This window comes from Cupressus sempervirens, chromosome 11 (assembly GCF_028749045.1).
Source record: "Cupressus sempervirens isolate cs-2001-9-10 chromosome 11, ASM2874904v1, whole genome shotgun sequence".
Taxonomy (NCBI): Eukaryota; Viridiplantae; Streptophyta; class Pinopsida; order Cupressales; family Cupressaceae; genus Cupressus; species Cupressus sempervirens.
Window position 1 is genome coordinate 368,196,448 of NC_143128.1, and position 288,358 is coordinate 368,484,805.

General features: G+C 35.2%; 5 protein-coding genes across 10 annotated transcripts; 3 read left to right on the top strand and 2 right to left on the bottom strand.

Moving 5' to 3' along the window:
• Positions 1 to 15,384: 15,384 nt before the first annotated feature.
• LOC149529600 (uncharacterized) lies at positions 15,385 to 183,536 on the bottom strand. 6 transcript variants are annotated; one of them, XM_089810429.1, is made up of 6 exons: positions 183,195 to 183,536; positions 182,516 to 182,679; positions 151,385 to 151,440; positions 151,201 to 151,258; positions 150,938 to 151,057; positions 15,385 to 15,701 (listed from the first exon to the last, which is right to left on the bottom strand). In XM_089810429.1, the coding sequence occupies exons 1-5, from the start codon at positions 183,325 to 183,327 to the stop codon at positions 150,938 to 150,940; spliced, it is 531 nt and encodes a 176-aa protein (XP_089666555.1). In that variant the 5' UTR covers positions 183,328 to 183,536; the 3' UTR covers positions 15,385 to 15,701. The 6 variants fall into 6 exon arrangements, with proteins under 6 accessions (XP_089666555.1, XP_089666554.1, XP_089666558.1 ...); XM_089810428.1 differs by lacking the exon at positions 15,385 to 15,701 and adding an exon at positions 98,490 to 99,059; XM_089810432.1 differs by lacking the exon at positions 15,385 to 15,701 and adding an exon at positions 98,490 to 99,059 and having other exon boundaries at positions 182,555 to 182,679; positions 183,195 to 183,535.
• On the bottom strand, positions 109,645 to 110,868 carry LOC149529601 (uncharacterized). The gene is made up of 2 exons (XM_089808164.1): positions 110,488 to 110,868; positions 109,645 to 109,803 (listed from the first exon to the last, which is right to left on the bottom strand). The coding sequence occupies exons 1-2, from the start codon at positions 110,866 to 110,868 to the stop codon at positions 109,645 to 109,647; spliced, it is 540 nt and encodes a 179-aa protein (XP_089664290.1).
• Positions 127,879 to 131,316, top strand: LOC149529602 (uncharacterized). Its single transcript, XM_089810592.1, has 5 exons — positions 127,879 to 128,856; positions 129,022 to 129,320; positions 129,436 to 129,833; positions 129,952 to 130,488; positions 130,595 to 131,316. Exons 1-4 carry the CDS (start codon positions 128,117 to 128,119, stop codon positions 130,222 to 130,224), a joined length of 1,710 nt encoding a protein of 569 aa, XP_089666718.1. The 5' UTR covers positions 127,879 to 128,116; the 3' UTR covers positions 130,225 to 130,488; positions 130,595 to 131,316.
• Positions 144,480 to 145,789, top strand: LOC149529603 (uncharacterized). Its single transcript, XM_089809542.1, has 4 exons — positions 144,480 to 144,704; positions 144,839 to 144,991; positions 145,130 to 145,530; positions 145,685 to 145,789. The coding sequence occupies exons 1-3, from the start codon at positions 144,491 to 144,493 to the stop codon at positions 145,399 to 145,401; spliced, it is 639 nt and encodes a 212-aa protein (XP_089665668.1). The 5' UTR covers positions 144,480 to 144,490; the 3' UTR covers positions 145,402 to 145,530; positions 145,685 to 145,789.
• Positions 145,910 to 146,933, top strand: LOC149529604 (uncharacterized). The gene is made up of 2 exons (XM_089809544.1): positions 145,910 to 146,084; positions 146,203 to 146,933. The coding sequence occupies exons 1-2, from the start codon at positions 145,973 to 145,975 to the stop codon at positions 146,844 to 146,846; spliced, it is 756 nt and encodes a 251-aa protein (XP_089665670.1). The 5' UTR covers positions 145,910 to 145,972; the 3' UTR covers positions 146,847 to 146,933.
• Positions 183,537 to 288,358: the final 104,822 nt, after the last annotated feature.

Sequence of the window (288,358 nt, forward strand, 5' to 3'; positions counted from 1 at the left end):
TGATGTTATTGCCACTTCTATAGTTTACCAATGCTATTAATAGATTAGCATATTAGATGTTTCTTGTTTCATGTGAGGATATATGATGGATTATTTCTAGGATAGAACTCATAGTATAACACCAATGATCTTGTTGGTAAAATAAGACTTCTTGCTTGGGGTATGGTTAGGGTCCTTGAGGTCTCATATTTCCATTATGGTTGAGAGGAAAAGAGAAAGGTTGATTTAATTTGGTTGTATATTATACTTGTATTTTCCCTTCATTTTGAGGTTGCTTAGGTGCATATTTTTAATGAAGATGTTTTAGATTGTTGAATATTTTATGTGATCCATTAATTGGTATGTTAGGGCTATTAGATTTCTTCTATGCTCTTGAGTGTTCACTCTTTGATTTATGTGGATTCGGTACTCCCCAATGTGGAGGTTCTTATCCTTCTATGTTCTAAGTTAGTATTTTGATGCTTTTTTTGGAACAAGCTAATAGTAGGTTAGCATATCATATGATATTAGATAAGTATTGTCTCCAATTTGGAGAAGTGTCATATGATACTAGTGAAGCATCATCCCTAATTGAGTGAAGTACCATTTTGTTCAAGGAGAAATGTTCTACAATATTACTATGGAAACCTTAATCCTCAAACAATGAATACTTCCAAACTTTCTCTAAGGTTGTGAGTTGGCTTTTTGGATACCCTTTTTGGAGATGTTTTTGATTAAGAAAAATAGATTTTATAGGGATCCTAAAACCTGAGAGTTTTTACATAATATCTGAAATAAAAATTTTAAATAGAGTCTAGACCCTATGAATCTACCTACAAAAATCCATAACAAAAGATAGGCCCACGACCAGGAAACAAAAGCCAAATACTCTAAACTTAAGAAAGGATGAAGCAAAAAATAAAACCTCTAGCAATTATTTCTCACTATCTGGATCATGCAAATTTTTTGCTTCCTCGTTGGCACTCTGGATCTCCACACCCACACATTCTTGGTTCAAGTCATTAGTTCATTTCACCTAGCCCCTGGTCTCTTTCATTTCTCCCTCAATCTACCTGAGGTCTGTGTTGGCCTTTTATTTCTTTTTCCCACCAATTCCTGCATTTTCAGTGATTCACCCAAACTATTGATGTTCTCATTTAAAGAGTTCAGAGTAGCAATCACTTGATTAGCTAGGTTTTGGTTCGATATCTCCATCCTTTGCACCCTTTTCTCAACCTTTGAGAGATTATCCTCTTGGTCGGCAAGGTGACCCTAGTCGTTGCTCATCCTATGGCCTTCCTCCTAGCTCCTTTTCTCCTTGAGTGCCTCAATCTCATGGAACAACCACTTGATAGAACAAAAATTATCTATCATGCTATTTTTGGCATTATTGATTAGATTGAGCCATGTTTCTCTTACATTATCTAAAATTGCAACTAGAGTTGGGTTTATGAGTTCATCAAAATGGGCTTTTCCTTCAAGGTCTTCCATGACTTGTGGGTTCATTCTCTCCCTAACAATTCCCATCTTCACTATTTTCATGTTGAAGTTTCTCCACGACCTCCTTCTATCTTTCATAATTATCTCCCCACTATCTTCCACCATGGTTTCCTTAATCTCCTAAGATGGAGAGATAGAAGGAAAGGGGCCCAAAGCCTCAGGGGTCTGAATCTTAACAATTTGTCTATTGGACATTTGGGATGTAAATGTGGTGATGTATGTTCAATGTTGCATTTTAATCTGGAAAATGAAATTTTATGGATTAATCATGTAGGAAACTTGTATTTTGGCTTTAAAATGAACCTCAATTATAATGTTAGATTCTATCTTGAGATGAACCTTGTATGATTAATTCATGTAGATGGAAATGAACATAAAAGTGATGAACACTTGGGGATATTTGGTGGTTTGGTCTTCCATTGTGATCTTTGTGATCTTATGATTGTGTTATGCTTGTCTTTAAGCTTTAATTTAACAAAAAATAATTTTAGTCTATTTTTATCCTTGTTTCCAAGGATCTCTAGGTGGGGTATTACATTCAACATTTCTTAATTTGGGTTATATATAGGAAGTAATCTACTTGATGCAGGTTCTTGAAAATGAGCTATGCCAAGTACATCCTTCTTCAATGCCTTATTATTTTTTTCTATTTTTTTGTTTGTTTTGTTCAAACTTTCTTAAAAAATTATTGAATTCAAAATATGGGTCTATTGATACAATATAATATTGGAAAGGAGAAAGAGCACTTCCAACACTGTATTTTTCTCCGCTAATGCCTTAGGTTCTAATAATTGCATTATGAGAACTAGCAATGACCTCACCCCTTCCTAAACCTACTCTACTACCACTAGCAAGTATATTTTTTGGACTATCATGAGAGTTTTGTCCCAAGGAAAGCATTAATGGCATTGTATGAGTATCCATAACCTTTTGGTTCTTTGTAATACCTTGTTGGCTAAGATCCCCTATACTCTTCATGTTAATGTGTAGTCACATTGTCCTTTTTGGACCACTAGAACTATCCATACCATCCCGACCAGTGGTAGTGGCACTTGGTTCATAGTTGAACTTGAGTGTTTTGAAAAGGTGGAGTTGGAACTAATGATGGGACAAATGAAATTGGAATGGATTTACCTTTTTTTGATGAACCAATGACTAGTTTATGACTAGGTTTTAGTGGATCTAGTGTGGGAGGTGGATACCAAGATCCTTAACCTATTGGGCCTAATTCATTCATCTCCAATGACTAGTTTATGACTAGGTTTTAGTGGATCTAGTGTGGGAGGTGGATACCAAGATCCTTAACCTATTGGACCTAATTCACCATTACCTAGATAACCTAATTTTCTATTATCTTGGCTCGTTTTCCATAATTTTCCCTTTTTCATTGATCAAGTGCAATATCTAGTGAAGGAAATGTACTTGTAGTAGTTTGGGGAGTGGAACAAGTGCTAGTGGATGATCATTATCACATAATTTTCTAAATGTTTCATCCTCATACAAGTCATCAAAATATTTATAGGTCTTAGTTTTTTTGATATTCTTCCTCATTTCCCAAAAATCAATAGTTTTCTTTGAGGCCAATGTGCAACTTCACAATCTTTATTTATGGCATCTAGAATATATATTTTATTTGGACAATTCACTTTCTAGTAGAAATTATAGGATGTCCTACGATTCACTTTTTCTTTCTATTTGTGCAATTCTTTTAGTACTAAAAATTTGCAAATTAGAATATTGTTTTGAATGACACATTTCTCCATCTCTTTTCTGACCACTTCCCAAGAGTATGTTTTTAATTTTTCTATCAATAGAAAACTCTCATGTTGACATTTACTTGTGGAGTTCCCATTCTATATAAGCTTTCTACCAATGGATCATACTTTCAATGCCTGGAAACATCAAATTTAAAAACTATACCAAAATCATGTTCACTTTGAATGATTTTCTCTAAAATGTGAACCTCGTGCATGAGAAAGGTAGGGAAGGAAATATGGTTTTATTTTGCTGACCATGAAAGAGTACATCTATAATCTTTATTTGTCATACTTATTACAATGGAACAACCTTCTCTATTGCATGTATTAGAAACTTGTAGGGTTCTTCCACTAACATATTAGCCTTAACACAATGCACTTTTTCATGAAGTACCAGTCAACCAATTGTATTTCACTTCCCAGTTGAATGCAATCTTTAGAAGGCAGAAATAATCTACACATTGAAGTGCCTCTAATTTTATGATACATGGGTGTCAAAAAGAAGTCTATAAAATGGTTGTAGTCTCTTTTGATATCACTCATCCTTATAAGAGGTGTCATTCTTTTTTTTTTTGTGGGCATTAACCTAAAGCTTGCTTGTTTCAAATATTTGATGATTGTTTGACAATAGAAGTGTAAAGAAACTTGCAAGAAATAATATAACCATTTCTACATAACCCATAATAGATCTAAAATAAATATGCAATTGAAATCCACATGCAAGATAATAAACAACATACCCACAAAAATGTGACACAAGATATACTCTGGGAAACCCTAATTGAGGGAAAAAAATTCAGCCTCCAAAAGCATCCATCTTCATGTATTATTTAGCTAAAAATAACATTACAATACAACTATGGAAGCCTTCAAAGCCATAGCCACTACAAAGAAATCCATGTGAACAAGCATGAATCCCCACATCCCATGTCATGCTTCCAACCTTCACAAATGCTCCCTTAGCTAACCTATCAAGCCTTGTCCCGCTTGACTCTTTCATTTTTGCCTTCTTCCTTGTCTCTATGACTACCCTTGGGGTTGCTTATATAGTAGCAAGTCCCACAAACTCACCAAGTGGTATTACACAGACCATGTGCTTTCTAACCCATTGACCTCGCATTTAATATTGAAAATTTAATTCTTTTCTCCAATATTAAATAATTACATGAAATATTACCACAATGTTACAATAAAACTCATCAAGTATATCCCATGGGAATCTTTACATATTGCACATCTATCTAGGTGCAACATTACATAATAAAATACAATAATAAAATATAAGAATATTATGCAATGTGTGCAATACCCATTATCTCAACAATCTCCCACTTGTTGTATATAGTGCATAGGGTCAATCTGTAGCCACATAAATGAACAAGGGAACAATCCCTCCCAACACATCCACTATCATGGATCAAAATACACTATGTGACCCATCCTAGTACTTGCAACAAAATCAAAGTATCCAACATCTCAAACATGAATGATCTCACCTCGTATTATGCCACTGCCATGAAACATACATAGAAGCTATCCAAAGAGACAGCCACCCAACTTGTCACATTAGAAGATCATAAAATCTTGTACCAACTAAAATGCCAAACACAAAAACCTAATCCAAAGGTAATCATATGTATCCGTAGTTTTCAAAATATCCATAGCTGAAATAGCACCCAAAAAAATGCCAAACCCATCCAACTATCCATACCTCCAAAAGGTATACCAAGTGAATCTAATAATCATCAACATATCCAATCTGTAACCTACAATCATAAGCCTCAAGAGCAATACCTACCACATATATACCAAGAAGCTCCCATTGCAAAAGATAAAGCCAAATTTGTAACCAATCCACACACATCTCAAAGAAGTGAGTCCATGTAGTCTCAAGGACATCCACAACACATAAAACAATAACCTGCAAGAACAACTCTCATAAAAAATCTCCAATGCTCTCCTAGGTTCTTAACAACCATAGAGGAAAGAGATAAAGAAATAACCATGTCATCTCTTACATGACATACATAAGCACAAACCAGTGATCACAATCTCCGACCAATCTCAAATTCAATGTAAGTGAAATCAGACATCTAGGAAGATAACCAAGACTAGAGAGAAACCATACAAATCATAACCTATATCATGTACTTCTACACACACCTCTAGATGTAAATTGTGCAAGTATGATTTCCTCCATAAAACCCCAACCAAGAAGCCTCAACAACACCCAAACCATTATATATAACTAATCATGGATGTAAGCCTCTCACAAGAAGATCAAACTCATAAACCATTCCTAATCCAAAGAATATGCCCAATATAAAACCATTTTCCAAACTCAACCAATATAACAACATATGAAAATAGAGATGACCAATACTAAACCATCTTTCAAATTAACCCTCCAGAACCAACTCATGTATCATAGCTCAAGATACATATCCATGAAAGACAAACATAAACATAATGCACCTGAGAGAAACAATGGGCTATACCTCTCAAGTAGAAATCCACTAAGTTGACCAAGAGTGGGGAATGAGAATGCTCATCAAGATATCCAAGTCTCCAACCAAGACTCATCTAAGAACAATCTCCTCTCAAGTCCATATCAAGTGAATGCCCCTCAGACTTCCTGCTAAAACCATCAACTGTACCAACAAATATTTCTATAATCCAAGAGAAATCAACATCACCACCATCTCTAAGTATCCATGACAACCTATAAGAAATCAATACATGCCAAATCCAAATGAAATATAGCAATATCATGAAGTATCTAGCTTATAATCAATGTACTCAATACTAAGAAACTAAACTAAGATATTTGTCAAAGTTTCAACCAGGACCTGAGGAACAAAAACATGCCAACATGATCTAACCATCTCATCCAAAGAGATAACATGCTCCATATGAAGGTACTATGACATGTCAAAATTTTAAATGCATAAAAAGAGTATACCATGACATTATAAAATGAAACCATCCTAACACTAAGGATAACATGTCAAATGAAAGCATAAACCACAACTTTACCAAGAACTTAATCAGCCCTCAAGATGCAACCATCTCCACACACCATGAAGAAAAACCATCTTCACACACCATGAAGATAACCAAGAACCTCATGAGTACTCAAAATCTAACCATTTTCACACATCATGAAGATAATAAGTGCACTAAGAAAATGTCAAAGACGTTTCAGAAGTAATAGGATCTAAGACAAACCTCCAACATTTGCAAACACTCAATCATTATATCAATCCCAACAACTCCCATTCAACCATTGTACAAGTTACCTCTAGAAAATGCATCTCCTATATGAAGATCCTCTAGGTCTATACACACAACCAAAGTGTCAAGACCAAGTGAAACCAAGATCTCCAAACCAAGAAGATACAAACCAAACCAGGAACTAATCCTGCATTGTCAGCTCATCACTGTCACAAGCTCCCACTAAACCATGTACCAAACTATCTATGACATCATGATGAAAAAATATCCTCTAACCATGAGAATCAACCAAAGCATCAAACCATCAAAGAACTCAAAGTGCACATCATGACCTCCACAACAGAAACTAAATAACCATGATCCTCAACCAAGAAGATATACCACCATAACCAAATCAAGAATACAAACCAATGAACATCAAGGATGTACTTGTATATCTAATCATGTCATGTCAAAATTCATGGCACTATGATCACATCCATGAACCGAGCAACTAGCTCTCAAATTTTCCAACCTATTAGCATAACATAGTCAACCACAATCCTCCACTATGATCATACCTAGTAACAACATCTCATCCCTTCTACATGAAGAAAAAATAAAAAAATCATGTGACTTAGGGCATAGATAATCCAAATCCATGCCACCAATCTGAATATGCATCAATAATGAAAGATCAATGGGCAAAAACAACCCATAACCAAGCCATAAATGTAACCTGTATGTATAGACCACTTACAATACTGCACAACTTGTAGACCCAACAAGTCTTCATACATATGCAAACAAAAACCTGATAATCATATCATCATGAGACCAATTTGAAATATGAACTGAGTATACAATGACATCAAATCCAAATCTCCAAAATATACAATGTCATAAACTTACAATGTTACCATAGTAAATATATATCATAAATTGTTCAGATCAAAATATTACCAAATAAATCATGCCAAACCTACACCAAATTTAAACCAATGTGTAGAGCTCTCCAAGAGCTTTTTTTTGGCTATTTAAAGTCTAAAATCTGACTCTGTATGCTCAAGTTATGCCCAAATCTGTGCTCAAAATAAATAGTATCTAACTTTCAGACTCCTAAAACCTAACAAAATGTCAAAATCATAGAATCAAGCTTACATCAAGTTGTAGTTCTTTGAATTAACTTTCCAACGCCTATAAGAAGTTTGAAATCTGATATCCTGAGAGAAAATTATGATCATTTTAATAAGACAGTCTTTTACCATTTTCACTGCAATTTTTTTTGTGATGAAAATTCTAATGAAATTAAATTTGACAACCATCAAAAGGGATAAAACTAAAAATTCTTTCATTTCCTCTGAATATGGCCAAAATAGGGCATATTATATATCAAAATTTATGAAAGCATCAATTCGGATCCTGGGAGTATCAAGCTTACATCAAGTTGTAGTTCTTTGAATTAACTTATATGGAAAAATCAAGCTTACATCAAGTTGTAGTTCTTTGAATTAACTTTTCAACGCCTATAAGAAGTTTGAAATCTGATATCCTGAGAGAAAGTTATGGTCATTTTAATAAGACAGTCTTTTACCATTTTCACTGCAATTTTTTTTGTGATGAAAATTCTAATGAAATTAAATTTGACAACCATCACAAGGGATGAAACTAAAAATTCTTTTATTTCCTCTAAATATGGCCAAAATAGGGCATATTATATATCAAAATTTATGGAAACATCAATTCGAATCCAATGGTGAGGTTTGTTTTTACCTAGGAGGTCATTTTTGCAAGGTCTCCCCTAAAATCCTCATTTAAATGAAACATCCAAAAAATTCTTTTGACCAACAATTTCATATGCCCAGAATATGCCAATATTTCATCATAACAAAAAACTCAAAACCCTCAAATTTGCAATAAATAACACATATATCTTGCCCTTTCTTTTATCCTCTCATGCATTTCCATGGATTCAATCTAAGGTTACAACAATAAAACCATAGCTCTAATACCACTTGTAAGGAACTTGCAACTAAGAATATAAAATTTTCCACATAACCCATAATATATTTGAAATAAATATGCAATTAAAATCCACATGCAAGAGAATAGAGAACATACCCACAAAAATGTGACTGAAGATATACCCTGAGAAACCCTCATTGAGGGAAAAATGCTAGCTTCCAAAAGCAACCATCTTTATGTATTATTCAACTAAAAATACCATTGCAATACAATCATGGGAGCCCTTCAAAGCCATAGCCACTATTAAGCGATCCATGTGAATAAGCATGAATCCATACATCTCATGTCATGTTTCAAACCTTCACAAATGGTCCATTGGCTAAGCCATCAAGCCTTGTCCTGCTTGACTCTTATCTTTTTGCATTTTGTCTTATCTCTAGAACCACCCTTGTGGCTGCTTATATAGTAGCAAGTCCCACAAAACCACCAAGTGATATTACATAAACTATGTGCTCAAACCATGTGCTACCTAACCCATTGACCCCACATTTAATATTGAAAATTTAATTCTTTTCTCCAATATTAAATAATTACATGAAATATTATCATAATGTTACAATACAACTCACCAAGTATATCCCATGAGAATCTTTATATATTACACGTCCATCTAGGTGCAACAATACATAATAAAATAAAATAATACAATATAACACTATTATGCAATGTGTGCAACACCCATTATATCAACAAGAAGATAACACAAGTACATCATGAATCTAAATGTCTTCTATGAACCTATTTTAATCATTAACAATTGTTCTTGCATGTGATGAACAATGTGCTCAATTAAATATCTTACTAGTTATATTTGACAATGAATATTGAAAATCATTTATAGAATGCTAGCACCCACCTTTTCGTTGCTTTTCAATTCCAAAGACATTGATAGCAAGGATATACTATCCTAAACATATTGTGAAAAATATCAAAATCATAAGGATTTTATGATCATGATCCATACTATATTTGTCTACTATTCCTCTGATATACAAACATTTTCTATTTGTTTGCAAGTTCTCATATAACTTTGTCAGGTTTCCTATGTCAATGTGGGTTCAATTGTGTGCTTCATATCCTAGGTCCAATAGACTAGAAAATTCACTCTTTGTTATCGACAAAATTACCTCCTAGATATTTTTATTAAAATCTTTTTTCTTATTTTTATCATAGTTTTCGACATAGACCATGACAATTTCTTGATAAGGGAATATTGGAGGCAACCCCATGCAGACCATCCCAACAATCCACATTACAAATTTATTCATCGTGGACCCTATTATGGTGTCGTATTTAACATATTTTGACTCCTTTTGTGGATCATCCACTTTTTTTCAACTACAAATCTAATTTGCTTGGCACTCCTTCCATAGATAACATGATCATAACTATTGTAGAATTCAATAGTAAAATCTGATGTTTCAACCAATTTGTGGAAGTCTATTATTGGTTTCTCGGTCCCTTGTATATTATTTTGGGTTGTACTTCCTTTGCCACTGCCACTCTCGTATGTTTTTGTCATTGTTGAAAAATTTAAATAACTATACATAATCACAAATTACAATTTACAAGTGCAAGTCAAAAGTGCCCCCTAAATTATATAGTTCATACTACACTCACAATAAAAATGTATGGTGAGAAAAATGTGTTCAAGATTTTTCTTGGAAGTTGAAACTCAAATTAAGAACTGTAAGCAATCTTAGAAGGCTATGAGTATGTTGCAACTTGCAAATTGTAACCTCTTTTTTACCGAATCTTTGTAGAACTCAAACACAGATTTAAGATTAAACAATGAAAACAAATATTTACAGTCTACACCAATGGAATTTTCTATAAATTGTAGAATTGTGTGACTGTGTTTGATATTTTTATTATTATTTTTAAAATTATACATTGTACAACTTGTATTCTTATGAAACATACGATGTATTCAAATGTTAACTTTTATAATTATTGCTACTTTCTAAAGAGTCAAAGAGTTATTTTTGTAGGAATTTGGAAAAAGAGTCAAGTGTTGCTCAAATCATTCCCAAAATATATCTCAAGTTGTTGTTCTTTGTCAATCATGATGGTCAGCATGTGCCCTCTATTATAGATAGTAAATGATGTAGATATCACATCACAACATGATGAAGGGTGCTCCCCTTAATACCACAAATACACACATAAATAAAGATTTTTTTTATTTTTTTTAATAAGAATAAAAAATGGGCTTCTTATTAGATCCACAAATGTGGACTTACAATTTTTTAGAATTGAAAAGTCACATGGGTGATTTATTCACAATACTCTTCAACAAGGAGCTGCAAACTACCACTAGAACTACCTAAACATCACTAGGGGCCTTCCTTATATAGGCAATTTTTTACCATTTGGGACGGTTCTAGACATTAACCCTAACCCTTTAGGATGAAAAAATAACAATTAAAAATTATTTTCTAATTTATTACATAGGGTCAAGCCTAAGTATGTTTTTATAAGGTACCCCAACTTATGGAGGCCATAACTTCCAAACCATGCATCTGATATTCAATTATAAGTACTTTTAAGAATCCTCGACTCCTAAAATACAATTCCTAACAAGTGCAAGCACCATTTATCCTAGGCATGACCTCATTCTGGAGCCTCTAAGGCCTTCAAATTTGAGTTGAAAGATTTTATACACAAAAAACATCAATAACTTTTGCTATACACATGTTATGACAATGTAGCTCCACTGGCAAGATGATATGACTAAGATCAAGCTCCCCAATTGAAATTAGAACATTTTGAGATTGTATGACCCACTTACTAAAAATAGTAAGTTTACATAAATAACAACTCTGTACCAAAATATTCCTTATTGAAAATAAAAAAATAGAAATCTTTTTGGGCGATGCAAGATTGCCCTTACACCTAAGATGTTCCTGTATCACCACACATATTATAATGAATAGTGATTAGTCACACTTGATACATGTATGCCACATGTCTTCTCTTTGGGGGCATTTGGGGAAAATGCTCAAGTATTGTCCAAATTGATCAAAAATGCATCTCGAGCCATTGACCTTTGATAATCCAATGGTGGTCAACATGTCCCCTTTTTGATACAATGTAAATGATGTAGATGCTATATCACCATGGATCCCAATGATTTTTACCATGTCAAACTCAATATGGATAGTGATTAGTCACTCATACTAATGACTGGATATGTGTGACATTTCTAGAAGGGTTTTGCAAAATTCCTATTTATTTTCCTTGGCTTCCTAGAATACACTATATGTCTTTGTTTTATTGTGACATTATGGTTGTCAAGTTAAAGTTAAATTTAATATAATAATAAGTTGTGAATAAGTATAAAATTAAAAATATTTCATAAGATGGATCAAACTTATTATGAATATTAACAAGTGCATTGTGTCATGATCCATGTAATGGCTTTGTACTTGCCTCAATAATAATGATTACTAGCATTTGCACCAAAAGAATGTACAATGATTAAGCCGATAGTAAGATATACACAAATTAAAGAAAAGATGTCACACTCGTTGATCATTTTACTTCACCATGCCACATTTCCCTGTATCTAATATAGTAAATACAATAAAAATGATATATCAAGGATACATTCCAAGAATGAAGTAGTTTAATGTCTTTACACTCTTGTGCTCATACCATTTATAAATTGTATTTATAATTCATCTCAAAATCCTTAATGTAAACATTTCACATTAGAATTAACACCACTTACAATTTAAATTTATTTGATCTACAAAATGCTTTTGTAATTTGAAAATATTTTAAAATCTTGCCATTATTTTTTTCTTTTTTAATAAATTATAAATAAAGATAATTTAATATAAAATAATTGAAGCTTATAGAATACAATGGAAAGATCAAATATTTTATTACAAAATTATTAATATTATACATTGAAAATTAAATTACCTTAATAAAAGAGAGAGAGACAAAACTAAAAATTATTCTTATTATAATAGGTAATAAGAAAATGTTTGTTCGTCATTTTTTATTATAAATGTCTATAAATCACACTCTTGAATTTTATTTGACAATTTTACTTCATTTTCCTTAATTTTAAACAATTGATTTGACAAAGATGCCTCTACACTTATATAATATTTTAGTCAATATTTAATTTCAATTTTTTAAACTCATCTATACATCTAATATTTTGGAAATTTTTAGTAATTATTTTATCGATTTATTGAATTTATATTGAATCAATAATCTTAATTTAATAATTTTATCCAGTTCTCTTATAGTAAATTAATTAACATTTATATTTTGTAGTTAATATTCTATATTTTTAACTATAAGTCACAATTTTCAATTATTTTAAATTTAAGTGGATATTAAGATTCCTTTCAATAGTAAAGCTAATCTCTTTGAATTCTAAATCTAATCTGTTCAAATTGACATTAAGTGCTAATAAAGAAGATTGAAAAATAATAGATGTTACAAATTATTTTGAGATCAATTTATTTATTGTGCAATTCTGGATAATGTATTTCATTGTCTTATAAGTTAATAGATGCAAAATTATGAAAAGAAAAATTCACACAAAAGCAACTATGAAAATATACAAATATAAAATCAAATATATCCATTCGTTTTAAAATAGGAAAATTTATAATAAAATATCAAAATAAATCATTAAAATTTAAGAAAACAATAGAATTGAATAAATATACAAAATCAAGTACAAAGTTATTAGAGTTTGAAGAATAATTGATATTCTAAGTTTAGACAAATAGATATTGAACTTGATGATCTAGATTCTTTATTCATGTACTATTTAACTATTTATATGCTATGGCATTACTTTGAGAATTCTACTATATAGTCTATATCTATGATATTACTTTGAAAGTTCTACTACATAGTTTACAGGCTTTCTATGCTATTTAGCTATTTATATCTTGTAATATTACTTTGAGAATTCTACTATATAATTTACATGTCAATTTTATAATCTAATGAAAATCACATCACAAATTTGAAATTAGTTAAACCATATCATTACTTTTTTAGATAAGCTTAAATTTCAAACCCAAAGATTAACTCCATATAAGTGATGTTAGGAAAGAAAGTACCCTTATATGTATGTATGCAACAAAATAGAAACACATATATGCATTGATAACTAATCATGCCACTCTACAACTCTGCAACTTTGCCACCCATTTTCAAATTTTGAATTCGTTCATGGTAGGCCCTAGGCCTCCGGACCCTCCACCCTGCCCTGATCTGTAGATTGTGTTAACTTTGTGCAGGGATTTGGAGGGCTTGATAGACTAGAGTGGGGCCATGGGGGTGGAGGGGATGATTTTTTCCAACTCTAGTCTCTTAGGAAATGGAGGACCGGTTGGTAGTTCGGTGAAAGGTGGACAGAAGACGATAGATGGGACCCTTGGAGGTTGGAAGAATGCACTAGTGGGTTCATAGGTGGCTAGTTTTCCAATGGAGGAACCCAAGATTGCCCATAGTGCTAATGGGCCAGTAATCTCCCTCTCAGATACTTTGGTGGACAACGTTACCTCTGGCCTCAGACTATGTGTGGTGGGCAGATTTGTTGCCTTTAGATCCATGATCGAGATGGTGCGTAAGTGGGTGAGCCAAAAATGGAATATAAAGGGTAGTGTTGGTATTTCTACAATGCCAAGCAACCTTTTCTATTTTAAATTCACTACATAAGAGGATATCAACTTTATACTCTTGGGAACTTGGTATTATGGAAAGTATTGTCTTGCTCTAATGAGGTGGCATCTGGGCTTTGATGCTAGTGTAGAGCTTAATAAGCTAGCTCAAGTTTGGGTAATATTACCTGGACTTCCCCTTGAATTCTTGGATGAGAAGATCCTAAGGTGGGTAGGGAATTCCTTTGGTCACTTTGTTCTATTTAACTATTTATATGCTCTCGCATTACTTTGAGAATTCTACTATATTGTAATGCCCTACCCAGAGATCCTTGGAAACAAGGATGAAAACAAGCTAGAATATATATATATATATATATATATATATATATATATATATATATATATATATATATATATATATATATATTTTTTTTTTTTTTTTTTTTTTTTTTTTTTTTTAAAACCTAGTGTAAGCGCACATGATAGCAACCTACACAAAACACAAAGATAGCAATGGAAGACTGACACCCATCCAACACCAACGGATCTCCAAATGCCACTACTACCAAAACCACGAACAAGAAATCATAAGAGATTGACCAAGCTAAGAGACGAAAGCAACTCTTGAAAATTGACTAAGTCTAAATTCTGAAGCCCTAAAATTTCCTAGAATCTTTACCTTAGCTCGCAGAGGTCTGAAACCCATCTCAAATGATTCGTTGCATATATTATAATATATCTTAAGTATAATTCCTTATACTTAAAACAATATATTTTAAATCCTGAAGAACAACAATGGAAGACGCAAAACTGGAAAAGAACATAAATAACCTGGATCCAAAATGTGACACCATATGGTTGAAGAACATCGAAGAGGGTATCCAAACAACTCTCAAAAAGTTTGGATCAACTCGAAAAGTGCCCCCTGCCGGCTCCCACAGGTTTTTGCAAAATTTGTGCGATACTTTAATACAACACTAAAAAGTGTCACATGACATTTCTTACAAAGGAGTGTGACACTTTCAGAGTTTGAGCGATACTTTTCTCAAAAGTGTGCGATACTTTCAGGGCATTGTACGACATTTTTCCAACGGGGGTGCCATACTTTCCAGTATCACACAACATTTCTCCAAGAGGCATGTGATACTTTCCAATGTCGCAAGACTCAGTTTCTATGGGCGTGCGATACATTTTATGTCGCACCATGCTGATAAAGTGTCACGCAAAGAAACACAAGAACACCAAAAGAGAACACAAAAAGGGGAAAATAGAGTATAAAACCTCCACATTAGAGAGTACCAGATCCACATCTCGAGGCAAGAACACTTGAACTATTAATGAATAATTAAAAGACGAAAAGCTGAAATCTAACCATCTAAAAAATAATGAAGGGAAAGTATGGAAAGGGGAAAACATCACAAAGGATTGAAAGCAACATCGCAATTAAACTTAATTAACATCACAATGAGCAAAATAACCACTAAGTACGTAGTTCCTCCCAACTGTCAATGGCATCATAAGACCATCGTGGGCCCTAGCCATCCCCCGCGCATAACATCCCAAGCCACCGATCAGATCATCGATGCTGTCATGATAGGGACATCACTATTAAACATGCTACAATATAAGCAAAGGAAATCTAACATGCTAGTAGTAAAGCATAAGATAATCTTATAAGTAGATAACATCACCTACCACATGCTAATCATCATAGTAAGGAATGCATTAAAAAACTAACATCATCTAAACATGATAAACAACATCCCAAGGAAAGCATAAATCATGAGAAAGCATACTTCATGAACCGAAATACCAAGTGACCACATCCAGCAACGATCACACTAGGATAAAAGATGGTCTTTGTACACCAGTCTCTAGTAGTGGTGAAGGTAGCTACACCTCCCAACTACGTGGTACCCATAGGTCCACACCTGCCATGCTGATGGAGATAATGATCCAACCACAAACACACAAAACAACATCCATGGCTAACACACATGCCAAGTAGTATGATGACTGAATCCAAGACATAGACAATACATAACTATAGGTCCTGGTCAGACATCTCAATGGGCTACTATGAAGGGGCTGACATCATGGAGAGTTCCTCGAAATCGAAAAGCCCAAGCTCAGATTGTGTGTCCTCGAACTAATACGGGTGCTCACACATTGTGTCCTTGAACTTAATCGGGTGCTCACACATTTTATTATCTTAAGTTTTATTACCACCCAATATTTCATTTAGTTATCACTTATTTAAAGCTTCTTGTGCCAACCCATGACACCATGATCGTCGAGCTGCAAGATAGAAGCCCCCTTCATATGCTACCCTACCCTACCATGCTCATCCAACGATGAGTGCCCGTAGGCATGCAAATTCCCAACCCAACCCCAGTGATCATAACTTCCAAAAGTACTACAGAAGGTTGGGACTTGCAAGTCATCCGACAATGTATGTGCACGTACTCGTGTGTGGCACACCACCATCATGAAGATCATAACAAAAGGACAGGAAGAGAACACGAAGCAACAAGTCCCTCAACTGAAAATAGAATTGAGAGGACGGATACATCACGCATCCCAATGCAATAAAATATGCAAAAGTGGTCTGACTGATATTCAAACAAATCATCTAGATCCATGAACCACATAGTGCCAAGAAAACTTGAGAAAATAGGGTAGCATGCAAAACGAGGTAAAAATCTCAAATTTTGGAAAAATTCCAAAATTAAAACCCATTTGGCCTTTGGGTTCAAAAACCCTAAAAATCCAAAAATAAATGAAATCGGACACCGTATGCAAAAATGGCCACCATAACGGCTCAAAATCTCAAACCCCCATCCCAAAAATAGGGAAAACGTTTATACTCGACCAACCGAGTAGAACTAGCAAATAGAAATGGAGGGAAACACTAGTTCTCAACCTCCTAACATATTGCTACAAGAAACGAAAACATAAATGGAGCAAAAACATTAAAACGGGAAGGCCCTACCTGATAGCAAAAGGGACTGAAACTGAAACCCGTAGAATAAAATAAATAATTTGTTGAAACTGCTGAAACTGATGGCAAAGCAAGAACTTCTTGAGCTAAATCCAGCGAGACCAACCTCGCAAAGATCCCACACTTATAGCTCCCACATCGAACAAAACAATAATCCTTTAGAAGAGGATTTCCAAATTTGCTCTCCAAATACCATTTTCCAAAATGTGAGAAGTGAATAATGAATTCACTTTTCCAATATTTATTCATTTTGAGTGAATAGTCGATTATGGAAAATAACTAGCTAGAGTAGTTAAACTCTGAATTGACCCAAACAAAAATAGGTTATCATCCATAATGGAAATTTACCTAAGGCAAAGCTACCAGAAATTAAATCCGAAAAGATTTAAAACCCAAAAACATAGAAAATCACTTAACACTTTCACGACAAATGCGAACTTCTAAATGTACAGACACGCTCACTGGTCTAATCACATAATGCAGATGATTTTGGATTTACTAATCGCTGAAAGGTTTTAATTTAAACAATTAAAATAAGGATATGTCAACCATACAAGGATGACATTGGCAAAATATGAATAGCTGAATCACTAACTCCATAGGCCACTGCTAGGGCTATAATTCTTGCACACTAAAATACATGATCAAGTGCAATTGCATATAATATCATAGCCGAAGCAACATGTATTAAAATACCTATTTAATCCATTTACATCACTCACATTCACAAAAAGCATAAAGATAGAAGAATGAAGTAAATAACCATAGCATAAAATTCATCTCATGAGATAATCAACAAATATTTCCAATAAGCCACATAACCAGATATCATCATAGGTCTACTATCACCTCAAAATAGCATAAACATGCAAAATGATAAACTGAACAACATAGCAGTAAAGCATCTATGGTACTGAATCCAAGATAACATCTGACCCTCGGGTCAACATAAGGTACAAAATAATAGTATCAGGTATCTCTCGAATCAAAATAGACAAGGTACAAACTGCAAACACGAGAGGCACTACATATATAGTCTATATCTATGATATTACTTTGAAAGTTCTACTACATAGTCTAAAAGCTTTCTGTGCTATTTAGCTATTTGTATCCTATAATATTACTTTGAGAATTCTATTGTATAATTTACATGTCAATTTTATACTCTAATGAAAATCACATCACAGATATGAAATTAGTTAAACCATATCATTACTTTTTTAGATGAGCTTAAATTTCAAACCCAAAGATTAATTCCATATAAGTGATTTTAGGAAAGAAAGTACCCTTATATGTATGTATGCAATGAAATAGAAACATAGATATGCATAAAAGAAATTTTCATAAAAAAATGATTACAACTAAATGCAACTGCAATTACAATGCTTTGTGTTCAGACTTGAATTTGGAGGTCAAATCAAGATGCTATGCGTAGTTTGCATAGGTATTTCGCTATTGGGAAAATCTTGGCTTAGTTTCTAATTAATTATTCTTTGATACTTTTATGTTAATTAGAAAAATACAATGAAACTTTGTTCTAAAGATTAAATTTTAAAAATATGTAAATCGTTGAAAATTGTCAACATTACAATGTATATGAGAAAATTCATGTGATTGAGTATGCAAATATGAGAAGACTCTCTGACTATGCATTATTTCGGTAGAGGCTTGATGCTAGTATTAATGATTTGTTTCAGATATATAGTACTTACTGACAAAATAGACATGGTACTAAAGTTTTGAGGGAAATTACATGATCTCTTGGTACTAAGATACCATATCTTGATTTTTGAAAATTTTAATTTTTTAACCAACTATAATATGCATCATTAATTCACATTTTAAGTGGAGGCTAATAAATCTGGGTTACATGGGCTATGGCCTTCATTGTGCTCCCTCCTTCTCTAATAGAGAGCTCTACCTTGCACTTCAACTCTTTCATTTTCTTCCCTCCCTTCCTTGTACCAATGCCCTCACTACTCTCTCCACTTATCTCCTCACATATCCCTTCTTGTTCATCTCAAAAGCTATGGCTACCTTAAGTTGCTTCTCCAATATGACCTTGCTTATCCAAAAGAGGCCAAGCATTCATGAAAACCCTCTAGTAGATGGCTGAGAAAGGATCCATATTTGAGGAGCCCAATTAAGAAGCACGAGACCATAGTTGCAAGTTTGACTCTCAAAACCCTCTAGTGAAACATGAAAAATGTCAATTCCTAGAGAATAAGAGTCCAAAATTATGCCATGGGCTCAATCTGAATGCAAATCTACGAATTTTTTTTTTTTGAAAAAAAGTCATGAAAAATAGATGTTTGGATGAAGACCAGGAAAACAAGTGTCTTGGTATGAAAAAACAATGTATAAAGAGTTTTTTTTTTTGTCCAATAGTGAAAACTTGGCAAACTGGTGCTTTGGGAAGTATCATGGTGAAAACATGAAAAATAAGGGCCACACATAGCAAGTCATTGCTCCTTCTATCGAGATTCTATTTAGTTTTCGCCCTTAATTATCTGATCACATCCTTTATATTGTGAGACATTCTTAGTCCTTGATCATGGTCTATGAACTAGTTGATATCTCATGTTATTTCATTATGCATCACTAGTCTCTACATACCTTGTCTTTGGCCTTTGTATATAGTTTGCATCTTGTTTGGGGGCATTTACCTGCAAATTCCATGACCTCGAGTTTGAGTTTGAGGAAAATCCTTGAACATAGTTATTCCACTCACCTCATCATTCTTATCATATTGGAGCTGACATCATGTACATACCTTAAGACCCTAAACAAAAAAAAAATTAAAAAAGAAATATGATCTTGAAAAAAATCCAAAAAAAATCACATATGACCCTAAAAAAATTCTCAAAAAATCACATATGATCGTGAAAAAATCCAAAAAAAATCACTAATGATCCTGAAAAAAATACAAAAAAAATACATATGATTCTGAATGAAGTAAAAAAAACAAAAAAAACAAACACAATCTTGAAAACACCTAAAAACTCATATACGAACCTAAAAAAATCCCTAAAAATCAATACAAAATAGAGAACTAAAAAAATCCATAAAAATCATAAAGTGTCCTAAAATAACACTAAAAATCAATAAGAAGTCTTGAAAAACTACAACACTAAAAAATCAAATATTTTCAAAAACCTAAAACATTACAAAATCTCTTGAAAACTTGCAATAAACCTTGTACATAATCACTTATTTTGTTAAACACTCAGACATACAGACACAGACTTAAATATTGTGCTTCAATGAAATCATACTTTGACGACGTCCACACATTACTACTTGAACCAACAATCACCCTAATTACAACACATTCAACAATCACCTTGTCAAAATATCAGTCAAACACACTTTGAAATCCCAAACAACACTAAATAAAACAAATAATAACAAATTAGAATGGTTTTTGGTTCATACTATTTAGCAAGTATTTTTATTTTTTCCTTGTTTTCTTTTGATTGTATTCCTATGCTACTCGACGATATAAACTTATTTATGAGAGTGGTTAGGATGGTTCATGATCATTTTTGTCTAGTTTTTTTGTTTAATGTCTCTTTGATAGTTTGGGGCACGACTCCATGTCTCAAGATATATAAGGTCATTCTCTTTCTACATTATGTTTGTTTATACAAAAGGATTGCATTATTACTCTGGCTCTCTATACCACGATGCACTGCATTCTATTTGCCATATCAAAATAAAGCTCTCATGACATAAAGTGTACTTATGAAAGAAATATTCTTTATTTACTAACTCTTCTTAGTCTCAATTTCTCTTCCTACTAATATTTCTTTTGTCAATTATTCTCATATTTTTTTCTCTTTTTGAAAAATTGTCCTTGAGTCAATTTCTTGCCCAATTTTTGAGGGGGCACCCTAACTCCCTTCTATCAATTCACTGGGCCATTGATCTTTTATCTTTTCTTATCCCTTGACAAAACATTCATAATCCATTCAAAAGCGGGAAAGATTTGCCAAGATTAGAAATTTAAATATTTTATGGAGTGACCTTATGGCTATTAGATTACTTTCCCCAAGGAAGTACATTCATGTGAATGTAATGTGGCTTTTGCACGTATCATCAAAAAAGTGAACTTCATTTGAAGTGACAGAAACCTGGTTTCATTTTAACCTATTTGCTCTCTGCATTTGGTTGTTTCTGGTTTTAAACTCTTTCTGTTCTTTGCAAATGGTGGGTGAACCGCAGAAGCAAGAACCTAAAAATTGTGATGATTGGAAGACTCAGAAGGATGTTTGGAAGATTTTATAGAAAGGTAAGGTGATCAGTTACCTGGAGCATCTACATGGTTGTAAACCTCATGTCATGACTGCCTTTTTAAAAAAATTGGTCTGATGACAAGGTCACTCTTCATGGAGTCAAGGACTTCATAGCTGAGATCACAGGGCTCCCCATGGTTGGTATTAAGTTCACCAAACAAACTAGTACCTCTAATGCTACCTACAAAAAAAACTTGAAGACGGATGTTGAGGAGAAACAACTGGAAAAGAATGGAGATTTCTTTGATGTGGAACAAATAAAAGAAATTTGGCAACATGTGATATGATGTATTCGTGAGTATTTCATCCTTGATGGTAGAAATAAAAGAGTCCATAAATTTTATTATTTTTCTCAACCATTTCAGGCATAAGGATAGACTTTCTTTCCCTTTCTATCTATGGTTTTCTTTGCTTCAAAGTTTGCATGCTCATAGGAACAAGGAGTCTCATCTTATTTTGCACAAAGGTCTGATACTTCTCATAGAGGGTTACTATAAAAATAAATCCATAGCCTCCACTCCTTCTATTGACGAACATAAGGGTTCTCACTCTAAAAAGAGTAAGAAGGAGGACAATGTTAAAGAAAAAGAGAAGGTTCTTAAACTTAAACTCTTTGATTCTCAAAAACAAATTGTGGAAGAGGATTTTGAGTCTGAGAATACTGAAAGCCCTAAGAATGATATCCCTGAGGAAGAGGAAGGTACAAATGTTGGGGATTTAAGTTCCAATTTGGAAGGGTATCTGGAGACCAAAGGAAAAAATGAGAAAAGGAATGAGAAAGACATAAGTGAAGGAAACTCAGAATAGAGTAACTCTGATAATGAGGGTATTTAGACTGTTTCTAGTGGAGGTGATAAAGAAAAAGAAAAATTAGTTGAGAATCCTATTGATATGAGAAAAGAGGATCATATGGTTAAGCCTGCTTCACCTGCTATGGAGATAGAGGGACAAGATAAGGAGGACCTTGTTCACAATCAGGACCCTGTTGAGACTAGGGAGGAGGAACAGATGGAAAGGGAGGAACATATCGACAAGCTTAGTTCCCCTCCTCATGAGATTATAGAAGACACCAGTGACTCTTCGTAGAGGGAAACCAAGCTTTCCTTCCTACATTCTACCAAGCTCAAATTTGACTCCATTCTACAAGTTGATTCATGGATTTATAATGAATTGATGGGGCTGAAGAAGAAAGTGGAAACTCTACAACACAACTAGGATACTAATCGTGCCAAAATCAGCCAATTGGAGGTGCAAATGGGAGATATCCCAATTAAACTTAAAGACTATGAGAAAAATCTCATAATTCTTATCAAGGAAAGTGGAACAAAGATGGAACGAGTTACATCTAGTATCTGTGCTGCCACTGCAAGCCTTGGCAAAAGAGCTAATGAACAAATTATATCTTCCAAGGGTCTAAGCAAGAGAACAAGGAAAAGCTCAAGGAAGATAGCCCTAAAAGCTACTATTGCTTCGACTACTAACTCCATCCAAGATATTGCTTTGATTGTTAAGGAGGCTATCAAGATGATTATGGAGATGCAATAGCAACTTTGGGTATTGTTCTTTGGTTTTGTTCATGTTCTGGTCCTATTTGTTGGTCGTAGTAAATGGTTCTTGTTTTTGGTCTTGTTTACTAGTTTTCACTCTAAACTATATTTGAGGTTCTAGGTCCTTGTAAAACCTGGGTACTTTAATTGGACTATGTTTGTGGTTTCAGGTCCCTGTAAAACTTGATTTTGATGTTGTTTTTCAGTAGGTTTCAGGACTATTTTTCCTAGTGGGTACTATTGCTATATCTTTTCTCTTGTTGTTAAATGGTTTTGGGGCCCCTTCAAAACCTTCTTTTACCGTAATCTAAAACATTCATAATCACATTATATTAAAGAGGAGCAAAATGTAGAACTCAAATATAATTCATGCTTATTCTTTCATAACCTTCTCATCCTAACTTGTCTTAATTTCTCAATTGACTAACTCCAATCTTTTGGCCAACTTGATCATCATTTTGAATTATTTATCAACTTTCTTCAAATATATTTTGACATTTTTTTATCATTTATAACCCCTTTGAATCAAATGCATATCATCTTAGAATTAATTCAAAATTGTTTCAATGTCATTATCTTATCATGATCAATCCTTTTAGGCATTGTTACATCTTCTCATGCCTTATCAGTGTTCATTAATTCATTTTTTGCATTTGATATTTGACATTGTCATTTCCCTTAGTGCCTTGTCATCATTTGTTATCAATTTGATCCTTGAGATTCGTTGAGTCCTTCAGTGTCTAATCATATCCTTTTCTTGTCAGTTTAATAGCATTGACCGAGGTCATTGATGTTATTATGATAAATTCTATCAATCAATTTCAATCAACCTATGGCATTTGCAGAGAATGTTAAATGTCACGTGTCATCAATTCTTGTCATGTTTCCTTGACAAGTCATCAATTTCTTTCATTCATCTAGCATCATTTATTTCATCAATTCAATCATGTCCTTGATCCTTTCCAATGCCATCCCATTTGATCTACATTTTTATCACAATCCTTCAAAAGGGTCAATTCATGTATTTATTTCATCATCTTGGCCAATCAATCTATAAATTTCTCATATAAGGATTAGATAACCCATAGTAAATTACTATGTCTTAATCATTTAATTTCACCCCCTATTAATTTTTCCTCTTTACTAACCTTTCTCAATTAATTAATCTTTGTGAATTAATTGACTCAATTTTCATGAATTATGGAAATTCTTAATTTCCTAATTCTAATTCTGAATTTCCATTTTCATAATTATCTATTTCCTAATTTCTAGTTCCATTTTAGAGGGAATTATGAGTTTTTAAAATTAAAAATTCCCACTCTTACACATTCCTACTTTTTAGCTTCCATTCTCTTCACTTACTATGCACCATCCTTACACCTTCTTCTTCCATTTCTCCTTACACATTTATTTGGCATTTCTTACAATTTGTCATATTTTGTCATAATTTTCTATTTTGTGCCACAATTTCCCAAGTTTTACACATGACTATGAAATCTTTCCAATTGGCATTCTTTCTTTCCATGTCTTGCATTTGGCTTCAAAATCTTATAAATTGAGCCATTGTGCACTTATTTTGGCTAACCACCATCCAAGTATTCTCAATATCATATCATCTTGCTATCATCCTTTTGCTTTCGATTGTAACTGTATCTTGTCAATTAGAGCTAAATCAACATTAAATTTATGGATAACAAATGAGAACATTGGAGCATCATGTGAAGGGGGTGTTTTCCATGTTTATTTATGCACCTTTGTTTCAATGGCTTCAATGGTAGACTAGGATTGTTTGCATATATTCTAGAGTTTGTGGTTTCTCTTATTATGCTTTCCTTCCTATTTTCTAGTCCTACAACTTCCTAGGAGGAGGTTTGGGCATCTCTATAGAAGACAAAATATTCTGAGAATCGTCACCCTTAAGATCCTCCATGGATTTTTCATCCCTTATCTCTCCTTCCTCTATTACCTCAATTTGTCTCCATCTTACCAAAGAAGTCTGCCTGAATACATTTTCCTCTTCTCCCACCTACTTCTCTAGCATAAAATCAAAGTCTATCAAGTTAAACACAATAGACATCAAATCCTCATAAGCTTATCCCTCCTATTGGTCCATAGACTCCTCAATTTGAATTGGTTTAGCTTGAGTAGTTGGAGGAGTTTGGGTTTGACTTTTTCTTCTCTAATGTGATTTTGTAGCCTTACCAACTTGAGCCCTTCTAATAAGAGGAACATTATCATCAAGATGAACCTCCTCATCTTCTTTAGGAATTGACTCTACTATTGAAGGTGAAGTGGCAGTACTCTTTTTCTTATTATACACCTTCTCCTTGATAGGTTTGAGATCTAGCATCACATATACCATCCTCTTCTTCTTAGGTACAAGCCTTTTAGGAGAAATCTCTTCTTGCATGGATGACTCTTTTACTATATGATATTTCATCTTCTTTCCTTTACCTTTCTCTATTTTCTACCCATAGGAAACATCCCTTTCATGTCTATAAACATCTCTTGGTTAAACATATGACATTCCTATTAGTCCCAACAAATAATGCTATTAATGTATGTGAAAGAATCATATTGGTTGTTATGTTTTCATTGGTGTCAAGCCTTAATTGGTGATACATTATGCTAATTTAGTAGATCACCATTCCTCTATCCCCTTTTCCATAAAACAACATCCTCCTTTAATATATGTTTCCCTTAAAAAGAATAAATCTAGGGCATGTGATGTTGCTTTGTCATGTCTTACATCACCTTATAAGGAACCATTCGATAAATATTATGATTTTAACCTATCTCTTAGTTCTCTTTCTCTTTGTGAGGGAAATTTAGCGATTGATGTTAACATTCCTCCTAATATAGACCTTATCTATGAGAAAACTTTTAGTAGGGATGATTTTCTACCTTCTTTCAATCCCTCTCCTTTTTCTTCCATTGTATGCTTCCTTGATAGAGTTATTCTTCCCTATGATTATTCTCCTATTTTGGGATGAACCATTTGATGATGACATCGACTAATCTCTTCCTCGTGAAAGGACATTACTTACAAATAATGATATCATGGATGACACCTCTTCTATCTCATTTCCACATGACATTATCGATATTTCTCCTTCTAAAACGTAGCTTCATTTTAGGGATATTTTGGTGCAAGAGGACAACATTATAAACACTTTCATCAATGCAACCTTCCCTTTATTTGATGCTCCTACTAGATATGATTCATTAAGACACATACATAATCCCTATTCTGAGGATTTTGTCATATCCCCTTAATTGGCCCAAATTGTAATTATAAATTGTTTAAATCATTTAATATTAATCCAAAATATATTGATCATTTAACTCTTATAATTGTATTACAAAATACTTTAACAATTATATACATAAATCCAATAAATATATATAGACCTAAAACCAACCAATATATATAATCAATATATAATTAAATGCAACAAACTATATATTAATAAGATCAATAAAACACAACCTATTAAATTGATGTCATTACATAATCTATAACCTACCATTGATAACTTCAAAGGACACATCCACTCACACTCAAGTCAATGATATTTATGGAGAATTGGAAAGGACTAAGGGGATGTAGGAAGAGCACCATAAAACATTCCAATTGTAGTTAAGACACGGATTAAGGATGTGACAGCATCGGTACTGAGGTGGTACAAAGACATTCATCGAAATCTGCATCAATTTTGAAGACATTGTAGTAATGCTCGATGATGTGGATGTTAGTTGTATAAGGCATTATAAAGGTTAGCAATATGTTATATGTAATAGAGTAGTACCATCATCAAGAATGAATATCAAATTTAAATATAAAGGGATAAATGGAATTTAATACAACGAAGGTAATTAATATTAATTTCTTAAATAAGGGAATATCATAGGATAATTGTTGAATAAAACTTTAAATTAATAAGATCATAATTATCCAAGATAAGATAAGGCCTATGGTGGAATGGGCTAGGTGACACCACTCGAAGGTACTAGATAAGGCCTGAGGTGAGATGGGCATTGGGCTCCATCATCCAAGGATACTAGGTAAGGCCTACAGTGGAGGGAATATCCCATGGTACGTTATACAAAGGCACTATTTTGGAAATGATCATTGGAGAGAGATAAAAAAAATGAGGGAGAACAATGAGGCCCATGATTGGGTAACATAGCACCCTATTATGGTTTCTCCTCCTACACTTGAATGATAAATTAAGTATTTGACATTACAATGAATTATATTTTTAAAAAGATTTCTTATTGTGTTGGTCTGACAAAATCAATTTAAGATCAAATCTCTGTGTTCTCTAAAATTAAAAGTATAAATACCTTGCTAGGGGTTTAATATAAGGAGATCTAAAAAGGGGACATTACAAGTGGTATCAAAGCATCTTTCTTGTGAGCCTATGGAAATTAGTTAATGTGAAAACACCAAAGAGATCCGAGAGCATTAGAAAGGGAAGGAAGGAAACATTCCACCAACATGAACAATCAAATAAGTAATGAATTGAAAGCCTTCATGGAACAAATGAACGAAACTACTCAAGCACTCATGGAATAAACTGAAAGAAATGCTCAAGCTATAACCAAGCAAAGTGAAACAAACCAACTCCTCTTAGAAGCCATTTGTGATATAAACAAAAATTGGAGAGATAAAAATTCTCACCAATCCAACAATGATAATAATCAATTGCATATGCTAGAATCAGAATGTAGACCCACGAGAGCCCCCTTTCTACCTAGAGAAGAACAAGAAGATGAGGATGGGTTAAATGAAGTAAATAATACAAATGACATTATAAATGAGTACTCTAAAATTGATTGTGAACTTCAAAGGGAAATACCCTTTAAAGACTATTGTGATGCTCAGATGAAGTAATTCAATTAAAAAAAGACCTGCACATCAAGAAAAGGGTCTTAAAGAGGAGTTAAATAAGGTGAATCTCCCAAAATTTGATGGATTAGAAAGAAATATAGCACACTCATGGGTACAAATGTTGGATACTTATCTCTCCTCGAATCCTCTGATGCAAAAAGGTGCTATTAAATTTGTTGTCCTTCATCTAAGAGGAATAGCACAAGATTGGTGGAAACATGGACTTAACAACCAAGAGCATAAATAAATTAAGAGTTATGGTGAGTTCACCCAAAAAATCATAAAACAATATGATCAAATAGACTCAGAATGGTACTTTAAAAAGTTGACCCAAATTAGACAAGAAGGATCAGTGTTGGAATTCACTAGAGAATTTGAAAGATTGGTAGCTATGGTACCCAAAATATCACATTATTTATTTATAGATGGGCTAAAAGAGTCAATCAAAGTGAAATAGGTGCTCATGAACCAACCAAATTAGAAGAAGCAATACAAAAGGCCCTAAAATTTCACACCCCAACCAATAATACATCAAAGGTTTATCCTAGACATTCCTTTAGAGATGATAAAAGTGGGAAGAAAAGAACCTTTATTCCTGAATGGGACAGAGAAGAGTTAAGGAGAAAAAATATATACTTCAAATGTAAGGAAAAATGGGAACATGGACATATTTGCAATAAGGGAAAGGATTAGGATCAAACTAAATGTTATAGATGCAAGGACCCTTGGACAACCAGGCATAAATGTAATCAAAAGGATCGTATAAGGAAGAAACTATGTTTTTATTATAAGGAAGCATGGGAACCAAGGCATAGATGTGGGAAAATGAGCCAAGTCAAGTTCATGGAAGAAATGTCCTATGAATTAAAAGATGAGGAAAACCCTAGTAAAAAGATAAAAATTGATGAAGATGAGGAGGATGGTGGGACTTTAGCCTATATCTCAAAGACATCAAAACATCAACCCTTCAGAATCAAGGGAGTAATAAAAGGGAAGAAAGTAACAACATTGGTGGATAGTGGAGCTTCCCATAATTTCATTGACCAAAGTTTAGCTTCCAGACTGAACCTAGAGATAGAAGATTTCAAAGGGTTCAAGGTAACACTTGTTGATGGATCTATGACCCCTAGTAAGAAGAAAATATCTCAGCTCAATATCACCCTAGGAAAATATCCAGTTAAAGACAAATTCTATATTGTAGAGATGACAGATACTGACATCATCTTGGGTAAACCCTAGATACATTCCTTGGGATGCTTTATCTTTGATCTCCCAAGATTGGAGATATTCTTCCTAGATAAAGGAAATAAAATCACCTTGCATGGAATATCAGATGGATCCCCTAGGGTAATATCATCAAAAAAAATGGAAAGAACACTCAGACAGAATGGGTTGCCCAATGTTTAATCTTGTATAATCAACCCTGAAACAAAAATCAATTCATATAGATACACAACCCATATTCAAAAGGCATAAAAAGGTCTTTAGTGAAATCCCTCCTGGTCTTCCTTCCAAAAGAGGATTTGAGCATTCCATCAAGTTAGATGAAGGGACAAAACCTGTTGTTACTACTCCTTATTGCCATCCACACAAGTATAAGGAAGAAATTGAGAAAATCATAAGAGAATTATTGGAGATGGGACATATTCAACCAAGCTCTAGCCCATTTGCTTCATTAGTTGTTCTCTCAAAGAAGAAAGATGGCACAATGAGGATGTGCATTGACTATCAGGCTCTAAATAAGAAAACAATTAAGAATAGATATCCAATTCCAAGGATCGATGAGCTTATTGATGAACTCCATGGAGCTCGCTACTTTTCAAAAATTGACTTAAGATCAGGATATCACCAAATTTGACTAAGAGAGGAAGATATTCCAAAAAAAACATTCAGATACCATTATGGACACTTTAAATTCTTTGTTCTACCTTTCAAACTAACTAATGCTCCTGCTACTTTCCAATCATGTATGAACCATATCTTCAGAGGACAACTAAGGAAGTGTTTGTTGGTTTTTTTCATGATATATTGATTTATAGTACAACATGGGAAGATCATCTACAACATATTGATGAAGTATTAAATATCTTAGAGAAAATTTCATTATATGCTAAACTCTCAAAATGTGACATTGGCATGGAAGAAATTCTATATTTGGGACACAAGATTAGTGCTCAAGGAGTTAAAGTAGAGGAAGAGAAAATTAGAGCAATTCAGAGTTGGTCAAAACCAAAAACATTAACACAGCTCATAGGATTTTTGGGATTATGTAGCTACTATAGAAGATTTGTTACGGGATTCTCCAAACTAACTACTCCCCTCGCTGATCTCACCAAGAAATGAGCTTTTTCATGGAATGAAGAAGCACAGAAAACCTTTGAAAAACTTAAGGAAGTTATGAGCTCTTTCCCAGTTCTTGCTATACCCAATTTTTCTTCACCATTTGAACTATATTGTGATGCCTCAAGGGAAGGAATTGGCATAGTATTAACACAACATAAGCACCCCATAGCATTTGAAAGCTGGAAGTTGAAAGACATAGAATGACCATATTTAGTATATGATACAGAAATACTAGCCATTATGCATGCCCTTGAAAATTTTAGACAATATTTAATTTTTAGAAGATTCATTGTAAAAATGGATCACAATAGCCTCAAACTCTTTTTGAGCTAGAAATATTTAAATGATAGAGAACAAAAGTGGGTAAGTAAACTACAAGCATATGATTTTGACATCAAATACATGAAAGGAAATAATAATGTTGTAGTTGATGCTTTATCATGACGACCACATCTGGGTACCATAACAACACTAACTACAGAATGGAAGACACTATTGATTTTTGAATATGCAAAGGATCAATTTTCCAGCCATATATTAGAAGGAATAATACAAGATGAGAGGTACTAGATTCAAGATGATATCATAAAAATAGAATGTACATTTCTTTAGGATCCAAATTTAAAAAAGAGATTTTGAAGACCCACTATGGTAACCCAATTTCTATACACCAATGATACTTCAAAACATATAAGAAAATAAGAGAAAGATTCACATGGAAAGGTCTCAAAATGGAAGTTCTTAAATATACTAATGAATGCCTATTTTGTCAAAAAAATAAAGAAGAACACATACATCTAGTAGGACTTCTCCAACCATTGTTGATACCTAATCAAAAATAAGAAAGTATTTCTATCGATTTTATTACAAGCTTACTGAAGATACAAGGGAAAGACAATATTTATGTGGTGGTGGATCGCCTAATTAAGTATGCATACTTCATGGCCATATCAATAGACTTTAAAGCCCCTCAACTAGCAGAAATATTCTTTAAAGAAATCTTCAGACTACATGGACTTCCTCGAAACATTGTCAACGATCGAGATCCAAAATTCCTCAGATTATTTTGGAAAGAAATATTCAAACTATCTAGGATAGAGCTTACACCTAGAACTAGTTACCATCCACAAACTGATGGTCAAACATAAATTGTTAACAAATGGCTAGAAGGATACCTAAGAAACTATGTTATAGGACAACAAAGTGGATGGATTAAATGGTTGCACTTAGGAGAATATTGTTATAATACAAACTATCATATCAATAGGGATGACCCCCTTTCGAGCACTATACAAATATGAAGCAACATCTTTTGGAGATTTCATCCAAATAGAAAGTCAAGTACAAGGTGCTAGAGACTTCATACAGGAAAATATAGACATCATGAATTCACTCAAGGACAACCTATATCAAGCACAAAATCAATAGAAGATTTATGCTGATAAGAAGAGGATAGAAAAAACATTTGAAATAGGGGATATGGTCTTCTCAAGACTACAACCATATAAACAAACTTCCATCAAACCCAGTGGAGTTGAGAAACTCAAACCTTGATTCTATAGGCCCTATAAAGTGATAAAGAAGATAGGTGAAGTAGCTTATGAATTAGAGCTTCCCTCAGATAGTCAAATCCATAACATATTCCATGTTTCACGATTGAAGAAGGTTTTGGGGCAACTTATTACTCCATGCTTGGAACTACTACCAATGGATGATGAAGGAAGATTAATCCTAGAACCAAAGACTATCCTCAAAATACGAGAGAAAAGACTAAGGAATAGAACCATTGAAGAATATCTAATTAAATGGAAAGGATTAAAACCAAAAGATGCAACATGGGAAGGGTCTCAAATATTGGATCACACAAACCTTAGAGGAATTGCTTGAGGACAAGCAATCTTGAGAGGGTATGGCTGTCATATCCCCTTAATTAGCCCAAAATGTAATTATAAATTGTTTAAATCATTTAATAATGATCCAAAATATATTGATCATTTAACTCTTATAATTGTATTACAAATATTTTTTAAATTATATACACAAATTCAATAAATATATATAAAACTAAAACCAACCAATATATATATAACTAAATGTAATAAACTATATATTAATAAGATCAATAAAACACAACTTATTAAATTCATGTCATTACATAATCTATAACCTACCATTGATCACTTCAAAGGACATGTCCACTCACACTCAAGTCAAAGATATTTATGGGGAATTGGAAAGGACTAAGGGGAGGTAGGAAGAGAAGCATAAAACATTCCAATTGCAATTAAGATGTGGATGAAGGGTGTGATAGGACCAATATCAAGGTGGTACAAAGACATTCATCAAAATCTACATTAGTCTTGAAGACATTGCAGTAGTGCTCAGTGACATGGACACCAGTCATATAAGGCATTATAAAGATTAGCAATATGTTTTATGTAATAGAGTACTACCATCATCAAGAATGAACATTAAATTTAAATATAAAGGGATAAATGGAATTTAATACAATAAAGATAATTAATATTAGTTTCTTAAATAAGGGAATCTCTTAGGATAATTGTTGAATAAAACTTTAAATTAATAACATCATAATTCTCTAAGATAAGATAACACCTGCAGTGGAATGGGCTGGCTGACACCACTCAAAGGTACTAGGTAAGGCCTGCGGTAAGATGGGCATTGGGCTTCATCATCCAAGGGTATTAGGTAAGGCCTATGGTGGAGTGAATATCCTAGGGTACATCATACAAAGGTACTATTTTAAAAATGATGATTGGAGAGAGATAACAATAATAAGGGAGAACAGTGAGGCTCATGACTAGGTAACATGGTACCCTATTATGGTTTCTCCTCCTACACTTGAATGATAAATTAAGTATCTAACATTAAAATGAATTTAATTTTTAAAAATATTTCTTATTGTGTTGGTTTGACAATCACTTTAAGATCCAATCTCTTTGTGTTCTCTGAAATTAAAAGTATAAATGCCTTGCCAGGGGTATAATATAAGGAGATCCAAAAAGGGGACATTACAATATCTATGGAGAAGCAAGCATTACTTAATCAAATTAATGTTGTTGAACCTATTTTCAGTCTCAAGGGTTACCTTTCATAAAATAAGCCTCTCATCACCCTTAAGGGTTGTCCTTCCATAACTCTTAAAGTGGAACATAGTGATTCTATGGATTATCATATTGTGTCTCACACCTATCGTACAAGGAATAATACTTAGCCTACTACTTCTCTTCCACCTTCTCAACCTATTCTTCCCCATTTTCCCCATCTTTCTCAAAATCTTGGGTTTCGTTATGATTTGTTATCATAGTTACCTAATACCTTGACCAAGATTTCTCTTTGGGAACTTCTTCAAACATCTCCTACATGTCACAAAGCCTTGAAAAAAGATTTATCCACTCTTCTAACTGCATCTCCTAATCAAGATAACATCAATTTATTTTACAATGCATGAATATTACATTAGTCCCACCTCAAATTGTGTTTACTCATGATGATTTACCTCCTAAAGAGATTCAAAATCACTATGACACTCTTATAGTAGCTATCCTAGTCAATGGTAATCTTATTCATCGAACTCTAGTTGATAATAGATATGGGCTTAATGTTTGTAGTATGGATATGCTCAAAAAAATTAATGTTGATATTTCACATATCAAACCTGATAATAATTTTATTCGTGGCTTTGATAATATATCTAAGAAATCTTTAGGCACCATCACTTTACCTATCAAAGTAGGTCCACTTGTTTTGAATACTCATATTCATGTTATTCTTGGACCTCTCAATTACAATTTTCTTTCGGGTAGACCTTGGTTACACGTTAAGCTTGTTGTTCCTTCAACTCTTCATCAAAAAAGTCAAGTTTATCTAAAATTGTTTCATGTACACTCTTTATGTGGATACTAAATAAAATGGTTGTCTAACTATTGAGGAACAACAAAATCAAGAGTCTAATGATGATCCTCCTTCTTCAAGTACCCATCTATGTGATGATTGGGGATCATTAGATTTCACACCAACCTTTATTCAAGAATATAGAGTTAAGTTATTTTCAATCATGAGAAATCACATAGTTCCTCTCTTCACCAACTTTGTTTCTACTTCCACTCATGATGAATCTATTAAATCTAGTGATAAAAATCATATGCCCTTAGCCAATAGGGGGCATGAATACTTTGTCCACACCATTGCCATTTATATTCAAAATGTGCACAACAAAAGTATTGAATGTCATTCTTTGTCCACATCCTCTCCTCATGTGCCTTCTCCTACTAATCAAGAACTTATCTTACCTAAGCTTCTTCATTCTAAAGTAATTACTAGGCCGAAGTGCAGAAAGAAATATAGTCAAAAGCTTATGAATCTTCTATTTTGCATGTATCACCATTATCATGATCACTCTACTAATAATTGGAAAAATTTACATTACAAGATCAAACAACTCATTAATAATGAGGTTATTCACATATCTCCTTCTAATGAGCTCCATTTTACTTTCAATTTTTTAAATAACATTTAAGTACCTATTATGTTTCTCCATTCCATATAACATTGTTGGATTTCTTTCTAGGGGCTCATTGTCATACATGGTTTGATTTGTGAGTAGCATAATAGTTTTTTTTTAATCTTCTCGTATTCCTATACTTGGAGCACAAGGGAATCACTTCCTTCCTTTTCACTTTCTCATGGATCTACTATTTCCTTTGGTTGATCATGTTGGAAAGAGGAAATACTGAGGGGGGAGGTGTGAATTAGTATTTCACAATTTCTTCCCCAAAACTGGATTTTAATTAACTTATAGCTTGCATATGAAAGTAAACTAATTATGATGAATAGTAAATACAAACATAAAATAATGAAATTCATAACACCATATTCTATTAACTAGGGAAGCCTTGGCCAAGGTAAAACCCTAGTGGGGATGGTACCCACAAAATGATCAACTAATCAAAAGTATCTTGTGAAAGATATTGATCATGTTAGAAGTCTATTACATTTGTATAGTGTCTCAGTCCTTGTTAGAGGACTTAGGCCTTGTTAGAAGCCTCAACCCTCTTAGGAGTTGTTACAATTTTCAAATGTTTGCAAGATGAGCCCACTACCCAAACATGCACTATACAATGAAATTATTCAATACAAAAGATAAATACAAAAAACTTCTTTACTAATGATCATATATTCAAAATGTTTTCCTTTATACCATATTTTGTTAACTTTTGGATTTTAGGCCTTCATACCTTCACATACTTGCCAAAATAAGAAATTTAACCTTGCTAACATAGGACTAACATCTAGGATGTTGTCCCTAATTAATTAAGTAATTATTGTGATGAATAAAATAATTCCTTAACACACAATACTGGATTAGATATATTTTCCTTGTTTTGTCTACTTGACATTGTCATTGTAAAACCAAAATATCTATATTTGTATAGTCTGTACAAAGTTACACTCTTGCACACATCATCCTTACATGTTTTCATTCCTCCAGGTAAGTACACATGTGCTAGAAATGCATCTATGAACTACGTTGACCGAAAAGGTTCATGTGTTGATAGATGTACTCTATGACACTTAGACAATTTTCAAAGTTTACATTCTAAAACATTATCTCCAAGATTTTTTGATTTGATCTGACCTATATGTTATCATAAATGAAAACATCATATCTATTTTACCTAGAAAAACTTCCAACAATCTCCCCCTTTGGTATTTATGACAACATATGCAAAAATTGGTTAAGTCCCAAAATAAAATCTTCAAAACTTGTAACATCTATTACATGACCATTACAAAATTTCAAAAAAAAAACTATGTATCATTATTAATTATACCATCTTTCCTCATATCTCCTAATTATAGTATAACTCCTCCTTAGATTATAATCCTTTCCTCTATCACAGTCTTTTATACTACTCATCTTTAAATGTATATACAATTTTCCTTATATACTCCCCCTTTGACATCAATGAAAAAGGTGTCAAAAAATATATACATGTCAAAATTTTGTAACCTTTTTCTTTCGTGCTAATATTCTAGAAATGCAATCAACAAAGCTCACTTTTAGATTTTCAAATTATTTCTCCCTTGTGTCCTTGACTACCTCAGATACACTTATTAAAGCACATAGTCCATAAGACACTACCTCTACTGCATCTAGATCTGAATATACAAACTTCTCAAATGATGTCTTAGCCTTAAGAAATTCTTCTAACTACTTCTACACATTTCTATCCTTCAGTGTCAAATGTTCTCTCAATAATGAGAACCTCTTGATGATTCTTTCTCTCTTTAGCTCAATTAGACTTATATCATCATAAATCTTTGCAATAGTTGTCTCTAAGTCTTCAATCTTCTTTTGAGGCTATTGAAGCTCATTTGCAAGGTTCTACAGTTCCTCCTGCTTCTCACTTAGCTCCTCATTTATATCTTTGATGAACTTATAGGAAAAGGCATTGTGTCCTTCCTTCTACTGTACATCTTCTCAACTCTTTTATGCAAGAGTCAAGTGTTGCTAAGTCATTTTTGATATTCCTACACACTCTATCAAACAGTTGTGCATCATGCTTAACTTGGGCTTGTGATGCTACTACTTCTAATAACTAAATAACTTCATTATCAAAAGCCTTGATCAGCTCCTTAACTCTAGCTTTATTGTTTTGTTGGTCATAACACTTTGAAGTTTCTCATAGACCTCTTCTAAAGTCTCTTGAAGGCTCTTTACCTTTTTATTCTTTTCAAACTATTTACTTAGAGATGATATCAGTCCAATCTAATCATCATCATCACCAGATAAGTTTTCCAATGTTGATTCTAATGAGGACTTAGATTTCATAAGGGTTTGCAATAGTATATCTGCCTCATGCTGAAATATGACTCTGTCAATACAGTCTCTGTGTATTTCAATTGTGGCAAGAATGTTGATTCCTGCATGATTATCCTCCAATTATTTCTAATCTTCTCTTATTGCTTCCGTTCCTCTTTTTTCTCTTCCTCTTCTTCATCCTTCTTCTCATCTTCTTCTTTTCCTCTTCATCTTTCTTATTTTATTTTACCCTTTTCTCCCTCTCGTCTATTCTTTGTTTCTTTTCTACCCCTTTCATCTTCTTTTCCTCTTATGTCTTCCTCTTTTCCTCTTCCTCATCCTTAGAACTAGTATATCCTACCAAATTTTCAACAATGGAGGGTCCATAGTACTTAAATGGATCCTTTTTTGTGTCCAAAGTAATTATTGTACTATCTATTTGCATAGTGTCAGTACTAATTGTTACTTGTAGAGTGGTGGATGCCTTTGACATCATTGTATCTCTTCCAACTACTACTAGTGTCTCCTATTTCTTTGCTATAGGTATTTCTCCCCCTATCTCCTTGTTTTCCTTCTCTTTCTTAAGGTCATAACTTTCACAATAGATTCCTTAATCTCCTCATCATCCTTCTCATAATTGTCTCCCATTATGAGTATTTCTCTTCTCTTATTCCTCAGTAAAGGATCAATGCTATTCATAATTATTGCAAGAAGCTCATCACTTTTAATTTCATACAATTTCCTTATCTTCTTGTCCTCTTCAACTACCCTTTTATTTCTATTTATTAATATTTCATAAAGGTCTTTTGGGATCTATTTCTACAAATTTTCAAATCTTTTGTTGGAAAAATTCATATGCCTAACTACTGCATTTTCCAACTGAATTATATCAATTCTTGTATACAAATGATAATATGTTTTCAACTAAATATAAATTCTATCATTGATGATTCTACAATTAATCGTTTCTATCTTAGGTTTCCAAGGTCTCTTTCCAGTAGGAGCTTTTGGCTTTATTGTTTCTACTATTTCTTTTACCTTTACCTCTCCTTCTTCAAATTCCTCTGATTCTTATTCAATAATCTATGTTTTTCTCCTCTCAGTGCCTATGTAAGTAAGAAGTTTCTTCCTCTTCTTTTTTGGACCAATAACCATCTTCTTCACTCTCTTATGCTTAGGATGTTCAATTTTCTCATGTTTTTACTTTAGTTAACTTCACAAACCTTCTAGTGCAAGGAGGGGTCTATGTCTACACTTTAACAATGCTAACATCTTCTTCTTGCTACTTTTGAACTAGTGGAATAAACTTAGGTTGTACCTATGATACTGCTACATAAGGTGCACTTAGTAGTTGTGATGATGAACCTTCTATTATTACTCCTTCTGCTTTACCTCCAATTGCTAAAGGCTTAGCAATTGGTATCTTAGATATTCCACTAGCATTCATTTCCACTGATATACCCATGGCTTCCTTGACTTCTACTCTACTCATGCTTGATTCCTTCATAATAGTGTCTATCTTCTTATCAACTCTTTTCTTGATTTCCATATTGTAGAGCTAAGTATCTACCTCTCTAACATTTTCTTCATATGTGCCCCATCTAGGACACTCCTCATCTCTCTTTGATTCAAGAATTATCTTCACACATCCTTATATTAATTCTTCAGACATTTCATAACCCATAGTGTCAATGAACTTAACCCTTAGTTCTACTACTTCCATATGGGTTACATCAATTTCAACCATGAAACATATGTCATCTTTGTACTTCTCTACTAAGGATGGAGGGATTTTGTATCTTTGTTTCATCTCTGCTTGAGAACTTTTCATCATTCTAGTTATATCTTCAGTCATTATGTCTTCTAAATGCTTCATGTAGTAATGAGTAATTAGATTCATAGTGCATCTATTAGTATTCCATTCATAATCTGGCATTCCTAGGAATTTTCGTATAACTTGGAAGAACAGGTGTGTGGTCAATGACTCAAATCTAAACATTGCATTCTTAGTCTTCTTGATTATGTATTATCTAGTAGTTGTTGCTTAAGTATCTCACACGTGTTACCTTCTCCTTCTTGATTATCATAAGGTATGATACATGGATGAATCTAGAAGGTACAAATTTTAACCGTGATCTATAATTCATTTTGTATCCAATAACCTTGCTTATCAATCTCACATCAATCTCCTTGATCATATCCAGTTTCATGTTCCTACCATATGATAAAATCTTCAAGTTTGTCTCAACTAACTTCTTAACATTCTTAACATTGATGGGGTTGCTACCTTCATTACTTAATCCAATAAGTCTATGAATCATGTCATTTCCTTTCATGATAGGTATGTCACCAACCTAGAACATATCCTCATGAATTTGGCTTAGGATAATCCTTGTCCACTCATGGTTGCCAAACTTAGTGTAAAACATGTGCCTAGTGATTTTTAGATCTTTCAAATGCTCAAATCCTTGCTTGAATAATAGGTCATTATTGTAAACTAAGTCCAGGTCATTATGAATATCATTATCACATATACTCTCAAATTTACAGTGTATGTACACACATATATCCGCTATATGTAATACATTGTTGGGTACTTGAGAGAATGCTTGTAATTGGTCATCTCCTAGTGAAATATAGGGATGTTTCTTAATTTTATGCCTAAGTCTTTCACTGACATCACATATAGTTGGGGTTTCCATTTGTTTCAAATTCAAACTCCAAATTATGATCATTGTGCAAGCAATATATACCTCAAATTTGTGAAACTAGGGCTTGTTGAATTCACTACTTAAATCACTTCAATTTCACCTTTAATTCACTCCAAATATCTCCTTGAATTCTTGCACGATCAAATTGTTGGAATACTTTAGAATAACTAAGAGGGGGGGTGAATCAGTTATCCAAGGTCTAGATGTATAAATAAAAAATTTCACAGCTTAGTGAACCCATAAAACATCCATATCTATGCATGCATCCATAAGATTGTGCAATCACTAAAACTTGTAGGTTACTACCAAATCAACTCGTAAAAATGTAAAGCATGAAACATAATAGATTCATCAACACACTTGACACAATGATTTACGTGGAAACCCAATTTGGGAAAATCCACCAATAACATGCTACTCATTTTTCACTATTCTAAAGTGATGCCCTGTGAAAGGCCAACCTTGTCAAAGGTTACAATATACATTGTTAAATGTGACCCAGTTAAGGGATTTCAATCACCCTATTAGAAGTGATCCTTGTTAGAGAACTTTAGGTCATTCACTTGGAATGCCACCCAGTTAAAGGATTTACAAATGATTTACCCTAGACTGATACAATTGTGAGATAGTAACAGTAGAGCTTTGATCTGATAAAACTTAAAAATTCTCTTGTAGATTACAAATCTCTATTTAGTCCTCAATTCTACTTTGGCTTCATACTTTGCTGCTCTAATAGCTTGTTCATCCTTCAAGCATTCATCTCCTTAAGCCTTCTTGCTTAACATGTCATTGCAGACTCTTCTCTTAGGTCACTTGATGAAGCAAAACCCTTAACTCCTTCTCTACCTTAGGTTCTCACACATGACAACTTTGCTTCATTACTAGACATTTCTATAAATAGGAAATTAGGATATTTTCCTGCTCATTTTCCATCATCCAAATTAGAGTTTGGATGGATTAGGTATGATACAATGTGTCTACCCCACATCTCATATCTCTTCTAGAAACTTCTCCTAGAATCCATTTGAATTCACTTTAAAATAGTTTATCTCAAATTCTATGCCACCAACTCATCAACCTTATCTTCCTCCAAGTTCACAAAATTCAAGAAAATAAAGTTTTCGACTCAGATTCAACGAATCTTTGATCTTTATAATAATGCAACAGGTTGGCATTATCAACCTTATCTTCCTCTAGGTTCACAAAATTCAAGAAAACAAACTTGTTAGCTCAAATTTAGTGAATCTTTGATCTTTAAAATAATGCAGTAGCTTGGCATTATCAACCTTTTGATAATCAACACATACTACATTGTTTGGGATCTATTTTGAAATCACTCAGTATCAACTAAAGTTTACTGATGCTCGGCATCAACAAAGCTTTACTCAACATCAACTGTCTTGCTTTACATCCACTAGAATTTTTCTTTTACTCAGCTCCAACTAATTTTCTACTTGGCTTGTACTAACTTTGCTCAGCACCTACTATCCACTCGATCAAGCTTGGCAAACAAACTTTATGTAACTTGTTCTTCTAAACTTTCTTAGTGTAGCCAACATTTGTACTCTTAAGTAGATTATCAATACATCATGTCATCACTATCTTAACTGATCCTTGTACTTCATTACATAATCATAACTCAACCTATCCTCTGGGTGTTTTTGTTACATCTTACTGATCAAATCCTCTTCATCAATCAAGTAAGTGTTAGTAATTGAATCTTATAAGTAGTTGTCTTACCAGCAAATAGAAGGTTTGACATTAGTGACAAAACAATGATTGAAAAACATAGTCTTCTTCAACAATTTCCCTCTTTCAATGATCTCTTTCAATCAAATATCAACACAAATGGTACTCAAAAATTCAATTTTAACCCTTAAATCACATCCAATTAACTTTTACATTAATTGTACAAGTACACAATCAATAAAAAATTGTTTCGATTTACCAATGAACTTCTTTAGCTTCATGCACTCACATATAAACTCCAAATCTTATGTGCACTTAATCATAGCTTCATTGCATTATTCTCTACCACATACTAATTATGCAAGTCTCAAAACTTCTCCTAAGGATTTAACAAGGTTTCTAATCCTAAATTCCTAATGTTTTTCTTATATAGAGGTTTTTTAATCAAATAATGATTGGTTACCAACTGTTACTAACTTCAATATGTTATCAAATGCCTCACTTGACTGACTTTCCAACACAACATATGAACTTGATGGTTCCTTAGCTTTAGCAAATCATTCATCAAGGTTTCCTACAAGATCTTTTACATTTTCTCATTAACTATTATTATTATTCTCATTCATTCTATTGTTTTTCATTTTCTTTCTAGGATTAGGGTTTCTCATGTTGTTCTGCATGTTAATCCTACAAAATCTTGATGTGTGTGTCCCTAATTAATTAAATAATTATTTTCATTAAAATAATAATTCCTTAACACAAAATACTTGATTACATATCTTTTCTCAATTCGGTCTACACAACATTGTCATTGTAAAACTATAATATCTTTTTGCACACAATCTGTACAGAGCTTTGATCTTGAATATGTCATCCTTACATATTGTCCTTCCTCCAGGTAAGTGCACACAAGCCATAAATGCATCTATGAATTGCACTGACCAAAAAGATTCATGTGGTGATAGATGTATTTTGTTACACTTACACAATTTTCTACGTTTACATCCCAAAAAATTATCTCCAAGATCTACTGACTTGATCTGAGCTATATGTTTCCATAAATAACAACAGCATATCATGTTTCCTAGCCAAATTGCCAATAGAGTTTTATTTTTATATCATGTGACATTCAATCTTATATCATTTACAATTAAATTTTCATGGTATCTAGATCACTTACCTTGGAGTCTCATAATAGTGGTTCCTTCTTTTTTAAGGATTTCCCTTTTCACTTCTTGCATGGTGTCTCTACATTTTACCCTTCTATGACCTCATAGGAGTTGTGACCTCTTTGGTTTTGACTACGTGTTGCTTTAGGATACTATCTTGATGCTGAAATTATTTCATCCTTCTTCATCATTTCCTTAATATGCCAAAATCAAAAAAAAAAAATCCATCTTAAGGGGAGGCATACATGGTCCCCTTATTCTTTTCATATATTTTTATTTTCCAAATTGTGAGGCCTCACCCCGACCCATCCTAGCATTGATGATACTCTGTTATTTTGATACTTTTGACTCGTTATGTCAAGAACATTATTGATGCACTGAACACTATCATGTTATCTATGACGTATGATGCTTTACTTTAGATATTTGATTTATGTCATTTAATGCCTTATAATATATATGCTGATGAAGTAAAGGAATGCAACTAATACTTTGAATTTTCCAATTTTAATGAATAGGATAAGACAAATAATTGAATTGTGGAAAATGGATGTCTTTAATTTCATGAAAATTTTAATGCATGTTTTGGACCTATATGTTTCTTGGACTACTGACATGTGCAACGAGTGTGCAGGAAAGCTAGTCGAAAAATCCAATGGAGTGACAAGCTGAACCCCTTGTTTGATTTGTGTCGTCTTTGTATTGTCCACCCTTAAAGGTTGTTATTTGATTTTAGTATTTCCTAACTTTTATGTGTTCCTACCAAGTCTCTAAGGCTTAAAAATGTTAAATTTAAGCACCCATGGGTAAGGGTAAGGGTTGGGGGTACTTTCCACCCACTTTAGCCACCCTAGTTGACTTTTAGGGTCACTTAAAATCTCATTTATGGTTGATTGCGAAAATGGCTCGTCACCCACTTGAGTGGAACCCAAACTCCATCCTAGGGTCTCATTAAACCTAGTTGAGTGAAGGGAACCTATTTAGTGGATTTTTGGAGGAGTTTTGGGGGGTCACCCAATCTCTATTTTTAGAGAAAGCTTGGGAGATAGTTGGGGATGGAAGGAGAAAAAGGAAGCTCTTCTCAAACCTCCATTGTTACCATCACTCCTTGGTGAAGGTAGGATTCTCGGCTTTGTATTTTGTTTTCTCCATGTTTTGATCATGCTTGTTCTTGCACATTGTGTTGTGTTGTTAATTGTTGTTTGCTTGTATGTTGGGTTGATTTGGAGGGTTTCTTTTGTGTTGTTCTTGATGTGTTCTTGTTCATCTTGATGTATTGTATTGAGGGGTTTTCATGGGGTTGTATTTGGCATTACTCACCCTTGGATAGGGAAGAAGTGGCCATGTGGGGGTAGGGCTTTAGTTGGACCTCAATGGTGCAGAGTCTCCTTTCATAGTGAGAGGAGGGAAAAAAGGGTAGGGTGTATGGGCCCCTACCGGTCATCGCATACCTTGTTGATATTGTGAAATCTTGAGTATAGAAAGGAAAGAAAATGCTTGATGAATTGGCCCTGAAAGGGCATTTGAGGAACAAAGAAAGTTCCTGAGTTTTAACCCCGAAAGGGTTATGTTAAGATATGGTGATTGACATCTCCCATTGGGAAAATCCACCTCCCCCCTAAATAGGGTCTTATGGATGGATCTATTGTGTTAAACCGGGTTGGGTGTATGTTGAATTGTTTATTTGTGTTATGTTGAATCACCTTGGGTCAGCTCTTGTCCTCCTTGTGTTTCCTTGAAGTTTTGAAGGTATTGGAAGAGAGTACTTGTGAAGGTTTTAGAAGAGATTTCATTTTGAATTGAAATAATTATGTAAAATGTAATTGGAATCATGTGGAATTTATTTGAGTTATGGAGGTATTGGCAAAGACATCAGGTTTTCTTATTGGTTCTTTCCCGGTGGAGCCTTGAACCAAGATGAATAATAGAGAAAATAAAAGAGATTATGAAATCTTCCTTGTGTTGCTCTCATGTGAATTCAAATTTTGCATATGTATGTGAGAAATTAGAATGATAGTTAATGTCTTGAATTGGAAAATTCTGAGTTTCAATTATGATAATAAAAGGAAAATGGATGTGTTGAAGTTTAAATTCAATGTTTTGAACATTAACATGTTATAATATCAATTCTATATAGTGACCACCAAGCTAGCACATTCATTGTTAAGTTACAATAGTGATACAATTAAATTTGATAAGGATTAATTCCTCACCTTCTCCTTGAATTCTGACTATGAGATCATAATTTCTTGTTAAGCTTCATAAAGAATAAAATAAATTTGATTAAGAGGATTATATTCCTTTGCATGCTTGTGTGTCAATTGATTTAGAAGATTATAACTCCACATTGCCTCTAGAACTGTTTAACTCATCTTGTTTATCTAAGAATTTTAGCAAAGAAGCATGCCAGCACTTAGCCAAGTTGGCCTCTTGAAAAAAAATGTGCACCTCCATGTCAAAAAGCCCTCTGGAAAATGTATGGGAAGAAAATTTTAATTCCCCAAGTCACAGAGAATATTCTCTGTATTATCCCTTTGGTTTCCAATTGAAATCTAATATTAAAATCTTACAAAAGAAATATAAATCTATTACTTTTGAAATTAAACTATTTAATAGAAAATTTGGTTGACATAGCCCACCTATTAAACTTTTGCATTTAACTCTTAAGGACTAAATGAGCAGGGTACCTTGCTAGACCATCATTTCCATTTGTAAGATTGTTTTAAAAAAAAAAAAACATAACTTACCTTCTATATTTATTTTCCCCAGCAAGTACATGGGTCAAATCGCATGTGGGGAGGGCAAAGAAAATGTTATTATAGTAATTTATGATTAACTTAAGCACCCCCTCCCCCGCCATATTCTTTTATCCCAACTTCATGCGTTGACCCTGTCTTGGGATGGGAGGGCGATTAAGTTTTGTTTTAAATAAAATGAGTATTGTGCACTCCACTCTCCTGCACTTCTCAACCACCCCACCCCATGCCTTTCTCTGCCTCAACGCGCGACCCAATGCGTGGGCAGATGGAAGAGACAGGCCTGCGTGCGCAGGCCCTCGGGCAGCATGCAGACTCTAGGGAAGTGGGGTCTAAGCTGCCCACTTGGCATAGGGGGTGTATGGGGGAAAAGTAGGTCTAGGACTAGGAAGGAGGGGGGATGTAGGTTGTTAGTAGGGTCATTTGTATTATGTTGGTAAGTAAGTTTAATGTTTGGTTAGAAATTGAATGTTTGTTAGTAAATTATGTGTGTAGTTAGAATATGTTAGATTTAAGTTAGTTTTAGATTTAATTTTGAATGTTGTTTATTTATTTTTGTTTAGTTATATTATTTAAAGTCTTTTGTTAATTCATGATCAGTTTTAGTATAGTGTGGTTAAATGGTGTTGTAATATTAATGTTAGAAATGTGTTTAGTTAAGTTACAGATTGTTTATATTTTAAATTAAGTATGGCAAATAAATCTATAAACTAGATTAGTAATCTTGATGGCATTAGGAGGTAATGTATTAATTGTTAAGTAACAATGTTAATACTAAATAGTGATTTGGATGTTAAAGTATGAAATTCGTTTTAATTTTAAAAGTTTTAAATGTGAAATTTGAATATTTCAATAAGAACAGTTTTAACGTTTTATTAATTAGTTCTATACTGTTGTGAGCTTTATAGAGAAATCTTAATATGGACTTAAATTTATGATAGTTCAAATAAAGTTTAGATTAAAATATAGATTTATTGAATTTGTGCTATGGTCACCAACTTTAATAGCAAACATTAAATTAAATGATTAGATTGTATAGGTATGTTGGAGTTAATTGTCTATTGAAATGTTAATATTGGTAAGTTATGAAAGCCTGTGCAATATTATTATCTAATCGTAGTTACATTAAGCATATTGCATTACCTTTAGAGATGTTTTATTTCTAATAAAGTTAGGTTTAAAATTAAGTGGTTAGTAAAGGTTCGATTCGCGTAACACTAAGTGCTCATTGGTAAGGAAGGTTAATGGGTACGTTTTAAATATTAATTTTCATAGTATGTTTTAGTTTAGATTTCTTTCATTCAATTTTAGTTAGGAACTAATGTTAGTATCATTCTAGAAAGATTCCTAAACTTTAAATGATTTAGTTTTAGGATATAGTTTAATTTAAGTTCCATGAGTATGATGTTAAACTAATATCAATTTTATAAGATCTATCGTCAATTAAATTAGTATAACTTTAGCTCTCTACTATAATGAATTTAAACTAGTCTAAATATATTATTGATTTATGTTTAGTTAGTAAGATTTTGATGGTTCATCAATATGTTAAAATAGTTGTAAAGTTAAAGTAATAAATTTGATATATGTTCAATTTTAATTCCAGTTAAGTTGTTTGTCCTTAAAGTGACTTTCTAATATCGATTAATTTGTAAATTGATAATTGTCTAAGAGTTCTATAGTTGATTCTGGTTATGTACTTTCAATGAATCTAAACTCGAATACATTATATTGTCTTTAAATAATTGCTTCTTATTGTGGAAAGTTCATGTAGGAACACGAGTTTATCGACATCAATCTTAACGAGGTAATCGTCCTCATCTTTATATTTTGGGCACGACACAAATGCACCATATAGACTAGACTAGCATGACACAACTTTCTAGGGCCAACTACTCTCTTTTTATATGGTTTGGATTGGTTGACTAGCATGCCATATCCCTTGTAGGTACATAGAATAGGAACCAAACTTATTTTCTTATTAACAAAACTAGTTAACCAATTTGGTATCATTGAAGAAGGTTCTGCCCTTGCTAGATCTTTTATGGGTGTACTCAATGAATCCAAAACTTGTGAAACACTATTTAGTGGTATGAACTTGCTATTCATTATCCATTGAACCTTCACTTTTCTCTTGATCTACATCAAGATCTATTCTAGTTTTTTCATGTTCTACCATATGACTTTGTTTCTTGAACCTTGACTTGGACCTAGTCCTTTGTACCAAATGATGGTTTTGAACCATTTCAGAAACAATTACCTTCGAACCCTTTTTGTTACCTATAGAATCAGTAGAAAGATTGTATTAGCACTGGAGGAAGAAGGAGATTCTTGGGTTGTCTCTTGAGTTTGAGACTGATATGTTCCTTCTTTCCTCTTATGTTGAATCCATATTTTGGTGTATTCAATAAAACCATTAGTTCTTTACATCATATCATCCATTTTGGTTTTCGACCAATCAATATGAGGTATGGGGTGATCTTATTTCTTAAGGTATTCAGGTTCAACAACTTCAAAACCATCTTCTTGTACTCCCTTTAGCTTCAATTTTAACTTGAAGGCCAAAACTTGTGACAACACCATCTTGAAATAACTCCCTTGAACTTCTCTTTCATTTAGGAAATATTACTAGTAATTCTTTAAGTGGGGTATAGGTGAGAAATTATCTCCCACTTCTAGGACTCTCCCAACAAATCCTTTATTGTTGAATCCTTGTCTAACTTGATAGAATTTGAAATCAAAAGCAACTAAATTATTTTCAATATTTATAGCATCCTCTATATTTTTTCATGAACAATTACCAATTCTCATTGGAAACAAACTATCCTTCTTATCTTCATGTAAAAACTTTATTGTTACTACTGCTAGTTGATGACATTCTTTAGCTAAAATGAAACAATCTAAAGAAAATCTAGGAAACCTTAACGACTATTCATCAAATCCTCCCACCCTAAGGCATGTGAACCTAGGGGACTAGGTGAACAGACTGCCATATACTTGTATGAATCACAATGCCTCTAAAGATACCCTTTCTTCCCCCTTACCTGCCAGTTCAAAATGCAGTTTACTTAGGAAAACATCATGAACCTTTCTGTAATTAGTCAACACTTGGCTCTTCTATAGGTAAGGGGAATAGTTATATATCAAGACTTCATCATTCCAAGGTTCACCTGGAAAATGGGTTAGATCTTGACTACAAACCAAACAATAGATGACGTATGAAGACATGAAGAAATCATTCTTTATGGTTTTTGTTATCTTTAGTTGATCCCTAATAGAACCTGCTATAATTTCAGCCCAATCCAGATATTGTTTTCCATCTAGAATAATATCAATAAAGTGATGCATTCAATCTTCAAAAATATATACTTCATGTGAACCTTTGATTCTATGCAACATGACCACTAAATCATGAATGTAAGGCTTTATATGATCTTTACTTAAACTCTTTGAAATATGTGAACCTCCCTTATAGAAATTTTCAGCCCAATGATGAGTTATGACATAATGACTCTTTTCAGAATTCTCATTGAAATTGGCATAGGATTGGGTAGGGGTAAAATCAACAAAGTTTCATATGGTACCTTGAACACAAAGATGATGGTGTCTTAGTCTATCAAAAAAAATACTTCCATCATTTCTCCTAATGTATCATGGCCTAATGTCATTGTGGTTAATGCATTCCTAAACTAGTCCAGGGCTGATAAAAGCTTGTGGGAAAGTCATGACTTCTAATATCCCATTATTCATGATCTCACCTAAGAATTTAACTTCTACATTTAACTGAGATTTATCATAAACCTCATCTATGTTGACCCCCCTTTAACCTATATCATTTAGCAAGAGACTTTTGCAATCCATACTAGCATGGTTACCAAAGAAATGTAGGTTAGATCTCATTTTTCCCAATTCTTGAAAGAAATCACAATATTCAACTAAACCCAAAGAGAAATTTGCTAAGAATCAAAACTTGCTGAAAGAATTATGTTTAACCTTATGAATCCTCTATTTTGCATATCTCTATAGCTAATATTCAAAATGAAAATGAACTCACCTTTAAGGAGGAGTCTTTTTTAAAGGATGTGAATAATTAAATAAAACATAGGATGAGATTTTGGTAAGATTTACTTGTCTAGGAATTCAATACAACAAAACCCTTCTTAGTAATTACCATAAATGAACATCCTTTCATCCGTACAATTTTTTACCTCACCATGATTACCTTGCCACGTGTTAACCTCCTCATTTTCTTGAGCCTTGTTTTGTGGGAGCTTTCCATTTAATGATTTCAAATAAACTAAACTTCGTCATAATCACCCTTTTTATCATTAAAACATGCGTCGTCTTCCTTTTCTTACATCATCTAAAGGTACATGGGGTCCACTTTCACATTCACGATGTCCAATCTCCCTCAAATTTAACAATTTTTTGTACTGGGTCCCACTTACTCATTTTCCCAGAGAATATTCTTGAAGTGTTGAACTAGTTTGAACTAAGTTCAAAGTGGTTTGAAAGTTTAAAAAGGTTTGATAGTTTAAAAAGTTCAAAAGTTCAAAACTTTGGTTAAATGAGCGGATTCCAACTAACATCAAACAAAAAAAAAGATTTAGATTTAGGATAACTTACACACTATGTACTAATACAAATTTTGGGCTAAAGGAAAAATCATACCAAAGGAAATGAAAACCAAAATAAAGGTGACTCTCCAAAAAATACATGAACTAACATTGGCTCTAATTGGGCACTTAGTTTCAATGAAACACAAAGAAATCAAGACTCTAGTTAACACTAAAGGAGAATAGGGGAAAGAAACGAAAACCAAAAGACAAAAGAAATGAAGCAAAACAACAAACAGGAAACATGAAAATAGAAAGGGGAAAATATATACAACTAGAACTACACTTTAAATTAGAACTTGTAAAATATTTGATCTTGTCCATTATAATTAAATGGTAAGATTTATCCATTTAGGTGTGCTAGCCTAAAACCATTTGAAACAATTTCATCTTGTATCAAAAAGGGCCCTTTCTAGAGTCACTCAAATTTACCATGATCTCCTTTAGGTTCTCTACGTTTATCCCATAGTATGACTTCATTTCCTTCATGAATGTCCTTGGTTTTTCTCTCCTATCAAATATCCTTTTAACCTTCAGTTGATGTTCTATGATATGATTAACTATTTTTTCCCTTTCTTCCTCTAACTTGGTGATGTACAAAATTCTCTTTTCTAGAGAACTTTGAAATTGCTCATCTTCCATAACTGACCGCAATTTTGCGAACACCAGTTCTTAAGGCAATGAAACTTGAGTTATCATGCCATAGACTAAATCAAATGGGGTCATTCCAATCACCCTTGTTAGAGTGATTTAGTCTGCTCAAAGTGATTCATAGAGTTTCTTATGTTAGTTCTTAGCATTGTCCCTTACCATCTTCTATATAATAGGCACTAAGTTTTTATTGCTAGACTTTGCCTATCCATTCACTTAAGGAAAATAATCTGAAAAGTGGAATAAAAAGATGCCATGATCATGATAGAATGTTGTTAGTTCTTGAGATAAAAATTACATGGCATTATTAGTTAGTATCTTTTGAGGTAACTCGAAGTGAACCAATATATTACTTTAGAAAATCACATATTACTTGTGAACTACTTCTTTTGTTGGGAATTCCCTCAACCCATTTGGTAAAATAGTTGATTGTTGAAAATATATATGAATGGCCAACACTCAAGATTGGATTTATCGGGCCTACAAAATCCAAATCCCATTGTTTAAAAGATTCATCAACTAGTACTGGTTTCAAGGGTAGTGTGTCCAACTGAGGTTTGCCCATGAAAAGTTCACATTTCTCATAGTTCTTCACATGTATAACTATCTCAAAACATTCCAACCCAATAAAAATAATTTCTCTAAATGTCATGACAGTAGATGAGAAATATCCTCAACATGACTCATCATGAAAAGTTTTGAGAAGTTCTTTCTATTGAAATTTTTTAACACATCTTAGGAAGGTTTCATCCATGCCTTTTTTATACAAGATGCCTTGAGTAATAACATATTTACTTTCTTTAAGCCTCGAGTTCCTTTTTTCATGAGGTGTCCAATTTTCAGGGCATTCTCCATAAGTAAAATAGTGTGCAACATTAGAGAACCAGGGGTCAATAATGCTCACCAAAAGAGTTATAGGTCCAATATTTGCACTACTTTCAAGAATTTTTTCATTTTTTTCATTAAATTATAAAGTCCTCAACCTCCTCCTAACTTAGTTGGCATCAAGGTGAGATCATACTCCTAATTTTTTGCTACCCAAGCCCGTCATTTATTTACCTCAACTTCTTTATGAGTGATGATACTTTTGTATGTTGCATCAAGAATATACATTATTGAATGAGAATGTAGGATATAGTATCTAAAATGTTTGACAGACTTTAGCACAACATATGCTTGCTTTTCTATAAGTGAGTACTTAAGTTCATGCTTCTTTAATGGGGTATTCATTAACACTATAGGTGCTTCTTCTCCATGATCACTCTTTTCAGTCAAGATGCCCCAAAGTATGGTTTGATGCATAGCAATATACAATAAAATATTTCTTATAGTCACAACTAACTAGTGTAGGTACTTTAGCTATAGTGAATTTGATCTCATCAAATGCTTTCTTGCATTCTTCATTCCATTTAAAATGATTCTTTCACTCATCATATCAATTCTATGATTAGTAATCTCTAAAAAAATAGCAATAAAATCCCTTAAAAGGTTTACTTGACCAAACAAAGATATTACTCCACTTCTATTTGTAGGTATTTTTAATTGCTTGAGATATCTCACTCTTTCTAGGTCTATTCTTATGCTTTCTTTTGAAACAATGTTTCCCAAGAGTTTTCCTTCTTCAACAAAGAAGATTGATTTTTTAGGATAAGCTAAAAGATAAGATTAAGATAAGCTAAAAGAAGTGATGTTGAAACAACCAGATAATCAACACATGTATTAATACTTCTAGGAATACCATTAATTGAAAATGCCTCACAAATTCTAACTCATCCCACACCCAATTTTTGTAATGCTTTAACCTTACATTCTTTACTACATACAAGTTCCTCACTTGATTCACTATGAGCTCGGTGTCTCCTCTTCCTACCAAACACTTGATTGCTCTGAGTTTTGCTTCTTGTAAACCAAGCAATAAAACTTTGTACTCTACAATGTTATTACTATTTTTGAAATCAAGCTTAAAAGAGAAAGGGAAGAACTCACCCAATGGGGATATTAAAACTAGACTGACACCTAAATAAGTACTTGAAGACCTCCCATTAAATTCCATTGTCCATAACTCTATAATGTGTTTGGGCTCATTAAGGGTTCAACTTCTTCTCTTGGAAAAATGAGAATAGTTTCCAAATTGACATTCATGATACAAAGTTTGAGCTTTAGGATCTTCAGAAGGGAAGACAATATATTTTATTTTAGGTTTAGGTTGTAGCTTTAGCTTATTCTTTCACATAGGTATAATAGCCTCTAACCAATTCATTTTTATTTCACCTCCCATATCTTTACAAAAGATTCTACTGAGCAACATGTCTTAGCTTGCCAAAATATCAATAACCAAAATAGTTAGCTTCAACCTCTTATCTAGGCAAGCAACTAGAATTGCTTGTGCATCTTTTAGTTGTCTGATTAAAGGCACTTATTTTCTATCCATCGAATAACACCTACAAAAAAAATTTGTGTGTAAGACCTAAAGCTTTTGTGATTGGTGTTGGTAAAATTTTATCTAAGGCCCTAGAATCTTTGATGCAATTACTCCATTTTTTCCACCATTGATCAAAAGGGATACATAAAAGGGATTTGGCTTACTATCCCTCACATCAACGTGTAGAACTTACGATGTTTTGATAATTTCATATGACTCAGGAGGTTCTTCGTACACAAAAATGGGAGTTTGAATAGGAGATGAAGTTTCTTCATAATGGTTAGTCTGGGATGTTGATTTATTATCCCCTTTTACATATTTGAAATTTTTTTCTAATTCTTCTAGGTTTGACTTTAGGTATTCATCAGTAGAAATGGTTAATATAGAGGTCTTGTAGAATTCAATAATGTCAAAAGAGGGAGAATGAGAAGGGCTTTCTAGATATTTCTATTGAATCTTAATGTCAAACCCCAATTTCATATTAGGGGATGAGGTGTTCTTAGTCTATTATTTTCATTTAAATGTTGCACTTGATGAAGTATTCCCTCATGAAAATATAGGAGTTCTTTGATTTCTAGTCAGCACTACACAAGTAGGATCATTCAATGTTGTTAGAATATCTCTTCTTTCATCACCATCAGACTCATATTCCAAATAAAAATAACCATGACTTACTGACCAAACCCTTCCAGATTCACCTCTTCTACATGGACTTCCCCAAGTTCATCTTTTATCATGTGCATTTGCAAGAAATATATCCAATCTAGACAAGTAGCTCCATCGTGATGAGTAGTTAAGTGGAAGGAACAAATAGTTTCTTTGCCTAGGACAACTTCAATTTGGAGGCAGGGTTGTTGATATGACATGTTTTTCCCTTGAGATGGATTGTAGTAATTTCACCCTACGTCTTGGTATGGATTTTGATATTTGGGAGTAATTTTCCTTTGCTTTTTAAGGTGATCATGTCATTCACTAATCTTTGAACAACAAGGTTAGTAAAAATGGATGATGAATCCCTGAAAGTTTGAACATCTCTTTTCCATTTGCCATCTGTAATGAGTACATCCTCTAGCTCATTAGCTAATCTTTGTGCTACTACTAAATCTTGAACTCCATCCTTGTATAAATGAAAAGTGATTTCAGGATGTATAGCATTAAGAAAGAATCCTTTCTGGTTTACGACACTTGGCCTAGATGTGGCAAACATTTTTTGCACAATCTTGTTGAACCTTGCCACAAAATCCCTCATAGGTTCTTGTTTTTCTTTCTTCAATTGGGCTAACTAAAGAAGAAAAGTACACTCATCTTCTGCAGTTTTTAATTATGTTTCAAATGTTTTTACCATTTCATCCCAAGTGGTTATAGAAGCATGAGGAAGGTGATGAAACCATTAAGTTGCTATATTAGCAAAAGTTCTAACAAAAATCTAGACAATTAAATCCTTAGTAGGAACATCCAAAATTTCTCACACAGTGTTAGGCCTCACCTAGACCCGTCATAGCATAGATATTTTATTTACATTTTGATATTCGAGACTTTGATATTTTGAGAGCTATTCGAGATTTAGATGGATAATAGATTGTTTTATCTATTGATTTTGATACTTCAGTAGTGTTTTACATTATGATATGCACTAAGAACCTGATATTGTGTATGAAATGATCGAACACATATGGATGCAGTTTTATGACATGATACTATTGGATTTTGATGCAATGTGAAATGTTAATTTGATTATGATGATTTATGATATGCAGATAAATGTTAATTTGATTATGATGATTTATGATATGCAGATAAATGTTAATTTGATTATGATGATTTATGATATGCAGATAAATGTTAATTTGATTATGATGATTAATGATATGCAGATGAATGATTATGATATGCTAAAAAATGTTAGTTTGATTATGATGACTTATGATATGCAGATTTTGATATTTTAACATTTCGAACGAACTACTTGAAATGACTAGGGAAGGAAATTGAATTTGAATTATGAAATTATATGCATTTATGATATATATTTTATACGACCTCCTTGGACTATTGATGCTCGATTTTAATGTCCAGGAAGTGGAACCATGGAAATTCTTGGGGGAAACAAGTTCCAAACCTTTGTGAACATAGTTTAACTAAGGCCAATCTTTGGAAGATTCAAAAGCCTCGTTGTGAAAGTATTTTTCTTCCTAAACGTGAGTTTTCTTGCATGTGGAAATGTTTAATCATAAAGATGCATGAGGGGCATATCATGATAATGTGGAATGTGTTTTTATGTGTCACTTGACACTTGTGGACTTTGTGTGTAATTGACATGTCATTTAGGGTTTTGATCATGGTGGCAGTTTACCCTAAAAGTAATTACCTTGTTAATGAGTAAGTAAACCCACTTTACAAGGGGTAGGATGAGTCACAATCAAAGGAAATTCGAATTTAGACTTGGCTAAGGTTTTGAGGGGTCATTAAGTGGCCCCAAAGTGTCTTTTAGGTGAAAATAAGTTACCCATATGATAGTATATCAAGTTAGGGACCTAATTGTAACCATGTGAGTGCCTAGATAGCCTAGGGGGGCCCTTTACCCATGCATTCTTCCATCGCTTTGAATTTGGAGTTGTCACATGTGTTTTCTCCCATGTTCCCACTAAGTCAAATATAGAAAATTTAGAGGAGACAAGTTTGTAAGAGGAAGTGGCTAGATGTTTTTGCTAAAATAGTTAGTGGGAAGGCCATATTAGAGAGTCTTGGTCAAATTGGTGGGTTTTTCACCCACTCTCTAAGTTTAGAGACAGTAAGATTTTGGATGAAGATTAAGGGAGCTCTACTACAACTATCATTGCCTTTAGCTTGGACCAAGGTTGGTGTCTCAAATCATGTTTCATTTTCTTTCTTTTAGTATGTTAAAATAAATCTGTAAGTATGGAAGATTTTTCAATGGAGCATGCATTGTATTGTGAATCTTGCATTGTGGACTTTGGTATTGTGTTGTGGTAATGTGAATGTGTATTGTGTTCTTGAAGATTTCTTGGTTTTTCTTTCTTGATTTTCTTGTTGGATTTGAATGTTGAATGTGATGATGGGTGTGAAGGCTTCACTCGCCCTTGGGCGGGAAGAGAAATCTTGGGTGAATGGATCAGTTGGGCTCAACATAGTAGTTGAGAAGATTTACCTCATGATGAGGAGTTGTTTTCTTTCATGCAATATGGGCTCCATTGAAGCCATATACCTTTGTTGTTTTGGGAGATACAAGGGGTTTTGGGTGGATGAAGGAGGAAAATTTTATGATGGCCTTGGGAGGAAAATGCAATTGCAACATGATGTTTAGGTTGGTTATGAAATCTCCTCTTTGAAGAGCCCACCTTCACCCAATATGAAATGATTCCAATGGTGACTCAACGTGCAAGCCATGGGAGGGATTTGTTTTGTGTTATGTGTTGTGTTCATGCAATGAAAACTAATGTATGTGTGTAACCCATTTCGATCTTGTTTTTCCCTACTTAGTGGGTGGCTTCATAGAAGCATAGGTTGGGAGGTGAGCCTCTATGGTTCCTAATTTTTGTGTATGTGCAAGTTTTGTGAAGATGGATTCTTTGAAGATGTTAGGGTTTCACCTTGCCAATGTTGAAAGTTAAAGTGTGTAGAGACCAACCTTCCCATGTTATCAAAAATGTGTTGTAAATATTAATCTCCATTTTGTTTTTCAATCTAATGTAAAGTGAATTTTTCCCCTATTCATTTGTGTTGTTGAAATATGTAAGGGTGGATTAAGAAAATTTATATAGTTACTTGCAAGGAAATGTACATTGTAAGCTTTCCACATTATGTGATAATTGGATGTAATAGGGAGGAAATTATGAAATGAGTCCCTCTTTCTTTGATGATCTATACTGGTTTAATAGGTACATTATATAATTTTTGTGGATAATATTTCTTCTGATATATTTGACTTAATATGGATAATTGCAATGTAAAATCAATGGTAGTGCTTTTAATAAAATGGAAGACAACTATTTAGCTCATAGTACATGCAAGAATATTGGCTCCCTTAGATTTCAAGTCTACTTAAACCATTAGACTAGATAACATCATCATATCATCAACATCATCACTAAAATTCCATGGTAGAATAAAATAAAATTTGTTTGAGAAGAGAAATTGCATAATCCAAATCTATGAGGAGTCTTGCTGTAGGCACACATTTTCTCTCTGGAAAATCTATGGAGAAAGAAAATAAAGCTCTCCCCATAATACAGGGCAATAAAATAATCAGAAAAATATTTCGTAGGATCTACTACCCAAATATTGATAGAATAACCTTTATCCCTAAGGGAAAATTTTAAAAATAACAAATACTTATCCCATTAGTTGTAAATGGGGCTCATGTAGGGCACATAACCTTGAGGTCACTATCACACCAAATCAAAGGAAAAATAAATAAAGAAAAGAAAATATAAAGTAAGAGAAGTTATAAATAATCCTAAACTTGAATTAAGCTACAAAAAAAAAAGAGAAAAAGTAAAACATGCATATTTATCAACTTAGTCTTGGATGCATACCCATTACCTAGGCATCACCCACTTCAAAATCAAACAATATAAAAATTCCATACAAAAAGTCAGATGTGGACCCCACTAGGAAAGTTGTCCTTGTCTCCCCTTAAGCCTTTGGAATAGGTTGGTGATGGAGACCTTTCAACAAGTTTTAACACATGCTTTCCCTTCCTAGGCACCTAGCACATTTGGAAGTGTACAAAAAGGTAACCTTAACTCCTCCCACCATTCCATGCCTAGGAAAAAGAGAGATTTAGGCGTTCAAAACAAAATGGGGGAAGAAATAAAGTGTAAGGAGTATGATCATGTCAGTTTGAGGACACTTTGGGATCTATGTGGTTGGTCCTTGCAGGTAGATACTTTGTGGGGAAGGTAAAACACATCATTGCTTGGTGAGAGAAATAAGGGCACGTGACTTTAGGGAATTGAATGTTAGAAGTTTCCTAGGAAAGTGAAAATGCAATTTAAGATGATTATAGGTGTTAGGGGTGGATGGGTAGTAAAGTATTAAAATAAGTTACTTTATTTTAGGAGGTTGATTATTTGATGATTAGGGGATTGCTAACTAATAATGAATGTGATTTTAAAAAGGAATAAATGGGAATGTATGCTATAAATTGAGATTATTAGGATTTATTAAATAAATTATAAACTAGCTATGTAATAGGTGTTAGAGTAAATAATTAATTTATTAATTATTTATTCTATTTACTTAAGCTTACTTAGGTAAATGCATTTATTTATTAATTGTAGTCTAGGAGTTTGTTATAAGTTGTTGACAATACGGGAGTTTGTTCTCTCCTAAATCATACTTATCCTCTCACATTGTTTGAGGACTTTCCACCTTATGTGGATGTATGCTTAATTGTCACACTTATCTCCTAGCGTCTTCTAGCTTGTTCTGGAAGATTCCTGGAGCTCTTTATATTCGGGCTCCCTCATTGTATATCAATATCAAGACATATTGTAAATACATATTTTCTTGTGTTGCAATATCTTGTGGTCTCTCATGTCCATTTAGGGTTTTTCCCTTGCTCCACGCTCTTCTCTCCTTGGCTTCTCTTTGACAGGTTTTTGCATGCAGGTGATCTTGGGCATCTTCGGAGTTGGATTTTATCAACTACAACATGGTATCAGAGCCTCCCTATTGCTACTTGGTTGAAGGATTTTTGAAGCCATGATTTGAAGTCACAAACCCTAGTTTGTTTGTGCATTTTTTCTTCAAATCAGGGGAACAGCAAATTTTCGGAGCACTTTCAGCCCAAATGGATGCTACCATTGGATCCAGAAGGCCATTTGCAGTCAAGATTCATATAAAAATTTTCATTTTTGGAGACAGAGCTCCGAAAGGAAAAATTTTTTTGCTTGTAGGGCTTGTCGTACAGCTATACGGATGATTTGGTGTTCAAAAAAATTTTAAAAATCATTTTGGGCCATGCCACTGTTCCACCGCCCAGTGGCCACCGCAGGGCCACCTACGCTCAGCTAGAGCGCCCCTTGCGCTCAGCCTTCTCTCCGCCGTAGGACCACTCTACCAATGCAGTGCTCAGGGAGCCACCGCTGCTTGGCCACTACTCCTCTTCCTCCCAGCGGCGACACCTATTTTCATCGCTCCTGTGGTGTTCTACCACCCGTTGCAGAGCTTTGCCAACAGGGACTCCACCTCAGCATGTTTTAGCCCAGTCAGCACAGTTGAGTGCCTGACACGTGGCAGGTATGCCACGTGGCACATTGCCACGTGGCCCCTACCATGTGGCCTCTCTCTTTTTGCGCTGACAACTGACGAGCTGTCAATTTTAAACACATGAATTGCTGATGTTAGCATTATGTCAGTGCTTGCATCATCAGACCTTGTATGCACCTCTCCTGGTTCTATTTTGGAGCTACTTGTGGTTTCTTGCCGATAACTTTGGTATACAGATGTATTTTTTCGATCCAAAAGAAGTGTCAAAAAGTTGGTTTCGAGATGGAGACATTGGTGTAGGTATTTTTAGGTTTTGATGCATTTTTATTGCCTATTTTTTTAGTCAAAGTTCGAAGTCCTATTTTTGACTCTGGCAAGCATATCTTTTGCGTCCCATGCCTGTTTTTTGAAAACTTTATATTTATGGAAAGCTGGTTCTATGTACTTTTCAGAAATGTGGTCCTTTTTCTTAGTTTTTTTCCCATGCTCTTTCTATCATAGTTTTGGCATTTTTTCTATATGGTGGATATCTTGAGTGTTTTAGGCTCGAGGATCATTTTCATGGCATGGTTTCCTTTGTTTTAGGTTTTACTATGTTTTGTAGCAGCTTGTTTTCAGTTTTGATCATTGTAGCTATCATTTTGAAGCACTTTTATATATCACACTGAGATAAAGTGCCACTTTTGCATTCTGGGGGTCATGAATGTTGTTTTGAGTCAGTTGTACTTGCACTATTTTCATAAAGCACCATGGGGGGGATAGTTGTTTGCTTTTTTAGGCATTCTCCCTTTGTCAAGTGAGTGTCCCTTCCATGACATTAGCCCATGTAGAGTCATTTTGATCGTGTCTTTATAGGTGTCTGTACCTCTTTCCCTCTCTCGTCATTCTTGGTTCATCTGTAGGAGACTTTGGCCCACCTTCTCAGTTTCCTATCATCACACCCCATCTGCATTAAAGGGGGGTTATGTTGTTCTAATACATCTGTGGTTCGATGGTTCAATAATGTGAGCTATGTATTCAGTGGTTGATCCTATGTACAAGGTGATTGCAGTGGTTGGCTACCTGTGCATTTTGGTGAGATGGATCATCTACCATATAGACATGCTCGGTTCGTGCCTTCTTCTTCCACGGAGGTTCTTCAGATCAGTAGTTTTGCAGATTTTACGGCTTCTTCATGCTTCAATGATGCTCTTATGATCACTCCTTGTTCCTATTTTAGGGGACATTTCCCTAGTTGGAGGCTTCTTCAGTTCTTCACTAGGTTACCTCTTTTTGGGGGAGGGTTTTTCCCACGTGGTTTTCTCTCTTTCCCCATTTTCAGAGGTTGCATTTCTTTGCATTGTACTTGGGTACCTAAAATGGCCTCATTTTTGGGACCCATTTTACATTTTTCCTTTGTTTTGTGAGCTTAAGGCATTCCCCCAAGTTGCACTAAAAGGGGGGGTGTTAGAGTAAATAATTAATTTAATAATTTTTTATTCTATTTACTTAAGCTTACTTAGGTAAATGCATTTATTTATTAATTGTAGTCTAGGAGTTTGTTATAAGTTGTTCACAATACAGGAGTTTGTTCTCTCCTAAGTCATACTTATCCTCTCACATTGTTCGAGGACTTTCCACCTTATGTGGACGTATGCTTAGTTGTCACACTTATCTCCTAGCGTCTTCTAGCTTATTCTAGAAGATTCCTGGAGCTCTTTATATTTGGGCTTCCTCACTGTATATCAATATCAAGGCATATTGTAAATACATATTTTCTTGTGTTGCAATATCTTGTGGTCTCTCATGTCTATTTAGGGTTTTTCCCTTGCTCTACGCTCTTCTCTCCTTGGCTTCTCTTTGACAAGTTTTCACATGCAGGTGGCCTTGGGCGTCTTAGGAGTTAGATTTCATCAACTACAACAATAGGTAATAATTAATAGGAAAATAAAAATAAATAAAAATTAATTAATTAAGGTAACAATTCCTTCTTAGAAGCTTTAAATATTGATGTTATTAGGAAAATGTAATTACATCTGTCCTAAGATGAGTTGTAACAAACATTTTAAATCTTTGGTATAGGATAATGTAACTCCGTTTTGTATAGTGGAGGTTGGTTGGGAATTTTTTTTAGAGAAGCTATACTTCTTTGTATTTTGTGATGTAGATAAATAATTTTCTAAGGGAACATCTAGAAATAAAAACTCAGGTAAATAAGTATGCATATATGTTCACGTTAGTAATGATAGGCTATAGGTCTTATGCCTTTCGTGTCGTGTTACATTAAATTTGATTAGATTAACAATATATATGTTGTTAAAAAGAATTATTAGGATGATTGGGAATGTATTTCATTAATTGGTACTATTTGGGTATCTATCGAAATTCTTATTACAGGAATAGTGGAATTGTGTTGGGGGTGTGTAATATTCTATGTATCTAACATGAAGAATCAAGTCGATATTTGGGTGCAGTTAATCATAACCTAGATTATTAGACTGTAGTAAAGGGACATGGAATTGTAGGGTGAAATTTGTAGCTAAGAAGAATAATCTTAATAATGATAAATAACTAATTAATTAATTATAATCAAATCAAATAAATTCATGAAAACTATAAAATAAAATAAAATGATAAAAAAAAATAATAGAATAAGTAGAGGAAAAGGGGTAGCAGTCAATTATGGATATAATGAGTGCTAGGAAGTATCACTATTAAGGAAAGGTGGAGGATGAGAAATTAAGGATCAATCTAAAATACATAGGAGGTAGACAACTGATTAAATCAAAAATTAATAAGGGATAAGATGTATGTATTCCATTTAAAATAGCATTAGCTATACTCGAACATAGAATGTAGTGAGTAGGGTTACCTGATGTATGATCAAAAACACCTAGGACAAAAGAAAAAAATGGTTGAGTTTTGCCGCATAAATTTAGGGCATGACACACAAAATGAAATGTGATAATATGAACTTCAGTAGAGTCTTTACCATCACCTCTAAACATACGTAGTATGATCTTCAATAGAATCTCGAGCCCCTTTAGGTAGAGCTCCAAGATTTGGCCTTAGGTTCAAAGGGCTTCTTGTTTGTCCTAAAGGATTGACAACCATATTTGGTAACACAAAGTTTAGGGGTTGAATATTTATGTGAAGCAATGTTGTAGTACCTCAGGTGGTGAGTGATTGCACCATTAAATAAGGCTGAGATACAAGAGGATGTGAGGAGGTTCTACTAACAGATTTTACTTTCCTCCTCCTTTGAGCATAAAAATCAAATTTCTTACTACCTCAAGTCTTGATCTAGGACTCCTTCATACCTCTTAACCCTAGCATATTTTAGTTTGACTAGTTTATCACACCACTAAGGAGAAAACTTAGTTCCTTCTAGGGCCTTGAGAAACTCTATCTAATGCTACTTGTTCTTGAACAATTGGGACACCTCTCAATCTTTCAATGGCTTCTTCCTCTCTTTGCAGGAATCCTTGTAATTGTTGATATTGTCTATTGCTTGTTCTCCAATTCCAAGCTACTAGATTCAAATCAGAAATAATGTCTTCTTGTATGTCATGAAACACTAAATTAGGTTGTAGTACAAGGAATGTGTCATAATGTGGTAAACCCATAATTGATCATCATCAAAATTTCTATGCAAACCAAGTCATCACTCATTCAGATCCCCAGTAGAGTCACCACAAATTTGTTGGTGAACAGATTTGTCTATGTGCTAATGATTATTTATTGACCCTTTCTCCCTCTCTATATTGAGGGCAACAATGTTCACAACAGTTTGATAGGTTTGGTAGCCACCTCCCCTCTAAATTCTTATGAGGTACAACTCCCCTGTTGGATAATTAATAAATCCTCAACCTCAACACATAATCTTGTTTTTAACCAAAAAATAATTAAAGGCAACACAACTCATTCTTAGATGAGAACTCATTAACAAATTGTTATAAGAAATGATAATTAATCAAGAAAATATGATTTTTTTCTGTGTTCAAACATTCATAGATTTCATAGAAGATAATAGTAATACTCGAATCACATAATTATTGATTAACAAAGATCAAAATCAATGAAATTATTCAAAGAAAATCCTTCAAAGAAACTTTCTTCAATTAAATCTTGAACACAATTTTAGATTAATCTTATGATTCATTCATTTTGCAATGATTCTCAATTCAATAGCAAGAGATCTGTCACATCTAAATCATTTCTATTATCACCGTAAAAAGGATAACATTTGGCTATATACTAACAAAGAGCTTTAAAAATTGTCATGTTTTCTTTTCTTTATCTTCTAACCCCTAATTGGTTTTTTGGATCTACTTTAAATAGTATCAGGTCTTTTCTTTCTCTATCTTCTAACAATATATTTCTTTGCCATATCCCTTGAAGGTACAAATAATGGAACCAAACTTCTTTTCTTGTTAACATAATTAGTCAACCAATTTGGTATCATTGAAGAAGGTTTGGCCCTTGCTGGATATTTTATGGGTGTACAAAATGAATGCAGCTATGAAATGCTATCCAAGGTGGTCTAAACTTGTTCATTATCCATTGAACCTCCATTTTTCTCTTGATCTACATCAAGATCTATTTCAATCTATTCACATGTCACTATATGACTTTGTGAACCTTGATGTGGACCTAGTCTCTTGTACCACATACTACTTTTGAATTGTTTTAGCAACAATTAGCTTCGAACCCTTTTTGTTACCTGTAGAATTAATGGAAAAGATTGTAGTAGCACTAGAGGAAGAAGATGATTCTTTGGTTATATCTTAAGTTTGAGACTTAGATGTTCCTTCTTTGCTCTTATGTTGAATCCATGTTTTGGTTTATTTAATTACACCATTAGTTCTTTGCATTATATCATCCATTTTGGGTTTAGATCAATCAGTAGGAGGTATGAGGTAATCTTTCTACTTCAGGTATTCATGTTCAACAACTTCTGAACCATTCTCTTGTACTCCCCTTAGATTTAGTTTTAACTTGAAGGGTAAAACCTGTGACACCACCATCCTAGAATGACTCCTTCGAAATTTTATTTCATTCAATAAATCTTCCCAGTAATCCTCTAAGTGGGGTATAGGTGAGGAATGATCTCCCACTTCTAGGACTCTACAAGAAAATCCTGTATTGTCAAATCCTTGTTTAACATGATAGAATTTGAAATCAAAAGAGCCCAAAGTTCCAATATTTGTAGCATGCTCTATATTTTTTCATGAAAGATTGTTAATTCTCACTAGAAACAAATTATCCTTATCTTTAAGTAAAAACTTTATTGTTTCCACTACCAAATGATGTCAAACTTCAGCTAGAATGAAACAATCTAGAGAAAATCTAGACAACCTTAAACACACCCTAAAATATGTAAACTTGGGGAACTGCGTGAATAGACTACCATACACTTGTATGATTTGTAAAGCCTCTAAAGAGACCCTTTCTTTCCCCTTACCTACTAGTTCAAAAAATAATTTATCTAGGAAAAAATTATTAACCTTTTTGTAATCAGCTAGCACTTGGCTCTTTTGTAGACAAGGGCAATATTTATATATGAAGACTTCATCATTCCAAGGTTCATGTGGAAAAGGGGTGAGAGCTTTAGTATATGCCAAACAATAGATGAGGTACAAAGACACGAATAAATCTTTCTTTATGGTCTATGTTAGCTTCAATTGATCCCTCATAGAACTTGCTATAATTTCATCTCAATCCAAATATTATTTTTCATCCAGAATAATATCAATAAAGTGATAAATCCAATCTTCAAAAAGGTATACTTTAGGTGAACCTTTGAAAAAGTGAAAATGGACCTCTAAATCATGAATGTGAGGCTTCATATGATCTTTACTTAAACCATTTGGAAGCAGTGAACCTCTCTTATAGAATTTTTCAATCCATGACAAGCTATGATAGAATGATTCCTTTCAGAATTTTTATTGAACTTGGCATAGGATTGGGTATGGGTAAAATTAGCAAAATTTTCATGTGGTATCTTGAACATAGAGGTGATGGTGTCTCGTTCTACCAAAAGAAAAATGCTTCCATTATTTCCCCTAATGCATGAAGAGATAATGTCATAGTGGCTAACACATTCTTGAACTAGTTCAAGGGGGATGATGGCCTGAGGGAAAGTCATGGCTTGTAATATCCCATTATGATTTCCCCCTTGAATTCAACTTTCACATTTGACTAAATTTTATCACAAACCTCATCTATGTTGACCCCCTTAAATTTATATCAGTTAGCAAGGGACTCTTTCAATCCATACTAGCATGGTTATCAAAGAAATGTAGGGAAGATCTCATTTTTCCCAATTCTTGAAGGAAATCACAATATTCAACTAAACCCAAAGAGAAAATTGCAAAGAACTGGAAACTTAAAGTGTAGAAACATCATAAAATTACCTTTAAATATGCAAAAACAATTCTTATGAACCTTGTGAATCCTCTATCCTATGTATCTCCAAAACCAATATTCGAAATAAAAAATGAACTGACCTTTAAGGACGAGTTTGTTTCAAAGGATGTGAATAATTAATTAACATACAGGATGACATTTTTATAAGAGTTACTTGTTTGGCAATTCAATATGTCAAGAGCCTCCCCAATAATTGTCAAAAATGAACATCTTTTCATCCTTATTACTTTTTACCTCATCATGATTACCTTTCCACGTATTATCCTCCTCATTTTCTTAAGCCTTGTTTTGCGGGAGCTTTCCATTTAATGATTTCAAATAAATTGAACTTCATCATGATCATGTTGGCATTAAGTCAAGTTTGTTATTAGTGACAACACTTATTCAAATTCTATATGGTTACCAAGCTCTTTAATCAATCTCCAATGTTTTCCATGTAATTCAGTGGTTACCAAGCTTCGCAGTTCTTACTGAGTAGTTCAGTGGTTCCCAAGCTTCGTAGTGTCTACCGAGTCATCAATTCTTGTGAAGTGAAGTTAGTGTTAACCAAGTGATGAGATGAGTAGTGTTTATCGAGTGCAGGCATGGTAAACATGGAATTTAGTTTCTACCAAGTAACACTGTATCTACTAAGTCACCAATGTATACCGAGTTTGAAACTATGTTGAAGTGATTACTATGGACCGAGCTTCTACTTCTACCGAGTGTATCACAATGCTAACTAATGACAGTGGACGTCGTGTATCAAAAATTCACCAAGTCAATTTTTAGAACCCGAGTTTCTACATTTGGGCCCACTCTATAATATTGGTGTTAACTTGTGTATTGGTCGACCTTGTAATTATGTGAATTGGTTTGGTATGTATGTAATGTATTGTATCATACCCAAGTGGAATGTTTTTGATCAGAGAGAATGTGAATGTAATGAAAAGCATGTGAATGTGAATCACTAGCAGAGCAAAGTATATTGGAAGGCCATATCAGGAGCAGCCAAGTTACATCTATCACAAAGAGGTGATAAGTGACTCAAAGATCTCAATCAGCAATTCAGGAGTAAGTAAGAGATCTATTGTTTCATCCTAACTGGTGAATTAGCTTCAAATCTTTTAACAAGGTAGATTTAATAGTCTTTTCTTTAAATCTCTTTACCGAGTGCATACTTCATTGTATGTTTGTAAAACCTCTAACAAGGTGGACCTAGCAATCCTAATTGCTCCTAACAGGGCAGATAATTAGAAGTGGTCATTATAAGGTTTAACAGGCCAACTTTATACTGTAGTATTGAAGTTTTGTGGGTATCATTCCCACCCCAGTTTTACTTACTATTTGGAAGGTTTCTGGGTCACCAAATATTGTGTTCAAAATATTATATGCTTTTAGTTTCTCATGCATGCAATATATTAGATCTATTAATGGTAATTGGATTATGTTATTAAGTTCTGAAATTGTTAAAAGTTTTGAGGTTACTAATTCACCCCTCCCCTCTTAGTAACCTAGCTAGTCTTGATTATTTCCAACAATTGGTATCAAAGCTTTGTGGTTCTCAAGATAATGTTTGATAGCTTGAGCAAAGATCAAGGACAATGGAGATATTCAGACTTGACAAAGCTATTAACAATGGAAAGCTAGATCTAGAGATGGCCATAGCTCAACCCAAGAAAGCAAAAGAGCATCTTTCCTAATCCCTAAAAAGAAGAAAGGAACTTGCAAATCAGATGAATGACCACCAATATGTTGATAGAAGATTGAAGACTTTTTCCCCTCAAGTAGCTCAGATGAAGCAAATGATGCAATCAAAGAACTTCTAGAAAAGAATGGCTCCTTGCAAGAAGAAGAAAGAAAATTGAAAAGAGAACAAGAAATTCAGTCAATAAGATTGTGTGAAATCTTAGAACAGAGAAATAAGGCAAAAGAAGACTTGGAGATAAGGAACAATAAAATTCAAAATAAATCCCTTCAAAAAGAAAGTCTTATCAATTAGCTCTCCAATGCAAATGAAGAAATCATGAGTCTGAGATCTGAAAATGAAAGGTTAAGGAATGACTTTAACACTGAAAAGCAAATCAATGAAAGGATGAAAGTTGATCTAAATTCTAAAAAGTAACTCAGTGAAAGAATAATGAAATCCCAAGCAGATATGGATCAATTGAATCAGAAAAATGAATTGAATCTTTATAGGCAAAAAGGTAAGGCAGGACTTGGATAATAAGAAGAAGGTGAATCCTCCAAACAAGGTGCTCAAAGGAATCAAAGACCTACTTAAAATTATTGTGGTAAGATAGGTCATACATCAAACAAATGTTGGAGTAATGGAAAGGCAAAATTCAATGGAAAATGCTACAATTGCAGTCAGCATGGTCATAAAGCTAATGAATGCAAAGAGAAAGCTAAGTTTGAGGTTGAGTGTCACAAATGCAAGAAACAAGGTCACAAGGAATCTGAATGCAGATCTGAACCATTCAATCTAGCTGAACAATTTGTAAAGGCAATATTTGGTTGGGACTACAACACTTGGTGTAGATGTCATTACTATGGAGAATATGGACACATTGGCATAAATTGTGTTAGACATCACATGACAAGAAAGGATACTACCATAAGATATTACACATGTACCGAACTTGGTCATATAGCTAAGAATTGCATGAATATAGGTAGAATTGAAGATGAAAAGAAAGCAAAAATTGATAACATCAGGAAGTAGATGAGACAGCAGTGGATTCCTAAATCTACCGAACAAGCCAGTTTAAGTGATGATAGTCATGTCACTCAAGAAGTGGGTGACTCCATCATTTCCAATTAAGTTCTTAAATAAGAACTGGAACTATGTTTTCAAAGTCACATCTTAAACAGTTCCAATTGAAAGGAAGCAAAGATTCATATTGGTATTCGAGATATAGAAGAATCATCAATAAGGTTGGGTCATGGACTCTACCGAGCGAAGTCAGGAGTAGCATGGTCATGTTTGGTTGTCGAGTCACAAGCTTTCACTGAGCAATTTGTATAGATAGTTGATGATAGCCTGTCACGCACTATGTCATTATGGCTCTCATTGTACCGAGCATTAATGGGTATTTTTTATCAAAAGGCAAAAAATCAACTTTATTTTCACCATGAATTCAATATATTGAGAACAAATCGATTTGAAGAGCATCCCAGTGATCTTGAGCAAAATTTGCAGCAAAAGTTTTTCGAAGAATTTTCTCAGTTTACTTAGTTATCATGGCATCCAAACGCAGTAGCTTTGATTGTGACAACCATTGATACATCAAATTTCCAATCACTCCCTGCTACCTCTCAGCTCAGCACATCACGGATAGAAGTGTCTACCACTTCATTCACCGAGCTACAGAATCCTTTAATCGTCGAGCCAGTCTCAGCAATGGATATAGAGTGTTCCACAATTTTGAGTTCTTTAGCAGTAAGTACAATTTTGGATTCTTCAGTTTTGGCTACTTCAGTTGTACATGCTTTAGTAAGTACTTCAGTTGCAAATACTTCTGTCAGTACTTAACCTGTAAATACTTTAATTTTGGGAAGTTTCGCAAATACATCAGTTTTGGATTCTTTGAGTATTCTAGTAAGTATTCCACTAATAGGCACTATACAAGTTTTTACTGTTAGCCCTACTGTTTCCACTATTTTTTCTATTCCAAAATCTAAAGCATTAATCGCAGAAGTTGAACCAGAGACTCAACCAAGACTTTTGATTAGTGGAAAGGAAATAGAGGAAGATATAGATTTCGATGAGGATATTGAAATTCTCAAATTAGATTTTGACAATGCCACTGTAGATCAGATGATATTAATCAGTCAGCTTCTTCAAAAGAAAGCCAAGCAAAAGAAATTAAGAGAAGAGAGAGACAGAGAATTCAGGATTATTGAGAGTGCTAAAAATATTTTGACAGAAGCTATAGGTGTTGATGTTGATTCTTCTCAACACATTTTGTTGCAATTAGAAGAGGCGGTCAAATAATTCAATGAAGATTCCAGTGGCCAAGATAAGCTGATGGAGATAGCAGAGAAGAAGTTTGATAATAAAGTGCTTGAGCACATTGCTCAGCAAATAGCCATCTAGTAGGTAGAGAAATCTTGAATCCTCTTACACAAATGTAACATCTCTTTTTGCAAAGTTATGTGATGTTACCGAGCATACAAAAGAAATAAAGAGAAAATTGAATAAGATTGATGAAGATCTGAAGGCTAGTACATAGAAGTTTCAGCTTGATCCCAATTCAAGCTCTACACACCATATGAAGATCAGATTCTTATCAGATATGCAAGCAGAATTATTGAGAAAGGAAGCAAGGATTCGATCTACACTCATAAACATTCAGAATATGATCCTTCCTATCATGGATACAATGCAAAAGCACATTGCTTATTCTAAAACATTGATCCATGACAATAATTTTTCAATTGTAGATCATATGATTGAGCTCTCTGCAGAAGTACAAGTTGCTCTTCGAACCTACAAAATTTTGCAAGAAAACTGGGATAAGACCTTAACTCCTATTCTTAAGGTACATTCTGAATTTCTCTCACATTTTGGTGTCTCTATATAAGTAGATTGTGTATAAATCTTTGGCATTATTGTCAAAAAGGGGGAGAGACATGTATATAATCAAGGATGAGAAATATTTGTATATATCATGACAAAAAGATTCCATACCAGGAGATACACTTAGTATGACACAATATGTATATTGTATGGGGAAGATATATGCAAAATGTATATATAATAGAGTTACAAAGACAAATTTTGAAAAATCTCAAAAAAAATCAGCATGCCATACCAGTCCAGTATCACACTATGTTGTACATAAGTTTTGGTTGATAAGTGTTTTTGTCACTAATGTCAAAAGGGGAGATTGTTGGCATTAAGTCAAGTTTGTTATTAGTGATAACACTTATTCAGATTCTATATGGTTACCAAGCTCTTTGATCAGTGTCCAGTGTTTGCCATGTAATTCAGTGGTTACCAAGCTTCGCAGTTCTTACTAAGCAGTTCACTGGTTACCAAGCTTCATAGTGTCTACCGAGTCATCAGTTCTTGTGAAGAAAAGTTAGTGTTAACCGAGTGATGAGATGAGTAGTGTTTACTGAGTGTAGGCACGGTAAACATGGAATTCAATTTCTACCAAGTGACATTGTATCTACCAAGTTACTAGTGTATACCAAGTTCAAAACTACGTTGAAGTGATTAATATGGACCGAGACTCTACTTCTACCCAGTGCATGACAATGCCAAGTAATGGTAGTGGACGTCGTGTATTAGAAATTCACCAAGTCAATTTTTAGAACCCGAGTTTCTACGTTTGGGCTGACTCTGTAATATTGGTGTTAATTTGTGTATTGGTCAACCTTGTAATTATGTCAATTGGGTTGGTATATATGTAATGTATTGTATCATACCCAAGTGGAATGTTTTTGATAAGAGAGAATGTGAATGTAATGAAAAGCATGCGAATGTGAATCAATAGCAGAGCAAAGTATATTGGAAGACCATATCAGGAACAGCCAAGTTAGAGCTATCACAAAGAGGTGATCAGTAACTCAAGGATCTCAATCAGCAATTCAGTTGTACATAAGAGATCTACTATTTCATCCTAACAGGTGAATCAGCTTCAAATCCTTTAACAGGGTAGACTTAACAGTCTTTTCTTTGAATCTCTTTACCGAGAGCATACTTCATTGTATGTTTGTAAAACCTCTAACAAGGTGGACCTAGCAGTCCTAATTGCTCCTAACAGGGCAGATCATCAAAAGTGATCATTGTAAGCCTTAACAGGCCAACTTTATATTGTAGTATTGAAGTTTTGTGGGTATCATCCCCACCCTAGTTTTATTTCTATTTGGAAGGTTTCTAGGTCACCAAATATTGTGTTCAAAGTGTTATATGCTTTCAGTTTCCCATGCATGTAGTAGATTAGATCTATTAATGGTAATTGGATTATGTTATTAAGTGCTGAAATTATTAAAAAATTTGAGGTTACTAATTCACCCCTCCCCTCTTAGTAACCTAGCTAGTCTTGATGATTTCCAACAAATCACCCTTTTTACAATTAAACCATGTGTCGTCTTTCCTTTCCTTACATCATCTAGAGATACCTTGGGTCCACTTTTGCATTCATGATGTTCAATCTCCCTCAACTTTGACGCTTTTTTGTACTGGGTCTCACTTACTCATCTTTCCAAAGAATGTTCTTGAAGTGTCGTACTGGTTTAAACTAGATTCAAAGTGCTTTGTCAGGTTCAAAGTGGTTTGAAAGTTCAACAAGGTTCAATGGTTAAGATAGTTCAAAAGTTAAGAGCTTTGGTTAAACAAATGGGTTCCAACTAACATCAAATGAAAAGAAATATTTATCTTTAGGACAACATGCACACTATGTACTTAGGCAAATTTTGGGCTAAAGGAAAAATCAGACCAAAGGTTCCAAAGGAAATGAAAACCAAAATAAAGGTGATTCTCTAAAAAATACATAAGCTAAAAAATAGAATGTTGTTTTGAGTTTATATACAAACATCATCAAGAATATTTTTGAAAAGTCAAAAACTCCAAAATGTGTCAATCTACAAAGGAGAATGCACAAAAACATGAATGAGTAAAATATTGATCACATCAAGTTTTCAAATGAAAACAAGAAACTCATCAAAGAGAATGTAGTGGTACAAAATACAAGAATTTCCAATCCTGTGATCATCACAAAGTAAACGGCTTTTGCTAATAATCTACATGATTGATTCATTTAGAATTAACAATTTCAACATTTTCTTCAAGTGTTTTCCATCTTTGTAGATGCAGAAGATGGATTGCATGTAATCCAAACACATGCGACTCTAACACATGTAATGCAATTGCATGTAATCAGATTGCATTTCCTTCAAATATGTAATCCAATAATTCTTCTTTCATAGTTAGACTGGGTCAAAGTGGTTGAGTTGCTCCCACTTTTTCCTCACTTTTTCTCTCACTTCTTTTCCTATATAAGAAGTGCCCCCTCATTGTAAAAATCATCTTTGGTTGTATGTGAGAAAGCTCTACCAAACTTGTGCAAGAACAACTTTTATTGTGTAGTACTAATTTGGGAGAAAAATGAATTAAAGAAGAAATTAGATTCAAAGATTTGATTGGGAGCACTTGTGATAGAGAAAATTAGAAGCTTTGACTATAATTTGTGCCTATCGTCTTTGATTCATGTTACTATTGTGTGTTCAGTAATGGCGTACAGTGAGTTAAGAAGCAATCGAAGCCAAAGCTTTGATTGAGAGTGATTGTGGTGATACATAGACTATCTAAGCTTTGATTGTAGATTGTAATATCATCGCAAATTCATAAAAAAATTAGTTAGAATTCCCCTACTTCTTGAAGTCTTTGTGCTCCAATGGTAGAGGTTTTTCTTTTAGAATATATTAAAACTAAAAATAATTTATAGAGTACAAATCATCCACTTTTGGAAATCTTTGTGTCCCAATGGTAGTGATTGTTCTTATAAAATAGACAAACAAGACTTAGAGCCAAACTGGTATTCTTTCAATTAGCCTTTGAGCTAGAATTGGTTTATTGATATCATTGTTTCCAACTATTAGATAAAAGTGTAGTTTAGAGATTTAATCTTTCTCATTACTCCACAGGTGAGTGGATTCTTTCCTGAAAGCTAAGAAGATAGAATATTGGTAACACCCCTTACAAAAATCTCTCAACTTCTTTCTTACCTTGAGTTGATCAAAGGAATGGTGAGAAGGGTGAGCCTTCTCTTTAAGGTAAGAAAGACTTTGTCTCATACGTTGTGGTTGGTCTACCTATTTTGTGATTGAATTTTAACAAACTGTCAGTTGTAAAATATCCATCCAACAATTTTTGGTGACTTTATTGGGGACACAATGCACATTTGAGAGCCTCATGCTTTTATTTGAAGCGGACTCGTGTCCTTTTTCATTGTAAATATTCATTGTAATTTTATTTCTTGAATTTGTTTCAAGCTTTTACCAAGGACATGTAAATGACCCAAGGTCCTTGAGGAAATACTTTTTGATTGTTGAATCTAACTCCACCTCTACATGATCTTGATGGCTCACGAAAGAACTTTCCCAAGTTTTCAATGATGAACATTTGGTTCTTTCTACATTGCATGTGGTGTTCATGTTATTGAATATGAGGACGTGTTTGTAAGGTTGTTCATGGAAACTCTACAAGGTGTAGCTTCTAATTGGTTCTATCACAAATTGGGCCACTCTCATAGCCAAGTTTGAGGAAGGTTTAAGCCTCATGAAGATGATCATGCATTGTTGGACCAACTTACTTCGCTGAAGTAAGTCATCTCACATGCCTATGCATGAATTTGTTTCTCATTTCATAAGAGTTCTATTTGCTCCTCAACCTACAACTACAAATTTGAAGTGTTTCCTTGTTAGTGCTCAAATTCCTAAGGTATATTTTCTATTAAGGAGAGAAGCCCTAGCTACTCTTGCGGTTGTGCAAAGATTGGCAATTGAAATTGAAGATGATCTTATTCTTGCTGGGAAGATAAGAATTGAAGCAAATGGGTTTGAATAAATTCACTATTCTTCTTATTCATTTTCTTCCAAGATAAGGATGGATCATGTGGTTTAGAGGTTAGAAAATGAGTTACTTGCCCTCAAAAAGTGAATAGCTCAAGGCATGTTCTATGAAGATGTACAAAGGCGGCCTTTTCCAACTATTCCTCATAGGCCTATTGTTGGCAATCAACAAAAGTTAAGTTCACCATCAAAGAAGCTTGCAATTGAGGAGCCATCAATAAAGACAACAATGAAGCATCCTATATTTAAAGCCAATGATCTTTCTATTCTCTTCTAGGAAAATGAAGAAGACATAGCTAGCAACTCTTATATCTAGTGCATGCAATCTTAGAAGCCCAAAGACGAGGAAGAAAAATTGTCTTCCAATGTTCAAAATAATCATGTCATAAAAGTGGACATACAAGCAAGTTCTAATCAAGATGAAAATGATGTATTTATACCTCACGGTCATGAACTTGGGCACACTTTGCATAAATGTTTAACCTTGGAGCTTTAAGAGGAATTTATCATAAACAATAAAGACTTTCCGAAATTAGAAGCTTGTGAGCAGTATGTTGAGGTAAGCAGTGTAGTCACTTTGCCACTAAAATCACATGAGCAAGGTCTTCTTGATCATCCTAAGGTGTTAGTGATTGATGAACCAATCTAGCAATATATAGTTAACAAGAAGAATGTAAATTTTGTTCAATAAAGGGGATGCCCAATCTAACATCTTTCTTGGTTGGAGACCAAAGGTAAGCTGGACATTGTACATGAACTTGAGCAATGCAGTTCGAGAAAAAATTCAAAGAATCATGTTTAGCCCTAGAGTGGCATTTTCAATTCATAAACCTATCTTTGAGAAGCAATGCACATGATTCATATCAAAAGGGTGAATTCTTCCATCTCTTCCAAGAAGAGTTACATCGAGCATTGAAAACATTGCTATAGTTGTTTGTGCTCCATCAATATTAAGTTGCCCATGAATATACAAGGTACTACAAGCTGCTAAAAATGGTTTGTTGAACCCATAAATTGTTTCATCTAAAAAGTTGCATTATCAACTATTCTTAATTAGGTAGCTTTTTCTTTGTTTTTGATAAATGTGCTTGCACATTTTGTTTTATTAGATTTTCTTTTCTTTAGTCGTGTTAGATTAGTTTTTATTTTGGTCGTTGGACTCTATAACCCAATGGAGTGGATGAAGGCACTTAGAGAATTGGAATCTTTGTCACTCTTTGTTTCCAAGAACAAATGAGTGACATTCTCTAAAAAAAGCTAATTGTTGCCCTACATTTTGTCAACACAAAATGCAGGTAACAGTATGAAACTTTTTCAACTTAGTTTCGCATTTCTCTGAGATCCAACATTGATCAACCAATCGACCCCAATTTGCATAACAAATCCTTTTACTAAAGGCTTTCATCAAGTTCTTTTAGTTTTTCATTTTATTAAGCCTATGCTTGATTTTTGAAGCCTTCAACGTGGGTTCTTAGATTTTTGTGTGTTTAGTTGATTTTAGTCTTTTTGTTTTACTCAATCTCCTATTTTTAGTTTTTCCTTCGATTCAGTATATCTTAGGGCTTAAGTGGAGTTGACAGTCAAAACATATGATCATTTAAGTGCCCAAAAGGTGAACTCTCCAGATACAATTGCATAGTCAAAATATCATGTTATATTTTAATGTTGACATTTACTTTTTGAAAAATATAACATAAATTGACTTTATGTTATGTTTTTAAGTTACTCTATTACTTAAGTGATTATAGAACACTTTATGTTATATTTTCATGTTGAGTTGCTTTTAAATTTTTTATTTAAGTGACTTCATTAACTGTATAGTTTAATTATATTTTTAGAGTTATTTTAAAACATTTAAGCTAAATATTACTTTTTGAATAAATTTTTTTTTTAATCCTAATTATTGACTCAAAAATTAATTAAACATGTACTTAATTGGTTTTTTAAGTTGTGCAAACTTAACTTACATATATATTACATGTTTACATGTAAATGCATTCGTAGAGCATGACTTGCACTAGAAATGCATGTAATGGACTTCCTAGAGTCCACTTTGCATGAAAAATCCCCTTTACATGTAAATACTTTCATGTAATTTCCTTTGAGACTGTGATTTTCATTGGAGAGGCATTTTATAGACTTATGCAAATAAAATCTAAATTTTAAATGCATGTAATGACCTTCCAAGGGTACAATTTGCATAGAAATGGTGGTTTACATGTTATATGCAAATATGCAATGCACATGGGAGAGTGTGATTTGGCATACTAGAACATATAATTGCATCCCAAGTCCACGATTTTTCCTTCCAAGGCCAAAAATGCACAAAGCATATCACATATTGCATATTTTAAAACATGCAATAGAGCCAAGAGAGTGTGATTTGCTTCTTCAACTCTATTTATATGCAATTTAAAATATGTGTTTGCCCATGGAGAGTTCAATTTGCTTATCTTTGTCGATTTCTTCAAAGTCGTGCTATATATCTTATAAATTTTCTTTAAATAAGATGAAATCTTCTCTTTTCATGTGCTTAAAACTTCTCGAAACTCCAAAAATGAAATTACATGTATGGAAGCATCTTGATATTTGTCATGTCTAAGTCAATAGCAAGAAGTTTGTTTTTGTTTTCTTGTTTTTTTTCCTTTTTTGGAAAAAGAAGTGAAATTCTACACAAGAATGCAAGTGCATCCACCTCCTTTCAGCTTTCATCTTTCTATTTTCCTACACATGAAATTACATCCCCCAAACCCAATTACATGTATACCTCAATTAATTACTACATGTAATTACCTCAAGGGAATTTGATTTTGGTAAAAGGTCACACTTTTAAATACCAAAGTCATCATTTGCACAAATCCCTATGCACCTAACTTGCATTCTTGGCCATACAAATGAAAACCCATCCTTCTAAGTACAATTGTGGCTCTTCCCATCCAAATACATATACTTTCTAGTTCATTTATATCCATCACATGGGTTCCTTGAGTATCTAATAAATACTTTGAACACCTTGCTCTTTCATAGACCTATCATCCACACTCGAGATCTCAAAGCTTTCATGGATTCAATCACATTGAGACTTTCATGTTGCAGCAAGTCAAGATATGTCAAAGTTTCTACAAAGAATGAAGACATCCAATAAAGAAGGTGTGATTTGAATCAAAAGAAGCAGTAATTCATTTGGTCTTCATTTTCCCAGTAGTTGCTCGAGAACCTAAGTTTGTGTGGGAATGCGCCAAGCACTTTGCTTCGAAAAAAAGGAGTTAAAGGCATTGATGGAAATTTGTTTCAAGTTTACATCCAGACATCATTGAGAAGGTTTTCAAAGTGTCATGAATGTGCCAATATACAAAGGAGAATGCACGACAACTCAAACAAGTAAAAGTTTGATCACATCAAGTTTTCAAATGACAACTAGAAATTCATCAAAGAGAATGCAATGGTGTAGAATATAGGAATCTGTGATCCCACAATCATCACAGATTACAATGCCTTCGATAATAATATGCAAGATTGATTCATTCAGAAGTAACAGTTTCAACATTTTCTTCAAGTGTTTTCCATATTTGTAGATGTAGAAAATGGATCACATATAACTCAAACACATGTAATGCAATCGCATGTAATCCTATATAAGAAGTGCCCCCACTCATTCTAAAAATTATCTTTGGTCGTATGCAAGAAAGCTCTGCCAAACTTGTGCAAGAATAAGTTTGATTGTGTAGTGCCAATTCGAGAGAAAAGTGAATAAAAGAAGCAACTGGATTTGAAGATTTGACTGGAAGCAATTGTGATAGAGAAAATTAGAAACTTTGGTTGTAGTTTGTGCATTTTGTCTTTGATTCATGTTATTATTGTGTTCAATAATAAAGCATACTGAGTTAAGAAGTAAATGGAGTTGAAGCGTTGACTAGGAGCATTTGTGGTGGTACATAGACTAGAAGCTTTGACTGTAGATTGTATTACCATCTCAAATTCACAGAAAAATAGTTAGAATTCTCCTACTTCTGGAAGTCTTTGCACCCCAATGGTAGTGATTTTTCTTTTTAACTTAGACAAACATGACTTAGAGCCAAACTAGTATGCTTTCAATAAGTCTTTGAGTTGGTGTTGGTTTATCGATATCATCATTTCAGCTATTAAATCGAAGTGTAGTTTAGAGATTTAATCTTGCCCAATACTCAATCTACGAGTAAGTGGATTCTTTCTTGGAAGCTAAGAGGAAGGAATATTAGTAACACCCCTTGCAAACATCTCTTAACTTCTTGCTTACCTTGAGTTGATCCAAGGAACAGTGAGAAGGAGGATCCTTCCCTCTAAGGTAGTAGAGACTTTGTCTCATACGTTGTGGCTAGTCTACCTATTTTATGATTGAATTTTAACCAAGTTGTCGGTTTCAAAATATCCACCCAACAACTTCAACTACCACTGGTTTTTTTCTACTCGTTATAGGGACTGAAGCTTTTGTTTGAACGGGAGGCTCTTCAGGCTACAACTCTTCTTCTTTTGTACTCTTCTTTTTTCCCTTAGCCTTTCCTTCCGTGTGAATGTATACTACATATCTTAATGGTTGTGCACTATCTCAAGTTTGACCAAGGACTTCTCCTTGTAGGTGGGGACAGTGACTTTAGTAGCTTTTCCCTTTTGTGATCTAGTTGATGCCTTTAGAGTTGGGATATTAGGCACAAAACCTAAATGGAAAGGCCTCTTAACCTAGTCCCTTGTCAAATCCACAACACGTCTAGCCCAATGTTTGATATCATCATTCTCCTCTCTGTTCACTTCTACATTCATGATGGGACCTTAGAAGATCTTATCCCTGAAGTAGACAAGATCTAGAATGTTGGGGTTGTCTTTGTTCCATACCTTGAGAGGTATGTGCAAGCTCAAGAATTTCCCTGGTAGTGATAGACTCATCCTACAATAGTCCCTTATCTAGACTTCATAGTCATCTAAACAATTCAGTCAATAATCCTCCATGGCAACATCTGGAATGAACTCCTTTCCTTTAACATGTTTGATCATTCCAATGTTATCAAAATATGGGTGGGCCACTATGTAGTCCTGTAGAGGATACTTCTCCCATTCTACTTCATAGGTAGATGTCTTGCTTCTATTTACGACATACTCGTGTTTTCCTGTGCATTTTGTGAATTCTTTCATATGCAAAATCTAGCCACCTAGCAATCTCTAAGAGCATAAGCCTATTCGACAGATAGCATGGTAGCTTCTTTGGACAGAGGAGTGTTCCTGCTACTCAGATGTAAGTGAAGGTCTTGTACTCAATGAAGTAGCCTCCCACTTGTGTCACTCTAGTTACTACCTCAACTGAAAGCCTTTTCACATAATCCCCTTCCACGAGCTCGATTATGGCGAAGATGAAGGCATCATTTACTATTCTATACTCCAAGCTCTCCTCTAGAAGCTTCTTTTGCACCAATTGCAGGTACACAATGTGTGGCCACTCATTGAGATCTTGCAGGCTTCCTCTCCTTACCAGGGTCGGATAGTTTGTGGCTCTGGTTGCCAAGAAGTACACTACATAAGATTTCATTTAGAACTATGGGTTGTTCTTAAATGAGACCAATTGCTCATCCAACGAGTTTCTTATAATGGTTCCCTAGTCAATCTTGCAGCATCAGGCTTTGATGGTTTCAAAGAAATGCATCATCCACGTCTCCAAATGACTCGCGATAGGAGGCCCCATCACTCTACTCAAGAGGACAATGCAATAGTCAATGGCAGTAATCATGTAACCTTGTGTCATGTCCACCTTGTTAGGCATCTTGTTATGCAAGGTCTTGGTGTTCAGATACCTATCCTTAGCCGCTTGTGGGTTTTCCCTATACCAGTGGTCTGCACTCTCATAGGTGATCTCCTCATATTCATCAATTTGAGAGAGGTGGAACACCTTTTTTATATCGTCTAGTCGAATGTCCAAGACAATTTCTCTTATTATGCACTTCCACAGCTCATTTGGCATGTAGTGCTTTGCTAAAGTCATGATTAGTTATGATGATTGTATTGAAACTGGGTGTGATGTTGCGCTCACTAGACCACTCTAAATGAGTGTTAAGACCATCTTTGATCTCTCATGGAGCTTGATACAAATCACCAAGAATGTATTCTAGTCAATGTGTCCTAGCTCTATGGCTTTGACCTCCAAATGCGAGTCTATGAATCTTGACTTCTTAGGAGCTCCCTAGAATTCAAAGGTAACTAGTTTAGGTGATATTTTATTTTCTACAAAAGATGTCGAAGCCATGATAACCTGCAAAAAAGACAATCATTACTTTAATGTTTCTTGGAGGCCAAAAGGACACTTAACGACTAGAAAAAATTGGAGAATTGATTTACTAGGCCAAAAAACTAGTAAAAACAACAAAGTGTACACCAAGTTAACTTGTGCAGGTGCACAAGGCGCACGGACTAACTTAATGGGGTTGTTTGCTTTAGGGGATGGCACATATTGCATAGTTGCACTCCTGGGCATGTGTGTAGGGTGTACAATTGTGCACCATTGGTTTGTGCAAAAGTAGCATGTTATGGTCTTCATGTCCATGTTTTGGGAGGTGGTACACATATAACACACGTGTCCACCTGCATGGGTGCAAGAGGTGTGCACGTGTTGACTCTTTGCCTTGTAGTTTATGTTGTTGAGGCTTAGAGGTATAAAGGGTGCGATGGTGTGATGATTGGAAGGTCTCTAATCACAATGAATGCATTGGGGGAGGGGGGCTGAATTTATAGGCGCGAATGTGCAGTACACACACAATGCGTGGGGGGCTAAATTTATAGGCGCGGATGTGCAGTACACACACAATGCGCACCTTGGCATTTGATGACCAAGGGGAACATTTTTAAGGTTGTGCACCTTGTGCAAGTTTGCAATGTGTACATTTTGACCTTAGTGCATTGTGATTGTCTTTTTAGTTACTAGATTGCAAATGACACTCACTTTTCTAACTCCTATACCTAACTTACAGTAGTCTACTCCCCGAGGTGCCTCGAAAGATACCTTATTCTAAGGAGCAGACTTTTGTGAGTCAAAAGAAAAAAAGGGGGGTTGGGTCCCCATTTTTTAAGTCGAAAAATGGGGCGTGTGTTGTGAGGCCACAACAAATAGCCCCAACAAAGGAAGAAATGACAAAGAAATTTCTTTATGAGAAAAGGAAGTCCCCATTTTCAAAGTTAGAAATGGGGCATGTGTTGTGAGACCACAATAATATGCACCAAATCCAACTTTCTTTTAGTAGAAAATATCTTACTCTGAAAATTGTGTACTGTTTGTTAAACTATTACCCATTCTTTGCACATCATGTTAGTACATTTGATAATCTTAGGAAAATATCTAACTGCATTAGAGTTATTGATTCTCTCCACATTATCAAAATTTAAATGACAAAATCTTATATGACATAACTAATTGTCATCAATATTAGCAATAAAGCAACTCATCTTAGTGAATCCAAAAACTCCAATGCGCTTATCAACAATTTTTGCTCTTCCCATTTTGAACGTTGTCAATGGACGGCATACTGGTGTTGGTTCTTTGTCTATCCCTCCTCTATTGGATGTTGTTTCTGTGGGGAACACTATTAGGTGTGGGGGATAGTCTTTCCATCTGGCCCCACCTTCACAGTCTTTTATGTCATGTAGAACCTCTCCTTCTAGTTCTAAAAGCATGTATGTGTCTGTTGCAGTTAGTAACAGGTGTGCTAACCCCTCTTCTATTAGATGATCTTATGTTATTGTTGTTGATGCTTTGTTCCCACTATTTCTTGCGTTGGTCTTGCTAGGGCTCCCACAATTGGTCTTTGCGTTATTGCATCCTCGCTATCTTCTAGTGGGGATATAGTGGGGATTTGTGGTTGATGGGGGTTGTCCTTTTGTTGACATAAATGCTCCAGTGGCTACCTCGATGAAGTGTTGGGGGTGCTAAGGCTTTTTTTGGGTCTGGTAATGTGGACAAGGGATGTCCTTCTTGCCCCATTGGAAGTTATTCGGAGAAGGTCATGATTGGTGGTGGTAGGGTGGATGTGGTTTTATTTCCAATTTGTCGACCCATTTCTATCACATTGGAAGATGATATCATGGCAAAGATTAATTAGGTGGTCTTTGACCTGTTGTCTCAAGCAATCATTTGCAAATTTAGGGGTTTTTGGCCCTCTCTCCTAGGTCTTCATCAATGGATTACCAAACACTAGGAGGCACTCATTAGAGATACATAACACATTTTCTTTTAGCTAGGTTTTTTTTGTTACCAAGTTTCAAGATGCTTTGGATAGATAGACTATTCTTTACAAGCATTTTTTTACCTAGGAAAATAGTTTCCCTTTGATGATGAAGCCTTGACATGAGGATTTCAACCCCTCTTCGAAATCATTTTGCAAGATGCCTATTTAGGTTAGGCTTCCCTATCCCCCTTCACCTTTGCGTAGATTCTCTCCTTGAAGAAGTGGGCAGTGCTCTTAAAGGTTTTCTAGTGGTAGATGAGGAGTCCTCTAATATCATGCACTTTACCTTTCTCAAAGTTTAGTTAATATTGATGCTTCTAAGGGTCTGCTAGCAAAAATTAAGCTCAAGTATTCAAAGGGTTCTTGGATCCAAACTTTGGATTCTAGGGGGATTCCTTTTAGATGTAGAAAATGTTTCATAAGAGGACATGTTGCGGCTAAATACAAATTTGAAAGAGTAAATAGAAAAATTCTTCCTGATGGTGGAAGGGCAGCTGTACTCATCATTATATAGTTTATAAGTGATCTCCTCATTCGTATGGACAAGTTTATCCCAATAGGTTGCTTCTAGTCATGGATGGTGTGTCTCCCCTAAACCTGTTGTGGTTTCTTTCTCTTTGAAGGTTGTTGTCTGTTCTACTTCTACAGATGTTGTAGTAGAGAGGGTTATCCCTACTATGTGCAACCTAGCTAATATTGTTGTTGGACCTAAAAAGCTTGTTGTTTCTTCCGCTTTCAATGGGGTGGTTGTTCAAGCTAGTGTTGGTCATGTAGATGACTCACATGTTGTTTTTACTTATGCTATATGTTGTCCCTAGTAGTGGGGAAGGTTTCATTTCCTCTAGTGCTTTATCTTTTGTTGTCTTTGCCTTTGCAAAGCCTATTATACCTGTCATGGTCAGTTCTATTAGTTTTGTTGTCCCCGCTTTAGTAGAGCCCACTCGCCCTATCATGGTTGGTTTTGTTAGTGGTTTTGTTAGTTCAATGGACCCAAGTCTTGCCAAGTTGAGGCAGCCAAAATTAAAGTAGGATGAATTACGGTTAAAGGGAAACACCCAAAGTAATCCTCTCTTTTTGACATGGCCCTTAGATCCCATAAGAAAGGATCAAAGAGGAAATCTTAAATTTTGTTGGTTCCTTATTGTTGGGTAGACCATAGAATATTCGTTACATTTTTTTTTTGTCAGTCATGTCTATTTTGGGGGAGAGAGTATGTTTTTTGGTTCCCTCTTTCTCGACTTTGACATGTTTTTGTTTATCCTTGTTTCCTTTCTAGGAACTTATTGCTTATCTTTCAATGTTGGGGTTTAAGTCCTCTGTTAAAAACCTGCTTTGTCTTGGGTTTCATCTTGTTTTCCCTTACTAATAAATTAATTAATTCACCTTAGAAGTATTTAGTTGAAAAACATTACCTCTAGCTTAGTGTTGAATGCGATCATATTTCATGATTGATCTCTAATAGAACATCTTCCATCTCTAAATTGCAAATGATAGCCCTTATCCACAAGTTGTCCAACACTCAATAAGTTATGCTTCAAACCATCAACAAATAGATCATTATCAATATTAGTTTTGCCATCAAAAGTTATTGAGCCCTTCCCTTAATCAAGCAAGGAGTATCATAACCAAATCTGACAATACCACCATCGTACCTCTAAAGCTAAACAAAATTTTCTTTGTCACATGTCATGTGATGTGAACATTCATTGTCTATAATCTATTCTAATTTCTTCTCAACATGTGAAACTAAAGCTTTCTCTTCATTAACTTGATTTTCATCTATATTAGAAACTAATCCGACTTCATCTACATCATCTCTTTCCTCAAAGTTACTATTAGGTTCATCTTCACTAGCCTAGAAACATTCCTAAGAAATTTTTGATTTGTAAGGCTTTGGTTTGAACAAAGGTACACTGGTAGGACATCTAGATGCAAAGTGACCAATCTTATGACATGAATAACAAACTATTGCTAATTTCCCTTCAAATATTCCTTACCTCTGTGTTCTTTTTTTGTGATCAATGCCTCAAGCTCATCTAGCTTATTTTCTTCTTCTATCTTTGCCTAGTCCTTAGCATATTTTCAATGGCATCCATTAGTTTTACCAGTGCTCACACTCTTAGCATTATTTTATCTCTATGAATAGTAGATTTTAAAGTAGATTCAACTTTAGATAAGGCATCTCTTGATCTAGAAGTATCAAAGGCTTGTAGCTTACCAATCAATGTCTTCCTGTTGAATCCTATAATGAGAGGAATCACTTCCTCAATAGCATTACTCTTTTTCTCATAGGCTAGTGTCAAGGATCTAAGAATCTTCCGCACAATTTCACTTTTTGTTATTGCTCCACTAGTATTCCTTATTCCTGTAACAATCTCTATAATTCTTTGTACATAGTCTCTAACTAACTCATATGCCTACATTCTTGCAATTTCCAAGCTTGCTTTGTGCACTAGTCTCCTTCATACAATGTCTCCAGTTTTATCCATATTTTTATATTTTGCTTCTGATAGGGCACTAATCAATGCTTCTCTCACTATCATAGCATTGAAATGCTTTATTTCCTTCATATGTACATAAAGATGGATTATTCTTTGTTTTATAGATGTCATTGTCTTTGTAATCAATCAGAAATCAATTCTCATGCAAATCAGATGAGTTCTCATCTTGTTCTTCTAGCTATCATAGTTGTTTCCATCAAACTTTGGACTTTCCTTCTTGAATGTCTTCCTTGATCTCCTCAAGCTCTAATATTATTTGTTAATAAGAGAAGTCGACACCTCATAATAGGGCGGGGGGGTGAATAAGTCATGAATATTAATCAAGAAATTCAAAATTACAAAATTGGTCACAAACTAATAAGATAACAATGCACAATAACATGAAAGCCAACACTGGAACATATTGATTTTTGTTCTCGAGGGAAACCCTTGGTTACAGAGTAAAACCTCGGTGGGGGTAATACCCACTAGATCTTCTACTAATTTATAAGTTTCTTGTAAAAGGATTTGACCATGTCACGGTCAATACAATGCATTTTTAAAAAAATTGTCCATGTTGAAGGACCTAAACCCCTATTAAAAGGTTCTCAACCCTGTTAGGAGTTGGCGAGAACAAAAGGGCTCACTACTCGAGTACATTGCCCAAAGGATGAAGGTTAAATCACCTTCTACAAGAATCATTATCGCATAAAGTAAAGGAAGAATCATTATAGCATAGAGTAAAAGTTAAACCATGTTTTTTGAACTAATTGATCGACAACTCAAATGCACTTTCAGTTCCTTTGAGGTTCACTAGGAACGATTATAAATTCCACTCATACCTCTTCTCAAAGCATCTGACATTTATTCAGCTCTACTTTGACTTTCTAGTATCAAGGTCCACATACATAACAATCATTTCACACTTCCACATACATTCCACACTTCCACAGTAAGGCATACACGCCTTCTTAAACAATTATACAACTATTTTATAAATGAATCCACATGCTACAATCCATAATGTATGCTTGCTAATAAAGATCAACATGCTACATCTTCCTATTGGCTGCCAAGATAATATACCACATGCTACACACTAGTGACCATTCCAACATGAATCCCAATGATCCACAAATCCAAACATATGTGCACAATAAACTCTTCTAACATCTTCTATGCTTGAAAACATTAAGTCTAGCTCACAACCAAGTTATACCCAAAATTTTGTTGTTGCCTCTAGCATGCTTCCCTATCCACAGAGATCCAACCGATCTTCACTAAATCAACTAAAACTCATCCAATCCAACACATGAAGTGTTGCAACCATAGACATAAGCTCCACACTCATCTTACAATATCAATGTGTGGTTGTGTACATAGTACTATTGATCATTGGCTATATTGAATTGATCAAGAGCCTACAACATACATAATTGCATCAACATAACAAATGTTGACATCAATGACAAAACATGTCATCAATACAACATGTCTGTCATCTCAACAATCTCTTCAACTACCAATAATTCTTGTGTCTCTAGTTTTGCAGGCTTTTGTGGTGGACGCCTATAATCTCAAGCTCCACAAGTGGTGATTGGACCCCTTTCGTATGTTCCTTTGCAACCTAAGAGGATTTCTAAGGTGTTGTGGGACTGGCTATTATGATAAGAGGATGGAAGACTCAATCTCTGCGATCATTTTTTCACTTGGGAGAGTCACTTCCCATTGATGATCAAACCCTAGCACTTAGATTTGAATCCTTTTGTAAGATGCCCATGTGGGTGAGACTCCCCTATCTGCCACCTCATTTCTGAGTGACTCTTTGCTCGAGGAAGTGGGTGAGGCTTTGGTATTTTTTTTATTGTAGATGTTGAGTCTTCTAATATTCTTCACTCAACATATGCATGTATTTTGGTGGATATTGATGCTTCTAAGGGATTGCTAGTGATGATTAAACTCTCTTCTCCTAGAGGTTTTTGCATTCAATCTTTGGATTATGAAGGGATCCCCTTCAAATGTAGGTGTTAACATTAAATTGTATGCATGTGTTAACTTCTACATGCATGTGAGAGTTCTGTGTATAGGGTGCATGTAGTTACTTCTCTTTGTTTGTGCTTGCATGTGTGCTTCACCCAATTGAACTTCCAATATGTCACAAAGTTACTGATCAGTAATTTTCTAAGTTCTATGTACGTTGCAGGTTATTAATTTAGTAAATCATGTCATGAGTTAAGTTATTAATTTAGTAAATCATGTCATGAGTTAAGTGTTGGAACTTAATAAATGTCTACAAATAATCTTTCATGCATATTCAGTGATGTACTATGGTGTTTAGTGACATCGAGATTTTATTTTGTAAGGTGAAGTGGCAGACCAAAGATTTCAAATTTACATTACAATATTTTATCTTAAAGAAGCACAAATTGGGAGTATTTTTACCAGAATCACTATTAAGGGTAAAATGGAAAAGTTTCTGATTTTTTAACCTTCAAAAAAGTTATTTTGTATTAAAAATGTTGACCGCCATGTTTGACCCCTTTTTCCAATTTATTATAGCTTTTTCATTTTCAGTTATATTTTTTTTTCATTTACTTTAGTCATGGTTTATACCAGTTTCATGCCACAGAATATTGGGGATTTCAACTATTGTTTATTTTAACCTAGTTTCGAAGCTTTTCCCATGTTTAGAACCCTGCTACATTTCCGGCAGGTTTGTACAAAATGTAGAGTTTTACAATCTAACCAAATATTTTTACAAGTAACTTGATTTTTATTAACACATAAGTCAATTTTATCAATGTTTTAATTTATGCTTTGGGTAAAATATCATATTTGATTTAAATGTGTCCATTGAAAGTGAATTAATGGGCAATTTTCGAAAGGGTTTTGCCAAAAAAAAATTTAATTATATATTGAAATGAATATGATGATAAAATTACCTATCAAAAAAAAGAATATGATGATAAAGTTTATATATAATTGTTAGTTCGGGATTTTTCAGTCGCCATTTTTAATTTTCTGGTTCACTCCTACTTTTAATTGTTTATTTTGAACCGTTGGTTCTGCCTATTGTCAGTTGCAATTTGAGGTACAATAAACCCTTCTCAGTAATTCATCCGCGAACCTCGTCCTATCAGTCCTTTCTTCCATTATGCTTATCGTTGACCAAGTCTGATCCCTGGATTTCCTTTGTAAATGTATTGATTGAGGCCATGTCCAAAGATTCAAAATTTCCTTAAGTAACTCATGAACCCTTTGTACCACTTGCAAATGAAATGAAGTAGTCTTCAACCTCTTGTACCATTTGAACCAAGTTCAAAAGTTCAATGACTTCTTTTCTTTAACTCACTTTCGGTTCTCATGCAATATCTTGGGTGGGCCCTAGCTTGACGTGTCACAGAATCTAAAGAGGAATGCCTCGTCAAGTCTGACACACTCGTGTATGACTTCATCATTTGTGGAAAGGTAGTAAATAACTGATGTTTGAAGTAAGGCAATCATTAATAATCACGCCAGGATTTAGATTAAGGGGCAAAAGTGAAGATTTGGCACATGTGAAGCCAAAATATCATTTAAGTTGCTTTGTATTTAATGACAGACGCCATTTTGTCCCATCACCCTTTTCTCACAGCATGTGTAATTCATTGAGTCTGTCTCATAATTAATGCCCTGCTCTGTTTTGAAGTGTATATGAGGAAAATTTTCCTATTTCAAAAGGCATAAGTTTATTCAATGGGTTTAGGAGTTAACAGCAAGAGTTTGAGGAAGATGATTAGGCTTTCGTAATTGTCATAGTTGCTGCTCTTCAAGTAACTCTTGCGTTCCTTGACTCTTTTTCTTTCACCTGTTAGTAGAAAAGATTGTGACTACTTTAATTTTCAAGCAACGGGGAGAATTCTAAGTCATGAGGTCCACATTGCATGCATTTGGAAATACCCGCAGCCTGTATAGTAAGTCGCCTATTGTGTCAAATACAAAGCTCTTAGGAGTTGATCTAGGGGGAGTAACAGAAAGCTTATGTGAGAAACTTTCAAAGCCCTTTTCTACTAAAGTCTTGGATACCAATTTCCTTATGGCCTCCACCTTCCCGTCAGCATATCCATGTCCGAAATTGATTCAGGAATGTATCCAAATGTATGATGTGCCTAGTGGAAATATTTTGAGAAGGGATAGAAATATATTGCTGAGCATCACTAGAGAAACTATGTCCAAACTGTTTCACCTTGAAGAACAAGAGTTCGCCGATTTGACTCCTGCATTATCATTGGCCAGATTTTTAGAAAAGTATAACACCTATAGAAATACTATTGCAGAGAGTTGGACTATAGCCTCTTACAAAGGCGGCTCTAGGTTAGGTTACCCAAAACCCTCAAGAAAGACCAAATGACCTCACAGGTTCATGATGTAATGGTCTTGTTGCACCAGATTTGTGGCTCTCCAGATGTGTCTCTTTTTGAAGAATGGATGTACTTTTACATCCAAATTGTATTAAAAGGGTCGCAATTCTTGGACTAGGCTTAGTTGGTTGCTAGTTCTCTGAGAAATTAGCTCAAGGGAGCTCTAAACCTGAAGAAAGATTTCTATATGTCCTCGTATCTAACGTATATGTTGGCCAGTACTCAAGACTTGCAGTATCTGCCCCATGAACCCTAGACAAAAGATATCACTATATATAATTACTATCCTATGTTGCATAAAGACAAGCTTTGGGAAACTTCGGGAAAGTCCATGATATTTTCTTAGGGAAATTGTGTTTTGAAATGAAGGGTTCTCCCCATCGTAGATTCTCTCATGAGTCTCGGAAGTTTGTTCAATCCTTTGGTAGCATATATATTCAATTTCCCAAATTCACTTATGTGAGGATGGTGGTTTTGATGAGGAACCCTTACGACTCCCCAGTTTTGCTCTTGATTGTTTTATCTTGGCAGAGGTGTCTCGGCAATTGATTTCAATCATAAACAAGTTTGCTACTGATGAAGCTTCCAATGTCATCTTCCCAATCAAATTAGGCAAATTAACCTATAGAAGTATGGAACATGCTACTTGTATAAGTTCAATCTTGATCAATTTTCACTTTGGTTCCTATCATGCTAGACAAAATTTTGATAGCGAAGGGGTAGCCCATACCTTGTTTGAATCCCGTGTAAAGTTTTTACATGTCCCTAATATTGAAGACTTTTGGGAAGATTGTGCAGATGAATTGGAAGTTTGGAGGAGAGAATCTACCAAGCTCACTATTTCCCAAATTAAGCTTTTTCAACTAAATTTGGATATAGATGTTGTGGATATCGAAGAGGATAAAGCAGATCTAGTAGACATCCAAATAGCCAAGTCTTTGATTTCTAACAAAGCCATTATAAGCTGGGATTTTGAAGAAGAGGACAATATACTTGAAAGAACAAAGGTTGTGCTTGAAAGAACAAACTCTTGGATAAAAATGAATCAAACATGCTTAAAAACCAACTAATTCCAGTTATAATGCTAATCTCAAATTTGTAGGTAGTAGGAGATCCTCAAGGATTAGCAGGGCGCAAGGCAATAATCCTCCCCTAGTGCAAAAGGCTTGTGCCAAGAACAAAACCAAGATGTGGACACCTGTTGGACCTAATGAAGTTATTCAGGTTGACAGCGAACCTAACAAAGATCTAGGTGTACTCATTGACAATCTTCAGCAAGTTCAAATGACAGTGGGAACCTCTCCTTAGAGGATAGAGAATGTCAGTACTCCAGTCAAAGGCAATGAACCTCAAAAAAATTCCTTATTCCACACCAAATTGGCTGGTTGTCTCAATTAACAAAAGAAGAAGCCTAGTTCCTGTTTGTTTTCTTGTGGATGGCATTGTAAGTATACTACCAGAGTCTCAAAGCCTAAAAGAACCAAGAGCTCAGCTAGAATAGTGTTTGACAAGAAAACGAGCAACAACATTGCTAAAGTAGCCAATCACAAAGAAGATACAAGTGCATTGGATTTGAGTAATTTTGAGATTACTCACACAAATCTAGGGGTGATCAACCGGGAGAAAAAAGAACACTGGGTGGAATCATCCACTAAATAGATTATTCTGCAATTGAAAACTAGAAATTGAAAGCGGAAATATATGCAATGGCAGAATACATAAGATCATTGAAGGGACAAAGTTCAATGACCGATGGTTCATCCTAGCCTACATTTGATCCTAGTGCACTCAGGAATCAACAATTGATGAATGATCTAAAAAAGAGAAAGGCCATAATTTCTGACATCCATAGCTGGATAGACTGTGTAATAAATCTGCTCACTAAATTTATACAGGATTTGCATAAGATATTTACTTTTGCTGAAGTGGTGATGAGTGAATCCTGTATACAAGTGGCAATGTGGAAAGGAGAATTTGAAAGGCTATCAACCATGGTTACTCAGCTAGTAGATGTGGAAGAATATGGCTAAGATAAATTCCAAGAGAAGAATCCTTTGCAACTAGTTGACGCAGGGCTTATTCATGTCTTGTGAAAGAACATAGCTTGGCGGGTTTCTAACTATGGTTCAGTTATTTCTCGCATATAGTCTTTTGAAAAGGAGTTCAAAACAATTTAGGATGGTGTGAACAAAGACTTGCAGATTATTAGTTCAACTCCTTTTGCACCTTTCAAAGAAGGGGGTTCCAATGTGGAAGCGTTAGTTAAAAAATATGAACCCCTAAATGCGATCAAAGATGGAGCTGATATGACCACAACGGACCTTACCAAAATTGCCAAGGTAGAAACCATGATAGACATGTGCAACCAGCAGCTCCCAGAGTATCTAGATAGCATCACTAAAATAAATCAGGACAAAGAAACGTGGAAAAATCGTCTTCAAAGCATAAAGAGTCTGAATAAGAATGCCACATCCGAATACATAGCCGCATACAAAGTTTGGAAACTCGCGTAAGGACCTTCTAACCCGGATGAGGATGAAGGAGAGCCATTAAGAAGCGAGATGATGTCTCCCTTTGACAAGTGATTGCTTTCTGTTTCTTTTTCAAGTTCAACTTTTAATCAATTATTTCTGGGATCTAGGTACCCCTTAACTTGGTTATTTTAACTACTTTGAAACTGTCCGAGAATTGGGTTTTGATGGAGATTCTTAGACATTACTCTATTTAAGCTCGAAACTCAGCAGTATAGAGGGTTGGCAGTTTTTGATTGACATCGGACTATGAACTTTAATCTAGTTTTTAGTTGTTATGCAAATATTTTGGATTTCCAATGATACACAAGAACATAATTGCTTTTGGCTAATGAAAGGTTCTATAAATATATTCTAAGGTTTTATGCTTTGAATTGTTCTTTGTTGGTTTATGATTGAATCGATATTGAATTGTGGAATTTATTTCTGCTGCTGGGTGCATATATTGGGCATAACTTAGATAATCTATCTATTTTATATTTCTCTTGAGTAGTGATTGATGGGGAAATTGTGGATTTCCTTTACTCTATGTAATATTTGATTTACTTCATTGTTGTTTATTTGATTATCCCTCTAACCAAGAATAGATGGGATGCCTTATTACTTTCTGGTTAAAAGTTACTCATGTTTGAAAATCCATTCATTGAAAATCTGATAAGGGAGTTGAACCTTAGTAAAATTCAGAGGATGCTTGCATAACCTCATTGCAACGCGATCCAACTATTGGTTATACTTTGTCTTCGAGTTTGGGCATTTTTGGGTTATCTTGCAAGCATTTTGTGTGAAGACAAATCTGTTTACCAACAATAACATATATTAAATTACTAATAAGCTTTTTTTTTTCCTAGCTCTAAATTATGTAGTGGGTGTAAAAATATTTCAAAAATTCCTTTGCTTATGTATACCATTACAATGTTTCACAAGGATGTTTGCCATGAAGGTTTTAATGGCTTTGAAAGTTGTAGTTTGTACTTGGTGGTAGGGGCATTGTTCCTTAACCTTGCCCTACACCACAACAATGAGCACACTTAGAATGCTATATTTGAATCCCAATGGACACTACCCTTCAACCCTCCTATGGGCACTACCCTTAGACCTCCAAAGGAACATTGCCTCTCAACCCCAATGGGAGTTCCAAATTCTAATAAGGGGTGTTGTCCATTGACCCTATTGGAAGTTTAACCACCAAACTTCAACCCTTCATTGTTAATATTCAAAACAATCATTGCAACGCGTTTGTGTTTGGTGGTTAACTTTCCATATTGAACTTTCATTTAAAAGTCTTGTACTTATATTGTAATTCCTCTTTCTACGCAAAATGTTCTGTGAGCTTTGGCCGGTTTTTGTGTTTTCCCATAAGCTTCCAGTGGATTGGACAGAAGTCCAAATTTCTTATGGTGCATCAGTTCAATGCTTCTGTAATATCCCTAATAGAATATTTTCTCAACACCCTTAATAGAACCTCGGAAATTTTTAAACAAATAAATCAATGCAATGTATTTCAGATTTCACCAGCAAAATTCCATTAAACAACCAGATGAAAAGAAGTCTTGAAATGTTATTGTCGTAAATATCCAACAAAAATGCATTTTCATAAATAATATTTCATTGAACTTTTTCAAAAAATGAAAAACAAATCCAATCATAAATACAGTAACAAGAAGAAGATTGGATAACAAAAAAGATGAACCTAGAATACAATGTGAAATACCCACACAATCTCTCCAACTGACAATGGGTTTCCGTCCACTACCCAAAATCATGGGTTTTCGTCCTCTCACTTGCTAAAAGCTTAAGCATACAAAAATAACCCTCCAAGATAGAAAGTGAATTCTAAATCACAGACCAAGTATCTTGAAATGAGCTCCTCTTCCTTCTTTTAAACCCCAATAGGTGACTCTTCATATTCCCCTCTCTGTTTCTTTATTACTTTTTAAAAATAATCCTTTTTCCCTCTAAGGAAATAAAGTGCACATAATAATAAAGTGACATTTAATAATATAAACTTAATCTATAAAGTCCATTAATTAATCAATTAAATTCAGGCATTTATATCTCTGATCTAATGGACTTGGATATGCATGTGTGATAGTTCGTCAGAAAGGCCTCGACAAGATGCTTCTAGTCCAACCCAGAAATGTCAAGAATACTAAGCCTACTGACTTACCAAAAATAGTAAGTGTTTGGAAACCCCACTGAAAAAACCGTGACTGGCCAACAACTGAAATTGCCTAGGCCAACTGAAATTGCCTAGGCCAAAAACTAAACTAATCCCAAAGAATACTCAGTTAGCTCTCAAGACCGAGGCAAAATGGGCTAACGACATTGTTCAATGGTAAATCGGAAGCACTTTAATAGGATGTAGGCCTCCACTTTACAAGGCACCGAGCCATTAACACTAAATATGGGTTGTAAAGAGGAATAAAATACTAAGAAATACACTCTTAGGCCCTTGATAGGATAATGTGAATGTGAAATTGAACTAATTGCTTTGGAAATGTAAATCTAAATGCTATGTGAATACAATTAGCCCAATTAAGATGTAAATCTAGGGTAAAGATATGAAATGTAAAAGACTCACCTTGAAATGCATAGAGAAAGATGTGTTTATGCTCTATAACTTTAGGATTTGAATCTTTTTTGAACTTTCTATCCGTGAATCTTGGGATGAAATGACGAAAGGAACAAAACCTAAAAATCTCCATTGAATCCAAGACTGAAGGACTAGCACAACTTGGAAGGACGTCCTACAACTAGGTTAACGTAGTCCGCAGCTACGAAATTGACAACTCTAGAAAGCTTGCGAACTATAAGTTCCAAATTTGCAATTCTTTTCACTCCCAACCTGCAAATCAACACAGAAAAGAAAAGTTTGGGGGTTGGTGTTTGATGAGGTCTTGCCTTGGTCAAGCCCTAGGTTAAGGAATTAACCGTAAATGAGAAATATAAATGTAAAGGATTGTAAACGACAAGATAAATGATAGGATTCACCTTGCCTATGTGTATGTAATGTAGATCTTGAATTAGGGATGTAGGATATCTCCACACTTTGCAATGGATCTATCGTAACTCCATCATGGTGCCATGGATATGGATATGCATCAATGAAGAGGATGAACGCTTCAATGCAGATCCCCTCCCTTGATGACCAACAATATGCTAGATCTTGACGAGGAAATGCTTGCAAATGATTCTCCCATCCTAGATAGAAATCTCCTTGCTTCAATGCTTGAAAAATGTTTGAATGCTTGAACTCCTTAAATGCAAACGACTAAAATCTTCATTAAAGAGGAAGAGCTTGAGTGCACAAAAGAATGAATGAGTGTGATATCATTTGATTGATAAAATGAAGCCTCCAAGTCTTCTTATATATGAGTTTTCAAGCGGAAAAACAATACAAGCCGATTGGATAATGGTCACAAACTAATTAAACCCCTGAGGACTTTCAGGCCCCGAGATCTGGAACTACCAGGGATTAGATTGACCTGGGTCGACCTGGTCCACAAGGATAGGTCCTAGGTGCGACAGAGAGCTAGGAAAGATACCAGAGAGATAAGATGGAAAGATGGAAGACAAAACAGGAAAAAAAGAGCAAGCGTGAGCATATCCATGGTCCGAAGAGGGAATCATGAGCTAAAAGATCTTAAAAGGAAAGTGTGTCCATTTTAAGACAGTACAAGTGCAAGAATAATAACTATACTAGAAAAGAGGACGTGACAAGTTCTTGGTTTATGTTGATGGCACCAAGAGCTAGCATTATATTGTAGTGATGTTTTCAAAGTCCTGGGTGTGCTGCAAACTTCTTAAAGAGTGTGTCTATTTTGCTTAGTCTCCAAATTGCCTCCAGTCTTCATCACACTACCTCATTGCATCTTGGCATGTTCACATTAGGTTTCCAATGTCTCGACAATGTTGTTTTTAGCACAGACAAGATTTTTTACAGATACACTTAAGCTCCCATGTTAATTTCAATATATTAGTGTTATATTTTTATAAAGTCACCTTATGTCCCCTCAAGTGGATGCCTAGCCAAAGGGGACTTGCACATAATGTCATTTTAATTATTTGATGTGTTTTTTGTGGGAAATGAATTATTCATAATTTTAAATTGGCTTCTTTTTTCCTACAAAGCTTTAAAAGAAGATTTGGACTCCAATTTTGGATATCTTGAAGAGTTCTTATGCTATGTTATTGGATTGGACCTATTGCAAAAATGATAGAACACAATAAATATTATGCTTAATTAACATTATGACTATTACAAAGATGTTCACGTCATAGAGATTGGAGGATACAACAATGCAAACGAACAAACATGACAATTCACCAAATGCCAAGAATAACAAACCAAAGAAATAGAAAGAAAACACATGCAACTATGGTGACTTTGTTACAATTGTATGCATTGTCTTCCAATGATTTAATATTATTCTTATACCCCCACTAAGGCTTATTCCACTGAATGAAAAACATAACAAACTAAAAAGCACCTAAAATTATAAATATGTTATTCTTTTGAAGCTTGTCTTTGATAACAAGTCATACACCAAGTAAAAATCCACCAAGCTACTTTGACCTTTGAAAAGGAGAAGCTTAAATTCTTGAGTTCTCAGATTACCAACAACTCAAAGTCCTAAATCATAAAGTTTCCAGAACCATTAGACAACAATCCATGTTGAACTTCTTCACTTAGTCCTATTATGTTGTCCAATAACCCATGTAAGGGCATAATTCCCTCGACTTGCTTCCTAGGGCTCACAACTAGCTTGGAGTTTCTATGGAAGCTAGTACAAATCATAGAAACACGGGGACACGTCCCCGTTGTTTTTGGCTGCCGCACCTGAGACAGGGATGCACCAAGGACAGGGGGACGACATTCCCATGTCCCCAACGGCGCCACCAACTCGTCGTCAGGAGGGGGACGTCCTCGCGTCCCCGTTTGGGGATGGGGATGAGGACACGTCCCCCAACCTACTTAGCCGTCCCCTTTTTGGCACATAAAAAATGCAAAAAAATAAATAATTTAAAAGGTTGTTTAATTGTTTTTATTGTTTGCTAACCCTAGGGTATGTGGGGCCCATTTAGAGGTTGAAATCCCATTAAATCTCTATGCTTTCTCATTTCTATTCATTTTATAGTTTTCCAATTTTTGCAACAGCGGCAAGAAAAAGAGTTTTCATAGTTTTTTGAGTTTGTAGTTTGTATTTGAGACTTGGATATTTGAAGTTTGAAACATTGAACATTGAACATTGTGAATCATGGTTGTTGCTAGTTGTTGTAATTTAGTGTATGATGCCATTGAATGATTGATGAGATAATGATACTCATACTTTTGCTAAATTAATAATATGATATATCATAATAGATATCTATGACTTCTAAGTTTTGAATTTGAATCTTCAATCTTTGATTATTTAAGTTATTTGATAGAAGTTAGAACTTAGAACTTAGATCTCTTTCATAGTTCATTGTTTAATGTTCAACGCAATGTAAAACAAAACTAGCAATAGCGGATTTGACGAACTTATACTCCACATTTATGTCTCATATTGTTATACATCTTTTCATAATTAGCATTTTAAGTATCATGTGTATAGTATATACTATATACCCCCCGTCCCCCCTCTCTTCCCTCGCCATTGTCCCCCTACCATCCCCAAATTGAGGCCCCTTTGTCCCCCTGTCCTGGAAACTTGTCCCCCTGTCCCCCAGGCCAGTGTAACTATGGTAAAAATCTATCACTCCAACTTCAAAATAAACTCATAATAGGATTAGTAGCTCATATGAAAGGGTCCCGCATCCGCAAAAGACTGGCCAAGCTTTAGCATTGTCGCTAAAATAGGCATAAATAATTGCTTCATACGCTGATGCCTTAAACATAATCAGGAATTTTCAGTACTTCGAAAGAACTCTTGGTTTTTCTTTATTCACTCACATTATCCCGATCGAATTCTTCAAATTAAGATGCACCAACTTACTTAGCATGATCTTGGGATATATTGAATATTTAAAATTTTAATCTAGCATTGAAATTGTTAAATCTTATCACTGGCTTTGCTTTGTGAGTTTTGAGCCGCTATGGTTCGCCAAACCTTCAAACCTTTGGTTAAGACACTTGTTGACTTTTATGACCATGAAAGCAGCTGCAAAAACCTTGTCCCTAAAACCTTTCAGCATTTAATCATACATTCTTCTCCTTATAGGACAACAATTCTATGGCAAGGCAAATTCTCCGATGCATATAAATGTTTGGATTTTAAGTAATTTTTGTAAGAACCCCTGTTGGTTCTGACTTTGACAAATACCAACATTCTTCTTAGTTACCGATTCGTGAAACGAATTCAATTCGAGCACGTGAATCAGACCCGTAGATTTGTGGTATTTTTTCCCCCAATTATGATTTGTATATATATACTAAAAATTGAGAGAAATATACATAATTTTAAAACTAAATCATTTCAAAGTATGAATCTATGATTCTAAATCATTTCATAGTATGACTCTATAATTCTGGTATGAATCTATAATTCTGGTGTGAATCTATCGATCAAATCCATAATGATTATAAGAAAATAATCGGGGAAAAAAAAAAAAAAGATTGAAAAAATCCAAATGAACCCAGCCACGGATCCGGATCCAGCCTCTAGGGCACGAATCCAGTAACTAAGACTTTCTTTACTATTCAAATGTTTGACATTTCGTCAAACACTTTACATGCAAGCTTTATCTCACTGTACTTTATTTTTAGATTGTGTTTGGGTTGAAATGTGAAGCTTTTGCAATGTAAAAGTTATACAAATGAAGCAAATTGTAAGTACAGTGAAATATATCTAGTTAATGACAATTATGTCACTGCTGTTACAAATTTAATGGACTGTAATTTGTTTATTCATTTTCCTAGCAGTTCAAAATATACATCCCAATAACAAGTACAATAATACTTTGCAAAGATGGGCATGAATGGTGAATGTTGTAGCTAAAAATGCAGCCTTTAGAAGGAATTCGGTACAAGAGAAACCTCGTGTCACCTCTCAAATTCAGGCCACCTAGTGCATTCAATTGCAGATAAAAAATGCCAACAGAAAATTAAATTGGGTGCTCAACAAGCTCCAAATTCTCCAGCACAAACACCTTCCCAGCCACAGTAATTACAGACGGAAAAGACACCCTAGATCAGATTCAATATATAATTAGATTCAATATAAATTCAGCATTGAATTGAATACAACTCGCAGACTCTGAAGAATTAGTGCGAATTGTTTTACAAGGGCAACAAATTGAATCACAAATCAAGAGGAATCAAACGTCAACAGAAATTCTCAGCTTCAAACCCTCACAAGTAATTATCAAAGGCAATAGACAAAAGATGAATAAAGCAAAGCTAGAGAATTGATTTTATAATAATTGAAGCCAATATCTTCTTCGACACACCAACGACCAATAACTTCTATACACTTTTCACTTAAATGCAAACTTTGCTTTTGGTTGCATATTTGAATTTGTAATAATATAAGATGATAATCATTAACTCCAAAACTTTAATTAATTCCTTGGCTTAGGCTTCCATGAATTAATTAAATAAGTGGCCCTTCCAATTATCACTCAACCCTCAATTTAAGTGAAATTATAAAGTTGAATTATAACTTTAGAATAAGTCATTTAATGATTTAATAATAATTTGGCAACTAAAATAATAATAACTCCCAAAATACTTATCCTTTAAGTATGCCATCTGAAATAGGAGTTACACCTATTATTTTCCCATGTGACCAGATGCACTTCCACAAAATAGAAAAGGTCCCTCCCAATCATTACCAGACTTGCCATAAATAGCAAGTTCATGAAACTAAGCCCAAACGAAGTCCAACCTGAGTCAAATGAAGCCCAATCTAGAACAGACTGAATTATGAAGAAGACAAGACCCTCCCATAGCCAAGCCTTTGCATCATAAGACCCTCTACCCACAATAATTAGCCTACGAGGATCACAATAATAAGTTAATCCCTCAAACTCCGATGCTGGCAAAATGGGGACATTATAGTTCGCCCTCCCTAAGATTGCTTGTCCTCAAGCAATCTCAGAAACAAATAACACATCAGTCCACTCGCATTCCAAGGGTAGAATCGTGTATTGTCTCTATGATCACCAGTTACCTCTTGTAGCATCATAACCAATGTAACTAACAAAACCTACCAAAATGAAAAGAATTCGACTACAGATGTCGTAGGAGTGCATATCTCATTGAGAAGCAACTCAAAAAGATGACAAAGCTTGCTTCCCCAAGTTGTGCCAAGTGAACTACTATACACACTATCTGACACAAGTGCAGCTGAATTGTCCACCTAAAAGATCATGCACAAGAGAATCAAAAGTAAAACCATATGTACTTGGTACATGTACACATCCTATAACTCCTCTGCAATCCTTGTTTGAAATCCCGATGCACTAGAAGGATCCAAAACACTGAATTCAACTTTACCAAAAACCCCTACAAAAGATGTGGCTACAAGAGAACATGGTGCAACATGGGGTTCTCTAATGTCGTCAACAAGTGCACTCATCCCAACAATGCCTATGACTGCAATGGATGTAGCCACATCCTCATCATAATCTATGGATGCAGGAACGTCACCAATTGCTCCTATAGGAAACTAACTTGTGTCTACAGATGGCATAAATTGTGCCCAGTTCCACTCAAGTGAGTAATCAACATCAACCTCAAAAAGTGGATTGTCATAAGACAATGTTGCATCCATGTCAAACATAGGATTGTCCACAAGCTGAACCTCAACACCATGTTGATCTGTAGTACGACATAACACTATCTCTACATCACTCTCCTCATAATCAACATGTGTGCCATCAACAGTGCACACATCAACAACCCCATGCATACTATTAAACACCTCAACAACTGGCTCAACTGGCACGAAAGTAGTTGTTGATATGTGTTGGTTGACAGTTTGTCCCTCCTGTGCTTATACCTTGACTCTTTAGTGCTCAATGTGGTGGGGGAACAAGCTATAATCAATAGAGGGGTCAGTGTATGGGTGATATCACTGCCCTCTGAATTGAAAGGTATTGCTCCCTTGTATTCAGAGATTTGCAATGAGTATTGTTTTTAACAGATCTTAATCTAAACAGGGGTATGCTCTTAACCAGAGAGCATGAGAGAAAAAACAAGGCTAGCCGTGGTCACAAGCAACCCAAGCAGAATGAATGGACTAGACAACTTATAACACCCACAACTATGAATACTATAGGCCACTTTCACCTCTCCTACACTATACTCTAAACAACTACTCCTACGATTACAGCTATTGAATGCAAAGATTGTGCACTCAAGAATGAACATTATGGGCCCAAGCGACTCTCTAACTAGACAAGATCACTCAACAGCAATCTCCCATCTCAATTATATTCTAATCACAAAACACACCAATGCAAGCCTACACCAAAAGATGCAACCAGTAACAAGCAACATAGGAACATTCAACGAAAGTAACACTCATATTATTCCACCAAACCACAACGACACTCAGATGACTATAACTTGATTTGTTTACCATTAAACATACTCCACTTTATGTTACTGAAATGACCATGGACGCCAAACTATTAATTGCAATGCAACCGGGAAATGAAATAGAATTGAACATGAAAAGAAAAACTCATATTGTTTACACTGCTAACATACAACACTAAAACTCAGATCAATGCGACATTAACAACTTCAAATTCAATTGTCTTTCACTTCCATGGAAACTAAAGTAATGAACGACAAACATTCATAATAAACTTAGAGTCTCACTACACAATCTCAGCTACAAAGGTGAATTCACAATAGAGGTTGCCGATCTTGTATTCATTTTTCAAAATTACATTTGTAGACCCTCTTTAGAGTTCAGCCGTTACATTCGTTATTACATTGCAGAGTAAGAGAGGAAGCATAGCCAAAATTAGGATCAGAATGACACAGAGTCATCCGTTACAAAATATACCCGATGAGATTGCCAAAAATGGCTGGAAGAGAGAGAGAGAGAGTCAAAACTTAGTTGAAGAAGCATGATAAGGAGAATGTAATGCTTTTGGATGTGTCAGTTCTTCTTCTTAGGCATTACTTATTTGGCCTAATGTGCCTTCATAGCATCAACAACTATCCTTAGCTCCTTGACACCTGGGATGAATAAATTGTCAGCTCTGACTACCTAATAGTCATGGTCTTCTGTCAATTCTTCTACTGTGGCTACCCTGGATTGGAGCTCGTCTGATGCTTTCTTCAGGGTACTGTCAATAGCAGTGAGCTTTGGAATCTTTGAATCTTGGTAGTTAGTGGGATTGGTCATTTCTTCAATGATCTGAAGAAACTTTATTTTCATCCACTCAATGTCTACTAGTTGTTTGTTAGGAGCCACATTTAATTCTGTATGCAAGTCTTTGAGGTACACATAGATCTTCTCAATCACCTTCTTCACTGATTCATATACCCTCCTTAATTCTTGCTCTGACTTCACCAAGCACTCTTTCTTAAACTACATGGATTATTTCTAGTGAAGCAACGATTCTTTTCCTGTCCTTTAAATGCCATGACTGATGGCGAAATCAATCTTCATGTCTATCACATCTTACAATAGAGGCAACTCCTTTGTTAGCTTCTCTGCTTCTAATTGCATTGAGACTTGGTGATCAGCCACAGTCTCTCTCAACTTATCCGCATCCAGCAATAGATTGTCAAGGCTCTCTATTAGGGGAGGACCTTGGACTTTCAAGTCTTCAATCCATGCACGGCCTATCTGTCTGAAATGCCTCACTATAGCTTTTACCAACAAGTTCTTCTTCTCCTCAACTATGGGATCAAATGTGCTTAGGCTAGCAATACCTGTTGGAACAATGGCAAGGAGCTCAAGCATTGTTTTGATGTAATCTATCAACTCCTTGTTTGAGGCCTTCAATGTGGCTCTAGCCAATTTCACCTCCTCTGTCCTATCTTCAATCCTAACATTGTTGTATTTCCACACATTGACCATGGTGTCATGCATTGGAGTGCCCAAGTCATGTGTTTTCAATTGGAAATCGCATGTGGCTATATCTTTAATTCGCCCTTCCTTCTACAGCTCAACAATCTCCATGACCATGTGTCCCATGTTGACATCTATAGCAAGAGCTACTAATGTCTTTGGCATCTTCCATTTCAGGCCCAGGGTTGGCTGCAGCATTGCCTAAGCAATTAGGTTCTTGAGAGGTGCACTTTCCTCTATCCTTCTCCTCTTCCTTTCAATAGTATCCTCCATCAAGATTCACTTGTGAGGACATTTAGTGCAAATTGTAGTGTTGAAGGATCGAATAATTTCCTTCCAACCAAAGGGGTCTTTTTCTTGCCGCTAGAAAACGGAAAAGTGACAGTCTTAGTTACAGAATGTGCAAGACGATTACCTTGATCAGACCCTCCTTGTTACTATTGTTGAGGAGTCACTTGTGCTTGTTGATCGACATTTGGGCTGCCATCATGAGGATTGTCTTCTGGTTGATTGCTATCTCCATCAAGGTTTATCACTACCACACCAGAGGAGTCTTTCCCAACTGATTGCTCCTCTTTCTCTTTGTCCTTCTCCTTCCTTCTCTGCCTCTATGTCACCAACATTTCTAATGTCCGACAGAGAGCCTCCTCCACATGTAGGAGTGACTTGTACATTTTTATCTTTTGGAGGCCGATCACTTCCTCCTCCACCCACAGATTGTGATGGACTCATTTATGTAGACTTGGTCACTGCAGTAGTGGAAGTGGTCATGGATGTTGTCTAGGCTCCTAAAGATATGCCTGCAACAGAACCACCAACTCTAGTTATTTTCCTTCTAGCTCGCGTCCACTCTACCCACTTGTCAGTCCTTTTTATAATGCTATCCATCAGAATCTCCATTCTATCAACTATGGGGCCCTAGAGTGGAGTAGACAGAATAGGTGTATCTTTAATCTCTTTTTCATATGTGGAGGATCTCATGTAAGAGCCATCATCTTCAATGTCATCCACATTGATATTCAACTTATACAATTTTACTTGCTCAATTGTAAGCGTCGACCAGAATTTCTCCCTTGTTTGAATCTTCGTGTAACAATCCGCCCAATAGTCCTCTATATCTAGCACATGGTTGTAACTAAAGCCAAGTTGAAGATTGTCTTTTACATAATCAACATGATCAAACTGAGGCCTTATTACTTCATAATCCTTCAATATATATTTGCCTTCAAAGGCCTTGATCAGTTTCTTTGCATCTAACCTAGATGCACATGAGTATGATCCAACAACAACCGAGAATGGCTTTCCTTCTTTTCTTAATAGCTATGCACAATGTATTGACTTCCAATATTTGCCTACATAATGCAATAAGCACAACCTTATCCTCTGGATACCTAGGTAGTCTCCAAAGGAAACCATCAAATCCACCGATTCTGATGTAGGAGAAGGCTGGGAATTAGATAAAGCAACATCCAAATTGGGTCACCACTGAAATAGCCTCTGGCGAAAATTTCCTTTGAGAGCATCCTTGTAGCTCTCTACATAACCTCATAGTAAGGGCATCATTCACCTTTACAAACTCTTCATAACTCCTCTCTAGTTGAAGGCAAGGATAGAGATCATACACCTTAGTAGACTCATCAAAATCTTCTAACACTGCTAGCCTAGCCATAGGTGATGTGTTGCCAAAGCATAGATAAAATAGGATGATATATAAAATTGCTCGAATGCCTTAGCAGAGTTCATCCAACTAGTCAATTCATCACATATAATTTGTGTCGAATCAATATATTGGCCATCACAACACACAGCTTGCACTAGAAAGAAGTGGTGCTCAATGAAATTCAAGGCCTCTTCTTGTTCTTTCAACCTTAGCAACAAGGCTAGAATGTCCATGATCTCCCTCTTTAGGCTGGTTCCAAACAGAGTTTTAGGAACTTTACTCTTCTTGCTTCTAGGCGGCTAGAACCAACTGGTCATGATGTCTCCCCACCTCAAGGTCTTCTTCTCATTATACATAGAGGTAGATGCCTGAAGTCTATGTCACAATATTCTTTTCTATCCGGGATTCCAAAGGCATTCTGCATTAGACCTCTGTCAAATGTTAGGAGGACCGAATCATCTAGCATTTTGATTTGCTTTGTTTTCACATCATATCTTGCAATGCATTCTTGTGCGAGATCTGGTGCCTAGACGACCATTGGGAATCTAGCAGCTTCAACTAGCCCACTTTCCTTAAGCTTCTAGGTAATAGAATGAATGGGCTGAAAATTCAGTCTCCTATGCAAATCGTGGAGATTGTAGAAACGGAATGAGGTATCCGCAAAATCCTTCAATTTACTCTCCAATCCAAGCAGACGATTTTGTATACCAATTCTTACAACCATGAATCCATATATCAACTCACAAAGCAATTCAGACTTGAGCTGAAATAGTGTCATTTCAAAATGAAGAACTGACATCACAACAAATTTGATCTTTATGATTTTCGAATTTGAACGTTGCTTCTAGGATTTCTCGCATCACACGAGTGAAGAGTGGAGAGTTAAGCCAAAGACGACCTTTAGGGGCATAACAATCATATTTGCAATTAATGCGGTGAGTTAATGGCTCCATTAGACACCATTTGTATAAAATCTGGCTTTAATAGGAGGTCGTACCATATACTTTTATAAGCTTTGCCCTTTAAATTTTGGACTAGTGAAAAACTTACTTTTCCAAAATCCTTCATATTTAGGCCTTTTCTCTCTCTCGGGAGACTTCGGAAACATAAGAGTGGCATCTCCAAAAGAATATTCTCTTTTATAACATAGCCGCTACCCAAAAAGTGCACTCTAAATTAACATTTCGGAGAGGTGGGTCTAAGGGTGCACTTCCGGTGGACGACTGGTTGGAAAAGTAAAGCTCTGATAAGTCTGATACTTGCATGAATTTCTCTGATCTGAAAGCAATTTTGGCTCAGAATTCCTCCAAGTAACTTTGAAAGATGAAATCTTTACATATGTCCTTCATAAACTTGATCTAATCTCCCCTTTCAGAAAATGGAGGTCACTAGTACTGCAAGAACCGCGGCGCACTAAAATTGATCAATTTCCGAGACAGCCAATTCTATCTTTGAGACACTCCAAAGATGATGCCTTCTCATTTTGCATGCCTCAAAACTTCCCTGAATGTAAAATCTCTCATACATAGTTCATAAAATAGGCCAAATTTGCACTTATGGAAAAGTACCTACCGAGGTGCTCCATTGGTTGGAGTTGCACTTGCAGAGATGATTTTCCGACAAAGTAACACTTTGTCACTTTTGGCTTTGGAGGACTCCAGAGTTGGTTCTATTTGGTCCAAGATCCATCAAGCACCTCCAAAATGAGTGTTTCCACATACATACTTCATAGAAGGAGCCAAATCTATGTTTTCAGAAAATTGAAAGACTGGTTTCTCTGAAGGCAGAGCGCACATGAATTAGCTTCTTTTTGATGTTGTAACCACTTTTCTTTCTCTTCACCTTAGGGCACTTGATCCTCTTCAAGCAACTTGATATGGACGCCCTGTACACAATTTTATTGTTTCCATCACCCAAAAATGGCTTCTATTTCCCCTATTAGGAAATTGCTCACGGGCTACTCCTCTTGTGGGGGAGTAGCCAAAGAGGTGCATTTCCGACTCAATGTAAAACCAAGTCATTTCTTCAGTTCTAGGCACTGTTAGGGACTCCTTTACTTCAAAGTTATGCTCTTTTGACATTTTCGTTCCTCCTTCCTTCAAAACTTAGCTTCTAGAGACAATCTTGTTTCTGTGTCGGAAACTCCATGAATAAGATTCACTTCCGACAGAGTTACCGAATAGGTGAAAGGGCATACTTAGGCAATTTTTGATAATTCAGCTTGATTTTTAGCTTTCCTCTCATCTGGGAAGACGCTCTACAACCGTCCCAACCAACCTATGTCACCTAAAGACCACTACGCACTTGATTCGCATGAAGGGTCAGGGGAGAAGGCAGAGCAAGGAAATCCTGAAATCCCGCATAGCGAGGGCAACTGAGATAGTCGATGAGAAAAAAGCCTCCTAAGGGGCAACCTAGATTTGGACACTTAGAATCAATGCAATGCCTACATTCCAAGGTAGAAGAATAAAAGGGGGAAGATTGAAAGTCTGGCAACTGCTAGCTCTAACTGGGGACTTAGGTACGCAAGTGCCTAAGCAAGGGACCTAGCATCTCTACTTTCGCACAAGGAAGGTGTTGGTTCCCAAAACCGCAGGTTGGAATCCTACGAGCCTGGCCTGCTCGATGCTGGGATATCCAACCGGTTAAGGCCAACTTGATAGAACTGGATAATATGATCCAAGTTCCTTGCACTTCTGGCTCTGCAAAACTGAGGCAGGTATACCTGATCCTAGACAAAACACTTATATCCAAGACGCTTAAAGCAGATTTATTAGAATGTGAATGTTATGAAGGCTTTTAAAACGGCAAGAATTTTAGAAAGCTATTAAGATTGCAAATCTCAAATTAAGGATAAAAGTAAATATTTGTATGAATGTTTTTTAAATAAAAGTGATTATTACAAATGATTGCAATGAATGAATATATTAATTCTTCAATGGAAAGAAATGAAACATTTGCCAGCATATGGATTATGAATTAAGAATAAAAGACCAGTGCCTAATTAAATGGGCAATAAGAGTCAACATTATAAGCTGAACGTACAACTTTATAAAGTTCAATATATTAAACTATAAACAATTTTAATAATTCAAATGTGATGGATCAATTATACAAACGCAATTTTAAATGACTCTAAAATGCACTTTAACTCCTGTGGAGACAAATTAGATATAAATACGGAAACAATAAAATATTTCACAATATTTACGTTTGTCAAATTTAAAATGCAATAATGATCCAATCCACTTATCCGAATATTAAAATATTTATAGAAAATAATAAAAAACACTTATAAAGGACACAACTTAATAATAATTTAAAACTCTAATGCAAATAAATTAAATAAATACTTCTTACTGATCCGAAAATAAAATCGTACTGGAGACATTCCCTACAGGTGATCCATCCAATATAATTCAACTCCAGAATCGCAGAAGAATTTATTCCATAATTCACCATCCAGAGGCTTAGTTCAAAAGGTCATTTTCTTTTGAACTGAAAAATATAATATAACATAAAATATAGCATAGGTAAAAAATTGAAAATATGAATATTGAATTCCTTTATCTCTCCTTTTACATCTATATTTATAAGCATAGAAGGGGTGTCGATTGTCCTTTGAAACATCGCACCCTTTCATAAATAAAAACTAATTAAATACATAAAGACTCAATAGGTTTTAACTTTAGCCGGCAGTTTAATCTCTCCATAGCTTATAATATCTTGATGCGGTTTCCCTCATTCCCGTTGGTGTCGCTTCAGATTGATCCTTTCGCTCACATTCTTCCTGAAGATTATTTGCGTTGAAGACATCATCCTTCCTACGGAAAAACTCAACGCACCTTCTCCATTCTTTGAATGACCTCCCTTTTTAATATCCAAATCGCACAATACTCAGATTGGACATAAATTCCTGATCTTAAAGCTGGCGTGGTCATGACTTGGAGCAGATAGTTTTAACTGGCATCAAAAAAATCATTGTGTCGTCATCTCCAGTATATGTTTTCGAAATTGGGTGTTTTTCCATCGTGTTTAATCAAACTTCTCATACATGTCCCGAACTTGCAATCAAACAAAAGAAATCATTAGATATCAATTACAAATAGTTAATTCTTCCTCCCAAGCAATCTGGTGAAGGCTGGGCACCAAAAATTCCACTATGCATCATGACTTGTCTCTTAAATTCGTAAGTACACTAGGTTGACAATATCAGAAATATTTCATCGTGGAAATCAATACTATCTCATTCTGGGTATGCGAATCATCTCTGGCTGCTACTCGGATCTTCCTATTGTTCGAACATCTGCATTGGCGTGTACATAAGTGAAGAGTATATCTCCCTAAGAGCACAAGGTACCTTCAGGAATGCATTTGTGAAATCCGAAACTGGCTGAAATTTGTTTGTTGACAGTAATAGCGGGCTTTGTTCTGCCAATATAATCTGCCATTACTGCAAAAGACTCTTGATGACTATGAAGTTAATATGTTTCCCGAGTGCCTCATTCATTGCTCCGTGTACGCTGGCATCTATTACTTCTAAACATTCCGTCATGGTGATTGGTGTGATGTGAGCACTTGGGCGCATTAACAAGGAGCAACAAATAATTGGAGCCAAACCTGTATCTCTGCTTAGATAACTCTTGCATTTTATCCCATCCATTCATTATCAAAATCTGAAGACCCATTAAATTATCAATCCATTCGGGCAATCATTGGAGACCTCTCAGCTTCTTCAACAAACAAGCATCAACAATTTTTAACACTAAAAGAAATACACCACAAATCTGAAGGGCCTTATTAAAGGTATCTGTAACTCCATTGGTGCTATGTCATGCATTATAACTTCATACCTGACCACTTCCTCTTAAATAAACCTGAAGGTTTGACTGGCTCAGAAATATATATATGAATTGTGTTGATTATACACTTAAAAAATTTGCTGTCAGCAGGTAACGTAATGACCATTATACAGTTTGATCTAGTCTTATCAACATCTTTGCCTCTGTACACATGCCTAAACTATTTGCTGCATATTATTAACAAGCCTGAACAATAACAAACTGAAATCAAATCTATGCCTTCTTCTTATCTGCTATATCTTGATAGAAAACTTGGGCACCAAAATCTGCCTGCTCCAGATAAAGGCAACCTTCAAACATTCCTGAGGCTGGTATAACAATTCTAAAGGTAAGAGCTTGCTCAGGCTTCTGATCTTCCCTGTCTAAGATAGCCTTTACCAAAGATAACACTTAATACTCCCTGTATATGCCACATGCAAAATTTTACATTTGTAGGGTGTTCATGTAAGAATCTGTAAACAAGCTTTTGTTTGAAGTGAGCAATCCTTATTATGATCTGAAAATAGAATATTGATCTCCAACATGCTTCACGACTGGAAACTCTAACTCCTGTGAAAATCTAGGCTCCAGACTTCATATTGCTCACTCTTTAAGATCAAAAATGGAGGCAAAATTTTCGGGCTACATCAGAAGGGATGACAAACACATTGAAAGAAAACCTAAGCTAAGCACAAGTGATAGAAAGCAAACAAAGCAGGGCAAGCAAACCTAAGTTAACGCACATAGCCGGAAAGGAAACAAACGCCTAACTACTTATGTACAATGCAAGGGTTACCTACCTTCTTTTCAAATCTGGTACAGTTTCAGGTCCTGACCATTGTAGGACAATCGCAACATGTCTCCAATGGGATAGGCCAACTTGAAAGCATTGTGTTGATTAGCTTGAACAATCTTAAACAACCCTTTCCAAATAGACTCAAGTTCAGAGTGCATACCTTTGGGTTCACGTCTCTTATCCCATAGTAAGATCATATCTCCTTCTATGAATCTCCATAGCCTTGCTCTCTTATCAAATATGTGCTTCACTCGCATATGGTGTGGAGCAATTCAATCTACAAGCTCTTCCCTTTCCTCTTGCAGGTGAATCAGGTACATAATCCGCTTCTCCAATATGTTACTGAAGGAGTTGTCTTTAATTACAACTCGCAATTTGCAAGTGGAGAGCTCCAGTGGGAGAGGCACAAGTTCGAAAGATGAAATCCCAACTGCTTGCTTTGGTGTGGTTCTATCTACCCACAATGCATCGTGCATTTTCTTATGCCAACTTCTCTGGTTCTCTGAGACTAGCTTCTTCATGATACTAACCAAGTTTTTGTTGCTAGACTCGGCCTGGTTGTTTCCTTGGGGATAGTAATCTAATGAATGATCCAATTGAACGCCATTGTCGTAGTCAAATTCCACAATCTCCAAAGATGAGAAGTAGGAGGCATTATCCATGATTAACTTGATTGGTACACCAAACCTTACAAAGATATGCTCCATTAAAAACTCACATACTACTTCAGATGTTGTTCTCTTTGTTGGCTTCGCTTCAACCCACTTGCTGAAGTAATCCGTATGTACGTGTGACCTTGACTGGACGGTGGGTTGACGGGCCCTATAAAATCCAATCCCCATTGCTGGAAAGGGGCTTCTATAACTACTGGCCTCAAAAGCACAACAGCTAACTGTGGCTTGCCAGTAAACATCTTACATTTCTCACAATTTGTCACCCATCTATATGCATCACAAAACATCCCCAGCCAATGGTAGCATTGCCTCAAAATTTTGATGACGGTGACAAAGGAAGATAAATGTCCTCAACATGCCTCGTCGTGAAATGTCTTCAACAGCTTCTCGTGCCGTTCTTTATCTATGCCCCTCAAAAAGGTGTCATCTATAGCCTTCTTATACAGCACATCATCATAGATGACATACTTGGCAGCTTTTGTCTTGAAATCTCTTTTTTTTTAGCAGTCAAACCTTCTGGCCACTCTTACCATGTGTTAAGAATTAAGCTCTATTAGTAAACTAGGAGTCTTGGAGGCTTACCATCAATACTTTCAGGATATCCTCAGTCTCACTACTTTCCTGATTTTCCGCCATTGCTTTGCAAAGGCCATTTCCTCAAACAAGCTTGGTAGGCCTGATCTCTTTATCATATTCTTGCACTTTGGCCACCCAAGCTCCTCGTGCATTACATCCAACGTCTCTGAGTGAGAATACTCTTTACTATCAAGTCAAGCACATGCACAATTGAATGGGAATGCAATACGTAAAATCTGAAGTTCTTTAATGCCCTTACCACTACATAAACATGCTTCTCCATCTGAGAGTACTTCAGCTCATGATCTTTAAGTGGCACGCTCATGAAAGCAATAGGTACTTGGATTACTTCCATGTTCTCTTGCATCAAGATAGCTGACAGCATGTGTGCTGATGCGTAACAGTAGATGACGAATTCCTTGGTATAATCCGGATGAACAAGAATAGGGGCTTTTGCAATTGTGCCCTTTATATCTTCAAATGCTTTCCTTCCAGAATCACTCCATCTAAGGCTTTGGCTAACCTTCATCATATCAACTATGCACTTTGTTATCTCTAAAAATCAGGGACAACACGCCTTAAGAAGTTCACTTGACCAAAGCAAGATTTAACTCCCGTCTTGTTGGATGGTAGGTTCAGCTGCTGAATTGCTCGAACTCTTCCTAGGTCAATTCTAATGCCTTCTTGTAACACTATGTATCCAAGCAACTTGCCTTCAATTATGCAGAAGACTGATTTCTTCGTGTTGAGCGAGATACCATGCTCTCTAGACCTTTGCAACACCTTCTCCAGATCCCTTAGATGATCCTTCCTCTTCTTGGAGAAGACGGTAAGGTCGTCCAAGTATACAACTATGATTTTATCCCCCAAGTCACCAAACAACAGGTTCATGGCACACTAGATAGTGGCTCCTACGTTGATCAACCCAAAAGGCATTCTTTTGTAGGTAAACATCCCCCATGGAGTAGTGAACGCTATTTTATGCTAGTTAGCTTCATTCACTTCTATTTGATTGAATCCTGAGCAGTCGTCAAGCATTGACATCATTTCTGAGCTGGCTATGGTCTGCAATAGGTGGTCCATGTTAGGAAGTGCGTAGTTATACTTTAAGGAAAGCCTGGTTAAGATAGCTGAAGTCTACACATATCCTTATCTCTTTGTTTTCTTCCTAACAAGCACTATGTTCGCAATCCATGTTGAGTAGTGGATTCGATAGATAATCCTAGCCTTCAGCATCTGATCTATCTCTCTAAAGATTGCATCTTCAATCATAAGATTATTGTTTCTTTATTTTTGTCGAAAGGGCACTGCATCAGGTTTGTGGGGTATCTTATGCTTGAACTTTCCATCCATAAAAATTTTTAAATCTTCATATCCCCAAGCAAATACCTCTTGGTAGCTTATGAGCAATTTCTTCATTTCTGCCCTTTCTTCCTTTGTACAACATCTTCCAATATTAATTATCTTTGGGCTAAATTCAGTTCCTACATTAAGCCCATCATACTCTCTAGTTGTTCCTCCTTTCCTTTCCAACATATACATCGTGCCTATTGAAAAGCTTTTCCAATGAAACTAGATGAGGAGGAATCTTATTACCTTTTAATTGCACCATACCATGCTCCAACACCTTGTTGTCTGGCATCAAGTCATGACATGGATAGACACTTCCTTCAAAATATTGGCCTTCAAATGCATCAGTTACCTCCATGAAGTGCTAGATGTGCTTTTCATCTTCAAAAACTTGCCATGACTCCACATTGTCAGGCACATTGGGTCGGAATAGGACTTCAACCTTATAGAGCTGATCTCCAAAATTTGGATGTGGTAGAAGTAGGGATGCCAAGACTACCAATAAATCAGGTCTGGTGTTTTGCTCTCTTGGGACTACCTCAATAGAGAAGGAATCAAAGCTTTCTAACTCATCCCATACTTTGTTCCTGTAGTTGCGCAATCTATGATTCTTCACTGTGTACTAATTGTGAACTTGCTTCACAAGGAGCTTCACATCACTTTGGGCTCTTAGGATTTTCACTCCTATTTGTTTTGCCACAGCTATACCCAAGAGAAGGGCTTCATACTTTGTTGTGTTGTTGGTATTCTTGAATTCCAGCTTATAAGCAAGATGAATCACTTTCCCTCCAAGTGACACCAGCACCATGCCAGCTCCAGAACCGGCAAATGCACAACTCCCATCGAATTTCGGCGTCCACATTTTCTCACCATCATACAGCTCTCTCTCTTCGTGTATACGAGGTGCATCCGTGAATAACATGTAATTGCCAAATTCCATTTCCTAATAAAGGATCTAGGCTTTAGGCTCATTAGATTTCATCACAGTGAACTTGGCTTTCTCCTTTTGCTCAAGTTTAACTTTCTTACTGCCCACTAGAATGATAGCATGAAACCAATTGAGCTTAATCTCACCTCCCATGTCTCTATAGAAACTACGGCTTAGGAGCATGCCATAACTTGTTAGTATGTCTACCACTAGGATAGTTAGCTTCAGTCTTTTTGTAGGGTGTGTTGCTAAAATTACCTGTGCATCTTTGATTTGTCCAACTAAGGGAACTTGCTTAGCATCCGTGGAATAGTAACGTCCAAATGTATTAGTTAATGGTAGACCTAAAGCTCTAGCAATGGTGGCAGGCATGACATTATCTGAGGATCCCAAGTCTATGATACAAGGTTACTAGGGGACTGGGGTACTCGGAGACTTTAGAGACTGGTACTAGTCTTGGTACGGCTAATTTTCACAAATAAAAGTTGGGGGTACTTGGAGACATTAATTGTTGTTTAATATAATTTAATAATTTCTAGAAAACATCATGACATAGAACTTTGAAAACAAGAATAGAGGTATTATAACATTAAGTTTAAATACACAAAACTCAAAAGTCATAGTGTTAAAGGGTGAAGGAATTCAAAACTCAATAAATATTTCATATTAGATACCAAAGGATATGGGATGTGTGACTATGAGAAATTTTGTATTGTTCTTCTGAAAGTGGAGAAGGTTCACATGGATTTGTCCCTATAAGACACTTGAGAAGGTTGGAGATACCCGGTGGCTTCCATTATTTCCAACAATTGAGTTGATCTCAGACAAATACCTCTTATTACCATTTATGTGATCTCTTTAAATGAACAGTTGTTAGTAGATCATAACACTACAAGAAAGGGAATAATTATACAAATTGACAAGTCTTTCTAGAGGCAATTAAGCAAATTTATTGGAAGACTATAGTGGCTATCATTATCATTACTAACATATAAGTAATAACGATTTTTAAGGAGTGATGACAGAGGATAAGATTTAAGAGTTTTTATGATGCCTTGTGCTGAATATTTTTGGTGGGAGAAATCAATTGTTGGCTAGGGGACTATGGAGATGGCAACCACAATCTCGTGCATCCAAATGATTTTGGGGACATCTCTAGTACCTAGAGACGTGTCTCCGGTACTGGGATCTCTGAGACACGTCTTAGGATGTAGGAGACGGGTCTCCTGGTAACTATGCTATGATACAATTACTCAACTTGTAGTCATTGATGAATAGAGCAACGTAGAAAGGATCAAGCTTCTGACCAAGGGAGGTAGCTAGGACAAAGTACTCCTCTTCTTGGAGTAACTTAGGTGACAAAGGCTCTTCTTCAAGAGGAGTTCTCACACTGGCATTTACATTGGCATTAACATCATTCCTACTATCTCCTTTACAATAACCTACTAGCTTTTGCAACTAAGAGGGATTGGACTTGAGATAATCTAGAGGAGATATTTGAATACGAGCATCCTTACAATACTAAACAATATCAAATGAATCTGGAGACTTACCACTTTGCTCCTTTTGTGACATTGAGGCACAAGGTTGCTAGCCTTAGCTGCAGTAGGTACAAAAGCATTATTCCGAACAGGCACATAAGTGGTTGCATTCTTGTTCCTCTGGCCTCTCCTTATTATGGTTATGTGCGTTCCATCAAGGGTGGCAAAGCAATCACCTACTCTTTCTAAGTCTGACTTGTACTCCAAATAAAAGTTTCCAAAGTCACCATTGGGAGTAGGGTCATCTTCACTTTCAGGAAACTCCACTAATAACTCCTTTGTGGTGCTCATCTACATGAATTTTGTCATCTCAAGACAAGAATCTCCATCATGATTTAAGGTCAAGTGGAATACGCACATATTCCCCTTCTTAGGAATAGCTTCTATGGCTAGCCTTACTAAGCAAGTGGTGATTGTAATACTTTCCCTTCATGTGGCTTTCTAAGGATATCCTAGTAAGGTTGCTGAAATGAGGGACCAGGCTTAATAATTTGCCTCTTCAAGGCAATCATCTCATTTGATAACTTTTGTAGCATAGCTTCCACATTGTTGGTACAGCCCATAACACTGGTAGATGCTCCAGTTTGCACTTAGAATTCCACTTACCAGCAGCTATGAGATCGTCTTCAAGCTTGATGGCCATGTTCTAGGCTGCTTGTAAATCAACTACATGCACTCTCTTGATGTTGAAGCTTATATTAGGTGGCATGGGATAGATGAAAAATGTCTTCTAATTATCTACAGTTGGTTTGCTAGCAGTTGGGACGTGGTTGATCAGCTTGCTGAATCTGGCAATGAATTCACGCATTGGGACACTTGGCTCCTTCTTGATTTGGGTTAGTTGAGATAGCACAGTGTGTTCATCCTCCAAGCTCTTGAAACATGCTTCAAATCTCATCCAAATATCATCCCAGGTCGTGATGCATCTAACTGGCAAATACTGGAACCCTAGTTGTGCCTTCAACTAGCGTCTCCACGAACATGCGCACAACATCCTCTTGTTGTGGGGCCACAACACTACAGACCGCAAAGAATGAGACAATGTGTTCTTCGGTTGACACCTTCCCATCTCTATTGAACTTTGAGAATTTCTTCCTGAACGCTCTCAGCAGATCACTATTTGCTACCAGGCGAAGTGAGCCAATAGCATTACCCCAAGGTACTGCAGTGGCTCTTGGTAAAACAAATGGCACAAGGTGGAAAGTTACCCTTGATGGTGTGACGACTTCGTGAAGAGTTAGTGTGTCGCACACTGACGAAGCTTGAGTTCGGAAAAATCGAAGGAGAAAAGGACTTGCTTTGCCTCCGACAAGTAAGATTAACTAGCGAGAAGAGAGCCTTTATGATATCTTTGAACAATGGTCTCTGGAATGGCTTCTTCCACTTCTTGGGGGTCTTTTAGGATAGGAAAGTTAGCTTTCCTCAGCTCTTCATACACCGAATCGACTTGACCTCGTCCTTTTGCACTCCTAGTATACTTCGGATCTAGGATGAATCAGCTTCTTATGAATAAGTGCTTAGGCCTGCCTCAACCTGTACTACTGAAGCAACCTCTCCCAATTCTCAACTTTGGCTTCTTCACGTTCTAGCACAAGGTTCACTCTTCTGTACTCGTCTAATAATTTTATGTTTCTCCAAGCGAGTGTATTCAACTAATTCACAATGTTCTCTTGTTAATCTTGAAAGCCAAGATTGTGTTGTCTAAATGGAATTAAGCCTTCATGGGGAAGCACCATCTTTCCTCATGGCTTGAAATTACATGCAACTCAAACTAAGTGCCAACAATTGTTGTGTTCCAAAGCCGCCTAAAATTGTTGTAAGGTCAACAAACTGAGCGACTTCAATGGTGTATACTTTTTCTTTGATAACAACAGGGACTCTTTTACATTCATTCCCCAACAAAGTCGCCAAAAACTGTTGGTTGACAGTTTGTCCCTCCTATGGTTTGGCTTATACCTTGACTCTTTAGTGCTCAATGTGGTGGGGGAACAAGCTGTAATCAACAGAGGCGTCAATGTATGGGTGATATCACTGCCCTCTGAATTGAAAGGTATTGCTCCCTTGTATGCAAAGATTTGCAATGAATACTGTTTTTAATATATATCTTAATCTAAACAGGGGTATGCTCTTAACTAGAAAGCACGAGAGAAAAAACAAGGCTACCCATGGTCACAAGCAACCCAGGTAGAATGAATGGATTAGATAGCATATAACACCCACAACTATGAATACTATAAGCCACTTTCAGCTCTTCTACACTAACTCTACTCTAAACAACTATTCCCTAAGGTTACAGTTAGTGAATGCAAAGATGGTGCACTCAAGAATGAACATTCGTTGGCCCAAGTGGCTCTCTAACCAAACAAGATCACTCAACAACAATCTCCCAGCTCACTTATATTCAAATCCCAAAATACACCAATGCAAGCCTACACTAAAAGATGCGACCAATAACAAGAAACGGAGGAACATTCAAGGAAAGTAACACCCAAATTCCTCCACCAAGCCACAATGACACTCAATTCACTATAACTTGATCAGTTTACCATTAAACATACCCCATTTTCTTTTACGTAAATGACCAAGCACGCCAAACTATTAATTGCAATGCAATCAGGAAATCAAACAGAACTGAACATGAAAAGCAACACTTAGATTGTTTACACTACTAACATACAACACTAACACTCAAATCAATGCGACATTAACGACTTCAAATTCAATTGTCTTCCATTTCCATACGAGTTGCAAACATTCATAGTAAACTCAGAGTCTCACTCAGTAGTCTCAACTACAGGAGTGAATTAACAATAGAGTTTGGCAATCTAGTATTCATATTTAAAAATTAAATTTATAGGCCATCTTTAGAGTTCAGTCGATACATTCATTATTACATTGCAAAGCAAGAGAGGAGGCATAGCCAAAATTAGGATCGGAATGACAGAGAGTCATTTGTTACAAAATATATCTAAGGAGACTACAAAAAATGGCTACAACAAACAAATAGAGAGAGAGATTAGGAGAGTCAAAATTTAGCTGAAGAAGCATGATAAGGAGAATGTAACGCTTCTGGATCTATCAATTCTTCTTCTTAGGCATTACTGATTTGGCCTAAGGCGCCTTCATAGCATCAACAACTATCCTTAGCTCCTTGACACTTGAGATGAACACATTGTCAGCTCTGACTACCAAATCGTCATAGTCTTCTGTCAATTCTTCTACTATGGCAACCTTGGATTGGAGCTTGACTGATGCTTTCTTTAGGGTATTGTCAATAGCAGTGAGCTATGGAATCTTTGAATCTTGGTAGTTGGCAGGATTGGTTGTTTGTTCAATGAACTGAAGGTTTTGTTAGGAGTCACATTTCATTCTGTATGCAAGTATTTGAGGTGCAGGTAGATCTTCTCAATCACCTTCTTCACTGAATCATATACCCTCCTCAATTCTTGCTCTAACTTCACCAAGCACACTTTCTTGAACTCCATGGATTGCTTCCAGTGAAGCAATGATTCTTTTCCTATCCTTTAAATGCCATGATTGATGGCGAAATCAGCCTTCATGTCTATCACATCTTACAACAGAGGCAACTCCTTTTTCAGCTTCTTCGCTTCTGATTGCATCGAGACTTGGTGATCAACCACACTCTCTCTCAAATTATCCACATCTAGCAATAGATTGTTAAGGCTCTCTATTAGGGGAGGACCTCGGAGTTTCAAGTCTTCAATCCATGCACGGCCTATCTGTCTGATATGCCTCACTTGCTATAGCTTTACCAACAAATCCTTATTCTCCTCACCTATGGGATCAGATGTGCTCAAGGTAGCACTACTTGTTGGAACAATGGAAAGGGGCCCGAGCATTGCTCTAATGTAATCTGTCAATTCCTTGTTTGAGGCTTTCAATGTGGCTCTAGCCAATTTCAGCTCCTCCAATCTATCTTCAATCTTAACATTGTTGTATTTCCACACATTGACCATAGTGTCATACATTATCCACATTGATGTTCACTTTATATAGTTTCACTTGCTCAACTGTGAGCCTCGATCAGAATCTCCTAGGCTTGAATCTCCATATAACAATCCGCCCAGTAGTCCTCTATATCAAGCGCATGCTTGTTTCTGGAGCCAAGTTGACGATTGTCTTTTACCTAATCAATAGGATCAAACTAAAGCCTTATTACTTCATAATCCTTGAATTTATATTTTCCTTCAAAGGCCTTGATCAGGTTCTTTGCATCTGACCTAGATGCACATGAGTATGACTCAACAACAGCAGGGAATGAGATTCCCGCATTTCTTAATAGTTGTGCACAAGGTGTTGACTTCCAATATTTGCCTACATAATGCAATAAGCACAATCTTATCCTCTAGATACCTAGGTATTCTCCATGGGAAACCATCAAATTCACCGATTATGATGTAGAAGGCTAGGAATTGGATGAAGCAACGTCCAAATTGGGTCACCACTAAAATAGCCTTTCGCGAGAATCTCCTCTGAGGACATCCTTGTAGCTCTCTGCATAACCTCATAGTAAAGGCATCATTCACCTTTACAAACTATTCATAAATCCTCTCTAGTTGCAGGCAAGGATAGAGATCATACACTGTGGTAGACTCATCAAAATCTTCTATACATGGCAAGCCTGGCCATAGGTGATGTATTGCTAAAGCATAGATACAATAGGATGACATATAAAATTGCTTTAATGCCTTAGCAGAGTTCATCCAACTTGTCAATTCATCACATATAATTTGTGTCGAATCAATGTACTGGCCATCAGCACACACGGCTTGCACTAGAAAGAAGTGGTGCTCAATAAAATTCATGGCCTCTTCTCATTCTTTCAACCTTAGCAGCAGGGCTAGAATGTCCACGATCTCCCTCTTTAGGTTGGTTCCAAAGAGAGTTTTAGGAACTTTACTCTTCTTATTTCTAGGCAGCTGGAACCAAATCACCATGATGTCTCCCCGCCTCAAGGTCTTCTTCTCATTATACATAGAGGTAGATTCCAAAGATTCCAAATTCTATGTCACAATATTCTTCTCTATCTAAGATACCAAAGGCACTCTTTATTAGACCTCTGTCGAATGTTAGGACCAAATCATCTGGCATTTTGATCTGCTTCATTTTTTTATCATATCTTGCAATGCATTCTTGTACGAGCTCTGGTGCGTGGACGACCATTGGGAATCTAGTAGCTTCAACAAGCCCACTTTCCTTAAGCTTTTGGGTAATAGGATGAATGGGCTAGGAATTCAATCTGTTCTGCAGATCGTCGAGATCGTAGAAATGGAATGAGGTTTCCATAAAATCCTTTAATTTACTCTCCATTCTAAGCAGACGATTTTGCATACCAGTTCTTACAGCCATGAATTTATATATCAACTCATAAAGCAATTCAGACTTAAGGTGAAATAGAGTCGTTTCAGAATGAAGGACTAACATCACCACAAGTCCGATCTTGATGATTTTCGAATTTGAACGTTGCTTCTCTGATTTCCTGCATCACACGAGTTAAGATCGGAGAGTTAAGCTAGACACGACCTTTAGGGGCATAACGATCATATTTTCAAGTAATGCGGTGAGTTAACAACTACATTAGACGCCACTTGTATCAAATCTGGCTTTAATAGGAGGTCGTACCATATACTTTATAAGCTTTTCCCTCTAAGTTCGGGAGTAGTGAAAAACTTACTTTTTCGAAATCCTTCATATTTAGGCCTTTTCTCTCTCTGGAGACTTGGGAAGCAGAAAAGTGGCATCTTTGAAAGAATGTTCGCTTTTGTAACATAGTCATTACCCAAAAAGTACACTGTAACTTAACCCTACGGAGATGTGGAACTCGAGTGCGCTTCCAATGGAGTAGTTTGGAAAGTGAAGCTCCGATAAGACTGATACCTGCGTGAATTTCTCTAATCTGAAAGCAATTTTGGCTCAGAATTCCTCCAAGTATCTTCGAAAGATGAAATCTTTACATATATCCTTCATAAACTTGGTCTAATCTTCCCTTTCAGAAAACGGAGGTCGCAGGTACTGCAAGAGCCATGGGGCACTGAAAATGATCAATTTCCGAGACAGCCATCTCTATCTTCGAGACACTCCAAACATGATTCCTTCTCACTTTGCATGCCTCAAAACATCCCTGAATGTAAAAGCTCTCATACACAGTGATGGAGCCTATAATTTCCAGTCTTCATTTTTTATCTTGAAGAGTAAGCAAATATGATAAGCTGGTGTTGTTGATGACTAGAGGGAACGGAGTAGTTCTAAAATTACAAAATCTCAAAGTTATCATCTTTTATATTCAAGTGGAGGTAGTTTTGGTGTCGTTTACCATGCAGAACTTCGGAGAGAGAGGGCAGCCATAAGTAGAATGGATATGCTGGTCACAAAGGAGTTCTTAACTGAATTGAAGGTTCTTACACATGTTCATTACATGAGCCTGAGGTCGGAGGTGCATCATCAATCTGGCCTTCACATCTACTTGGAACATTTGGAGAGGTCTCTCCTAGGGTGGATGTATATGCATTGGGTGTTGTTCTTTATAAAGTGGTTTCAACCAATGGCACGCTGTTATGAATATGATTGAGAAATTAAATATGGAGGATTTCTTAGCATGAAACATTGATAAGCGACAAACCACTAAAGTGCAGCCCCAAAGCAATGAAGGTTACTGTCAAAGCCATGTTACAGAGATGCAGAGATGAGTGCATTGACAAACCAATGCGTACTTTACAATCATAACTGTCAACTTGTTAGACGCCAAAATGCAGAATAAGGGAGGTATTTGATGATCTAAGACTTACTACAGCATACATATAGTTGAAGAATGAATAAGAGAGAAATTGCAATCATACAATTGAAGCAGTAATCAATGTATTTGCATATTGAAATACTGAAAAGACTCAAGTGTCTTCAACAAAGATTTGGAAGATCCGTTCATTAAGGCTCTGCAATAAGAGAAATTAGTATGATGTTTCCAGATGGACAGAGAAAATACATCAGGTCTTAAAGGAAATATAGGATGAGAGACTCTCATCCAAGTCATCATATGTAAAACAAATTAGAGGAAGCCATGAGAGCTATGAATCAGCCATACCAAGCTCCAGTTTTAAAAGAAAACAATGGGCTCACATAGCCTGAAGACAATTTTACCCAGCACTCTAAATATCTTTTGCAGAAATCAATTGTTGGTTGTTATTCATGGCCGAGCCTGCAAGGACCCATCACAAAGTTTAATATATGCAAAGAACATATGACAAGTCAATAGTCGTATTAAAATAATATGCATCCCATATAGAGCCATGTCTTCAACAATTGTCCAGTGGAGTATGAGAAGAAAGATTATCAAGAGTCTCAAAAGTCAAATTTTCACCCAAAGGAAACTGAAAGGGCTCCTGAATTATTGACCATCCACCATCGATTTCAATATCTGATATGTTTTTCTTAATGTTTGTTGCAGGTTTGATAATTTCCAAAGGAAATGGCTGGAAGAGGAAGCAGTATCAGTGAAAGATAATAATAAACCTACAAAATGCACAGGATATCTTCAACGCCAAATAAAGAATTTGAAATCAATTCACACACAGGATAAAGAATCACCATGGAAGCACAGAGTTCGAACCAAGCTGTCACAACGATGAAGAAAGTCTGGAGCGATGGAAAACATTGCCATGCGGATCTTCGAGGCGACAACTCTAAAATCTAACATCTATCAAAGTACCCAATTTATATTTGGGAAAAATTTTATTGGCATCGATATATCCCTATATTTGTCATATATCATCTAAGTTCATCCAAAGTTTGATTTTTAAGAAACTTCCAAAATATTCGAAGGGGATTAACAATAGTTTTCAGTTATGAAGAGTTGCGTTATTTTGATTAGGTGCCGAATGGGTGTGTCTATTCACCCACACACCTTTTCATTATTTTTAAATATAAGATGTAAAATCTTAATAGATATATAGACAATTCATATTCATATTTTAAAATTTTAAAATATTGAAGCACTTGTGATGTATTATATTCTCCGATTGGCCAAGAAATGAATTCTTGATCAAAGCCTATGGATTAAATTACAAAGAAAATTTATATGCAATTCTAGAATTCAAATGCAGTAGATAGATCATCTGTAAGGAGTGTCTTTATTGCGATTTTATTTGCAACATTATTATTTATTTTAAATTTTTGAGTTTTAAATTATTATTAAGTTGTGCCCTTTATAAAAAAAAATTATTAATTTCTATAAATATTTTAATATTCACATAAGTGGACTGAGTCATTATTGCATTTTAAATTTGATAAACATAGTTATTGTGAAATATTTTATTGTTTCCGTATTTATGTCTAGTTTGTCTCCGCAAGAGTTAAAGTGCATCTTAGACTAGTTTAAAATTGCATTCATATAATTGATTCGTCGTGTCTGAATTGTTAAAATTGTTTATAGTTTAAATATATTGAATTTTATAAAATTGTACATTTCAACTAATAATATTGACTCTGATTGCCCATTTAATTAAGCACTGGTCTTTTACTCTTGATTCATAATCCATACACTGGCAATTGTTTCATTTCTTTCCTTTGAGGAATTAATATATTCATATGTTGCATTAATCTATAATTATTCTTTATTTAAAACATTATCACATTTATACAATCATTTACTTTTTTTCTATTCTCATAAATCGCAAGGTTGAAGTTTCCTATAACATTTTTCGTTTTGGGAAACTTTCATTATATTCACATTCTAACCAATCTGCTTTGAGCATCTTGGATTTAAAGTTGTTATCCAAGATAAGGTACACCCGCCTTGGTTTTGTAGAGCCAGAAGTGCAGGGAACTCGGACCGCATTGTTCAGTTCCATCAAGTTGGTCTTAACTGGTTGATATCCCAGCATTGAGCAAGCAAGGCTCGTAGAATTTCAATCTGCAATTTTGGGAACCAACAGATTGGCGACCCTACTGTGGAGAGTTACAAAACAAACCCTAAGAGTTTTTTTTATTGTAGATTAGTAAGAGTTAGATTCTATTTATTAAAACATTTTGATATATTTAAAATTCTAAATTGATAAGTTTGTTATAGTGCATTTAATTTCCTTGAAGATTTTGATATCATGTAATTATTTTATAAATTTTAAAATGCTTTATGAAGATTTGTTCTTGTAGAAGCATTGTATGTTTTTCTTTAAGCATTTTTCTGCAGATTCAATCTTTGGTGACATATACTCAACTTGAAGGAGAACTCAAATTCTTAAAGATTATTCATTTCCTCCATTTGGAGGTGGCGACTCTATTGCATTTTGATTGGCACTTTAACGAAAGGAGTGCCCGGATCATCAGTGACTCTACTGGGAAGAAGACTCAAAAGGAAGAGTTATATAGTTTTCAAATGCATCAATCATTTCAGAGAAAGCCTATTATTCTAGATGGCATTAGGCCATTGGATTTCAAGAATTTTGATTATGAACCTAGCAAGTTATCTCCAAAGCTTTCGCAACTGGTACCAAAATTCCATGAAGAATGGGATGAATCGGCAATTCAACATTTAGATACATTCTACACATTTATAGAAGATTATGAGATTTGTTCGAAAGATCAAGTGATGAAGTTGTTTGCCTGAACATTAAAGAATGATGTGAGACAAGCATACAAATCATTACCTACACAGTGTATCTTGTCTTGGAAAGAGTTTGAACAATGGTTCCTATATGAATTTCATGATACAAGCGAGGAAGATGACATGTATTATGAACAATATGAAGACCAAGCTGCAACATGGAAGAGGATCCTGACATGTCTCCACATGATGCCTTTTTCAATATAGAAAGATATGAAGGCAAGACTTCAGCACATTTGTTTTTGAGGATGCTAAACACTTACCATAAAATTCCATCAAACTTCAAGCCTCCTTACAAGGAATTTTTGAACAAAATTGTCAAGTTAAAAATCTCACCAAAGGACCCTGATGTAAAGCTACTTCTTTAGATATGGGATGAAGCTATTAAAGATAAAGAAAAGGATGACAAAGTAAAGCACGAACATAATGATGTTTCGGATTTAAATGTAGAAGAAATCAAAGAAGAATCCGATCATGACGAGACCATTAAGGAATTAGATTGTGAAGAAAATGGAAATAATGAAGAGGATTCTCTCAGTGTGGATGAGATTTCGACTGTGTTAGATATGGAATATCAGAAGTATGTCAAAAAGGGTGGTCAAATTTTTCTTCCATACAAAAGGAGAAACAAATAGATGTGTTGTATGAAACATTCCACGAACAAGAAAATTCAGTCATCTTGTCAAAAGCATATCACTTTCATGAGGATAAAACCAATAAATCCTAAGGGGCATACAGCTCTCGGGAGGATAATATATTTTTTGAAGATGCACCTTGTGGTCTAAGTATAGAAAGTGATCTATTCGGATACAATTTCAAAGAATTTTCAGATCCTATATACGATGAACTAGTAGAAGAAAAGGAAGAATATAGTTCTTATATATTTCTTGAGGACAATATGAACATACATGAAGAAGAAAATCAATCTAGTAAGGATTACAAAATCACTTCAGATCTTTTATACGGTGAAATAATAGAGAATCATGACAGAGTATTTTGTGAAGATGAAGTAGAAGAACATGTGGCATATCAGCATGAGAAAATGTCGGAATAAGGATCTCATGAAAATATTCCTGAGTACTCTATGTTCTCGAGTCCATTGTTTGAAGAAGATTTTTTATATCAGCACTATGATAGCATTTCTAAGGATAATTCTGAAAATAATGGAAATCGTGGCATATGTGGAGAAAAATATTCAAAGGAAGAGCCATTTTATGATCAATCTTTGCATTTAAAACGTGAAGATGAGATGCAATCAAATAAGGAGGATGTGTTGCAAATTAGTCCTGAAAGATTTTCAAATATCTCAATTGATCAAATTCTTGACAAAACAGAAGTAATAATGCTTGAATGTGGATTATATTCAAAATCCTCTTGTGAAGAGAATTGTTCGGAATGTGGGGCATATTGTGTGCAAAAGGAAAATCAAACAAAGGTGACTCATTCTGATGCAAGTATGACTAATTACATACCTACGAACCTTCCATTCAGCAAAGATCACAATACACTTAATGACTTCTCAATAGCAAAACAAAAGTCAAATGCCAAGGATTACATTCATAAAGAAGAGATAGTAAGGATTGCCCTTGAGGATGCTAATTTAATACAGGTATGAAGCATGAGTAGTATACCAAGGTAAGTACTCTTGAAGACTCTGCGATAATGTTTGTTAAAAATATGCTTAGGGAAATTCTTTCAAGTTTTCATCACAATTCTTTTGAGGACTTCTCTTTTATGTATACTAATGAAATTAATGAAGTCAGATATTGGATGTTTGATGATGAAATATATTTCTTCTCAAATGACCCTATTAGTAAGACAAATGTAAATTCTGATTTTGAACAAGAAAAGCACGTCATGTAATGATTGTTTTTTAGTTATTAATGAATCAGATTTTATTGATGAAGGATATCATATCATATCCAGGACTTCCAAGGAGTTACAAGATCAAAATCGGGTGTTTGATAGAGGGAAGAGTGAGAGTTCATTATTGGGGGGCCTGGGGCCACCCAATTTCACCTTGTATCATGCTAAGCATGGATGCTCGGTCTGCTCCTCCAGAGATAGCTGGAATCTCATTATGCCCGCAAGGGGCATATGTCCCCAACAAGAGCCACTAATGGAGCCTAAAATTTCCAATCTCCATTTTTTATCTTGAAGAGTAAGCAAATATGATAAGTTGGTGTTGTTGATGACTAGAGGGAAAGGAGTAGTTCTAAGATTGCAAAATCTCAATAGAAGTTACCATATTTTATATTCAAGTGGAGGTAGTTTTGGTGTTGTTTACTATGCAGAACTTCGGGGAGAGATGGCAGCCATAAGTAGAATGGATATGCTGGTCACAAAGGAGTTCTTACCTGAATTGAAGGTTCTTACACATGTTCATCACGTGAGCCTGAGGTCGGAGGTGCATCATCAATCTGGCCTTCACATCTACTTGGAACATTTGGAAAGGTCTCTCCTAGGGTGGATGTATATGCATTGGGTGTTGTTCTTTATAAAGTGGTTTCAACCATAGATGTGAGTATCGCCGATTAATCGGCGATACGAGATAAAATCGCGATTTTTTGGGACCGGCGATTTAGTCGCCCCAAAAATCGCGATTTTTTTTTGCAGATTTTCTCCAAAAAATCGCAGATTAATCGCCTAAAAAATCGCCTAAAAATCGCGATTTTTTTGCAAAAAATCGCTCGCGCCCGGCAGTCACATAAAGTGACGAAAAAACACGTTTTTTTCATTATGTTTTTACATTGCTTAGGGTGTTTTGGAGAGGAGAGGATAGAGAAGGAGTTCTTGGCAAGAAATAGGCAGAATCAAGTGCATTTGGAGGCCTTTTGATTCGATTTCTTCGTTACTAGGTAAGTGATTTGAATCTTTGTTTTTTGTTTTTGCAAGAGATTGTATTTTTTTTCTTGCATGTAAATGGATAAAAATACATTCCTAATTAGTTAGGAATGCATTTGATGAATGTAAGCAAGATTAAATGCATTCATTTGCATTTTTTTCCATTCTAGATCGAATTTATGCTAAAAATTTGCCCTTTCTAAAAAAATTTGAAACCCTAGCAGCTAGTTTGTTTGAATGTTATTTGGATTTCAATTTATTGGTGCTGTTATTGGAATGTTGCTTGAATTCTTTGTTTAACTGTTAATTTTGATCTTGTTATAATTTATTTATAGTTTTTTTTAAAAATTTGTATGTGTAGGCAGCCCGCAGCAGTTTTAAATGGCAGACAAATGGCCATTGACTCCATGCCCCTCAGGCTACATTGGCACCAGGCCAAAGAATGCGAGAGATCAAGCATGGAAATATGCCTATGAAGCACCTGATGAACCAACCAAAGTGATTTGCATTCGATGTGAAAAAGTAATATCCGGGGGCATTTACCGGTTCAAATATCACATCGCAGGGATCTCAAAACATGATACAAATCCTTGTGAGAATACAACAGAAGAAATAAAAAGGTTTGCAAATGCCTTGCTCGCAGCTGGAGAGCAAAAAAAATTGCAAAGAGAGCGGAATAAATTGCATGTCAGGGCAGCCATAGCAGAGACCCAGGGCAGTTTCGTTGATGTTCAGGAGGAGGAGGCAGCCATTGAGAGCATGGCTGGCTCTTATCGTGGGCCGCGTGTCCGCAAACAGGGTGTTTTTTCTTTCACGAGTTCCACTCCCACTCCCACTCCTAGACCTCCTAGCACTTCCGCACCATCAGGATCAGCAGGTGCTTCTGGGATAGGGAGCTATTTTGTGACGAGGCACACACCTGGTGCACAACCTTCATTAGAGGCCACTAGATGGAATAAGGAGGTCCATGACCAGTTGGACAATGCACTAGCAGATTTCTGGGTTTTCAACAACCTTCCTATTAGTGTTGTTGACAGTCCCTATTGGGAGGCTTTGGCCACAGGGTTGACAGTTGCAGGAAAGGGGTACAAGTCCCCTTCTCGTTTTGTGTTGGGTGGCAGGTAAGCGAATAATTTTATTACACTCGATTTCCTTTTAATTTTTAACTTTTTACTTAGTTCTAAATTTTAATTAATTTATCTAGAAATTAGAATGTTGATTACTAAAGTCTAAATCAATTTTAAATTACTAAGAATCTAAGACATAACTAAATTTTGTTTTTGTAGGCTTATTGGAAATGCTGTTGAGAGGGCCAAAGCATTTGTTGAGGAACAGAAACAAGAATGGACAAAATTTGGTTGCACCATTCTTTCTGACGGGTGGACGGATGGGAAGAGCAGGACCATAATTAATTTTTTGGCCTGCTGTAATGATAATGTGGTGTTCCTGAAATCAATCGATGCCTCCAACAAGGTAAAAAATGCTCAGACATTAGCATTGATGTTGGAGAATATGGTCTTAGAGATTGGCATTGAAAATGTGGTGCAAATCATCACAGACAATGCTGCTGCATATGTATCAGCAGGTAAACCGTAATTTTATGTTGCATGTGCATTGTGAATTTCACAACAAGAATTTTTAATAGTTTGATATATTTGAAAAGTTGGAAACTAATTAGTATTTGCTTTTACAATTGGCAGGAAAACTCCTACAGCAGAGGCACCCCACTCTCTCTTGGACCCCGTGTGCAGCACATGTCCTTGACCTTCTTTTGGAGGACATGGGCAAACTTGAGTGGGTCACTCCAATTGTGGAGGATGCAAGGCAGGTGACAAAATACATATACAATCACCCATGGGTCCTTAGCCTGATGAGAGAGCACACTGATGGCAAAGAAATTGTCAAGCCTGCCGTCACAAGGTTTGCAACGATTTTTTTGACATTGCAAAGCATTCTCGATAATTTGGCTTCTTTGAAGCAAATGTTTGTTTCCAAAAAATGGCTTGCTTCCACATTTTCAAAGAAGAGTGAAGGAGAGAATGTTGTGCGGATTGTGTTTGATAAATATTTTGAAGATAAGGCTGATGAAATAGTAAAGGTAACTACAAAACTTTAAGTTTTAGTTTGCACTTTACAACTTTATAACATACTAAGTTTGTAACTCAAGTAAATAATAATTTTGTAACTTGTCAACTAATTTCAAATTTATATTGCAGGTGTCTAAGCCTTTAGTCGGAGTTTTGCGTTTGGTTGATGGAGACCAAACGCCAATGGGTGAACTATATGAGGCCATGGACAAGGCCAAAGAATCTGTCAAAAATTACTACAAGGGGGAAAGCATCAAATATGAACCCATTTGGCAGATCATTGATAGAAGGTGGAATAATCAGCTTCACCAACCCATTCATGCAGCAGGATATTTCCTCAACCCACATTTTAGGTATACTGTAAGCTCATTCTTACTCAAATTTAAGTTAACAAAGACTTGAGTTCATTTTGCTTTCGTAGGGTGTTGGGTGTGTACTAAAATTGGAAGACTTATTTGTTTTTGGTTTTTGGTTTTAGGGCTGATGGTACATATGCAAATCCTGATGGAGAGGTCATCAGAGGCCTAAGTGAGTGCGTCGAAAAGATGGTAACCAGCGAGAAAACAAGAGATAAAATCATCGCTGAGCAGGAGATCTTCACTTCAGCAGGAGGCAAGGTGTTCTCCACTTCTCTCTGCAAGAGAGCAAGGCTTACACAAACCCCAGGTAATACATTTGCAAACTTCTGAATCTCAAATGCTAAATTAATATTTATGTTTCATTTTTTGTTGTCTATTAGTATTTTCTAACTTGTACAATTTTTGTGATGCAGTGGCTTGGTGGACCACTTGGGGTGCAAGCACTCCAAATCTTGCAAAATTTGCTCTCAGAATCCTATCACAGCCTTGTAGCGCATCACATTGTGAGCGCAACTGGAGTTTGTTTGAGGCCATCCACACAAAAAAGAGAAACAGGTTGTCCCAAAAGAGGATGAATGACATGGTCTATGTGCAATATAATCTTAAATTGCGCATGAAAAAGGCGCAACAAGATCCGCCTAGGCCAATCGATTTGGATGAGATAGATCCTTATTATGATTGGACGGCACAAGAGCAGGCTCCCTTATTTACATAGGAGGACATCTCCAATTTGGAGAGGGAGGCCGCGGAGGAGGCTGCGAAGGAGGAAGGGGGTGGAACTGGATATGACATCGATTTGGATGACATCGAGGAGGGCGATGATGAGGATGATGACATTGAGCTTACTGCAGAGGACCTTGACATCTTGCGCGCAGCGAATGTGGAGATACCGACATCTAGTTCTATAGCTACACCATCTCCTGCATTGGCACAGACACAGACACGGGCACAAACCCTGCGGGGTTCTAGTTCTAGAGCTTTACCCTCTCCCGCACTCGCTAGTAAAGTGACTGGGAAGAGGAAGATGTAGTCCTGTATTTGACATTTGTACTTATTTGTAGTCATGTTGATGTGCTTATTTGAACTCTTTACATTTGACACTTTATTTATGAGAATACTTCTCATGTGTTGTGAACTTGTTAGTTGTTAGTAATTTACAACTTGTCACTACTTACTTGTTAGTAATTTACCAATTAATAACTCTTTTTGCATTGATATATATCTAAACATGATTGTTTCTTATGTATTGTTAGTAATTAAGTCATTAGATGCAAAAAAACATTGAATTCTGTAAAAAAATCGCATTTTTTTATTAAAATTTAGTGGTTTTTTAGTTCCCGATTTTTTCCCCGATTTTTTTCCGATTTTTCCCGATTAAACTTTTTCAGGCCTAGGCGATTAATCTCCTCAGGCGATTTTTACATCTATGGTTTCAACCAATGGCACACTATTATGAATATGATTGAGAAATTAAATATGGAGGATTTCTTAGCATGAAACATTGATGAGTGACAAACCATTAAAGTGCAGCCTTAGAGCAATGAAGGTTACTGTCAAAGCCATGTTACAAAGATGCAGAGATGAGTGTATTGACAAAACAATGCGTACTTTACAATCATAACTGTCAAATTGTTAGATGCCGAAATGCAAAAATAAGGGAGGTATTTGATGATCTAAGACTTATTGCAGCATACATATAGTTGAAGAATGAATAAGAGAGAAATTGCAATCATACAATTGAAGCAGTAATCAATGTATTTGCATATTGAAATACTGAAAAGACTCAAGTGTCTTCAACAAAGATTTGGAAGATCCATTCATTAAGGTTCTGCAATAAGAGAAATTAGTATGATGTTTCCAGATGGACAGAGGAAATACATCAGGTCTTAAAGGAGATATAGGATGAGAGACTCTCATCCAAGTCATCATATGTAAAACAAATTAGAGGAAGCCATGAGAGCTATGAATCAGCCATACCAAGCTCCAGTTTTAAAAGAAAACAATGGGCTCACATAGCCTGAAGACGATGCTACCCAGCACTCTAAATATCTTTTGCAGAAATCAATTGTCGGTTCTTACTCATGGCCAAACCTACAAGGACCCATCGCAAAGTTTAATACATGCAAAGAGCATATGACAAGTCAATAGTCGTAATAAAATAATATGCATCCCATATAGAGCCACGTCTTCAACAATTGTCTAGTGGAGTATGGGAAGAAAGATTATCAAGAGTCTCAAAAGTCAAATTTTCACCCAAAGGAAACTGAAAGGGCTCCTGAATTATTGACCATCCACCACCGATTTCAATATCTGATACGTTTTTCTTAATGTTTGTTGCAGGTTTGATAATCTCCAAAGGAAATGGCTGGAAGAGGATGCAGTATCAGTGAAAGATAATAATAAACCTACAAAACGCACAAGATATCTTCAACGCCAAATAAAGAATTTGAAATCAATTCACACACAAGATAAAGAATCACCATGGAAGCACAGAGTTCAAACCAAGCTGTCACAACGATGAAGAAAGTCTAGAGTGATGGAAACATTGCCATGCGGATCTTTGAAGCGGTAACTTTAAAATCCAACATTTATCAAAGTACCCAATTTATATTTGGGAAAAAATTTATTGGCATCGATATATCCCTATATTTGTCATATATCATCTAAGTTCATCCAAAGTTTGATTCTTAATAAACTTCCAAAGTATTCGAAGGGTACTAACAATAGTTTTCAGTTATGAAGAGTTGAGTTATTTTGATTAGGTGCCAAATGGATGTGTCTATTCACCCACACACCTTTTCATTATTTATAAATATAAGATGTAAAATCTTTCAATAGATATATAGACAATTCATATTCATATTTTAAAATTTTATATATTGAAGCACTTGTGACGTATTATATTCTCCGATTGGCCAAGAAATGAATTCTTGATCAAAGCTTGTGGATTGAATTACAGAGAATATTTATATGCGATTCTGGAATTTAAATGCAGTAGATAAATCATCTATAAGGAGTGTCTTTAATGCAATTTTATTTCTGGCATTATTATTTATTTTAAATTTTTGAGTTTTAAATTATTATTAACTTGTGTCCTTTATAAATGTTTTTATAATTAATTTCTATAAATATTTTAATATCGGATAAGTGGACTGAGTCATTATTGCATTTTAAATTTGATAAACATAGTTATTGTGAAATATTTTATTGTTTCCATATTTATGTCTAGTTTGTCTTTGCAGGAGTTAAAGTGCATATCAGACTAGTTTAAAATTGCGCTCATATAATTGATCCGTCGCGTCTGAATTGTTAAAATTGTTTATAGTTTAAATATATTGAATTTTATAAATTTGTACATTTCAACTAATAATATTGACTCTGATTGCCCATTTAATTAAGCACTGGTCTTTTACTCTTGATTCATAATCCATATGCTGCCAATTGTTTCATTTCTTTCCTTTGAGGAATTAATATATTCATCTGTTGCATTAATCTATAATTATTCTTTATTTAAAACATTATCACATTTATACAATCATTTACTTTTGTTCTATTCTCATAAATTGCAAGGTTGAAGTTTTCTATAACACTTGCCGTTTTGGGAAACTTTCACTATATTCGCGTTCTAACCAATCTGCTTTGAGCATCTTGCATTTAAGGTTGTTGTCCAAGATTAGGTACACTTGCCTTGGTTTTGTAGAGCTAGAAGTGCAGGGAACTTGGACCGCATTGTTCAGTTCCGTCAAGTTGGCCTTAATTGGTTGATATCCCAACATCAAGCAGGCAAAGCTCGTAGTATTTCAATCGGCGATTTTGTGAACCAACACACAGTTCATAAAATAGGCCAAATTTGCACTTTCTGAAAAGTGCTTGTCGAGGTGCTCGATTGGTCGGAGTTGCTCTTGCAGAGGCAATTTTCCGACAAAATAACACTTTGTCACTTTTGGTTTTGGAGGACTGCAAGCAACCACTCTAATACCACTATAAGAACCCTTGCTGGTTTTAACTTTGACAAACACGAGTTTCCTTTACTATTTAGATGTTTAACATTTTGTCAAACACTTTGCATGCAAGCTTTTCTTGCTATAATTTATTTTCAAATTGTGTTTGGGTTGCATGTGAAGCTTTTGCAATGTGAACGTTATATAGATGAAGCAAATTGCAAGTACAATGAAATATAACTGATTAATGACAATTATGTCCTTGTTACAAATTCAATGGACTGTAATTTATTTATTTACTTTCCCAGCAGTTCAAAATATACATCCCAATGACAAGTACAATAATACTTTGCAAAGATTCATATCTGGAATGAAGAATACACCATTTATTTGTAAATCTGGGATAAATGGTGACTGTTGTGGCTAAAAATGCAGGCCTTTAGAAGGAATTTGCTACAAGAGAAACCCCACGTCGCCTCTAAAATTTAGGCCACCCAGTATGCATTCAATTGCAAAAAAAATTGACCAACAACAAATTAAATGGGCACTAAACAAGATCCAAATTTTCCAGCACAAACACTATCATGTCCCCTCTTTCGCGCTAGTTCTTTTGGCGCCTATTTAATCTATCTACAAATCCAAATAGATTAACGGCATTTCCAAAAAGGATGCCTGCCAGTGACAACGAAAGTTTGTCTTAAGTTTGTCATTTTATGTATTAAAAGAACTTTAATAAAGTTACTTTATATTTATTAAGACATTCACTTTATCAAGTGACTTAAGTGACTAGAAGACGAAACTGGTGTTTTATCCCACATCTCTTATTCCAACACTTTTTCCTCACTTCAAGGTTATAAAAAGGAGGCTCAGTCTTGGGAAAAACACAAAGAATATATATTATAAAACAAATCTAAAAAGGTTGCTTTGATGTGACTTGGTAGATTCTTGAGGACGAAAACTGTTGAGAAAAAGTGGAGCTGGACGCAAACCTGGCTGTCACATGGTGTTTCAGTACTAAGGTCTGGTTTAACACTTTGAAATTTTAAGAGATCTCAGTTCCATTACTGATTAGTGATTGAAGTCGACAGAATCTGGTAGCTCTCAGAATTTTGTTGGCACTGGAAGTTGGACAGTAAAGGAGTGAACTCCACCACTCACGGCAATAGCAGGAGTCTCCAACGTAAAAACTTTACATTATCAGCTGGTCAAATAATATTGTTTTAGGCGGCAGTTTCAGTAGGGAGAAAACATGGCAGGTATCATTGTATGGTCATTACCAATGCTTCATCCTCAGTAGGATCCGCAAGTGAATGCAATCAGACAGCAATAGAGGACAAAGACCAGAGCAGATATAAGGCACGGGATTAGGAAGTCTGCAATCACAGTCACCTTGGTAGATCAATACCATTCCCAAGAATAAACTTCAGAGTTCGGGGTGCCTGCAGAGATGGGATTTAACACTGGTTCTGGACATAGCAGCAGTACGATATCACAGGGCTGTCCTCTTGCCTATCCTGCAGAGTCTCGCGCACATACACAGTGAAGCAGTGAAGTTGAAAGCCGGATGGGTCATAGTCACAGCCGGACTTCACCCACGCAAGAGGAATGTTTTATGATGACTGGAGTCTGAACGTGAATACTGGAGGACCTTGCTGTCACAGTCGGGCCTAAAGGAGCCTTTCACATTGACCGCAGGACTGTATGGTAAATCCCACGTCGGCACTTCAATCAAGGTATGCTTTCTCTAGTTGAAGTTGGAGGAAACTGTCATCAGATCCATATGCACAGATATTGGGTTGCAACAAATCTGTATTCCATTATTAAAGGCTGTGTTATTGAAATGTTTTTGGATTGTCACGATTTCCTTGTAGTTTAATAAAATTATTGCACAACCTTTGTATTGGTCAGTCCAGTAGCATGTCTGTAATGAAATTTGCTTAAAGATTTGACTACATAACAACTGTTTGACAAAATTCCGGTTAGTCCAAGCTTTTCATTTCTGATCAATATCAGCATAGCATATTACAAACACCTTCCAGCCATCGTAATTACAGAAGGAATAGACACCATATATATAATTCACTTCAATATAAGTTCAGCATTGAATTGAATAAAACTCGTAGACTTGAATGAATTAGTCCAATTTGTTTTACAACAGTGACAAATTGAATAACAAATCAAGAGGAATCACTCCTCAAGAGAAATTCTCAGCTTCGAAGCCTCACATATAATTATCAAAGGCAATAGACAAGAGATGGATAAAGCAAAGCTAGAGACTTGCTTTTATAACAATTGAAGCCAAAATCTTCTTTAATACACCAAGGACTAACAGCTTCTTCTATACACTTTTCACTTAAGTTTTCTTTTGGTTGCATATTTGATTTTGTAATAATATTAAATGATAGTCATTTACTCCAAAACTTTAATTAATTGTTTGGCATAGGCTTCCATACATGAATTACATAAATACCCTTCCAATGATGACTCAACCCTCATGTGATATTATAAAGTTAAATTATACCTTTATGACAAGCCATTTAATGATTTAATCATAATTTGACCACTAAAATAATAATAACTCCCAAAATACTTATCTTTTAATTATGTCATCTGAAAGAGAAGTTATACCTATTATTTCCCCATGAGACCGAATGCACTTTCCTAAAATAGAAAGGGTTCCTCTCAATGTTACATCCCAATTTTTGACCTAGTTTAAAATATAGCCGTCGAGGTTCACATGAAGCCAGTTGGCAGGTTAATTTGTTATAATCTAGCAAAAAAGTAAGATAGTCGTTATGATTTCAAGTGAAGATGACATGTTAGTTGATCGTTAATCACGAATTCATGGAATTGAGACGGAGCTTAACTGTTATGATTATTTATGATTAAATAATTTATAATTTAATTATGGAGAAATTCCTTGTAGGAAGCATGTCGAAGGGGTGGAAGCATTGTCAAAAAAGAATTAGGCAGAAGCATCACCATCATTGGGCAGATGGGTAGAAGATCTAGCGACTTGAAACAGGATACATCTCTGGAACCGCATGAGTTATTAATAATTAATTTAATTAAAATAATTGAGTTAAAATATAAACATATCTCAAAGGATTTTAATATATCTTTCATCATATTATTTTAATTAATATTTATAAATGTTCATATTTATAAATAATTTGGCACCATTATAATTTAATAATTAATAAAGTAATGTTGCTTGTACGTATAAGATTTTAATAACGTTCGAATTATAATAACATTTCAATTATTATTTTCGAATTACAACCTTCCAACTTTATTCTTTTCAATTTAATATTCTTTGCTCTTAGATGATAACACTTGGCATAGCTAATCGATTAATATTTTGGCAATTTGAATTGTTTTACAATCTTTCTCCAACCTTTTTATTTTACCTTTTAATTTGAAATTTTTTATCTATTCGAATGGTCATCTTGGGAATTCGAACAGCTTTCTTTATAAGTGAAGGTAGCCAATTAGACATAGACGGCCATTATTTAGAATACCATTGATTGTATTGGAGACAACTCTCTTCTTCATATTGCAATTTACCTCTACCTTACATTTGCCGGAAGCTTTGCAAGCCAAGTTAATCTCAGAATAATTTCAGCATTCATATCTGGCCCTTTTCGAACTGAATCTTTTTCCCTTCTTCACTGTCAACAAGAACTTAGCAATGGAGACCATGGAAGTTCTTCTATTCAGGCCACAGGAGGAAGAAACACCCTGCTACAGGTCACACTTTTTGCACCCAAATCCCTGCGGTATAGCAAATACTATTACCTTGCTGTAGCTGTCCAATAGAAGTCGGATTCAAGCCTCAGATTTGCAGGAGGGCAGGAACAAATGAAACCCAGGTCATGAGTTCTAATAATAATATATTCTTGTTTTATTTTCCTAGGATGAGCCGACTAAAAAAAAAGATCTTATTTTCAAAAAAAGAATACCATAGAAGCAATATAAATCATGAATCGAGTTTATTGAGTTTAATGGCTATCTTCAGCTGATACATAATGATAGGGTTGAAAATGAATTAAATAAGTTCTTTTTTTTTTTAAATTCCTTTCTCTATGTTTAAGTATCCATCCTTAGCCAGCTAGGCATGTTAAATAGAGATCAAATTATAATACCAGCTGTTTGTATTTTGAAAAGTTTATGAGATCATTCACCCAGTATCTCTGAGCATACATATATATATATATATATCATTTGTGAAATTCTTTTGGTAGTTGTATTAAACTTGATTGAATACGTAAATCCACATCAATGCACATGTTTTTATAAAACTTCCAAACATATTCAAAGTATTTGTAACACCGAGGAATTCACTGGCAGAGAAGCCATGAAAAAGGTGAAGAGGTGGAGTTATTCTGCAAGAACGCAGTAGAGAAATCAATTATAATTAAATTAATTAAACATTTAATTTTGAAATCTTTAAAGAATGTAATTATGTAAATGCAAAATGTGAAATGATGGATGTATATAGTCTTCTTGGATAGTTGATAGAGCTATTTGCTCTAAGAATTCCGACTACGTGGAACTCACCCGGCTGTGTAGCCAAGAAATGGGTGATGAGGTGTGAGAAAGGAATCATCAATAAAATGAATCAGTATCAATTATGACATTTCAATAATTATCATTTAATATGAATTAATTAATAGCTCATGCATATTCCTGTTATTGTGATCTCTTGCTACCAAGTTGTATGGTGAGTTAATTACCAAGAAGCCCAGTAGATGGCAAGATGACCCCTGCCTATTCCGGCTAGGGAGGGCCTATCTCGTTAGAGATTATGTGGGGATAGAATTGTGGTCCGAGGTTGGGTGGTTAAGCCCCTAACAATGTTTCACCTCTTCCCAAGAATGTCAGTCGTACGTCAGATAGAGATAAGCTATGGAAACAATTGTTATTGGAAACAGGTAATATCACTTTTATTTATGAGGAGGTAAGGTTAAATTGAGTTATATCATTGTTACTGTTATTTACATCTAGATCTAAGAAATAGATTCGTGGAATGCTTTCATTGATATGATTATCAAATATGAGTATAATTCTAATCTTGAGATTTTGTCACAGTTAACTAATCGGAAGGAAAGGAATCTAAAGCCCTAATTGATTGAGAAATGACTGGAACCCTAAATGATACAGTGGTATTGGAAGCCCTAATTGAATCTGTGGTATTGGAAGCCCTAATTGAATCCGTGGTTGTGGAAGCCCTAAGTGAGATAGCGGTATCATAAGCCCTAAATGTACCGAAAGCAAACAATGCCCTAATTGATATAGTGATATGCGATGCCCTAATTTTACATTATGGTATTTAATAATAATCATCAATTGATTTTGGTTTAACAATATTGGATAGAAGTCATTTTTGCGGTATTGTTATAGAGGTATTTGTGGACTAACCTGGGTGGTTGCACAAGTATCCCTAGTTGATTTCAATCTCAGTTTTCCGAGGTATGTAGTTTTCAATTTCTATAATAAATACATTTGATGGTACTTCAATTTTTTTAAGTTAAGAAATTTTGTCTAATTGTTTTTAATGGCAAATCTTATTCACATGAACATGAATGATATAATTGTCTTCTTATGAAATGAAGTAAAAACTATATTTCTTTGAGTATGGTATTTGTTAATTCAAACCTGGGAAATCGGAATGTTACACTCGATCATTACCAAACTTGCCATAAATAGCAGGTGCATGAAACTAAGCCCAAACGAAGTCCAACCTAAGTCAAACAAAGACCAAACTGGAACATACTGAATTATCAAGAAGACAAGATCCTCCTATGGCCAAGCCTCTACCTCGAAAGACCCTCTATCCACAAGAATTAGCCTACGAGGATCACAATAAATAATAGGCTAATCCCTCAAACTCTGATAATGGCAAAATGGGGACATGACAATTTCTAGATAATTTGAAGTGCATAGTGCATAATGTCTTTCACGTGTCTCAAATCAAAAGGCATCGAGAAATAATGTGAAACATTGTGTGGAGTTTCTCCCTATTAGAATAAGGGAAACTGAATTTGGTACCTAAGACTTATGTCACAAGATTCGAGTTCATGTTTGTGTTCAACAACAATCAAATTCAAATAAAGTTCGCCAAGGCAAAATAATCATAAAAACATTCATCTTTAAATTTGCCTAATAGATATTAGATTTTTTCAATTATAGATGATATCCACACAATTATTAAATAATTAAGCATCACTAGACATATTTAAACTTTTATAAATATATACATATTTATAGTCTAAAATAGGAAATTAATTTAAAATATTAAATACATCATATATTATATATATAATATATAATAAACAAAAAAACTATAGAATTTCAATTCATTTTTTTATATATTATAATGAATTATCTTTAAAGTTTGAACACATTCTATTACTAAATTAAAATATTGAATGAATGAATGAAGGAATTTTAATCGTGTCCACGAGACCAATGGTCTAAGCGACCAAGAATCTAATCCTAAATCATATTCATGTTCTTCATAATGTCAGCTCTTTGGTTGTGGATCTTTATCGGGAGAGTGGCAATAGTGTGAATCTTTGCTTCTTGGAATATTTGATTTAGACAACCTTCCGTCAAGATGTTCTCATATTGACCACGGATATCTTGGTAAGCAGCAATTCAAAGATAAAAGTGTCATTCAATCTCCTCTACCCCTCTGCTGCAAAAAGTACACACTTTCTTCACAAACTTCTTTGGGAGCATCCATCTACTTATCTTCCATCTTAGATGATGAAACCTAATTCTTAGTTGTGCCACTAGCTATCTACCTTAACGTTTAATTGCCACCCACAAGTAGTCTTTTTTTTTATGGTCCAAAGTGGTATTGAACTCTTGCACATAATGGATATTTTCGACCCATTTGTTCTATCCACGTGGACACCCTTAATTTTTCTGGCACAAATCATTTTATCTCTTCAGTGTTGTTGGGACATATTTGCATGTTAATATCCCATTTGCTCAGCCACTTTTTGTTTATTTCATCCACATTTTCATTCTACAGACTAGCTCCTCAGCAACCAGTTTGGGCCAGCAGTGATCACCCATTTTTTCAACTTTATTTAGATAACTAAAACAAATGGACAATCATTAAAGATTATATCGGAAACATACCCACTTCCACCAAGAGAATCTTAAATGGAACTGTTGATTTGACTTTGAGGTTACTAGTGATAAGATACTTTTGAATTCCTTCTATTTGTTTCCTTTTGTGATATGAAAGGTTATGCAATGACCCTTTTTGGGGCATTAGTATATTTTCCCATTTTCATCTGTACCACTTTGATAATCTTCCGATCTCCCCTTCTTCTCCAAAGTTGATTCAATATATATATAATTTTATTATAAGAGTCACGTCTTTTCATTATAATAATAATAATATAGTTATATTATATTTATATATTTATATTAATAAGTTTTTGATTAATCAATATAACTATATTAATTTATATTTTTTATAAGATACAAGTATTAATTATGTTATATAACATTTTATGTTTATACTAACATATTCAAATATATGTTGTTATAAATATAATATCATATTGTATTATTGTTTATATTAATTCTTGTATTATTAATATATATTATATTGATTAGTCTATTAATCAATTTATTATTTTTATCATTAGTTATTAATAATATTATATATATTCAAATGTGAATACATTATAATGTTCTTTGGTTTCATAATGTAATTATAATATTTATTATTATCTATTTATTATTATTCTTAATTATTATCATTATATAATATGTTATTCAAATATGCATATATCCTTAAATGTGGGGTCATGACAAGTCCGCCCCTCTCGAATTTGCTTGTCCTCAAGCAATAATCATTTTCACATTTGTTTCACCTTATATAGCAAAATTGACTACTAGATCCCATTCAAATTTTTACTTATAGATTACTTCATTCTATTCTATAAAGAGTTACATATGTAGTATGCATTTGAATGCAAAGTATACATATGAATGTATGAAGACACGAAGAAAACACGAAGCATACACATTGATGCATGAAGACATGAAGTAGACACGATGTAGACACATCATACATAAGTTTGATTAGATCCTAAAATTAATAATGCACAATGATTATACTTCTTCGTTAGGCTTATAACCCTACAACCACAAATTAAGCATCAATATATGCATTTATATAAACTTCAAAGAAATTTGAATGATATAAGTTAATCCAAGCCAAATCCATGCTAAGCCCAAGAGCGGAACTTTGGCCCCCTTGGCCCTGGTGGCAGGTGTTAGGCATCCACACGAGGTGGTCTACTCAGTGGATTGCTTGTTTGGCTAGAAAGGTTCTTGTGAAAAGGAGTCATTACTATCTTTCCCTTAACTAGCACTACAATAGGGTGTCCTAACCACTCTCCCTTGATTGCAGACTCCATAGGAAAGTTGATAGGGTGCCCTTACTATCTTCCCCTTAACTAGTACTACAATAGGGTGTTCTCCCCTGATTGCAGACTCCATAGGAAAGTGGTAGGATTTCCTTACTATCTTCCCCTTAACTAGTACTGCAATAGGGTATCATAGCAGCTCTTCCCTGATTGTAGACTCCATAGGAAGGATAGATGCCCTTATAGTATTTCCCTTAACTAGTACTACAATAAGGTGTCTTAACAAACCTTCCTTAATTGCAGACTCCATAGGAAAGTTAAATATGGCCTTTCCCTTAACTGATACTACAATAAGGTGTCTTAACAGACCCCCTTTAATTGCAGACCCCATAGGAAAGTTAAATATGGCCTTTCCCTTAACTAATACTACAATAAGGTGTCTTGACAGACCTCCCTTAATTGCAGACCCCATAGGAAAGTTAAATATGGTCTTTCCCTTAACTGATACTACAATAAGGTGTCTTAACCAGGGTAACGTGACTCGTCACGAGTCACGTGAGTCAGGCGAGTCAGCGAGCCGCACTGACCTCGCCGAGTCACAATGCTGGCGAGTCACGAGGAGTGACTCGCGTGACTCGTGAGTCACCGAGTGACTCGCGTGACCCGGCCTTCTTGACTCGGCCGCAACGGGCAAGAAACCGGGCCATAAAAATATTTTTTTTGCATTTTTTTTTATGGTTTTTTTTTACATATCTCACTCATATAACCCTAAAAGGGCTCCCATAACAATCTATAGTGAAAAGAAGAAAGAGAGAGAGAGATAGAAGAGAAATAGAGGTTTCTTGTTTTGCAACCAGCTGAAAGGAGGAGGAGAAAAGCTTGCATTTGTGACATTGGAGCTTGCATTTAGATCATCAAGGAGTTTATAGGAGCTCTTCTCAACACTTCCCAAAGCATTTGAAAGAGGTAAGACTTGATTGTTTAGATTTTGATGATTTTTTTGTCTATGCTTATGGGTTTTTTGCATAAATTTTTTTTGTTTGTTTATGAGTTTTTTTTTTACTTTAGATCTTCATAAAATGCAATGCTGAAATGGTAATATTTGGTCTAAAATGTCTTATTGCAGCAACCTTTACATTGTTCCTTAATTAAGTCATAATGGCTTCTGGAGGTAAAAAACCCAAGCTCTCTAAAGGCAACAAAAAAGATGAGTATTGGAAGTTCACCATAGAATTTCCGGGTAGAAAGAGAACTCAAACAAGATGCCTATTTTGGAAAACCATTAATAGTGGGGGGATAAATAGATTAAAAAAACCATATTGCTGGCTTACGTGGTCATGATATTGAGCCTTGTGGAGTTGCATCTGTTGAGGCTCAACGTTTTTGTTATGTAGCCTTGGAAAAATATGAACAAGAAAAAGAATTTTAAAAAAAAAAATTAGAAGAGTTAGCTTTGATTGGTTCTAGTTCCTTTCCACGCTCAACTGCAAATGTTTCTGAGTCGATAGGCTGTGTTGGAGAAGGTTCTTCCCGTCCCCCCTATCGTCCTAGTGCTTCTGTTGCTCGTGCTTCTTCTACATCTATTCCTTGCACTTCTAGTGATGCTACTGCTGCTGCCCCTTCTAGTAGTGCTGCTCTTCTTCGTTCTAGAGTCAGAAAATCTAGTAAGTTGGACAACTTTTTTGTACCGCGTACCACTCCTGGTGCGCAACCCTCACTTGAGAGCATGGGCTGGAATAGGGAGATACATGAAGCTGGAGTAAGAGCAATTTGCAAGTTTTGGTTTTTCTGCGATATTCCATTTATAGCAGCCAGGTACTTCAAGTTTTCAACTTCATTTATATTTGATTGTTTTATGTTTTAAGTTTTAAAATTTATATTCAATTTTATACTTTTAACTTGATGTTGAAAATTTGAAATATGCTAGTTAAAATGTTTTTATAAATGTAATAGGACTCCTTATTGGCAGGGGATGATTGATGTAATTTCCATCTGTGGTGCGGGGTTCAAAGCCCCCACTGAAGATGAGTTGAGTGGCCCCCTCTTGCTAGATATGGTTGAGGAGATGAAACTTGAGTTGGAGGACCACAAAAAGATTTGGAGCCAAAAGGGGTGTACCATCATGACAGATGGATGGACAGATAGGAGGTCTAGAACCCTCCTAAATTTTCTTGTTTCTAGCGGAGGTAATTCATCATGCTCTACTTCTTTAAGTCTAAAATTTAATGTATACTATTATTGAATAACGAAAATTTTGTTTTATTGAGTATTGATTCTTGATTCTTGAATGATAATTATTTTGTTTAATTTTCACTTTCAGGATCCACCATGTTTTTGAGGTCCATAGATGCTTCCTCATGTGTGAAAAATGCAAAATTCTTATGTGAGACTATTGAGGAGGTCATAAGGGAGGTGGGGGAAGACAATGTTGTCCAAGTGGTGACAGATAATGCAACTAATTATGTTGCTGCAGGTAACATTTGAACTTCTAACTTTCTAAGTTCTATTTCTAAAAAATTTGTTTTAGTTTTTCATTAAATTTTGAAAATTCAAAGTTTTTTAATACATCAAAAATTTTCATTGTTTACTAACTAATTTAAAATTGCTGCAGGAAAACTATTGATGGAGAGACACCCAAAAATCTTTTGGACTCCATGTGCGGCCCATTGCATCGACCTCATGTTAGAGGATATTGGCAAGCTTGTATGGGTGAAATCATGTGTTACCAAGGCCAAAAATCTTTGTAAGTTGATCTATAATCATGCCTTGGTCCTCAGCACTATGAGGAAATACACGAAGGGAAAGGAGTTGGCTCGTCCTGGTATCACAAGATTTGCCTCTAACTTTATCACACTAAAATCCTTGCTGAGTTCAAGGTTATAGTTGAGGTGCATGTTTGTTGGTCCATAATGGAGTTCCTCCTCCTTTGCGAGCAGCCCTGCAGGGATAGATGCAACAAAATGCATTTATGATGATGATGATTTTTGGGAGCCATGTTCGAAGATTGTGGAGGTAATTTAAATTTTAAATTTTAAATTTTAAAAGCTTAAGTCTTAAAATTTTATAAATTAATTTGTCTCATACATATTTTTGATTTATATTCATTGTGCAACTTTGCAAAGTTTCATCATTCACTAAATTGTTTTTTTGTTTAATTGTTTTGTAGATCACCGAGCCCCTTGTAGCCCTCCTACGAGTTGCTGATGGCGAGAAGCCCTCTATGGGCTACATTTATGAGGGCGTGGATAGGGTCAAGGAGACTATTAAGGCCAAATATGTAGGACTTGAGGAAAACTATGGCCCTCTTTGGAACATAATTGATAGGAGATGGCAAAATCAGCTTCATAAGCCCATCCACGCAGCAGCCTATTACCTCAATCTGGCATACCGTTTCCTTGATGATTTCAAGGCAGATGAGGAGGTTCTTAGTGGCCTATACACAGTGGTATCGAAAATGTCTCCTTATCCCACAGATATATTGCTTGAGATGGATGCCTATAATAATGCATCAGGGCCCATTTTTTCAAGTCAAATTTGCAAAGAAGGTCGTACAAAATTGCAGCCAGGTAAAGATTGCAGCTTAAGCCTTATACAATCTAGTTTATAAATTTCTAGCTTTAAACTTAAAGCTCAAATTTTGAAATGAGACTAATATTTTTTTGTTTTTCTTTTTTCAAAATTCAGATAGATGGTGGCAAATGTTTGGGCCTTCAACCAAAAACCTTCAACAAATCGCCATCCGCATTTTGAGCCAGCCAAGTAGCGCTTCTGGATGTGAGCGCAACTGGAGCATGTTCGAGCACATCCACTCGAAGAGGTGTACCAGGCTGTCTGTGCAGAAAATGAATAGTCTAGTCTTTGTGCACGGCAACCTGCGCATTAGGATCAGGGAGATTTTGGATAGTGACACCTCTCCGATTACTCTAGAGGAGGTTGATCCAGAGTCTGATTGGATCACTGAGGCTACTAATCCTGTCTTTGATGATGAGGACCTACAGTGGCTTGACCAGGCAGATAGAGAGGGCCAGGCTGAGGCTGTGGCTATGGCAGCAGAGGACCAGAGAGCTCCAGTTGTTCCTAGTGGCAGCTCACAGAGATTGGCAGAGCCAGAGGCAGAGAGTACAGTTGATCCTAGAGGCACCTCACGAGCTGCTGCTATGGCTACTGAGACATCCAGGACCTACCTTAGACGCCTTACTAAGAGGCATTTTGTAGATTATACTGAGCCTGAGCCTGAGGTTGAGGCTGAGGTTGGGGATGAGGATGAGGATGACGATGATGATGAGGATGACGATGAGGATGAGGATGATGATGAGGACTCCGACTAGGAGCCATAGCTGTAGACTTATAGTCTTGTTTTAACTTTTTGTTTAACAGTTTAACAGTAACTTAATATATGATCAGCATTTGGAACATTTGAATTTGATGATGACTATTGAATCTTGATGTGTTGGATTTCATAATGCATAAATGATAATACATATGCATTTTGATGGTTTGCATGGATTTATCTTAGTTTGACTTTAATTACTAGTAATATAGTATTTACTTTTAGCAATTTACCTTTGTAAGTTTGTAACTTTGTAGTTTGTAGTATTGTACATATGTAATCGATGTTTGACTTTTAAGTTCTAAGTTTTTAACTTTAAGTATGCGGCATGTGCATTATAATTTATGATCAAATTATCTTCTATTTAATGATGTTATTGTGTCTTTATGCTTTATTCAATAATGGGTGCATGGAATGTTCTTTAAATCCTAAAAAATCTCAAAATTTCGAGGTTTTTTCACTTTGCCGAGTCACCGCCGAGCCGGGTCACGAGTCAGAGCCGGGTCACGAGTCAAGTTACCCTTGCCGAGTCCGAGCCGAGTCCGAGTCTCGTTACACTGGTCTTAACAGACCCCCCTTAATTGCAGACCCCATAGGAAAGTTAAATATGGCCTTTCCCTTAACTGATACTACGATAAGGTGTCTTGACAGACCTCCCTTAATTGCAGACCCCATAGGAAAGTTAAATATGGCCTTTCCCTTAACTGATACTACAATAAGGTGTCTTGACAGACCTCCCTTAATTGCAGACCCCATAGGAAAGTTAAATATGGCTTTCCCTTAACTGATACTACAATAAGGTGTCTTAACAGACCTCCCTTAATTGCAGATCCCATAGGAAAGTTAAATACAGTAGGGTTTCTATATAGTCTTTCCCTTAACTAGTACTACAATAAGGCGTCTTATAGACCTTCCTTGATTGTAGACTCCATAGGAAAGCTACTTGAAATCCCTAAATCATTTTTTAAAATAATCAACTTTACATCTTTATGATTACATTAATTAAGAAACTTACAATTTCATATTTTTCATTTATATTTCATTTTTCATATATTCTGATTTCATTTCTTTGTAATTAGAATCATTGATAGACCATTCAATATTTTTCACAATAACAAAATGTATCAATAAGAAAGACACTAACAATTTATTTCATAAAGCATAAAATATATAACTTACCTCAGCATGAGATACCTTCCATGTCATACTCCCTATAATTTCAGGTTTCAAAGTTGTATATTTAGTGATATTTCCTCTTCATAATTAATGGTCCTCTTAATCACATTTCACATTTCTTAAAGTTTTCTCCTTAATCTATGTAAATAGGTTATTGCTGAAACTTGTTTTTCTCTCCTTGGAATGTTTTGATGCCTCCTTCTTTAATATGACTTTTTTAAAATAATGCCTTATCCAACCTAGCATGATCTAGTCATAGAAAGCTTGATCAATGGAATTCTTGTTATATGTTTTCCTTCAATATATCTTCTCAATATTAGTGCCATGTTGTATGGTCTTATATTATTTGACCTTTTTTTTTTTTAACAATTATGAATTTTATTTTATTTTTATCTTTCTGTCCGAGTTGTATGCTCACATCATCTGTTGAATGGCCTTTTGGGGTCATTTTCTCTTATTGTCCCTTTATCCGTTATTCGTTTGTTCCTTCAGTTTGTGTTATTTTATATTTGCAAAAAGCCTCCACCTCAGCCCATTACTTGTCATTAGCATAATATATCCTTTCCTAAGCATACGATTGTCTATTAGATCTCACATATGATTTCCTTCCACAGTATTCGTCACTGATTTTACAAGATGTATTTCTTAATAAAAGATTGCTTAAATCTGACTTCTCACATTGACAAGCTATCTTCATTAATGACCATTTGTAGATTCAGGATTGATAATTAATAGCTTATATCGTAATTGGATGTCACTTATAATACTTGTCAATATAAAAAATCTGTCCCCTTCCTTCTTTCACGTCACCTGGAGACCAAGGTAATTGTTCCATTCATCATTTATTAATGATTGGCGTCTCTGCAATGCTATGCAGGTGTTGGGAATCTGATTATTTTCTGCCTATATTCTTATTGGTGGATTCATTTCATTTTCTATTTTTTCAATAATATGAGACTCCTTTGATCCACAAAAAAATTGTCATTTGCCATGAATGTCTATTTCTTTTAATGTTCAAATGTGATTCCTACAACTCATACGTTGATTTGTATGAATATTTAAGACTCTAGCAACCATTCTTCCCTAACTTCTGTCTATATAGGTAATACATTTATTGCAACGGCTAGATGTTCATGCAACTTTGCATGCAGAGCCATAGCAATTTTTTTATCATTTTTAAAGTTCCTTGATCCATACTTGAATCACACAAGCTGGTCAGTTCGAATGTTGACCCATCTAGATTTAATTCTATTCTATTCAATCATCTTTTATTTTGTTTCATATAAAAATCTGGAAACAGTTTCCTTCTTCAACCTACAGGATGGCAAGATCAAGCTCTGATACCAATTGTAATGACCCTTTTTTGGGGCATTAGTATATTTTCCCATTTTCATCTGTACCACTTTGATAATCTTCCGATCTCCCCTTCTTCTCCAAAGTTGATTCAATATATATATAATTTTATTATAAGAGTCACGTCTTTTCATTATAATAATAATAATATAGTTATATTATATTTATATATTTATATTAATAAGTTTTTGATTAATCAATATAACTATATTAATTTATATTTTTTATAAGATACAAGTATTAATTATGTTATATAACATTGTATGTTTATACTAACATATTCAAATATATGTTGTTATAAATATAATATCATATTGTATTATTGTTTATATTAATTCTTGTATTATTAATATATATTATATTGATTAGTCTATTAATCAATTTATTATTTTTATCATTAGTTATTAATAATATTATATATATTCAAATGTAAATACATTATAATGTTCTTTGGTTTCATAATGTAATTATAATATTTATTATTATTCTTAATATTATCATTATATAATATGTTATTCAAATATGCATATATCCTTAAATGTGGGGTCATGACGGGTTACTCCCTCAAACCCCACAACCATAAAGAACAACTGGTGTTACGAACAGGCCAAAAAGAGTTTTCTTAGTTTTCCAATCCCATAAATCTGCTATCTGTTTAGTCCTACATGTCTCCTAGCTGAACCTGTTGTGGGAATCAACTCCTAAGTATTTGTAATCCTCCACAATATCTAACAAACTTCCATCAAAGATCAAATTAGCTTGTTGTTTCTTCCTCTTCAAAGAGAAAATTGTGATCTTGGTCTTGCTAGTGTTCACGAATAGGAGTCGTGTTCTAAGTGTTTGACCTCTTCTATAATCATATGGAGTTCCATTATTGATATGATTGTTGGGGTCCCATATGTCTATCTTTCAACTGAGTCATCAGTGATCATAGTCCCACACCTCCTCTTATTAATCTCAGTAGGTATTAATGTTAAAACTATGTCACAAATTTAAGTCATATGTTTATAACTTTATATAAAAGAAGTATGTTGGCACACATGCACAATACTTATGCATAACATTATTTTATTAAACATAGCAATTAAGCCGGATGCATTTAACTAACCTGTAATTTAAGTATACAAATGGTTGGTCATTTTTCTCGCCTAATGTGTTCAATTAAGAAGAGCACAATAACTCTTTTATCTCTCTATTTTCAGGGTTTGGTTGTTTTTCGCTCAGCTGGTATACATGTATCTATGAGCTTGTTTCATATATGTTTTTCAATAGCTTTTCAAACAAAACAAGTTTGCATATTGTGGTCTTTAAAACTTTAAAACAATATATCAAGCATCACTGTTCAGAAGTATAAAACTGGCTTAGTACCCAACTAATTCTATTAAAAGCAAAGGACTGAACATCCAGATAAAAGCAAGAAACAAATTTCCTCTCTAGAACTGTCTACAACTGAATCATTCCACTCGTGATAGAGAAATAAAATAAATGGGCATGCATTAATCTCGGTAGAATCTTGTTTCAACTGCAGATTAACCTCCATGAATTTCTTCCCGTACTTACTTAAGAACTGCAGATTAACTTCCATGAGTTTCTTCCCATACTTAAATTAGAATTTGAAGCACCTTTCTCTGGATCTGGAGTGTCCAATAACTGGGACGAATGTACAGGCAAGTGAATTGTCTACAACCCAGAAGAAGAATTTTGATATGAATTTCAAATCGATAGTGTGTTAAATTATGGAAAATTAAAAATAGCTGCCAAAAGAGAACTTCACTAAATTTCAGATTAAGCAAGCAAGACGCCAACTAAGTCCGCTAAGCCACCTTTGTGCGTCCACTCCAAGCACACATAGCTTTGAAACATTTCCACAATGCAAAAGTTCTGCAAAGAATTTATATGCGGTATATTGGAATCAAAAACACTTCTAAGCAGCTCACAACTATAGTGATCACCATACAAGCACACAAAAAATAGCACAACTATTTTTAAAGCATGGTGAGAGCTCACCCTTTTTCATCAATAAAAACTGAGAGACTTTTCACCTTTGTGGTTCCTCCTCCACACTGTAATAACATTTTAGAAAAATGAATCATTAAACTGTTAAGAAATTAAAAACAGATCAGATATACTCAATGATTCTGCATACGTTATTGTATGAATGTCTTAACTTCTACATGCATCTGTGAGTTTTTGTATAGGCACGTGCATGTGTTTATTTTGCTCTGTTTGTGCTTGCATGTGTGCTTCATCCAATTAAGCTTCCAATATGTTACGAAGTTATTGATCAGTGATTTTCAACACTTTTATGTTCTATGTATAATGTAGGTTATTAATTTAGTATTTTGTGTTAGGAATTAGGTGTTAGAACTCAACAAAAGTCTGGAAATTATCTATCATGCAAATTCAGTGTTATTTGGTATAGCATATTGTGACTGGCTCTAGGAATGTGTAATTGTGGAGATTTTATTTTGTAAGTTGAAGTTGCATATCAGAGATTTCAATTTACAGAACAATCTTTATCTCAAAGAAACATAGATTGGAAAAAAATACCAAATCACTATTAAATGCAAAATGGCATATTTAATTATTTAGCTATGGTATTTTTTCATTTAGTCATAATTTCTTCTAGTTTCATGCATCAGAATGTAGCAGTTTTCCACTATTATTTATTTTAAACTGGTTTCCAAGCTTTTCCCATGTCTAAAAACTCTGCTAAGTTTTCCTTTAGAAAGTTTGGTTTTCGGTCAATGTTAGGTCAAGTTTATGCAACAAGTTGTATGAATGGAGAGCTTCATAATCTAAATCAGCATTTTTACTAGCATTTTTTTCCATTAGCATATAGTTAATATTATTCATGTTTTAATTTAAGCTTTGTGTAGGATATCATATTGGACTCAAATGTTCATTGAAAGTAAAATTTATGGCAATTTTCAAAAGGGTTTTGCTAAAATATTGTAAGCTATTATATAGTTAAATAGATAGGATAGCCATAATTTGTGCTTGTTGGTAGGGGCTTGGTCCCTTAACCTTGACCTATATTACTCCAAGGAATGCATTTGGGATGCTACATCCAGACCCCAAGGAGGCACCGCCCCTCAACCCTATTGTGGGCACTACCCCTAGACCCCCACAAGGAGCATTGCCCCTCAACCCCATTGGACCTTCACTCCCAAATCCCCACAAGGGGCATTGTCCCTTGACCCTATTGGAGGTTCAATCCCTAAACTTCCACCCTTCAATGTTGATATTCGATGCAATCATTGCAATGCATTATGTGCTTAGTGGTTTGCGTGGCATGTTGATGTTTCATTTATAAGTCTTGTATTTAAATTGTAATGCCACTTCTTATGCAAAATTATTATGTGAGATTTTGGCTACTTTTTGAATTTTCCCATAAGCTCACAAGTTAGTTTAGTAAAAGTCTAAAAAAGTTATAGTGCGCTAGTTCAGTGTTTCTTGGTTTATATTGATGGCATTGACGTAGCATTATATTGCAGTGATGTTTTTCGATTCTTTGGGTGTGCTCAAAACTTCTTAGAGGGTGTGTCTATTTTAGCAAGTCTCAAGATCGCCATTCTTCATCCCACTACCTGAATTGCATCTTGGCATGTTCAAGTTTGGTGTTTGATGCCTCGACAATGCTTTTTGTAACTTAGATGGAGTATTTATATATACACTTAAGTTCTAATATTAATGTAATATTATTTAAATATTATGAAGTCACTTTATGACCCCTCAAGTGGATGCCTAGGAAAAGGGGACTTCCGCATAAAGTCATTTTAACTATTTGAGATGTGTTTCACAAGTAACTAGCTCTTCAGCTAGTGAGATGAATTGGAGTACATATGGTTTTATCCATTCATTGAAGAGGAATTGATTGGGGTCAAAGAAAGTAGAGAACCTAGCGTACATTCATAGCTCACTTTGCCTTCTCTCCCTTGTTGATACTGGATATATGGAGAGGGTGCTTCAACAAAATGGAACCAAATTGCACTTGATGGAGATGTTACAACCATGGTGGAAGAAGCAGTTGAACCAGGTAATGAATTACCACTTGTTGTACTACCATCAAAGCAACTTGAGTTCGAGAGTGATAATCATCTGGATAGAATCATTGATGAACACCTTGAGATGGATGATCAAAACATTGTAGAGTAGATAGACTTCTGATTTTTGTTAATAGTTCGGAGTTTATGTTTGTGTATCAGCAATTCAACATCAAACTATATATTTTGAAATTTTAAATTTCAATATGCAATGATAATATGATATGGCCATATGTAATACTCAAAAATCAGATATGCAGTGTGATTTTTGAACTATTTGACTCTATATGACAATATTGAATGAATAAATGACATTACTTTTAGAATTTATACTATTAGTACGAGTGTTACTATTTGTGATTTGAATTTCAATTTTGATATTATGATTCAATGGTTTCAATTCTTGTACTCAAAACTTTCCATTCTTCTTGTTTTCAAAGCTCTATGTTATAATATTTCTCGGAAATTGTAGATTATATTAAAAAAATTGTCATTTCCAAGTACCTCCCATCTCCTATTTACAAAATATAGTCGTACCAGTATTGCTACTAGTCTATGAGACCTCCAAGTCTCCACATCTAAAGGTGATGCTGGCGATAGTTTTAGAAAGCATTGTACACTTGAGTAAACAATAAACAAAGGTTAAGAAGAGGATAGTTGAATAGAGGACCCTGCCATACTCATTTGATGGTCAAATTCACTGATGTGTGCAATATTGATGACAGGGAAAGTGTGATGAGCTCAATCAGCTCATTCCACTACAATACTAAAAGAAATTGTTTCTGTTATATTTATCTTGTGAATTTTTGGAGTTTACAGATTACAGGAGTTTTAATTGGATAAATATAAATATAACTGATTTGCAATGACAGATTAAAGATAGTACGCCAACTCTTTATCTATATCCCTTGCATATGCAATGCCAAAATATAGGAAAATCACAAGAGATAAGCAATTATCAATCTTATTAATTATTCTTCCTTGCTCATACCACACATGCTGAAATAACTTAATAAATAAAAAGCTGATGAACCTGGTAATGATACTCAGTGAGCAAGGCGTCCAGCTACAAACAAATAGCAGACCCAGAACAATTTGTTAAAGTCTTACATCCACATATGCAAACTGATTGTATTCGCTGCCTCTGATCAGAAAAAAGCCCCCAGAATGTGTAGCATGGCCCTTAATACTTCAACGTGGACTTTTAAAACTAAACGCAGGCCCCAAATATTAGAACACAGGTCTGCAAACTTGATCGCAGCCCCAGCAAAACATGAAATGCTTCCTTGGATATCAGTAAATAATAGCTCCAGTTCTGCAAAATTGATTCATTATGGTGATCGCCCAAACACAGAATAACTGTGAGTCCAATACAAGGGAAATTGCCGCCCAGTTGCAAATGTTGTAATGACTCCAATAGCAGACACAACATCTGGAATTCTGGATTACAGGTCACCCAAATATGCAGAGAAAAACAATGCCCCAAAGGCATCAGACTTGGGCATCCGAATGCAGATTAGGAACTCCTCAATTGCAGATCAAATTGCAATTCACTGTCAGCCAAATAAGCCTTCCTAGCAACATAAAATGCAGAGGGAAGATACTACAGTTCAGATTTGTCAAAGCTCAGTTTAATCCACTTTACCTCAGCAGTAGATTAATTGCACAACTCAGATTCCCAATCACCAAATTCCTTAAGAATCAATTGCTTCTCAGCCACAGAAAATGCAGTAATAGAAAGCACCAAAATCTCAGTCCAAATCCATTATACTTCAGCAATGGACTGAATTCACAAACTCAACACAAACCCTCACAATGAGATCATAAAAAGAAATAGACAATTGGATGATCTATTTGCTTTATGAAGCCTTTCTTTTATATAGCAACTTGGCTCCACCAATACACCTTTCATTAAAGTTGCTTCAACAAGACACAATTCAATTAGAACCTTCTAACTAATTCTTTTAAATAAATAAATCTTAAGCACATAGCTTCGTTTAGACACTTTTCATTTAAGAGGCTTCAACTTCACAACACCAAATTATAACATGAAATAACATAAAGTGCTTTAATAATAATGAAGCCTCGTTAACAACTTAATAAATATGACCTCCATCAATAATATGCTCAATCCTATGCAGATGGCGACCAACTGCCAATGCCACCACTGCACTGCCAAATATAGTAATCATCCAAAATTAGACTTACTATAAATAGCAAGTTTGCCTTAGAGACCCTCAAAACTCACTGTCAGCTCACGAGGGTCACCATGATGAACTGACCTAACCAACAGCAAGAGCCTACTAAAAATTAGGACATTACAATCCTCCCTCCCCCAAATTGTTTGTACTCAAGCAATCCTAGTAACACAACGAACTCCAACCTCCACTAGGATCCCATAGGAAAATGTGTCTAACATCCCTGCCATCACCGAACAATCTCCATAAATGCAACAGCATCAGAGTAAATGACATAATTTGTGAAACTGCACTTAATACCCGACTTGATGATGTAGAAATCGGAAGGTCATAATGAAGGAACTCAATAGGAAGTTGCATTTTGCCCCCTTCCTTTGCAACAACTAAACAATCCAGTACATGGGGATCAAATATGAAGTTGTATGCACTCCCCACAATATATACCTCGTTGGAATCCTGATCATCACCAACAACCCCTGCAGAAGGCATAGCTATAGGAGAACTTGGTGCAAAATGCGGTTCTCTGCAGCTCTCAACAAATGCACTCATCTCAACTTGTTCAACAACACTTGTAATTGCAATTGATGTAGTCACATCATTATCATGATCTATGGATACAGGAACATCACCAACTACTGCTATAGGAAACTGAATTGTGTCTGCAAATGTTGTAAACTTTGCCCAGCTCCGTTCAAGTGAAGGATAAACATCAACCTCAAAAAGTGGATTGTCATAAGACAATGTTGCATCCATGTCTAACATAGGATTGTCCACAAAGTGAACCTCAACACTGTGTTGATCTGCAGTATGACATGATGCTATCTCTACATCACTCTCCTAATAATCAACATGTGTGCTATCATCAGTACACACATCAATAACCGCATGCGTACTGCTAAAGAGCTCAACAGATGGCTCAACTAGCACAGAAGTAGCTACTGATTTGACAATATCACAGCATGCTCTCACTTTCACTATCACTGCATTGCCATTAAGTGCATGATCCTGGGAATTCATGCCAACAATTCCATCATCTGACTCAACCTAACATGAATTCAAATCACACCCCACATCCAATGTGTCAAACACCTAAGCACTGACATGCGATAACTCAAAAGGAAAGCCTTGCACATCTATAGCTACCACAATATCATCATGATGCCAAAAATCCTCACTGCTATCGTGCAAATCAGAACTAATGAGACAATCAATATCCATGTTATCTTCCTCAATATCATCAATAACATGCACACTATCACCCATTACTCTATCCACAACAATTTCGAACTTTGCTATGACACTAGGTGCAACTATAATCTCACATGGACCACTACTAATATAAAAATCAGACTTAGCATTTTGATTGTGCTCTCTAATGTTGTCATGTAATATCCCAAATGGATATTTTCCTCAAATTTACTTCCAAATAAATTTCAGAAAACAATATATATCTTTTGCAAATAAAACCAACAGAAATTACCAACAATGAACTAGTAAATGCTCATTAAAATACCTCATAATACGTTATTGCATTATACATCAGCAATACAATAATCAGCTATCAAAATATCCAATCTCAAACACAGATTTACAGTAAGATTGAAAAAATAAAAAATGAACCTAAAATGCAACTGTGAATTCACCACAGCTGATGAATTGGGGCTACGCCCAATCCACCAAGAAGAATCAAAGGGTTTGCATCCTCAAATCCTGAATCAAAGCTGAAGCTTTCTTAATTTCTCCAAGAGAAATCTCAAACCAAATCAATATCCAAGCATGCCCAAAATGAGTCTCCCTTCTTTTCATGCATCAAGTTGAGACTTTTTAGTTTCCACTTCTCTATCTTTTGTCATCTTCCTCTTTTGTCACCTTTTAACCCCCTTTATAATATTAAACTGACCCATTTTATAAATTTTCTTTTAATGTCTCATAAGCCAAATTTAGTATTATATGAATTTAACCTCAGAATTCCTAATGTCCCAAATTGATTGCCCTCAAGCAATCATGAGTCCATAAACCAATACCAAGGTCCCATATCTTTCTGTTAGCATCTCTACAACCCATAATGGTAACTCCGAAGTCATGACCTACCATGTTGTAATACCCAAAGTAAGAATGCAACCTGCCTATCACTTTGATCCCTATATCCCAAGTCAACTTGTAAAGTATTGATGCATTTATAGGCTACACGACTCTATTCATAACTACATCAAAAACGCAAACTGTGTAGTACTACAACAAAATTCTCAAAATACCATGCATACATCCAATCAACACCTAGATCCCAAACCATCCTATCAACATGATCCTAGGAGGCTAAATAGATGATCGATGAATTCCCAACCTCCTCAGTCAGCCAATTGAATAAATAGATGCCCAACACACTGCCCATATGCAAGGAACCCAACTCATCATGACTCAAGATGTCATTGTCATAACTCGGATCATCATCAAGAATGACAACGTTGTGGCCAATATATCATTGAACTGGAAAGGTAAACATCTCATATGGAATATATCGCAACATGTGTAGTTCCCACTCATTTGCATGCAACTCACTAACCCTTGTAGGCCAAGCCAAGTCTGAAAATGAACAAATAGTCCAAGCAGGTAGTCACTGATAACTGGAGTATGTAGAAAGATAAAATCACCAATCAATAAGTAGGCAGTTGCCATATCATAAGAGCTTGGTGATAAATCTCTAGGTAAGCTGTAAAAACCCTCAGGGAACACTAAGGACAACTCTGAATTATCTGCTTCACCATAAGTATCATCCCTAAAATCAACATCTCCATCAATGAAATGATCACCTCCACACATAGTTTTCGAAGTAAAGTCACTTGATTCATCTTCTACCTCATGATATGGTGAGATCATGTTATTGCTGCTGTAAAGATCAGAACTTATGTATTTGACTGCTTACTAATCGTTATGGTCTCCATTAGTAAAATGAGCCTCATTAGGATGGGGAATGGTGAAAACATTGTTTTGGTTTTCATGCCCACAAATAGTATTGATTCCTTCAACAATGTGTGCCATCTCCATAGTTCTATTTTTTTGTCCATCTTCCTTGTAAATGGCTGCAATGGAATTTTGATTTTCAGACTGATATAAGGAGTAATATGTCATACTTAGTTGGAGACATAACTCATCTATCTCCTTCTCTTTATCTTCAGCATGTTGGATAGCTCTATTCTAATCTTTGAGCATCTTCAAATAATCCGATTTAATTCTTTCCAATGCTTTCTTAAGAGTGTAAAAGTTCACACTATTGAGTCCATTCATTGTTCCCTTCTCCTTTTAACACCTTTAATTTCCCACGTGGTTCCTTCAATGATTCTATGGGTGTTATCAAAATTTACTAAGGCTGCAATAACCATATCATTTGATACTTTCAGCTTATCCTCCAAATTATATGCTCCAAAATTACCATCTAGAAATGAAAAGTCCGACTGGTCCTTCAAATCAGCCCCAATAGTAACATCATCTTGCTCTAGATTTTGAATACTAGATTCAATTTCAGCTGTGCCATTTTTAGAATTTCCTTCTATCTTCATTTATATTGTCACGTCAACTATTATGCCATTGTTTTCATAATAGTCCATCCTCATGGAGAGGTGCTTCTTCATTTTTAGACATATCATATAGATAGACATTTTCATGAAAGCGCTTGTAAATAACCACTTCTAAATCACCAAATAAAATGTTAGAACAATCCTTAGAATTAACCATGGAGGAACCTCTATCATAGTCTTCATCATGTCGAAGTTGGACTAATGAATCCTTCAACTTCCTCGATGCTGATCTGTACTTCTTGAGTAGACCCTTCTTCCTTGTTACCCTCATAAGTGGGATCAAGTGACCAGTTATGCTTGCAAGTAAATCAGACCTGCTCTTTCCTCATTTGTTTCCTGCTCATTTTCTGAGATTCTACAATCTGTAATTCACTTGCCTTTGGTTCTTGTTTAGCTTGCTGTTGTTTGTACTTCTCATTTTTTTGCTCACATTGTTTGAGCACCCTATTGACAAGCTTATAAACACTTTTTGATGCCTTTTGTTCTCCATTGGGAACGGCTAACAACATTTGTAGAAGTGGCTAGAAATGAGCATCACTTTCATTAATTGTCATTACCATAATGTTTTCTATGGCTGTAATAATATCTGTATTGTGTTCTTCCCTGACTGTGCCTAATAGATTGTGAAATATGGTATGTATTAAATCATAAAATCCCAAGTCAAGTAGAAGATTATACAATCTGATTTCTGCAAATGACTTGAGGATGGCCGCTCTTTTAGCGAATTGGCGGCTACTACTATTACCAAAATGTTAAAAACTATCAACAATAAGTTGAACTACCTCCTTCATGATGACTTTTTCATAGGTCTCTTGCAGTGCTAAAATTCTTATAATCTCCATTAGACAAGAAGAAACCAAGAGTTTAACCTTGACATCTCAATGTTTCAGCCACTTGTGTTGTTTCAACTCAATCACTGTAGGAACAAGCAGTCTGCAATAAATCCAAGGGCGATTGCTCAACAATCTTCAAACATCCCTCCAACTGAATTAAGGTGATGAGAGCATTTTCCTTTGTTTGTGGTTTCATCCCTAGCTTGCTACCTGTTTCATAAAGGACTTTGGCCAAATAATTTTCAGATGTCATTTTTGAAATTTGCAAATCTGATGCCACTAAAGTTTGGACTTTGGACTACTCTTATGTTGATTGTTTTGGCTTACAGACAATTAGCCAAACAGTGTGCATGCTTCTGAAGTTAAGACTGCAAGAAAATACGAAAAACAATTTATTTTCTCTGATTTGTATTTTGACTAAGTCTAAGGATTTAGCAAGTTCCTTAACGACAATATGGAACTTCTCCCAGTCAAGTGAATTCTAATAGCAAACCCTTCACTCTTGAAGTTGTCAAATCCTCAAGCTGATTCCATCATTAACCACAGCCACACTGTAAAGGCTTACAATAACTTTTCCCTTACCAGTTATTTATCATTGAATATGCATTGCAGGCTAAACCAGTGTCAACAAAAATACTGAACTCGTGCACAGGTAGGTGACAAATGTACTCAAATAATGTGTTTGCTCTCCAAATGCGCACAACAACTACAGGAGGGGATACAATTGCTGACTTCACCAACAAAATGTTACCAAATTTATGCAGTTTATATGTCTGCTGAGTAGGTTTGCAGTTTGCCGTGATGATGTCTACATAACCTATTTATAAGGTCGGTACTTAGTTGTTTTCAAATATTTGGAGTGAAACTAGAAAATGTCAACGGATTTTGTCATGTCCTATAACTGGCAAGAATGGCTCAAGAGGAATATTTACGTCTTCCTTTCAATTGCAAGAAGAAGACTTGTCTACCATGAGTGTAATGTCACAATGCTGGAAATAGCGAATCTGTCAAGGCTTTGTTATCACAGCAATCAGACCGACCTCATATCATGCAATTTACCAGTCGCCAGATTTCTTTGTCAAACCTTCCTCAACGCTTCTTCATTATCCTTTAGAAATGCATAATACCTTAAAATTCCGTGATCTTCTTTGTTACCTCGTTAAATTTCATTAGAATTCATGGAGTTTACACAGTTAAATTGGTGTATGATAACCTACGTTGTTACATTTGTCCTTACCTCTTTATCAATTACATGGAGTGAATCATACTTTCTTGCATTTCATGATGTTTGCATTCCTTCACGATGTTCTTGCATATGAGGCCTTCATATATATCTTCCTTATAAAGAATATTTCAAGTCCTTTATCAATATTTCATGTGGTTTCCTCAATCAATTTTTAACAAAATGCATGGAAAATATTGATTACATAAGAGTCTGTGTGGATGAACCTAAAGATAACATTAGTATAAACATACCGAATCCTACTCCTATGGTGTCGATTGATCATGACAATAGAGATTTAGTTCCTAATGATCCCATCCAAGTAAAGACCTAGATCCTCTCCTTCTCAACCCACCTTAATGGATAGTCTTAAGGAAGCTAGTTTATAACTTTATTCACTTCTTTAGATGACCTTAGACAATCTTTCTTTTATCAAAGCATTATTTATAATCCTGACGTTAAGCATTTTCTTGACCTTTTTTTTTCCAAAGATAACATTAAGTAGACATGAAGATCTTGATAAACCTTCCTCTTCTCCCCCATCTAAAGAAAAGAGGAATCTTAGCCTCTTTGAAGAGAATATTTCTCCTCCTATTCCTTTTAATACCACACATTTCCATAAACTTCAAGATGAATCTCCTTCACCCTCTACATTAAAACCTAATTACAATGTGGGTTATGACATTATTGCTCAATAGGTTATAGTGGACAAGGTCTTGATATTAATGAGCACAGTAATAAAGTCCATATAGATCCTCCTACACAAGTTATTAGATGTGCTCTAGGATTTATACCTCAAGCCACTACTTTGCCTCCTCCCAGTCGTTATCTATCCCAAGATAAAGGTCCTCTAGACATTCTTTTGCTAAAACCATCCATTGTCATATCTCCTATTGATGACCAATCGGCTTTAGCTAAGAGAATCTTTGGCATAATTAGATATGAACCTATGATCTGTTATCCTTTTTGACATTTTCCAAAGAATCGAAAGCCTATTAACAATGATTTTTTGTCTTTTTCATCATAGCAATAAACATTCTCTTGCTGATTATATTGAATTTAGACAATTTGTCCAAGATTTAGGGGATAGATCTTTATTAACAACAGATCTAATGCTTTTTCTTGATATCAAAAATATAACTTAGCATTTATCTCACCTATAATTTTGTTCTCCATCATGTAAACTTAATAGCCCACATCTCTTTGTTGGTTAAATCACTTGTATTATGATGTAGTTCCATCTATGGGCTTGTTTGTTTGTTAAGGATCTTCCCTTCTAATGGGGTTGATGTCCTCCTTTACAATCTCTTCCTTGCTTTGAAGTGTAATCTTATATAATTGGTTTGTTTCCACTAAACTTGCAGAATATGTCATCTTTTCTCCTATCTCCAATTTATCTCTTTATGGATTTGCATTGTTTTCATGGTAGTACATCATTTCTAGCATCAGATTCTTTATTTCATGCAAGGCATTTTCATCTTTGCTCAACAATCTTTTTCATGCCTCAAAGGACATGTCTATCATAGAAGATCTTCCATTTACAGAATGTATGCATTCATTATCCCTTTTTTGACTTGTCCCTTTTATAGTATGGTGTCCTCTCTTGCATGAATTTGTTTTACATTAGGATCTTCTCTTTCTTAAGAGACTTATATTCTTCTTTACAACTTATTTTCGCTTGAAAGTGCATGTCTATAATAAAATAATTATCACTCAGGGTATACAATTATTATCCTTAACCTTCACACTTGGGGGGCATGGTCTCATTTGTCAGTCTTCATTTTCTTTCTAAGGATCCACTTTCCTTGCTATAGTGGCATTTGTTTATCATATGATATTATTTTCTTCTAAAGAATTATTTCAGTTTGATTTGGGATTCTCTTTATGCAAGAGGTGTGAATCCTAAATTGCAACCTAGTCCTTGTTTGTAAAAGTATGTTCATCCTAAACAAATTCCCTTATTTGGGAACTTTAAGTGTGTCATCCTTCATCAAGAATCCATATTCACCTAGCACTAGGGGGCTAAAAGGGTGCATTCTTGTTATCTTCCCTTCTTTGTCTTGAAGATGTCTTTGTTCAAGAACACTTGTTGAGGGTAGGTGTCTTGTAACCAAGATCCCTTCCTTTCAAGGGTCTCTTCCTGCTTGCAAATATGCTTTCATTATCATCTATTACTTGGCTAATAAGAGTATTCGTTATTTCCTAAAGGTGCAAGCATACATTGTTGATTTAAGGATATCTTCTTTTTGTTGGAAGTAGGTATCCTTATTTCATTTTTCCTTATGATGCCACCATGATCCTATGTCACTATCATAAGGAGGGGGGCATACATGCATCATCATTGTATATTATACAACTTTTTGCTTGGTCCATAGAATGACCATTTATTGATCCCTTTAGAGACAACACTTTCCTTAGGACTAATTGTTTTTATGGATCTACAAGAAGACATTGCTTTGTGCAAGACTAATCCTATAATCCACCCCTAGGCCTAAAACATTCATACACTTACCACGCAAACTTTGATACCACTCTAAGAGCCTTGCTGGCTCACACTTCTGAAATGGTGGATAGAGTGTTTTGGTTTATGCAATTTGTTTTGTTTTTTTGAAATATATAATTTTTCAATTTTTTTGGTATTTTCAAATACATATAAAATGCTGAAATGAACAATGAGAGACAACTATCTATTATGCCAATAGCAAACTAGGAAATTGCAATCTTATTACTTGCAATGTTATTACAAATTATTCTCTTTTAAATCATGAAATAATATAGGAACATATATATGAATGGCGTCCAAATTAGTTACAGCGGCCCCAAGGAAATGCAACACCAAACTTGGAGTAGAAAAGATTAAGGAGCTGATATTATTTCGCAGCAGTATTTGGTCACCTCACAAATCAATAAATACCACAATTTCCAATGCAGATTCTTGCATCCAAACGCTTCTATATAAATCACATAACCAAAGCCTCAAGAATGCCTAACAGTGGTATCTAATAGCAACAGCCAATCACCTTAACCATTCACCAAATTCTGGCCACTTGTAATATCTGTGTTTGCAGGTTGAAACACCAAAATGCAAGAGCAAATCGCCTTCAAAGTCAAAGTACAAAATAGTAATTAAGGCAAGCCAAAACCATGCCAAACCTGATATGAATCACAACTCTTCTTAGTCACTAAAAACGCCTAGCAATGGCATTCCCAATCAGCTACAAACTCGCGCCAAGAAGAGGAAATGGTCGTCGTCCAAACCCCAGATTACTCTTCATCAAACTTAACAATTTTGGTATACAACAACATCAAAATTACCATCAATACAATCAGAGTTAAGCAGAAAATAATCAGACCACAATTCACCACAGTATTCAGTGATTCAAAGTGCAAACAAAGAGGAACCAGTCCTCAAAACCCTTGTTGAAACCCATTCAGCAAATTCACAAAAATAAAGAAGTCAAAAGGCAATAGAATGATTTCTTCCTCACAAAGCATTGCTTTTATAATAAATAAAAATGACTTCTTCAAGACACTTTTCACTTAAAAGTCTCTTTGCTTTATACTTCGGCACATAATTGAATAATACAATTTATTAATTCCCTTTGGCTCCAAAAACAACCTTTTCTACCATATTATGATATCATAACACACAAGGTCATTATTCGTGTGCCCAAGATTTAAAAATTTTCAACCTGGTTCCAATGAGCTATGAGACTAAGGTGGCTAATATACAATACCAGCTAAAATAACAACCTCAGCATGTTTAGTTAAATAATAATTATAATTCACCCGTCTTGTGAAAATAACTGAACAAGCATCAAATTTGAAATTTGACGACAAAGGAGTGATCTTGATGAAAAAAGACAATGAATGAACTTGACAGGGTGACTTACTAAAAATAGACGCTCCCTCCAAGATTCTTGTAGCCCAAACTAGAAGCGAGAAATAAGAATTGAGAGCATCGTTCAACTCCTCTAACTCATTTGAGCTCATCGTAACCATCTGTTGACTTATCATAAATGGTAAGTTCCTCCACACTTTGTTCAGCTATCTTGGATGTGTCAATACTGCAAGTGATCTAACTTGCAGCTGTCAATCCCATTTGCAAAAGATGGTGCTAACCCATCCTATAAAAGATGAGATGAACTGGTGCCAACACACACCTACATGAAACCAAGTCCTCTACATGTCGGTCAAAAGAGAAATGATGAGCACTCCTCACTATGTAATTGTGGTAAAATGCTCCAATCTTTGTCAGAAACTCATTAGCATCAAAACGAGAATCAAGAGATGGTTCCAATTTTTTATTCCAAACAACTAGTCGAGCAAGATCCTGGGTGACCCTCTTAGCAATCCCAACCACAAAATCCATATGGGGAAGCATTGTAGCCAAGGTCTCTACAATCTTTACCACCAAACGTCAAATACTATGACAACCCTAGATGAGAGTACCCTCAGAAGCTCTATATGGTCCCTCCTGCAATATTGGACTCTCAAGCAAATACCCCATAAATGACTGTGCAGTAGAAGTTATATGAAGAAGCATCAAGTTGCTCCCTTACAATCCACAGTTGATCTCTCTGAAACTATGGCACTACCAAATGTCTAACACTATCAGTTGTATGAGATGAGGTAATAGATTTGTTTCCAGTAGAAGGAAACAAATCCCCATGAGAGCTCGTCTCCAAATTAGATGATACCCTGCCCAAGTGCCATGAAGAAGTGTGAATAGTGTCAGGAACTAGCACACAACTCTCTGAATAATCCACTACTGCCACACCAATGCTCTAAATAACCTGGTTAGGATCATCTATCAATATGCTAACTATAGGAAAACCTGGTACAATAGGAAGTTTTTTGTAATCCTCCATTGGTGCACTCATCTCACCTATAACTATTGAACTCATATCAAGGGTAGATGTAACTGCATCCTCATCAGATCCATCATCCCTATCCATGGAAATCAACTCACCACCACCCACCACTATGTGTAGCTAAATTGGATCTGGGGCTGGTGTAGACTATACACACTCCAACTCCACGATAACCTCATCCAAACGTGACTATGACTCCTAGAAGGCCAACTGAGTACATTGTAAAGAGTCCAATGTCACCTCAAGCTCATGGTTAAGTTTGTCAACCTCCTTTTCCCTCAAAGCATCATAACATATCCGGTATCTCTCGAGTAGGAAATCCCAAACTACTAACAACTATAAATAATTATTTCTCATAATCCTGATAGCCTCTTGAAGAGCATGAAACTCCTCAAGGGAAAGACCACCATCATGGTGCTCATCTATTTCAAGAGTGCTCCAACCATTGATAGCCAACTTGTCGAGCAACATCAATGTACTCTAATGTTGTGGCAATCATGCTATCACTAACCTTCAATTGCCCAATCTAATGATAAGGAACTCATAACCACAGACTCCTATACATGTCCTCTAACCCAAACTTGACACTGTGATAAAAAATTGTATCTGCACTACTCACCACATGATCATTACCATCATGTGTACTAACCACCTCACACATGTCCATCAACAAGGTAGCACTACTGGGTACCTCTATTGATACCTACTTTGAAGAAGTGGAAGTTATTGTTGTATCAAACTCCTTACATGTCTCTGCTTTTGCCTCATCTATATGTCATGTAAATCACGATCCTGAGACCGATCTCCATCCAATAACCCCTATGAGTCATCACCAAGCATCTAATATAATACACCAGACTTGTTGTAGGATGAATCATCATTGTGTGAAACATCAGAGGTCCCCACATCACTAGTATCAACACTGTCCCACTAAGACCCCTCTACTATCGCTTGCTGCAGCATACATGAGCCAATGCCATCATATGAATCAACAACACTAGGGCATAAATATACATCACTTGATTCCTTTGTAACACTTAAATCATGAGTGTCATCACTAGGTAGCTTCATGCCCTCATCCTTCCCATCTCAAAAGATTGTTGTCTCCTGTACTAACTCAATACTATGACATCTGCCATAAAAATCAGAATCGCCAATGCTCATATCCTCCATGCAATCTTCAAAAACAATCCTCCATGCAATCTTCAAAAACATGCTCATCAAGGGAGTCTAAACTAACAATGGTAACAACTACATTTGCACTTGCACTATCCGTATTATCATCAACATACTCACATAAGGGACTACTATACTAAAAATCAGACCCTATGTTACCCATATCCTCACTACTACCAACTAATGTAAGACTGTCATCAAAGGTAGTTAGCATGTCCTCAACATTTTTCGAAGCACTAACTCTGAAATCCTCAAACAGTTGGAACTCAATGTTGTTGTCTTTTAATGATACAAACACACCCACATATACTTGTATAGAATATCCAACATCATAACTGCAGATAGGACTAGTGGCTGTGTAATGTTCCCTTGTTCAGATTTGATTCAATTCACTTCAAATTCCTGATTTTTTTGTGTTCTATAAATAACTTCGAATATATTCCACACTTAAATTGTAAAGTTTTTGCAAGTTCTTTGACTAAATCAAACTTAGATCATACCTCCTATGCCCCCTTTGAACTTGTTGTAGATAACTTCAAAGTATTGTCTTCAATGAATTTAGAAATATGAATCTCAAACTATCTTTTTCTTCTGCAAATTGTATTTGGGCAGTATTGACTAAGGAGCAGACTTTATTGTTTTCTTGTGTGCAGTTAGACTTCAACCATACCCTTAATAAATATAGAAATCAAGGGACATGTCCTTAGAAAGGACATGTCTCTTCCAAAGTCTACTTTGTCTCGTCTCTAGAAGTTGGCAACTTTCCATGTAATCAACAAGTTTAACCACAAACTAAATCAAAGGAGTTTTAGTTAGATTTAAACTAACATACAAGGATTGGCACCGATATCCTTAAGAGGATAATGCAATGAATTTAGATCAGTATTTATCATGCAAGATCAGATCAGACCAATCTGTTATCAGATCAGCATGATTGCAAGTTACAGAATTAACACTCCCTCTTAACTTGATAATCACACTGAGAGATATCATATCTAGCAACATCAATAAAGATGAACAAGCAAGAATTGATACTCTATATCTATCTGAATCTTCTTAGCATGTGGCATCATAGAACACATGATATAATGTCGTATTACTAAACCTATGATATGACAAATCACTACTACTAGTGATAACAGTATTGCAAAGAATACAATACACAGGATAAATCCGAAGAATAATTAAATTCTTCATTTATCCAAGATGTGACTCAGAGATACTGGTATTCCTATATCACAATATGACCCTGAGCTAAGATCTACTAGAACACAAGATAAACAACTGAGAATAATAAAATTCTTCCTTTATCCAACTTGTGACTTATAGACATAGCAATGTCTACATCACAATGTGATCTTGAACTCATCTAGATCCTACAATAGAACTCTACTATTTAGCACATTATCTAAGAGATTGTCATTCTCATAATGTCTTTTATACAAGTGTTCATTACATCAGAGATCGTCACCTCTTAAATAATGAATACAAATGGTGGAGCCCATAATAGTCAATAGCCTGACACTAAACTTATTTTATTAATTGTTTAAAGAATAGAAATGAGTTACAATTCAACCATACCAAGTATTTTCCTGAAGTGATCTATCTTCACTCTAGAGAGAGGTTTGGTGAGAATATCTGCTATCTGATCTGCAGATTAATAAAATTCTTCCTTTATCCAAAATCGTGACTTATAGACATAGCAATCTCTACATCACAATGTGATCTTGAACTCATCTAGATCCTACAATAGAACTCTATTGTTTAACACATTATCTAAGAGATCGTCATCTCTCATAATGTCTTTTATACAAGTGTTCATTATCTCAGAGATCGTCACTTCTTAAATAATGAATACAAATGGTGGAACCCATAACAGTCAAGAGCCTGACTATAAAATTATTTTATTAATAATTTAAAGAATACAAATGAATTACAATTCAACCATACCAAGTCTTAACTTGAAGTGATCTATCTTCACTCTAGAGAGAGGTTTGGTGAGAATATCTACTATCTGATCTACAATGCAAATGTATTCTAATTTTACAATATTCTTGTCTACCATATCTCTTACATAATGGTAAGGAATTTCAATATGCTTAGAACTGTCATGAAAAACTGGAGTCACCAAAAGCTTGATGGAACTCTGATTATCACAATAAATAATCATAGGATTCATGGGTTGACCAAATAATCCCACAAGTAATTTCCTCAACCAAACTGCTTCTCGAGAGACCATTGCTGCTGCAATGTATTCAGCTTCTGTGGAGTTTTGTGCTACTGAAGACTATTTTCTGCATATCCAAGATATCATTACTAATCCTAAACTGAAACATCTTGAAGTACTTTTTCTGTCTTTAACACTTCCACCTCAATCTGAGTTAGTGAATCCATGTAAATCTTTCTCATATTTGAGTCCAAGATTAAGAGTGCCTTGTAAGTATCTCATAATGTGTTTTACTATAACTAGGTGAATCTCCATTGGCTCACACATAAACTGACTTTAGGCATTAACAGCATAGCAAATATCACATCTTGTATTTACCAAGTACATAAGGGACCTAATCATCTGTCTGTAGAGAGTAGAATCTATGGAAGGCGATTCTGTTGCTGCTTCTTTAAGTTTATGTAGATTAGTCTCCATTGGAGAAGACAAACTTGCAATTCCACATTCCAAATCTCTTCAAAATATCAAATGTATACTTCCCTTGATTAAGTATAATGTTGTTTCAATTATGTCGTACTTCCAATCCTAGGAAGTAATGAAGGAGTCCCAAGTCTTTCATCTCGAACTCTCTAATTAGATCTTTCTTGCATTGATCTATGAGATGATCATCACTTGTTATTAGTAAATCATCAACATACAATATCAAAATTACCATATCATCTTTAACCCTTTTATAATATAAGTTTGGATCAGCTTCATTTTTGGAGAATTCTAAGCCGGTGAGATACTTATCAATTCTTTCATACCAAGCCTTTGGAGCCTACTTAAGCCCATAGAGAGCTTTCTTGAGCCTGCAAACAAAAACGTTAGAATCATGAGTTAAAATCCTTCAGGTTGCTCCAAATATACTTCTTTTGTACTCTTTCCATTTACGAATGATGTTTTTACATCCATCTGATGTACTTTCCATCCCTTCGATGCTGCAATGGCTAGGACTGCTCTTATAAAGGTATATCTAGCAACAAGAACAAAAGTTTCTTCATAATCAATCCCTTCTTTCTGAGAGAATCCTCTAGCTACAAATATGGCTTTATATTTCTCAATGCTACCGTCAGCAACATGCTTTATTTTAAATATCAACTTGGAAGAAACAACAAATTTTCTTTTAGGTCTTGGAACAATTTCTTAAACATCATTCTTCATAATAGATAGGTATTCTTCTGTCATAGTCTCTTTCCAAGCTGTATGTTTAATAGCATTTAAAGGATTGGTTGGTTCTATTTTGGACAAATCATTCATGTTTGCTATATAACTAGAAAATCTTTTGGGTCTTTTGCTTTCTCTAACTATTCCAGAAGGTGCAACAAAGTCTTGTGCTTCCTCGACTGTTTTAATGGCCCAAAGTGGTCTTTTCTTTGAATTTTGAGTTTCTGCAAGATTTAGGTTTCGAATTTCATCTTCAATTTCTTCCATGTTCTCCCTCTGAGACCCAAACTCAATATTTCTTTCAGCAGTAGGTAAGGGAGAACTTAGGACTCTTTTGAATGCTAGATCTTCTTCAAAATTCACATCCCTACTAAGTTCAATATTTTTCTGTCCAATCCTATATGCTTTAGACGTTTCACTATACCCTAGAAAAATACCTTTCTTCCCGGAGGGTTCTAACTAAGTTCTCCTTTCTTTAGGAACATGGATATATCCAAGGCACCCCAAAATCCTAAGATGACATATATTGGGTTTAACCTTAGTAAAGACTTCTTCAGGAGTAGGAGTAAGGGCTTTTGTTTTGAATATAGACACCAATACAAGAAGCTTCTACCCAAAGAAAATATTCTAGATTCTGATCAAATATCATAGCTCTAGCAGCTTCTATAATTGTCCAATTCTTTCTTTCTGCCACCCCGTTTTGTTTTGGATTATAAAAAAATGGTATACTCCCTCTTAATTTATGTTTCTTTACAAAATCTTTTAAACAAATCTGAGGTGTCTTCCCCTCCATTATCAGTTCTAAGAGTTTTAATTTTATGCCTTCATAAGTTTTCAGTTAATGTTTTGAAATCTTTAAATCTCTTTAGGATTTCTTCTAATTCTTTGCACTTTAAGAAATAAATCCATGTTTTCCCAAAGAAGTCATCTATGAACAAAATATAGTACCAGAAACCTCCAAAAGAAGGAACAGACATAGGTCCACATAAATTTGAATGAATTAATTCCAAAACATTGTTGGTTTTTCTAGTGCTATCATGAAATGGACTTTTGGTGTTCTTACCTAGAGCGCACCCTTTGCATATGCTTGAGTGGTCTTTATTTAGTTTAGGTAAACCAGTCACCATCTTCTCCATAGTTGATAAGGTTTTGAAATTTAGATGTCCTAACCCTTTGTGCCATATTTCATTTATGTCTGCAGCTTCATGAATTAAAGCTTGAATAGGTCAACTAAGTTCTGAATTTAATTCATACAAATACCCTTTTCTCTGACCAATCAACTTCGCTTTCTTAATTGAGGAGTTCTTTGCCCAGGTTATTACTTTACCATCCATGAATGCAACATTATGTCCATCATCTTCAAGTGTTGTATCTGAGATTAGATTTCTTTTTATTCCTGGTACAAAAAGTACTCCTCTGAGAAGAGAATTTCCTGATTTTAGTTTCGGCAAGGTGCAATTTCCAATTCCTTTAACAGAGTGTGTTGAATTATCACCGATGGTGACTTTGCCATTAACCTTTTCTGATATAGAGTCTAGTGCTTCTTTGTATCCAATAATATGTCTAGATGATCCACTATCAATCACCCATGTTTTATTTGAGACTTCATTTGATAGTGACGAATACAATACACAATTCTCAAGATCATAGTTATCTTCTTCCCTAATGAAATTTGTACAGTTCACTTGTTGTTTAGAATTCTCACGACAATTAGATCTATAGTGTCCAAACTTTTCACATCTGCAACACTTTATTTTGGATAGATCTTTCTTAGGTTTATCATTCTTTTGATTTCCCCTTTTCTTCTTGAAATGCTTCTTCTTGCCCTTATAGGAGTTTGTATTAAGAACATGAAGTTCTTCATCTTTTGTTTTCAATTTCCCTCCTTTCTTTAGTTTTCTGGATTCTTCTTGAAGACAATCTCCCTTAAGTTTGTTGAAGTTAGGAAGTTTATCTCTAACACTTACTCCTTGTGCGAAAGTTTCTCATGAATCTAGTAATCCATCTATAGCCATCAGTGTTAGTTCTGTGTCACTAATGATGGTTCCTATACTTGAAAGTTCATCTCTTAGGCTAGCAACCCTTAGGAAGTATGAATTCATCGATTCTCCCTTCTTTATTTGAATGTGGTGTAGTTGTCTTTTTAGTGTGAGAACCCTAGTTGCATTGTTAACCTCAAATGCATTTAGTAGTGCATTCATCATAGCAAATGTTGTTTGATGTTTCGTAAGCATGGGTACGATATCATTTTTCACTCCATCTAATATGATCTGAATGGCTTTTCTATTTCCTTTAATGTAGAAGGATTTATGAGGTTCAACTGTAGGTTGTCTTAATACTAATTCAACAAATTGTTTTACATCATTTTCTTCAAGAATCATCATGATTCTGAATTTCCAGGCATCAAAGTGTTCTTTCCCATCAAACCCGTCCTCGGGTCTGATTGTGTATGCCATTGAAGATAGGAGAATGATGCTAGATATATATAAGGTCTGATTACTTAATTTGCAGAGCCTAGGCTCGACTACTAGAGCTCTGATACCATGTAAAGTTTCTGCAAATTCTTTGACTAAATCAAACTTAGATTATACCTCATATGCCGCCTTTGAACTTGTTGTAGATAACTTCAAAGTACTATCTTCAATGAATTTAGAAATATAAATCTGGAACGGTCTTTTTCTTCTGCAAGTTGTATTTGGGCAGTATTGACTAAGGAGCAGACTTTATTGTTTTCTTGTGTGCAATTAGACTTCAACCATACCCCTAATAAATATAGAAATCAAGGGACATGAAAGGACATGTCCCTTTGAAAGTCTACTTTGCCTCATCTCTAGAGTCGGTGACTTTCCATGTAATTAACAAGTTTAACCACAAACTAAATCAAAGGAGTTTTAGTTAGATTTAAACTAACATACAAGGATTGGCACCAATATCCTTAAGAGGATAATGCAATGACTTTAGATCAGTAATTATCATGCAAGATCAGATCAGGCTGATCTGTTATCAGATCAGCATGATTGCAAGTTACAGAATTAACATACATATATATTTTCTTCAAAGATTTGGAAACTCTAGAATTATATATATATATATATATATATGCTTGGAAGATAATAACCTTATATACAAAGAAGAATATTTACCATTAAAAAACCTCTCTTAATAATAAGACAATTTGTGTTATAGTTATTGACTCTTGCTTTCCCCCTTTTAACTCCTACCACTCACTATTTTCCCAGAGACTCCTTTCTCATAAGTTCACGCCTTATTACTTTATTACCAAATCGAAGAGTATGAACTTTTATTAATATCTATTTGATTATTCAATCCTCCTTATATAGTTAGTACTTTATTATTTTTTATACTTCCCACGTTTAATAATAATCACATGGATCTTTATAATGCTTAGCGGGCTTTTAGTATTTACGGGATCTTTCCTTAATACCTCGGATTATTTTTTATACTTCCCACGTTTAATAATAATCACGTGGATCTTTATAATGCTTAGCGGGCTTTTAGTATTTACGGGATCTTTCCTTAATATCCCCATTGCTAGTACTTTATCCTTCCACATGGCTTTTTTTTTGCTATCTCGATTGACTTGCCTTTTGTTCTATGTTCCCAATGCACAATTATGCATTCTAGTTTCTTCAAATTCGTCTACTCCTCTACTGTTGTTATTTTCCCTGGTCTTCTACCACACTATGTCTTATGCACTTTATAATTCCTTTATTTCCATAATACTTGGCGGTATTTATAATTTGTTTGATAATTCGTAGTGAATGTTCCTATTTGATCTCTTCGATTACCATTCAAGATATCAATCTTCCATGCCTAATTTGGCCTTTGTGTCCGCCTTAAATATGTTGATTGCGTATGTTGTGGAACGTTGCACCCATACATTAATGTGACCCATTAAAGCTCCTATTACATTTGGGGTGTTTGGGGTGCTCACCCATTAGACATTTTTATGAGTCATGTTTTATTGATTAGTTATTTAAATTGATAATATGTGGTGTTACTATTATTACAAATAGCATATATTAAAATGTGTCTTTATTACATTAAAATAATAACATATATTTAATTACAATATTATAATAGAGAAATATTATATTGATTATTTTGATTATATAATAATTTGGGTTTCAATAGTTATATTGATTATTAATCATATTTAATATTTTACCATTTTTATTTCTTAGTCAATATTGAGAATACTTAGTGATATTAAATCAATTTAGTAATGTATCGAATCAAATGTATCTATTGTCTATAATTAGGGCTCATGACAGGCTGCCCCACTAAGCACAAGATCATCTTCACCATGATCACCAGCTGCTGAAAACTCATGGTGAATATTTTGGATGTCTCATCTGTGAAAAACACTAGTTTATCTTCCTGTGTTCTCAATGAAGACCTTCTAAAAAAGAAACCAATATACATAGCTGCAATGTCACCGGATCTAAAAGTCTTGCTTCCATCCTTTTTTTAATTTGTATAAGCTTTTCCATACTTTCCATTAGATCATTTGTTTGCTCCCTGTTATCCAGCTTGTTTCCATATTTATTAGATTTCTTATATTTGTCCATAACTGTAATAACAGCAAGAGTATTCGTCACTTATATAACTACAACAGAACCAAAATAAATTTTTATTTTCTACTATATAGGATGGCCAGAAACCGCTCTAATACCACTGTAAAGAACCTCAACCAATTCTACCTTCAATTCTAGTGCTTTGACATTTTGTCAAACATTTATAATGCAAGCTCTGATACCACTATAAGAGAACTGTTATCTCACACTGCTCCAATGCTTCATAGAGTGTTTTGGTTTTTGTAATTGTTTTTTTTTTTAATATATAATTTTTTGGTATTTTCAAATACATATAAGATGTTGAAATGAACAATCAGAGAATACTACCTATAATGCCAATAGCAAATTAGAAAACTGCAGTATTATTACTTGCAATGTTATTACAAGTAATCCTCTTATAAATCATGAAATAAAATAGGAACCTGTATATGAATGGCGTCCAAATTAGTTGCAGCAGACCCAAGGAAATGCAACCAAACTCGGTGTAGAAAAGATTAAGGCAGTGACGTTATTTTGTAGTAGTATTGGTCACCTCACAAGTCAACAAATACCACAATTTCTGATGCAGGTTTTTGCATCCAAATGCTGCTATATAAATCAGAAAACCACAGCCTCAAGAACACCTAACAGTGGTGTCTAATAGCAGCAGCCAGTCGCCTTAACCATTCACCAAATTCTGGCCGCTTATAATGTCTACGTGTTTGCAGGCTAAAACACCAATATGCAGGAGCAAATCACCTTCAAAGTCACAGTATGAAACAGTAATGAAGGCAAGCCAAAACCACGCTAAACATATTATGAATCGCAGCTCTTCTTAGTCACCAAAAACACCTAGCAATGGCATTCCCAATCAGCTACAAACTCACACAAAGAAGAGAAAATGGTTGGCGTCCAAACCCCCGATTAATCTTCAGCAAAATTAATAATTTTGATATACAACAGAACCAAAATTACCATCAATACAATCAGAATTAATCACCAGATAATCAAAGAGGAATCAGTCCTCAAAACCCTTGTTGAAACCCTTTCAGCAAATTCACAAAATAAAGAACTCAGTAGGAAAGATAATGATTTTCTTTCTCACAAAGCATTGCTTTTATAAGATATAAAGATGACTTCTTCAAGACACCTTTCACTTAAAAGCCTCTTTGCTTTATACTTACGCACATAATTGAATAGTACAATTTATTAATTCCCTTTGGTTCCAAAAACGACCTTTTCAACCATATTATGATATTCTAACTCACAAGATCATTGTTTCTTGTGCCCAGGATTTAAAAATTTTCAACCTAGTTCCAACGAGCTATGACACTAAGGTGGCCGATATACTATAACAACCTCAACAAATTTAGTTAAATAATAATTATAATTCATCCGTCTTGCGATAATGACTGGAGAAGCATCAGAATCAAAATCTAACAACACACGAGTGATCCTAATGAAGAAAGCTGATGAATGAACCTGACGGGGTGACTTGGTAAAAATAGACACTCCCTCCAAGATTCTTTAAGCTTAAACTAGAAGCCAGAAATAAAAACTAAGAGCATCACTCAATTCCTCTAATTCATCTAAGCTCATCGGAACCATCTATTGACTTACTATAAATAGTAAGTCCCTACAAACGGAGCCAAAACTCACCATTGGCCACTAGAGAGCCTAATAACTCCACAATAAAGTCCTCTAAACCCCAATATCAGCCTACAAGAACCCAATGATAGACTAAATCCATCAAATCTGCGGCAACTCAAAAATGAGGAAATTACAACATAAGACAACATGCTACCCTTTCTACTCTTCCCGCTTCTTCTTCTTCCATGAACCACCTATCGTTACACAACTTACTAGCCTGTTGGATTCATGGTCTCCTTTTTCCTTTCCATGTTCTCATAGATTTGCAAGTGTGTTAAATCATGGAGTGTTGTCCTTAGTGGATGATCTTGTCATTTCCATGTGTAATTATGCTTTTGTAATAGCTTTCTAAACATGATATTAGTGGTTGAGATATTTTCTCAGTTGAGATCTCTTCTACTAGTTGATTTGAAGTTTTTGTTTTCAGTACTAACCCCTTTGTCTTTTGTCGTCTTTTTGTTTTATTTTTCATGTCCTTGTGAATAGATGTTTGAGTTGAGATCCTTTGTTTGGGGGGGGGATTGTGTTCTTGAACTTAGTGATGTCTTATCTCTTTACAATTTGTCCATGATCTTCTCTCTCATTTCTTTCTCTTCTCTCTCATTTCCTTAATGGTGAGCATGAGATTGCCTCATACTCTTTGCTAAAGTGGGGATAAATGTACCATTCTAAATTGTAAGCACCTAATTAATGTATGATTTTGGGATATATTTAACACCCATATTAGTGTATTTTCTATAACAAGACCTCATATGACAATCGAACTTTTGTTCAGGTATTAGCAATGGTTGTATCAAGCCCATCGGTAATGTGTGTTTGGATTTTTTTTTGTTGACACATTGCATCTTCCCGCGCGTTGTGCAAGACATCATTCTTAAGTCCCTTCCATGAGAACCTCTCCATGATCTATCTATAGGTTTTGAGGAATCCCGAGTGTCCGGCCAACAACGCATTTTCTTCAACATTTTTTGTTTCACTATGGGTTCACGTACCAAGTATATCCTGACCTTGTAGTAGATGATGTCATCAACTACTTTGTATCGATCATCCTGAATGTCACCATCCATTATACATGCAAAAGTATTCTTGGAGTATTCCACCAACAAGTATACCTTCCAATCAGCCAAAGTATGGGATAATGAACAAATGGTTGGTTTTCTTGACAAAGCATCTGCCACGATATTATTCTTCCCTTCCACATATTCAATATCAGAGTCAAATACCTGTATCTTACCCTTTTTTATTGTCTCTCATTCAAATCCCTCTATTCCAGAAAGTACCTAACTGTTATAATTGGTACAAACAACAAACTTGGCACCCACCAAATATTGTCGAAACTTGGTCAAGGCGTAGACGATGGCCAACGTTTTGTTATCATAGATAGAGTATAACGGTTCACATTGGGTGAGCTTTTGACTCTCAAAAGCTATTGAGTGTTGATCCTACATCAATAAAGCGCCAATGCCCTCCCGGGAGGCATCACACTATAAGACGAAGGGTTGAGAAAAATCTGGTAAAGCAAGAATCAGACAAGTACTCATTGCCTCCTTCAATTTATCGAAGGTGTGTTGTGCCTGTTCACTCCACTAAATAGAACCTTTCTTCGTCAATGGCACACTGAACTAAGAGAAACCTTTTATAAACCTCTTGTAGTAACTCCACAATCTGAAGAATCCTCACAGCTCTAAGAGAGTTTTAGGCGGTTGCCAATCAAGAATAGCCTAAATCTTTTCTTAGTGAACCTACACTCCATATCTATTGATAACATGTCCCAAGTATAATATTTTTGTCATCCCAAACTCACACTTAGATCGCTTGGCAAACAACGACTATGCCTCCATTATTCTAAGGACTGCATCCAAATGCCTTGCATGCTCTTCCCATGTTTTACTGTAAATAAGAATGTCATCAAAAAACATCAACAGGAACTTACACAAGTGTTTGTTGAAGATGTGATTCATGCAAGACTGGAATGTAGCTAGCGCATTTGCTAATCCAAATGGCATGACCAGAAACTCATAATGTTTGTAGAGACATCAAAAGGCCGTCTTAACCACATCTTGTTCTCGTATGTGGATTTGATGATATCTTGAATGTAGATCTATTTTAGAAAAATAGACTATGCCATGCAACTCATTTTAGTAGTTCATCGATCCTAGGAATAGGGTATTTGTTCCTAATTGTCTTCTTGTTCAACGCACGGTAGTACAAATATATGCATAATGTTTCATCCTTCTTTTTTACTAGTTCCACTAATGATGCAAAGGGGCTAGAAGTAGGTTGTATCCATCCCTTGTCGAGCAGTTCTTGAATTGTCCTTTTGATCTCATCTTTATATTTTTGGGGGTGGCAATACGATGTGGGGATGACCAGCTTGGTGTCAGCTGCCAATTTGATGGTGTGGTCAAAACCTCGATGGGGATGTACGCTAGGAGGAATATCAGCAAAAACCCTATCATGTTTATCGAAAAATGTCCTGAAGTTCATCATCTTGGTCATACGGTTGTTTCTCTTTTATAGGTTTTGTCGAAATGAAACAATGTGCGGCCCAGGCAACATCGTCATGTCTGAAAATGGCCTCCATCCATTGGGCTAAAACCTCCTTAGGACCCTCATTCGCCATCCCTCTGAGAACAACCTTCTTCCCAACAACTACAAAGGAGCTTGAAACCTTGTGTACTCGTCCAAAGTTTTCATCCACTGGATGCCCAGAATGACCTCCATGTCATCTAGATCCACTATTAAGAAGTTCTCCATCGGCGTGTGGTTGCCCATGGTAATTCTCAATTAGGGAACTAGGCATCTGCATAATAAGAGTGTTCCTCTGGCCACATTGACTTGGAAACCCACATGTACCTTTGTAGGTAAACCCTTTCACTTTACTCTTCTCCATATTGCCTCCTCTTGATTAATAACCTGCCTCTTCATTAGTTTCGTGGCTATTGCTTAATGATTGGTTAAGGCCTAAAGATCACTAATAGTAGAGGAAAGAATATTGTGGAAGATGGGTATCAGTATTAGGCTTTATGATTAATAAGACAATTTCCACTAACATATATCTTATTGTATCCTCTTGATCTGTCACTTATTTCAAAATCTCACTTCTTCCATCAGTGACCTTGATCAGTACCACAGATTGTGGGAAACGATGGAGGCTTCATTTTGCAATTTACTCTAGTTGATTTCAAATTATTGAGCGGATGTAAAGGCATATTTTATTATAGAAGAAATTATTAAGTCTCATAGATGTGAGATAATTTCTTATCAGAATTTAGTAAGGATCATGACAGACCATGGAAAAAGTACAAGTGCCAAGTACATTTAAGTATTTGCCAAGTACATCTAAGTTGGCCTAATGGTGGACAACTCGTAATCTTGAATGGGAGTTCACAAGTTCAAATTTTGTAGGGTGTGGGATATGCGGCCCTTGTATTACAAGCACAGTCAGGTGCTTCCTACAGCTTGCAGTGTGAGGTAGTCTCATGTGTTATAAGCCATCTAAAAATCAATCACCCAATAAAATGGATTATAAAAGGATCCAATCCTATTTCCATTTCCATTTGATAATACTCAATTACATCCCCAAGAAACAATAATAATAACAAACGATATTATACTTTAAACACAGCATCATTGTTATATGCATAAAATAAAAAATAAGTCATGAAATGTGATGTCAAATAATTTATATTGTATGCTCAAAGTGGAAAATTAGTCAAGTCATACCAGAACCCAAGAACTAAGTTAACAAACATATTGCTTTCGGTTAAAAGCATTGCAATCAACAAGCAGTTTCTTGATACAATCTAATGATTTTAACCAACGGCATTGCCACTCTCCTACTTTTCTATGTTGCTTTTTCCTTAGAGTTTAGGTTTGGTTGGTCATCTATTTTTTTAGTTTTATTATATGTTTAGGTTTCTCATCATTGTTTTTTAATAAATGGCTTCTAATTGTTTTTTTAACAATTAATACACCTTGGGTACAACTTTAGTATCTCCAGATAATTTCAAATATGGCACTCCATACCCTAGAAGTATTTGGACATGACTCGAGATAATTAAAAGAATAATGCATCTAAGTAGTACTTGGACAATATAGTTAAAAGAACCACATTGATAAATTATGAAGGCCTCTAGGGTGTGTGTATGTGTCCACACACGTGTGCACATGCACATGGGGTGGTGAAGAAGGTTTAAGTGGTAAATAGAGCTTACTCTCTTAAGAGTTTGCCTTTATATTAGAGTTAGGCCAAGTCAATTCCTTAAAAGGCGAGAAATGTGAATAACTTGTCTCAAGAATCATGTTGGAATTAATGACAACATCTATGTGTATAAATATACAATGGATTTAAAGTCACATCGATAGAGGATTCTTGCGTGTATCACTATCAATAACTCAATATGATATATAATTTGGGTGTATTATTCCTAGATATGAGGTATATTTAAGCCTTGTCAAGAAAAATATCCCCGTTGGCTTCAATATTTTGTTAGCAAGCTAAAATATAAGATTGCACCAATGGATCTTTTTGTTGAGAACATGAGTCTCAACCTTGCAAGTTTGTTGCAAGCTCTTTCCAGAAAATTCCAATAATTTGTTGATGGTAGTTTTTCACTTGTTTATGCCTTGGAAAAGAGTGTATAAAATGCCAAAAGGTGCCCTGTCCATAGTAGAATATAGGAGGGCCATTTTTAGAGCATAGATAATTTACATTATGTTTTTTATGGAGGGTCTAAACTAGCGGACAAAATTATAGACGGATTACTATTTTAACTTGGTTGTTTTTCCCATCTTGAAATTACAAATGCCAAGAATGGGCAACATGTGGCATGGTAGTTTTGCCCATGGTTTTGTAAAACCACAAGTGGTTTCCAGGTTGTAAAATCACTATATAAGGAGGGCTTGGGGAGGAGTTTGATCATTGAGTTCTGTTTGCAAGATTGGGTGCTAGAAGGTGTCTCTCTGAGTTCGAAGTTGTGGTGATGCTCCTGTAGGAACTTGCATTGCAAGTGTATCTAATCTTCTTGATTTGATAATACATTATGCGGGTTTTGGAGGGTGGGGTTTTTCTCCCGGAAAAGTTTTCCCACTGTAATCACAGTGTTATGTGTTTATTGTGATGTTTCATTTATGCACTTTTATTTGTCCATTGAAATCTCTGTAATAGTTAGTTAAAATTTGCATACTTGTCCTCTCAAGATTAGCGTAGGAAGCGATTCCACATACCTTTGATTCCCTACACTTTTCAAGCATCCAAATTCTTTAAAAAGTCAATACAGACCTATGATTTTGTTGTTATCATACAGCTTGACTTTGCTGAAAGTCCTAGAGTTAATTCTACGCTATGTTTCCTCAATTCATTTTCTAAATCATTGAGCATGCAAAATAATATTTCATCATCTCAAGTGGTGATCGTAGATAGTCCAAATCATTGTGACAGCTCAACACACTATCAAAAGCACCTCTGTTCCAGCAATGTGGTGGAGCCGAGGAATGGGCAAGGCATTGAAAGTGATACAGCAAGTAAGAAGTGTAATGGGTCCGAGAAAATGGTCAATGTATTGTCTCCTGCTAGTAATTTTCAATTGAAACTTTAATACACACCACTTACGTAAAGCTTTGAGTACTGCATGAGGCAACTTATGTGCACCTGTGGGCAGACGCACCTCTGGTTCTGACCGCGAAGTGCATATGATTCAAGAATTATATTTGCCATTTCTAGCTTCTCTTGTAATGAAACCAATCGAGTGCCTCCATTTCTGAAGTGTTCATCCCCTGATGGAAAACCCAAATAAGCATCCATCCATAACAAAAACGGCCCACTACAAAAGTCTCTCAAATTCAAAACCCGCCTGCAAGAAAGACTGACAAAATATGCAACTTGTTCTTCCATGTCAGCAAATGGCTGTTTCCTGGCACTAAAGAGGATCTGATGATACTTACATATGTCTAATAGAGAAACATGCATGCTTAAATAATCTTAAAACTAATCCCAACAATCGCAATGTAAAATAACGATGAAGTCAAATATTAATGGCTTTCAAATGCGAGGGTCCAAGAGCTGATAAGGTGTTCAATTCGTAAAATTACACTTCCAATACAGTAAAGCATGTTACGAGGATTTTTTAGTACTAAAATTGTTTCCAATGGTACCAATATTCGTAAGAAGATTCTTTTCGGCGTACCCAACGGGATAATGTGATAATCCCAGTTGAACTTGATGGGTAAGATATCCAGAAAGGAATTGACATAGTGAAAAAGGAATGTGAAAGCAAAGCGAGTCTAATTACCTTGAGTGCAGAAAGTGAAAGCTGTCGCGGAGGGTCTTGAATAAGTACGGGTGGCATTCAATTTCTTATGGATGGCCCATTGTGCAACCATGAAGATTCGGGAAGGCGCGATTAGGCAACGCAGTCGTTCCATTCGCCAAATTATAAACTCTGTGGCATTCCAGCCCGACGAAATCCAACGGAGCTGTATTCGGGGGATATTATGGAGGGTCTTCCTGAAAAAAAAATAGCGGTGAGGCTGAGAGTTTCTTATAATTTTTAGAGGTACATTTGGTTTTTGTGTTAAGCCTCTATTTTCAATAAAAGCAGCTGTAAAATCAGTGTTGTTTTATATTACCATTAGAGTACAACCCTCTTAATGGCTAAATATTAAACTAAAACTAAAATTAAAATGCAATGGTATGTGGCTGGTCTATGCTAGTCATCTTTTTATCCTTGATTTACTCAAAAATGTGGTTAACCTTTAAAAAAAAAAAAATTTAACTATTTGTCGTTCACTTTGTCCAATATGAATCTGATATGTAACTTTGTCTAATATGAGTCCGATATGTAACTTTGTTTGTATTCACTCTAGATAGGTAAAAATCTGCAAAAGGAACAACTTTCTTGGCCAAGATCTTTGTTAGCGTCTTCCAAATCAAGAGAACTCTGGTCAAGTTATAATTAATTCAGATCATCTGATAAGTAGAGAGTTTAACAAGGAGAGGTAATTTAAAACACTATTGGATACACTCTATGCAATTTCCTCAGGACCCATTAGAATCTATTAATACAAGATAGATCTTACTCCAATGCGGACATTATAATTGATAAGTAGGAGATAATTTCCACAGCATGTCAAATTGTGATATTGCTAACAGGATTTAATTGTGTCATTTTGGGTCAAACTCATTGACCCATGTTTCGTGAGTAGTGATTCAACATGAATCCATCTCTCATGAGAATAAATGGAACACTTAGCACTCATTAGATCTAGGTGATGCTCACAGGGGTGAAGCACCAGGACTTCTCAAGAGCTCACCCATCCTAGTACTACTCTAGCTTGAGCGCGCTTAACTATGGAGTTTCCTCCATGGTTAAACCCAAAGCTTACGACCCCATTTGCAAAACCTTCACCAAGTATTATGCCTTATGAACCATTCATTAGAAAGCCCCTTAAGCTCATCAATTGATAAGTATGAGATAATTTCCACAACAAGTCAAATTGTGATATTGCTATTAGGATTTAACTATGTGATTTTGAGTCAAACTCATTGACCCATGTTTCTCCTAGAGTAATTAGATATTTCCTAATTAACTATAGTTGCTTAAGCTAAACTTTAGGCATCGAATAATTGATTTCTTTTATTAATTATTTCAATGCAACCTAGGTTACACCTTTTAGGGTTTTGATCTCCTTTATAAGGATGACCTCTCATTATAAACATTCATTCACTTTTGATAATAGAAATCTCTCTTTTTGCTCATCAAGAATGTCTCATCTATGGATTTGGCTATTCAAACCTCCATAGCTTTTTCCTTCTCTCTTCTGCGCAGGTGTTTGCATGCAAGTGATTCTTAGGAGCTGTAGGGTTGATCTTTTATCAACTTCAACATGGTATCAGAGCTTCAGATCTTCATGCCCCTATTATGTTCTTGAGAGGTCTGACATCAGTTTTCAAGTATGAGCTTTTAAAGATTTTTTATTCGATCTTGGGGGGTCACTGATTCTTGAGGCACTTTGAGCAAAAACGGACATTGTCGTTGAACTCAAAGCACTCAAAAACTCTCATTTCCATATAAAATACATTTGGTTTGTGTGATGTCCCCACTCTAATATATAAATTAAATAATAAATAAGTATTATACATAAAGCGATATTAATAAAAATATTAAAGTAATAATATTTTATATGTAATATTATATAATAATATCCTTGCATTATAATAGCAATATGGAATTATGAAATTAATTAAATAATAATCTAATATAATAAATAATTATATTATAATGATTAAAATATGATTTAATATAGAAACACTATTAATATAAAATATTATAATATTATAATATACTTTATATAGTTGATATATTAATAAAATGATATATGTTACAGTATAATTATTATTATTATTAATTATATTAATATTACAAATACTAATATATTAATAATAATTAATGTTACAATATATTATTATTATTATTATATAATTAATATTATAAAAAGACGTGACTCTTAGAAATGAAAATTATATATACATAGAGGAATATAATATGGAGTGATATATGATAAGAAAGAGAAATATAAAGGGAAATAAAAGGGAACTAGTCGTAATCTGGGAGAAAAAAGGAGAAAATTATACACAGTAAGGTTATGAATTCTAATGTTCCAAAAATGGTTCATTACAAATGGTATCAAAGTTAAACATCTTGCCATCCTATGAAGTTTATCCAGAATTATTTTTCTTCCAGAATGTTATTCAGAAGGTGCATCAAATTCAATTAGCGTCCAGTCATCAAATGTGCACAAGAGTAAGGACTTCTTGTCAGCAATCAAGAATACGTTTGCAATTGTCTATAAGTGTTGTAATCAATGTCTATAATGAATAGTGATCATGATAAGAAATATTTTATAAACATAAAGCATATTATAGTTCTTTTGTAAAGACAACGTTGAACCTTGATCAAAGACAATGCTTACCATCTGGATTAAAGTAATGAAGCAATTATATTAAACTATGAATGACTTCAAAAATAGTGAAAGACATTTCCAGCCTCGACGGAAATGCTCGAGTCTTCTTTAATACATGCTCATGTCATGAAGAATAAACTACAATAGCGATCTCAAATAAAATAAAAGTGGCAACTATACTATAGCAATATATCAAGCCAAAGAGTCTATGCCCTTGATCTCTAGAGATGCTACAGCAAGCTGGAAGAAGTACATTACAGTCAATGCACACAATTATATTAAATAATAAAAGACACGTATTATTAGGGCTAGAAGGCTGCATAATGATATAGAGCAGAGATTATAACAATAGATAAGGCAGTTTGATTAAATGGAGAACACATTTTTCATACCGTTCGATTAGAATCAAATATGCTGCTTGAGATTTTTGAGAAGGCCCGACATAGCTAGAAGCAGTGATAATGAAAGACAGCATGGTCAATAGAATTAAAAATAATAAATGTAGTAAAGGTTGTGCGCAGTCTATCATTGAAGAATAGAGGAATCCACATCAGACTATGTTAAAGAAAATAAATAAATAAACTTCCAGTTTGACATCTGCATGCGAGGAGTTTACGGCAAATCAAAGGATCAGGAATAACAGGGGTAATAAAAGGTTGAGATGTTCAGTGAAGACTTGCAACAAATATTTATTATTTTATGTGATTAAAATCAGTATGGAATTATATTATAAAGTCAGAAGGGTTTTACCAGAGTTTAAACGGAGATAAATTTTGTAGAATAAAAGATGTGTTGAATTTGAGTAAATAAGATCATGTCCTTTTGGAAATCAAAGGTTGTTTTTTCTAAATGTTCTTTCAAATGCAATTTCTGGAATTATTGATAATATTATTGTTGTAAATATTTGGAACCGTAAGAACAGTAAATATATCTTACTGGGTCTTCATTCTTGATATCGTTTCCCATGTAAAGCTTTTCCTTGAGTATTTATACAGAATGTTAAAGGGAGAGACAGGAATATTGAAAGCCTTTATTTATGGTGATGTTATTCAGTGAAGGATTTAGTATCTAAAATAGATTGATGGGTTGTCTAAAGACAATAATTTGTTTATGTTTATTTTTGCCATGAGAAGTAAATTGATAGGTTGTAATGTTTGTGCTGGATTTTATTAAGCTTAATTGCAGAACGAATTTCGGTGGAATTAATTTGTGGCATCACTTACTTGGCCCCAAAACATGAAGTTTGTTAAAAATCATCATCGAATTGTATGTAAATATTTGAAGGAGTTTTAAATTTTACTAAGCGGGCCATACATCATAAGGTCGAAGTTGTATGATTGTTCTCAGTGGAGACAAATTGTTTTAATTGATGTGGCTTCCTTCAAGTTTTATATGTGCCGTAAAAATTGAAGACTGGAGTTGCCGCTGAGAAGGAAAATGAACACATATTGCAAGCCAATAAGAGTCATTTATAATTATGGGGCCGAAGGAATGCTTTAAATTTACATTTTTAAGCACAATAACTCTTCATTTGTCGCCCTGCTGTCTAAAAGATTGAAAAGATAAAGAATATGAATCCAGTCATCAGCAAACAAAAACTAAGACTAAGGAATAAGAGTGTTTTTATTAGAACAGTAACTCCAGCTCTACCAATACTATGGTTCTCCATTTGAGAAGGAAGCATAAATTTTTATATAAGGAAATCAGTTGGGTCATTCTACGTGATTGGATAAGAATTTTTTTTAAACTGATTACATGATAACCATTGTGTTTTTAAATTAACGATTGGAAGTGGTGATTGAACAATTAAAATAAAATTTTACATTTTGGTAACTTATACATACATCAAGTTCCATTACTTGGAGAAGCAGTAATATAAAATAATATAGGTGTTACAGAGATAAAGACCATCACACCAGGACAGACATGAGTTTATTAAAGAATGATGATCATTAACGAGTAGACCAAGAATATATGGCATCTAATGGGCACTTTCTAAATGTATGTCCTGTTTGAGATGGCTGCATTGGAATTCATGTTTATTAAAATGTTTGCCATCAGAATGGTCTGCAAAATGACTCATTGTACTGGATTTGAATCCCAATATAAAGGGATCTCTTAGTGAGTTAAGAGAATACTGAAGCAGGTGAGACAAACATTGAAGATCCTTTTTCACTATTGTCTTTAGAAGAAGATGAGATATGATCAAGGGAACATCAATAACATTTAGTCAATGAACAAAGAGGGAAGCCAATGGAGCTTCGAGGAAGTTCAACCATAGTTAAAATATGAAATTGTAAGTTTTCTTAATTAATGTCATCATAAAGGTGTAAAATTGATTATTTGAGAAATGATTTAGGGATTTCAAGTAGCTTTCCTATGGATTCTACAATCAAGGAAGCTCTATAAGACGCCTTATTGTAGTACTAGTTAAGGGAAAGACTATATAGAAACCCTACTATATATAACCTTCCTATGGATTTTGCAATTAAGGGAGGTCTATTAAGACACTTTATTGTAGTACTAGTTAAGGGAAAGACTATAAGTGCATCTATCCTTCCTATGGAGTCTACAATCGAGAAAGAACTGCTATGATACCCTATTGCAATACTAGTTAAGGGGAAGATAGTAAGGGAACCCTACAACTTTCCTATGGAGTTTGCAATCAGGGGAGAACACCCTATTGTAGTACTAGTTAAGGGGAAGATAGTAAGGGCACCTTACCGACTTTCCTATGGAGTCTGCAATCAAGGGAGAGCGGTTAGGACACCCTATTGTAGTGCTAGTTAAGGGAAAGATAGTAATGACTCCTTTTCACAAGAACCTTTCTAGCCAAACAAGCAATCCACTAAGTTGACCACCTCGTGTGGATGCCTAACACTTGCCACCGGGGCTAAGGGGGTCAAAGTTCCACTCTTGGGCTTAGTATGGAATTGGCTTGGATTAACTTATTATTATTCAAATTTCTTTGAAGTTTATATATATTTATATGCATGCAATGATGCTTATTTTGTGGTTGCAGGGTTCATAAGCCTAATGAAGAAGTATAGTCATTGTGCATTGTTAATTTTAGGATCTAATCAAGGTTATGTATGATGTGTCTTTGTCGTGTTTGCTTCATGCCTTCATCTATCTGCATTGTGTCTACTTCATGTTTTTCATAAATCTCTCTTGTCCTTGAATGCAAATGTGTTTTGTGTCTATGACAAAGTTTGTGTATGAAAGATTTTGCTTGAGGGCAAGCAAATTCAAGAGGGGAGGATTGTGATGTCCCCACTCTAATATATAAATTAAATAATAAATAAGTATTATACATAAAGCGATATTAATAAAAATATTAAAGTAATAATATTTTATATGTAATATTATATAATAATATCCTTGCATTATAATAGTAATATGGAATTATGAAATTAATTAAATAATAATCTAATACAATAAATAATTATATTATAATGATTAAAATATGATTTAATATAGAAACACTATTAATATAAAATATTATAATATTATAATATAATCTATACAGTTGATATATTAATAAAATGATATATGTTACATTATAATTATTATTAATAATTATTATATTAATATTACAATTACTAATATATTAATAATAATTAATGTCACAATATATTATTATTATTATTAATATAATATAATTAATATTATAAAAAGACGCGACTCTTAGAAATGAAAACTATATATATATATATATATATATATATATATATATATATATATATATATATATAGAGAGAGAGAGAGAGAGAGAGAGAGAGAGAGAGAGAGAGAGAGAGAGAGAGAGAGAGAGAGAGAGAGAGAGGAATATAATATGGAGTGATATATGATAAGAAGGAGAAATATAAAGGGAAATAAAAGGGAACCAGTCGTAATCTGGGAGAAAAAAGGATAAAATTATACATAGTAAGGTTATAAATTCTAATGTTCCAAAAATGATTCATTACAATTTGGACGTTGTTGAAATCCGTGGCAATTTTTTTTAGCACCCAAGTCATTTTTGACCTGGACTTGAAAATCAAGACATAAAATTCTCTTTTTCTTTCGTTATGATCTTTATTAAAATGAATAGCTTTACCATCAAAAGAATTTTTTTTAATATATGTGTTGTGCATGTTTACTGGGTGCATTTTTATTGGATGGCATCTTCTTTTTAGAAAAGTAAGCCTTTGTTTTTTGGCTGGCAAGCAAGTTTTATTTTTCAAAGTTTGTGCACCTTGGGGCTGCATTTTTTGTTTGGTCAAATCAACCTTCATTGGCTCCCAACGCAGGCCTCAGGCCCCACACTAGTCGTCAACCTCCATCTTGGGAGGTGCTCCCCAATATGGAGTGCATGCTTTGTTTTTAGGCATGATTTCTTGGTTGTTGCTACACCATCAACAGATCTTGGGATACATAGAAGGTTTTTTTTAATGGGGCATGGGTCTTATTCATGTTCAGTCACTATACCTTAGATCATGGGATCCAAGTCCACCTTTGTTCCTTTAATTGGGCAGAGATTTATTTTGGCGAACTTTGGCATTGGAGGTTGCACCTTTGTTTACGCTTACACCAAGGACGACACATTTTTTGGAGCCTTCTTTTGGGCACTTTCAGCTCTAAAACCCATGCCTTCTTTGGAGCTTTTCTCACTTTGATGAAGGTGATTTCCATAATTAGAGACATTGACTATTGCACCTTTTTTGAGAGCTGCGAGATATCAATTATTTTGTTGGCACTTGTTTGGAGACATTGAATGTTGCTCCATGTCTTGTACCTTTCCCTATGGTTTGGGCACCCCTATCTGCGGCTTTGATTTGAAGTTGGGCCCATACTCCTTGGCTCGTGCCAAGTCTATCTAATGATTCTTTCTCTCAATGAAATTGGAGCACGTCAATGACATTTGTTATGGCAATTTAGTGATTTTGACTTGTGTTGTTGGTATGTTTGGCAGTTTGTTCGATTAATAAGAGGTGCCAAATTTGGTGATTTTTGGTGCATATTTGTCAGGCCTGATTGTAACCTACTTGTCTACCCCATGTTAGTAGCTCTTTACCCATGCGTTGGTGGGGTTAATCAGTGGATTTTAGCGCATGATTGGTGGCAAAGTGCTTGACATGGCACTCAGCCCTGCACAACGTGTGGCATCCTTAAACCATTGGAAGATTGTTTGTTGTTTATTTGGAATTTCTAGCAAATGCCTCTACATTGGTGTGGTTCGAGTATTCTAGCTTGTCCTCCTGTTTGAACCTTGTGCCTTTGGTTTTTTTTGGTCCTCAGTGCTTTGACCATGGCTTGGGGGCCTGCATTCCAGCTTGGATATTTTATTTTTTGGGTAGTTTTGTGTTCGACATTCTCCATGCATGGTTTTTTTCCTTACCTCCATGCTCAACCAAGCTCCATGTCGGCTTTCTTGGGCCCAACTCAGCTTGCTCTTCCTTGGCCTTTGTGCTCTACGCCATGTCCAACTTGGCCTATACTATAGAATTTTTTTCAGGTTTGATTTGCTTGGTGCAAGGTTTAATTTTGGTGGCTTCTTTTGTAATTTTTTCTTTACCAACTGATCCATTTTCACTTCCCTAAAAAAATGGTTTATCGAGTACTCGAAGGCGGTATGTGTTTTTCTTGGCATTGTTTTTTCCAACAATTCGATCACATGCTTGTTTGGCAGATTGTTATTTTAGTTGGAATGGTGGTTTGCCAATTTTTTCAAATATGCTCTTTGGCCACTAGTTTTTAATCCAACATTGGCCCTTTGTCCAGCATTGTATCTTTGGTGGTTAGATATTTTTTCTGATAGGAGTCATTTCTAGCATTTTTTGCCTCAACAGCCATTTGACTGCCAAATTTGGGCTTGTCACTTGCTGACATCAGTGCCATGTCAGCATTGCATCATCACTTTCTGTCACCTCCTCGGCCTCTGTTTGGACCTACCTTCTCTTTTTTGCTCATATCTCAGGCATACAAACTCTATTTTAGAAATTGAGATATCATCAAAAAGCTAGTTCTAAGCTCATCTCAGTGGTATAAGATTTTTTCAATTTTGATGGCTTTTTATGCTATCCAAGTCTAGAGTTCCTTTTGCACTACGAGAGACATATCTTGAGCATACGATCTCCGATTTGAGAATTCTTTATATCATTGGAAAGCTCTTTCCAATGATGCTAGTTGTTTTTCTAGATTCTGCTCCAGGCACATTCTATTCAATCTTCTGCATTTTTGCATTCTGATAGATAACTTGGTTGTTTTAGGTTCGGGATCAATTTCGTTGCTTTAGATGATTTGTCATGACTTGTGCTCTCTACTGTATTAGTCTTATGTCTCTTCTTGTCTATTTAGACATCATTTGTATGCGTTCTCGCAAATGCACTGAGATAAAGTGCCTATATACATTTGTATTTTCATTTCAGTTGTTTGCCTTTGTTTGCGTTCTAAGTTGAGCAATGTCATCTAAGGACACTCATGCATATTATTGTATTCTTGGGATTCATTATGTCTTGTGCCCTATTGTACATGCACTACTCTGATAAAGTGTCATGGAGGGGTTGATGTTTTGCCTTTTTTTCCATCTTCCTTTGTCTAGTGAGTGTCCCTTCTGTGACATTAGCCTCATCACATGTCTAAGATTGATCACCTTAGTACACACATATGTACTCTTTTGTGTATCTTGATCTTGGTTCTTTGACATGCAATTCTTTTTGGCCCACTTTTTAGTCGCCTATCACCTCACCCTTGTCTACATTGTGGGGGGGGTGGGTCTTCATTTGTTTCTCATGGTTCCTTGGTTCGAATGATCAAATCTTCAAGCTTTGTTGTTTCATGCCATCTGTATCTTCAAGTTCAGTTGTTTTCCTTTGTGTGCCTCCTAATTTGGTGCAAACTACAGCCTTCTCTACCTAGTCAGGTTCTATTTCAATGGAGGTTCTTCAGATCAGCAGTTACTGTTGATAGAGCTTTGTAGCTTTTACATGCTTCATTAGTGTTCTTCATGATCATCTTTTGTTCCTATCTTCTGGAACATTCCCTAGTTTGGAGGCTTCTTCAGTCCTTCACTAGTTTCTTTCAGCATGTTTTCCATCTCCTTTTGGAGTAGGGTTTTTTCCATGTGCTTTTCTCTATTTCTCCTCTTTTCAGAGATTTGGTTGTGCTTGGGTACCTCATCAGGCCTTGTTTGCCAGGACCTGATTCTACTTTTAGTACTAGTTTCTAGGTTTTTAGCTACTCCTTAAGTTTATCTTAAGGGGGGTGTTAGGATTAAACCATAGATAGAAATAACAATTACATACAAATATAACCAATATCAAAAAATAATAGATCACACAAAAAATAACACAAGACACCAAGATTTAATGTGGTTCACCCAATCCTTAGGCTATGTCCACTAAATAGCAAGTCCAATATTATTACGATCAAATGATTACAACTTGATTACAATCCATAATCCCTTATAGCTCAATACCACCGCAAGAACCAAGTTTCACATCACCTTATGAAATAATCCCTAACACTAAGCCCTTTTATACAAGTAATTTTATGCTGCTTTAAGGGTACAACATGTCAGCCATATGTTGGCTACAATGTTGGCCACAACCCAAAAAAAATTATACTTCCTTGATCAGTCACCACAAACTAACAATCTCCCACTCGGAGATTGATCAGACTCCACACTAGACAACAATCTCCCACTTGGAGATTGATCATGTAGCAATATTGCTACCACATGGGGCTACCACTAGATCAAACCACCCTAGACTCTGTTTTTCTTTTATTCATGTTTAGTCAAGAAGACCAACTAAAGTTGAAGGGGAGTTTAGCTTCTCCATTGTTATGACTTTTGTAAACATATCTATTGGATTGTCATTTGTATGTATCCTATCCAACTTTAACTGTCCATCCTCCAAAACCGACCAAATGAAATGGTACCACAATTGTATGTGTTTTGTCTTCGAATGCAGAGCTAATTTTTTTGCAAGATGAATGGCACTTTAGCTATCTATAAACAAATAATTATCCCTTTGAGGGTGTCCCAATTCTTGCAAGAAGAACTAAAGCCATATCATCTCCTTGGCTACCTCTGTAATAGCAACATACTCTACCTTTGTAGTGGATAAAGCATTAACCTTTTGTAATCTAGAAACCCAGATCATAGCTGCCCCACCACTAGTAAAGACATAACCTATAGTACTTTGCCTAGTATCAATATCTCCAACCAAATATGAGTCAACATAGCCCTGTAAATCAATAGTAGAGCCCCCAAAGTGTAAACACTTATTGGGTGTTTCTCTCAAATATCTGAGAATCCATTTGACTGCATTTCAATGCTCAATTCCTGGATGACTTATATACCTGCTAACAACTCCCACTGCATGTGCAATATTTGGCCTTGTACATACCATAGCATACATCAAGCTTCCTATAGCTGAAGCATAGGATACCTTGGACATCTTATCCTCCTCTTCTTATGTCTTGGGATACATCTCCTTAGTCAACTTCAAATGACTAGGTAAAGGTGTGGATTAAACCATAGACAAAAATAACAATTACATGCAAATATAACCACTATCAAAAAATAATAGATCATATAGAAAAGAACGCAAGACACCAAGATTTAACATGGTTCACCCAGTCCCTATGCTACATCCATCAAATAGCAAGTCTGATGTTATTATGATCTAGTGATTACAACCTAATTACAATTCATAATCCCTTATAGCTCAATACCACTGCAAGAACCAATTTTTGCATCACCTTATGAAATAATCCCTAACCCTAAGCCCTTTTATACAAGTAATTTAATGTTTTTTTAGGGTTACAACATGTTGGTCATATGTCGGTCATACGTCGGCCACGACCCAACATTTTTTTATTTATGAAGTATGTATAGTACTTCCTTGATCAACCACCACAAACTAATAGGGGGATGTTAGAGTAACTAGATATTTCCTAATTAAGTCTAGTTACTTAAGCTAAACTTTAGGCATCTAATAATTAATTTCTTTTATTAATTATTTTGATGCAACCTAGGTTACACCTTTTTCAGGTTTTGTTCTCCTTTATAAGGACGGTCTCTCATTGTAAACATTCATTCACTTTTGATAATAGCAATCTCTCTTTTTGCTCATCAATAATATCTCATCTATGGATTTTGCTATTCAAGCCTCCGTAGCTTTTTGCTTCTCTCTTCTATGATAGGTGTTTGCATGCAGGTGATTCTTGGGAGTTGTGGGTTGATCTTTCATCAACTTCAACAATTTCATGGGTAGTGATTCAACATGAATCCATCTCTCATGAGAAGAAATGGAACACTTAGCACTCATTGGATCTAGGTGATGCTCACAAGGATGAAGCATCAGAACTTCCCCAGAGGTAATTACTAGTGCAAGAATTAAGATTGGGAATATCTTTTAGTATGGCTAAAAGGTTAGTGTATAAATTGAAAAAATATGAGGATACTATGAAACTATGCTATTATACATGAATATGTAACAATGAAAAGGTGCTAAGTTAAGGAAATCTATATTAGAGTCAAAGTTATATAAAGGGAAGAGGAGTCTGCTAAAAAGTTGAATATGTTGTAAAAGAGGTGATTACTAAAGGAAGGTCAAAGTGTTAATAATATTAATATTATACAATAAAGTTACTAGTTATAAATTGCTTAGAGTGATATTTTCGCCTTCTACACCTTTGTTCGCCAAAGTATCGATGTCTCTATTTTCTTCTCTATAGATGTGGTTGATTTTAGTTTCTTGAAATTTGTCTAGGATTTCGATGATATCTTCCAATTTAGAATTTAGATTCTAACTAGATGTGTTTCTTTTTCTTAAAGAATTGAGTACAATTTGGGAGTCTCCTTCTATACATAGCTTATTAATACCCCCTTTTAGACTTATTTTTAGACCTTCCTTCATAACTTCTAACTCGACTAAGTTCTTAGAGGTTTTGCATAGGGATCTGGCACTTTTAATAAGCTAGTTTCCTTCATCATTCTTGACAATACATCCTATGTTGGCTTCCCTGGGGTCACCCCATGAAGCACTATCAAAATTTAATTTGAACCATTCCTTGGGAGGTGGTACCCATTTACACAAGGCTCTAATAGTCTTGTTAGCTTTAGAATAATACATAGTAGGTATGATTACATTTTGCCAATTCTTCGTCATCTCAATGTCACAATCAGTGAAGGAACCTTCTTTTATGTAATTATTTCTAAAATGACTATTTATAGTTTCTATGATGGAGGTTTCAACTTTATTTAATAAAGAGTTTATATCCATACTTCAATTAGTGAATATTCTCCTATTCCTTTCTTTCCAAATTTCCCAAAGGATGATCAATGGGGCTATTCTCCAAAATTTTCTATATACTTTGGATCCATTGCTAGGCCAACTCTTAAGTAGGTTCTAGAGGTTATCAGGAATTATCGATTTCCAATTTAACTTGCTACAAATTCATTGCTAGCCATGAGTAGCATAGGGACATTTATATAGCAAATGTCCAACCATTTCAAATTCCTTTTCGTATTATGCACATCTAGACGGTCCTTCGAAGCCTAATTTTGTGAGTCAATATGTTGTAAAAATCCTATCTTGCATTGTTTCCCAAAGGAAAATACCTGCCTTGGAAAACATGACAGATCCCAACACAAATTTAGGGGGATTTTTGTCTTTTCCCATCTTTGAGAATTTATGATGAACTCGTAACCTTTCTTTCCACTATATTTTCCATTTTTCACCGCACCCCCCCACCCACAATTAATTTGTCTTTCTTTTCTTTGTGCTTTGCATTTCTATTTTTAAAAAATAAATTAAAAACTGATTATTCTTCATGAATTAAGGATGTGTTAGTTACTTTCTTCCATTGCCAACCTTCTTGTTGTTCATCTTTGTAATCTTTTACATGGGAACCCCATGCTTGGTTGAGAGTATGTTTGATATTACTAGGTAAGTTTTCTTTTTCTAGGGAGGGGAGCCCATCCTATGGGTCCTCCCAAAATAAGACATCCTAGCCATTTCCTATATCCCAGGTTAAATTATTTAGAATTTAATCTCGATTTTACATCATAAATTCCCAAACTTTTGATCCTTTAGGTGGTTCTTTAGTGTGAAAGAGAGTTAGAGAATCTAGATTATTAAGGTATTTATTGTATAAAATTCTAGCTCATTTACTGTCAAATTCCTAAACCATCCTCTTGTAAGACTAGAAAATAGGTGGGATAGCATACTATGAGAAACCACAAACTCAAGTAGCATATGCTAACTATTCTAATCTACCATGAAAACCATTGAAAACAAATAGATTAACAACAATCAAAACCCATTTTGAAATGTAGTATACATGTTCTTCTTTCTTCTCCACTGTTGATATTGATGTAGCTCCAATTGCCTATAGTATACTTGCAATTGAAAGCAAAATACAATGAAAAAATGCTATGATGAATGATGGAGAGAATAATATAACTATGGTTTAGAAAGTGAGATTCTAAGAGGGAGAGGTTAAGACCAAAAATGAGTGCAAAATGGCTCAATTTATAGCCAAAATGCAAGAAGTTAGACATGAATGAGGAGATGGACATTTGTCAATTTCAAGTTTGCAACTTGGCACAGTATTCCTTGGAATATCTATGACAAATATGACACAATATGCCATATGTAGGATTCTATGACACATATGAGTCAACATGACTAAAAGTAGAAGAGAATTTATGACAAGCTTAAGACATATCATAGCCAAGTGTAGACAAGAATCTATGAAAAATGTGGCTTATTAGAGTCATGTGTAAGAAAGAATGTATGCCAAATATGACACGCACTAGCCACATGTAAAGAGAGAATCTATGATGCATTAGGGCCATGTTTTAGGACTAGGTGGATTTTTGAATTAAAAACTCATAATTCCACACAAATGAAAATTAGTAAATTAAGAAATTAGAAGTGGGGAAAATAAGAATTAGGAAATTAAGAATTACCATAATTTGCAAAGATGGATCAATTAATTAAGAAATAGTAATTAATTGAGAACATTGGTCAACAAGAATAATTAGTAAAGTGGGATGAACAAAATGATTGAAATGACATAAGAATAGATTATGGGTTATCTAATCATATAGGACAAATTAGTAAATGATTGGCTAGTTTGATGAAATAAATGCAGGACTATTATTTTGATGAGTTGCGATGATTATGTAGATCGACTAGGATGATGGTGGGTAGATCAAAGCCATGAACGAATTGATTGGATGATTAGGATTGATGACATGTCAATGACATATTGACATGGGTTAAGGACATGTGACATTTAAAAAACATTTTAAATGTCATAGGATTGAAGTTGATTGATAAGATTGATCATAATAGCATTGACGAACATTGTCAATGTTATTAAATCGATTGAATAAGGCCACGATTTGACACTAAAGGACTCAACAATGTTGATGATCAAATGATAAAAAATGGTAGGTTGATCAAGCAATGAGGGACATGGTAGTGTGAAGGTTAGATTTGATAGATTTAATAGATTGACAAGGCACTAAGGGATACAACAATGCCTAGGATTGAATAAATGATGATTGATTTGGGATGTTTGACATGTTTTGCATTGATTAGGGTTGACTTTGAATGGTTTAGAGTTGATTCAGGAATTTTTTAGGGTTGATATGAAATGGTTTAGGGTTAGTTAGAATGATTCTAATGATGTTGAAATCATTTAGAGTTGATTAGATGAGATTTTGATAATGTTGTAATGATTTAGAGTTAGTTCTAAAAAAAGTTTATATAAAACAAGAATTGATTCTAAAATGATCTGTAGTTGATTTAAAAAGGGGGTGTGAATGATGAAGAACATGTCAAAATATGCTCAAATGATGATCAAGTTGGCCAAAAGATCAAAATTATTAAAATGAGAAAATGGGATGTGTTAGTATGAGAATGTGATGAAATAGTAGATGCAAACCATTTCTATGCATCTACATCTCCAGAGTAGCTTGGCTCCTAGAGCCTTGTTTTGCCAACTTAAATTTTTAATACTTAATTTGCCAAACTCTTTGGGTTTACATATTTATTTCCACTTGATCAAGGCATGTTTCTTTTTCTCTTATGTTCCTTGCCAAAAATAAATCATGTACTTTTGTTCTAATTATTTTTTAACCCCTTTAGGTAAAGGTAGGCAAGATATTTGGCATTAGGAATAGCTGACAGGATAGGTTTGATCATTGTGACTATGCCTACCTTGTTCAAGTATTTACCTTTCCAATTTTCTTTTTTACTGTCAATTTACTAGTCATTAGTTTCCAAGTTTTTCTTTCTTTTACCCTCTTTTCAATATGTATACCTAGATATTACATGGGAACTCCCCTTTTTATAGCCCACAATGTTGCATATGTTTCTTTCCAAGCGCAGATTTGTATTAAGGAAAAAGATCTCAAATTTTTTGAAATTGACTTCTTGACCTAAGGCCTTCATATAAATATAAATAATATTTTTAAATTGATGTGCTTCTTCTATAGAGCTTTCTCCTAGTAAGATTGTGTCATCTGCAAATTGGTAATGAGTGATGTTTACCACATCATTAGTTGCCTTAACACCTTTAATTTTTCCTTCCTCTTGTGTTGGTTTTATAGCCCTACCAAAGGCTACAGCCATGATTATGAAAAGAAAGGGGGATATATGATCTCCAGTGTACTATTGATGAGTAAGGATATTGAGGTTGAGAGACAATTAAAAACTAAATTAACCCATTGATTTGAAAAACCAAAGACTCTCAAGGTTTTACATAAAAATCTCCAATCGACCTTGTCATATGCTTTGCGAATATCTAACTTCATCAACATGCTTGGTTGCTTGTTGATCTAAGTTGAGTGAATTAACTCTTGGATAATGATAATTCCATCATAGATAGATATGTTGGGGATAAAGCATGTTTTTTCTTCTAAGATTACTTTATGAATAACCTTTTTAAGTCATATTGACATAGCTTTTGATAAGGTTTTGTAGATAGTGTTACATAATGTTATTGGTCTATAATCGCCTCGAGAGGATGAGTCTATTTTTTGGAGGATCAGAGTTAAGAAGGTGTTATTAATCTTTGTTAGTAATGATTCTGAGTTTCTTGTTGCTTCTATGGCCTCCCATAAATCTTTTCCTAAAATATCCTAGCAATTATAAAAAAAGAGTACCAAAAATCCATCAGGTCTCGGTGACTTGTTAGGGTTGAGGGAAAAGAGAGCTTCTTTAATCTCTTCCATAATGATTTTTTTATTGAGAAAGTTGTTATCCTCACTAGTTAATACCCTATGAATTATCTTAGCATTTTGTTTTGCACATCAAGATCCGAATATTCATAGTTATTTAAGGTATCTGAGTAATGATTAACAAATATTTTAGCTATTTGGTTAGGGTTATCAATTACTAGTCCATCATTATCACTTATTGGTGATTCTATTTATATTACATCTATTTAGAGTGCTTGCATGATTTTTTTTTTGTATTTCTATCTCCTTCATCTAACCATGTTTCTCTTGATTTTTGTTTCTAGTAAATTTCTTTCTTAGTTAAGAATGTTTCTTGATTATGTAATAGTTTCTCTTTCATAAAATTTAAATTATCCATTCAATTCACTATAATTTCTTTATTTAATTTTTCCATTTCTTCTTCATTTACACTTAAGAGATTTATTTTAAGAACGATTTATACATTACTTTAGAAACTAAAGGACTAACACGGTAGTAAAAGGATTGTATAGTAAAGCGCAAGGTGAAAGGACAAACTCATACAAGGTATGGCATGCCATATACCATTGAGTTTCAGTTTAATGTTTAGTCATTACCTCACATTATTAACAATGGCCTATTATTAACAACACATTAACAATAATCATGGAATATCAACAATGTAAACTTAACTAAAAATAAATTGCTATCTATTAGCAAACCAGCTAGAGAGACATAGCACCACTAATGTAGGAGCATCTTCGGTTTCTTCACAATCATGTATCTTAGTAACTTAGTAGTTGTGCTTGGTTACCTTTTATTTGGTTTGCTCAATAGCTACCTTGGTGTGCTAGGTGGAATGTTGTTGTCACCTAGTTGGTTAGTTGTTGTTTTCATCATGTAGTGGTTGTTTGTCATTGTCACTAAGTTGGCTCAACATCTTCTATTTGTGGTTATTGTTGCTTGGTTCCTTGCTTCACCAAGCACTTTTGTGTTGTTTGTTTTTTATGGGTTGATTGTGAATGCAATTTGGGTCATCATTAAATAAAGAGGTATTTCATTGGGAAGCGTGTGGACCTATTTTGGGTCATTTGTTTCTCCTATGTTGGATCTAGAAGGTTTCTCGAGTCATCCATCCAGTATAAATAGGGGGTCATGTTGTAGGTTTAGGCAATATTATTTAGTAGCTTGGAGAAGAAGTGAGGGTTTAGTTTTGGAGATCGTGGATCTTGCATGTAGGAGGACAATTATGTAATTATTTTATTTAGATTGGCCATAACTGGGGAGTCCTTATAGCCTAATATGTATCAAGACTTTGAATGAATATATGACTCAGATTCTGCATTTCTTTCTCTCCTCTCACGTGTTGTTCCTTTGGGTGTGTTTAAGTAGGCTTGGTTAGGTACTTGGGCATGCCTTTGTCTCCATATATCAGCCCCAACCCTGCATCGGGTGGTATTAGAGCGGCTTTTGGATCTAGGTTCCTTCATGTAAACCCTAGTTGGTTGATTTGTTGAGGCGTGGCAAATTGCGATTTGATTTGCAATTGTAGAGGGTTTCAAGATGGTTCATGTAAGGAGAGATGCATGTCTAGGATTGTGCAATGTCTCCACTACTAGGGTTATTTTGGGACAAGTAATACCTGCAAAATCAATGCTAGAACTTGAACAATAATAAATCTAACTAAACTATTCTATCCTCTATCTAAAACCCCAACCTTAAAGGTGTCTCCAAATTGAGTTTCCTAACCATTAGTTATTTCATCATCTTCCTTGGAGCGCAAACCGTAAGATTATTCTTAGATGGGACATCCTCTATACAAGGCAAATCACATATGTATCTATTAACATTGTACACTAGAATTCTACACTTCTCTAAATCCTTGTATCCAAGGTATTCCATAGATTGGAAAGCTTGAATGATGGCTTAGAGCTCCCAAGTCATGGAGTGCAAAGGTATATGCATAAACATAGAAAGAGCTCTCAGCTAAACCTTAGAGATGCAACCCTTGCTAGTAAACCATGAAATGGGGGATTTATTTAGACAAGAGTAAGAGTGCTAGTTTCAAGGAAACTCTTGATTATGCAATGCAAGGATGAACTATGCTAGAATAGGATGCAAGAATGCAACTAAGCTAAGCATATTAAAGTATTACGATCATGCTAATTAAGCTAAGTTATATATGTTATTGCAAAGGAAAACTAAGCTACATGAAAATGAACTATGCTAACATGAATACGAAAAGAATGAGACAAGAAGCAAGAAGTTCTCCACAAGATGCTCCAAGAAAACCTATAAATAAACTAGCAACATAACAATAGCTCAAAATCAAGGTCCTTAGAGAGGGAGAGAGCTCTCTCTTTTAAAGGTGTATGGATGGTTGAGATCAAGATCAAGAAATGAGGGATCAAGGGTGGGGGTTGACTTTTAGCATGATCCATGTGCAAGATCATGTCAACCAATGAGAGAGAGTTGACTTTTCATGTGAGACAAAGTCTTTTCTTTTAATTTGTAAAAGGAAAAAGATTTTATGTATGCTCATTGAGTGGGTTAGAAGAATGGGGTCTTTTATTTAATTAAAATGAGACATGTTCTTACAATCAAATATGGGCTTAGGATATTAGAGTCAAACTATAGATTAAAATCAAATAAATTAATTTTTAGAAATTTGGCCTAACTAAATGATTAAATAATTTAGCCAAAATGTTGAGAAGGGCGCTAATAGTCTAGATGACCATTTTTAGGTGATTACATTTTCCCCTCTTTGACTAATGTGTGATCAATCTTGGAACACATTAAGTCAAAGAATAAAGAAGCAAAGTAGGCAACAACATGTAAGAGATTTAACTTTGAAGAATGAAAATGCAGAATGAGACAAGCCCTGAATGTACAACCTGGTAGTGACAGTATTGAACACTAGGAGAGAGAAGTTATATCATAACTCAAGAAGAATACTAACATACAAAAAAGTAGATTGATCAAGAGCAAGTGGAAAGGTCAAGCATATGCTCTTGAGAAATAGATAGTTGTAGCAAGCATGATAGAATATTTTTTCCCCCTCGGGATCAAGATTGAAATGAGGTAAAGGGGTTGCAAAAGTGAGCAAGATATGATTAAATCAATATAGAGTAAGGTCCATGATGATAGATATGTGATTAAAACCAAAGAGTGACCATAAGGAAATGAAAGAATGCCCCAATTTAACTAGCATTTACCAAGAAAAAAAACATGAAAATTAGGTCAAATCAAGTAGAAAGATGGTTTAGAAGAGAAAGATGTGAATTTAAGTGGCTAATAAGTGTAAAAATGATGAGGACATGAAGAAATGAAGATTCCCTAATTAAGATTCAAAGATTAGACCTCAAAAGGTCAGTTACTGCATAGAAGAAGACAAAATTTTAAAATGCTATTTTGACTATCAAGATGAACTCATATTCTAATTTTGATCTTGAAAATAAATCCTAAACATTGACATTAGGCAGTGGTGTCATTTTGTGAAATTCCAAGAAATTTTTTAAATGGATCAAAATTAGGTCAAAGGACTATATAAGGGGTCCAAGCATCATTTTCAATTCATTTTTTCTTTTGTGAATTTGATAGTTTTTGAGTGGTCTAAGAGAGAACGATGGCTTTAGTAGGCATTCTGACCCATAGACACCATTTTGAGCACAACCGATTGCATAACTAGCTCATAAACTATGAGGCTTCGGTATATTTCCAAAAATTTCATGCTTTAAGGTCATTTAATGCCTTTTTAGCACATATTTTTATGGTTTTTAATGTATTTTGGGTGAAATATCATGTGATACTTAAAAGGTATTACACGTCTACTTTGAGAAGCATCGTATGATACTTCTGATGACCAAAATGCATCACAAAAGCTTTATAGTCGCATGGGAGGCACCTAAATCTTGCATGACATTATGTGAAATATCATCCCAATAAGAAGTATCACACACATACTATAAAAGTATTGCATGATACTGTATCAGTAAAATGTACCACATATATGTTATAAGAAGTATCACATAGATAAATTTTGAGCATTTTGTCATGTTTACAAGCAACTTTTGACCATGTGGTTGTTGTTTTTTTTGGAATTCTTTAGAATAATTGAGAGGGGGGTGAATCAGTTATCCAAAGTTCAGATGTACAAATAATTTTTTTCACAGCTTAGTGAATCCATATCCATAAAACATTGTCATGCATGCATCCATTAGATCTTACAACTCTTAAACATTGTAGGTTACTGTCCTAGGTCAAAACAACTTTGCAAAAATGTAAACATGAAACATAATAGATTCAATAACATATTTGACAAAAGTATTTTGCATGGAAACCCAATTTGGAAAAAACCACTAGTAACATGCTACTAATTCTCACTCTTCTGAAGTGATGGCTTGTGAAAGGCCAACCTTGTTAAAGGTTACAATACACACTGGTAAATGTGACTTGTTTAGAGGATTTCAATCACCCTATTAGGAGTGAGCCTTGTTAAAGGAGTGAATCAATTATTCATGGTCCAAATGTCCTAATAAATTTTTTTTTACCAAGCAAAGTGAGCCCATTAAGCTATTCATGCATTCAAGCTTAAACTTTCCTACTTAGCAAGTTACTGTAAAATCAACATGCAAGAATAACACATGAAGAATCAACACATAACATAGTACTTTACATGGAAACCCAATTTGGGAAAAACCACCAATAATATGCTACTCAATTCTCACTCTTTTGAAGTGATGCCCTGTGAAAGGCCTACCTTGTTAAAGGCTACAATACACTATTAAATGTGACCTGGTTAAAGGATTTAACCACCCTGTTAGAAGTGGGCCTGGTTAGAGGACATTTGAACATTCACTTAGAGTGCCACCCTATTAAAGGATTTACAAATGGTTGTTAAACCAACCTAAGTCCATGGGATTTTACCCTAACTAATACAATTGTTAGAGAGTAACAACAAGGGCTTTTGATCTGATACAACTCACAACTTAACTTGTAGATATCAGATCTCGATTCAGCTTACACATTTTCTTGGTTTTTATCTCTGCAGCTCTGACAACTTGTCCTCCTTTTAAGCTTCATCTCCTTGATTCTCCATGCTCGATGTACCAATGCAATCTCCTATATAGCCACTTATCAAAGTAGAGTCTATGTGCTTTGTTCTTCCTACTCGATGCCTTCTCCTTGACACCCTTCAACAACTTCGCAACTTGGCACCTCAACAACTCTTGCTTCTTGACCTATGACTCCTTAAATAGAAGTCTAGAATACTCTTCCTGCTTGAATCTTCCTGCTCTTAATTTCAATTCGAATGGATTAGGTAGGATTCAATGAATATACCCCTTATCTTATTCCTTCTAGAAACATCATGAAGAATCCTCCTAAATTCACTCAAAAATAGTTTACCTAAAGTTCTATGCCTCCAACTCATCTTCCTGATCCACCATCTGGTGCACAAAATTTATGGTAACAAATTTGTCAGCTCAGATCTAGAAAATCTTTGACTTTTCAATAATGTAGTAGCTCGACACTATTGAAATTTTGGTGCTCAGCACATACTGTGTTACTTGGCACCAACTACGTTTTACTGATGCTCGACACCTATTGTGGACTTACTCAGCATCAATTAAGTTTTTACTAATGCTTGACACATATTACTTGCTCAGTACCTAAAATTTCTTGACTCCTTCTATTTCACTCAGCACACACTAGATTTTGCATTTTCTCGACACTTACTAAAAATCTACTCAGCATGAACTAGCTTGCTTGACACCCACTAATGAACTTAGTCAAGCCTTGTAGATAGTTTTGTTACAACTTATTCTTCAAGAATTTTTAAGTGTAGCCAACATATGTATCTTCAAGTATACTATCAATTCATCATTTTATCATTGTCTTAACTGGTCCTTGCACTTCATTATAAAACCATAACTCAACCTTTCCCTTAGGTGCTTTTGTTACATCTCATTGATTAAATTGTCTTCATCAATAAACTAAGTGATAGTACTTGGATCTTATAAGCAATTGTCATTCTAGCAAATATCATGTTTGACATTAGTGACAAAACAATGATTGAAAACCTTCTTCATCAACAATCTCCTTTCTTAAATAATGATCTTTTCAATTAGATTTCCAACAATCTCTCTCTTTGGCGTTGATGGCAAACCAAATTGATCAACCAAGTCATCAAAATGCTAACTAGGTTAAAACAGTAAATCAAATGCCAAAATGAAATTTTAGTACCATTATTATTTTCATTAGCTTTCATATCTCCCTCTTTGCTGATACATTGTCTTCTCCTCTTTGTTTCACTCTCTCTCTGCTTGATGCTTGTCTACACTATTTTCTTCCTCTGAGTTGCTATTTTTTTTCTCTCCTTCCTTTCTAATGTTGTTCTGCTATTTCTCCCTCTTACATTTTGATCCTTTAAACTTGCTACTTCTCCCTCTGCGTATATCGATTAGTTTATGCTATTCTGGTATCATCTCTTTCTTTTAATCAATTTAGCTCCTTCTCCCTTTATCCATTTGATTCTATAGATTTGATTAGTTTATGCTATTTCTCCCTCTTTGACAACAATGCCAAAGACATACTATTTCAGCATCTTATCATGCAAGTGTAGCATTTGCAGGAACTCCAATTTCTCCCTTTGTCACCTTGCTTGTGACTTGTTTGGAATTTTAGTACTTTGATTACTTCAGGCAAAAACCTAAAGTAAGTATCCTCTACATCAATTTATAACATTTCAACAATCAACTCATTTGATGTAGGGCAATCTTGTTGTTGCTCAAATAGCCTTGGATAGGGGTATCACCCCTAACTTACCTCTAAGATACTCAAATGCATCTTTAGGTAATGCTTTTGTGAAGATGTCAGCAATTTGTTCTTTTGAACTGACATATTCCATCCTCACTTGCTTGCCTTCCACTAATTTTCTTACATAGTGATACTTAATTGCAATGTGCTTTGTTTTGGCATGCATCACAAGATTCTTTGATATGTTGATGGTACTTGTGTTATCACAATATAGTATCACAGGTTCAGTTACCTCTTCCTTCATACCTTGCAATAGGTGCTTGATCCATACAATATTGGTGCAGTTGATAGAAGCAACAACATACTTAGCTTCTATTGTGGACTATGAGGTACAACTTTGCTTTTTGCTCCTCCACCGGTGCTTTTTTTGTCATCAATATTACCTCCCCAATCTGCATCAATGTAGGCTTTCAACACAAACTTTTCACTCCTCTTATAGTATAATCCAAAGTCATCAATTCCATTTAGGGATCTCAATATTCTTTTTGCTTCCATAAGATGATTTTCTCTTAGGTTTTTAGAAAATCTTGCCATTATTCCAATAATTAATGCAATGTTTGGTTTGATATGCACAATATATTGTAATTTTCCAAGCATTGATCTATACATTGTCTCATTTACTTCAGCCGACTCATCATTCTTGGATAACTTATGTCCTATTACCATTAGTGTACTAACTGGTTTTAAATCTTCTAAGCCAAATATCTTGAGTATCTCCTTGATATATTTTGATTGGGTCACAAATATGCCATGTTTCAGTTGATGTACTTGCAATCCAACAAAGAATTTGATTTCTCGAAACATTGACATCTCAAACTCATGTTTCATTTTATCAGCGAAATCTTTGCATAGGGCATCTTTTCCTCCAAATATTATATCATCAACAAAGATTTTAGATATCAAAATATCTTTTCCTTTTTTTGCCTTGATATAGAAGTTGTTGTTATCATTTGTTCTCTCAAATCCTAGCTTCACAAGATATTTGTGCAGTCTTTCATACCATGCTCTAAGTGCTTGTTTCAAACCATAGAGTGCTATATGTAGTTTGCAAACCTTATCTTTGTTGTTGTCATCAACAAATCCCTCTGATTTCTCTATGTAGACTTCCTCTTCCAATATGCCATTCAGAAAAGTAGACTTTACATCCATTTGCTAGACTTAAAAACCTTTGTAAGCAACATATGCAAGTAGTGTTCTTACTCCTTCCATCCTTGCAACAGGGGCAAATGTTTCCCCATAGTCCAGTCCTTCTTCTTGTGCATAACCTGTGTAGACTAGTCTGACCTTATTTCTTGTGATATCACCATTCTCATCTAGCTTGTTCCTAAACACCCATTTGGTACCAATCACATTTTTATCAACTAGTCTAGGAACTAAGGTCCAGGTTTTGTTCTTCTCTATCTGGTCTATCTCTTCTTCCATAGCTTTATGCCAATTATCATCTTGCAGTGCATTTTTCACTATTTTGGGTTCAATCTTGATTAACAGACATGATTCATTCCTTAGTTTGTTCCTTGTCATTGGTCTAGCTTCCTTGTCACCAATGATTTAATCTGTAGGGTGATGTCTTCTCACATACTTGGATAACCTTGGTTCTGTCCTCATTTCCAAGTTTGATCTTTCAACTTTAGAGTCACTATGCACATCTGTTTTAGGTATTTCTTCATCTCTTTCATGTGTACTGATTTTAGAATCAGAATGTGCATTATCTTCATTCTACAACTTGGCTTATGAATGCAGCTCATTATTCACTGGTTGTGACTCAATTGATATTGAAACGTGTTGTTGATTCCCAACTTGATTAATAGCTTCATCTCCAGGAGGTATTCCTTCATAGAAGTATCTAAAGGATTTGTACTCTTCTGGTTTCTTGGTTTCATTAATTTGAGCTTTTGCGGGCTCATCAAAATTTACATTTGCACTCTACACAATCTTGTTAGTGTTAGTATTCAAAAACTTATATGCTTTACTTCTAGTGGAGTATCCAAGGCATATGCCTTCATCACTCTTTGCATCGAACTTCCCATTTCTAGAATCTTTAAGAATATAGCATCTACAACCAAATAATTTGAAATTTTTTACATTGGGTGGGTGACCATACCATAATTCAAAAGGTGTTGCCTTTGTACCTTTCTTGACTTGTACTTGATTCAGGGTGTAAACAACTGTACTTACAACTTCTCTCCAATACTTTAGAGCAACATTTTTCTCCATCATTAATGTTTTGGCATAGTCTATCACTGATCTATTCCTTCTTTCTGCAATGCCATTCTATGGTGGAGTTCTAAGTGCTGACGTTTGTCTCTTGATTCCTTTGTCATTGCAAAATGTCTCAAACTCTTTTGATGTGAACTCTTCTCCTCTGTTTGATCTTATAAACTTTAGACTCTTTCTTGTTTCCTTCTCAAGCTTGGTCAAATACCACTTAAACATTTGAAATGCATCAAATTTTGCTTTAAAAACATTGCAGTCATCATCCTAGAGTAGTCATCAACAAACAACATTATATATCCATCTCCTTTGTAGCTTTGCACTTCTATTGGGCCACATAAATCAGTATGGACTAACTCTAGTACTTCTTTGGAAGTGTAGGTTTTGCTTTTGAAACTTGACTTGGTCATTTTTCCTAGTTGACATTGTTTGCACATTGTATTTTCAAGCTTCTTCAGCTTAGGCAAACCTTTGACGTTCTTCATTTTGCTGATGCTAATCAGATTGTCAAAGTTAACATGACATAACCTTTTATGTCGTAACCACAGATCATCAAATCTAACAACAAAATAGGATGTATCTTCCATATCTAGGTAAAACAGATTACTCCTAGTTTGTTCTCCTTTTCCTATTAGATTTCCATTAGTATCATAGATTTTGGTAGTTTTGTTTCCAAATTCTACTTTGCAACCTATATTACCTAACTGTGATACACTCAGCAGATTATAGTTTAATCCTTCAACATAGTATGCATTATCACTTGAAATTTTCTTTGTAAGTTTAATAGAACCTTTTCCTTTGATTAGACATGGAGCATCATTTCCAAATCTAACGTTATTTCCATCATACTAAATAAAGGTAATAAACTTTTCTCTCCTATCATGTGATGTGAACATCCACTATCTATGATCCATTTGTCATTCTTGTTCACACAAGTTACTAGTATTGTTGCCTCATCTTCATCTGACTCATCCTTTATGGCTACATAGACTACCTCATCATCATTTTCATCAGAATCCTCTTCTTCAATAATGTAGCACTTTTTTCCTTTGTCTTTGTAATCTCTGTTATCATCTTCTCTTCTATTCTTGTTCTTGTTACCTTCTTTAAAGTTCTTTTTCTATGTGCATCTTGCATCAATATGTCCTACTTCATTGCAATTAAAACATATGATGGGTAGCTTACCTTTGAATTTTCCTTTACTTTTGTGAAATCTTCTGGCCAGTAGTGCCTTGAATTGTTCCACATCTTCTTCATCTGTGATGTTATCACTAGATGCATACTTTATCTTTTTCTTCTTCTTTGGTTTCACCTCCTCAGTATCTTTCATTGATAGGTTGGCCTTGAAAGAAGATTCAAGGTTCTTAGGTCTGTAATTATCAAAGTTGGACAACTCAAATGTAGTGAGTCTTCCCACTATACCTTCAAGAGTTAGCTGGTTTCCTGGTACACATCTTAATTCTTGTATGGATGAAACTCTAATAACATAGATGGGGAGAAAGGTTCTTAGGAATTTTCTATTAACAGTGCCATCATCTAAATGACCACCCAAACTTCTTATTGCACTTATTACTTCTTTTATTCTAGAGGCATATTGATCAATTTTTTCAGCTTCGTTCATTCTCATGTCATCAAAATTTCCTCTGAGGCTTTCTCTTTTTGCTCTTTTAACATTTTGATCTCCTCCATAAATATTAGTGAAGGCTTTCGACATCTTGAATGCAAAGTCACATCCCTTGATGTCATCAAATTCAACATAGTTGAGGGTAGAGGCAATCTCCAACATTGCCTAATTATGCTCCTTCTTTTTCTTCATATCTTCTGCAATGGGTACAACTAGATCAACATGTTCTACTTCAATTAAGGTTTGTGTATGATCACTTATTGATCCAAGTTGCAGCTTCATTAACCTTTTCCATGCAGTGAAGTTATCTTTGTTGAGCTTGGGCATCTTGACCTTCCTACTTCTACTACCTTTAAACCAAATCAGCAAATGGCTCTGATACCAATTGTTAGAAATGCTTTAGAATAACTAAGAGAGGGGGGTGGGGGGGGGGGGGGGGGGGGTGGGGTTAAATTAGTTATTCAAGGTCCAAATGTCCTAATAAAACTTTTTCACCAAGTAAAGTGAGACCATTAAACTATTCATGCATCCAAGCTTAAGCTTTCCTACTTAGCAAGTTACTGTAAAATAAACATGCAAGAATAACACATAAAGAATCAACACATAACATAGTGATTTATGTGGAAATATAATTTGGGAAAAACCATTAGTAACATGCTACTCAATTCTCACTCTTCTGAAGTGATGCCCTGTGAAAGACCTGCCCTATTAAAGGCTACAACACACTATTAAATGTGACCTGGTTAAAGGATTTAACCACCCTGTTAGAAGTGGGTCTGGTTAGAGGACTTTTGAACATTCACTTGGAATGCCACCCTGTTAAAGGATTTACAAATGGTTGTTAAACCAACCTAAGCCCATAGGATTTTACCCTAACTGATACAATTGTTAGAGAGTAACAATAAGGGCTTTTGACTTGATACAACTCACAACTTAACTTGTAGATTTTAGATCTCAATTTAGCTCACACATTTGCTTGATTTTTAGTCTTCGCAGCTTTGATAGCTTGTCCTCCTTTCAACCTTTGTCTCCTTGAGTCTCCATGCTCGATGTACTAATGCAATCTCCTATATGTCTACTTATCAAAGCAAAGTCTATATGCTCTGTTCTTCCTACTCGATGCCTTCTCCTTAACACCCTTCAACAACTTCACAACTTGGCACCTCAACAACTCTTGCTTCTTGACCCGTGACTCCTTAAATAGAAGCTTGAATCTTTCCACTCTTAATTTCAATTTGAATGGATTAGGTAGGATTCAATGAATCTACCCCTTATCTTGTTCCTTCTAGAAATATCATGAAGAATCCTCCTAAATTTGCTCAAAAATGGTTTACCTAAAGTTCTGTACCTCCAGCTCATCATCCTTATCCTCCATCCAGTTTACAAAATTCAAGGTAACAAATTTGTTAGCTCAGATCTAGCAAATCTTTGACTTTTCAAATAATGCAGCAACTCGAAACTATTAAAATTTTGGTGCTTGACACATACTGTGTTACTCGAAACCAACTACATTTTACTGATACTGGAAACCTACTATGGATTCACTCGACATCAACTAAGTTTTTACTAATGTTCGACACATATTACTTGCTCGACATTTGAACTTGATCAGCTCCTTCTATTTTGCTTAGCATACACTAGATTTTGCATTTACTCGACGCTTACTAAAAATTTACTTGGCATGAACTAGCTTGCTCGACACCCACTAATGAACTTAGTCAAGCTTTGCAGATAACTTTGTTACAACTTATTCTTCTAGAGTTTCTAAGTATATCCAACATCTGTATCTTCAAGTATACTATCAATTCACCATTTTATCATTGTCTTAACTGATCCTTGTAGTTCATTACAAAAACATAACTCAACCTTCCCTTAGGTGCTTTTTTCACATCTCATTGATTAAATCCTCTTCATCAATCAATTAAGTGATAGTACTTGGATCTCATAAGACATTGTCATTCTAGTAAATAGTAGGTTTGACATTAGTGATAAAAACAATGATTGAAAACATTCTTTATCAACAATCTCCTTTCTTCAATAATGATCTTTTCAATCAGATTTCCAACAAGTCCTCCATTCTACTTGGCTTTCACACACTTCAGCTCTGATAGCTTGTTCACCCTTCAAGCATTCATACTCTTAAGACTTCTTCCTTTGCTTGCTAATAGTAGTCTCTTTTGTTTGGCAACTGAATGAAGCAATACCCTAGACTCCTTATCTTCCTTAGGTTCTCGCACATGATAACCTTTGCTTTTGACCAACTCTCTCTATAAATAGAGATTTAAGATTTTTTTTTGCTTAACCACAATCGTGCATTTTAGAGTTAGGTAGGATATAATGAATCTACCCACTTTTCATTTGGTTCCTTTAGAAACTTCTTCCTCAATCTTTCTTGAATTCGTCTCAAAATGGTTTACCTTGAATTCTATGCCACCAACTCATCATAGTTATCTTTTACATGCTTCACACAGCTTAAGAAAATAAAATAGTCAACTCAGCTTCATCAGATCTTTGATTTAACATTAATACTGGCACTTGACATCAACTAGCCTCTGATATTTGGCACACATTGTGTTTCTTGGCATCCACTATCAATTCACTCAACATGCACTAAAGTTTTCTGATGCTTGACACCAACTAAACTTTACTTGGCTTACATTATGTTCACTTGGCATACACTGAATCTTCACTTTGCTTAGCTCCAACTAATTTTTTGCTTGGCTTGCACTAAGTTTCCTTGGCACCTACTGTGCACTCAGTTAATCTTGGCAGACATAATTATTATTACTTGTTCTTCTAGACTTAATCAATGTATCCAACCTTTGCAGCCTTAAGTAGATAATCAATACACTATATCATCATTGTCTTAACTAATCTTTGTACTCCTTTTTCATAACATAACTCAACCTTTCCTCTAGGTGATCTTGTTATCTCATTTGATCAAATCCTCTTCATTAATCAAACAAATGATAGTACTCAAATCAACTAAGCAGTTGTCTTATCAACAAGTAGTAGATTTGACATCACTAACAAAACAATGATTGAAACATATCCTCATACTTGTATCAATATTTTCTCAACTATTTTTTGTCGTGTTTAGATGTTTATAATGTCACTTGATCTACTACGGTTGATATTGATGCTTCATTGTTGCTTGACTTGATTATGTAGATAGTTTTCTTGACATTATTGATCAGAGCCCCCAGGGTGGTGGGGTTACTTGTCATTTGCATCTAGATGATGATTAGAGGGCCAGAGTAGAGAGTATGAGATTTAGTTGGTTGTTGTGTATGCCCCATATTTAGGTGAACCATGGGTTATTGACAGCATTAGCTAAGAGGTGGCACCATGAGCATAACACTTTCCATTTACCCACTAGTGAGGCCATGATCACCCTTGAGAATGTATATCACATCCTACATGTGCCATGTCACATAGATCCTATCAGTATGATAGATATGTCTTCAGATTTATCTTTTAGGTTTTTGATTTCCATATGAGGTGTGATAATATGAGTTTTTGCATGTCATGGGTTTATTATTACTAAACCCTAACATAGGGGAGATTAGCAGTACAATAACTCTTTGAGGATGTCACCATCCTAGATCACCATATCATCTAGGAGTAGTCAGTAGATGAGTATGGGGATCGACATCCCTTAGCCTACCTCCTTTGTTCATTGGTTGCCAAGGCTCTTGTCACAAACAGAAGCCAAAAAGGTTTCCCTTGAGACTGGGGCTGATTGGTAGCGAACTTCATTGGATAACCCCAGAGGATGGAATGGGGACCTACCATCCTTGAAAATATGTACCATGAGCTACATGAGATCATCTACTATGATGGGATGACATGGGCCTGCAGTGCATTTTTGGCTCACATATGGGCATAAGAGCACATAACAGTGGTATGGCCTCGAGTGTAGCCACAAGAATAGAGTCATCTGTTTATACATAGATACATAGGGTTCATCCCCCAGACACACAATAGGGATGTGACATATTTTAGGAGGCTCTTTGATGAGCTTGAATCATTTGTGTGGAGACCCTATAAGTAGTGGGTGAGATGGGCATATGCATGGGAGTTAGAGTACATGTGCTACAATTGGCCACTTATGGGGAGGCACTCTGAGATTATAGAGCACTTTGTGATTAGCCATATATGGAGACTATTTGGACAAAGGTAGATGATATCCACTGAGTCCACCACATATGCTTGCTTCCATGGAGAGGAGGATCAAGGTTGGCTACCTATGTTAGACTATCAGACAATGCTAAGAGATACAATAGCGTTGATGTAAGAAGCTTGAGACTATTGTCTTCACTTGGCAAATGCAAGGGCTAATCCATCTTATCTATATGAGACGTAGAGGTATTCATTGCCCAAGTTTATGAGACCAAATACTACTTGAGGAAACATGCTAGGGAGGTGATGACAGAGATTTTGGAGGAGGCGAAAGCAAAGGGGTGAGGTGGATGCAGAAATTCCTGAGGGCCTATGCGGAGGTGGACGTAGTCTCAAGCCATGAGGGAGGAGGAGGAGGATTTAGAGGAGGTTGAGCAACCACTGAGGTGCAGGAGAGTGGAGAGAGTAGAGCCACAAGATGAGAAGATGCTAAGGGAAGATGGGGAGGATCCCAAAGATGCTTGAATTTAAGTACTAGAGGCAAAGGTACTGGGGTTGAGAATGACCATAACAGTTAGAGACTAGCATTTGGTGGATGCATGAGCAGAGGCTGAGAGGTGGGAGCACGAGCTGAGGGATGATCTAATAGAGGCCCAACAGGATGTGGAGTGACAGGGAGCTAGGGAAGCTTACTACCATGGGGTCTATATTGCTACAGTTCTTATGGATCGATGGGTACCTATGTACTCAAAGAGAGCTAGTAGATCAAATCAACCACCTTTGACGGTACCAGTGGCTCCTCCTTAGAAACAACCTACTCATGAGGGGGGGAACCAATCTTAGGTCTAAGGCTAGGTCTAGGCTGATGCCCTTGTGACACTTTTGATGTAGCATATGTATTTTGAGATAGTTATCTAGATTTTGGATCACACATGTACATGTACTTTGGTTCATTTGATATATATATGAGATACTAGATTTAATTGATCTTTATTGTGTACTTGTCTCATTTTTATGCTCATGTGATGGATGTTTTACATGGATGTTTTAGCACTTGTGTTTTTATTTCCATGTGATGTTTTGCTCATGCTCATGTTTTATATGTTGATGGGTCTCTCTCATAGATAGTTTTAGCTCTCATTTTTATGATGTAGACTCATGTTTTGAAAATGTGATACTTGGATAAATTAGATGTGATGATTAGATTAACCCCTTGTGATGATAGGTATAGAAGCAAGGAAGTGGACGTGATTGACAAGGATGTGATTGAGAGAAAGATTGAGAAGAGATGAACTCAATTAGCTAATGTGTTCATGAAAGATGAAGGGAGAGCTCTCTTCATATGCAAAATGTAAGACTAAATTAGAATGAGCTTATAATGGAAAATAGTATGCTAAATGGTTTACTTGCATGGGACATAAAACATTTAGACTCTAATTTCATCATTGGGCATTATTAAGGACATCAAAAGATCATACAATGCTCACTAGTATAATTATGAGGATATGAATATGATCTATATTGGATAGGTATGTGGGAATCCAACCTAAGCATCAAAGACATGTAAGTTAAGATGATTAGTGTAGTTATATTCCTTAAGTTTAGCATAACAAGATTACACCTGTATCAAGGCATAAATGTTAGGATAACCCTTGAGTGTGGTCTTGAAAAAATAGACAAGGGTGATACATTGTAGGCCCAAAGTGTCAAGTAGGACAAGTGCAAAGGCTCTCAAAACCTTAGACTAACAAAGTACACTCACAAGAAGAAAACAAGTAAAACATGCCCCATACCCCCAATCTTCTAGTCCATGACATCCTTGAAAGAATATTAGGGAAGGAACACTTAGAAAATAAATTTTCATAGACAACCCACAAAGAAGATAAATTTCATCATATCTCAGCAAGATTTATGTTTAAGCATGTGTGTATATGTCACATGACGATTTCTTCAGTACTCATATATGATAGTGAGAAATATCGTAGTATCCTAGACTATAGGTAAGGTATCCAAAAAGTGTTGAGAAACACTCGATGTCAAGGGGGGAAGTGTTGAGAAACACTATCTTAAATGAGTTGCCAAATAAACCCTAACACACAAGAAGACCCTGATAAGATAAAGAATTGTGCTCCCTAGACGAGGATGAGAGTTGATTCCAAGCTAGGAAAATTATCGTGAAATGAATGAGCAAGAAGTTAAACTAATAAACATAGGTGTGAGGGTCTTAAGTAGCACCTATTTCTAGGGTTTCACCACTTGATAGATTTTTTAAGGACTTTTTGATTTTGATTTTGTATTTTTTTAGTTTTTTCAACAACAAAAAATTGGCGATGCATCAAAGTGCCTATTGCTATGTTTTCACTATGATAATTATTTATTTCGGGACATTTTATTTTTTTAAAGATTTTTCCAAAATCATAAGGTATGTAAGGACCCAACCAATTAGGCTCAAATTTTCCCTTTTGTTCTTTATTTTGTTTATTCTTAGGGTTCTCTCGAAGAAAAAGTTCACCTACTTGGAACTCCCAAGGATTTTCCATTTTGTTATAGCTAGTAGACATCCTTTTCTGATAAGCTCTCATGTGATCAAAAGTAGCCTTACAATGTTTCTTGAGGGTTTCTAGCTTATGTATCCTCATAGCTCTATGGTCTTCATTAGTGATTAATCCATGTAGGGAGACTCACAAGGAGAGAATCTCAAATTCTAAAGGTAGGACAACTTTAGAACCGTAGACTAGCGAAAAAAGTGTAGCCTCTATAGGAGTGTGTATAGTGGTCATGTAAGCCCATGGTATTGGATTGATTTGTAAATGTCGATCCCTACCTAATTTTTGGACCGTTCTATGTAGGATACTTAGCAGTGTCTTATTAGAGGCCTCAACTTGGTCTTTCTCTTGAGGGTAGCATATAGAGGATTAGTGTTGTTTTATTTTGAATTTCTTGTAGAGTTGCTTGAGGTCCTTGTTATTGACCTATCCTCCATTATCAGTGATAATGGAGGATGGTATACCATAGCAAAAAATGATATGGTTGAGAATGAACAAGGCAACATGCTTTCATTGTAATAATAAATTTGTGTCCATTAAATGAGCTTGGATGAATTTTTCCCACCAAATCAAAGGCCTACCATTGAAAAGGACAATATGTGATAGAAGGGCTAAGTTCATGCCTAGGAACATGAATCAAGTTACAATGTAATTGACACTTCTTGCATTATTTATCATATCTAATAGCATCAAGTTGCATACTTGGTCAATATTAACCTGCCCTAAAGAATTTTTGAGCAAGTGCAAGACCATTAGAGTGTGGCCTCCAAATGTTGTCATTGATTTTGACCAATGCCTTTTTAGAGTCTTCTGGTTCTAGACACCTAAGAAATATTCTGTCGAGACCCTTCCTATAAAAATTACCAAAGACAAGGGTATAGTGAGAGGCATTGTAGAGGAGTTGGAATTTTTGTGTGTGTGTGAGGTTTTTAGGAAATATTGATCACCCAAGTAGGAGAAGATGGTGGAGTAGCAAGAGGATTCATGACAGAAAATAGTGCATATTACATGATTTTCGGGAGACTCATATGTAGGGTATCCTAATTCTTCCACTAGGAACTCAAATTGAGATTCATGTTCTTATAATTGTTGAATAGATGCTAAAGTGGTCATAGCATCCACAACCTTTTCTACCCTAAGAATCTGCTAGAATGTTACAAATGTGAAGTAGTTCCTTAAGGCATCAATTAGTTTCTTGTAAGGTACAAGCTTGTCATCTTTAGTTTGATAGTATTTATTAACTTGATTAATGGCAAGCTAGGAGTCCCCATAGATGTGAAATTCTATAATCCTCCATTCTATTGGTCAAAGCCTCATACTCTGCTAAATTGTTGGTGCATAGAAACAAGAGTTTGTAGGATTTTGGGATCGTATAACCATGAGGGGTGACAAACAAGATTCCTGCACCAACTCCATTCTAGGTGTGTGAACCATCAAAGAAAATCCTCCATGTCCTTTTAGTGACATACATGAAAGATGTATCTAGAAATTCAATCTACATTAGAATATTGTCTTGTAATAGAAACTCAAGAAGTTGATATGCTATAGCTTGTCCCTTAATGGCTTTGCATTTGACATACTGAATGTCAAATTCAAAAAGAATCATCATCCATTTAGCAAGTCATCCAGTGAGCACAACTTTACTTAGTAGGTATTTAAGGGGATCGATTTTTATGATAAGATACATTGTGTGAGCAAGCATGGAGTGCCTAATCTTCTGGGATGCAAATACCACTGTGAGACAAGCTTTTTCAATGTTACTAAAATTTACTTCATAAGTTGCCAAAGTGTGACTAATATAGTATATAGCACGTTCCTTTCACTCTCATCACTTTGTGCTAGTAATGCTCCTAAGGAAGAATCAATAGCTAATATGTATAAAATTAAAGGTTTCCCTAGTATAGGTTGCATCAAAATTTTAGGTTTAGTCAATTATCCTTTGATTTGGTCTAATCTCTTCTAACATTTCTCATTCCAAATACATATGGATCTTTTGTGCAAGTTTTTATTGAAGGATTGTGATCTATTAGTTAACTAAGATATAAACCTCCTAATAGATTAAAGACATCCTTGAAGACTTCTTAGTTGATTGACATTCTTAGGACGAGGCATTTCCACAATGGCTTGCACATTTTCTAGATCAACTTCTATACCTTTTATAGATATGATGTAGCCTAACAACTTTCTCGATGTGACACAAAAAGAACACTTTTTGGGATTTAACCTAAGTTGGAACTGTTCCATGCAGTCCAATATCAAACTCAAGTCATTAAGGTGCGTATCTCTTTTCTTAGATTTAGCTAATGTGTCATCAACATAATCTTCCATATTCTTATGCATCATGTTGTGGAAGATAGTAGTCATAGCTCTTTGGTAAGTGGCTCCTACATTCTTTAACTTGAATGGCATGACATTCCAATAGAAAGTTCCCCATGCACATGTAAAAGTCATTTTCTCTTGATCCCCCAGGGAAATTTGAATTTGATTCTATCTAGAGAAGGCATCCATTAAGGAATACATTTCATACCCCACAACCATATCGACTATCTATTAGAAATTTGTGTAGCACTCCCCTTGGGATTTGTGACAAGGACTTAGCTGCCTCTTGTGTACTATAAGTTGAGTGGTTGTATCGAGCATTGATAGATCAATCTTTTGGTGCAATGACAACCCCTCTCCAACAAGTGGTATCAAAACTTGGTCACAGGTTTGAATCCTCAAACCCTTGGCTAACACTGAGGGGGAGATTATTGGAAATTTATTTAGCACTCCCCTCAGGATTCATGACAAGGGTTTAACTGCCTCCTATGTACTATAATTTGAGTGGTTGTATCAGGAATTGATAGATTGATCTTTTGATGTAATGACAACCCCACTCTAACACTATCATGTCTATGTTAGGAAGTGGAAAATTATCCTCAGGGCATTCTTTGTTCAAGTCCTTGAAATCTATGCACATAGGAATGGACTTATCATGTTTTGTGATAGGTAAAATTTTGGAGATCCACTCTGCATAGTCAATAGCTCAGATGAAGTTTGCACTTAACAATTTTTTGAGCTCATCTTTCATTAGCAAGGCCACATGAGGTTGCACTTTTCCCAATTTTTGCTTGATGGGTTTGACATCAAGAGAAATGGATAGGTGGTGTATGATAAGATCTATGTCTAAGCCAAGCATATCTAAATATGTCAGTGCAAAGTTTATCTTCTTTTCTTGGAAGAACTTAGTGAACTTCTCCTTTCCCTTAGCTGATAGTGATTGAGTAACATGAATAATCTTAAGGGCCTCTTATGTACTAAGATTGATAGCTTGTGTAGGTTCAATGAGAACCAAAGATCTATCTTGAAAATAGCTCAGTAGATTGCCAAGCACCTCATCCTTAAATAGCTCAGTAGATTGCCAAACACCTCATCCTTAGGAATCTCAAAGAGGTTTTGACCCTTGGATATGTCTTTATGTTTACTTTTTTGAGTTTTAGACATCGCCATGAAGTGTTTTTGACCATCAAAACACGTATTTTTTTATTTTTTTTCTTTATTTTGTAACTGAGATACTTGATGTCTATCTCTATCATGTTAATCACTGGTAGAAGACACTATGAGTTCAATGGCATTTAGGTAGCAAGCGATCTCATAGTTGTTCTGAAAAGATGGTAGTTCTGGTCTTTGGTGTTGAACATACCAGTCTATGAGATCAGGGTGTATCAATGAGAGGGAAGTGTAAGCTTTGAGATTGTTGATGTTGAAGGAATTGTCTTTGGTGACACAAGAGGTCAAGCCTGTAGGGAGAGCTCCAAAAGAAGCCAAATTAGGAGTAGACCTGGAGGGATCAACATGATCTACTAAAGAAAAAATTGAGCCAAACTTGTCAAATGCTAGACTAGACTCGTCGACTACATTTGGTTGGGTGACATAGGCATGTATGACATCCACTCCTAACTGACAAGAAACATCTAAGAGAGATTCCCATTCATATTTACCATAACTATTGCTCTAATTTTGGGATAGAAAGCGAGCAATGTTTTCTCTATCCTTCCTCTGTTAGGATCTTCATTATCAGATTCATTAGGTTTGTGTTGTCTAGAGTCTTAGGATTAACCATAGATAGAAATAACATTTACATGCAAATACAACCAATATTAGAAAATAATAGATAGCACAAAAGAGAACATAGGACACAAAGATTTAACATCGTTCACCTAATCCCTATGCTACGTCCACCAACAAAAAGTCCAATATTATTATCATCCAGTGATTACAATCTGCAATCCCTTACAACTCAATACTATCACAAGAAGCTACAATATCACCATACATTATGAAATCCCTAACCCTAACCCATTTTATACAAGCTTTTGGCCACTTACAAAATTAGGGCTAGAATAAGTCATCCAATAGAAAAATAGTAGTAGGAACCTTTTACAATATAAGTTCATTTTTGGCTTCAAGGGCACTACCTCCAAAAACCCCCATAGGGGTGTTGCCCCTCAACCCCACCCTAAATTGGGATAGGGAGTGCTGCCCTAAGACCCTGTTGGGGTGCTACCCCTTGACCCTGTCTTGGGGGCACTACCACCAAACCCTCATAGAAATAATCTAGGGGGAAACCACACCGAATAAACCTCCAAGTCTAATTAGGCTCCACATCACAACAATCTCCCACTTGGAGATTGATCATAGCACTGCTAAACCTGTAGCTCCCACTGGAATATCAAACCACCCTAGACTCTACTATTCTTTTATTTTGTTCAATCTAAAAGACCAACTGAAGCTAAAGTGGAGTTCAACTTCTCCCTTGTTACTAACTTGGTAAACATATCTATTGGATTATCATCTTTTGGAGTATCAACTAACACTACATAATCATTTTCTTTCTTCTCATGCTGTTGCAACAAATCTTTGTACAACACTTTGTCATTGAATATGATATCCTTGCTTCTTACAATTTTATGATTTCCAAAATAAAAAATCCTATAACCAAATTCATCAATTCCATATCCAAAAAATGCACATTTCTTTGACTTAGCTTCTAGCTTGGTTCTATTTTCATAATCAATAGGTGCAAATGCTTCATAACTGAAGGTGTTGAGAAAAGAAGAACTCACCTTCTTACCAGTCCATGCTTCCTCTGGAATACCACACCATAAAGGAGTAGAGGGACCTCTATTAATCAAATATACAATAATATTGATAGCCTTTACCCACATGTTTAAGGGCAACCCAATATGCAACCTCATGCTCCTTGCATGCTCCATTATTGTCGTGTTCATGCATTCAGCCACTCCATTTTTCTGTGGAGTCCTTGGAACAATTTTTTTGTCTATGAATACCATTAGTGGAGCAATAATCATCAAATTCATGACCACAATACTCACCACTATTATCAAATTTGAGACATTCCAATCTCTTACCAATCTCATTTTCAACCAAGCATTTCCATTTCTTAAAAGTTTGAAATACATCATATTTTAGTCTAAGGAAATAAAACCATACCTTTCTAGTTGCATCATCAATAAATGTAACATAATAATGAGAGCCACTAAGGAAATATACCTGAGCTAGTCCTCATACATTGGTATGCACAAGCTCTAATTTCTCATTTTTATTTTCCTTCCCAGTCTTCACAAAACTCACTCTCTTTTGTTTTCCATACACACAACTTTCATAGAAATCCATATTGACACATTTTAGACCTAGTAAAACTTTCTTTGAATTAAGTAATTTCATACCTTTCTCACTCATGTGCCCATATCTATTGTGCCATAGTGTTGCATCAGAATCTACAACAATTGTTTGTTGTCCTTGCTCAACTACAAGAACTGTTCATGAACATTCATTTTTCTCTAAAACAATCAAAGTAGAAGGAACAATATGACCTATACAAAGATATAAGGTTACTTTCACACCTTTTGCTACTACAAGGCAACCTTTTGCAAGCTTCCAATTTTTATCATTAAAAGTAACTACGCAACCCTCATCACTGAGTTGCTCTGGTCAAATTAAATTCCTACTTAGCCTTGGAACATGTCTTACCTCATGTAGTAGCCAATGATTTCCATTCTGCAACTTAATCTTAACTTTTCTCTTTCTAACAATTTTACAGGGTTCATTATCCCCCAAATAAACAAGCCCAAAACCCCCTTGGACATAACCAATAAAATAACCTCTATGGGGTGTAGCATGAAATGAAGCCCCAAAATCTAAAACCCAAGAATTGTCAACACTTTCTAAAGAAAGAAGCAAGAATCCTCTTCAAATTTGTTACTTACCACATTTACCTCCTTGTTTCCATCTTGTTTGTCTCCTTCATTTTTATTTTGAGTCCAACTTTCTTTCTTCTTATGCACTGGTTTACCATAGTACCAACAATCTCTTGGTCCTCTAGATTGAGACCTCTTTCCCTTTTACTTTCCTCTTGATTTCTCATGGTTTCTAGAATTATTTGTTCTCTCATTTATTTTTCGTCTTCTTTGTGCATTCAAAGAACTTCCTGATGTAGATCCACCTAAGGTTTTCCTATGAGTTTCCTCACTTAGAATAACACCAATTATATCATCAAGTTTTAAGGTATTAGATCTAGAAACAAAATTATTCACAACCATTACTAAGCCATTCTAGCTTTCAAGCAAAGAACACAAAATCAAGAGAGCCCTAATTTCTTCATCAAAATTAATATTGATAGAAGATAACTGACTAGTAATTGTATTAAACTCATTTAAATGATCTGCAATAGAGCCACCTTCTGCCATCTTCATATTAAATAAATGCTTCAAGAGAAATACCTCATTTGAAGTGGAGGGCTTTTCATTTAGGGTTGCTAAGAGTTACATCAACTCTTCTATTGTCTTCACTTTTGTAATGTTAAATGTCATCGATGGTGCCAAACATAATCAATTGCTTCCAAGTGCCTTTCTATTTAGAATCTACTAGTCCTCATCTGTCCTAGTTCCTTGTTTCTTGGCTTTTACTTCCAATGTCTTCCATAAAATCCTTCTAATAAAGATAATTATGCATTTGAGTTTTTCCTAACTGAAAGTTCTGCCCATTAAACTTATCAACCTTTAGCTTACTCTCATCTATCATTGGTCCCACTCAACTGTAAGACCTTCCTATAGAGGGCATGTAAAAAAAAATGACAACAATTTGGCTTAAAAAAATGATGATAGTCTGGCTCTATTACCACTTTTTAGGATTAACCACAAACATAAATAACAATTACATGCAAATACAATCAATATTAGAAAAAAAATAGATCACACAGAAGAGAACACAAGACATAAAGATTTAACGTGGTTCGCCCAATCCTTGGGGTACATTCACCAATAATAAGTCCAAAATTATTATTATCTAGTGATTACAATCCTCAATCCCTTACAGCTCAATACTGCTCCAAGAAGCTACAATATCACCATACATTATGAAATCCATAGCCCTAGCCATTTTATACAAGCTTTTGGTTGCTTACAAAATTAGGGCTAGAATAAGTCATCCAATAGAAAAATAGTAGTCAATGCCTTTTACGATATAAGGTCATTTTTGGCTTCAGGGGCACTACCCCCGAAAACCCCCGCAAGGGTGCCGCCCCTTGACCCCACCCTGTATTGTGACATGGAGTGCTACCCTAGGAACCCATAGTGGTGTTTCCCCTTGACCCCATCTTGGGGGCACTACCCCCAAACACTTGTAGAAATAATCTAGGGGAAAACTGTGCCAAATAAACCACTGAGTCTGATTAGGCTCCACATCACAACATAGAGGTGGGATCTTCAACATCATTATGGGTGACCATTAGATCTTCTCCCTAAAGGAGGGAAGTAGGAGGCATGAAGTCCTCTTCTTGTGTAGCATAGATAGGAATGAGTGGATCATCATCCTTTGATTCACTAATCATAGGAGCCCTTTTGTCAAACTTTGGTAATTCAAGCTCTAACCCAAAGCCTAGTCCAACAATATCTCTATTTTTTCATCCCTTAGTATGAATTAAGGGTTCTAAAAGAGCTTTTTTATCACCATTTAGGGACCCTTGGCCATGATAGCCAATGTTTTTTATGAATTTGTAGCCTTTTCCATAGCGCTTAGGAGAAATGGGAGTAGTGACCGTTATCTCATCAATATCCTCTTCTTCCTTATAAATCTAATATCTTATGGCTTGATCTTCCTTTTCTTCTTCTAGAGGAATGGAGGACTGGATAAAGGTCCCCAAAATGATCATAGTAGAAGTTGAGGGCTTTATTTTCTTATAAGGTTTCCCATAAGATCTAGGAGAAATCGTCAAAGCAACAATAGAATCTAGAGTGTATTCTCCCATGCCAAGGCTCATCATTTTTAATTTTTGTTCACATACCTTGAGGGATGGTTTGAGCTCATAAGAAGAGTGTTTATAGGGGACTACCATTTCATTAGCAATGAGCATGTTGATGGACATTGAATTATCCCATAAAATAATGATCTTGGTACCATTGAATGGAAATGTTACACTGATGACATGCTGATGGCACAATTTGCATGTCATGGATCCATGGTATTCCTAGCAACAAATTATATGCCAAGAGGATGTCTATGAATTGAAAAACTGATTCCTTTTCCACGGGACCCACACAGATAGGCAACATAATTAAGCCTTTAGAAGGTCATTCAGCCTCATCATATGCTTTGATGATGATCTTCCATCTAGGATCAATAATAAATTCAAACATACCAAGCTATTAGATGACATTGAAGGAGATAATATTTAACCCAACATCATTTTCTATTAGGTCTTGGTGGACATGAGTAAAAAATATTTGGACTTTGATGTGGATAGCTAGGTTATGGGGATGACTAAGTGACTTGTCATCTTCTTTAGAGAATGTGAGATAGTAAGGTGAGGAAATAAAATTGACCATAGCTTGGAATCACTCAATGTCAATATCCATGAGAATATTGGCTGTGCATAAATCTTTTTCAAGAATCTCCTTGTACAAAGGAGACAATTTTAACAACTCAAAGATGGAAATTTATGTAGGGGTTCATTGCAACTAGCTGACAAGAGCATAACTGGATATGGTTGGAGTAGTCAGGTATTTCGAGAAGGAGGCATTCTTAGGATTGTTTGTGACTTTGAGGACAACCTTGGATTTCCCCCTAGTGATAGCTGTAGACACCTAAAAATACTTTAGAAAATAAAGTATTTTTATTTTTTGAAAAAATCCCTAATGACATCATCATTAATTAATTAATTAATTAATTAATTAATTTTTATGCCATTAAATCCCTTTATCTCAATTAAAAATATTTAATTAAGGAATCCCTCCCAAAAATGTTTAAATCTTATTTAAACATTATTTCCTTATTTATTAATTATTTAATTAATAAATTGACCAAAAATTCCAAAATAAATAAAAAATTTATTTTTTGCCCAAAACTTGGCCAATTTCCTTAAGACCAATAACCTCTTCCAAAATCTTCTAATCCTTCTTTAATTTTGATTAAAGGCTAATCCCATAATTTCCTACCCCTAATCCCAACTCAAAATATTTAATCAAGATTAAATATTAATCCTCATGTTTATTAAAAATATTTTAATAAATATCTCCTCAACCCAAACCCTTGAAATAAATAAAACTTTATTTATTTCATAAAATCCTCATCCTAGAAAATTCTAGACTATTCTAGAAAGTCTTTATCCTCATCCAAAGTCTAGACTCTTCTAGAAGATGTCTTTAAAACTAATCCTAATCCCCTCCTAACCTTGTCACATTCCCTAAAAATGGGTTAAGACTTACTAACCCAAGCCAAAGTTAACAAATATCTCCTCCTTCACCCACCCTCATTAAATGCCATCCACTTGCCTATCCCTAAGCTAATCCTAAACCATTCTAATCCATCCTCTAATCATTTGCACAATCCTAAGCAAGCTTAAAACCTTCCTAATCAAGCCCAAGTCGAAATTGCTCTCATCTCTCTCAAAATATCTCAACCATAAAACTTTATGAAGCCCACTAGGCCATAAATGACTCTTCCAAGCCCTTTTTATTGCTCTTACAAGTCATTATGAGGGTCTTTATGAAGATTTTATCCCTTGAGCCTCCTTTGTTGACTCATCCTTCCCCTTTCCTCCATCCTCTCACCATGTGACATGTGTCACTCTTTGATTGGTTGTAAGGAAGCACAATCCATGTGCTCTCCTCTCATGCAATCTGAGCCCTCCATGAGCTTTTTCCAATCCTTGCATCTTAGCCCTCAATCCCTCAAGCCTCTTGCCTATGAATTGGATTCTTCCCCTTTGCAAAACAACACAATCCATGAAGTAAAGTCATAATGCCATTTTGAGAAGCCATTTTACATCAAAACCATACACTCACACCCAAATTCCAACTCCATTTGAAGCCCTTTTTGAAGCATAAAGCTTGAGCATACATCCTATCTATTTAGACAAAGCTACTCAACAAGAGAGCTTCTCATTGAGAGAGCCCATTAATGGCTCATATTCTCAATTGAGATCTCATCTTAGTCTATCTTGAAGTTTATGAATATTGTTTAGTTTGTAGAAGCTTTATTTAAATTTGGTTTCTATTAGCATACTAACATTGCTCATATACATTTTGGCACGCCCGGTGGGACCCCGCATGGGTCATCTTCATTAGCTTTTTTAGTCAAGTTTTGTATGTCATTTGCTGATTTTGGCTAATTTTACTTGTTTTTGTGATTGGTAGGATTGTATAAATTGATTTTGTAGGTCCACATGAGCATGAAGAAGACAAAGGAACTCATAATCTATCTCATAGTGTTTGCAGATTTTTCAAGCTTATAGGTGGATAAAGAACTTGGAATTCTTCTTCCTCTTCTTGTCTATATTCTTCTTATTCCATCTACTTTTTCTTCTTCTTCTTGTGGGAGATCTTGGCCTTTTTTTTTTAAGGAAGCAAAATCGTACACACTTTTTTTTACTGCTTAAAATGAACCCCCAAATCATACTTAAATCCATTAAAAACTAAAAATTTGCCAAAAAAAGAAATTTTTTTTTAACAAGTGAAACTAAACCAATCCAATCATTTTCATCCTTGCAACATCAAGGTTTTAGATGCATTCATGTAAAGTTAGGAACACTTCATTTTTGGGAATTTAAAAAGAACTTCAAGTTTCCATTTCAAAAGGTTCAAAATCAACACTAAGTGCACACTAAAATCTAAATCAAACTCAAAGCATCAATCAAGGATAAAATGAACCTCATTTGCAAATATTTTAAAGTTCTTTTAAAAATCTCATGAAAACTAAGAGTCCTAAATGGTTTCCAAAAATTGTCCTAAAAGCTTTGTTATTTGTTCCAAACAAATGTCTTGTTGCAAAATCTTGAATGTTTCTTAGGTTTTTCATGCATCAAAACAATCTAGGAATATCATTTTTGGGCTTAAAATATGCAAACTAGAACACAAAATCTTGAATGAAAACCAAAGTCCAAAGAGTCATTTTCACTTTTGATTCCAAAACAATCTTGAATGATCTAAGGTTAAAACAAAGCACATCAAAGTTCTTAAAACAACACACAAAATCTCAATCTTGAATGCTCAAAGGAAAAAAACTTGAATGTTTAATCACTTGTCTTTGAATGCATGTTGCTAAACACACTCTTGAATGTCATGGATTAAAATCAAATTTTTTTTGAATGCATGATTAAAACAAAAAATCCAATCTTGAATGCCAAGGATCAATTAACCATTGCAATATCAAACACTTCATTTGGAGCTTCTAAAATTGAACAAAACAAATCTCTTTTCCACATGCAATCTAGGTAAAGTTTGATTTTTGGACATTTAAGAAACTTTGTTAAGTTAAAATACAAATTTGTAAAAATTAATTTGAGTAGTTCCTTGGACTCACCTCTTTTCTAATCACCCATCAAATATTAACCATTGGTTGCAATCTCAGCACCATTTATGGGGATGGGTCTACTTGAAAAAGGTGTTAAATGTTCCACAATCTAACTCACTCACTTGGTCTTTGAAAATTTGCTTTAACTTTATCAAAATTCTTAAATGATCAAAACTCTAGATTAAATCGATCACACTTCAAGTTTGGGCACTAAAATTGAACAACAACTGACGTGGAGAGCCTCCGGGTATGCGCTTGAAATTGAATCTCACACACTTTTGTTTTGGGCTTAAAACAAACTCACACTCAATCTTGAATGCCTTAAATAAAATTAATCAATACTTGACGTGGAGGGCCTCCGGGCGCGCAAGTTTGCTTTTGTTGACCCTAACTCTTCTTATTGTTTGCATTCTTCGATCGATTTACTTTTGTTGGCACTTCAAGTTGGAATTGAACATTGTCTCTTAAACATGAGTGCTTGCAAAGTCTAGATTAGCACACATAAGATTCAGTTGGTAAAAGAACAAGCGTGTTTTTTAGCCCAAGCTCATCCAAGTCTTCTCTCCCCTTGTCGTCTTTCGAGGCCATCTTGGGTGCATAAGATTAGGATCCAAAACCTTGTTTCTTTTTAGGAGGCCTGCTTGGGGATTTCATCACCCCTTGGACGACCTCAACTCCAGCATTCTGGCGGAGTATAATAATCAGGAGGTGAATCAAAAGACACCTCTCTTGGGATCAAGATTTTGTCACTCGGGCTAAGCCTCAAGGAACTTTATACCCTTGAGAAGTGAAAGAGGAGAAGTGGGTTACCACTCCTCTCGGCTGTGTGACATCTTTTTGGTCTCATCTACGGATTTGGGCCTCACGTACCTTGGGTATATCGAGGACTCCTTAGCTAAACCAACTGTCAGCCTTGTAGACAACCATCTAGGATGTTAATGTGTTTGAGGTGACTGATCGAAACATTTGTAGAACATACACACTCCTTGGTGCAAGTATCACTTTCTGAGAATCAAAAACTTCTATCTGGTTGTTTCTATCTATTTCTTGATCTTTTATTTGTTGAATGAATGTTTGCCAAACTTGGTTAATCCTAGCTTAGGGCATACTTAGCATAGTCACTGCCTATTCTAGAAGTTGAACGAGTTGAAGCAAAATAACTGAGGTCTCTCAAAGCCAAGAAGATTCAAGAATTGATGTCAGAGCAACCTGAACCCAAACAGAAGTTCCACAAAGTTAAACTCAAACCATCTTAGGCATACCAAGAACTTTCAGCCAAGAGAAAAGAAATAACACCAAGCCCACGAATTGCCAAACTCCATAAAGCAGAGGACAAAGCTACCGATGAAGCACTTCAAGAGGCCTGGTTAGAGCACAACATCAAATTTAGCCAACATCCAGGAGTTAATCTTGCTTATGCCTTACCAACTAGGCATTATTTCTATGATTAGACACCCTTGTTTCTCCACATCTTCTTAGATAAGCTTCACTTTAGAGTCATCTTTGTAGAAAATCCAGCCATCTTAGGTTATCCCCTTAAGCATTATTAGCTCATCCATCTCATTTAGAATCAAACCATCTAGCCAGCAATCCAAAATTTGCACATCTAAGCTTTCAAAATTATTGTCACCTTGCCAAAAGTTTGCCATTCCTAAAATCTTTCAAAATCCACCAATCTCACCGAGGTTATCCCTTTGACAGAGCTTTGTCTAGGGTAATCCAACTTTGTCACTTGTTATCCCTCATCACCTTGAGCTAAAGGTTGGGATCCACAAGTGGTCAATCTCGTGTCATGCCCATAGGATCATTAGTCTATACTAAAGTTGACACAATCTCCACCAATCCAGTGCATAGGAAAGCAAAACTCTCACTTTTTGACAGCATTCCCTTGAATTCTTCCATCCACAGGAAAGCCAAAAATCTCTAGCCAATCCTCCTTAGGTCTATCATACAGCTTTGACTCTCCCTAGGAAATCCTTCATTAGCCAATCCAAAATCTGCGCTTAATCCAAAATCCAACCATGAGCTTCCATGTTCATCCATATGCAAGACCCCATCCCCATCCGACTCATCATCAAAACATGAAATCCCAAACCTATCATGATGTGTTTGGTCGTATTGTCCTTGCTCCCGCCACCTCCTATTCCAATGATGATGAAAATCTTGTTGACTATGACGGGTATATTGAAAGCCTTAGAGGCCTTCCACCAACCATCCCCCAAAATCCAAGAGTTATTCCAAACTATCTAGTCATGCCATCTGATATCCCAACTTCTCTTCCATCACCCAATCAACCAAGCCTCCAATCTTCCACCCCCATCACACTAGCTATCCTTGTTAATCCACCTCCTTCTCCAACACATGAGTCTCCAAGGAATCTCCTAGAGGAAATACAAGAAAAGCTGCCTCCAACAGTCGATATGTCATGTCATCTAATCCAACCATGTGAAGTAGTCAGTAATGAAGCTTCCCCATCTATAATAACACCCCCATCTCCCATAGCTATCATCCCCATACCATCCATCAAGTTGCTTAAAATCCTTCCACTTCCTGCAAGCATCAAATTCCCACCACCCATCGAATCGCTCCAAATCCCATCCACATCTCCTCCTCCAAGCATTATCCAAATCCCATGTAATGAACCTCATGCATCCACTCCCATCCATTCCTGTCAAGATCTTGTGCAAAAGCATGTTGAAATATCCTCCGACAGAACAATAGATCCTGCCATCCCACTTATTCCCCTACATGATCCACTTTTACCATCCCCTCCATATCTAAATCCTACCATCTTACTTACTCCATCTCAAAATCCCTTTCCTTCAGCCCACCCAACTCAAGATCCTATCCTCCCATCTCCTCTGCTTCATGATCATACATCTCCCGTAATCCATGATGATAGATCCATCAAAAAAGAACTAATTATCATATCCGAAGCTCCAACTCCTTCAACTAGTAATGGACTCACATCTTGTGTTCCAAATAATGAACATCATATTGAAAAAAGAAATGAAAATGTATTTCTAGATGTTGGTATCCCCTCTATTCCTGCATGGTCCCAAGTCCTTCCATCTCCACCCCAAAGTTCCCATCCATCTTATTCTGCATCTATTTTGGGCCCTCATCCTACTTCTTATCTCCAACCCTCCATTTTGGGTCCATATATCCCTTATCTAAATCCCACACCCTTTCCATCCATTTTGGGTCCTTACATACCTAATATGAATCCTTTATCCCCTCCATCTATTTTGGGACCTACACCTTCGTCATTTCCATCTATTTTGGGCCCATATCCTTCCTTCCCTCCATCCATTTTGGGCAATTATATCCATCCATATCCTATGTTCCAATCTATCCTTCCATCCCCTCAAATCCACCAGCTAGATCATCAAAGGCACTCACCCTTGAATCTCGTCCAACCTTTAAACCCTATCACTCCATCAATTATCCCTCCATCTCCTCCATGCTCTTTTTCCCATCCCATGGCTAATAGAAGCATATTGGATGCCAAAATACAAAAGCATAAATCCAAAAATCCACAAAATTCCAAGTCTCAACATGTCCCTTCTAAAATACATGTTCAAAACAAGAAACATTTAATCCCAATCAAAGAAAAAGTCAACAGGCCACAAAAGCCCAATCTAAAAAAGTCAAAAATCATGTGGATACCCAAGATGCTCATAAAAGAAATGCCTCTCAAAGAAAAATCTCAATTGGCATCCATTCATGCTACTCAAAAATCCTCATCCATCCATCCTTCATCCAAATCCCCATATAAGCATCCTTCATCCCCCCAATCCACTTTTAGTCCATATGATTCTTATCCTAAATTTCCCATCCTCCATCTTCCAACTCTACTTTTAGTCCTTATCTTTCTCTTCCTCCATTTTCTCCTCAACCTTGCTCAAAACCATCTTTCCCACTACTTTATCACCTCTCAAGGTGTGTGCCAATGATGATCTTTCCATTTTCCTCATCCATTTACCCACAAGCCTTATGTCTTCACATCCATTATCTGTCAAACTCCCATCCACCATTCCACTTGTTCAATCCAATCCTTTTTCATCCATCCTACCAACATCTATGAGCCCAAAATAGCTGAAGAAAGCCAAAATCATTCCAACTAAGTCCAAAGTCAAAAAAGAAAAAAAGAAAAAAAAAAGAAAAAGAAAAAAGAAAAAAAGAAGAAGAAGCGTCCACTGGTGAAAACTTGGCAATTCAAGCACTTTGGACAAGTACCATGATGAAAACTTGGCAAAAAAGCATCATGCGTAATCCAACCATCCCCAGCTTAGCCTATCATCCTCATGATTTTGGTTACATCTTGCCATCTAGCTCCATCTTCCAATTTATCCACCTATCTTTCATCCTCCAGCTTTTATCTATCACTATCCACTGATCTTCTGCAGCTTCAACCAATCATCCCAGCTATCATCCATCTCCCTAGCACCTTCTGCTTTTTCATCCTAGCTTGAATCCTATCACATCCATCGTAAGACCTACTTCCACATGTCATCTTCTGATTGGGGGCATTGTATTCCTTAGAGATCTTGTCTTGTCCATCCTCCCTTGTCATTAGTATCCTGCTCTAGGCTATCCTCATGAAAATCTAATGTCATCCTCTCATTAGTCATTCACTCTAGCACCACCTATTTGTTCAGCTACCACCAACCTTAGCATTGTCCCCATCATCATCATTGGATGCATCTTGTCAAATCCATATCTTTTGTTATCACCTCATCCTTAGCTTTTGCATCTTGCACAACATCGAACCATCCTGCTATCCTCTCATCCTGAGCTTTTTATCCATCTGTATCATACCTATCATTGGTTCGTTAGCTTGTACCATATCTTGATTAGCCTGCTTGTAAATATCTTGGTCCATCAGCTTGTACATCCTCTTTAGCTTAGTACCATTGTATCTATCCAACTTTCATGTCAGTTCATCCTTGCTCAACATCTTGCACACATTGCACAACCCTTGGTTAGCTATCCCAATGCATCCTTTAGCTAGATCTCCTGTCACCAAAGTGTTATCCTTCTTAGTTCAGCTTTCCAGACGCATCACTCATCCAAATCCACTAGCTTAGGTGCTCTCCGATAGGTCCTTGTAGAATATAGCTTTCCTCATGTCTGATCTCGGTCCATTAGTACCTCGTCCTACCCATATCATTGGCAAATGGTTCTCTTTTGGATTTTCACTTTCTTTCGATTTGGAATCTTCCCTTTTGGGTCTTGAAGTATCTTTTCCAAGAATTCCTTTTGTTCCCTCCTCAAGGTTGCCACGATCTTCCATATCATGGTATACTGTGAATGGGGCAATCTGGGCGTAAGGTCTTGATCAAGTCTTTTGTTTGTTTTTCTTTTTTGCTTGTGGGTTACCCAGTGTCGGTTCCACTTTGATTCTTTCAAGATTCATGTGTGATGCTGGGGAAATCCTTGCGTGTTTGTTTTGAGTCAGTCTGTCAGTCCTCTGGACAGTTGGTGAAAAGGCCTTGATGTTCTTGGTAACCTTGGCAATTAACCAATAGTCCTATAGCAAATCTAGTGCTCAACCACATGGTGGTACTTCTCTTTGAAGTATCTCCCTGCTCAAAAAGCTTCAATGGTTTTCCTTCATCTCCATTATCCCCCATCCATATCCAACATCCATCTCTCCTACCCTAGCTTATGCATCAGTATCTCTTTGAATCACTCCTCACCTTTAGGTTTAGGGATCCACAATCCTAGTCTTAGGGATCCACCAATCCAAATCAATCCACCAAGCCTCATCTTTCAAGATCCACAATCCTAGTCCTAGGGATCTCCGAAACCCATCTTTCGCCAATCTGACTCTTTGAAATCCTATTGCATTAGCTTTATAATCCCCTCATCCATCTCCCTATCTTGGATTCCCTTTTATAGCGCTCTTCTCCTTCATCCTCCACCTTCCCTAAAGTCTTAAGCTTGCTTCCTCTTGTGCATCTGATTCTCCTTTATCATTCTCCCATAGTGAGAGTTTGAGCTAATTCAGCCCCTTCTCTTTGTCAATCTGAGTTTCCTTGCTCATTCGAGATTCTTGTACTTTTCAAGAAGTCGTCGAGCCTCGCTTTCTCTCCCTGCCGCCTTCTTGAGGGGGCATCTTGCAGTCCATTCTCTCCTCTTCTGCTCTAGCCTTGGGCATCTTATTTTCTTATCTTTGATGCCATGCCACTTGCGGCATCACATCAAAGAGGGGCAAAATGTAGACACCTAAAAATCCTTTAGAAAATAAACTATTTTTATTTTTTGACAAAATCCCTGATGACATCATCATTTATTAATTAATTAATTTTTATGCCATTAAATCCCTTTATCTTAATTAAAAATATTTAATTAAGGAATCCCTCCCAAAAATGTTTAAATCTTATTTAAACATTATTTCCTTATTTATTAATTATTTAATTAATAAATTGACCAAAAATCCCAAAATAAATAAAAAATTTATTTTTTGCCCAAAACTTGGCCAATTTCCTTAAGACCAATAACCTCTTCCAAAATCTTCTAATCCTTCTTTAATTTTGATTAAAGGCTAATCCCATCATTTCCTACCCCTAATCCCAACTCAAAATATTTAATCAAGATTAAATATTAATCCTCATGTTTATTAAAAATATTTTAATAAATATCTCCTCAACCCAAACCCTTGAAATAAATAAAACTTTATTTATTTCATAAAATCTTCATCCTAGGAAATTCTAGACTATTCTAGAAAGTCTTTATCCTCATCCAAAGTCTAGACTCTTCTAGAAGATGTCTTTAAAACTAATCCTAATCCCCTCCTAACCTTGTCACATTCCCTAAAAATGGGTTAAGACTTACTAACCCAAGCCAAAGTTAACAAATATCTCCTCCTTCACCCACCCTCATTAAATGCCATCCACTTGCCTATCCCTAAGCTAATCCTAAACCATCCTAATCCATCCTCTAATCATTTGCACAATCCTAAGCAAGCTTAAAACCTTCCTAATCAAGCCCAAGTCGAAATTGCTCTCATCTCCCTCAAAACATCTCAACCACAAAATTTTATGAAGCCCACTAGGCCATAAATGACTCTTCCAAGCCCTTTTATTGCTCTTACAAGTCATTATGAGGGTCTTTATGAAGATTTTATCCCTTGAGCCTCCTTTGTTGACTCATCCTTCCCCTTTCCTCCATCCTCTCACCATGTGACATGTGTCACTCCTTGATTGGCTGTAAGGAAGCACAATCCATGTGCTCTCCTCTCATGCAATCTGAGCCCTCCATGAGCTTTTTTCCATCCTTGCATCTTAGCCCTCAATCCCTCAAGCCTCTTGCCTATAAATTGGATTCTTCCCCTTTGCAAAACAACACAATCCATGAAGTAAAGTCATAATGCCATTTTGAGAAGCCATTTTACATCAAAACCATACACTCACACCCAAATTCCAACTCCATTTGAAGCCCTTTTTGAAGCATAAAGCTTGAGCATACATCCTATCTATTTAGACAAAGCTACTCAACAAGAGAGCTTCTCATTGAGAGAGCCCATTAATGGCTCATATTCTCAATTGAGAACTCATCTTAGTCTATCTTGAAGTTTATGAATTTTGTTTAGTTTGTAGAAGCTTTATTTAAGTTTGGTTTCTATTAGCATACTAACATTGCTCATATACAATAGCATTGAGTGTCTCACCATGTGAAGAGAATGGTTTTGCCACCTTAAGAGTTATCTTAGGCTTAGTGTCTCTATAGTTTTGTTGAGCATTACAAGTTTTCAAGACTACCTTAGGCTTCTCATCATCTGTGTCATAGTTGCACTCCTTGTCAAATTTAGTACCCATTATGCAAATATGTTCAACATGCTCTAACATGTTAATGATGTTGTCTGCATCAGTGTAAGTGTAGTCAATCTTGGCAACATGGCTTTTCTTGTTAGTAGGTGACAATTCTCCTTTTTGGTATTTAGGTAAAGGTCATTTAAAGGACTTACTATTAGACTTTTTAAATTGACTATCTATAACAACCTTTCCTCCATCAATGAGATCTTGAATAACATCCTTAAGCTTGAAACAATTTTTGGTGTTATGTCCCTTACTCCTATGATAGTTACAAAAATGATCATCCCTCCACCAAGTAGACTTGATAGGTGGGTCATAGGGTTGGGAGTTGTCTAGAAGTGTTACAAGCTTATTTTGAAGCAAGGTCTTTAGGACCACCTCATAGGATTCTACTATTGGTGTATAGACATGCTTTAGGTTAGAAGACTTCTTGGTTTTGTCAAAGGTTTGAGACTTTGAAGTCTCTTATTTTTTGGAAATGTAGATTGTATTAGAGAGGTTAAAGGTTGATTCCTTGGTCTTAGGAGCATCCACTACTCCATCATTGATAACATATTTGTTCTTGTTACAAGGTTTTTTTTGTCCTTGCCATTCTCATTGTCATTTTTGTCTTTGTTTAGCACAATGTCACCTTTCTTAACAAAAACATCCTCAATATGGTAAGCACTTTTGATCATGTCATTGAAAGGTGTGAATAATTATTTCCTAAGGTCATAGTAGAGTTTAGGTACAAGTGTGTTGAAAAAAATGTCAATTTTTGTGGTCTTGGGAATTTGTCGAGGGTACCTAGAGTGTTAAGATCTCCAATGCTAGAGGTATGTAGAAAAAGGTTCACCTTGTTTTTGCTTGATATTGCACAAGTCTAGCATAGTGATAGGATGTTGAATGTTATAAGAATATTTTTGAATGAACCATTGTGCAAGTTTGTCAAATGACTTGAGGGGAGGTGACAATTTTGTGAACCATTCTATAGCTTGGCTCCTCAAGATCACATGAAAAAACCTCATTAGATAAGTGTCTTCATGCATAAACTCCATGCTAAGAGCATAGAAGTGTCAAACATGATCATGAGGATTGCCATTTCCATCATATTTTTCATATTTAGGAACCTCTATATCCCTAGGAAATGGGACCATGTAAGGAATTCTATTGAATGGAAGAATACATATAGATTCCACAAAAGAAGTCTTAGGTTGTTCTTTGGAAACTTGTAATTGAGCGAGTTGATTTTTAAGTAATTGCATTTCTTCCCTCAGGATTTCAACCTCAGTAGGTTCTCTTTTTTTAATGATTCTTTGTACATCAAATTCATGGAGGAGTTTACATCCCCTAGATGCCATGTATTGGAAACATTGGTCACCATTTTGTTCTAAGGCTTTTATCATTAGCCTTTGGGAAACCTCATCTTGTTGAAATCTCATAAGAACTTCTCTAGTGATTTCATCATTGACCTTACTTTCATGATGTGACTGTGAGTATCTATGTGGTGATAGACACATGTTTGTGTGTATTCTAGGAGATCTAGGTGGTGTGTTGTTTCCACCATTGCCACCAACATGGTCGCTATAGAAAGGATTACTATAGTAACCATGTATGTTTTCAGCATTATGTGCATGAGAATTAGTTTTAGCTTGATGATAAAATCTTTCTCTAGTGGTCATGCATAAACAACTTCTTGTAGTCTTTCTTTTTCTAGGCACTCTTGTTCTTCTATGCGACATTTCCTCTCTTTAGGATGCATGGTGAGTGACACGTTATCTTCAGCCCTAGGAGTATCAAAGGGCATATCGAAAGGGTTCTCAAATATATAGAGTGAACTATGCCAAGTGTTAGCCTCTTTTGGCTTATCAAAGATAGGTTCCTCCCTACAAGGTTGTCCATGAGGATGTCTAGTCGGAGTTACCAATTGGTCGAAGGTAAATGAAGGATGACTCCCTTGACCAACTTAGGACCTAGTTACAATAGACATGTAAGGATATATCTTTGTCTAATTAGATGAGATAAAGCTTTTTAGATTTGGAGCTTGTATGGTCAAGAATGATCACTTGTAAAATATAAAATAAGTGAGTGGCTTATCAGGAGTGCTCAAGAAATTACAACACTAATGAATTGAGCCAAAAAAGATGAGCAAGAATCTTGATAGCAAGTAACTAGAATAGCAATGTAACCAGATTTCAACAAGTTATAATTAGTAGCATTTTTAGCTCATACCTAACAAACTAGACCCATCTTTTCAACTTAGAACAATACCTAACATGACGATTTTAGACCAGACTCAGGTATGATGTAGTGATGACACCCCTAAATTAGCTATGACACAACCCTAACCCAATTTTGGAAGTAACAGAGGTTGAACGATATTTGTTAGAAGATCAAGCTATGCATGGTCAATATAAATGATCATACAATAGACTTTTCTATAGTTGAGCTATACTTTGCACTCTTGCGATAGTTTTCCTTAAGCAGTACGATAGACTTGATAAGTGTCATACAATAGAGTTCATAATAGTAATGTGATACTTTAATAGGTGTGAAATATCACACAATATCTTAGAAGGTTGTGCGATAAAGGGCTAGTGAACTGTAAAAAAATATAATTTAAGACTTGAAAATTCTATTTTTCAATTTGGTTTCTTGAAAATTTTAGACTAGAATGTAGTGTTGACAGTATAGGAATTCAGTTTGTAGTAGAAAACATCATAGTTTAAAAAGACTAAGGGAAATGCACATGTATCAAATAGTTGTACAAGCGACAAAGCAACCTTACCAACACAAGCAATTGGGATATCAAAAAAGAAAAAAATCCTACGAATGTTAACAAGATGTTTGATGTTCAAGAACATTTACACATGTATTTTCACATTTGAAGACATATGGCAAGCAATATTAACTATGGTCATGGGTCATTACTCAACACCTTGGCCTAGACTTGATGCCAATTTGCCTCACACCAAGTGGTTAACCATGAGAGATATTGGCTTTGTCATGGAGGTGTCATTGGCACCACCAAGGGGACACAAATGTTGAGTGTAAAATCTTGGGGTGATTTGGATAGTCCACTAGGATTAGTCCTTGCACCAAGATGTTGAGCAGAAAAATAAGGAAGCTTCTATCCTTTGGTGTTTAGAAAGGACTTCTTTATAGCACTCCCCTTGCTCCCAATGCAGAACATCTTATCTTGCAAAAAGATGTTTGATGTTCAAAAAAATTTACACATGTCTTTTCACATTTGAAGACACGTGCCAAACAATACTACCTAAGGTCACAGATCATTACTTAACACCTTGGCCCACTTGTTGCCCCTTTACCTCACACCAAGTGGTTACCCATGAGAGATATTGGCTTTGCCATGGAGGTGTCATTGGCACAACCAAGGGGACACAAATGGTGAGTGTAAAACCTTAGGGTGATTTGGATACTCCACTAGGATTGGTCCTTGCACCAAGATGTTGAGTAGCAAAATAAGGAAGCTTCTATCTTATGGTGTTTAGAAAGGGCTTCCATTTATAGTACTCCCCTTGCTCCCAATATAGAACACCTTATCTTGCAGAAAGATGTTTGATGTTCAAGAATGTTTACACTTGTCTTTTCACATTTAGAGACACATGCCAAGCAATACTACCTAAGCTCATGAGTCATTACTCAACACCTCAGTCCACACTTGACGCTTCTTCACTTCACACCAAGTGGTTACCCATGAGAGATGTTGGCTTTGTCATGGAGGTTCCATTAGCACAACCAAGGGGACATAAATGGTAAGTGTAAAATCTTGGGGTGATTTGGGTAGTCCACTAGGATCAGTCCTTGTACCAAGATGTTGAGCAACGAAATAAGGAAGCTTCTATCCTATGATGTTTAGAAAGGGCCTCCATTTATAGCACTCCCCTTTCTCTTAATAAAAAATAGTTTATCTTGTAGAAAGTAACAAACCTCATAGCCACAAGATTACCTTAAGCATTCTTGCCTAGCATTTTCTTCATGGTCCCAATCCCACAAGTACTCACACTAAGCGAATACAAGCACTATTTCTACCAAGGTTTCATGTCCTTGATAGCCTTGAGTTTATAGTGTGTTGGAATATATGGGTTCTCTTGTCTCTACTTGGGTCATTCCTCTTGATCACTCAAGAGTAGGCCCGCTAAAGGATTCTAGACTACACATAATGGATCCACTTTTGGAGGTCCAGATTTATGACTCACCGCATGTGTGAAGAGCATGCTCTCCTATTCCAATAGTTTCCCCCAAACACACTAAGAAGCTCAATTATGCCACTTACTTTTGAAATATAAGGGTGGGTCAGATTTTTGATTCACCCCAATGGTGAAAAGCATACTTTCCTACCACCAAAAGGCCCTAGTTGTAAGTTTTATGTGCCTACAAAAAATCAACAACTAGTATGTTGTTACACACAAAATGAAAGAAACACAAGCATACTTTTTTTCTTTTTGCTTTTGGGAAGCCCTGCAAACAAGAATTAGTAGCCTCTTAACATTGAGTCTTTGACATGCATTCTTTTATAGCAATTTTGCAAGAATTTTTAGAGAAACCCTACAAACAAAAAGCGTTAGTCCATCAAAGGGTTAGTGCAAAATAAGATAAAACTTACAATAAGCCTTTGTTAAACCGTGAATAAAACTAAAAAACCCTAAAAATAGAATGCCAAAGACTCAAAATTGATCAAATAAATTAAGTAGTAGTCATTTCCAAGAAGGAATATATTTTTTTGTTGACAGAGTATTGTATAATACTTTTTAGTATATAGAGATGATACTTCTATTCTATGTGGTATATTTCATCATACCTGTGCAACATAAATTTATATACCAGTGTGATAGGCTTTTGAATAGGAGTGTGATACTTTAATTGGTAAAGTATTGCATTGTAGTACTAAAAATTCATATGAAATTGATAAAGTATCACATGACAATTACAACTACAAAGAAAAAAAAGTACAAAAACAACAAGCAAAAATGCAAGACAAAAATGTAGATAGAGAGACAAAACCAAGATGTTCTACCCCACGATGGGCACCAAAACTGTACACTAGAATTGTACACTTCTCTAAACCCTTCTATCCAAGGTATTCCATAGATTGGATTGCTTCAATGGCAGCTTAGAGCTTCCTAGTCATGGGGTGCAAAGGTTTATGTATAAGCATAGAAAGTGCTCTTAGCTGAGCCTTATTGATGTAACCCTTGCTAATAAACCATGGAATGAGTGATTTCTTTAGACAAGAGAAAAAGTGCTCGTGTCAAGGAAACTCTTGAGTATGCATTGCAAGGATGAACTATGCTAGAATGGAATGCAAGAATGCAACTAAGATAAGCATATGAAAGTATTACAACCATGCTAAATAAGCTAAGTTATCTATGCTATTGCAAAGGAAAACTAAGCTACTTGAAAATAAACTATTCTTTCATGAATATGCAAAGAATGAGACAAGAAGAAAGAATTTCTCCACAAGATGCTCCAAGAAAACATGCAAATAAACCTGCAACATAACAATAGCTCAAAATCAGGGTCCTTAGAGACGGAGATAGCTCTCTCTTTTAAAGGTGTACGAACAGTTGAGATCAAGATCAAGAAATGAGGGATCAAGGGTGGGGGTTGACTTTTAGCATGATCCATGTGCAAGATCATGTCAACCAATGAGAGAGAGTTGAGTTTTCATGTGAGACAAAGTCTTTTTTATAATTTGTAAATAGGAAAAAGACTTTATGTGTGCACATTTAGTGGGCTAGGAGAATGGGCTATTTTATTAAATTAAAAGGGGGCATGTTCTTTCAATCAAATATGGACTTAGGATATTATAGTCAAACTATAGATTAAAATCAAATAAATTAATGTTTAGAAATTTGGCCTAGGTAAATGATTAAATAATTTAGCCGAAATGCTGAGAAGGGGGCTAATAGTCTAGATGACCATTTTTAGGTGATTACAAACATCATTAGAATATTCTAAAATAGGAAGATTGTTTATTAATCCTAGTCATGGTGATCAGATGGAGACCTTAATGCCTCACATACCCCATGATGGAGATTCCCTTAATCTCTATGGAGTTAGTCCAATGGATTGAAGCAATATTATCTATTTCTCATGAAGCCATTCATATAGGGTTACTCATCTCTTGCATTGGCATGATAACCATTTATATGAGGATGTCACTTCCTTCACTAGAATTATTAGGTTCTATTTATTATTCATCTAGGAATTTTTACAAATCAATCAAAATACTCATATTAGTTATTTAATTTATCGAATGATAATGTTACTTGGATTTTTAATTGAATGTTAGAGATGATTATCAAAATAATAATAAAAGCATTTCATTCTATTTCTTACACCTAACTCCTTGTAATATATATTGAGGAATGATAAATAGTACTATTCTTAACTATGAAAAATATGTTGGATATGCATATTCAATACTATATAATCACACTAATATTACCTTTTATACCTATAACTTGGTTGGTGTTGGGTCCTATGTGGTTATGTCTAATGTGTGTCGATCTACCTTCCTATACATAACACACATGTGTAGGGTCCACTGTTTACACATGTTGCAGTGTCCACATTGAATGAGTAGATAATTCATTGGGATGCAACTATCCTAATGAAAAATCATCCATTTGTGCTAAAAAAATAGCATTATACATGCATACCATCCATCTTTTACATAACAAATGAAGTAAATGGAGAATACTTTGTCAGTGAAAGAAAAATTGGTTCGATTTTTGTTTGATGGCAATTAATCACACATAGAATGCATAATTTATTTCGAAAAGACAAACCTTCTTTTATAATAATAATATTATTTTAAAAAATGAGCTCCATCCTTGCATTTACAAGCACAAATAGTAAGCATGTATCACGTCGGGTTCACCAATTGTAGGACTAGAAAATAGGTGGGATAACAAACTATGAGCAACCAAAAACTCAAATAACATATGCTAACTATTCTAATCTACCATATAAACCATTGAAAACAAATAGATTAACAACAATCAAAACCCCTTTCAAATGTAGTTTCCACGATCTTCTTTCTTCTCCATTGTTGATATTGATGTAGCTCCAATTGCCTATATATATCTATAATTGAAATGAAAAGACAATGAAAAAATTCTATGATGAATGATGGAGAGAATACTAGAAGTGTGGTTAAGAAAGTGTGATTCTAAGAGAGAGAGAGGTTAAGGAAAAAAAATGAGTGCAAAATGACTCAATTTATAGCCAAAATGCAATAAGTTAGACATGAATGAGGAGATGGAAATTTGTCAATTTCAAGTGTGCAACTTGGCACAATATTCCTTGTAATGTCTATGCCATATGTAGGATTTTATGACACATATGAGTCAACACAACTAAAAGTAGAAGAGAATCTATGACAAGCTTATGACACATCACAACCAAGTGTAGACAAGAATATATGACAAATGTGGCTTATTATAGTCATGTATAAGAAAATATATATGCAAAATATGACACACATTAGCCACATGTGAAGATAGAATATATGATGCTTTGTGGCCATGTGTAAGGACTGGATGGAATTTTGAATAAAAAACCCATAATTCTACATAAATGGAAATTAGTAAATTATAGATTAGAAGTAGGGAAAATAGGAATTAGGAAATTAAGAATTCTTATAATTCACAAAGATGGATCAATTAATTAATAGATATTATTAACTAAGAACATTGGTCAACAAGAATAATTAGTAAAGTGGGATGAACAAAATGATTGAAATGACATAGGATTAGATTATGGGTTATCTAATCATATAGGAAAAATTAGTAAATGTTTGGCTAACTTGATGAAATAAATGTAGGATTATCCTTTCAATGAATTGTGATGATTATGCAGATCGACTAGGATAATGGTGGGTAGATCAAAGCCATGATCAAGTTGATTGGATGATTAGGATTGATAGCATGTCAAGGACATATGACATGGATTAAGGACATGTGACATTTAATGAACATTGTAAATGTCACAGGATCGAAGTTGATTGATAAGATTGATCATAATAGCATCAAAAGAAATCATCAATATTATTAAATTGATTGGATAAGGCCATGATCAGACACTAAGGGATTCAACGATGTTGATGATCGAATAAAAAAAATGATAGGTTGACCTAGTGCTAAGGGACATGACAACACTAAGGTTAGATTTGATAGATTTGAAAGATTGGAAGGGAACTAAGGGATACAAAAATGCCTAGAATTGGATAAATGATGATTGATCGGGGATGATTGACATATTTTTGATTGATTAGGGTTGACTCAAAATAGTTTAGAGTTGATTCAAGATTGGTTTAGGGTTGATCTGAAATGGTTTAGGGTTTTTTAGAAGGGATTATGATGATGTTAAAATGATTTAGAGTTGATTGGGCGAGATTTCGATAATGTTGAAATGATTTAGAGTTGGTTATGAAAAGTTTATATAAAACAAGAACCAATTCTGAAATGATCTACATTTGATTTGAAAAGCGAGTGTGAATGATGAAGAATGTGTTGAAATATGCTTGAATGATGATCAAGTTGGCCAAAAGATCAGAATTAGTAATATGAGAAAATGGGACATGTTACTATGAAAATGTGATGAAATAGTAGACATAGATCATTTTTTAGAGTTTGCATTTTTCCCCTCTTTGATACAATGTGATTTAGAGCATTGTGTCAAAGAATAATTGATAAAAAAGCCATAAAACTATGCCCCAGTAAGGGTGGTATATATGGGTGCCTCCTCAAGAAATTGACCAAAAAATGAAAATGATAGGTTAATTTGTCAACAACAAAGAGACGCTTATAAAATGATATCTTTTTGGCCACATGCTTTTCTCATAAAATGAATGCAAATGAAATGGAAGATGATGTGAATTCCATGTATATATGTATTGCTTTGGGCCTTTTTTGACAATTGACATATGTAGGAATGCAAGATGAGGATGTTTTTGGTGTATCAGAGTACTAGACCATGGCAGTGGTGGATGAGAGGGAATGTTAGAAGATAAAAAAGATGAGACGAGGAAAGATTAGTATGAGGTGAGGAATTTTTTTCTTTCTTAAAGTACACTATATGTCAAAGGAGCTTTATTTTGATATGGAAAATGGAATGCAACGTATTGTGTCATAAAGGGCTAGAGTGCTAATGCAAGCCTTTTACATAAATAAAAATGATGTAGACAGAGAATAACCTTATCCCTTTTGAGGCATATATACATACTGTAGACTCTCAAAGGGACATTCAAAAGACAAAAAAGAGAAATATGACCATGAACCATCCCAACCCCTCTCACAAATCAAATTATATCATCGAGTGGCTAGGAACATGATCAAAGAAAAAAAAAACACTCACAAATCAACGTCAGCCAACAATTATTCTCATCCATCATTACCTTTTTTTAGTATCTTTTTGGTTTTTTAAAGAGTGTTTGTTAGATTGATTATGTTCTAGGTGTGATTGTTGGTTCGGTTGATAGGATCACAATGACAAGTTGAATTGATTATTGGTTTGTGTTGCTCAGAGGATGTTTCAAGGTGTGATTTTGTTGAAGCGCAGTGCTTTGAGTTTTGGTCTACAAATGTGCACATGTTTAAACAGAAGGATGATTATCCACAATGATTACTTTCAAGGTTTATTGTAAATTTTTGGTGGGTTTTTGTTTTGGTTTTTATGATTTTTGAGGATTTTTGATGTTTTTGTGTTGCTAATTTGTTTAAGGACATTTTATAATTTTTTAGGTTTTATTTCAAGACTTTTAATGATTTTTAGGGATTTTTTTAGGACTTTATATATTTTTACTTGAAATTTTAGGAGATTATATGGTTTTTAGGTCGTTTCTTAGGAGCAGTATATGTTTTTTATTGATTTTTTTAGGACATTATATGATTTTAGTTCTTTTCTCAAGATTATATTTGATTTTTTTAAAGGGTTTTTTCATGATCATAAAGGGTTCACAAATGTTAACTCCAGGTTGATATGTGATAAGTCCAATAGATAGTGTGTGCTTAGGGACATGCCCCTTGTTTAATTTTAAACTCATGCACTATGTAGATAATATGCCTCCAGAGAAGACACAAACTATGTACAAAGGCCAAAAACAAATTATGTACATACTAGTGATGCTTGGATAAGATAACAAGAGATATTAACTAGTTTGCAAGCCATGATCAAGGACTAGGGATGTCTTGCAATATGAAGGATGTGATTGGGGAATGATAAGGGCGGGGGCGAATCAAATAGAATCTTGTTAGGTGGAGGAGCAACAATTGATTACACATGGTGCCTATTTGCTAGGTTTTCACCACGGTATTTGCCCAAAGCACCTATTTGTACGATTTTCACTTTTGGATGAAATTTTTTTCTTGACTCAATTTTTCATGCCAAGATGCCTATTTGCCAAGTTTTATCAAGATATTCATCTTTTCATGACTTTTTTCATTTTTAAAATATTTTTTTAGGACTTTTTGCCTTTTTAAATATATTTTTTCAAGTGTTTTAGATAGAATCAAGTATAATACTTTTGGAGATGCATACTATTGATGGATATAGGTAGTGGTTCACCCTCTTGAGTTGCAAGCTAATATACGTCAAACCTAAATGCTATAGTAAATACATAGGGTTCTTCCTAGTTAGATTCAAATTTACTTGGTTTCTCTCTGTGATGTTGGATCTAATAGTTCATCTTCAGGACTAGATTGTTGATCTCAAAGTGATGACCTCAGACTTTATTTATAGATCCTCTTGAGTCAACTTTGGTAATCTTGCAGATGTGATAAGGTGGCTCGCCTTTGCTCATCTAGCATTTCAAGTTGATGCAGTTTGGATACTCTATAGTTCTCATCATCAATAATGTCTTGTAGGGATACTCTCAATGATGAAATTTCAATCTCAATAGGAAGGATGGCCTTGACACTATAGATTAGAGAGCGTGGTGTTGCATTAGTGGGAGCATGTACACTTGTTCTGTAGATCCAAAGAGTTGGATTTAATTACAAGTGCTAGTCTCAACCAGAGTCATTAATAGTCTTTTGGAGGATCTTAACAATGGTCTTATTAGATGCTTCTACTTGGCCATTACCCTGTAGATGGTAAATACTAGAGTATCCATGGTAGATATTATGATTTTTGTAGAGCTTGTCAATGTCCTTGTTTTGAAATGAACTACTGTGATCAATAATAATGGCAAGAGGGACTCCATAACAACATATGATATACTTTAGGATGAACATTGAAATCTTTTTTTCAGTAGTAAAAGTTAGAGGGATGATTTCAACCCACTTGGTAATGTATTCAGTTGTTGTGATAGTAAACTTATGGTCATCAGAGGAAGAAGGAGAAATAGCTCTAATGAGATCAAATGCCCAATATGAAAAAGGTTATGGAGAGATAACTAGTTGAAGTTCTTGCACTAGTGTATGAATCAAATTACTATGTATCTAGCACTTATGACATGTTTTGGAAAAATTGCGAGTGCCTTGTTTCATGGTGGGCCAATAACATCCAGATCTTACTAGCTTCCTGGCTAGACTCAAACCATTGAAATGGCCTTTTCATATACCTTTATGTACCTTGTGTAAGAAAAATTTGAATTCTTGCCAATCAAGGCATCTAAGAAGAGTTTGGTCAAAGGATCACTTGTAAAGGATATCACCGATGATAACATATCTAGCAGCTTGATAGATAAAGCCTCAACTTTCATTCTTGGATAAGTCAAGAGGTAGGATTTGGGCATGTAGGTGGTTATAAATGTCTTGGTACTAGGAGGAATTGAGACCAAAAATTTCACACATAAAATCAGATTGAGAGAGATTGAATGTAGGAATCAAGAGTTGTTCTACTAGGAACTTGCAACGTTCAAGATTTTGTGGCATATAAATCATAGAAGTGATAGTTACCATAACATCAAATTTCTTATTATATATCCTTGGGAGATGATGAAAAGAGATAGTGACCAATTTAGACTTGAGGAAATCTGCCATCTATATGTAAGGAATCAATTTATCATCTTAGGTCTCATAGTCATCATTGACTTGTTAGATGACTAACTAGGAATTACCATATACTTTTAGATGTTGTATATTCCATTGGATGGCTAGCTTCAATCCTATTATCATAGCCTCATATTCTACTATGTTGTTTGTATAGTTAAATGCTATCTGGTATGACTTAGGGATTATATCTCCTTGAGGTGTGATAAACATAATGCCAGCTCTTGAACCATTTCTTGTTTATGAGCCATTAAAGTAAAGCTTCCATTCATTAGCTATGTCCATGTTAAAGACAAATTCATCTAGACAATCTATTAACATGGGATGATAATCTAATTAATCAAATATCACTTGTCCTTTGATTGCTTTTCTATCCAAATACTCTTTGTCAAATTCACTGAGGATCATAAACCATTTGGCTAAGCACCCTGTGAGATCAACTTTACTTAGGATATATTTTAATGGGTCTATCTTAGAGACGAACATGGTTTTTTGATGTAGCATGTAATGTCTTAGCTTCTGGGATGTAACAATGACAATAAGACATGCTCATTCAATAAGTGAATAGTTTAATTCATATCCCACAAGTGTTTTGTTGATGTCATAAATGGACCACTCTCTCCCATGTTCATCATTTTGTGCTAAGAGACATCCTAATGTTATTTATGTAGCTGATATGTATAAAATAAATGGTTTTCCTAGAATAGGAGCCATTAGAACTAGTGGATGTAGAAGATAGTCTTTGAGCTATTGAAAGGAATCATCACATTAGTTATTCCATTAAAATGATACTCCTTGAAATAATAGATGTTGAAAGGAATGACATTTATTTTCCAGCTACACAATGAATCTGTAGATATACTATAGCTTCCATTGTAAGCTTCTTAATGTTCTTAGGTTGGTTGGAGGAGGCATTTTGAGTATTTATTTTAGTTTTTTCAAGGTCAACCTCAATGCCTCATTGAGAAACAATATATCCCAAGAGTTTTCCAAAAATAACTCCAAAGACACTTTTTAGGATTCAAGCTGAGCTTATAGCCTTCCATTCTATTGAATATTTTGTCTAAGATGCCCAAGTGATCTCTTCTTTTAGGGGATTTGTATAGTAGATCATCTACATAGTCTTCCATTAAGGTGTGCATATAATCATGGAAGATAGTAGTCATCACTCTCCGGTATGTTGCCCCATCATTTTAAAGGCCAAAAATCATAAAATTTGAGCAATTTTTTCCCCAAGGACATGTGAAAGTTGTTTTATGTTGATCTTCAGGAGCTATTTTGATCTAATTGTATCATACGAATCCATCCTTTAGTAATATCATCTCATCCAGTTGTCATATCTACGATGATATCCATATTTGGCAATGGGAAGTCATATTTAGGGCATGCTTTGTTGATAACAAGAAAATTTGTACATATTCAGATGCCCCTAGAAAGTTTTCTTATATCCCCCCTACATAGTCAATGGGTCTTATAAAGCCTATATTCAATAGTTTGTACAATTCTACTTTGACAAGGAGAGCTACTTGGTGATGCATTTTTCTCAATTTCTATTTTACTAATTTTGGTCTTGGTTTTAATGACAAATGATGAAGGCATAGTTCAAGATCAAATCCTAGCATGTTTGGATAAGACTAGACAAAGTTTATCTATCTAAAGAATTTGACACATTCATCTTTCTCTTCTTTTGATAATGAGGCTACAAAGTGTATGATCTTGGGATTGTCGGGTGTTCTAGATTTATTTCTTCTTTCATTTCAATAAGCAATGCCAAATTTTCTTTAAGTGGGGGTATGTACAATATTCCATCCTCGGGCACCATAGAGATGTTTTCACCCTAAGATATGACATTTATTTTTACTTTTCCACAGTCTAATGACACCTTTCAATTTTCAACAATAGACCCACTCTTGTCATTTTTGTTTTTTTCCCTTGTTTACAATTTTGCATCTAGAAGATGTAGTTGACTCTCCAAAATATGCTATGATGTTCAAGTCAATGAAAAAGCTTGATTTTTGGTCACCTCATGGTATACCTTCATGGAGTTCAAAGAATCCTACCATGGCTTCATTGTTTTTGAATTGATCAAAGATTGGTGGTCCTTTTTGGTCCCATCAATGAGTTTGAGGTGGACTAGGGAAATGCCATCATCAGTGTTAAATAAGTTTTTGTCAAAGGTAAAGACATGAGTATCACTATCATATGGATTGTTGGCTCCATATTAGAAAGAAGGAGGACTTGGATCCCACAATATTTTGTTATAGGATTTAGGATGAGCTTGAGGAATAGGTGGAGCTCCCATGAAATATTTATCTTCCATGGGTAGGTCATCAAGATCTAAGATACGATCAATTCCATAGGGGCTATCGGGATCATCAATGTTTGATTCAATCTCTTTGGTCTCAGGCTAGGTGTTCTTAGGTTACTTTTCATCATTTGAAGTGTTCACATTCTTGCACAAGCATAACTTAGTACTAGGAGGGCCTAATAGGAATGGCTTAAATGTAAGCCCCAAACTATGAGGTTGTCCTTGTGTAGTAATAGATTCAATTATGCCTCATTTTTAGGTCCAAGGCCACTACATCCATCATATTCCTTTTTCTTCTTAATGGTAAATCTAAGTCCATAATTTTTTTGGGGATATTGGAGTAGGTTGTTTTCCTTCCTTAACCTTTTCAATCCATGTGGATGTATTATCATAAACATGCTCTCCATGTAGACCACCTCCATTGGTTAAAGTCATAGAGGGTTTCATTTGTAGTGTGAATTTAGACTGTCTAATCTGCATGAGTTGTGGTTTTCCATATGACTTGGGAGAAAGAGGAAATTTCCCAATGTGAAAGGATTGTGACATAGAATACTTACCATAACCTTGGTCTTCAATCTTGAGCTCTCCCTTGAATGTAGTTGTGAGCTTAGCAAGGTCAACATATTTAGAGGAATCAAATGGCTTAGCTTCATTGTTTACTAAGACTTGGGATGTAGTGGTTCCTCTTAAGCTAGCACAAAATTGGAAATGATTTGTGTCACCAAGGATGGTAACCTCTACATCATTATAGGAAAAATTTAGACACTGTTGATTTGTAGAAGGCACTTTTCTCATGGCATGAATCCAAAGACATCCCAGTATCATATTGTAGTTTATTTAAATATTTAGGACCCAAAATAGTGTGTCTTCAGTTGTAGGACCAACTCTGATACGTAATATGATGACACCCTTGGAGAAGTGTTCACCATCACCATAGGATTTTATCATGATTCTACAAGAAGGATCCACATCCTCTTTGAAATAATCAAGACCTTTGACAACTTTTAGGATACATATGTTTAGTCATGCTCAACCATTTATCAAGACATGTCTAAGCTTGGCTTTATGGATAAAGACCTCAATATGGAGGGGATCATTATGATTAGGTCTATCTCTAGGGACATCTCAAGGAAAAAAGGTGACATGGTGTGACATAGACAAGTTCCCAACCATGGCTTGGAACTGGGCAACACCGATGTTATTAGGTACTATGTCTTACTCTTTCAAGGCTTGGTCAAGGATCTTCTGATGTTAAGGAGATGAACATAGCAAATCCATGATGGATATTTCTGTAGGAGTCTTTCCAAGTTGGTTAATACGGTTGTAGTTGGAAGAAGTTATAGGTCTTATGGGAGCAATAGGTCTACTAGGAGCTATAGGTCTAGTAGGGGTTCCAAGTAAGGTAATCTTGGTGTGATGTGTGGTTACATCACAACAAGGGTCTTCATTCTTTAAGGTAAATGTAAACATGCATGAGTTAGACTCGTTAATGCAGTTGATGGTGTAGTCGTGACCAGTGTGAGTGTAATTGACATTAGCCTGTGAGTGTGAATTTGATATGTAGGCTTTCCCTTTATCATGGTTTCCCATAGGATCCTTGAAAATGGTATGATTAGAGTTGGAGAATGATAGTGAAGGGTCTATAATAATCACTTCATATTTTATTAGATCTTGGATTTCATGTTTAAGCTGGAAACATGAAGTGGTCTTGTATCCCTTTGTATAATGACAGTCACAAAATGTGTGATCATCCCACCAATGGGGTTTTTTTTTTAGTGGTTTATCCTTAAATGGGGGTAACTGTAAGAAGTCATTTGTGAGAAACTATTGAAGTGTTGTCTCAAGTGGTATCCCTAGGGGTGTAATTTTTTTATCTTTATTCTTGGGACATCTTCAAGGTCTTTCATGTGTTGAGGTATCAGTTGTCTAGTTTTGAGGTGGTGCATGGTTAAAGGTTTATGAATTTGTGGGATTTATACCTTTAAGGGTCATCTTAGGTTGTGCCATGCTAATTATTTGGGCATCAATAATACCATCATTTATGACATTCTTATTTTTGGAGAAGAACTTCGCCTTGTTAGTAGACGAGTTTGTGTTAGCATTGTCTTTGTTGTTTTTAGCATGTCTTTACGAATGAGAGAATATTCAATGCTAGCTCTCTTTTTCATTAATTTGGAAATAATGCTAGGACTCCTGATCTTAAGTTCATACATCATATCAGGGACTAGGTTCTCAATGCATAGGTTGACTTGTTTCTCTTCTAGAATATCCAATGAGGATTGACTAACTAGGCTTCTCCACTATAACAAGAATGTCATAAATGGTTCTCATGGCTTTTTCTTTATTGAGAACAACTAGATAATGTCACCTCACTTGTTATGTTAAAATAAAAATGGGATATGAACTTTTTTGCTAGTTCAGTCTAAGATTTAATGTTGCCAAGTAATTTATAATACCATTCAAGTTATGGTCCACTGAGAGAATGAGGGAATAATATCACAAGATGCATTGGTTCATCATTGAGATTGGTACAAGAGGCACAAAACTCTCTGATATGGTCAAGTGGGTTGCATTTTTCTTAGTATTTCTCAAATCTTGGTGCATCATATGTCTTGAAAATGGAGGCATATATAGACTCTTGTTGAAGGGATTAGGACATAAACCTTGTTCCATGTGTAGACATTTCTTCTTTTGGACTTCTAATGCCTTAACTTGTTTAGCCAATTGTTTGAACTAGCATATCAAATCACCATTAGGTTGTTGAGCACTAGTTCTTTCTTCTAGTCTTTTTTATCTTCGAGTAGATCATTTACTATGGTGAGAATTATGTCTACTTGGTCTAGACATATATGTATTTGAAGACTCTAGAGATGTATCACTAGGAGGTGGAGGTATGTTGGCACCTTGAAGATAGAAAGATCCTTGTTGTAATTGTTGTGCCATTGGTTGTGATTGTTGTTGAGGTATGTCTATTTCTTGAACATATGGCCATGCTTGAGACTGTTGTTGCAGAGGTACTTGTTGAGCTTATTTTGGTACACATTGTTATTGCAATAATTATTGTTGGTATGCAATCTATTGTTCCAATAATTGTTGATATTCCAAGTGTTGTCTTAATTTTCCTTGTTGCTTCACAAAGATTTCTTGTTGTTGCTATAATTGTTGTTGATACATTGCATGTATGTAAGTGGATTTTGATTATGTTGTGTGTTAGGAACGTTGGGTTATTGTACCACTTGATGTTATTATTTTTTCTTTGGATGTTGATAAATTGTATGTATTTCAAGTGGATTTTTATTAGGTTGTGTGTTAGGAATGTTGGGTCCTTGTACCACTTGATGTTTTTGTTGTTGCTTTAGATGTTGACTATGTCCCTTAGATGGGAGCATTGATTTAGGATCCTTGGCTTAATATGTTTGAGATTTTTTTTGAGGGTTTTATGCTTCACCTTGGTACATCATGTTTAATTGAAAATGGGCCACATTCCTTGGTGAGATTGGTGAGATGTCAACAAGACTCTTTCTTTGTGGTTCAAAAGGTGCACTTGCAACAATAGATGATGCTTCATATGTTGTAATCATAGGGGGGCCCATATTAGTTGATGTTGTAGTAGTTGGTAGAGTTAAGAGAAAGGGGGCATTTTTTTGATTTTCTTCCAAACAAGATATGTTTGTTATCCCTATTGTACAAATATCCTTCAGTATTTCTTGTTCTTGCATCATTTGGTTTAGATCAATCCTTAATATCTTTTTAGGGTACTTTAAAACAGTCTTATTTCCATTAAGTGATGGAGATTCATCAAATAAGGTGGTTGATATTTATATGTTCAAAGTTACCTTGGAGAATCTCAATACTTAACTCTTGGTGAGGTCTCTTAGGTGTTACCTTTGTAGTTGAGAATTCCAAAGGTTGCTTCCCCTTATCTAAGTCTAGGTTGATCATAGGTTGCATGTTTTTGAATGTAGGGTTGTCTTTACTTTTAGACTTAGGTGCTTCCGAGTTGGAGTTAAACTTCACCATCTCTTGGACCACCAAGAGTTTGAAGTTCTTTCAAAAGGTTTTATCTTGATATGCTTTAGCCATCTCTTCATCAGGAATGCCATAGTATGTGTTAGAATCATCACTTAGGGTAAGGGTACCTTATTGGATGTTTGGAGGATTAAAGGTACTTGTGTTAGGTTTTCCAAATTCAAATGAATGGATATGTTCATCTTCAAGTGTTGTAGGTACACTTCCACATTCAGGTGGCATAGGTACAAATATAGGTTCAAAATGGGGACTCCATTGAACCATTCCATGTATAGGCAATGTCTTAAGAAGGAATTTTAGGTTGGACATGTCATTGAGGGTTTTTTGTCTTGTGTCTTGAGGGTTACTTCTTGGAGGATACATTTTTAGTGGGTCCACTAGTAATAATTGTGAAACTTTAGTTTGACGCATATCAAATTTTTTTTGAGGTTGCTTGGTTTTCTTTTGTCTTGGATGAGTTGTTGATTGTGTTTGTTCTTGAGAAAGTAATGGTCGATATAGGTCTTCTGGTCTTTTAGCTATTTGTGTCCTTGTGAGTGTTGGCATGATACCTAAGTATGAAAATGCAATGGGGGATTATGGACTTTAAAATGAACTTTTTGTCTACCAAGTGTGCACCAACAATACCAATTGTGCCCAGATAGTACCAAGTGCACACCTGGAGTGTGCAACTTGGAAATTACAAGGGTGTAGTTGGTAAATAAGGTGTTCGAGAGACATAAATGCAAGGTATGTATGCACAATGTGTTTTTTAGGGTTTAAAAATGAAATGCAAGTTGTGGAGATGAAATTTTGGACTTTGGAACCTAAAATGGATTCCTTAGTTACCAAGTGCACCCAAACAATACCAAGTGCACCTGGGGTGTGCAACTGGGTAAAATAGGTGAAAAATTGGTAAACTTGAAGTGGGTGTATCCAAGATATGAGTTTTTTGGATTTTTGGGGTTTAGGTACATTATCCAAGATGTGGACATACAAAAGGGCCTTGGGTTATGGTATGCAAGGTGCAAATGACCTAAGGGGATGATGCACTTTAAGTGGTTTAGAAGAATGGGATCTTTTATTTAATTAAAAGGGGACATGTTCTTTTAATAAAATAATGAACTTAGGATAGCATAGTCAAACTATAGGTTATAATCAAATTGATTGATTATTAGCAATTTGGTCTAAGTAAATGATTTAATTAATTTAGCCAAAATGCTGAGAAGGGAGCTAATAGTCTAGATGACCATTTTTAGGTGATTACATTTGCCCCTCTTTGACTAATGCATGATCGATCTAGGAACACATTATGTCAAAGAAAATAGAAGCCAAGTAGGCAAAAATAGATATAGATATCTGATTCCAAAGAATGAAATGCAGAAAGTGATAGTGAGTCCTGAATGTAAAGCCTGATAGCGATAATACTGAACACTAGGAAAAGATGATGTCAGAATTCAAGAAGAATGCTAACACTTAGCAAAGTAGATAGATCAAGAACAAGTGAGAAGATCAAACAAATACTCCTAAGAAATAGATAGCTGTAGTAATCAGTGATAGAGTATTTATGCCCCCTCGAGATCAAAATCAAAATGAGGTAAGGGGATGCAAAAACCGGCTAGACATGAGAAAATTAGAATATAGCAATGTCCAAGATGACATATAGATGATTAGAACACAAGAATGACTATAAGAAACTGATAAAATGCCCCAGTTTGACTAGAGTTGACCTTGAAGGATATAGCATAAAAATTAGGTCGAATGAGTAGAAAAGCAATTTTAGACATGAAACAGTGAATTGAAGTAGATATGAAGTATGGAAATGATGAAGACATGAAGAAATGAAGATGCCCTAGCGATGATTCAGATATTAGACCTCAAAAGGTGAAAATGAATCTGGGACGTCAAAATTATTTAAGAGGTCAAAACTTCATATAATGTGATGATAAGATAGAAAAGAGATGAAGTGAAAGATTAAGGTGGTGAAAAGCCATGAACAAGAAGAAAGTAAAGAAATATATGAAAGGAGTTAGCCGATATGTCTGTGAAAAGATGAAGAGAGAGCTCTCCCCATATGCAAGAATGCAAGAATAAGCTAGAAAATGAACCTAAAATGCAAGCTAATATGAAAAGTGGTTTACCAACAAGAAGTGCATAACATTTAGACTATTAATTTCATCATTGAGTGTTTATCAGGGACTTCATGAGATCATATAATTATCACTAGCATAACTATGAGAATATGAATATGATCAATATCATATAGGTATGTGGAAATGCAATCTAAGCATCAGAGACATGTAAGTCAAGATAACTATGTGATTAGATTCTTTAAGTTTGATTTAGCAAGATTACACCTATATCAAGGCATAAGCACTAGGATAACCCTCGAGTGCAGTCTCACAAAATAGTCAAGGATGATACATTTATAAGTCAAAGTGTCAAATAGGATAAGCATGAATGCTTAAAACACTATAGACAAATGAAGTATACCCACAAGCAGAAATCAAGAAAGCATGTCCCATGCCCCTAGTCTTCTAGTAAATGACATCCTCAAAAGACTATTAGGGAGGGAACACATAGTAAAGAAATTGTCACAGACAACACACAAAGTAGATAAAGATCAGCATAGCTCAGTCATTTAAGTGTTAAAGTGCGTGTGTGTAAGTCACTTGGTCATTTCTTCAAGACTTGATTCTAATAGTGAGAAATATCGTGACATCAAAGATCATAGGTAAACTATCTGGAAAGTGTTGAAAAACACTTGATGTCAAGGTGGGGGAAGTGTTAAGAAACACTATTCTGTGAGTTGTCAAAGAAACCCTAATGCACAAGAATACCTCAATAGGCTAAGTAGCTATGCCCTTGAGATGAGGACAAGAAACAATTCCAAGCTAGGAAATGTGTAATGAAATGGATGATTGAGACTGATTGACATAGCTACAAGGGTCTCAAGTAGTGCTTGTTTCTAGGCTTTCACCACTTGGCAGAGTTTTTTTTTTTTTTTTGGTGATACATCAAAGCGCCTATTGCTAGGTTTTCACTAAGATGATCTTTTTTCAGGACATTTTTTGATTTTTTAGTATTTTTTCAGAATCATAAATATATACAAGATAGCTGAGCAACAAGCATCTAAGCATAGAACTTCTTCAAATGCAGGATGTTGATAGGCTTTACAAGTTCTTCACCCTCTAAAGTAGACAATTGATAAGCACAAGACCCAAATATTGCTGTGATAATGTATGGGCCTAACCAATTAGGTTCAAAATTTCCTTTCTGTTCTCGATGCTATTGATTTTTGGGATTCTCTAAGCACAAGTTCACCAACTTGAAATTCATGAGGGTGAACCTTCTTGTTATATTGGGTAGACATGCGCTTCTGATAAGCCCTCATGTGATCAAAAGAAGCATTCATCGAGAGTTTCCAGTTCTTGTACTCGCATAGCTCTATGGTCTTCATCGATTATTAACCCATGCAAGGAGACACACAAGGAAGGTATCTCAACTTCTAATGGGAGAACAACCTCAGAGCCATAGACTAGAGAAAAGGGTTTAGCCCCTGTAGGAGTATGAATAGAGGTTCTATAGGCCCAAAGTGCCAGATTTATTTGCAAGTCCCAATCTTTCCTAGACTTGTGAACTGTGCAGTGTAGGAATTTCAACAGTGTTTTATTAGAGGCCTCAACTTGACCATTCCCTTGGGATAGTAAATAGAGGACCAATGTTTCTTAATTCAAAAATTTTTGCACAGTTGCTCTAAGTCCTTATTATTGAACTGCCCTCCATTATCCATAATAATAGAGGATGGGATATCATATCGACAAATGGTGTGATTTAGTATAAATAGGGCAACATGTTTGCCTATAGTAGCAAATAATTGTATAGCTTCAACCCATTTAGTGAAATACTCTGTTGCTGTGATGATGAATTTATGACCACTGGATGAGCTTGGATGAATCTTTTCTACCAAGTCAAAGGTCCATTGCTGAAATGGCCAATATGTCATAGAAGGGATTAACTCTCGCTCGGGAGCATGTATCAAGTTGCCATGGAGCTGACATTTCTGACAAGACTTCACATAGCGCACAACATCAACTTGCACGGTGGGCCAGTAGTAGCCAATCCTAAGTAGTTTTCGGGCAAGTGCAAGGCCATTAGAATGTGCCCCACAAATGCCTTCGTGGACTTCGGCAAGTGCCTTCTTAGACTCTTCTAGCTCTAAACACCTAAGTAGCATTCTGTCTAGACCCTTCCTATACAAGTCACCAGAGACTAAAGTGTAATGTGAAGCATTACGAAGGAGTTGGCATTTTTGGTTGCGCATGAGGGTTTCAGGTATAACCTGATCACACAGGTAGGAGAAGATAGCCACGTAGCAGGAGGAATCATGACCCACAACAATGCATATCACTTGGTTATCCGAGGAATCATAAGCGGGGTGACATAGTTCTTCCACTAAGAACTCAAATCGCTATTCATGTTCTTGTAGTTGGAGGATAGATGCTAAGGTGGCCATAGCATCAGCAACCTTATTTTTTGCTCTAGGAATTTGTTGGAAGGTTACAAAGGTAAAATAATTCCTTAGAGCATCTATCAACTTCTTATAAGGGATCAACTTGTCATCCTTCGTTTGGTATGCATTGTTTACTTGGTTCACAACAAGTTGAGAATCCCCACAGATGTGTAGTTCAATTATTTGCCATTCAAGAGCCATTTTAATCCCATTTGTTAATGCTTCATATTCTGCAATGTTGTTTGTACATGGGAACAAGAGTTTGGAGGACTTTGGGATCATATAATCATGAGGGGAAACAAAAAAAACATCCGCTCTAACTCCATTTTGAGTATGAGACCCATCAAAAAACATCTTCCATGTCCTCTCAGTAATATACATGATTGAGGCATCTGGAAACTCAATTTTCATAGATGCTATATCTTCAAGTGGAAAGTCATCCAACTGGTCAGCTATGGCCTATCCTTTGATTGCCTTACGTTCAACATACTGAATTCAAATTCAAAAAGAATCATCATCCATTTAGCAAGATGACTAGTAAGTGCGGCTTTACTTAACAAATATTTCAAAGGATCTATCTTAGCAATCAAGTGAACTATATGTGCCAACATATAATGTCGGAGCTTTTGAGAGGCAAATACTACATCAAGGCATGCCTTCTCTATACTTGTATAGTTTATTTCATAAGCTACAAAAGTTTGACTGATATAGTATAAGGCTCTTTCTTTACCTGTCTCATCACTTTGGGCTAAGAGTGCTCCTAGAGAAGAATTCGTAGCTGAAATATACAGAACCAAAGGTTTTCTCGGAATGGGTGGCATCAAAACTGGAGGTTTTGCCAAGTAGCCTTTGATTTGATCTAAACTCTGTTGATAGTCATTGTTCCAAATATGGGTAGATCCTTTATGTAGATTTTTATTGAAAGCTTGAGCCTTATCAACCAATTGAGAGATAAATCTTCTTATGGATTGTAGACGTCCTTGCAAACTTCTAAATTGACTGATATTCTTTGGTGGAGGCATATCCATGATAGCTTGGACTTTTCAAGATCAACCTCAATGCCTTTTGCTGAAATGATATACTCTGGCAATTTCCTAGAAGTGACACCAAAAGCACATTTTTTTGGATTTAGCTTAAGTTGAAATTCTTCCATACGGTCCAATATCAGACTAAGTTCTCCGAGATGTGTGTCTCATTTTTTAGATTTAGCTAGTGTTTCATCAACATAGTCTTCCATGATTTTATGCATCATATCATGAAAGATGGTTGTCATTGCGCTTTGATATGTAGCGCTAGCATTTTTAAGCCCAAAAGGCATGACATTCCAGCAAAAGGTACCCCATGCACATGTAAAAGTTGTCTTTTCCTAGTCTACTAGAGCTATCTTGATTTGGTTATAACCAAAAAATCCATTTATGAGCGAGTACATCTCATAACCTACAGTCATGTCCACTATCATATAGATGTTTGGTAGTGGAAAGTCATCCTTGGGGCATGCTTTGTTGAGATCTCTAAAATCAATACAAACTCGTATAGATTTTTCATGCTTAGAGACAGGTATAATGTTGGAAATCCACTTCGCATAATAAATGGCCCTAATGAAGTTTGCACTTAAGAGTTTTTCAAACTCTACCTTGACCAGTAGGGCCACATTTGGATGCATTTTTCTCAACTTTTATTTGACAAGCTTGACATCTGGTGAGATTGATAAGTGATGCATGATGAGATCTATATCAAGCCTTGGCATATCAGAGTATGTCCATGCAAAGTTGACCTTCTTGTCTTGAAAGAATTGAGCAAACTATGTCTTCTCTTTGTTTGTCAAGGACTGAGCTACATGAATTATCTTAGGACATTCTTCTATACCCAAGTTGATAGGCTATGTAGGTTCAATGAGAACTAAAGATCTATCCTAGAAATAGCTTGGCAGACTACCAAGTACCTTATCCACAAGTGCCTCAGGGAGGTTTTCACCATTAGATACGCCTTTATTTTTACTTTTTTGAGGATCAAACACCACCACAATGTGGTTTTCACCATATGACCACTTATTTTTTCTTTTAATTTTTTGACCGAAGTACTTGATATCTGATTTTGTCATGTTAACCGCGGGTTCGCTGGTGGAAGAAGTGACGGGTTCAATGGCATTCAGGTAACAAGCGATCTCATAGTCATTTTGGAAAGACCATATTTTAGGTCTTTGATTTTGGAGAGACCAATCTACGAGATCTGGGTGAACTAGTGAGAGTGAGGTAGAAGTTTCAATGTGATTGATATGGAAGGAGTCATCTCTAGTGACTTGTGAATTCGAGCCTATAGAGAATGCCACAAAGGAGTCTAGCTCAAGAATAGACCTAGAGGGACTAGCGTGATCCATTGAGACATGTTGTGAGTCAAACTCATCTAACCCTATACTAGACTGTTTGACTACATTTGGTTGGTTTGTATAGGCATGAATTACATCCACCGCTAGCTCGCACGATGCATCTGAGAGAATTTCCCACTCATACTCATGAGAATCTGTACTCTGATCCCTATCTTTAAGATGAGCAATATTCTGTCTAATTCATCCTCTGTTCATGTCCTCAGGAGTAGATTCTTCTTGTTCCTATTGTTGGGAGGTAGAAGCTTCCTCATTATTATTAGTGGTCAATATTTCTCCTCCCCAAAGGAGGGAAGTGAGAGGGACAAAGTCTTCATCTTGTGAAGTGGTAGCAATTATGGGAGGGTCATCACCCTTCGATTCGCTAGACGTGAGCAATCTTTGATCACATGTTGGTATATCATTGTCTAGCCCAAAGCCTAGACAAGTAGTGTCTCAAGTATCACAACCTTGAGTGTGACTTAAAGGTTCAACTAGAGCATTTTTATGACTAGTTAAGGACCCATGGCCCTGATAGCCCTTTTTTCTCAAAAATTTATAGCCTTTTCCATATCTTTTAGGAGAAATAGGAGTAGTCACTATAACTTCCTCATCTTCCTCTTCTTTGTAGATCCAATCCTTAATGGCCTGTTCTTCCTTTTCTACTTCTAAAGGTACCAATGATTGCACAAAAGTGCCAAAAAGTGTCATAGTGGAAGAAAAAGGCTTCTTTGTGGTAGTTGGTTTCCCATAGGACCGAGGGGAAACTGGTAAGGCAGCAATAGAGTCCAAAGTGTACTCGCCCATACCAAGGCTCATCATTTTTAGTTTTTGCTCACACTCTGTGAAAGATGGTGCTGGCTCATGAGAAGAATGGTTGTGTGGGATTAGCATTTCAGCAGTGGAAAATGTGTTGATGGACATCGAGTTGTCACTGGGGACAACTATCTCAGTACCATTGAATGGGAATTTGATGCACTGATGGTACATAGAGGGCATTGCTTGCATGTCGTGAATCCATGGTCATCCCAACAACAAGTTATATGTGAGAGGTATATCTAGGACTTGGAAGATAACATCTTTTTCTACTGGACCAACTCGAATTGGTAGCATAATTAAACCCTAAGAAGGGAGCTCAACCTCATCATAGGCTTTTATGGGGATCTTTCGCCTAGGGTCAATGGCAAATTCTAACATGCCCAACTGTTCTATCACATTGAATGAGATAATATTTAACCTTGCACCATTGTCTATTAGGACTCAATGGATGTGGGTAGGGAAGATTTGAAATTTGATGTGGAGAGCAAGGTTATGGGGATGATTGAGAGCTCGATCATCTTCTTCAGAAAAGGTGAGATAGTGAGGTGAGGAGATGTGGTTCACCATAGCTTGGAATCATTCTGCATCAATATCTATGGAAATGTTGGCAAAGCGTAAAGCTTTCTCAAGGATATCCTTGTGCAAAGGAGATAACTATAGCAATTTGAAAATGGAGATTTGTGCTTGTGTGCATTGTAGTTGGCTAATAAGATCATAGCTGGAGATCTTGGAAGTAATTGGTTGCTTAGATGATGAAGCATTTTTATGGTCATGAGCAACTTTTAGGACAACCTTAGATTGCTCCCTAGTAACAACGTTAAGTGGTTAACTCTACCAAGATGAAGACTCAGCCACTCGGAGTACCACCCTGGGTCTAGTATCAGTATGGTCTTGAGGAGTGGATCATGTCCTTAAGACCACTTTTGGTCATTCATCTTCAATGTCATAATTTGGCCAGTTTTCATTGTTGGAGCTTGCCATACATATGTATTCAATGGGCTCAAGCATGCCTATAACATTATCAGTGTCAGCGTATGCATAATTGATTTTGGCGTCATGATTCTTTTTGGCAACCGCCTTTGAGGTCTCACCCTTTTCATACTTGGGCAGGGGTTGTTTAAAGGCATTATGATCAACATTTTTCACAAGGCCATCTATGAAAACTTTGCCAGCTTCAATGAGGTCTTGAATTATGTCTTTGAGCTTGAAGCAATTTTATGTTATGCCCTTTACTTCAGTGATAGTTGCAAGTATGATCTTCTCTCCACCATGGAGGTTTGATAGGTGGATCATAAGGACAAGAGTTGTTTGGTAAAGTAACCAGCTTGTTTGTAATCAAATTTTTTAGAATCACTTCATAAGGCTCAACCATAGGTGTGTAAGCACGTCGTTTCTTGGTAAACTTAGAGCTCTTGTCAAATGTTTGTGGTTTGGAACTTTCTTGTTGTTTTGAAACATAGATGGCATTAGAAAGGTTAAACATAGGTTCCTTGGTCTTAGGAGTGTCCACTACTCCATCATTGACAACATACTTGTACTTATTCCAAGGTTTGCCTTTGTCTTTACCATTTCCATTGTTATTCTAGTCTTTCTTTATAACAATATCACCCTTTTGGATAAAAACATCCTCAATGCGATATGCACTCTCAACCAAGGCATTGAAGGATGTGAATAATTGTTTTCTTAGATCAAAGTATAGCTTGGGTACAAGCGTATTGAAAAAAATGTCAATTTTTTCAGCCTCAAGAACTTGCCGAGGATACTGAGAATATAAAGATCTCCATCATTGAAGGTACGTTGCAAAAGGTTCTCCTAGTTTTTGTTTGTTGTTGCACAAGTCCAGCATAGTCACAAGATGTTGAATATTGTATGAATATTGTTGGATTAAGCATTGTGCAAGTTTATCAAATTTTTTACGAGGAGGACTCAGTTTTGTGAACCATTCCATAGCTTGTCCTCTTAGACTTCTAGGAAACAAATGCATAAGAAAGGTGTCTTCATGCATAAAGTCCCTGCTAATAGCATAGAAATGTCTCACATGGTCGTGAGGGACACCATTTCCATTGTATTTGTCATACTTAGGAACCTCTATATAGACTCCTATCAAATGGAAGAGCACAAATTGATTCAACTAATGATGTTTTAGGTGGCTCTTTTGAAGTTTGCACTTGTGCAAATTGTTTCCTTAGTTCTTGTATTTCTTCCCTTAAGATTTTAGCCTCAGTGGGCTCTTGTTTTGGAATTATACACTCAAAATCAAAACCTTGAGGGAGTTTCCATCCCCTAGCTACCATGTATCAGAAGTATTGGTCTTCGTTTTCCTCTAAAGCTCTAAGCATTAGTTTTTGGGTGAAGCCATCTTGTTGAAATTTGATCACATCTTTGCTAGTTACTTCTTCATCACTATCATGATGGGATGGTTTAGGTGGTGAAGGACATGCAATCGCAGCAACTCTAGGAGTCCTTGGTAGTGTGTGATTGCCATCATTATTCTCAAAAGGATTTCGAGGACAAGTTCCTTTATGTCCTTCATAGCATGCTTGATTGTTAGTGTCAACTTGTTGGTTCTCTTTCCATAGCGTATATAGCCTCCAAAGTCTTTTGTTTTTCACGTACTTGTTCTTCTAAGCGACGTTTAATTTCATCAGGATGCACCATAGTGACTATACCACTTGTATCCTTGGGTGTCTCAGAGGGTGTACCAAATGGATTTTCAAAACTATAAAGTGGGTTGTGCCAAACATTGGCCATTTGTGTTTGAGCAAATTCGAGATTCTTATCACAAGGTTGCTTGCAAGGATGTTTGGGTGGTGTTTCCAATTGCTTGAAAATGAAAGGTGTATGGTCACCATTACCAACTTGATATCTAGTCATGACCAGCATATAAAGATTCATCTTTGTTTAATATGACAAGAGAAGTATGTCGGATTTGAAGCTTTTATAACTAGGACTAGTCACTTGTCAAGGTGTAATAGATGGCTTGTCAAACAGTGCTCAAGAGCTTACAACACTAGTGACTTGAGCCGAGTGAGTGAGCAAGAAGCTCAATAGCGAATAGCTAGAATAGAATAATAACCAGATTTTGACAAGTGATTCATCAAGGATATTTCAAGACTTACATTTGACGGACTAAACCCATCTTTTTGACTTAGGAAAAATTCCTAACACATTGATACACAACTAGAATCAAGGGAGATTGACGTGACATACCTTAGACTAGAAAAATTTGATTGCAGACATTGTTTTGGCAAAAAAAAAAAAACCTCAAGTGATACTTTCTTAGGAAGCAAGTGAGAAGGTGCTAGTTTTGTGCAAAACATATCAATTTTTGACTTAAAGTGTTTGTTTCGATTCGTCAATCAGATGGTTTTTCAAGTCAGACAGTGTTTTTTTTTCCAGTTTGTATCAGTTATTAGCAAGGTTTGCAAATAGTAGGTATTTCAACATGTCTTAAAACAATTGAGCAAGGGTAAAAATAACCTTGTCAACACACATTTGTGATATTAGAACAACCTTCCCAGCAATTTTACCAAAATGTTTATGTTGCAAGAATGTTAACACAAGTCAACACATCGAAAATAGTAGCCAAGCAATCTACCTTAATGTCATAGTTCATTACTCAACAACTTGGCCCACGCTTGATGCTCCTTTGCCTTACACCAAATGGTTGCCCAAAAGAGATATTGGGTTTGTCATGGAAGTGCCATAAGCACAACCAAAGGAACACATTTGGTGAGTGTAAATTCTTGGGGTAATCTGGGTAGTCCACTAGGATCGATCCTTGCACCAAGAAGTTGAGTGGCTAAAAAGGGTAGTTACTAACTTAGGGTGTTTAGATAGGGCTTCTGTTCATAGTATTCCTCTTGTTCCCAATTATGGGACACCTCATCTTGCGATGAGTAATCAATCTCTCGACCACAAGAGTACCTTAAGCATTCTTGCCTAGTGATCTCCCTATGGTCAAAATCTCATAAGAAATCACACTAGGTGAAGACAAACACTACATCTACCAAGGTTTTGTGTCCTTGATAGCCTTGAGTTTATAGTGGGTTGGAAGAGACGAGTAATCTACTTGTCCCCACTTGGGTCGTTCCTCTCAGGTTGTCCGAGAGCAGGCCTGCTAAAGGATCCTAACTAAACATGGAGCGGATCAACTCTTGGAGGTCAAGATTTTTGATTCACCTCAAGGGTGAAGAGCATACTCTCCTATTCCAGTCATTTTCTCCCAAACACACCAGGAAGATTCAGTTGCCTCTTACTCTTGAAACCAAATGGCAAGTCAAGATTTCTGATTCACCACAAGGGTGAAGAGCATACTCTCCTATCACCAAAAGATCCTAATCGTAAGTTTTAATGTGCCTAAAAATAAAAAATTAGTATATGCCACACATGTAAAAGTAAAGAACAAGAAAAATTGGGTTTTTATGTGTTGGGCAGCCCTACAAACAATCGCTAGTAGCCCTTGTGCATTTGAAGCTTTGACATGCGTTCTTTTTATGCAATGTTTCAATTTTTTCACAAGGATGGTAACCTACAATCATAACTTGTTAGCACCACAAGTTAGTGTGAAATAACTTAAAAAATTGCAATAAAAATTGGTTAGTTTCCTCGAATATCCAAGTTATCTTCCAATCAAGTGTATGCAAAGAAAGTGCAAACTAATCACAAATGCTCTCATTTTTACTCTTTGCTTTTGACCTTGTCAACAAGATAATACTTTTTTGCTATGATTTCATATCCAAAAATAGAAATAAAAAGAAGAGACCCATACTAAAAATTAGAGAGCTTTCCCAAAATGCAAGAAATTCAAAAAAATCTCTTCATTTGTGCCCTAGGGACCCATTTTGTCAAAATAGGTCAGATTTATCAAATCGGGTTTTTGATCTCTAATATGACCTCAAAAGTCAAAACATAAAGAAAGTACCCCCCTTAGAATTAAAAAAAAAATCTGAAAATGTAAGTTTTTCCAAAAAATATGCTGATTTGTGATTAGAAATGACTTTTTATGAAAAATAAAGAAAAAATCATAACTCTCACAAATCATGTCAAAATGCTCTAAAAATTGGACTGAGACATGTTGGACACATACCCAATCTACAAAAAATATTTTAGAACCAAAATCTAAGTGGTATAAAATATATGATTAAATCTTTAAACCAACTAGATTTTTGTCCTTCAAACCAATCTACTTATGGGTTGGCCTTAAAACCAAAGTAATAATTCTACAAAAGCACTTGATTAGATGCAATATGCTGCTGTAAAAAGCTAGAGATGAAAAATAAAAGAAAATGGAGCTAGAAACTTGATTCAAGCCCCACGGTGGGCACCAAAAATGTACACTCAAAAGTGTCCCACTCTAAGCCCTTCTATCCAAATGATTTCATGAGTTTGGAATGCTTGGATGCCATCTTAGAGCTCCCTATCCATAGAGTGCAAGAGAGTGTATTTCAAGTTCAAGGGCTCTTAGTTGAGCCTTCAAAATACTCTTCTTGCTAGTAAACCATGCAATGGGAGGTTCCAAAGACAAGATGCAAGAATGCAAATGTCTCAAGGAGTTCTTCAAGAATGCAATACAAGTATGGAAACTAAGCTAAGATGCGAATGCAAAATATAGCTATGCTAAAACATGTATCAGAGTGTTACAATCCAAATATTAAGCTATATGAGATAGATTATTTCAAAATAGAAGCTAAACTAACATGCAACATGAATCTAAGCTAAAATGCTATGGTATGAGAGAATATAGACAAGAAATAAAAGTTCTCCACAAAGCTCCAAAGAACCTTAGAAAACTTACAGCATAACAATACTCAAAATATGGATTCTTTGAGGGGGAAAGCTCTCTCCCTTTTAAAGTTGTATGGACGGTAGAGATCAAGATGAAGATGGTGGATGATCAACAGTGGAATTTGACAAGAGGAGTGATCCATGTGCACACACAAGTCAACCAATAGAATATAAGTTGACTTGTCATATAAGACAAAAGTCACAAAGCCTTTTCTTTTAATTGTAAAATAGAAAAAGGACTTTATGTGTGCACTTTAAGTGGGTTAGAAGAATGGGGTCTTTTATTTAATTAAAAGGGGACATGTTTTTTTAATCAAATAATGAACTTAGGATAGCATAGTCAAACTATAGGTTATAATCAAATTGATTGATTATTAGCAATTTGGTCTAGGTAAATGATTTAATTAATTTAGCCAAAATGTTGAGAAGGGAGCTAATAATCTAGATGACCATTTTTAGGTGATTACAATATTCACCTTGTATAGGGTGTATCTAGACACCTCAAAAAATAAAACTTACCCCTCCTTTAGACAGATTCTCTACTGCTGCTCCATACCTACCTTTCCATTATCCCTTAACAATTCCTTCTTGGGTGATCACCTCCAAATAAGCTCTCATCTGCACATATTAGTGTTAGAATAGTATTGTACAATTTAGGGATGAGTCATTCCATGAGAATCAATAATGTCATTCATGGAATGATCATCCAAGCATTAGACTTTGTCAAAAACTAGCAAAAAGAGCACTACTTCTAATGGAAATCAACACTATTTTGCAAAACTAGAGATAAAAAATGGACTTCAAATAATTTAGAATGGATCCACAAAAAACACAATGTCCACCAAGGGTTAGAACATTATCTGATCACAAAGCTACAAAGAAAACATCAAGATTGCATCAAAATAGTGTTTTATTGAGCTTTCTTGCACAGTCTATACAATGGATCATTCCTAGTGCTTCTCTCTGTACAATGGCCCCAAATTGACTTAATAACCTTCCCTATAGCTACCCCAACTAAGTGGGATCAGTTTCCATGTTTAGTTATTCTTAAAATTCCTTAAAACTAGTTTTCCTCCAAAATGAACTAACCATTGGGATTCAAATATTTGAATTCTCCAACTTACAATTTATTGTATAAACCAACTATGTAACCCACTAAACTTTCCTAGTAGGTCCTTAAGACCTCTTTAACCAATCCTAAACCTTTCGAATGCTCCTTAAGACTTATTTGAATCCTTATTTCCTTTCTACCCTTATTTCATCATTAAAATCCTAAGTTTCTTAACAAGACCTTTAGGATTCATTACATTTTTAACATCCTTAAGGCCTCCCATAGCCATGATTAGATTCAAAACATGCCAACTAATTGGTTCACACTCTTCCTTGACTTTGATCCATCTTCTATCTTCTTTAGGGATCCTTGCATGTCCTGATGCTCCTACATTATACTCCCCTCCTCCAATGAAACTCTTGTCCTAGAGTTGATCTCATTGATCTTTGGTGACCTTTGGTATACAGGGGTGAGGTAATCTCACAAGGTGACCCACCTCTTCATAAAATTCCCTACATTCACACACAAAGAATTAGTAAAAAAATGTTCATTTTCTGAGTATCCGGATGAAGGACAATAAGATGTTTTCAAGGCCTTCACCTCTGATTGATTCCTTGGATAAAATATCTACCTTCCTATTTATTCTTTAGGTCTAAGTGGTGTTTCCATTTTAGGACATTTAACTGCCCCAACTTGCACAAAGTTCATATCCCAAAGCTCTCCTCCTTTAGGATTGCTCTAACTGCTCTGTGGCTACACTCCCTTACTATTGTATCATCCAATATCATACTGTACCTACACATTTATTTCCTACCCAAAACACATGACAATTGGTTCTTCTTGCTCTTTTGACAAGGATTTTAACTCATGTCTCCTACCTTCATGATGGACCAAGTACTTTTTTGTGAAACCATCATGGATAACTCTTCTAGACCATTTTCAAGGTTTTTTTAAAATTAAATGTCCACAACTCATATTGAGAACATCACACCATACCTTGTCCCTGTACTTTCCAACTAAGAATTCAATCATGACTTGATCACTAACAAGCATATTATGATTCATGATCACCCAAGTTTTATAATATGGTTGAGGATGTGGAAAATATTTTAGATTCAACTTATTAACAACTTCATGAGACACTACATTATGACTTTCCCCTGAGTCTATAATGAATTGACATACTTTACCTTGGATCAAACAATCAAATGTGAAGATTCTTGGATTTTATGGTTTTCCTCTTCCCAATAGAAAACATTCTCTCTCTTTAGGTAAAGCCAATATGGTTCTAGATTCCTCCTCTTCTTTTGGTTCTTCATGGTTTAAATGGACTCTCTTATCCTTGCATTTGTCTTCAATCCATTTAGGACACCTATATGACTGATGTCCCACTTCATTAAACATAAAGCATCTCCTTGTGAACACTCCATCATCTCTTCCTCCACGTCTTCCTACCCTATATCCTCTTGTATAGCCTCCTCTTGTCTCTGATGTGTATAGTTTATCCTTGTCTTTATCACTGTTGTTCTAAGAATTAGTAGAAGCTCTACAAACCTCTTCCTCTCATTGATGAACCTCCTCTTGTATTACTTTATCTCTCTTGCCTTCTTTTGATCTTCTCTTCTACCTTGGTGGAAAATTTGTAATACTCTTCAATTAATCTAGGGGTAGAAAGACTAAGTTCATCTTGGATATTGAATCTAATTCCCCCCATCTACCTTGCAATCTTCTCTTCAACATCTTCATCATGACTCACCCTTATGTCTAATTTATGGAGATCCTTAGTGTACTTCTGTAATCCATGTCTTTTTGCTTAAGACTTTGCAACTTCTTGTATAACTTCACCCTATTATCATTAGGCATAAATTTTGCCTTCATCTTATCCATCATAGTGTACCAAGGTGTGATTTTTGGCTTCCTATTCCTCCATCTCTTTGCTTGAACACAATCCCATCATAGTAGAGCGTGTCCCTTCAAATTTGAATTTACTATCTTTAACTTCTATCCCTCTTCAACATCCTCACATTCAAATAAATTCTCCATGGCACTAAACAAATCTATCAATTCCTCATCATCCATCTTTTCTCCTGTTAGGAATAAGGTGTCTCAACCTTGGATAATTCCTATTCTTACTATTTGTTTTGTAAATGTTTTTTTATGAAAATAATGTAATTAAGTGTGAGTGTACATGTCTAGTTGGCATGTTGATGTGTCATTCCACTTGCATGTGTCGACATCTTGAATTATGATGGATTCCTATGATGTGTAAGAGCTATCTTTGGAGTATTTAATTGTGCATAAGGAGATCATGACTAAAATAGTTATGACAGATTGCTATGATGTGTAAGAACTATCTTTGGAAGATTTAATTGTGTGTAAGGAAACCATGGCTAAAATAGTTATGACGGATTCCTATGATGCATAAGAGCTATCTTTGGAAGATGCCCCAAAACATGGAAAGCACATTATATAAGCACTTTGAGGCTGTAGATAGAGTGAGTGTGTGAGTAGTGAATTTTTGGTTGCTATTGGATAAGTCTTCAATGTCTTGAAAGAGCTTGCACTAGAATTGTGTTGTAATCTTTGTGTTAAAGATAATATATTGTGCAAGTTTTAGAGGGGTGGGGTTGATTTACCAAAAAGTTTTTCCCCACCGACATATCTTTGTGTTTGCATTTTCTTTCTCTATCTATTTTCTATATTCATGGTTGATTGCAATATTTTTCTTCTACTAAAAGTGAATATGAAATTGTAAGGATATAAAAGAACTTGCACAATAATTTCCTTAAGAGATTAGTGTGGCAAGTTGTTTTCGCACCCGAGTTTCCTTACAAGTGGTATCAAAGCTTGATCAACTTTTGACCCTAGTTGTTCGATAGGTTTTTTTGAGCTAATCTAAAGTTTGAGTGGGAGTTTTGTGTAGAGAATTTTGAATCTTATTTGTACATTGAGATGGCTAGTTCATCATACAGAAAAATGGAGGTGGAGAAATTTAATGGCACTAATTTTGAGTTGTGGAAACTCAAGATGGAATACTTGCTTAAAGATTGTGATCTATGGGAGGAGATTTCAATTAATGTGAGACCGACAAAAATATCTCAAACAAATTGGGATCTCAAGGATCAAAAAGCTAAGGGTCTCATTAGACTATGTCTAGCTGATTTAGTTCTCCTGAATGTATGACACTGTAATGTTCCTTGCAAAATTCATGGGACCATCTTGTGATGGCTCTTGGAAGTACTTTAGTCACTTTTAGAATGAATGACATGGTGTCTTCACTGTTATCTAAGGAGATGTGGAGAAAATCTTTAGATTTAGATAATGAAGATCTTGCTATTCGTGGTAGATCCAATGAAATAGGTAATAAAAATGACAAGTCTAGAAAGGGTAGCTCCAAATCTCATGGAAAATCAAGGACTCCTAGAAAATCAAAGGAAAAATGCTGGAACTGTGATAAGACTGGGCACTTCTATAAAGAATTTAAAGAGCCAAAGAAGAAGAAGGAGTTAGATTTAGGTTTAGAAAAATCTCAAGAAGATGGCGATGCTTTTATTGCAACCTTGGAAACACATGCATTTGATGATGTGTGGTTGATAGATTTGGGTGCTTCTTTCCACATGATCTCTCATTGAAGTTGGCTCTCAAAGTATGGAATTTTTGATGGTGGAAAGGTGTACTTGGGTGATGATTCTCACCTAAAGATAGTTGGATGAGGATAAGTTACTATCAAATTCCCTGATGGACAAGTAAAGGGGATCAATGAGGTAATGTACATCCCTGGTTTGGCACAAAACTTATTATCTATAAGTATGCTAAATGATGGAGGTGGGCAAGTTGGTTTTTCTAAAGATAGATTTAAGATGATGAGAGGAGCTATGGTGCTTGCTAAGGGTACTAGGAGAGGTACTCTATTTCAGCTTAATGCATGTATGAGTTGAAACAATTCTATAAAGAGCAAGGTATCGAGAGACATAAGATAACTCCTTATACCCCACAACAAAATGGAGTTGCAAAAAGAATGAATAGGACACTAATGGATAAGGCTAGGATTATGCTTAATGGAGCTAGTCTTGAAAAAAAGTTTTGGGTTGAAGCTATGGCCACTGCTTGCTATTTGGTTAACAAATCTCCTACATAAGCTCTTATTGGTAAGCCACCCATGGAAGTGTGGTCTAGTAAGAAGCCTTCAATTAGAAATATTTGTGTTTTTGGTTGTGAAGTTTATGCACATGTTCCAAAGGAGAAAAGATCTAAGTTGGAAAACAAAGCTGTCAAATGTATTTTCATCAGATACGGAGTTGGTATGAAAGGATACAATCTTTGGGACCTTGTGACTAGTAAAGTGTTGCATAGTAGAAATGTTATTTTTAGAGAGATAACATCTTCTCCTATTGTGATACAACCATATGAAAAAGAAAATAAGGAAGATATTGTTCAGTTGCCTCCTACCCTTGAGAAGACTGAATAGAAAGACCATGTTGGGTCTAATGATGAGGAGAGCTCTAGTAGCTCTAATAGTTTAGAAGAAGAGGAAGAACAACCTCAACCTCAGCCCTTAAGGAGATCCACGAGAGTCAAAAAGTAGCTAGAAAGGTTTGGTTATTCTATATTAGATTCTAGTTGTGCCTTTGCTTTAATTACTAACATTGATAAGCATAGATCTGTGAAAGAGGCTTTGGATATGGAAGATGTAGGTTCTTGGATTGATGCCATGGATGATGAGATGGCTTCATTGGATTAAAAAAAAAAATGGGATCTTGTACCTTTTCCTAAAGGATGAAAATTTGTTGGTAGCAAATGGGTGTTTAAGAAGAAATTCTGTGTAGATGGTAGTGTTGAAAGGTACAAAGCTAGATTGGTTGTGAAGGGGAATTCACAGGTAGAGGGAATAGATTGTGGTGAAATATTCTCTTGTGTTGCAAATTTGACATCCATTATATTTTTGTTATCTCTTGCTACATCATATGATTTAGAGATAGAACAGATGGATGTGAAGACAACTTTACTTCATGGTGATTTAGAGGAAGAGATTTATATGTCATAGCCTGAGCACTACATTGTTAAAGGTAAATGATTTTTGGCTTGTAGATTAAAGAAGTATATGTATGGTTTGAAACAATCTCCTAGGATGTGGTACCTTAAGTTTGATGCCTTTATGTTGTTAATTGGATTTGTAAGATCAAAATCATATCATTATGTTTATTTTAGATTTGAAAATGATCGCCTTCTTATTGTTGCATTATATGTTGATGATATGTTGCTATTTGGGAAGGGTAAGGGTATGATTTCTGATTTTAAATCTTAGTTGTCAACATAGTTTGAGATGAAAGATCTTGGAGCAAAAAGGTACATATTGGGTATGGAAATCAGTAGAGATATGTCTAACAGAAAAATTTGGGTGAGTTAGAGTATGTGTTGGATAGGTTCAACATGGAAAATTGTAGACCTTTGTGTGTTCCTATTTCTATGGGAACAAAGTTATCTATAGATGATTGTCCAAAATCTCCTAGTGAGGCAGAGGAAATGAGTAGAGTACCTTATGCTAGAGCAATTGGCAGTCTTATGTATGCTATGGTCTATACTAGACCAGACATTGCCCAAGTAGTGGGAGTTCTGAGCTGATTTATGGTTAATCTTGGATGGGTACATTGGGATGCAGTTAAGAAAGTATTCAAATATTTAAGGGGTACATCAGATTACTCCATTTTTATCATGGTAACTCTTCTGGAGCTCCACATTTAGTTTGTATTCATGGGTTTGTGGATTTAGATTGGGCAGGTGATATTGATAGCAGGAGATCCACCAATGCTTATGTGTTCACTATGTTTGGCGGTGCCATCAGTTGGATGAGTAAGCGATAACCTGTGGTTGCTTTGTCCACTACAAAAGCTAAGTACATGACTGCTACTCATGATTGTAAGGAAGCCATTTGACTTGGGAGATTATATTCTAATATTGGTGTTGATGCAAGAAAAAATACTATTTTTTGTGATAGTCATATTGCTATTTTCCTTGCAAAGAATCCAACTTTCCATGCCAGAACGAAGCACATTGATGTGCAGTTTCACTTTGTGAGAGATATGGTGGAAGATGGAAAGGTAAATTTGGAGAAGGAAGATACTATAAAGAATGTTGTAGATGCATTGATGAAACTAGTGGGCACATAGAAGTTGGCCTATAGTGGTTAGTTCTTGTTATGTTCTTGTTGCTCTTACAAGGCATTTGACAAGTTGGAGAATGTTAGGAATAAGGTGTCTCAACCTTGGATGATTCCTATTCTTATTATTTGTTTTGTAAATGTATTTTTTCAAATAATGTAATTAAGTGTGAGTATACATGTCTAGTTGGCATGTTGATGTGTCACTCCACTTGCATGTGTGGGCATCTTGAATTATGACAGATTCCTATAATGGATTCCTATGATAGATTCCTATGATACATAAGAGCTATCTTTGGAATATTTAATTATGTGTAAGGAAATCAAGACTAAAATGATTATGATGGATTCCTATGACATGTATGAACTATCTTTGGAAGATTTAATTGTGTGTAAGGAAATCATGACTAAAGTAGTTATGACAGATTCTTATGATGCGTAAGAGCTATCTTTGGAAGATGCCAAAAAAATGGAAAGCACATTATATAAGCACTTTGAGGGCTATAGATAGAGTGAGTGTGTGAGTAGTAATTTGTTGGTTTCTACTGGATAAGTCTTCCATGTCCTGAAAGAGCTTGCACTACAAGTGTGTTGTAATCTTTGTGTTGAAGATAATACATTGTGTAGGTTTTGGAGGGGTGGGGTTGTTTTACCGAAAGGTTTTTCCCCACCAGCATATGTTTGCATTTGTGTTTTCTCTCTATCTATTTTATATATTCATGGTTAATTGCAACATTGTTGTTCTATTGAAAGTGAATCTGGAATCGTAACGATTTAAAAAGAACTTGCACAATACTTTCCTTAATGGATTAGTGTAGGAAGCTATTTCCACACCTGAGTTTCCTTACACCTCCATACATAGGAAAATTTTCTCTTGCCCTTGTTCTCCACTCTTTATAACTTTTACAAACCTAGCCATCCTTATATATTCAGGATCTAATTTTTCTTCCTCTTCTTCAATTTCTACTTCGTCATCCTATCTTCTAACTTTATCCCCTTTCTCTAATGTCAAGATTCTCTCCATCATAATTGCTAGTGTCTTATCCTTCTCATGGCTTTCCTTCTCTCTTTGTTCAAATGCTACCTTCAAATTCTTTTTATCTACCATTAGTTCTTTGACTATCCTTACAAACTCCACATTTGTCATCCTTGTGGGAAAATCTCCTTCCCCTTTAGACATGGTTCCTAATCTCCTTGACAAGTTAGATCAACTCAAGTGCTTCTCCTCAAAGGATACTTCAACTCTAAGGGCTAACTAAGGATCCAAACTATCAAAGTTATTAAGACCTCTTCCCCAACTTCCAAAGGATTCTTACTATGCTCTGATATCACTTGATGTAAAGGCAAGGTTGGTGGGACTCAAAACTAAGTTAATCCCACTTATACCTATAAGGGAAATACAAGGTTGCCCAAACCCTCTATAAGGCAGGATTGTACTCAACCAACTCCAAGGATTCCTAAATGATTAGGATGGATGAATTAGGTCAAAACAAGGTGGATTTAAAAGGTTTTTTTAATGCATTTTTGGTCCTCAATCATCTTCCAACACCTAAATATCTTCAAAGTGCCTTCTATGCATAGTTGCCTCTATTAGGTCTCCAACGAGATAGAAGCTTGGATTTCTCTTAACTTTTCCAAAGTACTAACCTATATATATAGGTTTCCAAATACCCTTTTGGCCATACTACAACATGTCCAAATCCAAGCCTAGGTTGTTTCAGAAAAAACCTAAATTCCTCGTACTATCCTCAAACAACAACCATGAAACAAGGTAATTTTGTAGAGCAACTACAAGAAATACTTGCTTTCTTCTTAGAAGACTTTCAACAGTGCCTTCATATGACTTCAAACCATCAAATCTCCAATCAATTTGGTCCTTGGATGTTTCCAAGTAGTAAACCCCCAAATTGCTCCTCAAAACCCTCTCAAACTAGGGCTTTCTAATTAGGTGTTGTCCCAAAACTTTCGAGATCAAAAAAGGGTCGATTCACCTTGTATAGGGTGTATATAGACACCTCAAAACATAAAACTTAACCCTCCTTCAGACAAATTCTCTACTGCTGCTCCATGCCTACCTTTCCATTATCCCTTAACACTTCCTTCTTGAGTGATCATATCCAAAAAAACTCTCATCTGCATATTTTAGTGTTAGAATAGTATTTTACAAGTCAGGGATGATTCATTCCATGAGAATCAGTAATGTCATTCATGGAATGATCATCCAAGCATTAGACTTTTTCAAAAACTAGCAAAAAGAGCACTGCTCTTAATGGTAATCAACACTATTTTGCAAAACCAAAGGTAAAAAATGGACTTCAAAGCATTTAGAATGGATCCACACAAAATACAATTTCCACCAAGGATTAGAACATCATCTAATCACAAATCTACAAAGAAAACATCAAGATTGCATCAAAATGGAGTTTTATTTAGCTTTCTTGCACAATCTATACAATGGATCATTCCTAGTGTTGCTCTCTGTACGATGGCCCCAACTTGACTTAATAACCTTCCCTAAAACTACCCTAACTGATTGGGATTAGTTTCCATGCTTAGTTATGCTTAAAACTCCTTAAAACTACTTTCCCTCCAAAATGAACTAACATTGGGATTCAAATATTTGAATTCTCCAACTTACAATTTATTGCATAAGCCAACTATTTAACCCATTTAACTTTCCTAGTAGGTCCTCAAGACCAATTTAACCAATCTTAAACCTTCCTAACACTCCTTAGGACTTATTTGAATTCTTATTTCCTTTCTATGCTTATTTCATCATTAAAGATCCTAAGGTCCTTAACATGCTCTTTAGGATTCATTCCATTTTTAACATCCTTAAGGCCTCCCATGGCCATGATTGGCTTCAAAACATGCCAGCTATTGGTTCACACTCTTCCTTTCCTCTAATACATCTTTTGTATTGTTTAGGGATCTTTGCATGTCCTGATGCTCCTGCATCAGGACTAAGGGATACAATATGAAGCCTAAAGAATTTTATATGAGTACTAAGGAATGCAAAATGAGGGCTAAAAGACAGAAGTTTGAGGATCAAAAAATGGAAAATGCAAGAGTTTATAATGCAAATATGAATTCTAAATCATGCCAAGGACTCATAAGAGTACAAGTTCTCATATTTGTAATGTTCTCAAGGTTTCGACAAATTTTTTTCAATGTTTTGACAATGTGTATGTTTGAAAATGTCAAACGTTCAAAAGTGCTTAGGGAGAGTTTGTAAATTTGTAAATTATATTTATTAATGTTATGCACACACACAAGACAAAATGAATAGGAATAACTATTATTAATTTAAAAGACACATCACAATCTAGTCTTTAAGACTGTGTACATTAAATTCCCATTTGAATTAAAGTTCAACCACACTTATCCATAAAAATAACCTAGAATCTTGTCAGCACAAGCTCTCCCTTACACTGCACTCACTTCTTAGAGCTACTAAGATCCATTTCCCAAGGGTCATCACTTCCTAAGGGATTGTTTCTCTAATAAGCACTGCAAGATTGTGGGATGCCTTCATGGGTATGGGTGACCCCCTAAGCTAGTGGATATAAAGGTTTTTGGCTACTAAGACTTGGTGTCCCAACCCTAAGAACTAGGGTTTGACACATGACAAGGGTACTAGAGGAGAGATAACACCCAATAATATTGCAAATAAGGCATTAAGTGTATCAATTCTATTATAATAGCTAGAGTGTAGACCTAACATTGGCCTGATACTGCTTCAAGGATGACCCCCAGGACCCTCCAAGTGGGGGGTCTTGGTTCTAAAGTAGGCCTCTCTAAAGAAATTGCATAGATTTCATGTACACCCAAGATTCATGAAGGTGAGAGGAGAGGATATGTCCATGCAACTCTTTGGGATCTAAGTAATGGAGAGACACTAATCAGAATAGAAAGTTCATTTTAAAGAACCAAAGCCAAGTCTTTGCTAATCTAAATAAAGCCACACACATAGTTTTTACAAACACATAAGGCCTTCATCAAATGTGTTATACCAAACATATCAATATTTTTCAAAAGATTAGTCTTCTCCCAATGAATACTACATGCTACAAATAGATCATTAGTAACACCAAAAATATCAATTTTAAGTGCTAAAATCATAATGAAACCCTAAATATATATATTCAAACTCAAACGTGACCTTTCTATGAACCAACTACACAATGATAGTATGAATTGCACAGGGGAGGGCCATAGACCTATTAGAAGACTCCCAAGTGCACCCAGATAGTACCAAGTATATGATGCTATAGCTGGGGCCTAGATGGGTGCAGTTGGTTAACTAGATGTTAGAAAACTAAAAACTAGGTAGAAAGGGCTCTGAACAAGCATACAAGAAACTACACATGCAAAGGTAGGGATCACTTCCCAAGTGTGCCCATGGTGCACTTGGCCCCCATATGGGTGTAGTTGGGATCAAAATGGGCATAGTTGGGGTCTAAATGGGCACAATTGGGGTCCAGATGGGCATAGTTGGGGTCTTGATACCTTAACAAGGTTGTAGAAAGTTAGAATGACATGCACAATATGCAAAATTCAAACTAGGGTTACCAAGTGCATCTAGACAATACCAATTGCACCCATGGTGCAATTAGGGCCCAAAAGTGTGCACTTGGTCATTCAAGGGTACAATTGGTCAGAATAGAGCATTAGATAGAGCATGTTCTAGGTCCTAAGAACCTAAGAAAACTTCCTAAGGTACCTAAGTGTGCCTTGATAGTACCAAGTGCGCAACCAGGACAAAGATCTATAAAATTAATAAACAATGAACATAAGCTTGTTATTGGCTTCTAATTGGGCTAGGTATGCTCTCAATGGACAAACAAGTGTTAGAAACCTTCAAAATAAGCTCCATCCTTGCATCTACAAGCACAAACAAAGAAAACACAGGTGACCAAGCATATTTCACGTCAAGTTCACCAATTGTAGGACTAGAAAATAGGTGGGATAACGTACTATGAGCAACCAAGAAAATCAAATAACATATGCTAACTATTCACAAGGCCTTGGCCATTTACTGATAAAAAAAAAAAAAACATATGCTAACTATTCTAATCTACCATGAAAACCATTGAAAACCAAGAGATTAACAACAATTAAAACCCTCTTTCCAATGTAGTTTCCATGTTCTTTTTTCTTCTCCATTGTTGATATTGATGAAGCTCTAATTGCCTATAGTATACCTACATATAAAATCAAAAGACAATGACAAATTCTATGATGAATGATGGAGAGAATACTAGAAGCATGGTTAAGAAAGTGTGATTCTAAGAGAGAGAGGTTAAGGCCAAAAATGAATTGTCATGTTTGAGATTTACAAGGCAAAACACAACCAATTTTTTTTTTTGAATAATAGCTACATACATTAGGGTGATACATACTTAAATCATTAAATTACGGGTGATTCTATGAGTGTGTTTTGATTTAGCATGGAGTAAAGTGGTTTATGACTCTAGCTAGTGTTAGCATTCACCACCAAGTGTAAGATAACAATGGTAGAAGAATTATGTACTATGTATCCCCATGACATAATCAGTTGGATAGATAGTCCTATTGGTGGTAATGTAAAAGGATTCATTTAATTCAAACTCCAGTTTCCAAAGGAAATATAATCAAGGGATAACTTTATTTTTGATTCCATGATACCACCTTGTTAAAATTCAAGTATTGACATAGGGATATATGGTATTATGAGATATTACTTTTAATCATGACTTACAAATAAATGTTGTACTTATAAATGTGAATTTACCAATTTTTAATCTAATATAGGCTCATAACTTGATAATTAGGAAATGTGTGGATAACCATATTATTCCAATTATTAGATTACCTTGCAATGTTTACATTTCTTATCATTTAGATAGTAGCTTGGATTTATTACTTTACCATTGTTGTTCCATCGTACGACATGTTTTATTTTGTTTTAATGGACTCTTACAATTTGTTTTATTTTAAATTTAATGTAACCATATTAATAGCCTGCTCGCAAGGCACTACTAACTAGATTATTGGTATCACATACTAATTATTTACTTCCCAACCACTGCAATGTATTATCATCAACCCCTTTATCATCAATCGATATTAAGATTTCATGACCCTAATACTAACTCAACTCACATATGACCAATAACCTTACTTATTAACATGAAAATTTTGCTAGTTTCTTTTAGCTCACATTAGTTGTATTAACTGACATACAATTTATCAACAACTTCCTACACACTTACCAATTTGAAGAGTACCCCAAACTATTTAAAGGGTTATGTTCATATGTTCTAAATCTATATATTTCAATAGCATCAAGAGACATATATATTATTATTTTTATTCTAAGTTCATATTATTTCTAAATACCTACTTACTAACATATATCCAATATAATACTCAACTCACATGAAAAGGGTTTTGTTTAATATATTCATATTTGATTGCTAAACTACGATGATTTCTAATTAATCACTATCTAATGATACCCTAACTAACCCCATGTCCCAACTAGGAATCCTACCATTACTATTTAATAAAATCTCAAATAGTTACTACTCTATATTCCCATATACTTCCTAACTTACTATTACCAATATTTAACTCTTTAAATATCTTTAAAGCTTACACTTTTATTTTTTATTTTTTTCAATTTACTAATTACATAAAATTAACTACCAACTAAGAATCTATCACCAGATCCTAAAGTCTACCACGTCTAATATTAATCCTAACTCCCTACACTCCTACTAACACATGAATTAATATAATAAATTAATCCCAAAACATTAATAACAATCCAAAAAGAAAACAACAACATATTCTACTAACTACCCTACTTACCTCTTACTCTCCTAAAACTATCATATTAATTCCCTAACATATACACCCACTAAAACTTCAAACACTCCCCAAATTTTCTACCCCACCTAGACCTACGTGACCACAAATACATTTCTCCCCCACCTTTTTTGATGTGACATGGGTCACATTTTCCATGGCACTCCATAGGGTGGAGTAGTCAACATCAGCTTTCTAAAGCTTAGGGTGGATGTGACCCCATATTAGGTAGGTGCCCAGGTTTAATACCATCTAACATGCTCCTTGGGAAATGGTGCCATGGAATTGAATTACATGGGAGAGGGGTAAAGTAGATATGTTATCCCTATTTTTTCAAAATGGTTGAATTCTTCCATGGGCTAATATTTCTCTCTCTCTCTCTCTCTTTTCATGACAATGATTGAAAGGTACCTCTCCCTTTTCACTTAGGACTAAGGGGTGAGTTCCTAGGTCTTGACTAGACATGACTTTTGTTTAATTGTTAGTTTTTTTTTTTTTTGATGGTGATGTTTTTCCTTCTAGGGTGCTACCTAACTCTAGCCTTTTTATGATTTCTTTTGACTTGACATAGCCTGAACGATCATTATTTAAATTTTCCTTTTGTTGTTTTATAATATAGAGGCACATGACTCATAGAAGTCTTTCCTCAAATTAAACTCGAGCATTAGTAGTCCAAGGAGGTCATAAATAATATATATCATAAATGCATATAATTTCAAATGTTACGTAATCCATATTAACATATTTCAATTAAATTTCCCTTCCTAATCATTTCAAATAATTCATTCAAAATGTTAAAATATCAAAATCTGCATATCATAAATCATCATAATCAAATTAACATTCATCTACATACAATAAACCATCATAATCAAATTAACATTTATTTGCATATCATAAATCATCATAATCAAATTAACATTTCGCATCACATCATAATCTAATTCTATCATGTCATAAAGTTGCATCCATATGTGTTTGATCATTCCATTCACAATATCAGGTTCTTAGTACATATCATAGATGCAAAACACTACTGTAAATGTCAAAATCAATAGATAAAATAAGTCATTGTCCTTCTAAGTCTTGAATAATGTCAAAATATCTAAATCCTGAATATCAAAATGCAAGTAACATAGCCCTACTTAAACATTACAATTTCACATTACAAACATTTCTGCAATTCAACTTCTATCAAAGCAATTGAAAAAGGTTAGAACATGAACGAAATCAATAATTATATCATTTAGGTCTTAACATGCAGATATAAGTGCGGATTATCAAAATGAAGATACTAAAATAACATAATGCTATAGTCTTGAAAGTATATCAAAACATCAAATTAGAAGTATCATAATGCATATATGTCATCTATACTATGATGGATCAGGTGAGGCCTCACATGAGTGCAAAATGACTCAATTTATACCCAAAATGCAAGAAGTTAGGCATGAATGAGGAGATGGACGTTTGTCAATTTCAAGTGTACAACTTGGTATAATATTCCTTGGAATATCTATGACAAATATGACACAATATGCTATATGTAGGATTCTATAAGATATATGAGTTAGCACAACTAAAAGTAGAAGAGAATCTATGATGATCTTATGACACATCATAGCCAAGTGTAGACAAGAATCTATGAAAAATGAGGCTTATTATAGTCATGCGTAAGAAAGAATATATGCCAAATATGACACACATTAGCCACATGTAAAGAGAGAATCTATGACACATTGTGGCCATTTGTTAGGATTGGGTAGAATTTTGAATTAACAATTCATAATTTAACAGAAATGGAAATTAGTAAATTAAAAATTAGAAGTGGAGAAAAGAGGAATTAGGAAATTAAGAATTACCATGATTTGTAAAGATGGATCAATTAATTAATAAATATTAATTAATTGAGAACATTGGTCAACAAGAATAATTAGGAAAGTGGGATGAAAAAAATGATTGAAATGACACATGAATAGATTATGGGTTATCTAATCATATAGGATAAATTACTAGATGATTAGCTAATTTGATGAAATAAATGTGGGATTATCCTTTCAATAAATTGTGATGATTATGTAGATCGACTATGATGATGGTGGGTAGATCAAAGCCATGATCAAATTGATTGGATTATTAGGATTGATGACATGTTATTGACATATGACATGGGTTACGAACATGTGACATTTAACATACATTCTAAATGTCATATAATCAAATTTAATTGATAAGATTGATCATAATAGCATCGACAAACATTGACAATGTTATTAAATTGATTGGATAAGGCCATAATTTGACATTGAAAGACTCAACAATATTGATGATCAAATGATAAAAATGGTAGGTTGACCTAGCAATGAGGGAAATAATGGTGCTAAGGTTAGATTTGATAGATTTGACAGATTGATAGGGCACTAAGGGATACGATAATGCCTAGGATTGAATAAATGATGATTGATTAGGGATGTTTGACATGTTTTGGATTGATTAGGGTTGACTTAGAGTGGTTTAGAGTTTATTTGAGATTGGTTTAGGATTGATCCAAAATGATTTAAGGTTGGTTCGAAGGGATTCTAATGATGATGAAATGATCTAGAGTTGATCAGATGAGATTATGATAATATTGAAATGATTTAGAGTCAATTATGAAAAGTTTAGATAAAATATGAATTAATTTTGAAATTATTTGCAGTTAATTTGAAAAGTGGATGTGAATGATGAAGAACATGTCAAAATATGCTTGAATGATGATCAAGTTGGCCAAAAGATCAAAATTAGTAAAATGAGGAAATGATATGTGCTAGTATGAGAATGTGATGAAATAGTAGACGTGAACCATTTTTGTGCGTCTACACCTCTAGACTAGCATGGCTCCTAAAGCCTTGTTTTGTCAACTTAAATTTTTAATACCTAATTTTCCAAACTCTTTGGGTTTACATATGTGTTCCCACTTGATCAATGACAGTTTATTTTTATCTTATGTTCCTTGCCAAAAAAAATGTGTTAACGTTTGGTACTATGAATAACTAATAGTACAAGTTTGATCATTGTGACTTTGCCTACCTTATTTATGTATTTACCTTTCCAATTTTCTATTTTATTGTTAGTTTTACCAGTCACCAAGTTCAAAGTTTTGCTTTCTTTTACCCTCTTTTCAATATGTACACCTAGATATTTAAATGGGAACTCCCCTTTTTTTATATCCCATAATGTTGCATGTTTTTTTCTAGACACGGATTTGTATTAAGAAAAAATATCTTGGATTTTTATGAATTGACTTCTTGACCCGAGACCTTCATATAAAATAATATTTTTAAAGTGATGTGCTTCTTCTATAGAGCTTTCTCCTGGGAAGATTATGTCATATACAAATTGGTAATGAGTGATGTTTGCCACATCATTAGTTACCTTAAAACCTTTAATTTTTCCTTCCTCTTGTGCTATTTTTATAGCCCTACCAAAGGCTTCAACCATGATTTTGAAAAGAAAGGGGGATATAGGATCTCCTTGTCTTATGCCCTATGAAATGTTAAATTATCCTTCTAGTGTACCATTGATGAGTGAGGATATTTTTGGGGTTGAGATATGATTAAAAACTAAATTAACGCATTGATTTTAAAAACCAAAGGCTCTCAAGGTTTTACATAGAAATCTCCAATCTGTCTTGTCATATGCTTTGTGAATATCTAACTTTATTAGCATGCTTGGTTTCTTGTTGGTCTGAGTTGAGTAAATCAAATCTTGGATAATAATAATTATATTATAGATAGATATGTTGGGGAAAAATAATGTTTTTTTTAATGATATTAATTTATGAATAACCTTTCTGAGTCATATTGACATAGCTTTTGATAAGATTTTGTAGATAGTGTTACATAATGCTATTGGTCTATAATCTCTTGTTGAGGATGAGTCTATTCTTTTGGGAATTAGAGTTAAGAAGATGTTATTAATCTCTATTAGTAATGCTCCCAAGTTTCTAGTTGCTTCTATGGTGACTTTTTAGGGTTGAGAGAGAAGAGAGCCTCTTTAGCACTTTTTAAAAAAGAATGCCAAACATCCATCAGGTCCGGGTGACTTGTCGAGGTTGAGAGAGAAGAGAGATTCTTTAATCTCTTTCATATTCAATTTTTTATTGAGAGAGTTGTTATCTTCATTAGTTAATATCCTAGGATTTTATCTTAGCATTTTGTTTTGCACATCAATATCCAACTATCCATATTTATTTAGGGTATCTGAGTAATGATTACAAAGGTTTCAGCTATTTGGTTAGGGTTATTGATTACTAGTCTAGCATTATCCTTTATTTTGGTGATTATATTTATGTTGTGTCTATTTAGAGTGATTGCATGAATTTTTTTTGTATTTTTGTCTCCTTCATCTAACCATGTTTGTCTCAATTTCTATTTCTAGTAAATTTCTTCCTTAGTTAAGATTATTTCTTGTTTATGTAATAGTTCTTTCTCTTTCATAAATTTTTCATTATCCATCACATTAAGTATAATTTATTTATTTAGTTTTTCCATTTCTTCTTATTTACACTTAAGAGATTTATTTTAAGAATTATTTATACATTAATTTAGAAACTAAAGGATTGTCCAGTAAAGTGTAGGGTGAAAGGACAACTCATACAAGGTATGGGCATGCCATATACCATTAGGTTTTAGTTTAGTGTTTAGTCATTGCCCCACATGATTAAAAATGACCTATTAAAAAAAAAAAAATAATAATCATGGAATATCAACAATATAAACTTAACTACAAATAAACTGCCATCGATTAGCAAACCACCTAGTAGAGATATAGCACCACTAATGTAGGAGCATCTTGGGTTTCTTTACAATCATGTATCTATTGGAAATATAAGAGGAGTAATTGAGAGGGGAGGGTTGAATTAGTTACCACAAAAATAAATCCCAGATCCCTTAGATGTTAATACAAATCAAAACCAAACTCTACTGAAATTGAAAATACTATTGTAACTTGGTTAGCATAGAGGTACTCGGTTAACGCTAATAATTTACTCACTTTGAAAGTACTAAAAACTCAGTAAATATTGAAAATGAAAATATTAAGATATTAAGTGTGATTAACCCTAATTAACTTTGTTTCATACACATAAAAGAAATAGCATGAACACAAGTGACGCTAGGATTTAACGTGGAAACCCAATTTGGGAAAACCACCAATTGCAACTAGTTATTGTTTTTCACTCTTCTGAAGTGAGTCCTTTTAGGAGCCAAATCTATCAAAGGTTATAAAATACACTGTTAGGTGTAACTCTATTAAAAGATTTAATCACCCTGTTAGGAGTGGCCTTGTTAGAGGTATTTTGACACTTCAATCTAGAAATTCCACCTTGTTAGAGGATTTGGAAAATAGTTGTTAATCTAACTCTGTTAAGAGATTTGATACATTGCTACAATTATTAGAGAGAAA

Bases quoted from the DNA above. Each gene is read 5' to 3' on its own strand.
- LOC149529601 (XM_089808164.1), bottom strand. From the start codon at position 110,868: ATGGATAATGCCTCCTACTTCTCATCTTTGGAGATTGTGGAATTTGAC. The intron at 109,804-110,487 runs GTAGATTGAATT...TCTTTGGTAAAG, and splicing joins AAGAGGAAAGGGAAGAGCTT to GCTATCTTAGACAGGGAAGA.
- LOC149529602 (XM_089810592.1), top strand. From the start codon at position 128,117: ATGGCAGACAAATGGCCATTGACTCCATGCCCCTCAGGCTACATTGGC. The intron at 128,857-129,021 runs GTAAGCGAATAA...TTGTTTTTGTAG, and splicing joins CGTTTTGTGTTGGGTGGCAG to GCTTATTGGAAATGCTGTTG. The intron at 129,834-129,951 runs GTAACTACAAAA...TTTATATTGCAG, and splicing joins AGGCTGATGAAATAGTAAAG to GTGTCTAAGCCTTTAGTCGG.
- LOC149529603 (XM_089809542.1), top strand. From the start codon at position 144,491: ATGATTGATGTAATTTCCATCTGTGGTGCGGGGTTCAAAGCCCCCACT. The intron at 144,705-144,838 runs GTAATTCATCAT...TTTCACTTTCAG, and splicing joins TTTTCTTGTTTCTAGCGGAG to GATCCACCATGTTTTTGAGG. The intron at 144,992-145,129 runs GTAACATTTGAA...AAATTGCTGCAG, and splicing joins AACTAATTATGTTGCTGCAG to GAAAACTATTGATGGAGAGA.
- LOC149529604 (XM_089809544.1), top strand. From the start codon at position 145,973: ATGTCTCCTTATCCCACAGATATATTGCTTGAGATGGATGCCTATAAT. The intron at 146,085-146,202 runs GTAAAGATTGCA...TTCAAAATTCAG, and splicing joins TCGTACAAAATTGCAGCCAG to ATAGATGGTGGCAAATGTTT.
- LOC149529600 (XM_089810429.1), bottom strand. From the start codon at position 183,327: ATGGAACGACTGCGTTGCCTAATCGCGCCTTCCCGAATCTTCATGGTT. The intron at 182,680-183,194 runs GTAATTAGACTC...GTTTTCCATCAG, and splicing joins TTTCACTTTCTGCACTCAAG to GGGATGAACACTTCAGAAAT. The intron at 151,058-151,200 runs GTGGCTTAGCGG...TCTGGGTTGTAG, and splicing joins CTTGGAGTGGACGCACAAAG to ACAATTCACTTGCCTGTACA.